The 288,358-nt window shown below is 38.3% G+C and overlaps 1 protein-coding gene, 1 long non-coding RNA gene and 2 pseudogenes across 3 annotated transcripts; all 4 read right to left on the bottom strand.

Annotated features, from left to right (window-relative positions):
- Positions 1-83,213: 83,213 nt before the first annotated feature.
- On the bottom strand, positions 83,214-232,830 carry LOC149261456 (uncharacterized). The gene is made up of 5 exons (XM_089422280.1): positions 232,470-232,830; positions 176,003-176,144; positions 84,368-84,594; positions 83,934-84,191; positions 83,214-83,848 (listed from the first exon to the last, which is right to left on the bottom strand). The coding sequence occupies exons 1-5, from the start codon at positions 232,653-232,655 to the stop codon at positions 83,534-83,536; spliced, it is 1,128 nt and encodes a 375-aa protein (XP_089278406.1). The 5' UTR covers positions 232,656-232,830; the 3' UTR covers positions 83,214-83,533.
- LOC149261457 (uncharacterized) lies at positions 164,416-167,948 on the bottom strand (annotated as a pseudogene).
- A 31,695-nt stretch (positions 232,831-264,525) lies between the features above and the next one.
- LOC149261455 (uncharacterized) lies at positions 264,526-265,453 on the bottom strand. The gene is made up of 4 exons (XR_016248458.1): positions 265,357-265,453; positions 265,222-265,252; positions 265,000-265,071; positions 264,526-264,880 (listed from the first exon to the last, which is right to left on the bottom strand). It is a non-coding gene; the product is annotated as an uncharacterized LOC149261455 (long non-coding RNA).
- Positions 265,454-267,135: 1,682 nt separating this feature from the next.
- LOC149261454 (homeobox-leucine zipper protein ANTHOCYANINLESS 2-like) lies at positions 267,136-269,154 on the bottom strand (annotated as a pseudogene). The gene is made up of 6 exons (XR_016248456.1): positions 268,999-269,154; positions 268,695-268,904; positions 268,409-268,586; positions 267,831-268,102; positions 267,623-267,718; positions 267,136-267,530 (listed from the first exon to the last, which is right to left on the bottom strand). The product of XR_016248456.1 is annotated as a homeobox-leucine zipper protein ANTHOCYANINLESS 2-like (transcript).
- Between the last annotated feature and the right edge of the window lie 19,204 nt (positions 269,155-288,358).

Raw genomic sequence — 288,358 nt, 5'->3', positions numbered from 1 at the left:
CGTGCTTTCCCATAGGCCAAGAATCAACCCTCACCCTGGGTGGGCTAGGCCGCGAGGTGGGTGCCGCCGCAGGAGTTCTCGGCCATGGGCGTGCCCCCTGGGGCACGACGACGTGCATCACGTCATCGTACCGCAGGCAGGCAAGCCCGGCCGTGGGCGTGGATGCCTTGGGCAAAACACAAAACGACCCCCTGGCCTACTAGGGGGATGATTCTCAGAATCCCCCCGACATGCCACGTGGGTGATTTTGAGAATGTTGGGGGTGATTCTGAGAATCGACCCCCTAACCCACCGGGGGCGATTCTAGGAATCAACCCCCCGGCAAGCCAGAGGGCCTTTTTGCCCTAGGTGGGCACGCCCACGGCCGGATGCGCCCGCCCACAAGCATAGGCACGACATGGCACTAAGGCACATCGGCCCCCTAGCAGGTAGGGAGCCGATCCTGAGAATTAAACCCTTGGCATGTAGGGGGTTGATTCTCAGAATCGGCCCCTGGCCTATCAAGGGATTGAGGACGAATGAAATATATATATATATATATATATATATATTCTCTAAGGAATAATTATTTTTTTGTTCCCTGTATGAACCTAACATCCAACTTGTCATGGGAGATGATGTGCATGTTTCTAGTCTTTTTTAGTTTTTATATTTTGCTTCATTTTGTTTGTTTACTTAAGCTATTGTTTTTTTTGTAATTTACTGATTTATATATATGTGTATATTTTTTTGCAGGAAAATGGCAGCAAGGAAGATTTATGTGAATCTTTCTGGACCAAAGACTGCTAAAACTAGAGGTGGATCCTAAAAAAATATTGTTTAATGAACCAAACCTGAGCTAATAACTGAAATCAATCAAGTGCCTCAAAGGATAAGAATTTTATTTCTTATTGGAAGAAATCACAAGAATTAAAGCATACAGAACATATATGGTTTGTGGAAGATAGAGAAGGTGAACAACATCCGTAGATATATCTATATGTTGATATCCCTAATGATAGTGGAAGTTATCAAGTGTTGGGAAAATTACTAGACATGTGTTCGATACCGGATACTGAAGTTGCTTATGTACTTACAAAACCGCCCAAGTCACATGACAAGATTAGATATCTATTTACATTGTCAATGTATGAAATGACAGATGAATCTACAAAGATGTGTAAACATTTCATAAATAAGATTGCACAAAATATCATAAGTATTGTTATTTATGTTTATGTGTTTTGCGTTATTGTAAGTGTATCATTATATCTTTTATAACTTAGTTTTTATTGACATATGATATTTTGTTTGATAAAATTTTATTGAAAATATTTCAATTATGTTGGAAGGCATTTAATTTATAGAGCAAGATATTATGAATGTTGTCAGCAGTTTCTACTCAGGGCCAGAAGAAGATATGGAAAACAAGAAAAAAAAAAGTAATTCATGATGCTATAAAACTACATCCAAGGGATCAACAAAGAATGCCTATAGTGGATAAATATAGAAAAGGTAGACATGTTACTTTTGAAGAGGAAAAAGTTGAAACTGAAGCTGAAGAATATGTTGTCATTACTGAGGATGAGATTAGAACTGATATTAGAAAGGAGAAGAGCCATAAAAGACCAAATGTAAAAATTCCCAACAATGTCTCTGTTCTATTTGATGATGAGGATGTTACTTATCTAGAAGAAAATAGGAGAAAGAAAAAAAAAGTTGATCATTCTCAAATAGTCAAGGCCAACAACAAAGATCCTAGTGAAAATTCAAAAGAAATCATGGAAATCATTATACCATGAACCTATTTATAAGATGGAATTATTAAAACAAAACAAAATGTCATTCGCATCACATGAAAAAGACAAACTTAATTGAGGGTGGTCATACATTTCATCTTAATGTTAGACAAATCTATAAGCCAAGTGAAGGACAATTTAAATATCAAATTAGGAAGCTACACCACCTGCATGTTCACAACTTGAAGACATTGATGAGGTACAATCCATATGCTCATGTGGTTGATTATGTGCTTCTTGTTGATCCAATTCAAGTTCCTAACAAAGAAGCATTTTATAAGTCAAAATGTTTTGAATATAATTATTATGTTCTTGGGGGGAACCATTTTGTAGAAGCTTAAAGGAAATTGATGGAGGAATATCTCAGTAACCCACATTTTGAAACAATGTAATGTATCATTTATGTTGGTTTATCAAATACAGAAGCAAAGTTATTGGCATGGGATCATAATACAAATAATGATTATAGGATGTTTATGACTTTCATCCAAAGGGTTAGATTTATTCTTAATGATTTTGAAGAAAAATGTGGTGGTGATAAGACAAAGGTTCGTCTAGAATTTCAGAAGGAATGTTGTATAGAAATAGGCTATCAAATTGAGGAAAAAATCAATTTAAAAGGTGGCAAAGTACATTCTGATATATTCAAAAGTATTTATAACATTTTCCAGTTTTCATTTAGAACTGAAGAGATATGGTAATTGATTAATGAGATTTTTAGCATATGGGAGAACATTGGCATTAAAAACCAGAAGGTCAAAATGTCTAAACCATTTATATGTAGCAGTAGTAAATTAGTTATTGAAATGAAGCGACTTCCAAAAGATATGGCTATGACACCTTGGAGAGAATTGCAAGGAGTGAAGGATGAAAAGCTTGTCAAAACAATATTATCTCGTGTGAAGTCAGGGGAATTATCATTGGACGAAATGTGTGGGGAATTTCAAAAGTAAATTTGTTGAATTACTTTACTTATTTCTAGATTATAATTTTCTTTTAAATATAACATATTGTTGTTGGTAGTATTTGTTATACATATCATTATATTAATTTTTTTTTACTTTATCTATTCTGTCACAAGGTTTACATGAAAATACAAGAAAACATGGTTAAGTGTTGAATGAATATAGTTGTGATGATGTTCTATGCAACTACCCAGATTCAAGTTCTACATCAACACTAAAAGATTTTTATCTTGCATTTAAAAAGGCATGTTGATTTATAAATTTTTATTCATTATATTATTTTTATTTTATAATTTATACATATGTTTATTTTATTAAAGATGAAGAAGGATGCAAATGGAGCACCAGATAGTTTCAGAAGCTTTATTGAAAAAATTAAGATCGAAAGATTGAAAAAGCAACGCCTTAGTAATGTTGAACTTGATCCAACTCTTACTCATTTCATTTGAAATGGGCTTGACACTATTCAATATCAAATAATACAAGGTGATTGTGAAGACATTGCTAAATTCATACCTAAAAGGGATTATTCCCTAGTTACTGCAGATATTCCCCATGGTTTCAATATCCCAAACCTTGACTATGATAGTGACTCTTATACTTATCATGCTCTTAGTAAAGTGGTTGTGGGATTTGTAGAAGTCACATCATCACTATTATGGAGATTTGTGAAATTTCATTCAGACACACAATTGGCAATGTTATTGACAAGCTTCAAGGAGAAATCAAACTCAAGGATGCAACTAACATGGTAAGACGTTGAAATTGTATGTTTGATTAATTTAAAAAAATTCATTTATGTACAAATTAATTGAACTTTTATTATTTCATGTTACAGGAAAAAGTCAAATCTTATTAACCGTGAAGATCAACCAATTATAAGTGATTGTGGGTTCATCCATTTTGAAAGTTGGACAAAAGATGATAGTTATAAATCTATGCTTCTTAATCGGGTAGATGGAAAGAGTCATAGCCAAGTACTTGTTTATGATGTTGTTGTAAAATTGAAGATAAAGAAGCAAAATGAGAAATAGTTAACATTTATCAAAAACCACAATCATTGATTAACTATCTTATAGACTTATGTTCAAATGAAGGAGATTGGGTTCTGGATTTATTCTTGGGCCCAAGTAAGCTTTATTATATAGAATTGAATTTCAATATCTTATTTTTTGATTTATATGTGATTATACTAATTTACTTCATTATTTATTTTTTGCTTGATAATTAGGTACAACAATAGCATGTTGTCTACAAAAAAAAAAAAAAAAAATTGCATTGCCATTGAAAAAGATCCAGTACAGTGCAAATTTATTCAGCAAAGAATTAATGCTCTTCAATTTCTTCTAGATGCAATGCAAGGAATCGAGTTGAGGAAAGGGTATTTTAATGAATCACGTGTGGAAAAAAAGGAAAAGGAACCTCAACCACCATTAGATGGAATGATTGGAAAGGCATACATTGAGAGATTCACAGAAATCAAAAATCCATCAAAAGAGGAAAATGAGCAAACTGAAGCAAAAAATATTGTAGAAGAAGACAATGATGAAACTCTAGAGGATGACGACTTTGGATTACGTGATATTATTGATTAAATTTAAGTTATGCGTGGAAATCAAGCTCATTTTTTGTAACTATTAATTAGTTATACTTGTAATGTTTTGACTTTGACATTTAATGAGAATAATAAGTATTCAGTTTTTTGTTAAATTTTTTCTACAAAAATTGTGATTTTCACATGTCATTTCTAGCAAAAAATAATCGAAATGTGTAATTGTTTTGTTATATTTATGTTCAAAATGTTTACTTTTATGTCAATTGTTAAAAATTATTGTTTTTTTAGAGACAATTATTTGATGCGCATTGAAAAATTAATTAACGATATATAGATATGCAGAATATCAAAACTTTAAAATATCGACCTTTTTCTTTAACTATGTAAAACAATAAAGACCTTAGTACAAAAAAATAAAAAGAAAAACAAGAAAATATGAAGAAGAAGACTACTTAAAAAATTGTTAAATTTAGTAAATAATTGTTCACATTTAATACATTAGAAAATTTAAAGTCAAAAAATAAGCATTTTAAAAAAAGGGCCTGATGCAAAATCAACACTTTTTAAAATCGGCCTGCAAATCACTAACATTCTAAAAAATAACGTACATAAAAAAATTTAGAGTGTCAAAAACTATGCTAAAAATAAATATGCATTCTACATCAACACTTTTCAAAATCGGTTGATTTTTTTACTACCTCAAAAAAACGGGTAATCGTATCAGTTCCTGTTTTAAAGTTTTCGTTGTTATTTGCATTTTAACATAAATCAGTGCTCAATTTGAATATGATTCATGTGTGATATTGGTATTGTTCTTGAAAACTCATGATGAATATTGAATGTCGATGATGTGCAAATTTTCGAAGGCATAATAAATATAAATTAGATTCTAATTTGTTTATTTGCATTCAACATAGAAATGGATACATACTCAAAGGATTTATATACTAATTCAATGGTTGCAATAGTTCTTCATGCTACTTTGCTTCTTGTGACATAGGGGAAAATAAAGTACATGAGCCTTGAACTTAAAATCAACCTCTGAAACAACATTTAGATTTAAGACAGAACTATAGAGTCATTTCATAACCACATATTCAAACGAAAAATATTAATATACGGTCTTATTTGCTACACTATTAGGTCATTTATATTTTCTTGTTGGAGTCTTAGTCCAAAATGAAGTAATTAGAACATTAAGCCTAGAAACCGCAGAAATACACTTAGCGATATTTGAAACAATGATAAGTATCTCTACATGCAAATTTAAAGAGAAAGTCATTAAAATAAAAACAAACTAAGACCACACTTAGATGTTCATAGGCTCGACACTACAACACAATGTAGTGTTACTCTAGGGCCCTAACATGTTCATTGGAGAAACCCTTTAATTCTCGTTGTCCCTTTGGCTTAACCATTGATATAAATACTGTCTACTTGTTCCATTTCTTCATCTATAGAATTATTAAATATGAACTAAAATTTTCATTCCTATGGTATTGATTGAGGCTCCAATGCCCCTAACATGCTATTTTGTAAATCCACAATAGTGTTATCTAAGCATATGGGCTTTAGCACCTATGTGTTTCACTTAGATGTAGATATCATATAATATATTATAACTTGTGATCATACATGGGATGATATGCATCATCATTCCTATATTTTACCTTGGGATGTGTTTACTCCAATGAATCCATCTACCTAGTATGCTATAAAAATGAATGACTCTCTCCTCTATAAAGGTTGATTGGTTCAATAATGAAATCCCTAACCTAACACATTTGAGGAAGGTGACATGACCAAAATTTTTTACACCATCAAGAGGTATATATCTATTATGCTTAGAGTCATAGAGAACATTATTCTTGGAGAAAACTATTCTCTTAAAAAGGTTTCTACCTATAAGGATCTTTTCCAAGAACTCCAACGATGCCTTTACTAGGTCTTGTTCAAATATGGCCAAACTTGTCCTTGCCATGGTTGAAGATCATATTCATATGTGGTTTTATGATGTCCCTATTTTGTAAGAACAACATACTATTCATCCTGCTAAGGCTCATACTATCAAAGAAATAATTTATTAGCTTATTAGAAAAAAAATCATCTATCTAATTGTATACACTTCATGGACCTTTAAGCTAGTCCCATCACTAAGAAATAAGCCATCATTAATCTATGTAATTATTTCCATGATATAAATCAAACTTTTCTTAGAGGCAAGTGCCTAACAAGATTTATTGACCAAATTATCAACACTTGTGTTGGACATGAAGTTGTTTCTTCATAGGCATGTTCTCATGCTATAATTAGGTTTAGATTCACTTATAGGACAAATACAAGACCACATTTACTACCCCTTAGGGAACTTTTGCATATAGTGTCATTCATTTTGGGTTAGAAAACATTAGAGCCACATTTTAGCACACCATGTCTGATTGCTTCCATAACTAGGTTCACATCATTTTAGCCTATCTCGATGACTCATTTATAATTCAAAGAAAATATGATAATATTTTGAATGCCTTCGTACTATCTTCCTTCGGTATAAAAAGTATAACATTCACTTAAACCCTATCAAGTGTGGCTTCTAAATGCTCTTTGGTCACTTATTCATATCAATAATTTCCAAATTAGGCATCACTATTGACCCTTTGAAAATTTATTCCATTGTTGAACTATGACCACCTTGTACCCTACACCAATTGCTAATCTTTCAAGGTAAATCTAACTTCTTGTATTGGCTTGTTAGTGATTACAACACTTATAATCATGGTTTTTTACCAATACGATGATATAACATACCCTTTGAATGGGATGACCAAGACCATTATCCCTTTGAAAGGTTGAATCTTTCCCTTATTTTAGCACCTTGGATTATCCCTCTTCACTTAGTTTGCATCCCTTGCATTCCTACTTCTTCCTTTTCTTCAAAATAAATATCATCATATCTTAATGCACAAGACAAATGTCATGATCAATTCTAACCCTATGTTATTCCTCTTGTGTTGGCGGGTTATCAATGGTAAATTTTCTTGTTGGATCACTATCCTTGACTTAGTATTCATTACACGCAAGAATAAGAAATCATTAGCCCTTATTGAATTCATTTCTAACCTCTCAAATAGTGTGGTAAATTGTCCCTTGGATGATAAATTTCCTAAAAAACATTTTTTCAACATCTCCAATGACAATACTTGGTATGGTGACATTCTAGTTTATTTGAAAACATGAAAGTTTAGTCCTCATATATCCTATTATGGTTCATCTCTCCAAAGTCTTATTACATTGGAATGCACCAACAAAGAGCATTCACTTCAAAAAAAAAAAAAATCATCCCTTATATTTCTACTTCTTCCTTTTCTATCGCTAAAGTCCTAGTTAAGGACAAGAAGGATGGATGTGAGCCCATCATATATTACATTACTAAACACTTGGTGAGACACTATTTTTGCTATAACTATGAAGAGAATTTACTCTTTGTAGTTATTATTTTTATTCAAAAGAATTATCATTATATCTTAATGTGCAAGACAAAGGTCACAATGAATTCTAATCCTATTTTATTCCTCTTGTGTTGGTGATTTGTAAATGGTAATTTTTCTTGTTGGATCGCTATCCTTTAAGAGATTGAATTAGTATTCATTACACACAAGAATAAGAAATCATTGGCCCTTATTGCCTTCATTTTTGACCTCCCAAGTATGGTAGACCATGACTTGAATGATGACCTTCCTAGAAAACATTTGTTCAACATGCCTATTGAAAATCCTTGGTATGGTGACATTACAGTTTATTTAGAAACATAGAAGTTTAGTCCTCATCTCTCCCATGATGGAACATAATGTATTTTTCATTAAGCTCCCTAGTATTTCCTCATAGGAGATATTTTTTTATCAATGGTGGTTGATACTTTACTATGAAATTTCCTAACTCATGATGAGATAAATAAGGTATTAAATGCATGCCACAGTCACATGTTTATGATTTCCACCTTTGACTACCACCCAAAAAATTATCCATGTTGGTTATTTTTTGCCTACCCTATTTATTGATACTATCAAGGTAATTAAGCATTGCATAAATTATTAGTTATTTCCCCTAGTGCATATGCTCCCTAGCTCCATTATGCCTTTGATCATCACTACGAGACCTTTTTTTCAAATGGACTAATAATTTTAGGGAATGTAACCTTCCTTTCTTCAGTGGCCATTAATACATTATTGGAATCACTAAATATTTCATGAAATGGTTTGAAGCAATGTTGATATTCAAAAATATCGTGACCACTACCACTTATTCATTTTAAACCATTTTATCACCAAGTTTGATGTCCTGAAAGAAATGGCATCATACTCTCTTCCCTACCTTATAAACCTATTGGACAACTATTTAAATTGATATATGAGTCACTCATTTTCATATTGTTCATGCACAAGAGGAAATTTTATCGATTGAGTGTCAAATCTAGTAATTGAACTCCTCCTTGATACTATCTTATTAGAACAAAGGTTTGTTACATTGGAATGCACCGACAAAGATCATTACATTACATTACAAACCATTGAAATGGAAAAAAAAAAATCTAAGGCTCAATATGACCATAAGGTTCGCCCTCATGTCTTCTATGAGGGGAATCCAATATTTGTGTATGATGAAGCTCATGACGTATTGGGGGTTGGAAAAGCAAGGTCCTTATATTGACAAACAATGTCTAGGAAAGGGGACATATTTACTTACAACATTATATGTATAACTTCTCCCTAACCCTTGTAACATGATCTATTTAAATCATTTTTACTCGTAATATGTCTTTGAGAGGAATCTGTTATCTTGTATATAGATATGCTCTTCACATCCCTTTCATTATATTTGCATTTCACAAGATGTCTTCTTTCGTCATTTAGATGGACCCCTTCTTTCATCATGTAGATGGACCCCTTGTCTTTTTTCTACATCAATTATGCAAATAGAGTGAGCTATTATATGTGGAATCTTTCCCTAATAGCATGGGTCAATTTTCCCCTTTGCATAATCTTTTAAACTAAAATGGTGTTTATATTGGATACACTATTTTAGGCCAAATATGAAGCTATGATTTGCTTGTTTTTTGGTGTCCTTAATCCTCATGTCAATAAACCCCATGCTTTTCTTAATTCCCAACTTCTTGTTATGCAATTGGACAATGTTTATCATGTGCATAACCCTTACCTTTCCTTTTAGAATGTAATTATCAGTTGAACTCTTAGAGCAATCATTTTAATATATTTCATTTTCTCATATCCCTAGAAGCTAGAATTACCAAGTAGGAATTCATCACTCTAGAACCGATGCATGCTTATCATACTCTAAGTACAAAATGGGGGCCATACTTCCAATCTATCTATAACCACTCATCTCCAGCATCATCCTTCAATGGTGGTCTCATTCTAGGGGCATGATCATCCTTCTAGCCAAGTCTCTCATACCCTAGGCATCCATAACTTCCCCCTCAAAATTGGGGGCCATTAGAATGTGGGTACATGTAGACATATCATGACCCTCAAGGTTCTAACATCCATGTTTTGATACTCCATGCAACAATTGATCTAGGTTATCTATAGTCGGCCTCACAAATAGTTGAACCTCTCAAGTTCAATTCTCTTAGTTTTTATATAAACAAAAACTTCCTAACTATCTTAACTCTTTGCTAATTTCTAGTGTTTCCTGCTTAGCATGCAAGGTAATCACTTTTCATAAAAATAAATAGATAATTACCTATGATTAGCATCCAATAAAAAATAATTAACTCTTGTATCTTCAAATTCTTTATTCCTCCATATCAATATGACTCCTACCATACATACAAAAAACCAAAGTTTTTAACCCGTTTTCCTCTTAACTACCTCTTCGCCAACCCTAATGTGGATATTGTTTTGTTTACTGTAGTCCCAACTTAGAAACAAGGCCAAATCTTGCTTTAGCCTATTGTAGATTTTCCCCTTATTTTTTTTATGTTGTGCCAATGCATCCTTTTGGGGGGCTTCTTATGCTCCCTAATACCTATGTTATCACCTAAGATATTGTTGAGGACTTTCGAGGAAAAACCATACCTAATTTAAAAAACTAATCCATTGAAATTCAAGAGGAGGATCAAATCATTAACTTAGAACTCAGAAAATCAAATTTCATTAATTAGTTTGTCGACGACAAGTTCAAAAAGATTTGCCCTTTCTTGTCATGTCTTGGTGTGAACCCCTTATTAATTATCTTATGCTTTATACCTTAAAATGGTTTTCAAAGATTTCCTCTTCCATTAATTCAAAAATACCCCCTATAAATATCATGAACCATATTTCTCATCAACAAAATTTCTTAAACTAAACATAAAGACTCCTCGATTTATTTGTTATTCATATACTTAAACCATAAAATCAATTTAATGAACCTCAAAAGTTGAATAAAATTACCCACACCACTAAATACATACTAAGAGTAAACTAAAAAGTAAAAATACCACACCACATTGACCCCAAAGTCATTATTTTTAACTATTTTCTAACCTCATCCAAAAATCAATATTTTTAAGTTTTTAACCTCATTAATACGTATTTGAAAGTTTGTGGTGGAGGAATACTTCTTTTTCGTGGAGGAATGCTTATTATTATCAACCATTGATTGGATCTCTTCTTTTGTTCATATAATATAAGTAGACCATAACCGTCTCTATAATCCCAGGTACATTAAAACTCGCCGCTTAACTACACAACACACTCCACGACTCTCCACGGCTTTAACCACAGGAGCGAAGGCATGTAAATATATTCACATCGAAATTTTTGTAATTAATTTGAGGTTGGTATTCTTTGTAGGAATTAGATTTCATGGTTTAACATTTTTCAGTTTCTACGGTAATATTTGTGGGCGAGCTGTGGTAACATTTTGCAACTAATTTCACGTTGATATCGCGTTAAATCTAGTCTATTCGTTAGGTTATTTTTTATTTTTATTTTTTAATATTTTTATTAATTTAAGAATAAAAAAACTTCAGTATAAGAGAATTTTTACCATGCGTTTCGAATCATCTAGTATGGTTTGTTAGGACAAGATGAATGACAAAATTTCTCCCATGTGATTTCTACCTAATTTTTTTTGTTTTTAAATCAATATGAATCACAAGCCTAAATTCAGGGAAATTTGTCAATAAAAGAAGTCAATTAGTAAATAAGGGTATTTAATAATGGAGAAGAATAGCAAGACACAATTTTTAGGTATGTTTGTCTCCTTCTATCATCACATTCTTAAAAAAAAGAGTTGTAAATATTTAATGTTAGTGTATTTGTGTGTGTATTATAATATATTATAGATAAAGATTATAATTTTTATTTTATTTTATTAATTTATTTTTTCTAATTAATTTAAAAAATAAAATTACCCACACCACTCAAATCACATGTTGTTATTGTCGCATTTGCTCTCAATCACATCATATGAGGAATTGTTAGTACCTTCCACGTTTTCACGCAGCGAGAGCGGCGCTAAGGCAAACCCACACTAGGAAGTCATGTCATGCCAATACTAAGATCTAGATATGGATACCACCCTAAGATGTCCCATCTCATGATGTCAACTAGGCATCATCATCTCATACTATGAGAAATGTCGCCACCCACAATATCTATTCGGTTAGTACTAGTCATGTGTGCAATATTTGCACTAGTACCTCTCATAGTGTCCATATATGTCATATGTTACAAACATTTTGGCAACTTAGGAATCAACGTCAACCTCCTATTGAGGAAGATACTTTTGCCCCTTGTACACCAAAAATACTGCAAGAACTTCCTCCCACGGATTATCAACCCACTATAACTGAAATTCTACCACCACCTAATTTTGATGACACACAACACCATATACAATTCATTTCCTCATCCATAGGAACGTTGATTCGTGTTCTCTGCTTATCATTTTTTTGTGTCGAGACTGAAAAACCCACCACACCAGTGGTAAAACTACCGACAGTACAAACCCATCCTATCTGCATGTTGTCAACCTCGATTAGTTCTACAACATTAACCAATGAATCATATTTTTGCTTGTCAACTAGCACAACTAGGTCTGAACCTCAAGCTCAAGGCCTGGCACAACCCCCAAGTCAACACTAGATAATATTTTTCACTCAGATGAATATATTATAGAATCCATGATGGAACCTGAATATCCATGGGATTCCATGCACCATCGTTCATTTTTTTTATCCGAAAAAGCGTTTGTACCTACTAGTGCACTTACCCACGATATTTGTGTCATATAGTCAAAAGCTTTCCTACCACCAGGAAAGGTTGATTGCTTCAAAAATCCCATCCCAACACCCATGAATTTGAGGAAGGGAACATGTCAAATATTTCACCTATCATCAAGGTGAATATTTCAAACAAACTTGGAAAAGTCAAAGAGATCTCCTTGGGGGTAGCATGCTCTCCTGAGGAAATAACTGCATACATATCATTTTTTCAAGAATTCAAGGATATTTTTGCATGGGATTACTCTGAGATTCTAGGCATTAGTCCCACCATTGTGGAACACCATATTAGCACGTGGCCTAATGCCCATCCAGTTAGACAGAAACAACGTTAGTTACATCCTTCTAAGGCAGAATCAATCAAACAGGAAATTGATAAACTCCACAAAGTTGGGTTCATGTATCCTATCGCTTGCACGTCTTGGGTTTATAACCTTGTACCTGTCATGAAAAAATAGGGCACCATCCACGTTTGTACTAATTTCCGAGATCTGAACAAAACCTGTCACAAAGACAATTACCTTACACCATTCATCGACCAAGTCATCGATGCTTGCGCCAATCACGAGGACCTATCCTTCATGGATGGGTTCTCTGGGTAAAACCAAATCCAGATTTGTCATACGGATCAGTACAAAACTGCATTCAAAAATCCTTAGGGTATATTTGCATACCAATTTATGCCTTTCAGTCTTAAAAACATTGGCACCACCTTCCAGCGGCCCATGAATTACATCTTCCATGATTTGGCTCATCTTATCCTTGCCTATTTGGACGACCTTACAGTACGATCCAATAAGCGTGCTAACCATTTGGAGGATCTCTATGTGGTATTTCAAAGATGTTGACAATATAACCTACGCTTTAACCCTCTCAAGTGTGTATTTTGTGGCAATGCCGGAAGACTACTAGGATTTATAGTTTCCCAATAAGCTATTAGAGTCGACTCTCTCAAAGTATAGGCCATTAAGGAAGTACCACCTCCAAGAACATTGAAACAGTTACAAAGCTTGCAAGGTAAGGCCAATTTCTTACGATGCTTTGTCCCTGATTACGTTGCTTGCGCTCAAGGCTTTTTGTGCATCCTTCGTCAAGATATTCCCTTCCACTAGGATGATCAAGCTCAAAAATAAATTTAAGCTTTAAATAATGCATTATATCAAACTCCTTTGATTATCCCACCTGACCACAATAAATACTATGCCCTATATCTATGAGCACCATATGTAGCTATCAATGGGGTATTAGTCCAGGACGGACCAGATAACAAGGATACGTAATTTATTATGTCATCAAGAACCTATCCAGGGCCACATTGAAGTATGAACCATAAGAAAAAAACTTCCTTAGCCCTAGTAGATTCAGCAGAAAATCTTCGGCATTATATCATCCTTCATACCATTACTGTAATAGCATCTATTAACCCCATGCGATATCTTCTCACTCGTCGTATGATGAACCAAAAATATGCTCGATGGATTTTTATATTGCAACAATTTGATTTACAGTTTAATTGTCCTAAAATAAAAAATATGCTCATCCTTGTTGAATTCATCATTGATCTCCCAACATAGATCCAAGGATCTCTCGTTCACGATGCTCTCCCCGCTTAACATATTTTTCTAGTATCAACAGATGACATCTTGTACAGTGATAACCTCCTCTTCTTTCAAACTCAAAATATCAAACCCCAACTTACCCACAACGATTGGAGGCACATACGCCCCAGGACCCACGTTACCTTATTCTGGGGCATGTCCTATATCGATGGGGCATCAACATTATCTTTCATAGGTGCCTCACTCACGAAAAATTCGAGCAAGCCTTAAATGATTTCCATAGTGGGGCTTGCAACGACCACCTCTCGGGGATGACCACCACTTAGAAATTCCTTCGTGTTTTTTATTTATGGCCCACCCTTTTCCATGATTGCATATAGCTAGTCAAAAAATGTGAGTAGTTCCAATGATATTCTCATAAGGCGTGAGCCCCACCTGCTCCCCTACATCCAGTCATCATTGTCGACCCCTTTTACAAATGGGGCATAGACTTCATGACTTGTAAACCCCCATCATTCGACAACCATAAGTACATTGTGGTTGTCATTGTCTATTTCACCAAATGGGCAGAAGAAATGCCCACATATAATAACGCCATGGAAACCACTTCACGATTTTTATTTAACCATGTCATAACACGGTTTGGTGTTCCCAAGGAGTTGGTTTTTGACAATGGTAAACATTTCGAGAATGAAATCTTTCAATATTTATCCCAACGCCTTGGTTTCTCTCACAAAATTGTTTCCCCATACTACCCTCAATCCAACGGTCAGGTAGAATTTGTCAACAAAGTTCTCAAAACAATGTTACAACATATGGTGAACAATCACAAAACCAATTGGAACCACATGGTTTTTTCAGCCCTATGGGCATACTGCACAACAGTCAAAGCATCCACAGTGTTCACACCCTTCCAACTAGTATATGGGGTTGAATTTGTACTCCCCATTGAGTGTGAGATCCCTACCTTGCACTCAACCATCGAACTTCTCGGTGACACCAAACCTTTGGAACAAAGGTTGGTACAACTAGAGCTTGTCGATGAAAGTTGATGAGAATCTCTTTAGAATAACGAAGCACAAAAAAAGAGGGTGAAAGCCTTATTTGATCACAATATCACCCCTGAGACATTTATCGAGGGAGAGTTAGTCCTTCGTTACAATGTTTCCCAAGAGGTGGTATGACCCGAGAATTTCGAGACATTATGGAAGGGCCCATACATTATCAAACATTGCCTCCTCAAGGGGGCATACATCTTATCAGAACCCGATGGGACTCGCCTAAAAATTCATGTCAATGGTTTATGCCTTAAAAACTTTCACCCATAAGAATGCTCGAGTAACCCTAGAATGTACATGTATGCACCATGACTTATTTTTTTATGATCACCTCATCGTGTACCCACTCTAAAATCACTCTTGCATCATGTGTCATAGATGGATCATCCACCATTCTATCATTTCAGATTTGTTGATGGTTCTTCTCGATGGTCGCAAAACCTGGTTGGGCAACCTAGGCCATAAAATCTCATGATCGGACACCTTGTCTCTTTAATGGACTTTGTATCAGGCCAGCCACCAAAAATAAAGTTGAATACGACACCATCATATTTCTCTTGGTCGATGCCTCCCATATAGGTATATGTCACATGCATGTATTCCTTGATTCCCAACTGGTTGTATCATAGTAGAACAAAACCTTTCAAGTTCCTGATCCACGCCTTTTTCGGAAGTATCTGCATGCATAAAGGTTAACTTGAAATTTTGATCATATCACATTTACACATATACCAAGGGATCAAAATCATACAACTAATCACATATATAATCAAGTCCTAGACTAGCATGCATCATATATATATATATATAACCATCAAGAGACATAAACCATAAGCATAATATCCATCTCAAAGAAAATGTAGAAATACATCAAATGTATAGAAGCATAAGACACATAATTAGAGCCATAAAAAAAACTCAACTCGTATATACATATCAAAAAATGTATGAGTACAAAAATAGTTGTACATCCATTGGCTCATGGTCGGATAAAATAAGTCCTAAAAAACAAGGGAGCATCCTCATAATATGTGCTTTCCTTGGTACATGCATTTGACAATATACATCTAGGGTCAGGGCCATCCCCCCCTCTCTTGAGGTCCAATCTCCACATCAGGTGCCAAAATCAGACCGGTTGTGTCCATCGTCATCGTGATGCATCGAAGAACTGGTCGTTGTGCCAAATCACGTGCCATCATCATCTAGACCACCACCTCCCCTAATCCTACCCAGCCATCCTCGAGCATCACCTTGGTCAAGGCCTCAACTTAGCCCCAGGCATCCTTATAGCCTTGGAGTTGCACTACCAAAGTTGTTGAATGAACCTTTGTTGCCTTGACATGATCTCATAGTCTCTTCGTCTCCCTGGCAGCATATGAGTTGGTCCCCTCCCAGAGGGACCACCAATCTCAAATCATCAGCACTGCACTGGCCTCTCAAGACCCTCCTCCTCTCAAACATCTCACCGTCGTTGAGGTATAGCAAGATCACCATCCATCCTCATCTGTCGTGGATCATTGCCTACCAAGTAAGAAAGTGGTCATCCATGCGGCCCCACATCTGCAAGAACAAAGACATGATATCAACATCATATAAAAAATGCATCATAAAGCATACATGTCAAAAAATTGAAAATCATAAATAAAACAAGTCACATACCTATTGGCCCCCAAGCGTCACCAGGGGGAGCCCCATATCTAAATCACCTGTAAAGTTCACTCCACGATACGGGAAATCAAGAATCATCTAAGGGTTTGACAAAAACCAACCCTCCACCTCGACGTTCCAATAATGCCCCATTGCACCTCCACTAGCCTGTGGCATCACGAGAACCCACCGTCTCATCCTAGGATCCCTAATAGGACCTGGGGGCACTACTATAAACAATCATAGCATCACAACCCTCTCATATAGGATGCTACACAATATGTTACCAAGAAAGAAGCTCTAAGTTGATTCCTATAGCACCTCTGTCCACTGGGAGACCACCCTCCTATACACAAATTCGCCCTAGCTGAAAAATTACCCCACCTATAGAATTTGCAGCACTATGACTGCGGGCCCCGATACCCAGTGTGGGGTCAACGAACATGAAAATCTAATGATCATTGATAGCGCTACTCACTCGGTGAGTTCCAAGATAGATGATTCCCTAATGCACCAATCCTCAATAGGGTTGGTCCTGCAATGGGCCTCTACCCATTTTGAATATCCACCTGCCCAAGCGGTAGGGGATGTGGTAAAACCTCTCATTCAAGTAGCAAACCTATCAAAAAGTATATATTGAATGTCTCACTGATTGGCATATCGGACCCTCTGAAGATGAAGATATGGCGATCTACATCCAAAAAATGAACCAAAAAATGCAAGAACTCATCATGCAATCTCAAGAGGGGGTTCTGAAGGAACTTCAGTAATCCCCATCTAGCTAATGTCCTGCTAGATACAGGATCCTCTGCAACTGATACCCATAAAGGTTTTCAATCCCACTCTTGCCAGAGAATGCCCATCCTTCCATCAAGGATATCAAATTTTAAACAACCAGCCTCCTAGGCTATAAAAAACCATTTTTTTAAGCATTGTGCATTTATGGACATCACATGCGCGCAGTACTCGCATCTATTTCTCAAACAGATGCATGGTGCACGTGTGTGCCTCACCATAATCGGGCCCGCGCATCTGCTCGCTGAGCAGACACGTCATCCACGTGTTTGTTATTGATATAGGCACGTGAGTTGTGCAGCCTAGGTTGGCCAAGCCGCGACGTCACCAAAACAATGACATCATGGCTTCGGGGCGATCACTCACACCGACTGTGCGGCTGTCAACCCCTTTCCCATGGAGTCTCCACATGATTCCCTAGGAAACACATGGATACAATGTGACTATCACTCATTCGCCTGCGCGGTCCAAGATTTTTTACCCTAAAAAGGTCGTATAGGACACCCATGTACAACCTAACTAGCCTAGTCTACAAAATTGACAAAGAAAGGGTTCAATGTTCTAACATGTCTATCCCTACGCAATACCTTGGTACATCGCTGACCGCAATGGAAAGAAACAACTCCTAGATCAGCTTTGGCCTCCCAAAATAGTAAGTGAAAATGAGGTGGCATTGGGCCCACTTTGCCCTATATATCACCCTTTTCAACATCTTCTTGAGCCTAGTACAGGAGCTCAGGATCTACGTTTTTAAAACCATCAGAGACATAAAGATCAGAATCACATCATCTTCACCATGGTACCCTTCATTCCATTTCAACCCAAAACTCATTTTTTGGACCCGCCACATGCTCAAAGTACCATTTCAAGTACATCAACAAACGTCCTACCATAGTCAACACCGTAGTGGCTAGTAACAGAGCATGTATCATTCATCACTCGTCCTGATAGGATTCCCACAAAGCTTTTCATATCTTGACATCATTTCTCTTAAATGCACCATAGGGTCCATCATCTCGACCACATTTACCATCACCTCGCCTTACATATGGTAAACATCCACACCAGTCGATAGAGCCTCCCCACTCATGGATCACCTCATGATATAGACCCCCACATACTATTGGGATCCATGACCATATACCCAGGCCCGAAAACCACTTCAGATTGCATGCCTTGAAGATCAGCCTCATTCTTCTTCACTCATTTCTTATCAACCCCATTCCTAGGCCATCGCTTAAATGTTGAGATGAATCAAAACGGATGCACCACCGTGTTTTACATTTTTCCTACCATTCACCCATATTACATTAGACCATCTGCTTCACTTCATCTGCCTCACCAACCCAACATGGAGACCAATGAATGATGCCCCCGCCCTCAACAAAAACAATATCTCCATACAGGTCACCAATGTTCATGGGGCACCCATCTCCGTGTCTGTACATCCAAACCACCTTCATATTCTTTTGGAAAGTGTACAAATATTTTTTAGGAAAAATCTTCCCACCCATATTTTCATGTTTTTTATCTGGCGACAGTTTCTAGTCACCCTTGGTCGAAGTTCGCACTTCATCCGCATTCATTTATTCTCTTTACACCAGTAAGAACATACTCACTATTATAGTCTTTTTTCACCTTATATTGATTCCTTGAATCATCATTTCAGGTGGTTGACGCTTATTTCCTGTCGACTTCAACACTTATATTCCAAGATTGAGGTAGTAGCTTGGATACTCCCCCCTTTAAGGGATATCCTTGGGTGGCACAATGGGAATCACTATTACCCACTGATGTCATTGGTCCCCCTCACATTCGACACCAATACAAGTTTTCATGTCAAGGTGGTATTGTACTTAATGATCGTTGTAGTTCTTTCATATAGTCAAAGGCCCACGTATCACTAAGAACCTCATTTAGCAATTCTTACATCATGATACAGGGGAGGTATCGAAATTGGAAGACCCATATATACCTCAACACCTCATTCAACAATGCTTCACCTTTCTTATGCATAGGGGAACCAGATTCAGTCTATTTGTCAAAGAAAATGCCCTTGAGGGTGTCAGAAGTTATCATCAACATGTCAACCACCACAATGTTGACTAGACAAAATCGTTTCCTGTCTGATTGTAATAATTCATCACTAGTCATCATAACGAGCATGGGACATGCCCGCCTCATATATACACTTTTTACTTTTTAGGTTTTCTTCAAAGCATGGTTATCCTTTATACTCAGTCAAGGGATCTCCCTACTCATCTTTGTAACAAGTTATCCTCTGTCTCAAGAATTTGATCAAATTCTCCATCAGAACATAAAAACATGATGTATTTTGGCTATACGTTTGCTCCTAACCTCATACATCAGGGGGCAACTATTAACACCAGAAAATTATAGACATCTTTGCACAATCCAAAAGATGCTTAAATTTGTCTAGCATAATGCACAAGTGAATATTTTCTAGCTGAAGACATTATGAAGTTAAAAAAAAAAAATCTACTAAGGTCCAAATTTTATGGAGTTTAAAAGTATGAGCAGTTGTTTCTTCGATAGTTGTGCACCGCATGGTATTTCCTTCAAAATCCGCATGGTCAAGAAAATGAACGAATCAACAATTTTGGGACCACTTCACACACTTTGAGGCAATTCCCTGATAGGATATTAGTCTAGGACAGACAAATTCGAGTCTCCCTAAAGATATGCAACCCTTAATGGAATCAGCTTTTCCCACTCATAAGTCATTATCATTCATGAATTAAGAGAGGGAAGATGGATTCAAAAATTCTATATAAGCAGGCCATGGGAGAACCAAAATATGAGACAATGTTATAATAGCGAAATGGCTATTAGAGCAATCCAACATTTCATTGTTGAAGCAAAGGAAGTAAGAGCACTAGCATGTTGGCTATATTTCTTCTAAGCAATCCATCATCTTAGTGAGAGGAGAAGATTCCACCATTGAGAGAGTCTTCATACTTCTTTGAGAGAGAGGATAAGCTTGCAAAGAGATTGAGGAAAGGAACCTCCTTACTGAGGATTTTTGCGCACCATAGCTCAAATAATTATCTTCAAGTGTTTAGTATTCATCTATTGTATTCAACTTCTACTACTAGTTTTCAATAAAGGGAGATTTTTCTATTATTTTTTTGACTTGTTTGCTCCATTGAGCATTATTTGTATATTTTTCTCTTTGTTTTAGTTCATGTTTTTATATGCATTGTTTTCACTATTTTCAATGATTTGTTTATCTAAGTTTGGTCACTAACACCACCAACTTTGTCTGAATTCCTTTGCAAGGAGCAATCAACTGCTAAGAAGGTGTCTTTAGGTACACCAATACTACAAAAGCACTACTACAATTAGAATGTGAAATCTATCCACATTTAAAGTTCTACATGTCATTCAAATTTCTACCATTGTACACATTTTTGTAGCGCTTTGTACACTTCAAGGATAAAATGTACACAAATTTTCCTTAGTGACAACCTGATATTAATCCTTTCCAAAGCCACCCATGCTTACCAAGAAGGGAGGAATATCATTTACTGTAACAAAAAAAAGAATTATTTATGAAAATTGCAACTTTTGAAAAACACTACGTATACACAAAATGAAGACAGACTTATAACTCCAAAAAGAATGATATGAATTAGATCATTATATTTTTTTTTCAACCATCTCGATTCTTTTAGAGTGGAAAAAGTGGAGGAATCATCTCAAAACCATTTTAACTATTGGGACCTAATTTGGCAAATTAGCGTATGAAACCTTTCAAGAGATGTTTGAGGAATTAAATGGAATTTTCTGGGGTAAAACCTTGCCTCTTTAGCATGCACTTTTTTTTTTCCTATTCTACACACAAATACCTTTCTAAAGGTATAAGAATCACCTCAATTGAAGTTCGTATGAAAAATTTATGCCACTCAGAAGTTGACCTTCCTATTTGACCACCATAATTCGATAGGATGCCACATCGGCCCCCATTACTCGCAGAAAAGGGGATAGCCACATTATTATAATGAAGAAGAATCTAGAAGAGTAAATTATAACTCTAGTTAAGAGTTGGAGGAGTCTAACCTAACCACTAGTAGGCTATCATGCATTGTTATAACTGGGCCACAAGGAGGAAAAGGGTTTCCATTATTTTTAGTGCATTTTGTTCCATAGATGAGAAAAATAGCTGATATGTATAGGGAGAGAGCACACAGAGATGATTTGTGCATTATAATAGCCCAAGAGACATAGGACTTCTTTGTACTTGCATCAATTTTCTATTTCGTGAAAGAAAGCAGAGAAACCTCACCTTTTAGTTTGGTTTTCTCTTGAAAGAGTTTCCAAAGATATATCTTGTGTCATTTTTGGTTTGTGATTCTTTGTTTCACTGTTCTCTATTTTTTGCATAATTATTTTTGGCATGCATATGCAATAAAAAGTGATTTAGATTTTGGGAAATTGAAAGAAAAATAAACCCTCATAGTATAGATTTAAGATTTTTAAGTATAATTTTATCAGCTATGTTGTGACAAACTATCTATTAGAATATCCACGAAAATTTACGTATCACATTGGTATCAAATCAAGTTTCTTTGTGTATATTTTTGGGAGTTGCAGGAAATCTGTGGACACTCAGACTCCCTAGTGCATCACAAATATCTTTGAAAACATTGAATACATTGTTGAGACCTAGATATGACTATGGAACTTTAACCAACTAGAAACTTGCTTGGACCTCTTCACTTCAACTTCAATTTTCCTCTTGATTCCGGTGGAATTCGAATGAATCCCATACATCATTGGAAAGATCTCAGAACAAGCTATTCAACCATATGAATTTCATTCTCATTTTGACTAGGGAGATAGAGAAGAAATGCCTTCAATGATGTGTTATCCAAATTGCATCCTTAACAACATGTTATGCACACTGACAATACACATTCAATAATATCCATGTTGTTGGACTTTGACATCAATAACATTGTAGTTGACATCATTGACAACATATTTACAACAATATCCCCCTTTTGCATTGATGGAAACACCACCAAAGATCTGCTAGTGATTGATGATCTTGGACTAGACTCCCCCTATTTTCTTATGTATGCTTATTCTCCCCCTTTAACATCAATGACAAAAGGCATATACTGCCCTTGTTCTAATGCATACACTTTCCTTGAACTCCCACTATCATTAACATGCTTCTTGGTTGAAATCAATGGATCACTCCCCCTTGTGAGGAAGAAATTATGCCCATTTTTTGTCTAATATATTCAAAACTTTCTCTAGGTAGAGTTTTGCTAAATACGTCATAAATTTGCTATTTTTTTTTAATATAATCTAGTCTAACAATTTGATCAGTAGATCATTCTTGAAGAAAATGGTATTTGATAGGAATGTTATTTGTTTTAGAATGCATAACAAGGCTTTTAGAGTTATTGATAGCATTGGGATTGTCACACATGATGGGCACAAGTTGATCACCATTTTCTTGAAGATCCTTGAGATTATGCTTCATCTAGGACTTGAGTGCAGCATGATGTTGGCGCAATATATTTTTCCTCAACTGTGGATAGAGAAATGGAGGTTCATTTCTTGTTGAGCCAGGTGACCATATAATTTCCTAAAAAGAAGCCCCCCCAATTGGTGTTCTTCTTATCATCAATGCTACTAGCCCAATCAACATCTCTATAAGCTCTGAGAGTAAGATTTCTACCACTTGGAGACCATAATCCATAATCATTGGTTCCATGTAGTTATCTAAATATCATTTTGCCTACATTCACATGAGTTTCTCTCACGATTGACTAAAATATGCCCACCAGACCCATTGATTGCTTGATATTCAGTCTTGAAGATATTAAGTAAAGAAGGCTTCCAATCATGGACATTTACATGGTCTAGTTTGCTTCTAGAGACTCATAATATTTATTGAGCTTGCATCTTGTTGTCATGGGAGTTTTCACGGGTGCACAACTTTCCATATAAAACTTCTTTAATATTTCTTTAAGGTACTTGGTCTGAGAGATAAAGAAGCATTTTTCCTCCTTATGCATGTTAGCTAGAAAACATTTTATCGTAGAGTAAGCCTCACTTCCAAAAATTATGCCATCCACATATATAGCAATGATTAGCAAGTTTCCATTTTCAATCTTGATGTAAAGATTAAAATCTATTTCCCCTCTATTTAAGCCTTGTTGCTAAAGATATTTATCAAAATCTAGTGTACCATGACCTAATATAATCCTTGTCTTTTGATAGTTGAAATCATTTTGGCTTCTCAATATATACTTCTTCTTGTAGTTATCCATTTAGAAATGTTGATTTTACATCCATCTGATAAAATTTATACCCCTTAAAACTCGTAAAAGACAAGAACATTCTTATTGCTTCAAGTCTAGATACTAGAGAAAATGTTTCTTCAAATTCCACACCTTCGACTTGTGCATATCCTTTGCATACAAGTCTTTCTTTATTCCTTACTACTTTTCCATCTTCGTTCAACTTATTTTTGTAAACCCAGTTGGTTCTAATCACATTTTTGTCTTTAAGTCTTGGAACATACTCCCATGTCTCATTCTTCTCAATCTGATATAGTTCTTCATTCATGGCCTTAACCCAATGTTCATCTTGACTACCTAGAGAAAAATTTTGAGGTTCCATAAGGGATAACAGACTTAAATTATCATGGCTTGTTTTTCTAACTGTAGAAATTCCTTGTAGATTCAAATTGCTTATGTAATTTTCTAAAACAAAAGACTTCAATCAACTCTACTCATCAGCGGAAACAATTAATCAATCGATAAATCACAAAGCATACAAGAGAAATAATTCAATCAACACATTACAAAATGATTTCCTGGGGAAAGCCATAGCTAAAAACCCCTGTTATTTGTATATTGCATTAGTCATAAAATATGAGAAGATTACAATCCCTTGCTCAAGCCCGAGCAACCTCTGCACTATCTCTATCTGTCTCTCAGCTTCCTAGATAATCCTAGGCCAATACTTAACCAATTTTATGCTTTCCCAAGTCCCTATTTCCTTTTGTTGTTTCCTTTGGAATTAGTCCATATTACTTAGGTAAATTCCTCAATTGGCACTATGAAATCCATCATAGGCCTTCCTCTAAATGCATGCACCACCTGTATAAATTGGATGATTATACAATTGATAGTACACTGCCCTTGAACTTCAATCACAACTAGGTAACTCTCATATGTGACATGCATGAGTTATATATGACTGAATTATCAGTTAACTGGTTAAACACATGAAGCAACGCCCCACTGTTAGACCTCCTACTAGTTCCTGCATCAGTTGGCACTAGTTTGACTAAATTTAACTCAGTTAAATTGAATTAATTGATTACAACTCAAAATAAACTTAAACAGGGCTCCTATAAAGTAGGAGACACTCTACATGACTCAAGTTAGACCCTTAACTCAAATTAACTGAACCAACTAAGTAAAATTAACTTAGTTAACTCGTACAAGTTGTCTTGTGATGTGGAATTATATTTTTTCTCCTAATTTAATTCAAAGGAAAATTAAATCATGATTTTTCTTGTTGATTTTCAACACTCCCTCTCAACAAGAAAGGGATTATCAGATACCCCAATCTTGCCTTTGTGGAACTCGAATTTTTCTCTTGAAAGTGCCTTAGTCAAGATGTCTTCATCTTGTTCCTTTGTAGGAATGCACTCCAACAACATGATTCTCCTATGCATACAATCTCTAAGATGGTGATACCGTATGTTGATATGTTTGGACTGATGATGAAATTTGGATTCTCAGAAAGGTTAATAAAACTTTGATTGTCACAGTAAATCATTGTAGGATCCATCTGCTGACCAGATAACCCAACAATGATCTTCCTCATCTGGATAGCCTCACAAGTTGCTTGACTAGCAGCCATGTACTCTACTTCAGCTGAACTAAGTGCAATTGATCTTTGCTTCTTATTGTACCAAGAAACTGTTGGTGACCCAATACTGAAGATTCCCCCTGATGTGCTCTTCATGTCCGACGGAGTCCCTTCCCAATCTACATCTATGAAGCATTTAATCTTCACTCCCATTGTACGTCTGTACCAAAGACCAAACTGAGTGGTGCCTCAGAGGTATCTCAACACATGTTTAGTTTCCTTGCAATGGAGTTTGGTTGGATTAACCATTGCTTGACTAAGTTGTTTAACTGCAAAACACATGTCTGGTCGTGTGTTCACCGAGTACATAAGTGAACCCACAAGTTGTCTGTAAATAGTAGCCTCTACCACTTCACCTGAAGTATCATCTTCCTTCCTTCAATTACCTTCTATAGGAGTCTCCATGGGTTTGTTGCTCTCCATGTGCAACTATTGGCATACTTTCCCTAAGAGACAAATAGTTCCTCATCTCCTTTCCATACTTCCATAACGAGGAAATAATGCATGAGCCTCAGGTCCTTCATCTGGAATTCTCTTGCAAGATCATCTTTGCAATATTTGACCAACTTCTCATCACCTGTTAGAATTAAATCATCAACATATAATACTATAATCAATAATTTACCTTCAACCATAATATGGTAAAGGTTTGCATCTGTTTCAGTTTTGGTGAAGCCCAACCTGGTGAAATAATTGTCGATCCTAGTGTACCAAGCACGTGCTGCTTGTTTCAATCCATACCACGCTCGCTTGAGTCTGCACACATACGACTCTCTGTCGAAGGTCTCAAAACCTTTTTCCTACTCTATGCACACCTCTTCCTCAATCACTCCGTTGAGGAAGGTTGTCTTCACATCCATTTGATGTATCTTCCATCTCATTTGCATTGAAAGTGCTAGAATAGATCTATTTGAAGAGTAACTTGCTAGTCGAGCAAAGGTCTCCTCGTAATAAATTCCCTCCACCTGAGAGAACCCCTTGGTACAACTTCTTTAATATTTATTTAAGGTGCTTGGTTTGAGGGATAAATAATCATTTTTCCAATTGATGAACCAGCAAACCAAGAAATAAAGGCAATTCCTCCAGCGTAGACATTTCAAACTCCTTCTGCATGTTCGCTACAAAACATTTTCTCATAGTTTTAGCGTCACTTCCAAAAATTATGCCATACACATAGATAACAATGATTAGCAGGTAAAGGTTACAATCTAATTCCCCTCTCTTTAATGTTGAAAATAGCAACAAGAAATGCTAAATATAGAAGTGCTAAAAATAGCATTGCCATAAATAGCATTTCAAGAACCTTCCTATTTTAGTTAGTCCCTGAACTAAAATAGAGAAGTAAAATTCGAATTTGATCTTCGTAGTTGTTTGTAAAATAATTAATTAATTCCTCTTGAGTTAATTAGTTGTAGAAAATCAAACATGAAGTCTATGTGAAGACATGCAATGGTTTCTCCTTTGATTGAGTAATTTATCCATCAGTTAAAGAGATAAGGATGAGTTGTAATTTGAGTTGTAATTAGTTAGCTCAATTAACCGAGTTAATTCCAGTTATATTAGTTCAAATAGTTTGTTGAACTCATTGTGAGTTCAGTTAGTTAATGCATGCATGCATGTAACTGCTACACTTCAGATAACTGAATATTCTCTCATAAATAACTCATGCATGTCAGTTCAAACAGAGACCCAATTGAGATCAGATGATGGGACATTGTACTATCAGTTGCAGGAATATTCCATGGAGGATATCTCTTGCATGTAGAAGCAATTCATTCCTTGGAGATTGCGCAGTTACTTTTGGTTTTAGTGAGTGTCTGATGAGTCCAATTCACATGGGTGGCAGCATCGGACCCCAAGGAAAATTGCGCAAGGAAATAGGAGGCTTGGAGGGTTGAGGGAAGGCATATCTTGTGTCTATTCAGTCTGTGAGCTGTATTGTTTGATTGCAAAGAGAGCAGGATAGCTTGAGAGTTGATTCTTTGTGTAATCTGAACAAATTTCCACTTGTATGATAATACAGAGATCAAGGATTTTATATGAGGCTTTCCCTAGAGTATTCTTCTGTGTTCATGTGTGATTGGTTTCTCATTCTCAGTTGTATGTGTTCTATTTGATCTTTCTCAATTCGATTAAGCTTCAGCAAAGTTTGTTGTAGAAGTAGATCTTGTATTTTTCTTTAGTATATTGGATAATCTATTGATCTAAAGTGGGAAATTCTACATTTAATCCTTGTTGCTGAAGATATTTATCCAATCTAGCGTACTAGGCGCTAAGTGCATGTTTTAGACCATACACGCATAATCCTTATCTTTTGATAGCCAAAAGGATTTTGGCTTCTAAATATAACATTCTTCTTGTAGTTCTCCATTTAGAAATGTTGACTTTGCATCCATCTGATAAACTTTATACCCCTTAAAACTTGTAAAATCCAAGAACATTCTTATTACTTCAAATCTAGCTAATGGAGAAAATGTTTCTTCAAGTTCCACACCTTAGACTTGTGCATAACCTTTGCATACAAGTATTTCTTTATTCCTTAATATTTTTCCATATTCGTTCAACTTATTTTTGTAGACCCACTTGGTTCCAATCACATTTTTGTCTTTAGGTCTTGGAACATACTCCCATGTCTCATTCTTCTCAATCTGATATAGTTCTTCATTCATGGCCTTAACCCAAACTTCATCTTGACTACCTAGAGAAAAGTTTTGATGTTCCATAGGGATAACAGAGTTAAATTATCATGGCTTGTTTTGCTAATTGTAAAAATTCCTTGTAGTTTCAAACTGCTTATGTAAGTTTCTAAAACAAAAGACTTGAATCTACTCTACTCATCAGGGGAGAAAATTAATCGATTGAGAAATCGTGAAGCATACAAGATAAATAATTCAATAAACACATTACATGATGATTTCCTGGGGAAATCCAAAACTAAAAACCCATGTTATATGTATATTGCATTAGTCAAAAAATATGAGAAGATTACAATGCTTTGCTCAAGATACAGAAACCTTTGCACTATCTCTATATGTCTCTCAACTTCCTTGAAAATCCTCGGCCAATACTTAACCAATTTTTTCTTGCCCAAGTCCCTATTTCCTTTTGTCTTTACCTTTGGAAATAGCCCCTATTAATTATAGAATTTCCTCAATTGTAATTTCACAATTCGTCATATGCCTTTTGACTGCATGCAACACCTGTACAATTTGGATGATTATACAACTGATAGTACACTTCCCTTGAACTCCAATCTCAACTAGGCAACTCTCATATCTGACATGCATGAGTTATTTATGATTGAATTATCATTTAACTAGTTGAACACATGAAGCAGCACCCCACTGTTAGACCTCCTACTATTTCCTCAATTAGTTGGCACTACTTTGACTGACTTTAACTCAATTAAGTTGAATTAATTGATTACAACTCAAAATAAACTCAACCAAGGCTCCTCTAAAGTAGGATACACTCTACATGACTCAAGTTAGACCCTTAACTCGAATTAACTGAACCAACTAAGTCAAATTAACTTATTTAACTCATACAAGTTGTCTCGTGATGTGGAATTACAATTTTTCTCCTAATTTAATTCAAGGGAAAATTAAATCAGGATTTTTCTTGTTGCATTTTCAATTGTCCCTCTCAACAAGAAAGGGATTATCAGATACCCCAATCCTACCTCTGTGGAACTCAAATTTTCCTCTTGACAATGCCTCAGTCAAGATGTTTGCATCTTGTTCCTCTATACAAATGTACACTAGCAACATGATTCTCCTCTGCATACAGTCTCTAAGATGGTGATACTGGATGTCGATATTCTTGGACTGATCATGAAAAACTGGATTATCATAGAGTTTGATACAACTATGGTTGTCACAGTAAATCATTGTAGGATCCATCTGCTAACCAGAAAACCCAACAAGGATCTTCCTCATCCAGATAGCCTCACAAGTTGCTTGAATAGTAGCCATGTACTATGCTTCTTTTGAACTAAGTACAATTGATCTCTGCTTCCTGTTGTACCAAGAAAATGTTGGTGAACCAATACTGAAGATTCCCCCTAACGTGCTCTTCATGTCTTATGGATTCCCTGCCCAATCTACATTTTTGAAGCCTTGAAGCTTCACTCCCTCTATCCGTCTGTACCAAAGACCAAACTGAGTGGTGCCTCTGAGATATCTCAACACATGTTTAGATGCCTTCCAATAGAGTTTGGTTGGCTTAACCATTTCTTGACTAAGATGGTTAACTACAAAACACATGTCTGATCATGTGTTCACCAAGTACATAAGTGAACACACAAGCTATCTATAAATAGTAGCCTTTACCACTTCACCTGAAGTAGCATATTCCTTCCTCTCATTTTCTACTAGAGGAGTCTCCATGGGTTTGTTTCTCTCCATGTGGAACTTCTTCAGTATCTCATTGGCATACTTTCCTTGAGAGACAAATAGTTCCTCATCTCCTTACCATACTTCCATACCAAGGAAATAATGCATGAGCCTCAGGTTCTTCCTATTGAATTCTCTTGCAAGATCCTCTTTGCAATATTTGACCAGTTTCTCATCACCTATTAGAATTAAATCATCAACATATAATACTGTAATAAATAATTTACCTTCAACCACAATATGGTAAAGGTTTGCATCTGCTTCACTTTTGGTGAAGCCGAACCTGGTGAAACAGTTGTCGACCCTGGTGCACCAAGCACGTGTTACTTGTTTCAATCCATATAGTGCTCGCTTGAGTCGCACACATGTGACTCTTTTTCTAAGGTCTCAAAACATTTCGGCTACTATATGTACACCTCTTCCTCAATCACTCTGTTGATGAAGGTTGTCTTCACATCCATTTGATGTATCTTCCATCCCATCTACGTTGAAAGTGCTAGAATAGATATGATTGAAGAGTAACATGCTACTAGAGCAAAGTTCTCCTCGTAATCAATTCCCTCCACCTAAGAGAACCCCTTGGCACAACTTCTTTAATATTTCTTTAAGGTACTTGGTATGAGAGATAAAGAATCCTTTTTCCAATTAATGAACCAACAAACCAAGAAAGAAAGGTAGTTCGTCCAACATAGACATTTCAAACTCTTTCTGCATGTTAGCTACAAAACATTTTCTCATAGAGTTAGTGTCACTTCCAAAAATTATGCCAACCACATAGATAAAAATGATTAGCAAATTGTCATTTTCAATCTTGATGTAAAGGTTACAATCTACTGCCCCTCTCTTTAATCCTTGCTGTTGAAGATATTTATCCAATCTAGCGTACTAGGTCCTAAGTGCATGTTTTAGACCATACACACATAATCCTTGTCTTTTGATAGTTAAAATCCTTTTGGCTTCTCAATAAATACTTCTTCTTGTAGTTCTCCATTTAGAAATATTGATTTTACATCCATCTGATAAACTGTATACCCCTTAAACTTGAAAAATCCAAGAACATTCTTATTGCTTCAAGTTTGGATATTGGAGCAAATGTTTCTTCAAAATCCACACCTTTGACTTGTGCATATCCTTTGCATATAAGTCTTCCTTTTTTCCTTACTACTTTTCCATCTTCATTCAACTTAATTTTGTAGACTCACTTGGTTCCAATCAAATTTTTGTCTTTAGATCTTGGAACATACTCCCATGCCTCATTCTTCTCAATCTAATATAGTTCTTCATTCATGGCCTTAACCCAATGTTCATCTTGACTACCTGGAGGAAATTTTTTAAGTTCCATTAGGTATAACAGAGTTAAATTATCATGGCATGTTTTCCTAACAAGCTTCCTTCTAGTTTAAATTCTCGATTCCTTATTTCCAATAATTTGGCTATTTGGATGATTCTTTTGGACATACCTGGATGGGGATTTTGGATGAAGTGGCTCACCTCCTTCTCCTTGTTCCTTATCATGCTCTTCATTCTAATTTTCTTCTTTTTGGTTGGTATTTGGTTGTTGTTGGGTTTAAGGCATTGCTTCATCTATTGTTACACCAATGCATTCAACAATTTTACATGTCCTTTGTTGTAACATCTATATCATTTTCTTCCATATGCATTGTTGGCATTATGACACAGGTTTGGCGCTATGGAACAGGTGTGGCACAGGTGTTGTCCTTGATGGCAACTCTCTCTAGTAACAGATCTCAGTTTAGGCTCTCAGAATGAAGGAAAAATATATATACACAGGTTCATCATGATCAAGCCGCGTATACACGCGAGTTAGATGTTCAAAAGTCGCGTATGCGTATACATGCACTTTCACGCAAGGAAAAGCACGTACATGTGGGAGAACTTATGTTTGGTCAGTGGTATTTATTCCTTGGTATTTGAACCTATGGTTTTGGACCATAGTATCTCGTCAGATGTGTTGATCCCAAGTATTGGGTCCATGGTATTGGTTTGTTATGGGTTTGGACCGTGGTATTGTGAAAGGTCTAAGACTATAAAAGAGGAAGGAGATCATTAGGCAAGGATCATCTGATGTATTGAATATCTGAATACATGCAAGAGATTTGTTTGTGGGGCTGATCTGAATCAAGGAGGAACCTGAGCATTACAAGATAGATAAGTTCTATTGATGGGTCGAGATCTCAAGGCTTGAATAGTAATATCTTTTGTGAATTGATCTGTTATAATCGGCGCATAATTAGATCTATAAATCTAATAATCTGAGTATAACTGAAGTCTGTTTAAGTGTAAGGGTGAATTATCTTTTATAGATCTACACACAGGTTCGGCTCTACAAAGGTGCATATACACGCAGGTTCAGCAAGAGAAGAAAGCGTATACGTTGGTTGACCTTGATTCAGCTGCGTATGTATGCAAGTTTATACACAATGAAGTAGCGTATGTCTCTTGAAATATATTTTAGTTGCTTCTGTGGATTACTACAGTGTTCTGGGTTTAGCATTGGTGTCTGGTTACTAGTATTGTTTTCTGATTACATCAGTCTGAGAAGTTATTGGTTGATTCAGTAGTTGTTTGTGGAAAGGAGATTGGTTGATGCACATATACTTGATGTTTGTTTGACATTCATGGATCCAGTCTGAAAATTGATGAAATGTGGTCCTTGGAAGAGAAGAGAAGGTTGTAGCCTTCTCTAGGTCAGCACCTACGTACTAGTATCTCAGCTAGTACAAGAGCTAAGGGGGTTGCAGCTCCCTTCCAGAAGAAGCTGGAAAACAAGAGAGGGTTGTAGCTCTCTCCAGGTTGCAGCCTGCGTACTAGTATAAGTCTGCACCAATACAGAATCATTGTAAAAAGAAGTTTCTAATTAAAAGAAGATAGAGACGAATTGCAGCAAGTGGTTTTCACCCACAATGGGTTTCCACCTTATATCTTTTGTTCTTGTGTGTGATTGTCTTCTACTCTATTTTTATTGTTCCTGGTTACTGTTTACATGACTCGAATGCACAGATTAATGATCAACATCTATAGAATACATTAAATTATAAGTCTGCATGGTATACGCTGGTTTCCTTATTTGAAGTTGCGTATATACGCGGTTTTCTCTAACTGAAGTAGCGTATATGATCTGGGCGTGAAATAAAAAAATATTTGACTTAATAATACTGATTCACCCCCCCCCTCTCAGTATTATTTCCAACATGCATATCCAAAGAAAATTCCTTCCTCAGTTCTTCATTTATCTTAATATAACATTTTCTTCCAAACATCTTGAAATGTGTGAAAATGGCTAGTCTACCTTTCCATAGTTCATAAGGTGTATAGTATCACTTACCCTTATTTGTGCTCCGCTCAAGATATAAATTGTTGTGTAAATTGCTTCTCCCCAAAATTTGTTTGGTAATTGAGCTTCATTGAGCATGGTTTTTTTCATTTTTTGCACTGCTCGAATTTTTATTTTAGCCACTCCATTATGTTATGGAGTTCCTTCATTTTACGGATTCACTATGTCACCTAGACACCTTTTTTCCCCTAAAGCATTAAGGCATGCACTTTATTTAATTTAAATTTATATGTAGTTTTTTTCGATTTCATAAGCACCTTTATTATTTTTAACTATTTTCTAACCTCATTTTGGCACCGATGTTGTTGCATCATCATTAGGATTGGGAGTGGATATAGTTTGCATTTTGGCACCCATGTTCTTACAACCTCCTTAGGATTGGCAGTCCATATAGTCTACATTCCATGGGTAAGCCCCATATATATTGCTTCGTCATGTTAACGACCTCACCCATAGAGTTCCCACATTATGGGTTGGTATAAACTCTAATGAGTTGTCACATATCATAAATCATCCTTTTCATCCATACTACGATCATTTTTCATTTTAATGTCTCCACGCATTCACCCTCAAGGAGATTACCACTTATGATCCTATCCTTAATTGCTTGTGTTATAAATTTTTCTGGTTTCTCATTGTGGCACTCATCTTTTCTCTCTCTCATTATTTACCCATTTGGTCTCCCACCTAAGATTCCTTTTGGATAGTGTGTTCAATAAACATATTGATTAGATTCTATGTTGGGATTTGTGTCCCCTCATAGTGATCTTTCAACCCCCATGGCACTTGTTTGAAAATACTAGGTGGGACATGTGCTTCCTTTGCATGTGTTATTTTGTTGGAAACATCCCTTTGTTTCCCTTGTTTAAAAAATCTACAATGAGTCCTAATTGTTTCCGTAGAGTTCGTGCAATTTCTCTTGTATATTGTTATAGTTCACCTCTGTGTTTATGAGTCTTTACCATATAAATTTGTCATGATTTAGTCTCCAATTGTCCCCTTTTCACTAATTGTCGAGAACAACCTCTTTCCTAGTGATTGACTATTCCCTGTGGAATAACTTTTGTTGCTACTAGGTCAATCTTATGTTTGTACTATGAATAAGAGAAGTTATGGGTCCCTCCTTCTTTTTCGCCCTTTCTTGTCATGTCTTGGTATGAGCCTTATTAGTTATCTTGTGCTTTGTACATCAAGTAAGATTTCAAAGATTCCATTTTCCATTAACTCAAAAATACCTTCCTCTATTAACTTTAACACATGTATCACTTAGAAAGTGATGTACTATATTAACTTTAACACATGTATCACTTAGAAAGTGATGTACTATAGGCCCATTTTTCTCATTAATAAGTTTCATAGGCTAAATAGAAAAAATCCTCCTTACTCTTAGATTTATTAGTTTTTCACATACACATACTTGAAAAATAAAACAACTAAACCAACCCTAAGGTTGGCTAAAATTACCCAAACACCATTAAATATATACTAAATGTAAACTTAAAAACAAAAATACCGGTCTACATTACCCAGAAGTCATTATTTTTAACTATTTTTCTAACCTCATTAATAGGTACTTGAAAGTTTATTTAGTTGAAATTTTGTAGTGGTGGAAGGTTTCTTTTAATTGTTCAGGCCATTGATGGACCACGTCATTTTCTTGGAAACCATCTCTTCTTTTGTTCAAATAATATAAGTAGAGCATAACCGTCTCTATAATCCTATGTACAATACAACTCTCCTCAACTAAACTACAGCCTCCGCAGCTTTAACTACAAGAGCAAGAGCAAAGGTATGTAAATATGGCTGGAGCTAACTAGTCATATATTGGGTATTTAATGTCCTCAGAGCAGCACGTAACTTAGCCTGATAACACGGGAGCGGGCAAATATTATTTAATGCCGAATTTGCCCGCTCCCGTGTTATCGCGTTAAGTCACGTGCTGCTCTGAGGGCATTAAATACTCAATATATGGCTGGTTAGCTCTTTCCTGTAAATATTCTCGACATCAAAATCTCTGCAATTAATTACACGTTGGAATTCTTTGTAGGAAGTAGATTTCATGGTTTAACATTTTTTTAAGTTTCTGCGGTAACATTTTTGTTGACTAGCTGCGGTAACATTTTGGAGGTTTTAAAAAAATGAATAATTTTTGTGGGATTTTTATTAGAAAAGAGAAAAGAGGAGGTTAAAGAAATGTATGACCAGTGTCTTAGTAAGATATTTGTAAGTTTAGAATACTTTGTTTTTTTGATAGTTAGATTTTTTAAATGTTTTTTTAATATTATATAATATTGTTTTAAAAACAAAATTTCATTTTGGTAAAATTTTTGTTTTTTTCCCATTTTGGTTGATTATATATTTTTGTAGAGAGTGTAAATAGAAGTCAATTTACTACAATTTTTAAATTTATTTTTATAAAATGTGTTTTTTAGTAATTTTTTATTAAAAAAATTGCAGGTTATTGTTGAAAAAGCAGGGAAAAGTGACATATTAGATATTGATAAGAAAAAGCAAGACTCTTTTCTCAAATAACTTATTAAACTAGCATATTGAGCTTTATTGTCATATTTAATTTTTTGACCACTTAAGATATATGCAACTTTAAAAAAATGAGATGACTATAAGTAGCATTGGTGTACTAAAAGAACTCTTGTTTTAGTAAGAAGAAAATTTGTTAACAACAACATAGTGCTAAGGGGCCTATATACTAGCATGCCTCCCCTCCCCTCCACATGTGGTCTAGGTACACATGTGAATAAAAACGATAATTGTTGATTGATAATGAGATCGATATGCATGCTTGCTTAGCCTTCTCATCCATTACCCTACATGTATGTGTCAACAAAAACATAATTATTGATTGGATCAATATGGATACTTACTTATCCTTCTCCTCCCTCTCTTGTGTGGCATATGTGGATGTGTGAATAGTATAACACACCTATTTATTAGCATTTTGGAATAATTATCTTACTATAAAATATATTCTTCTCTTCTCTCCTTGACCACTATTTAAAGAACCTTCAAAGAGCATGGAGTGTTTATGGGATTTTTTAGGTATTGAAAATAATGTATGAATATACAAATTTTAAAAAATCAAGTTTTTTAATTTAATATTAATTTCATTTTGGATTTTCAGATATTTGGTTCCCTCACATTTTACTGTGGGCCAATTTGTATATATGATCTGCAAGAGAATAAAACTCACTAAAGAGAAAACAATATTTATTTTTCTGAATAGTGTGCTTCCACCAACTTGTAAGTTCAATCGAATCAGTTTCATCTATTTAGAATTTTTCCACTATTATTCTATGTCATTACTTGGTTCCAAGTTAAACTTCATTGTGATCTTTATTTTTTCATATAGAAAAAACATTTTAAAACAATTGCAAATGGGCATTTTGTCATCTCATCGTTATCTTTGTCAGAGTTCCTCAATTTCTTATGGTGTGTTTATTCCTATGCAACTTCTCTATTGTGTATTGTGTATGAGGAGCACAAGGATGAAGATGGGTTTCTCTACTTTACATACATACAATGGTGAAAATACTTTTGGCCAAAATGTTGATGCTTATTTACAGCCTTGAGAAACCCTTATTTATCTCCATTTAAATATAATGTAAATGCAATTTAAAGGGAACTTTTATGTGTATATAGATACTAGAACTAAAATTCTAGTTATTATTTAATTTTTTAATTGGAACTATAAATTCGGAATATTGTTAACATTGTTATTTCTGATTTATATATTTATTTGTTCTAGGTTTTATAAATATGAATTTGTATACCTTTCATTTATTTCAATAATTGTGTTGTGTTCATTATAAAATGACAATGAGAGGAGGTAAAATATTTGCGATCCTCATTATGCTTTCATGTGTAAGGTTCATTCTAAAATGGTAATGAGAAGAAGCAACACACTTACAATGGTTATATATTATTGAGATTAAAATGGTTTGTCTAAACTTGACTTCACATGAGTTATAAGTTTAGGGTCATTCCTTGTGAGGATAAAGTCATCAACATAAATAACGAGAATTATGAAATGGATTCCTTCTTTCTTGTTGTAGACATTGGGGTTAGAATGACATCTAGAGAAGCGAACATCAATAAGAAAGTTGTTAATTTTCACATTTCAAGTTCAAGGAGCTTATTTAATGCCATAGGGAGATTTCTTAAGGTGGAAAATAAGGATGGAATCACTCTAACCATAGCCAAGAGGTTGTTCCATGTAGATTTATTCTTATATATCCCCATGTAGGAAGGTGGATTTTACATCCATCTAATGAACCTCCCATCCATGTGAGGCAGCAAGGCAAGGGATAGAACAAGGTGAATGGAATTCATTTTTGCAAGAGGGGCACATATGATCAAGACACACTTGTTATTCTCTTGGTTTGATCATATTTTCATCATTAATATGTCTTGAGGATGAACCACACTCGATGGTTCAAAAGTCGACAAAAAAATTACCAATGTAATGGATTTAAAAGAAGTTCGACACATTTCAAATCACATAAGCCTCAATTTTAAAGTTTAGTTTTATTGGATGTGGAGTTAATGATTTTGGATATCGCTTATGTTCACAAAATTATTAGGAGTAGAGATGTGGTAGTAAATTCTAACCCTTCTTCATTCTTCATAAATTGTTATATAAGACTTACATAATTGTTTGCACAATAATAGTTACCATATTAATTACAATAATCTAAGATATTTGAAATATCTTTCAAGTTCATGCATGTAAAATATAAAACTTAAAAATATTATGTTTTTCCTAGAATAACTACAAGAAAATATGTTGATGTTTAGGTATAGAAAATTATCTTTTTAAATTGCCTCCCTTGGAAATAGAACAGGTCTCTAAATTGTAGCTTAGCATCCTAGCTAGCAAAATAGGTGCCTCTACAAATCATCCCCAAAACTCCTCCAAAACCGCTTTTATTTTCATCTTGATCTTCTTCGAACCTCCTGGAAAAAACATTGATATTGTGGACATCAGCTTCACTGGTTTTCTATTTGCAACTTTCGCTGATAGGCTAATTGTCAACATTTTTGCTTTTGCCTGATTTCAAAATCAATGACAACCAGGAGGTCAACATTTCCACCAGTTTGAATATTGTTGACAATGAAGATGTCAACGCTCCTTGTTCACTCCAAAATTTTTGATAGGCAGACTGTCAGCATTTATCCTTGTATTGAAAAATTCCATCAACCGGCACATATAGTTTTCACCCCAAAATAGATGACAGTGGCTTTATCAACCTTATCAAAAATGCTGACAACAAGAATGTTAGCTCTCTCGACTTCACGCTGCACGCAAAAGCTATAAGGCCAAATGTCAGCAATAAAGTGAAAACTTTGTTTCATAAGATAGGTAGGCAAAAAATCTAAGTTTAATACCCAAACATCTTAGCTGAGGGTACTAGCAGCCTTGAGCAATACATCTACCTTCTCCAATCTCTACTTTTTACTCTTCCTTGTCTCCATGGGTCCCTTTTTCATAGTTTCTCTGCTTTGGCTCTTCTTAGAGCTTGTAGCCTTCTTCTTCCTGTTAATAATAAGGTCCTTTAGTGGCATGTTGTCAACGTTAATCACCTCCTTAGCCAACTCTAGGTTATTTCTGAGTTTGATCTTGTATCTTAACTGGTTAGTTGGCCTGGTATGTCTATTGCCACCCTTAGATACCTTAAGTAGTGGATCCTCATCTTTACTTTCCACCTCTGGTTATTTTCCCTTAGGGTCCTCTATTTTAGATGTGTCTACAGGGGAAGTTTCGGAGGGTGGAGTTGCAACATGGGAAGAGTCAACATCAACGGGTGGGTTCACATACACCAACATCAACATTAAAGGTTTAAACATACACCATGTACTCCAAATCTCATGAAGCACCCCCAAACATGGTGTAAACACTTTTGAATAACCAAAATGTCAACACATAAGCCACATGATATATTCTCTAAACATGAGAATAATATAATACTTGGGGATCGATACAGTAGCTCAAATTGTTGGAAGGTAGGTTTCACACTCTCCCCACCTAGGTTCAATTCCTGCATAATCCATTTGGCCCATTGTTATCGGACTAGAAGTAGGCATCCTCTAGATGTGGGACTCTCATAGGCATGTCTATGAATGTCTTAGCCCTTGCTAATTCATAATTTTTCGTTTTAGTGCTAGCTTACAAGTTGTTGGTGTTAGAAAGGGTTTATAGCGGGAATCGCTCCAATGACTACCATTATAAACCCTTTCTGACTTAAAAAGAAAAGATACTTGGTCTTTGACAACATCTTATCATAATAGATCTAAAAGATTATTTCAAATGTATTCTCCATTGAAATGTTTTCACATTTAAAAGAAACATTTAAGGCTTCAAACATCATATGTTTATTAAAACAAATGTTATTTTCATTAATATTTCATTTTATTATGTGAGTTCATTGAGAATGATTGCTTTTAGTTGAATGATGTATATGTTTTCATTTTTATTTTTTGTTATGCATTCATCTTCTTAGTAACACTTTAATTACATATTCATGATGATTAACTACCTTGTTGTAGTTATGTTTTTTTGTATGCAATTCAAACATCAACACAAAATAAATATTGGTATTGGGAGTAGAGAATTGTTGCTTGGAGTTCAAATATTTATCAAAAAAAGATCAGATTACAAACCACCTGATTTCATGTATGAATTTTATTGTTATTATGCATGGATGTTTTGTCTCACTATTATCATTGTTGCATGAGAGAAATTTGACATTGCTTTGTGCTTCATGTATTTAGATTGAATAGAAGTAAAATGTTTCATGTGTAAATTTGGTTGATTGAAGGATGAATAGTTAATTTTTAATTTGGGTCACTAGCAAAACACACAAACACACACACTTGGTACCATTCAGAAATTTATACATACATTTGTGAATACTACATATTTAAGACTTCGAACATCATATGTTTATTAAAACAGATTTTATTTTCATTAATTATTCATTTTTTTATGTGAATTCATTGAGAATGATATCTTTTAGTTGAATGATTTATATATGTTGTTACTTCATTTTTATTTTTTGTTATGTATTCATCGTCTCCCTAGCAACATTTTAATTACACATATTCATGATGAAAAATTACCTTGTCTTAGTTATGTATTTGTATGTAACTCAAACATCACCACAAAATAAATATTGGTATTTGGAGTAGAGGAATTATTGCTTGGAGTTCAAATATTTATCAAAAAAAAAAAAATCAGATTACAAACAATTTGATTTCATGTATGGTTTTTATTATTATTATGTATGGATGTTTTGTCTCAATGTTATCATTGTTGCATGAAAAAAATTTGGCATTATTGTGTTTCATATATTTAGATAGCATAGAATTAAAAAATGTTTCATGAGTAAATTTGATTGGTTGAAGGATGAATAGTTCATTTGTAATTTGGGTCACAAGTAAAAAAATGTATACACACTATATCATTCAGAAATGTATACATATACTGATGGAGTGCTACATATTTACAGGAGATTGATCATATATAAATGCCAAGGGAGGAGAATGGCTTGAAATTTCTTTCAAGACATTTGATGGTTCACATTAAAGAGATAAAAATACCAAAACGATTATGTGCTCATTCTTGAATATTTGGGGCATCGTCCAAACATGAGATAACAGTAAAAAACATTCATATATAGAAGGCAATAACAATGAGAAGTGCTTCAAAATGCCATCAAAAGAAAGAAATATAAAATAATTGTGTGCATTGTTAGCGCTTGAAATTTCACCTCAGGCTGAGAAAGGTAAACCTCAAGGCAACATCAAACCATTCAGCCCCGTAGCTAGCCCTACGGGGCAGGAGAAGGCTCTCTCCGGTCAATCTCGGTAGATCTTCAATGGGATGAGATGACCAACAAGGTAACACTGATATTAGGCTAGTAAACTGATTTAAAAGGTTGATTTGGGGTTTTTTGGGTTTTTGGTGGCAATTTGAGGAATTGCAATTTTGGGTGCGGGGATTTGACACAGTTTCTGCAGGGGGTTCCTTGGGGCGAGGTAGGAGACTGTATTGATGCCTTTGATTGAGATGGATGATCAGGAATGAAAGATGAGGAGCTAAAGAGAGCAAACAATGACTTTGAATTCCCTTTAGACAGTAGAAAACATTGAAATTAAACAAATTTAAAAGCAGAGCATGGCTAGCATGAATTCATACTTTAACACTTCATTTGTTTAATGTGCAGCAGTAAAGAAAGGAAATGAATCACATAACAAAGCTTACAAGAACATTGAGAAAACACACCATCAACACATGAGTCCACAAGAATCCCAAAGATGACTGCAAAACCCTGGTCTTCCTTAGCCAAAAATTGCAGAGATACAGTGAAAATATACAATGATAGCTTCTCCCTCAAGAGTCCAACCATGAAAATGAGCAAGAAAGTACATAATATAGATGATCTAACCTCTTTCCCTGCCTCCATGGGTCGAGCTCACTATCCTAGGAGCTGTTTCAACCACCTCTAAACTAAGCACTACAAAATAGGCAGTCAAAACAACTTGCCTCTATAAACTTGGAAACCAGTTCATACATTCAATTTTTACACTTTACATGAATAAATCTTCTAGAAGAGTTACAAAAGGGTAAAAGTGTCTAAAAAGTGTCACAATTACATCAAAGAGGACCATCATTAACCTAAAAAAGTCAAACCAAGTCAAACTGTGCTTTTCCGAGCTGTTACAGTGAAATCTGGCAAAGTTTGCCTGACGGGTCGCGCACACCTGCCTGACGGGTCGTGCACCTTTGGAGCTCTGTTTGAGGCACTTGCAGGTGTCAGAATTGGGTGCAGGATAGCTCGTTGGAAAGGTCTGTGAGTCTACTTTCCAACCCAATTGGAATTTTTGGATTTGGAGGTCGTTTTCCCTATCAAAACTTAATTCTCCCAAGACTGGTTTCTGCAACTCAAAAAAGGGGCAGAAAGTCAAATTTTGCATGTATTTTGACCTTTTGGAGGCACAAAACTCCATAAAAACTAAATTCCATCCATAGGCATATGTAAATTTGCATGAAAAATCTAGAAATGCTGAGTTTTTGCAAAAAGGAGCTGCCATGACAAAGGGTCTCACCGGGGGTGAGACCCGTTGAGGAGCCAAAACCTGTAAATTTCCAAAAATTGCCAAAATTACCCAAAACTTTCAGAATTTTTTGGGATTTGAGCTGTGGCTAGGCTAATGAGTGCCATGATCCTTGAGTGAAGCCTCAGCCAAGATACGGAGGGGATTTGGCTTCTTTCTCTGTTTTTGGGCCTCGGTCAACCTCCTTTGAAAAACTTTCATTTTGGCTTTGCATACATGCATCCTTGCCCAATAATGATTTTTCATATTCCTCAGCAGCTTTTTCTCTTGGTTGGCCTTAGCCAACAGCCTCTCTAAGTATGCATTCACTTGGATGAGCATTGACTCTCGGTCTGCAAGCAATGGATCACCAGGTCTTCTTCGGTTCAAGACTCGGTCACTACGAATCCTCCATAGCTCATCAAGTGCTTTCTCCTCCTCCAGTTGTTTGTTTCGCTACTCCAGGTAAGTGATAGTCCATTGGGCACCCTCAAGTCTCCTCTGCAAAGCATCATTTTCAGCTCTCAGATGTTGAATGATCTCCTTTGCCTCTCGGCTAGGAGAACTGGCCTCAAGATCAATGACCTCGGTGTCTGGGACTCCTGATGGACCCTCATGAATCATAGGTTGTTTGCCCCTCTGTGCTACCTGTGCTGATGACGAGAGCGAGGCCCCTTCCACCTGATGTGGAGATAACACTCGTTGAGCTGATGATGAAGGCGAGACCCCTTCCACCTGCTGTGGAGATAGTACTCGCCTGGCTGCTGCAAATAAGGCCCTTGGGCCTTTCTGATAGGTGACCAGAGGTGTGGAGCTGACATGTCAGGTGACCGGAATATCAGGCTGCTGAGATGGTCCTCCCTCCTCATGAATGACCTCATGATGTGGCTGGGGTGGCACTGTGAAAAACTCACGAGAGATAAACTCCTCCCATGAGATACCCTGCTGTGTCAACTAATGCAAGACTATGAGCTGAATCAAACCATAATGACATAAGCTCCTGTACTGCTGGGCCGGGGTCTTCCTCTGCAACATGGGCACCATCTTCTGAATGTTCTGAAAGAAGAAAACAGGGATGTTCATCATCCTTACTCGGGTGAAGTGCATCAAGAGGCGAATGTGATATGAGTACACCTGTGAAAATCTGCCTTCACAGGTAAAATAGTGCATAATAAGCCTCATGATGGGAGCATACTCGCTCCGGAGAAATCTGAATGGAAAAACACCCGCTAAATGTCTCAAGAATGGTGGACGGACATAAGGCTCAAAGTGAACAGTATCTAGCAACTTGCGCTTAGGCCACACCTCACCAACATTCGGTATCCCTGTAGCATGTGAGATCACCTCGGATGTCAATGTAAAATCTACCCCTGCTAGATTGACATGTCCATCATGCAAATGTAAAACAAAGAGGCGGGCCAACTCTCTGTGATGTTGAATCCGGGAGATCCTCTCACAAAACTGATAACAAGACATGTACTGAAAACAAGTGACTGCCATAGGACAAGCCTGTAATTCTTCCAAAGAGGTGGGCTCCTCTCGCTTATGATGTCCACCCTTACCACCCCTACGAGGCCTCCTCTATACCTCAACCTCTGTAGATGATGAATGGTCATCACTTTGCTCATAAGTTTCGGTTTCTGACATGGTTTAGGAGCAAAGTGGACAAACTGAACTGCTGTCTCTTCCTGCAAAAAGTGCTGAAATCTATGTTGTTTCAAGGGGAAAAAGACATGAGGGAAATGTTAGGGGAGGGATCTTTTAACAAGGAATGGGAATATATAAATATAACAGGGAATTTTTAAGGGAAATGTTGCAAATCATTATGCATATAGGAATACATATTTATAATTGGGAAATCATTTGCAAAGATCATTGCATATGGGAAAAAACATATATGAAAGTGAACATGGGAATATGCATACATGTATTAATAGGGGAAATAGGGAAACCATGCACAAAACATGCTGACATATTTACCAACATTTTTTGTTATTTACACATGCATATGGTGGAGGAGAACTAGGGTTTTGAATTTTGTTTTTTGATGCTTTGGGAGAGGGATAGGGTTTTCATTTTAGTGATTAGGGATGGGGAAATATTTGCATTTCATTTGTAAAATAATTTGGGAAAAGAGATGAACATATAAGTGTGAGTGAAAGGGAAAGGAGGGAAACAAACCAAAGGGAAAAATAGCTTGAAACAATACAAACCCTAGCACAGTTTGCTCATTAACATTGCAGCCATATAAAGGAGTTTAACTTGGAAAATTTTGATCATTTTAACATGTTCATGACATCCACCATTCATAACCTGCAACCATTCCATGTTTAGAGCACCTACCTCGAACAATTTGATAGCTTGGAGGGCGTTTGAGGGAATTTGTTTGGAGTTTGCAGCAAAATAGTCCAACGGGTCGCGCACCACGCCCAACGGGTCGCGCCCCTCTGACGGGTCGCGCCCGTTGCTTTTCTGAACTGTGGGAGACCCTCTGACGGGTCGCGCGCACCCAACAGGTCGCGCACCTGGCTCGACGGGTCGCGCCCCTCTCTGCTGCCCGAAATCGCTCTGTCTTTGCTCCTTTCTCTCAATCACTCTCTCAAACCTCTCTTGCAAGCGTTAGGATGCACAATGAGAGTGATAGGAGGGAATTTGGGCTTTTATAAGTTTCATTTAAAAAAAAATTCATTCATAAACCCACTTTCTAAAGTTTATCTTTGACACTTTTATAACACTGACTTTTGGTTTCCTTTATCCTGAATTTGACTCATTGAGTGCTTTGACTTGATTCTTTTTGCAGGTAGATCATCTGAGGGACCTTGGCAAGGGGACCAGGGTTGCACTTTGTCCGCTGAAGACTTTTGAAATTTCATCACTTATTTACAAAAACTCGGAAAATGACCTTGGCTTTAAAAACAGAGTTTTTAAATCCAAGGTGAAAATTCACTGTACAAGATAAAAATATCGAAGAAACACGTTTGAAAACCTCCCTCTGGCTTGCTGAGTACTCATGGATTTTCAAAGACATGACCTTGTGGAGATAAATGACCAAAACACTAGACCTAGGACTTTGACCTCAAAACAAAACAAGACAATCTTGAAAAAGCTTAATGACTAATATGACCTGATCCAGCAAAGCCAAGAGGGGTATAAATAGACCAGCTCCTCCATCAAGGTTATGGCATGCCTAACGGGATGCAAAATTTGACACTGATGAGACACCTACGAATGCAAATGCAAATAGCTTTGATCGCTGATGGAGGGCTTTCAAGACCGACACTAACATTGGCTCCAATGGGGATGGTAGCTCCTTGGAGGTACCAAGAACCTTAGACCTCTGGGAGAGCAGACCAGTGCTTTATTCATTGGGAAATGGAGTCAACTTATTAACATGTGACCAAATTTAAAACAACTTTATTTGACTTGGACAATTGACTGAAATTCTAGACTAACTTTGACACTAACTCACTTACTTTATGCAAAAAATGAACTGGCATGAAACAACTTGTAAAACTCACACCAACTAATCACCATTTTCAGAATTATAGCCTTCACCGCGGGCCCCAAACTGAAGATGAGAGATCAGTTTCACACTTGCTGCAGAATGAAAATAAAATGGTAATTACAATGAGAGTGATTAGAGCAGAAAATGCTCAAGCATGATACCTTTTGAGCAGTCGGCCATTCACCGACCCACCGAGACATTCATCACCGTTCATTTCTTTGAGAAGAAAAGCATTTGGACCACGGTATGCTGCAATTTTGTAAGGAACCTTCCATAAGTTGTCGAATTTTCCATGCTTCCCTTTATCTTCATTGCGGGCATCCCACCGCAACACAACATCATCAATCTGAAACTCATCTGCTTTGGCCTTTTTGTCATATATTTTCTTTATGCGCTCCTGCAACTTAAGGGAATTCTGATAAACCTCATCTCGTGTCTGCTGTAAATGAATCATTTGACTGATCCGCCGTTGCATAGGATCCTCCTCACCACTAGCTTCTTGAAACAACTTTGCTACTGGAACACTATGTGAAGTAGGAAACACTGCATCTACTCCATAAACAAGTTCAAAAGGTGACATACCAATTGACTTCTTTTGACTTACCCGATCAGCCCATAATGCATTTATTAACTTCTTGTGCCAGCTCTTCTTATTTATTTCCAGCAATTTCTTTATGATGTTCACTAGAGATTTGTTCGAAGATTTGGCCAGCCCATTACCTTGCGGATGATAGGCGGTTGAATGCCCCAAGCTGATGTTATATTTATAGCAAAAATCAACCAACTTCTTCGATTTGAATGATGCTGCGTTATCTGTAATTAACTTATGTGGACAGCCGAAACGTGACAAGATATTATTTTCAAGAAAGGAGATAATTATTGAATCTGTGGCTTGTCGGGTAGGAATGGCTTCTATCCACTTTGTGAAGTAATCTGTGGCGGTCAAGATCCATCGATGCTGCCCGGAAGATGTTGGGTGGATTTCACCAATGAAATCCAAGCCCCATTGCTTAAATGGTGCGCTGATTTCAACTGGCTTGAGAGGCAAAGGCTGTAATTTTTGTTTTCCTTGAAAAATTTGACATTCATGACAACTCTTTATCGCTTTATACACATCAGAAAATAAAGAAGGCCAATAGAAACCAACTCTCAAGATCTTATTAGCCGTGGTCTTCCAAAATAAGTGACCCCCACAGTCACCTTTATGGAAATCATCTACTGTTGTCTTAGCTTCCTCTTCGACCAAACAGTTCAGCAAGATGCCACCGGGATCTTTCCAATAAAGTGCAGATTTGATGATGCAAAATTTGGCAGCCTTTAGTTTCAATGTTCTAGCTTTGTTTCTAGGCATGCCAGGAGGTGAAGATAAATTTCGAAGCACATAAACTATATCAGCATACCAAGGAGAAGACACAAAGATATCGGACACCTGTAGAACTGAATTTTCTTCATCTTCATCGGACAAGGCAGCAATCAAATTGATATCAAGGACGTGAAGATTTGTTTCAGCCATCAACTTAGCTAGACCTTGACCTTTAATCAACTTGGTAGGCTTAATTTCTACATCATACTCTAAGAGTGCAGCGATCCACTTACCCCTTCTTCCTTCCGGTTCCGTTTGCACTAAAACATCCTTAACAGCTGCATTAGGAACATATGCTAAAATATGAGAATTCAATATGTAAACCCGGAAATCTTTCAAAGCTTTGATCAGCGCCAATGCTTGCTTCTCAATGATATTATAATTCAGTGCTCCGTCTCTTATGATGCGGCTGAAAAAAGCTATGGGCCTCTCAACTCCATCTCTCTTTTGCATTAACACGGCTGCCAATGTATGCTCAGAGGCAAATGAAAACAAAATGAAATCCTGTGTATAATCTGGGCTGATCAAAGTTGGGGCTGAAGATAAGATTACCTTTATCAAATTAAAAGATTTCACCGCCTCTTCGGTCCATTTGAGCTCGCTGTCCTTCTTGAGCATATTTGTTATCTCTCTAAGATGTTCAGCAAGATTGGGGATGAAACGACGCAGAAAATTCAATTTACCATTGAAGGACTGTATTTCTTTCTTGCTACGGGGTTGCTCCAATTGCTTAATTGCTTCCACTCGTGCAGGGTCTATACGAATGCCATCTTTAGAAATGATATGGCCCAGCAGCTTGCCTTCACTCATAGCGAAAAGACTCTTCTTTGGATTCAATGAGATGCCATATTTTCTGCACTTTTGAAACACCTTAGTCAAATGAAACTAATGTTCTTCATCTGATTTAGAAAACACGGTCAGATCATCAAGATAAACAAATAAAAAGACATCTTTCTCATTTGCAAAGGCCATGTCCATTGCCCGCTGAAATGTGGCACCCGCGTTCTTCAATCCAAATGGCATCTTGGCATAATGAAATGTACCCCATGGAGTAGTAAATGTTGTCTTGTCACGATCATCTTCGTGCACCAAAATCTGATTGTACCCGGAGTAACCATCAAGCAATGACATCCTAGATGCCCCCACTACCCGCTGCAATATGTGATCCATTTTGGGCAGCGGATAATTGTCCTTTAATGACACCTTGTTCAGATTTCTGAAGTCTATACACAAGCGAATCTCACCGGTTTTCTTTCGCACGGGCACCAAGTTGGAAATCCAATCAGAAAACCGGATTGGCACTATAATTCCAGACTTATACAACCTGTTGACTTCCTTCTCAATCAATGGCAGCAATTTAGGATTAATTCTTCTCAACTTTTGCCGGAAAGGCTTTTGATTTGGTTTTATAGGAATGGTATGTTGAATGATACTTGTGTCATAAGTTTTCAAATCTGAATAGTCCCATGCAAAAACATTAGAATACAAAGACAATAATCTGATATACTCTTGCTTTACCTTAGGCGGTAATGCTTTCGAAAGCTTCACCATCTTTGGATTTGCAGTTGTCCCAAGATTTACATCTTCAACTCCTTCGTCCGTTGGCCTCAAAGTTGGCTTGCGGGCCACATCATCTTGATCGAACAATTCTTCCAAAGGAATCAATCCTTTTGGAATGTAATTGTCCTTAAGCTGCAACACATCCATCTGATTTACTCCTTCAGCTTCCGTGTCTATTGAAATTTCTTCAAATTTACCCTCAACTTGCAGAAAATCTTTGATTTCTTCGTCATCTTGGAAAACTTGCCAACACCTTTGATTATCTGGAACTGTAGGACGATGCTTCACATATATTTCAAACTTATTGCTGGAATTCATGGGTATTTTCAGATTACTCGTTGCCTTAGCCAATGCATCCGCAACACCATTTTGAATCCGGGGCACACATGTCAAAGTATGTTCAGAAAATCTTTTTAAGATATCTAAAACAGCATTCCGATATGCTCTCATGCGAGGATGTTTGGCCTGAAATTCACCTTTCACTTGCTTGATAACTAACTCGGAGTCGCCATATACCGCTATCTTCTTTGCCTTCAACTTCCGAAGGATTTTCAGACCAGCAATTAGAGCTTCATATTCCGCCTCATTATTTGAACAATCAAATGCCAATTTATAAGAACATACCCGTACCTTGCTTGGAACTTGATTTTGGGCTGAGAATGGGCTTCGAATCCACACACCTATACCAGCACCATCACTGCCCACTGCACCGTCAAAATCCATGGTCCAAAGACCATCCTCGTCATCTTCTAAGTGCTGAAAATCTGATTTTAATTCATGTTCTGTTCGCTACCCTTTTATTTCAGCAAGTGGCCTCATGACAGCAGATCTTTCTTCACTTTCCTTTCTCAAAACTTCCCTGAAATTTTCTGAAATGTCTGGTATATCTTCTACTTGAACTAACTGACTATCTACCTCATTGAAATTTTCCGCAAACAAAACAAAAGATTCTAAATCTGTTTGTACATAATTTACGGGATGATTGACGGGCTTTTCCTTACTAGTGATCATGTATTTCATCTTTTGTTCCCGATATAACTTCCTCATTTGACCGAAAACTGGAATTGTATCATATGAGAAATCTAGCTGAAGTGTACCTTTGAGTTTGGCTCCCCATGATCTCGACAACAACATGCCAAACCGTGGAGGAATGTTCGCCACCACCACATCCATCAAAACATTCTTCGCTGGAATTTGATCTAGACTCACCACTAAGTCTTTGATCAAACCAATACATCTTACCCGGCTGGAATCAAACGAATACAAATCATGATACTTTCTTGTGATGTCAAGGCCCAGCTTCTCCATGATTGTTTTCGGCATCAAATTATGTGAAGCTCCCGAGTCAAACATGGCATTGTGCAACACAAACTCATGCAAACGCAAACTGATATAAAATGGAGGAACATCACTTTCGGGAGACTCACCATTTAAAGCTGGCCCAAAGATTAACTCCGGCTGATCATCTTGTACATTCACCATGTCTAGCATTGGATCAAAATTCAGCAACTTGGAAATTTGGCCTCGGTAAGTGTTGTTCTTCATGACCTCCGTCAAGGGAATAGATATTTTCAACTTTGCAATCTCATTCTCCAAACTGAAAACTGGAAGCTTCTCACCTTCTTTTACCGGATTATCTCTTTTTTCAGCTTTATCCTTCGGTGCATTTGATGGCTGATCTATCTTAGCTGCTGGTGATGATGGAGTTGTTGAAAGACCGACTATGTCTTTTCCTTTTGAGGAAACCGAGTCATTCTTTGCTGCAATGTCTTTCTTTTTCTGCACGGGATTTATGGGAATAGCTCGGTTTCTCAATTGCCTTTGTTGTCCTTGCTGAGCTGACAAAGCATTCAAGTACCCTCTTTGATATTCTTCGGATTCTTCTTCAAGTATTACATCGTTTGACAAAATATAATGCTCATCTTGGGGAAAGACGGAATTACTCACCAATTCATCTTCTTCCATAATATATGTGGGCATATCATCAGGAGTGAAGAAGTGATTTTCCTCTCCAACATTATCACCTTCATCTTCAGATTCTTGGCTAACAAAATTCTGCTGAAAGGGTGGTTTCATTTGCTGCTGAACTGTTGGCTCTTGTGCCTTTGTTTCTCGTTGCTTGATCCTATATTGTTGTTGCTGTTGACCTCTGAAATTAGGATTACGAATCTGAGGCTCCGGCTTGTCAATAGTAACCTTTTCAAATGTCCTTCTACGCTGCTCAAGTTCACGGAGAACAACCTGATTTGATGTGGATGCTTCCTCCTTGATTGTGACTCGCTTTTCTGCCTTCATCCTTGCTCTTTTATCATTCAAATTTGCCTCAACGCTGACAGCAATTTTCTGCATTTCCTCCAAGGTAGGTGGATCTCTGTCTCTCAATGAATAAGCCATCTCCGGATCAAAACCATCCGGGAACTTAAGAAGTGCTGACTTTCTAGATGGCCTCAAATCATCGGGAATAGCATTATAAACTGTATTGAACCTGATTATGTAATCTTGAACAGACTCACCCGGATTACGCTTGAGGTTGTTGTATTCGGCATTAATTTGAAGCGGATCCTTTCTGATTTCCCACCGATCTAAAAACTGATTCTGAAGTGCTTCCAAAGTAGTAATGATGTTGGTTGTCAACCCTCTGAACCATTTTCTAACTTCTCCTGCAAATGTTTGCATGAACAGCCGCATGGTAACATCTTCCTCATCTAACTCATATAGATCAAAGAATGTGGTCATCTTGTCGATATGCTGCTGAGCGGTAATACTTTGTGGAGTGCCATCAAACATGGGGATTTTACTTTGGTAATCAGCTGGCATATCATGAAGATTTGCAGGCAAAACCAGTGGGGCAAACCGGGCAGCCATTGCTCTCGGAGGGGGAGTAGGATGGGTATGAGGAGGAGGAGCTGTGATAGCGGGGATTATAACAAGAGGAGGTGTAGTTTGTGGAGTTGGGGGAGTCGGAGGTGTAGGAGAAGAAGGAGGAGAACCAACTTTTGATTCGGGATAGGTAATTATAGGTGAAACTGAAACATAAGGAGGGTAAGATTCTTCGTGAGCCGTGATAGTAGATCCAATGTGATCAGAGATACTCTCAACAAAATCAGCAAGGGTAGTAGCTTGAACACTTGACTGAAGATGTCTTAAGATGAAATTTTCAACCAATTTATTATGTCTTTCAAAATCAATAGCAACTGCAAAATCAGGGTCAAGAACTAGAGAATCGAGCGCACTTTCAGACTTAGCTTTAAACAGAGATAACTCAAAATTTTCGTCAAAATCTAAATCTTCGAGATAATCAAAGATAGATGGGCACGAATGAGATCTGAAAATGGGTTTAAGATCTGTAGCCAGCTTGTTTTCTCAAAATGACTAGGAAAGAAAAAGCATTCAGCCTTTGAAAACTCTCAACCTATCATCCACGGTTCAGAGTTAACAATTATACTGGGGTAAAGTGTCAATGAAGCGCTATGTTCACAAGCTCACGGAGATAGACTGAAGCAGCGTTTATCTACTTGCGCTGATGTAAAACAAGAGCGTTTTCGAAGGCTACCTGGCGTAACTTCAGGCTTCGTCTAAGACTTATGAAATAACACGACGATGAGCAAACGATTAATTTGTTCTCCCCAGTATGGTCGCCAGTATGTTAGCACTTGAAATTTCACCTCAGGCTGAGAAAGGTAAACCTCAAGGCAACATCAAACCATTCAGCCCCGTAGCTAGCCCTACGGGGCAGGAGAAGGCTCTCTCCGGTCAATCTCGTTAGATCTTCAATGGGATGAGATGACCAACATGGTAACACTGATATTAGGCTAGTAAACTGATTTAAAAGGTTGATTTGGGGTTTTTTGGGTTTTTGGTGGCAATTTGAGGAATTGCAATTTTGGGTGCGGGGATTTGACACAGTTTCTGCAGGGGGTTCCTTGGCGCAAGGTAGGAGACTGTATTGATGCCTTTGATTGAGATGGATGATCAGGAATGAAAGATGAGGAGCTAAAGAGAGCAAACAATTACTTTGAATTCCCTTTAGACAGTAGAAAACATTGAAATTAAACAAATTTAAAAGCAGAGCATGGCTAGCATGAATTCATACTTTAACACTTCATTTGTTTAATGTGCAACAGTAAAGAAAGGAAATGAATCACATAACAAAGCTTACAAGAACATTGAGAAAACACACCATCAACACATGAGTCCACAAGAATCCCAAAGATGACTGCAAAACCCTGGTCTTCCTTAGCCAAAAATTGCAGAGATACAGTGAAAATATACAATGATAGCTTCTCCCTCAAGAGTCCAACCATGAAAATGAGCAAGAAAGTACATAATATAGATGATCTAACCTCTTTCCCTGCCTCCATGGGTCGAGCTCACTATCCTAGGAGCTGTTTCAACCACCTCTAAACTAAGCACTACAAAATAGGCAGTCAAAACAACTTGCCTCTATAAACATGGAAACCAGTTCATACATTCAATTTTTACACTTTACATGAATAAATCTTCTAGAAGAGTTACAAAAGGGTAAAAGTGTCTAAAAAGTGTCACAATTACATCAAAGAGGACCATCATTAACCTCAAAAAGTCAAACCAAGTCAAACTGTGCTTTTCCGAGCTGTTACAGTGAAATCTGGCAAAGTTTGCCTGACGGGTCGCGCACACCTGCCTGACGGGTCGCGCACCTTTGGAGCTCTGTTTGAGGCACTTGTAGGTGTCAGAATTGGGCGCAGGATAGCTCGTTGGAAAGGTCTATGAGTCCACTTTCCAACCCAACTAGAATTTTTGGATTTGGAGGTCATTTGCCCTGTCAAAACGTAATTCTCCCAAGACTGGTTTCTCCAACTCAAAAAAGGGGCAGAAAGTCAAATTTTGCATGTATTTTGACCTTTTGGAGGCCCAAAACTCCATAAAAACTAAAGTCCATCCATAGGCATATGTAACTTTGCATGAAAAATCTAGAAATGCTGAGTTTTTGCAAAAAGGAGCTGCCATGACAAAGGGTCTCACCGGGGGTGAGACCCGTTGAGGAGCCAAAACCTGTAAATTTCCAAAAATTGCCAAAATTAACCAAAACTTTCAGAATTTTTTGGGATTTGAGTTGTGGCTAGGCTAATGAGTGCCATGATCCTTGAGTGAAGCCTCAGCCAAGATACGGAGGGGATTTGGCTTCTTTCTCTGTTTTTGGGCCTCGGTCAACCTCCTTTGAAAAACTTTCATTTTGGCTTTGCATACATGCATCCTTGCCCAATAATGATTTTTCATATTCCTCAGCAGCTTTTTTTCTTGGTTGGCCTTAGCCAACAGCCTCTCTAAGTATGCATTCACTTGGATGAGCATTGACTCTCGGTCTGCAAGCAATGGATCACCAGGTCTTCTTCGGTTCAAGACTCGGTCAATACGAATCCTCCATAGCTCATCAAGTGCTTTCTCCTCCTCCAGCTATTTGTTCCGCTGCTCCAAGTAAGTGATAGTCCATTGGGCACCCTCAAGTCTCCTCTACAAAGCATCATTTTCAGCTCTTAGATGCTGAATGATCTCCTTTGCCTCTCGGCTAGGAGAACTGGCCTCAAGATCAATGACCTCGGTGTCTGGAACTCCTGATGGACCGTCATGAATCATAGGTTGTTTGCCCCTCTGTGCTACCTATGCTGATGACGAGAGTGAGGCCCCTTCCACCTGATGTGGAGATAACACTCGCTGAGCTGATGATGAAGGCGAGACCCCTTCCACCTGCTGTGGAGATAGTACTCGCCTGGCTGCTGCAAATAAGGCCCTTGGGCCTTTCTGATATGTGACCAGAGGTGTGGAGCTGACATGTCGGGTGACCGGAATATCAGGCTGCTGAGATGGTCCTCCCTCCTCATGAATGACCTCATGATGTGGCTGGGGTGGCACTGTGAAAAACTCACGAGAGATAAACTCCTCCCATGAGATACCCTGCTGTGTCAACTGATGCAAGACTATGAGCTGAATCAAACCATAATGACATAAGCTCCTGTACTGCTGGGCCGGGGTCTTCCTCTGCAACATGGGCACCATCTTCTGAATGTTCTAAAAGAAGAAAACCGGGATGTTCATCATCCTTACTCGGGTGAAGTGCATCAAGAGGCGAATGTGATATGAGTACACCTGTGAAAATCTGCCTTCACAGGTAAAATAGTGCATAATAAGCCTCATGATGGGAGCATACTCGCTCCGGAGAAATCTGAATGGAAAAACACCCGCTAAATGTCTCAAGAATGGTGGCCGGACATAAGGCTCAAAGTGAACAGTATCTAGCAACTTGCGCTTAGGCCACACCTCACCAACATTCGGTATCCCTGTAGCATGTGAGATCACCTCGGGTGTCAATGTAAAATCTACCCCTGCTAGATTGACATGTCCATCATGCAAATGTAAAACAAAGAGGCGGGCCAACTCTCTAAGATGTTGAATCCGGGAGATCCTCTCACAAAACTGATAACAAGACATGTACTGAAAACAAGTGACTGCCATAGGACAAGCCTGTAATTCTGCCAAAGAGGTGGGCTCCTCTCACTGATGATGTCCACCCTTACCACCCCTACGAGGCCTCCTCTGTACCTCAACCTCTGTAGATGATGAATGGTCATCACTTTTCTCATAAGTTTTGGTTTCTGACATGGTTTAGGAGCAAAGTGGACAAACTGAACTGTTGTCTCTGCCTGCAAAAAGTGTTGAACTCTATGTTGTTTCAAGGGGAAAAAGACATGAGGGAAATGTTAGGGGAGGGATCTTTTAACAAGGAATGGGAATATATAAATATAACAGGGAATTTTTAAGGGAAATGTTGCAAATCATTATGCATATAGGAATACATATTTATAATTGGGAAATCAATTGCAAAGATCATTGCATATGGGAAAAAACATATATGAAAGTGAACATGGGAATATGCATACATGTATTAATAGAGGAAAAAGGGAAACCATGCACAAAACATGCTGACATATTTACCAACATTTTTTGTTATTTACACATGCATATGGTGGAGGAGAACTAGGGTTTTGAATTTTGTTTTTTGATGCTTTGGGAGAGGGATAGGGTTTTCATTTTAGTGATTAGGGATGGGGAAAGATTTTCATTTCATTTGTAAAATAATATGGGAAAAGAGATGAACATATAAGTGTGAGGGAAAGGGAAAGGAGGGAAACAAACCAAAGGGAAAAATAGCTTGAAACAACACAAACCCTAGCACAGTTTGCTCATTAACATTGCAGCCATATAAAGGAGTTTCACTTGCAAAATTTTGATCATTTTAACATGTTCATGACATCCACCATTCATAACCAGCAACCATTCCATGTTTAGAGCACCTACCTCGAACAATTTGATAGCTTGGAGGGCGTTTGAGGGAATTTGTTTGGAGTTTGCAGCAAAACAGTCCAACGGGTCGCACACCACGCCCAACGGGTCGCGCCCCTCTGACGGGTCACGCCCGTTGTTTTTCTGAACTGTGGGAGACCCTCTGACGGGTCGCGCGCACCCAACAGGTCGCGCACCTGGCTCGACGGGTCGCGCCCCTCTCTGTTGCCCGAAATCGCTCTGTCTTTGCTCCTTTCTCTCAATCACTCTCTCAAACCTCTCTTGCAAGCGTTAGGATGCACAATGAGAGTGAAAGGAGGGAATTTGGGCTTTTATAAGTTTCATTTAAAAAAAAATCATTCATAAACCCACTCTCTAAAGTTTATCTTTGACATTTTTATAACACTGACTTTTGGTTTCCTTTATCCTAAATTTGACTCATTGAGTGCTTTGACTTGATTCTTTTTGCAGGTAGATCATCCGAGGGACCTTGGCAAGGGGACCAGGGTTGCACTTTGTCCGCTGAAGACTTTTGAAATTTCATCACTTATTTACAAAAAATCGGAAAATGACCTTGGCTTTAAAAACATAGTTTTTAAATCCAAGGTGAAAATTCATTGTACAAGATAAAAATATTGAAGAAACACATTTGCAAACCTCCCTCTGGCTTGCTGAGTACTCATGGATTTTCAAAGACATGACCTTGCGGAGATAAATGACCAAAACCCTAGACCTAGGACTTTGACCTCAAAACAAAACAAGACAATCTTGAAAAAGCTTAATGACTGATATGGACTGATCCAGCAAAGCCAAGAGGGGTATAAATAGACCAGCTCCTCCATCAGGGTTATGGCATGCCTAACGGGATGCAAAATTTGACACTGATGAGACACTTACGAATGCAAATGCAAAGAGCTTTGATCGCTGATGGAGGGCTTTCAAGACCAACACTAACATGCATTTTGATAGTAACTGTATTTGTTTTACTAGTTGGTTACTTTAAAAACATTCATATATAGAAGACAATAACAATGAGAAGTGCTTCAAAATGTCATCAAAAGAAAGAAATATAAAATAATTGTGTGCATTTTGATAGTAACTGTATTTATTTTACTAGTTGATTACTTATAAATAGAGAGGAATGGTATGTAATTCATTAGGTTGTTTTTTAAAAAATTATAATATATTTGGTAGTAATTTTATTTAATAATTTAACAAAATATTTATAAATAAATATATTATTGATTATATTTAATAATTTTACAAAACATTTATTAAATATATTATTGATTATATTTGATAGGGATGGATTCTTCTGACATATAATTCACAAAATATCATTACAAAGCAAGACCTTGTCAAGAAATCCAAACATTTTTGTCAAGAAATCCATAAGAAAACAACTTTATATTCATGTTATAGAATTTACATATTGAAGTATGTTCAGACAAAAACTGAGAACATACTTTCCTTTTAGGACTGAGCATGTCGTATACATCGAGGAGGTTTCCAAATAGATTATAATGATTACATGTAGAAAAACAAAACAAACAAAATTTACATTTTGTCTGTCGCATCCTGTAGAATATGTATGACCAAAAACGTACAAAAAAATCACTTGTGGAATGGTGTAATCCTAGAGGCAAAAGTCCATATGGTATTTCTACTCTGCATCTATAGATTTTGAGACGTTCATAGACCCTGACAGCATTTCCAAAGCTTCCTTGGAGAGGGACTTAGCAAGAAGTTTAATTTTTTGAGAATATGCTGTAAATAAATGTTATCCACAGTGATCTTGTTTTTTGCCCAATCAATAATGAAGTTTCCGAACCATTTTTAAAGAGGCAACAAAGATGAGAGTCCTTAAGGCGATAAAATTGTACCAGATTGGTGTACAGAGGACATGGTGTGTATCTGACTTGTTGTACTATGAACGATTGAGATATCTGGGGGATGTCTTTGGGAGGCTCCATTGAAGAAACTAGTCCAGATGCAGCACAACAAGTGTTTAAGGATTTTGTGCTTTGGGATCTAACTTGAATTCCCTGCAGATTTTCGTGATCAACCACACTGTGATGACCCAGGGGATAGCAGTGGAGGAAAAAATAATATTGTTCTTAGACCACCAAATGGAGTTGATGTATATGCTTAGAGCACCAAAGGGAGTTGATGAGTATGTCAGAGAACACCTTGTAGATAGTGGCAGAGTTGGTTTCTAGCTAGCTTTGTAATATTGTTTTATATTTTCCTTTGACCGTGACAGATAATCCCAGCTTCGTTGAGATTTTAACTATTACCTACATTGTATAGGTGAAAAAAAAAGAGATATTGTCTCAACGTCAAATCTACAGGGGCATGTATGCTGGGACCGACCCAACCTCATTTTATGAGGTTGTCCCAAGTGAATAATTTGTTGTTTGAAGCAAACTAGAGGGTAATCCTTCATTTGAGAGTAGAAGAATATTTATAACAGAATCCCACCACCATGCTTTTTGACCTATAAACAGAGAATCCCTCTTGTTTTTTTGGGAATGAGAGCTAAGAAGCTGGAGTTGAAAGATCCTAAGACCTTTCTGATGCATTGTGACTCCAGGACAACAACCTTTAGTAGGTCACCTTTTATAAGGTCATAAAACTCTAAAGACTAGTTCATTTCTTTAGTGAAAACAGAAGGAAATTTTGAGACCACTAACAGAATGTCATGTATGGGGACGTCGGGGGATCACAAAAGAGATATTCTAAGTGATTCACACATTCCTAGGCAATGGCCTCAAAGAGATGAGCCCTCAATCCATCCGCCCTGAGGACCTCTCAAATAGTTTTTTTCTTCTAAAAGTGGCGAACAGATGGAAGAATTTTGTGTTGCAATCGCCCTCTTTTATCCAAATGGCCCTACTTTTTACACGCCATTCAGTCTCCTCTTTTTCCTTGACTGAATGTCACCTCTGTTCTAGGAAGTGTAACTACACAATGTCCTCCGTGGAGAAAATTCCACCAAGACTTGATTTTTTATTCAATCTCCTTGAGATGGGTCTATTGGGAAGATCTTAACTGCGGTGCCTAGGGTTTTGTGGCAGCCTTGAGATTTTATATGTTTTCTGTGAATTAACCCATTTAGAAGACACAAGATGAGTCATTAAGGTGAACCCAATTGTTGTGTACCAAAGTTTTGAAACCCTCTTCCATAAACCATGACCGATTATAGCGGAAAGGAACATGGGGTATATTGGAGTCCCAGGCAATCCTGGGACAATGGAAAGGTGATCAGAGAGAACTTCCGAAGAGACCTAGGAATGTAGAAGAATTTGTGGGGAAAGGAGGTCTTTGAAACCCAAAAAACTTGTCAGAGGCATTTTGAGATAGCATCTTCATCTGATCTATAATTCCGCCATGTAGGGGAAAGCTTCAACAAATGAGTTGATGATGCGTGAAAAGATAGAAAAAAAAAACTTTGGGGATCTGGTGTGCAATTGGTGCCCCCGACCTCCCTGGAGAAAATGATGAAGTTTAAATCACCTCTGAGGATCAAATTGTGGTACAGAGGAGCACCTAAAGAGACAAAAGCTTTCCAGTAGTGAATTTGATCTGAGTATGGGCCATATATGTTTAAGATATTTATCTGAGGGTTGAATTCAGGGATTGATAGCCGAATTGAGATGGTGGACTAATAGAAAAAGGAGTCCATGGTTCTGAACTCCAAGCACCATTCAGTAAGGATACCTTCAGAGAGTGTGTCAGTGTCTAATGTTACAAATGACTAGTCTTTTAGCCATGGCTCAAGAGCAGCACGAGCGCGAGAACCTTCGATCATGGTTTCCTGTATAACAATTATAGATGGTTTGTGAGACTAGATAAGACGATTGAGGGCAAGAATTATGTGGGCACCCCTAGCCTTATTAAAGGAGATAATAATCATGATTTGGGGGATGGGCGGTTGATCCTACTCTAAGGGCCCTCAAAAATTTATTCGGTTTGCATATACTAATATCGATGATAGCCTTTTGTTGCGGTGGGATTTACATCCGACAAGGTTTGATAGGATAGGGTATGGAGCTAAACCATCAAGAGAGGGGATGTCCTCTGGTCTTCTCCTAGGTTGCACATTGTAAGGTTTGCGCAACAATATGTCTGAAAGAATAGTGGAAAGGGGAGGGGACATCTTCCCTAGCCCAAATGATGGAGATAATGGAGGAGAGCCACAAGGATCAGGAGTGTAAGGCCCCCGAGCCATTGTGTGATGCACAGAGTCGGCGAGGACGCATGACGAGCGAGTGACGAGTTGAGCATTCAACCAGCGAGTCATGGGTGCACCCACATGGTGCGACGAGCTGGCCAAACGAAGGAAACAAGTGAAACGACCGCATGAAGGGTCATTGCGAAAATGGCTAAGTGTGGAAGTGGTGGCGAGTTTATATGGAGGGTGGTCCCATGTATGGGCGCCCACACCATGGGTCGACGTGAAGGAGGGGTGGTTCAACCAAATGGTGGGTCAGCTTGGTGAGTCGAAGCCCCAACTGAAAGGTTGAATGCCATATAAACCAAGTGGAGGAATGGTGGGAGAAATCATAAGGCATTCTTCCAAGTGTTTATGTGAGCTAGAGGTGCGAGCTAGTTTATAGAAGTCTGAAACACAGGACGAAGTGCAAGCAGAGTATAAGGGCCGAAGCATGGAGCCAACGTCAGGGTCGCATATCGAGTGAAGTCGCAGGTTGTTCGGGTGGCGGATGAGCTGACGGGTTAAGTCGCAGGTCGTTCGGGTGGCGGACGAGTTGGCGAGCTAAACCGCAGGTCGAGCGGCGGAGGCAACCGCAGGTCGGGCGGACTGAACGATGGGCGCTATCACGCCCCTACACCTGCGGTAGTCTTTCAACTGCTTATAGCGAGGTGCGGCACTACCAACCGTTTTCTTTTCACCAATACTTACGATTGTAGACTACGCCTAACATTCCATACTTAGTTTTATTTTTGTTACCAAGTATTATTTTTATCCTTTATACAAGTGAAAGCCCATAACATTCACATAAACAGCATTATACAATAGAAATGCACAACAGTATAAAGGGAGGGGCAACTCCCTGCAATATGAGTCTGCCCAAATCAATATATTATACAATCTTCAATGTTACAAAGCTTTACAAGTTAAATCTTGGGAAACCCCAAATTTACACTTAGCCAATTTTCAAACTTCGGCAAACTCGATTGCCCAGCTCGTCGGCGCCTCTGCACGGTCGCCGCACGACTCACCAACCCTTCGTTCACCTCGTTGCACGATCGTGTTGTTTGCCCAACTTGGGCGTGCCTCGTCGTAACCAAGTCGCCACACACAGGGGCCTCGGCACGAGTCACACCTCCCTTCACAATCTCAACACTTCACCGTTTCCACCGTACACAACTTCCGTGTTTGCCTCTACACAACGGGCGGGCGCTCACCCGCGCTGCCCAAGAACCTGTGCACAACCACCCAACCGCACAACTGCACACAACCGGGCGTTCACGCCTTCACCCATGCGCCTTCGCACAACCGGGCACCCTCGCCTTCATCCGTGCACACCTTGCACAACTGGGCGCCCACGCCTTACCCGTGCACGCCTTTTCTTAGACCGGCAGGCGACCTCTACCCGTGCCCTCACCCAAAACCAAGACAATGCATTCTTTTTCGTGCAGCCTCGCCCAAGGTTGGGCGCATCACTGTTCTGTGCCTTTCCTTTTATTGTTGCAGCTACCCATTTGTTCTACACACTTCTCCTTGTTGGATGAGCAAAGATGTGATTCCAAATGAGCTCCTCGCACCACTAACTTATACGAGCGATAGGGCGAGTTGGTCTACCCGGCCGACTCGTCCTCCACGCTATAACACACCCCTACTTCATCGCAAATACTTCGTCGGCTTTGCTTCCAAGTATGGGTCGGCCCGTGGGCAATCCTCCATGCTCCCACACTTATAAAAACACATCGCTCTCCTTCCTTCGTGAGTGTTTTTACTTGTCTCCACGCGCACATCAAGTCTGAGCTGTTCATTCAAGTCGCACTTCATCCGGCGAGCGTGCCAAGGACCGCATGTCCTTACAGGCGCACTCGGAGGTGCGACAAGCTGCCGCAGCGGGTGGACAGCTGAACGATGAACAGGCGACATGGTGACTCGGCGGTCGGGCAAGTTCGGGTGGAGAGCGCCCGAGCCGGTTGAACAGGAAGTTGGGTGGAGGGTGCCCGGGTTGGTTGAACGGGAGCACGACGAGTCGGGCAAACCGCGTTTGGGTGGTTAGTGCGGCGAGCTGAGGCGACCACGGAACGAAGGTTGGTGCGACGAGCTAGGTAGACCGCGAGCGATGGTTGGCACGGCAAGTCGGGCGACAGCACGTTGGAGAGTTGGGCGGTGTGAACGACGAGCGGTTGGGCACGCCCAAGGGCGAGTTAGGCGACCCGCGAGTCGGGTGACATGGGCACGATGAGCCGGTGAATGGTGGAGCGTCCGGTGCGATGGTGAACAATGTGACGAGTTGAACGGTTGAACGTGGAGTAGGGTGCAACGGTGTGGATGAGCTGCGAGTGTGCGCCGGGTGGGCAACACGACCGTGTAGTGCTACATGAAGGTTGCCGAACGACGGGCGTGGGCCGAACAACGAAGTAAACGGTGAAACGGTGGAGGTTGCCCGTGGGCACCTCTTCCCGATGAAAAGGCAAGGTTGCACGATCGTGCAGGCCGAAGTGTAAATCTGTAGATTTGAGAGTTGGAATCTGGGGGTTCCTCTCCATTGTAAGTTTATATGTAAAAACTGATATTATCATTATTATTCGGGCAGACTCATATTGCAGGGAGTTTCCCCTCCTGATTTATATTTGTTGTGCACTTATGTTGAAAATGATAATGATGATGATGATGAATGATGTATGAATGTTTCCGCTATGTTAACAAAAGATAACACTTAAAAAGTTGAAAAATAAACTAAGTATAGATAGTAGGCATAGTCCACACTTATGAGTATTATTAAAAAGAAAATGTGTGGTGGTGTCGCACCCCCCTTTGTGCGGCTAGAAGAGTACTGCCAGGGTAGGGGCATGACAGTTGGTATCAAAGGCCTGATTCAATGGAACCAGGTTTGCAGAAGAAGCTGATACAACTGCACTACGTGACAGTTGGTATCAGAGCCCACTGATACATGACGTAGAAGTCTGAATATTTGACATTCGTGACAAGTGATTCAGGTTTGCAGGTGTTATCGGTTTATGGTCTATACAAGATCGCAAAGAAGGCAGATGGCAAAGATGGCAAAGGAACCTCATGTTGTGACAGGTGAATCTAGCAAGGATGCAGGTGAATCTTTCTTTGACAAGGTATTGGATCGTATGGAGGAATTTGCTTCTGATATGGCTTCAATGAAGGCCAAGAACATACAAGTTCAGGAAGGCTATGTGAAGGTGAAAGGGGAGCTTGAGGACCTCAAGGTTAAATATGAGTATACTGAATGGCAGTGTGCACAAACAGAAGAAGAAGTCGAGAAGATTGGTGAAGCAAGAGATCAAGGTTTGGCAAAAATCTTGAAATTGCAGCAAACTCTTGATGATGCTCGGAATGAGATCGTAGTTTTGAAGAGGGTTGTTGGACACAACTGAGGTGGAGGGGTGGCTCATGTGAAAGTCAAAGAGTCGGATTCTTATGACAGGGCAAGGAGTGTGAAAACTCTTGGTAACTTTATATGGGATATGGAATAGTGCTTAGAGCATTTGGGGATGTCCGATGAGGAAACCAAAGTGAAGGTAGTTGCTTAATTCTTAACGAAAGATGCTAAGATGTGGTGGCGAAGAAGGATGTACCTGATTGCCAATGGCAATGCTGAAGACATTACTTCATGGGATGACATGAAGAAGTCTTTGCAAACTCATTTTAGTCCACAAGACGAAACATGGGATGCAAGGATGAAAATAAAATACATAAAGCAAAACGGGAGTCTACAAGCTTATCAGCGAGAGTTTTCAAGTGCAGTTTTGGAACTTCCATACATGGCGGAAAGGGACAAGGTGTTCAACTTTATCATAGGGCTCAAACCTTGGGCACAGAATGAAGTGAAGAGGCAAAAGATAAAGACACTTGAAGAAGCATTCGATGTTGTGGATCGCTTGGTAGAACACTATGATGAAGGTTCTAATGAGAATAAGAAAAGGAATGACAAATCGAAAGAAAATTCTACGAAAGAGGAGACTTCGAGATCGCATGATAAGGCGAAGACGAAGAAACCGTTGAAGTGTTGGATTTGTGAGGAACCACATATGGTGAAGAATTGTCCTTCAAGACCAAAAGTGGTTGCCTTGGCACAAGCCAATACGAAGAAGAAAGAAGAAACCTCTGTAGGAGTTATGCATATTTTAGAGCTGCAGTGGCTACGGAAGCAGTCTCACGAAGAGACCTGGAAAGAAACAAGTTGGAGTATGTCGAGATGAAAGTTGGGAGTGATGTTGTACTCACTATGGTGGATAGTGGGGCAACTCACAACTTTATGAGCGAGGATACTGCGAGAAGGATTGGACTGAAGTTTGTACCAGTGCAGGCACAAATGAAGGTAGTGAATTCTCCTCCGGATTCTGTGATCGATGTCACTGAGAAGGTGGATGTGACACTTGGTGAGTGGACCGAGAGAGTCGACTTCACTATAGTATGGATAGATGACAATGAGGTTGTATTAGGCATGGAGTTTATGAAGCAATTTGAAGCGATGGTTGTTCCCCATTTGAAGAAACTGTACATTTACGACGAACGAGAAGATGTACTTATCGGTGTTCCAACCGTAGGAGTAACTAAGCCCGAGTGTAAACTGACAGCGATGAATATGGAGAATGGGAAACGAGATGAAGAGGTCTATAAGTGATTGTCTATTGCAGAGGCAAATCTTATGGAGCAGTGACAGGTTATCAGGACATTATCGGATAGCATCTTGGATCTATCTAGGAGGCTGGAGGTAGTGAAGGATGATGATGACGATGAGTATGTGAGGCCGAATGTTCAGATAGAGGATCGGGAGGCATATTTGCAGAGATTAGAAGTGGAGGATCCAGATAGGTGGATTGATTTGATCAGTGAGGAAAAGCCTTCAAGTTCTTCTCCCTCCTCATCTTCTTAGACTATCATGGAGATGAGGCTCATTGTTAGCTGCTCATGGCAGTGAGTCTCCAACATTTTGAGTAGGCATCTAGGGGTAAGATGACACAGTTTGACAGGTAGCATGCAATGGACAGTCATGATGATGTAGGGGCATGAGTTCTTGTGGAGGTGATGCATGGTTGGATTAGCTACCCAACTAATCACCGACATGAGGGGTACCAGCACATGATTCCTTGCAGAGCAGTGGCATATCTATGGCATGAGGCAGGTCGAGAGGTGGACACATCTGGATTACCCATATACACAGTTTGTGTGGATTGATGGTCTTAGCGATAGATGGTTGCTAGGATGGAGAATTGTCGAGGATGACAATGACTTGAGGTGGGGGAGGATGTAAGGCCCCCAAGTCATTGTGCGATGCAGAGAGTCAGTGAGGGCACACAATGGGTGAGCGACGAGCTGGGCGGTTCAACCGGCGAGTCATAGGCGCGCCCGCACGGTGCGATGAGCTGGCCGAACAAAGGAAACGAGCGAAACGACCGCACGAAGAGTCATCGCAAAAATGGCTACGTGTGGAAGTGGTGGCGAGTTTATATGGAGGGTGGTCCCATGTATGGGCGCCCACACCATGGGCCGACGTGAAGAAGAGGCGGTTCAACCAAACAGTGGGTCGGCTTGGTGAGTTGAAGCCCCAACCAAAAGGTCGAACGCCATATAAACCAAGCGGAGGAATGGTGGGAGAAATCATCAAGCATTCTTCCAAGTGTTTATGTGAGCTAGTTTGGAGAAGTCTGAAACATAGGGCGAAGTGCAGGCAGAGTCTAAGGGCCGAAGCACTGAGCCAAGGTCAGGATCACATATCGGGTGAAGTCGCAGGTCGTTCGGGTGGCGGACGAGCTGACGGGTTAAGTTGTAGGTCATTCAGGTGGTGGACGAGATGGCAGGTTAAACTGCAAGTCGAGTAGCGGAGGCAACCGCAGGTCAGGCGCACTGAACGACAGGCGCACTCGAAGGTGCGACGAGCTGCCGCAGCGGGCAGACAACTACATGGTGAACGGGCGAGTTGGGTGGAGGGCGCCTAGGTTGGTTGAACGGGAGCACGACGAGTCGAGCAAACCGCGGTTGGGTGTTTGGCATGGCAAGTTGAGGCGACCGCAGAACGAAGGTTGGTGCAACGAGATGGGCAAACCGCAGGCGGTGGTTAGCATGACGAGTCAGGGCAACCGCACATTGGAGAGTTGGGCGGTGTGAACAACGAGTGGTTGAGCGCACCCAAGGACGAGTTGGTCGACCTGTGAGTCGGGTGACACGGACACGACGAGTCGGTGAACGGTGGAGCATCTAGTGCGACGAGTTGAACGGTTGAACATGGAGTTAGGTGTGACAGTGCGAACGAGCTCCGGGTGTGCGTCGGGTGGGCAACACGATCGGGCAGTGCTGCATGAAGGTTGTTGAACGACGGGCGCGGGCCGAACGACGAAGTAAACGGTGAAACGGTGGAGGTTACCCGTGAGCACCTCTGCTCGGTGAAAAGGCAAGGTTGCACGGTGGTGCAAGGCGAAGTGTAAATTTGCAGATTTGAAAGTTGGAATCTGGGGGTTCCTCTCCATTGTAAGTTTATATGTAAAAACTGATATTATCATTATTATTCGGGCAAACTCATATTGCAGGGAGTTGCCCCTCCTGATTTATATCCGCTGGGCACTTATGTTGAAAATGATAATGATGATGATGATGAATGATGTATGAATGTTTCCACTGTATTAACGAAAGATAATACTTAAAAAGTTGAGAAATAAATTAAGTATAAAAAGTAAGCGTAATCCACACTTGTGAGTTTTATTAAAAATAAAATGAGTGGCGGTGCCGCACCCCCCTTGTGCGGTTGAAAGAGTACCACCAGAGTAGGGACATGACAAAAAAGCTTTTGGAGGGGGGCACGACAAGTGGAAAAAGGAGAAAGGGGACAAGCATAGGGATGGGAAGGGGTAGGCGCGGAGAGGAGAGTGAGAGATACACCCACAGATGAATCATGAAAAAAGGGAGAAGAGCAGGGGGTTGACATATCTGACCGTGAAGGAATCGGAATCTTCTGCATTGGTGGCCCACTCGAGAGCACAATTGAAATGCTAGTGGAACCAATTGCAGGAGAGGAATCTGAACCTATCGAGCACTAAGGAGCAGAAAATTATTTTTTGTGCCATGATTTTTTGAGGCCAAAATTTTGGCACTGAGCCTATAAATCTTTGGTCACTTCGTAATAGTTACCACCAGTGATCAAATTCGAACACATCAGAGCCCTTCAAAGGGCCTCTGGCACGTCACAGAAGTAGGGAGAAAATTTTACTAGTCAAAAAAAAAATTAAAATTTGAATTTTGCCCTTTTAAAAGGAAATTGGAATAATATTATAAAATTTTTTAAGAAGGGCTGTTAAGTTGTCAACTCGTCTAATTTTTTTTTTAAATTTCATTTTTTCTGAAATCCAGACTTTGAGAATTTCAATTTCCAACTGTCAGTGCATTGTGCCTCTATCACAAATTACAATAGTTAAACTTGTAAATTTCCTTTCTCAACTTATGTTAAATCCCATGTCAGAAACAACAGTTTCCGAGTTGCTCCCATTTAAAAAACAACAGTTTCCTTTTGAATTGCATTTTCTAATTTGGGCCTAAAGCTTTCCATGCTAGCTTCAAATGAAATAAAGCTAGATTCAAATGGAATAAAGCTTTCCATGCTAGATTTTATAGAAAGTTTCCTTTTGAATTGCATTCTCTAATTTGGGCCTAAAGCTTTCCATGCTAGCTTCAAATGAAATAAAGCTAGATTCAAATGGAATAAAGCTTTCCATGCTAGATTTTACAGAAAGTCGGTGACGATCGAGATTAGGACCAACCAGTGCAGAACGAAGAGGAAAACATTTCGGAAACAAAATTATTTCAATGAAACACATTAGGTTGTTCCTATGTTGAATGGATGGATGAATTAGCTCATTTCTCTGTTGAATGGATGCATAAGGTACGAGAGATCTAAACTTTCTTCATATTAATATGAACAACAATTGGAATCTCTAATTTTTCTGGTTTCTGTTTCAGTAATTCATTTGTTATTTGTAGGTGTTTCTGGACTAACATTTCTTTGTCAATTTGTTTTTAATTTCTTTATTCCAGCTTCCAAGGTAGAGCATTGGGTGCAAAGCCCCTAGTGAATAGTAACAATACTACTGTAATTTATTGATTCCAGTGTCTAGGGCAGAGCATTGGGTGCAAAGCGCCTAGTGAGTAGTAAGAATACTACTACAGAGTCATACTTTTTTAAGGTATTGTATAGTGTGGTGTTTATCGATTTGATTTCTTTGTGAACAATAATTCATCTAATTATTTTCAAAATTGGTAAGGTGATTTGTTTGTTCATTCATTGTTTTCAACAACTTTGTTGAGTGTGTAGGGTGGAGAGTTTCCTGTACAAAGGTTCTGGTGAGCACTGTTTCTCTCAAGCAATATCGTTCTAAGGTACCTTCCCAACTTGTCTAGACTTTTCTCTAGACTTCTACTCCTATTCTTCATGATTCCGCTCGTGTTGGTGCAGTCTGTTCAATGAGCAATTATCTCACGAGAGAGCTGCATTTTTTTCAAATTCTGTCATTATTATTTTTATCTATTACTAATAAAAACCATTAAGGCTTTGATAGCTTTCGATTTGATAATGGTAAAAATCACCGCGGCTTAATAGCTTTTCATTTATAATTCTATGTGCTCAGCAATAGCAAGGTGTGGTTATACTATGTTTTAGAGTTTTTAATTGAGATTTGGTAAAACAATTTTTGTTGGATTATGTTATTTCAATGATCCATGTTGTTATATCATGTTTTGGAATTTTTACTTAGAATTTAGCAAAATCATTTTTATTAGATTATATCTTTTATTTATTAATATATAAATAAATTATATATATATATATATATATATATATATATATATATATATATATTCAATGAAAAATCAAACTATGATTCTAATAAATTTCTGCCAAACAATTTTGATGGAAAATATCATAAAAAACCTGACAACATAGAATAGTTACATCAGCGCTTCACAATCAATAGTTGTAAGTGCGAGATGTTACAACAGATTCGATTTTGACAATTTTACTTGTATGGAATTGGAAGAACTGAGGTATTGAATTAAGCATTGTACTAAATACTGATATAGTGAAGTTATAAAAGAAACTTTGGTATGCACAGGAGAAACAATCTATCATAAACATCTTACAAGCTAGAATGAAAGTTTTCCATACAACATTGCTGGAATTGGAGGTACTGTATTGAACAATGTACTACATACATACACACACAGATATATATATATATATATATATGTGTGTGTGTGTGTGTGTGTGTGTGTGTGTGTGTGTGGAGGTATTGAACAGTGTACCATATATATATATATATATATATATATATATATATATACACGATGTGCTCAGTGGAAAGATTCTATCATTAAGTAAAACTGTTAATCTCGCAAAGTCTCAAACAACAAATCCATAAACAATACACATTAACCTCACAAATTCTCAAACAACATATAAGAAACGACATGCTAAGCATTGGAGAATTATTACATTTGAACTTGGAACTGTTGTATAAAAGAAAAGTTCAATATATAAAAAAATGAAGCTTTTCAAATGCTGGCAATTGAAGATTTTTAGAAGATCAAAAATCATGCCTTGAGTTTAGATTAATTACCATATGCAACAATTATATATTCTATTGTAAATGCAGATTAGTAGGTCTTCAAGCTATTCTTGTTGGAAGGGAAGTCTAGTGAGAGGAAACACCAATTCCTACTCCAAATAGATTAGTACAAGTTCCTTCTCTAGGTGAATTAGTACAAAGACAAAGAAGTAATGATACAACAAGATAAATGTCAAACCACAAAATCAAAGGCAACAAGACATTACAAAATATGCATGATAGAAATTAGTTGTGGTAAGGGAATTCCTGGCCCCCAAGAGTGGAATTGTAAGTTGTTGAAATGAAACAGATAAAGAAGGGCAGAACTGCCATTTGCATGAAGTCCAAACAACAGAGAATGCAACAAACATGTTAGAAAGGGGCCATTCTTGATGTTGTAAGGCAAGGGAGAAGAGTTTCTTTTATCAAAGAAAAAAAAAATGCTCTAATTTGGTAAGCATGTTTTTCTTAACTTTGTGAGTATTATCATAAAGTTTAGTTTAGTTGGGTAAAATTTAAGGAATAACTCTTCAACTAAGGTGTTGAGTGTGGGTGAAGGTATTTATTGCACCAACGATACTCGGTGAATCCCAGAAACTATTGGAAACCTGTTTATATGAGCAAAATGGCCCAGTTACTCCCAGAAACTTGAAGAAATCTAGCTATCTAAGCAAAATGGCCCACATATGGCAAACATGTCCTATTGGGGAAGTTGAATTGATGTAAAATATAACCATTCCTTAGAGCAACAAGGAGTTCCATCTCCTTAGATACTTTATTCAAATGCCACATCTATTTTACTCATCATTCGAAAACTACCAAAAGCACTCTTTCAGTCCAATGTAGCATGTTTGTAATTACAAATCCCATTAACCATAGTTTGATCATGCATCGAAAGAATTTCCTTTTACTATTTGGATAACATTGTATTTCTTACACATATTTTCTTCAGTACTCGTATCAATTTAATATGGAAATTTCCCATACCACATCAAATGATTCTTGGCATAGTGGAATTTGTACTGTGAAATCATCTTATTGAGGCTCTTTTGCCCCATGTTTTCTTCAACTGCATGTTGAGATGTAAAGTTTTTATTTCATCTCAAACTAATTCTTTTTTGGATGTTCTTACACCAATCTCTGCGTAATATAATAGTAATTCAAAGACAGAAAACATAACATTTGGCGAACATAAATGTTATGAACACAGTTGCCCTATCACTTGTTAGTTACAATGCGTATGAAGTGTACGATGAATATTAGACTTGCAGATGTGTTGGAAGGGGTTATTGTTATTGATAAACTGAGGAATATCTTGTAGGTTGCAACATTGTAAAGGCATTGAAAACCAATAGTATGTTGTCTTTGAACTCAATATTAGTTCCAAACTATTACCGATTCACCATGTGTTAAAAAAAAAATTGAAGATAATTTATTGTTGTCAATTGAATTGCTTCTTTTTTTTATGCTTTTCATTATGGAAAGGTGACCTGAATTTGCACCCTTCTAAATAAAATTAAGACCTGAATTTGCACCCTTCTAAATAAAATTAAGACCTGCCCTTCAAATTTGATCACTTGTTACCACTGAATGGAATCCGCCAGTGATCGATTCATTTTTTCCCAAAGACAGAGCACGAGGTGAATCCCTAGCTCATCCAAAAGCACAACCCTAAAGTCGATTCCAACCTGTATCGAGAGGCAATGGCAGTCGCTTTTTTGGCGTCCAAGGTGGGCTCTAACCTGATAAATCTTCCAATTTCCCCCTAGTCGTACGAAGGATATCCTCAGACCGAAAAGAGAGGGAGAGCCCTCGTAAGATGGCCCAAACTCTATGAGAGGGAAAGGATTCGCGAGCTAGGTCGAAATATACAGCCCAGAGTTTAAGGGTTAGCTCGGAGGGCCCCCAATTCCATGAACCCTGCAGGCCTTTCCACTGAGCATCAACCCATGAAAGGTGGCTTTTCTCAGAACGATCCCTACCACCAAACTCACTGATACTGACCAGGGTTTTTCCTAGATAATTAGCAACAAATATCGGGCTTGCTATCGGGCCTTTAATGCACCCAACAGCGCCCATTCACCATACATAACCAAACCATGCTAGATGCTGCAAATGAGATGTCTGGGCGTGATGGCACCCGCCATCAATGCAATGAAACTCTTAGCATGTACTGTGTGGATTTGTTGCGGATTTAGCTATAGCATCGTTAGTCACCACATAATTATATTGTGCGTATTAATACTTCTCTTTCCAATTTTGAATTTTATAATTGTGCACAGGGTTCATAGAGAGCATTCAAATTGGAATTTTGAATTTTTGAACCCGCCCTGCCATATTTTGTTTTTGTTTTATTAGAAATTTGAAACAGAGAGTTGGACCAGGGCATAGTCGAGGTTCGACATCAATGGCGTCTCGTGCTCTGGCATCTACCCTGGTGTTGTCACCACTACTTGCGGCGTTTTCGATTCGGCTTCTCGACAATGGTTGCCCAAACTTGATATTCTTAACATCAGCAGCAGTTTCAGCGCAGGAAAGCTATTTGCAGAGGTCGCAGGTATTGTCTGATCGGCCTTGGAGGCATACTTCCCAGAAGAAACAACGATTTCCTTTATGGCTGAACCTGGTCGATATTAACGCAAGAAAAGTAAAAGTGAAATGATACATCCAAATTTAATAAAATGAGTAAAACAAGTTAAGATTAAAGTGTTTATATAAGTAAAACAGGTTAAAATTAAGGTGTTTCACAAAAGGATACTAAGAACTTTTATATATATATATATAAACTAGGTTAAGATTAAGATACAGATACTTGCACAAGCAAAAGTTAGGAACATTGTTTATATTGCTATTTCTATTAAATTAGTTTACATTTCCTAAATCTCTCATGAAATCATTTGTTATTATTTTGTTTTGACATTATATTTATCATTTATCATCTAATTATTTAGGTTAATATTTTCTTTCTTTTAAGATGAAAAAAATAAAAATATTTATTTTAAAGTTGGAATGATTAAATGCAAAAAATTTAAAATATATATATTTAACTTGAGGTTGGATTGGATTGTTAGATGCAGAAAATTTATATAAAAGTTTTCAAGGGAAAAATGGAATATTTATAAAACATTAAAAGAAAAGGTAGACTTTAAGGGAGGAGAGATATCTTTTTTATTGTAAAATATTAAACCTAATCGTTTATATCAGAAAATAAATAATTTTTATTGTTCTATTCTAGTCGTTGATGAGATGTCAATTATGGAAAAAAAAACCACATAAAATGATTTTTCACATAATATTACTTCTTAAAATCGCCATTTTAATTTTGTTTACGTTGCATCAAACACTCTCCAAAATTTCACTTACACTGGAATTTTGGAATCTACTGAGGATCTTATGATTTGTCGTTCCATGTGAATCATAGTCGTTTCATAGTGCTTAATGGTAGTAATTGCACAACTCTTAATGAGAGTCACTGTGCAGTTCATAGAGACTGTGTTTGCGCAACCCTTGCCATTTAAATCAGAGCTTATAAAAGGACAGAGAAAAAAACTAGTAAATCAATATTAAATTGTTTAAATTAAAATAAATATCATCTAATCATTTTATTATTATAATTAATTTTCAATTTTCAATTGGCTTTTAAATAATGTAATGAAAGTTGATTTTTCTTTCATATTAATTTAAATTCCTGAATAGAATGGTAAATAACCTTTCTGATCTCGCAAAGGAGAGCACAAGTTGCAGATATAAATTGTAATGTGAACCTCATTGTGGCCCTCACCAATAAGTTGGGGTTATTCAAAGAAGATGGGGGTTCTAAACAAAGGTCTGATCAGAGGGAAGATCGAGAGATCGGGGAAAAACAGAGGAGCCGACGAAAGAACCCAAAAAAGATCAACCCAATTCAAGTGCAAGAGATCGGGGAAAAACAGAGGAGCCGACAAAGGAACCCAAAAAAGATCAACCCAATTCAAGTGTCATGAACCATTCACAGTCCTTGTTCAAAATGTAAGTGAGTTGATATCAAGTCGTATCAAGGTGAGATTAATATTCTTAACCTAAATCATTGGTTGTAGCAATTAGAAGTTTATTTCAGTGTTCATCATATAGAGGAAGAATAGAAGATTTCATCTACGTAGTTGAAATTAGAGGGATACCCTGACTTGGTGGGAAAGTCATACAAAGACCTTGAGGCTGGAGGGAGATCCTCTAGTGACTAAGTGAGAGGATTTCAAAACCCTCATAATATCACAGTTTTACCTTATCGGTTATATAAAGAAGCAATGGGTTTGGTGGTGCTACTTTAGGAAGAAGCAAGGGTAGAGTGTACAAGATTACACCACAAAGTTCAAAAAGATGGCAATAATGTTGGGTGTTTTCCCAAATAACCCAGAGGTACTCAAACATCTGAGGGGTCTACACATCTATCTATGGAAGCAAGTGATGTTGTTCAAGCTCAAATTGGCAGACGAGGCTTGCATATAGGCAAAGTACCTAGAGAACATAAGCTAAAAGAAACGGAAATCAAGTGTATCAAAGCAAAAGGAGCACCAAGATGCTTCTAAGGAGGGGAAGAAGTGGAAAAGGGGAAAAGATAAAAATATGATAGCCACAACGCACCAATGCAAAGATCACAACAACCACTACAACTAGTGTAACATTGATGGTCATACAGAGAAGTGTTGGAAGTTGCATCTAAAACTTAACCCAAAGAACAAAAAGAAAGATACTAAGAAAAAAAATCATGGCCACTAATTCGAGTAACCGGGTTGAAAGCAATTCAGACATGGATGAAAAGATCATATGTACATCAGTGCAAAAGGAGGTGAACATTAGAGAAATTTTGAAGTCAAAAATGGACCTCAAAACATAAATGTACAACAAAAATCAACTTTATAAGAACCAATATAATTCAATATGATGATGTCAACCATGGAGGATGATTCACCATTTTCGAAGTAGAAAAGGTTAATAATAAAAATAAAATGAAAATGAAAAAACGCCTTTTTCAACTTATCTCCCTACAATTTTACTCAAATTTTGAGTGGGAGCACTTGTTAGATGCGGAATTTAATCACGTTTTTTCATGTATTTCGCAGTTTTCGTGTAGAATGGTTCATCGAAAGTGTGTAACACGAGTACTCCTTAAATGTGAAATTAAATTTTGCATCTAATTAGTGCTCCCACTCGAAATTTGAGTAAAATCGTAGGGAGATAAGTTAAAAATATGAGTTGAAAAATTAGTTTTCTTTTTTCCTCCAAAACTTGATGAGGTAATCTAAGCTTATTTTATTATTCCCACTGTTATTTTATAATATTCTTTAGAAGACCCATTTTAAACCTAAAAATTCTCTAATGTCTGAGTAGCCTTCAACAACAAGAAGAGAACAAAAAGACCAGACTCTTCCATATAAAGATATAGGTTAAAAAGACCAAGTTTGATGCTTTGTTCAACTCAGGATCACAAGCAAATCTCATTGTCACAGAGCTAGTCAACAAATCGAGATTGGAAGTTTGTGATCATCCAATCCCATATCCATTAGGATGGGCCAATAAAGATGAGGAAATAAAGATAACAGAATTGTGCAAAATCAAATTTTCTCTCAGTTCTTATTTTATTGATGAAGTAGAGTTACATGTAGTTCCCCTTGATGTATGTGGAGTGGTGTTTGAATTCCACTATATATATATATATATATATGCAAGATGCAATCTTCATGAAGAGAGCTATCCAGTACCGCCTCATAAAATATGGAACACCCTTTACCATCAATGTGCACAACGGCAGGTCCAAAATTTCACTGGTAAGTGCCAACCAAGCCAATAAATTGATCAGTTCAAGCAAGAAGTATGTTTCATTGTTTTTAAGACAAAATAGTTTGTAAAAGAGTCAATAAGAGCAAAGACATCCCTAGAGGGGAGTAATAAAAAACATACACAACAACTGGAAGAGTTTCTACAAGCATACAAGGACTTGTTCTAGAAACCTAAAGGACTACCACCCAAGAGGGAAGTGGAGTAGGAGATCTAGCTATTTTTGGACTCTACATTTCCAAACATTGGGCTATATAGGCAATCTGTTATAAAGGCAAGTGAGTTGATGAAACAATTGTAGCAGCGATTGGAACAGAGTGTCATTTGACCAAATGCATCACCATGTGGATCACCCATCATTATTGTGCCAAAGAAGGATGGAACTTCGTGAATGTATATAGATTACAGGGCATTGAACAAAATTACGCTCAAGAATAGGTACTCTTCCTAATAGAATAGATGATATGTTGGATCAATTGCAGAAAGTAAAATCCTTCACCAAGTTGGCTTCAAAGTCTGGATACCATCAGGTTCAAGTTAGAGAAGAAGATACCTCGAAGACTGCCTTCAAAACCAGGGAAGGTTTGTATTAGTGGTTAGTCATGTCATTGACCTATATAATCACCAATTATGTTTATGAGGCTAATGAAAGGGATATTGTTCCATTTTATAGATTCATTTGTTATTGTCTATTTGAATGATATATTGGTATACATTGTTACCTAGGAGGAGCACATCTCACATTTGACACAGGTGATGGAGACATTAAAGAAGCACCAGCTGCTAGCGAATCTCATGAAGTGTGAGTTTGCACAATAGTCTTTGATGTATCTGGGGTATGTGACAGGTGGAGGAGCACCGAAGATAGATCCTGCCAAGATCGAGGCCATCATGAAATGCCCTATGCCTACCAACATTTTTTAGGTCAGGAGTTTCGTTGGGGAAACACAATGCTTCAGAAAATTCATAGCTTCATTCTCAATAGTAGCAATGCCATTCCACACCATAACAACTAGTGGAAAGAGCTTCTAGTGGGGAAAGGCATAGCAGAGGGCCTATGAGGAGACAAAAAAGATCATTCAAACACTAGTTTTGGCATTACCGAATTCGCAACCCTTCGAGGTAGAGACAAATATGAGTGGATATGTTATGGGAGCGGTCTTGATGTAGAGAAGAAGGTTTGTATTCTACCATTCTGAAATATTTCATGGTGCATTTCTTAGCTACCCTACCTACAAAAAGAAACTTTATGCCCTGGTGCAAGCTGTGAAGAAGCGGAAACACTATCTGATGAGAAGAGATAACAATCCACACAAATCACCATCCACTATAATACTTGCATGCCCAGAGTAAGCTATAACAAACCAAGCATTACAAGTGGATAGAGTTTCTACAACGATTTTATTTAGTGATCAAATATAAGAATGGCAACAACACACACAAGTTGGTCGACATGCTTTCAAGGTTGCCCACATCAAAGATCATAGCTTTGACAACTATAATGCATATAGATCCATTCACCCATGATGCGTATAGACAAGCATATTCAAAGGATGAGGACATCAAGAAGGTGTTTCAACAATTGCACAGCCAAAGTCATGTGTATGATGGTGACAACATCATTAACTACCATTTCCGAGATAGGTTACTCTATATGCTAGATAAGTTATGTGTCCCTAAAGGTGAGAAATTGTAGCTAGAGAGGCTCATACCTCCAAGGTTGCAAGGCACTTCGATGTAGGGAAAACAGTAGCCAACGTCTAGAGATGTGTATTGACTCAAGATGCAAGAACAGATAACTAGGTTCAAAAGAGGATGCATGTTTTATCATACCAGCAAGACTAGTAATAGAAAACAGGGTCTATATCATCCCTCACCTATACCCACTTGTCCTTGGGAAAGAATTTCCATGGACTTTGTGGGAGGCTAACCAATAACCAGGAAGGGGAATGACTACATGTTTATGGTACTTGATCGGTTCAACAAGATGTGTGTTTCGATGCCTTGAAAAAATACTATCAGACGGCAAGAAGCAACAAACTTGTTTTTTAGATAGGTCGGGTGCGCTTTTGGATACTGAGGAGCATCATTACAAACGGGGACACAAGATTTCTCAGTGCATTTTGGACAACAGTGTGGGAGAAGATGAACACGAAATTAAAGAGGTCTACAACATTCCATCCTCAGACAGATGGGAAAACAAAAGTTGTAACAGGGCTTTGGGGCAACTTGTGAGGAGTTACAATCATAAACATCCGAAGACCTGAGATGAAAATTTGGTGTATATACAACACCCTTATAACATAATAGTCCACACTTCTACTAGTAAGTCTCCAATTGAAACTTGTTTTAGATATTTGCCACCTTCACTTTTGAATATTGCATATGGGAAGCAAGTAGGAGTGAGGGAGGATCATACAAGGGATGTCTTAAGGATAGAAAAATTTGACAAAAAGATTAGGTAAATCTATGTACAGTTACAAAAGACACTGCAAAATTCATAGGAAAAATATAAGGCTATGGATGGTCAACACAGTACAGAGAAATCATTCAAGGTGGGAGACAAAGTATTGTTACAGTTGAACAATGAGAGACTACAGGGTCCTTGTAAGAAAATCAAGGCTTTAGAATATGGTCCCTTTGAGATATTGGAAAAGGTGGCGGATAATGCCTATAGACTCGGCAACCCCCATGCACGTTCACTTGCTCAGTTGTTAATGCAGAAAATATGAATCTCTATAATTCTTCCATGCTAGATCAAGAAGAGGAATTGGTCCGACCTTCTATAGAGGATTTGACACCAGATACTCAAGCAGAGTTGACAGAGGATACAATTTGGCAAAAGAGGTCCAAAACTACATGATAGGGGCAGCATGACCTTTGGAAAATTGAGTTGAAATCACAGTTTACAACTTCCCAAGAGAAGGTGGAGGAAAAATTTACTCACCTCATTTTTGGGGACCAAAAGCCTCCCAAAATGGGGAGGTGCAATCCAAATTGGATCATTATATTGTCTATCATTAATTTCAATGCTTTTATAATGGAAAAAGTGAAGGAATCAGCTCACATGAGCATTTTGACCAACAAGACCCAATGTTGCAAATTGAGGTCTAAAACCTTTGAAGAGCAATTTGAGGTATTAAATGACATTTTTTTAGGATAAAACTTTGCCACTCTAGCGCGCACCATTTTTTCTATTCTACAAAAAAAGACCTTTCCAAGAACGCAAAAATTACCTCAATTGAAGTCTGTATGCAAAAGTTATGCCACTTAGAGATTGACCTTCCTATTTTGACTACCATAATTTGAAAAGATGCCACATCAACCCCCATTACTCATGGAAAAGGGGTTAGCCACGTGATCATGATGAAGAAGACTTTAAAAAAGTCAATACTATAACTCTAGTTAAGAATTGAAGGATTCAAACCTAACCATTAGTAGGCTATCGGGTTGTGTTATAGCTAGGCCACTAGGAGGAAAAGGGGTTTCATTCTTTTCAAGTTCATTTTGTTCCATAGATGAGTAGAATAATTTAGGGATTGGGAGGAGCACACAAAGAAAATGTATGCAATGTAGTAGCCCACAAACCACATGCCTTATTTTTTGTACTTGATGTCGTTTCGTATTCAAAGAAAGAGAGCAAAGCAACGTCACCTTCTAGTCAGGTGTTCTCCTAAAAGGGTTTCCCAGGATATATTTTGTATCAATTGTGGTTTATGAGTTTTTATTTCGTTGTTTTCTATTTTTCTACATCATTATAACTTGCATACATATGCAATAAACAATAATTTACAAATCCATAAATCTAAAAAGAAATAAGCCTTGATAGTGTAGATTTCAGATTTTTAAGTATAATTTTATCAAATATGTTGTGACGAACTGTCCAATGGAATATCCACGACAATTTACAAATCAAAAAAAGGAACAATTGAACACCTTATAGCTCCTATAAAGTAAAAGTTGGACATCATATATTGCATGGGAAAGAATAGTAGGGATAGGATAGATGATTTTATGGTAACAAAAATATTTCCAAGACAATTTGTGACATGTCCAACTTTATTGTTCACAAAGACATGCATCCAAGAGGAGATGGGTTGTACAAAAGATGGAAGGGAAATGTGGAGTAAGCAAGCATATATACCCTACAACCAATAAACCATTATGTTAGTAGGAGGACCATTAACAAAGTGAAACACCTTATTCCTCCTAACAAAGGAAGTGAAATTATAAAATCCCTCTTGGGTCAACAATACATTTTACTTTTCTTTAGTTTATTAGGTAGGATTAGACTCGAGTATTTTCCTATTGTTGTAATATGGATGTGCTAATAGGCTTGAGGCCATGCAGTGACACTTGGTGTGGGCCTTGAAGAGGTGCACCCACGCCATTACTAAGAACTAGAAATGTGTGGATGACACTTGGTGTGGGCCTTGAAGTGGTGCACCCACGCCATTACTAAGAACTAGAACACTTGGTGTTGGCCTTGAAGAGGTGCACCCACGCCATTACTAAGAACTAGAAATGTGTGGATGACACTTGGTGTGGGCCTTGAAGAGGTGCACCCACGCCATTACTAAGAATTAGAAATGTGTGGATGACACTTGGTGTGGGCCTTGAAGAGGCGCACCCACACCATTACTAAGAACTAGAAACGTGTGGATGTATGCGCATGTTCTCTCTAGAGAAATAAGCATGTTGAACCATAACATTGTGTATCATATGCTTATAAAAGATGATGTTTTGTTTGGACATATATAGTCTTTATATGATTTTGGGATTGAATTATGAATTTTGCCTTGCGTGATTGTCTAGAGGATCACATATCCACTTGCGCTTACAAAAGATAAGAAAATGTTAGAATATAATTAGAAGAAGAACATCTACACATTACCTAAAGGAAAGATATATCATAATTCTTAAATAAAAAATGTTAGGAAGTGCAATGGATAAATTGAGAAAATGGGACATTTTAGAAACAAGGGTAGAGATTTGTGTTCTCACAGATTATAATTATGTTCAACCCCTATTGAGGACATGAGTAGTTAATCAAGATGAGAAAAGATGAGAAAATGTTGGGAACCTTAAAATAAGTGAAGGTAAAAGATGAATGTTAACCTAAATAAATAAGAAATAATTATGGGTTACAATAACGTGTGAGAAAATATAATAACAAATAAATTATTAGAAAGGGGTGACAAAGAATGAGGAAATAAAAAGTACGAATAAAAAAGAAAAATGCATAAAACAAAGTAAAAATGATAAGCTAAACATGTTGATTTTGTGAAGAAGGGCTTGCTCAGTTACTGAAAGTAGGGCACTCTTAATTTCCTCAACAAAGTTCAAGTCTCCTTGAGAATGTGTTGACCCCTCATGGGTCATTTGCAGGTGTTCTTGTAAATGGGGTTAGTGTCGATGAAAATCTTCGATGACTTTGACCCAAGGGATGCTTCCCCACATTCATGGATGGCATCTCTAGTAAACTTATTGGTATAGACTAGTGCACCTAACCCAAGGGAATTTTAAATCAGCAGGTTAGCATAGAAATAGAGAAATGTCTAGCATTATTAGCAACACCTTGTTGAGCTAGCCCCTTGAACTTTAATTGATTAGTGTCTTACGCTAAAGATGACAAGAGGGTAGGGTTTTATCCACTTATGTACACAAAATAGGTGCTCCAATGGGAACCTCAAGGACCAAAGATCATAATGAGAACTAGGCATTCCTATGAGAATTGAATATTTGTCACCAGTGGGAACTTGTCATTGCTCACTAGTAGATCCAACCCCTTCACAGAAATATAGTGAAGCTCCAGTGGTTAAATGTTGCAAGCTAAGTTTACTTCATTGAATATATCCTCATATTGGAAAGGTGCATGATTGTCACATTAAGACCTCTGCAAAAATATACACTTGATGACAACAACCCACCAAGAGTGTTACACAATAGGTAAAATCAACAAAAAAATAAAGAAAAAGAGGGTTAATTTCTCACATTCAAAGACAACTCAACAAAAGATAAAGAAAAAGAAGGTTAATTTCTCACATTCAAAGAAAACTCAATGCTTTGTTACTTGCATCACTTTTGGAGAGCATAATTTAAGCATTTTTCATTTCATCAAAGAGGGTTAATTTCTCACATTCAAAGAAAACTCAATGCTTTGTTACTTGCATCACTTTTGGAGAGCATACTTTAAGCATTTTTCATTTCACCAGAGACCACTTCATACATTTTTTTATTTTACTATCAAAGAGTAAAGGATGGGAAGCTCTAGGGCATGCAACAACAAGAATGAAACCATCGTATTGGATGAAACGAATGAGTTCTAGTGGGATTTAACTGCACCATTGGGTGAAAGGTCCCTTGATTTCATTATTATTGGTACTTAATGAATGTTGATGGGGATGGTCATATAAATCTGCATTGTTGATTTATACCCTAACCCTACCTTCGTTTGCCAATTCACAGATGTATGCATGTGAAGGGATTTGCAGTTTAATTGTTGATTTAATCCATTTCCTAGTTTTGTAATCGATGGTTATGCATGCATGTGAGAATATTTATGTTTTCACCGGGTATACATTACTGGTTCAATTCCTTTCATAGTTGTCAAGGGACTCCTGCAATTTTAGATCAACATACAGCTTTTGCAGCTTAATCTTTCGATTAAAGGGGCTCGTACATGTTCTGCAATATCACCAGTTAATACCCCCAGTATGAAAAGTCCTTAATGTTAGTTGAGGTCCTGGTCACTCTAAAACAATAGTTCTTAAGCATGAGTCACAACTAATCAACATTCATTGGACAAAGTTATTCAGTCAAGCATTGTCATTCATTTAGCCCTTTATTGAAGGGACTTCCTCACACACTTCATATTCTACTTCATGGTAATATTCGTTTCATGAGTTTAAATAGTAGATGTTTTCAGTACACCATTCTTCCAAGCAGCTATCAAATTTATTCAGGCAGTTGCACTTGTTTACATACACATGTATTTTTATAGAACCTATTGTAGTAGCTCAAACAAAGCAGTTGTTGGCCATTTTTCTATATAGAAAGAAAGACTTGTAGGTTGAATTTCAAATTTTGGCTCGACTCTTGTAAAATAAAAATAATTTGTTTAGAAGAATTGACAATCTTGTTATACATTATATAAGAGCGACAATGAGTTTCCAGAGACACTTGCCAAATATTCATAGAACATGTTTCTTGTCTTAAAGATTCAGCTGTGTTTCTAAATCAGGATTTGTTTCCCTAGAATTATCCTTCAGAAACAACGTTACTGCAGCATGTATGGAGATTTATAATATTTTATTAATCTATCAGAATGTCTCAGCCATCTCTGTTATAAGGTGACAAAATCCCAAAACATGCAAAAACACAATTTTTTCAAATTGGAATATGGTAAATAAGGCTTGTTACCTTGAAATCTCTTCATAAATAATTTCGTCACTTGCCTATAACTAATAAAATCCTCATAGGCAATTAGTTTTAGGATTTTATTCCAAATTGTCAACATGAAAATTACTCAATAATTACAGATATCATTAACAATATGACAAGATATGGAACCACTTAACTGTGTATTTAATATATACATAGTATTAAACTGATGTTCAAGCAATTTTAAGTAACTAGAATAGTATGGTGCCTCAACATGTTATGCAAGCAACTACATTCATTCATCGACCGATGGGCAGTTGTCCCTCATTTTCGTGCATCAACTATTGTCCGGGATTAAAACAATTGAACCTGTTGTCTTCCTAGCTTCCAGATCAGCATGAGCCTTTGCAGCTTCTGACAAAGGGTATGTCTTGGCAACACGAACTTTTAGGATACCATTTGCAACAGCAGAAAATACTTCCCCTGCACATCTCAATAGCTCATCTCGAGTTGCAGTGTAATGCATCATGGAAGGTCGGGTTAAAAATAACGACTTTGATGCAAGGACTGACATAGGAAAAGGATCTACCATGCCTGATGATTGGCCAAAACTCACCATATAACCTCTGGATGCCAAGCACTCCAAGGACCCCTGGTAATCCACATCTGCAATATTATAAAGCCTCACAAACAAACAAGCATGTTTCCATGAAAATTTAAATCTCGTATCTAACTACCTGGAATGTGTCCTTGCCCACAGAGTCATAGACAACATGCACTCCTTGTCCCTTCGTAATTTCTTTGACACGTTCTACAAAGTTTTCCTTGGTATAGATAATCGGATGATGGCATCCATCTTCAGCTGCTTGTGCTGCCTTCTCCTCATTAGATACGGTGCCAATGACAGTTGCACCAAGGGCTTTGCCCCATTGGCATAACAAAGATCCCACTCCCCCAGCTGCTGCATGTACAAGAATTGTATGTCCAGGCTCTACCTATATTTACCACAATTCAATTTTTTTTCTTTCTCCAAATTCAATCAATAAGCATTTGCACTGTAGAAAACAACACAATGCTCAAGTACAAAGGCAGTGGGATTTTTTTCGTTAATCTTTTATATGCTATGCAAGTGAATTGACAATATCAATGCACACGTGATTACAACGTATACCTTGAAGCAACTCCGAAGAAGAACCTGGACAGTCATACCCTTCAGCATCACTGCAGCACCCACAATAGGATCGATTGTAGATGGAAATGGCACAACCTGATTTGCAGGAAGAATTTGCTCTTCAGCATATGAACCCATAGACTTCCCCGCATAGGCAACTAAATCCCCCACATTTTTTCCTGTTAATCCTGGTCCTACTGCAGTTACCACTCCCACTGCTTCCATTCCTATGAAATCAAACAGCAGGTGTGGTGTTAAAAAAATTGCTGTGAATGAACTGTATGCTGAAATAGAAAATTAGTTGCATACAAGTAAAACATAAGAGGACTAATCATGGAAGCATAAGACAAGAAAAATGCTGGAACTGTAGAGATGAAACTCTTCATAGTGTTATTTATTTCTATATCCACAAACTTGGAGAATGATTAAGTTTGAAAAGGTCCTCAATGAGTTATGCAAAATGACATTTCAAAAAATTAATATGAAAAGTGTTATTTATGAAGGCTTTAACCCTGTACAGAAATTACCTGCAAGCAAATTCTTAAAAAACAGAACATATAAAATGGCGAGAACAGAAAATATACACAGATTTTTCTTCTGTAACCCAAAACAGGGAAAACCAGATTGATTTTTCATTATATTCCTTTCAATGTTGCAATACATTATACACATGCCGATGCATTTATGAACCCCCAATCCATTAACCCTGAATTCAAACATAACCATAATTCCCTTGACCAGATCTACAAAATGTCAAAATACCATGGCCAAAACCATCTTTCGTAAAACCATGAGCAAAACATGGGTGGGTCCGCCCACCATCCTTGGGTCCACCCAAAAAACAAAAAAACAGAGTGCTGCTGCCCCCACTGTGCAGAGCGCAACATAACAGCGTCGGCAGCTAGTCGTGCGAAGAATATAACACATACCCAACAATTTACAAATATTATACATGGTCTAAGACCACTAGAAACTTTTGAACCATGTCCTCTACCCCACTGAAACGAAACCATCCCCAAAATTGGCTGATGGTGTCCACAGTCCAGCAAAGGACAGCATAGATTCTAGGGCTCAATGGTTGGCTGGAACTTCTGAATGGAAAACTGGGAAGTGAACCTCCACTGAATATGACATGTTTGGCAAGAAGTAATGCCATCCCCATGAAGGGTCATGTTTACATATGCAGTTGAAGGGTAGGTGTGCAAAGATTATAATCTGTGGATCCATGTGGGGAGGGGAACCATGAAAAGGGGGTCCTGAGAAAGAGGCGCTGTCATCTATACTTCAGAGTTGCAGTGTTGGCAGTAGATATAGAAGTAGCGTGAGACATCACTTGTAGACATGATGCTTGGAGTGGCACCTCCCTGCTGAAGTCTGAAACTTGTGCGGAAGGTTGTAGCAGGATGGGAAGGAACGCACCAGTGCAGTACTTACAGTTCTGAATTTGATGAGATTGACTTCCTTAATAGCTTGCCACTCAGACTGAGGAGCAGCAGATGTGAACTGGTAGCCTTCACCATCATTATGAAGTCTATAGGTGTTGAACATCCCATCATACTGTGCACTCTTCTCAAACTGGTAGGGCTTGACAAGAAGTAGGTCACAACAATGCAATAGTGTAACATCACAGTCAACCATATCATTGAAAGGTCTAATGGAAAAAGTGACAAAACACCTAGATCTGATAAGTGATAGGTGTCAACAAACTTGCTCTCTGCCCATCCAAGAAGATATGGTTGTGGATGTCATGTGGTAGGTTGGAGTGAATCTGCCAATTTTCAAAAAACCCGATTATTTTCATGCCATTGTCCGTGATATTTGTCTGCAAGTTTTTGCCTCGTCTAGAAAGTGAGTGAAGAGATCTTCTTGCTCAAGATCAGAACACTACTGATCCAGGAGGGCCAACAAAGGGTTGAGAGAACTGTCATCATAGAAGATTCGACGAACTGTGATCATGGAGCTTAGATTCCTCTTTCTATTCATCAGAAACAAGTTCAATGATTACTGATAGTAATTCAGCAAGGAAGGCCTTGGCCTTCTTGTCCAACAAGACACAACATTCATCATCAAAATGACATTGCTGATGATAAAAACAATATTTGCACTTCCCTTGCAAAATGGAACTAGATGTCACTAGACCAAACCGAAGCAAAGCCCTTTGTGTGTAAGGGTTATGTCAGTGATTGGGCAGGTTGGGACCTGGGTAGCCTTAGCTTCAATTTTGAAAACTACTTGGAAGGCATTGATCCAATGAAGAGATTGAAAAGAGTTCTAGTTTTGTTACAATGTGAGGAAGAAAACTAGAAATGAACTTGGCATGGTGTTTGTAAAATCCCTTACCACAAGTTCAATGGAAAGTCTGTTGAGGTCCTCAATGAACTGTTGGACTAATTATCCAAAAGTACATTGGAAACGTAGTCATTATGCCAACATTGCATCCTCAAACCCTAATTGGTTGAACCCCTTAACAAATAACAACCAATGTCTTTAAATTCTTGTCAAATGTTGATCAAACGTTTAATTGTAGTTTGCAAGGTGTTGGTTCTCTGTCAACTAGAATGTGAGGGCTTCTTCTTCCATGTGGACCTCAGGTACAACAAATTTTTGAATGTTTGTCAGAGTAGGTTGAGTTTTGAAGTAAGCTTCCACACTACAAATCCAAGAGTTGAACCTCTCCCCATTTAGCTTTGTGTCACCACAAAACAATGTTGGGCAATGGAGAACACCTATGGAAAAATGGTTAGGGCTATGGCTAGTGTTTCAAGGTCTGTTGGAGGGCATGTTACTGATTGGTGATTAGTTGTTGGAACATACTAATCATATCTTGCATCTTTTTTCCTTAAAACAGCTTCATTGTTGGACTTTATGTTATTGCTGAGTAACAACGGTTTCCCGCAAGAGATGATCCTGCATTTGTTCAACCGAGTTTTGGGCAAAATTGGAGTCCTACAAGTCTTCAAAATAAATAGAGGTTTTATGGGGAGACAAGATATAGCACCGAGACCAGCTTTTTTGGGAACATGAGCAAAGCGAAAGAGGCAAGTCGGAGTGTGATGTGCCAATTTTCATAAACCCTAGAAGCATACCATCCCAAGGATGTTTTTTTATTTAATATATATTTTGATACATATATATATTAAAAAAAAATGTAAATGTCAAATTAGTTGCATAAAATATACTTCCGTTCTAATTGTTGACAAATACTACATTTTTAAGAAGAGGACATTGGAGTCTATAGTAGATTAATGATTATCATTACAGCATCAACCATTTAGTACGTAGATAACATCAACCATCTATTATTTATAACATTATCATCAAATAATCAAGTTCAAGTGTTCCAAATGTCACAAAAAAAGTGTCATTTTTTTAAAATATCACAGTATATTCCTAAAATATAGTGCCTCGAAGGAAGTTGTCCACAACTCAACATCACTTACCCTTTAAGATTTTTTTCTATTTTTTTCTACCTCAACTAGAAAAACAGAGGCGAGGTATTAAGAGCAGAAGAGTTTCTCACTCTCTTTCATCGAGCTGAAGAGGGGAAATAGAGTCTTTTCACTGCCATTAGCAGACAAGCTGTGGAGTAGGGATTGATTATGATTTACTATTGCAATGTCCATTAGATTTTCATTTTCTTGTCGACTTTTAATGGGAGACTTAATAGTTGGACCATGGGAAGGGCAAGATACTTTTCTTGTCAACTTTTAATGGGAGATTTAATGGTTCCAACTTCCAAGGGGCAATGGTTATGAAATATATCAATGTATCTACATATGAAAGGTGCACAATTATCGTGTGAGTTGTTGGATTGGCTCATCCAGGAGATAGGCCCACAACATCTTGTCCAAGTCATAACAAATAAAATTATTAATTATTTGCCTGCCTGCAAGTTGTTTATGCAGAGGTACCAGACCTTGTACTGGACTCCTTGTGTTGCCTATTGCATTGATTTGATTTTAGAGAACATGGGCAAAACTTCTTAGATCAAGCATATCATTGAATCAGCTAGGAGCATCATCAAATTTATATGTAATCATGCATATGTTCTTAGCCTCATGAAAACAATTGTTAATTTTCGTAGCATTGGATGTGTTCTAGCCACGAAATTTGGTGGAGAGACTAGAATACATGAGATTTCCAAGACCCGGAAATTATTTCTGGAAATTCCACCTAGAAGTGGCTTAATTAGATTATTTACCAGTTTTTAAATATTTCCTAAGTCTAAACTTAGGGAATATGTTTAATTAATCAGTATTAATTAAGTCAAGGTGAGAATCATCTAGAAACTCACACAGATCGATTCCAAGATGATCCTAGCCGTCGATAAAGTTTTAATCTTGGTCGTTGGTGCTCCAACAGTGGATTATCAGAAGAAGTCGCTGTGTTCATGGAGAACACTCTTGAGCAGTTCAATTTCCTTGGCAGATCAATTTCCTGACTAGCAGCAGTCAGTTGCCGGAGAGAGCAAAGATTGAAGCAGTGAGAGAGGGGTAGGAAAAGTGATCCAGAGGAAGTTTTTCCAGATCCGGAGAGGCAGCAGCAAGAGGGTCAAGTTTTTCCAATGAGGTAGCGCAGAGGACTGCGCAGTTGCTTTAGAGAGGGCAGTTCGATTTACTGAGGAGAAAAATCGTTCTTAGTGCCAGTGGCCAAGCAAAGGTTCCAGAGGGCTGAAGAGACGATTTCCTTAGCAGCAGAAGGCAGAACGACTTCATTAGAGACCAGTTAGAGGCTTGACGTCATAGAGACTACGCAGTGCAGCACAGAGGCTTTAGGAGGCCAAGGTCTTTGTAGGCAGGTTGTGTCGGGATTTCTTAGGGAGAAAGGGTAATTTCCCCTCAATAATTTTGCCCAGATTTTCTTGCTGTGGATTGCTAGTTTTAGGCATCCAAATTGTACTCATATTTTCACTGCTGCATAATAATAAAAACCATCACTGCTGCACCGATTTTTCCAAGTTGGGTTTTTCTGGGGACATTTGTCCAAAAATAATTCTCATATTTTATGTGTATGCTAGCATTTCTCAGTTTCCAGCGCATTATTTTTCCGCAGAATTTTATTTGTGAAGGTTGCAGTGTGTTTATTTTGATATTTGTCATAGCAGATAAATTGTTAAATTAATTAACAATTAGGAGAAATAATACCAGTTGCTGTAATAGGATTCCATATTGGAATTTTCACAACAATCATGGGGAAAAACAAGTTGGCTCATCCTGCAATCAAATGTTTCACCACTAGTTTTATTTCTCTATAGTCTCTCCTCACTTTTATGTTGAAGGTGAAGAGAATGTTTCTTTGAGATGAGTGGAATCCTAGTGCATACAATAAGGAACTCAATGGGCAAGCAAACCATTACTAGATTAGTGTGACCAAAGAGTTTTTGGACAAGAGTGCAAGAAGTGTGTACCATTAGCGAACCTTGGTAAAGGTTCTTCTCTTGGTTGATGGTGACAATCCTGTTAAATTTCTGAACCCAACACCTATCAATTTATTAACCTAGCAAACTATCTCAGATCTAATGAATAAAAGCACAATTGGATTTGCAACATAAACAAAAAATATTCAACAGAAGCACATTAAATCGACCAATCTCAAAAACATAAGCGCACACATTTTCTATTCAATCAAATTAGTTCTTCATTAATAATGATCAAAATCTACTTGGCCTCCCTTACTGGTAAAATGGCCCAAACCGAGGAAAATACATACAACAAATCTAGATTTTCTCCCGTTGATCAAGCACTAGTCTTAGTTGATATAGATCTTCATGTCGCACCCTATCAATTTCCTTGAAACCGACACACTTGAGTAGAAGTCCTTCTCCACCCACCATTGAGATGCCTCTCTCAATACCTTGCCTCTCTAAATGCCTTGTACCCCTCTTGTGCCCATGTGTGTTGTGTCTTCTCCCTTGGCCTAGCCTTTCTTTTATAATAAGCTTGAGTTATAACTGAATTCCCCACCCTAATCTCCAAAATGATTGACCGTTGAGATTAGATCTTGTTAGAAAATCAGAAAGGCGAAAATATTTTTTTATATAGATAATTACTTGTGATTATTTTATCTTTAAGTTTTTCTTTTATCTTTTAGTTCATCAAGCAATTACCAAAACAATAGCAAAAAGATTATAGACACCAGATATAGGCGAACAACCAGAGCAAAACTCCTATCTAGGGGAAAACCCAGTCAACAACTCTTCCTTAATTAATTCCTAAGATAATCCAAGACTCTTGACCTAGACACAGACTTCCTCCACACCAAGTCAACCCTTTCTTCCTTTTTTCAGATGATAACCCTTCAATAGCAACTTCGACCTAGCAACAACAGCTTTGACCTAGCAACAGTAGCTTCGACATGACAAGAGAGACTTCGATCTCCTAGAGGAATCCACACGAGAGAGAGATAGATAAGTCCAAAATTTCGATTTTCTCTTTTTCTTCCTCTTTCTCCAATTTTGTACTCTATTAGCCTTCCTTTCTTACTTTACACTTTTCCATCTCTTTCTTCTGGATATCGAACTTGTGTGAGAGAGAGAATGCTCCAAATGAATTCGAACTGCTTCAATATATAGGCTTCTGGTGAAGTCGAATTACCCAGTTTGAGGCCAACTTGATCTCCTTGAGGCTGACTTGGTGTGGAGGTGACAAATAGCTTATTTGACTCAATATTAATTATTTTTACATGATTCAAAAGCCCAAGAAGGGTCTCCTTAAATGGACAATGACTCTAATGATTCAGAATAGATCTTAGAAGTCCTCAATGGGGACTTTGACCTAAAACATGATGACCCAAGCATGAAACCCATGCTTTAATAAGTCATAATAATAATAATAATTATAAAATATCTTTTTCATTCTTTTGATAAATACATTTTATGAAGACTGAACCTAGTTACATTCTTCAACACTCCCTCTTAACTAGGGAGGTATTCATAATAATAAATACAAGGAAGATCTCAAAACATATGAACTATGAAGAGTTTAGGCACCGCAATGCCATGGACTAGATTCCTGACCAGGGCAATCTATCCAAGGTCCTCCAACAGTTTAGGCACTCACGGTGCCACAGACTAGATTCCTGACCAGGGAAATCTATCCAAGTGGGACTAAGATGGACTAAATCTTGCAGCCTCTCTAGATACCATCAAGCTTTACTTGCTAGCCATCAACCCAAGGATCCAAGTGCATATCTGAGGTCAGAGCTCTATGACCAATGCCACCCTCCCTACTTCAGGATCCAAACATCAACACATACTGTCGGCCGGATGTCCTCCCAGGCATTACACAATGCCTTAACACATCAAATCTCTCCCAATCAAACAGATCGATAACATCAAGCATGCTTCGAAAACTTCGAGAGATTTATCTGAATAATCACAACCTCAATTAGTAACAACCTTTCAAATATTCATGAGTAAACACAAACCTTTGGGGTCTTCCAACTTCTTGATGTTGCCACATAATTCATCACAGTAGGACTTCGAGGTTTCTCGAACAAAACTTGACAAAGTTTTTCTCAATCATTCAACTTCCTTTCCTACTTCACATGTAGCAACCAAAAACAACTTTCCTTCTTTCAGCAGCACCTTAATATGCATTCTCCAATTACTTAAAGGTATCCATCATGACCATAGTATGCCCTCCCTCTCAACTCGGGAGATATACTCCCTTCTTTATCCAGGCTCCCTCTTAACTTAGGGAGATCAACTTCTTTTCTACGACATCGGAGAATCTTTCATGGCTTCCATCCTTCTTATCAGAGTCATCATGACCATCATCATTCATATAACTTTCTTCATCATGCTTATCAAATCAACTTTACTTACGAACATCTTCATCATCTTGAAGATTATGTACCTGCACAACTTAGATAGCAAGTACAACCAAATACATATATATAGAAGCATAAAGTCACCTATATCAGAATCATATAATAAAGGAAGCATTAGACATTAGACATCAAATACCCAAACTTAGTTAGGTTCACAAACAAGAGACACATACTTTTATACTTCAACTTCTTGCTAGGGTTTTTGTCATAAACCCTAGACTTCATCATCAAGACTTTGAGCATCTCAATCAAGATAACAACCTTCATTATATCTAGGGCTTCAATATTTCTTCCAGAGATATGAAATACCCTACTACAATATATTGCAAACCCTAGAAGCAATTCAAAAGAATATAGTTCTTTAATGCATCCAACAATTTTGAATTCATATGTTAGACTTCTACTAGGATTTAGTGCAAGATCCTAGATTTCATACATGAGCCATTAAGCTTCAACAATCTAAACCAATCACAACTCAATTTCAAATTTCAACAATCTTTCATAAATCTCAGATTATCACACAATCATCATGAACTTCTACTAAGGTTTAGTTACAAAACCCTAGAACTATCATCTTAGAGTATCAAACTTCGTCTAGGGCTTAGTTCCAAACCCTAGAACTTGTGACCATCAACAATTAGGTGAACACACATCTCAAGGATTTCATCATCATGCACAAGCACAACATATGTTAGTCAAACCCAATGACACAAACATATTCAGACATCTAACATATTTGATTAGGTGGAAAAACATATACCTAAGGTTTCATTCCTAGGATATTATCTAAAATAAGGGTCTTTCTCATAAACCCTACCAAACCTTAAAGATCTATGGTTTCAACAACAAACCCTAATGTATCAATACTTCAAAGGTTAGGGATTTCAGACATCACCATTCAACCTTAACAAGTTATGATTTCTATAACCATACCAAAACCCCCAAACATGACATCATCAAAGCATCAAACATTTTCTTTAGACTTCATCAATGACCCTAAGTAGGCTAGGGTTTCATACATTATCATTGACATACCCTTAAGTTAGGGTTTTACAAAGAACCTTTTTAGGGTTCCACAAGAATAATCAAAGATATGAGGAGGGTAGATTTATCTAATGACAAATCACCTAATCAAGAATCTTTATGATTCAAGAGAGCTAGACAATAATGTTAGTAATGTAAAATAGTTTATCAAGAATGAGTATCATGAAGAAAGCAAAAACTTATAGTCTAAGGCATACCTTTTGTTTCTTAACAAACCTTGTAACTCCAATGCTTTGTCTTTGTGAGGCCTTCTTCCATAATCCTTGAGTATTTAGCAAGCTTTTCCTAAACAAGGAAAATATGAATAGAAATGTGATTAGTACTTAATGCAAACAAACTTAGATAAGTAAGGAAAACTAAGATACTTATCTTTGGAAGTTGGTGAGGGCTCCCTCCAAGCTTGAGGGATACCTATAACCTTATAAAAACAATTCAAAAATGTTTTTCCAAAATATGTTAAACCTACAAATACTAGAAATCAAAAATGAAATAACTAAAGCTTAGAGCAAAGGACTTAGTAGTGTAAGTCCCTTATATCTAGTTCTTCGGCTTTATTCTTCTTTGGAGATCCTTCTTCAGCAACATTAGCTTGGTCCCTGTTCCTTTTCTTATTCTTCGAATTGTCAAGACAATCACTTTTATAGTGAGTAGTGTAAGTGCCTTATATCGAGTTCTTCGGCTTTATTCTTCTTTGGAGATCCTTCTTCAGCAACATTAGCTTGGTCCCTGTTCCTTTTCTTATTCTTCGAATTGTCAAGACAATCACTTTTATAGTGACCCATTCTATGATATTGGTAGCATTCTATTTTGGACATGTCTACCTTCCTTCTTGGCCCTTTTGACTTCTTAAAGTTTCCTTTCTTGTGATAAGCGGAGTATGCATTTGAAACTTTCTCTTCTTCATTGTTGGTTACTAGAGAGATTCTCATCTCTTCTTGGCTACAAGAATTCCATAATTGTTCAAATGATGGAGTTTCTTTCCAAATGTTGAGTCCTGAAGCAAGAGCACTCCATGTAGGTGGAAATCCCAATAATGTAGTAATCACTAGCTCTTTTTTCAGTACAATCTCATCAATGGCTAGAAGGTCATCTCCAATTCTAGTTATCTTTACAAAGAAAGAAGCCACAGTGTCATCTTTTGTCATTTTTGTGGTCCTTAGTTCATTCTTAAGACTTGCTACTTGACCGATGTTCTTGATAGTGAACAATTTTGATAATGCTTCATACATATCTTGAGCATGGTCTATGCTGGAAATGTATGGAACAAGATTGTCCTTTATACTTTCTACCATTAGAGTCATAGCCAATATCTCTAACTCCCTAAACTTCACTTTATCTGCATCACTGGATCCTTTGGTAGGTTTCTTCACTTTTCCTTTGACCAAATCCAGGACTTTGTTCTTTTCAAGAATGAGATCAATTCTTTTCTTCCATGACCTGTAATTTGATGCTCCTTCTAGTTTGTTCTCTCCCTTTATTGTGTTAGACATTGTCCTTGAAGGTAGTGAACTTCTTTCCTTATAAGTTCTCCTTATATGATCCCTTGCTCAGTCCTTTTGTAGGCAAGTCGAAGTGTTGGAAAGTTGTTGGTCAAGTCGAAGTACTAGAAGGTTGTTGGGCAAGTCGAAGTGTTGAAAAGTTGTTGGGAAAATCAAAGTGCTGGAAAGTTGTTGGGCAAGTCGAAGTGGTAGAAAGTTGTTGGGCAAGTCTAAGTGTTGGAAAATTGCTAGGCAAGTCGAAGTTGCAGAAGGATTTGCTGGGAGGATCGAAGTTGCAGAAGGATTTGTTGGGTACGTCGAAGTTGCAGAAGAATTTGTTGGGATCGAAATTGTAGAAGTTGCTAGAAAGCAAGATAGATTTGACTTGGTCTTGGAGGGTCTTAGTCAAGGGTCATAGGTCTTGGAATTCATCAATTGAAGGTCTATAAGAAGAGAAGAATTCTTGTGGGTTTTGCTCTCAGTTGGAGAGGTTTTGGCCCTGATCGATCGCCTATATCTTGTGTCCTCTCGTTCCACTGTTGTTTATGGTTTGGTAGTTGTTTGATGGAAAGAACACTAAATATAATCAAGTAAAAGAAGAAGTTAATCAAGTTAAGTAGAAATATATCACAAGCAGTTATCAAGAACGAGAAATCACCTAATCTAGTTGCCTCTAGATTTCTCAACACCTATATCTGGTGTCCTTGATCTTCATGTTTTCATTTGATGATTGCTTGATGAAAAGAAGATAAAACAAGAACATGAAGAAAGTTTTAATAAGACTACAAGAATATCACAAGTAATTATCAACATAAGAGAATATTTCTGCCTTTCTGATTTTCTAACATTTATAATTAAAACAAACCCAGACACACTCCATCACTTTATTTCTTACAGTATCTTTTGTGTTTGATCATATTTTTATTGCCATTTCACTTTCAAGTCAATTGATTATTTGGGCATTTACATTTTAAGTTCAAGTACATTTCAAGGCACTTTTATTTCAAGTACTTTTACTTTCAGTGTTTACAACTTCAAGTACTTCAATTGAGCATCTATTGGGCACATTATTGGCACCGGTCTTTTATTTCATATCTTTACTTGCCAAGATTTTGCTTAACATCATGATATCTATGGCTTATGAATGGATGTGATGCTTATGGTTATAACTTACATGCCTTGAAGTATATGTTGTGACTTATCTTTGTTGATGGTGGTCATCTCTTGTAATTAACTCCTAGAATTTGCTTAATTTAGATTAAGCAAGCCTTAGTTTATTTTAATAGGGTCGACCCCCCTTGGATTTGGTAGGAGTTAGCCTAGACAGAGGAGTTGAGATTTGAGTGACAGTTGCTCAACTCGAAATTTGCCCCCAAGGGCACACCAACTAGAGTTAAATATTTTCTCCACAATATCCCAAGTGTGGATTTAGGAGGCAACAAGCCCCACCTGCTACTACTAGAGGAAGAGTGTTTACCTTTGCCCATAAAAGTGGTAAAGGGAATCACTGATTCTATATATTTATCATTGTAGAATCTAGATGAATTGCAATGATGAATCATCAAATATATTTATTATTCTTTTGATGTGATTTTGTATCAACATGTTAGAGCTCAAGACAACTATCAAGAATGAGTATGGATGTATGATGTATCACTTGAAAATATGAAATCATATACATCTTATATACCAATTTCAATTTCATGTTTACATGCCTAAGTGGTTCTTTCATGTTACTGTTGCTTTCGATGTTTAGAAAAAAAACAAGAATGAATTTTTTGTATTTTTTCAAGTTTCCTAATATTTTCCCCAATTTTGCCAATAGGTTTTATTTAGGGCCCGTAGAAAAATATTTGCCAAAACAATAATGCACCATTATGATCAAACCATAACATCAACCTTCAAGTTCCAAGTTTCAAAAGCTTATGTACATCATGAACCAACTATAAGATATGTAAAACCCCTAATCTGGACCCTGATTTGTAATGTACATGTACATGTAACGGTTAGGTTGGTGAGACAAAATTGTGTTGAGGCTTACATGCCTCTATATGTATAGAAATGTTAGGTTAGTGGGCCAAGGAACTGTATGTTTTAAGGTCGGTGTGGTTGTGTAATTGGGTTAGAGAACCCGTGTTTTTAGGCTGGAGGGCAGAATTCTATTAAGGCTTGTGTGCATAGATTTGTATGATGTATTAGGTCGACGGGCCAGCATACTTATGAATTTGAGGCCAAAGCGTCCAAGTAAAATTGGGCCAGTGAGCCTGGCTGACATGGCAATTTAGCTAATTTGTCATTATGTTGCAGACCGAGGAACAAAAGAGTCTAGGGGGCCTAGACTCCACAACAAAAGGCATCACGATATGAAAGTATATTATAATATTATAATACAGAGTAAAGGGGACACCAAGTCTATAAAAAGGTGTTTCCCTTATTTAGTTAGACAGTAGAAATAGAGGGATAGGAGTCCCTAAATGAGACCCTGGAAGGGTCTTGGAAGACCCATAAGGGCAACAGAATTCCTAGAGTCGCAGGACTCTGGTACATCCTTGGCCGATCGAGATAGGGGTTGATGGGGGATGTGAGATTGTTGGTTGGAGGCTATCGGGTTTGGTACCTTGGCTGTGTAAGGGCCTAGAAGGGTACCTGGAAAACCCATGAGGGAAGTGAACTTCCTGGAGCCGCAGGACTCTGAAACATCCCTAGATAGTCGAGATAAGGGTTGATGGGGGATGTGAGCCTGTTGGTTGGAGGTTGACGGGTTTGGTACCTTGGCCCTATTATGTTTGGTATGAGGCACATACTAACTCAAAAGTCGATGACAAGTGGACTTATGGCCCCAGCTTGAGGGTGACTGGTTGCTAAGAGAATTGGAGCAACACGGTCTACGGATGGGAGGAATGTTTAAGGTTCGCAGCGAGCTAGAAAATTTATCAGACAAGTGGAAAAAACATTCCATGTGTCTATTTCATGAATTTTTAGCATGTATTTCACCATGTTTTTTGTTTGGTTTTGGTTATTATGGTGTTTACTGTGTGCATGGTAAAATGTTATGGCTTAAATTATGCAATTGTTCAGTCATGCTAGTATATGTGTGAGTGGTGTCACCCAACAGGAGGGTTAGGAACGTTACAACATATAACATCAACCATGACATGAAACAGGGCATCATGAACAAAGAGTTCCAATCTACAATCAATTGACATGTTAATGTTTACAAAATAGGCCATCATAAAGACAAATAATTCTAGCTTTCACAATCTAAACTACAAAAGTTAAATGGTTTTTCCATCTAATTATACTTCATATTTCCATTAGCAACTTCTAATTTCTTTTCCCATGATCTAACAATGGGAGTATTGGGAAGTGGTCATGGAAAACTAGGATGAACAACACCATCAGCTACATGACACCCACACAATGGTTGAGGTTGTGAAGCTAAAACTACAAAATCCAAAATCCTTCTAGAGTTAGCAATGGATGAGAGTAGAATCACTATTGCATGATCAATGTCACAAGTCCCATCAACCAAAATTTCATCCTCCAAACACTCTTGTAGCTCCATCCTATCCTCCTCCTTTTGTTTGTTGTCCCAACCCTTACATCTTCAACTCTGGCCTCTAGAGTTTTGGTGTTTGGAATCGATTTGCAATAGTCCCACCCGTGTTCAAATCTCTAGAGGCGTCACCCATACGCTCGTAGTGTAGGAGGATACAAGCAATATGAAAGCAAGTCCCATCACCAACTCTGGCCTCTAGAGTTTTGGTGTTTGGAATCGATTTGCAGTAGTCCCACCCATGTTCAAATCTCTGGAGGCGTCACCCATACGCCCATAGTGTAGGAGGATACAAGCAATATGAAAGCAAGTCCCATCACCAACTCCGACCTCTGGAGTTTTGGTGTTTGGAATCGATTTGCAGTAGTCCCACCCGTGTTCAAATCTCTGGAGGCGTCACCCATACGCCCGTAGTGTAGGAGGATACAAGCAATATGAAAGCAAGTCCCATCACCAACTTCGGCCTTTGGAGTTTTGGTATTTGGAATCGATTTGCAGTAGTCCCACCCATGTTCAAATCTCTGGAGGCGTCACCCATACACCCGTAGTGTAGGAGGATACAAGCAATATGAAAGCAAGTCCCATCACCAACTCGACCTCTGGAGTTTTGGTGTTTGGAATCGATTTGCAATAGTCCCACCCATGTCACCTTGCAATAAACAGAAACAACGTCAAGTTGTAGTGCACATAAGCCAACCTTCCTACCCAATCTACATTCAAACTATTTCTACTCACACTATGGATGATGTTGTAAACACTTCAACACCTCTCTATAGAAGAAGTGTTCACAACCTATGAAATTGCCCTTACCACTAATTTATGCAAATGTGTTGTAGAACCTCCATACATGTTCCACCTGTATATAGGATTCATCCTATCTTGATCTTTCATCGCGTGAAGAGAACCAAGACTCGTTGGCCAGTAGTGTACAACCTCAATTCGCTTTATACTTCATGACTCAACCTCATCACAGGCTACTTTGTCTATTGTATCCATATATCTCTGATAAACCTTTGAAACCCTACATGGTCTTCTCTTAACCCCAAACTTGGGTGTTGGTTGGGCCAACTACGATGCAAAATAATATTTTGGTAAAAGGACATATGTTGTGGCACGGAATGGGACATTTAGGTTATCTTATAATTTGACCACCTCATTACAAATATGATTACGCACAATCTCACCTTTTGATTCAACAATATCCTTGATCTGTTTAGCATATTGTCCATTTGCTCATACACCTCCCCCATGATTCACTCATATTAATCTACAAACCACATCATATTATAGATGGCCTTAGAACACAGCTAACCTATTCCCAAATCGAGCCATCAAGAAAGGTTTCCTTCACCACCTAAAAATCCTCTATATAAGATGCAATTGCATACCCCAAAGTCAAACCCTACCCTGAATCACTCACTACCATAATATCCAAGGCCTCTCTTACCTTCAAAAGGTGCTTCAAGGTGAAGTAATTGCCAGTGAATATGATTTTCACAAGTAGCTCCAACTTGGAGTGATTACGAAAAATGAAATAGGTGACACTATGATTGTTAATCAATTTTACCATCGTCTTCCCTTTCTTGTATAGGGTACTAATTCATTTATAACCAGGATCCTTCAACTTAATAACATCACACATCAAGAACTTCATTGTGTGCACCAAACAACCAAATAAAATATGTTCAATATAAATCCTCAATAATGGCCCTTGTTACCTAAGAATAGTGCAATATCAATAATGACTTGAATGACATTGTACAACCCAATTTCTTGAATGTTTTCCAATAAGGGATTTGCATTATTAGCACCAACATTGTAATTCTTTGAGTAGTCATACACTGGAAGTAAGGCTACACCACTAGTCCACATACCAAGAACACTTATTAATGACCTCCCTTTAATATTTGTCCAGCCATTAGATATAATGGATACCCCATATATGGTCGAATCATTTGTAAATTGTCCCAAAATATTATGCAATTGGTTTTTTCCTTGTCCAAAGACTAGGCTTTGGTTTTGTAATACTCAGGATTCCTATATCCCTTAGTGGCATTGTCTATAGCAGTAATCATATCATGCCAATAAGGCGAGTGAGGAAGACTGAATGGTATGCCACATGCATAGAAAAACCTACACAGTTTTGTATCCACATCATCCCTACTATTTCGGTCAAGTAAATATGCTATTGTTCTACACAACATATGCATGGGTGTGGATCCACAAGCATGGGGGATTAAGATTGGTCAAACATTCTACATGGGGCGTCAGATTGAACCTTGGCTTTTCTACTTATTCATGCTTCCAACTCTTCCTTGTGTATTTTTTCGTCTTCATTTGCTACTCTAATGTAGGCTATGATTCCTATGCTCTTTGTTTCAACACCCAACAATAACCCACACTAATATTGCTAATTTGACACAAGTAAAAGGGCAATTTTGTTGAATTATTTTACATCAACATTGAAGAATTTAAGAGTTGTTAATGTGCTGTTATCCTGCAGTTATATCTGTTGTAAAAGAGAATTTTCAAATCCAGTTTATGCTTGGTAAGTTGCCCTTGAGGGCTGAAACTTATCTAGACAGTTTCACATCTTTTCTGCTTAGATTTCTAGAAGATTAGACTGTTAAGAAGTGAAATAATCTTATCTTTCCACTGCTGTTTTATACCTTATTTCATAACAGCCCTAAGGCTTAACTTCACAGGGTTACTATCCAGCAAATTTCTAGTCAAAAAGGTGAAACTTCTCAATTGCATTAATGCGTGAAATCCCAATAAATTTCAACTCTGTGATCCCTTTTCTTGAAGAGCAACCTATCTTGGTTGTTGACAACTGGCTTCTAGGTGTTATCTTCAAGATCCAAGAAACACCTTTCGAGGACTGCTCTCTGTGAAAATGGTTGCTTAGCACATAGCCTTTTAAAAAGATTAAAGTTTTATGAAATCTTCGATCTTGGTGGACAGGTTAAAAAGAACAAAAATTGAGAAGGCCCCAATGCCTTTGGAACATGTAAAAATATCTAACTTGTGATGGCCCTGATGCTTTTGGTGCATGTTAAAATGACTGAATTTTGTGAAGCCCAATTTATTTAAAACCTGTTTAAAAGATTGAATTTTGAGAAGGCCCCGATGCCTTTCATGCATCTTAAAGAGATCAAATTTTCCGAAGGCCCCGTTTCCTTTGAAGTTTATTAAAATCAGTAAAGAGTTTAACAACCTCAATGCCTTTCTGGAGTGTTAAAATAATTGCATTTCCTGAACAACCCTATGCCTTTCAAGGGTTTTAAAAAGTTCAAATTTGTGAAGGTCTTGGTGCATTACCTTCTAAGTCACCTGATACAAGTACACGGTACATGGAGAACACACAAAAATAGGACACAGGACATGGAAATATGACTGCAACACGACACAATGACCTCAAAAATAAGACACAAACATATGAATGTGCAACATGAGACATAACGACCTTAAAAATAGGACACGGAGGGCATATATATATATATAACAAATTGGTGAATTACACATACAAAAATGAAATATTGAATATGGACATAAAGATTCAATTTTTTTAAGAATTTAGAAACTAAAATAGTTACATCATGATAATACAAATTCAATCATACAGCTAGTACTACATCAATGATGATAAAATGACAAACACAAAAGAAATTAGAACCATAAACTGTAGTTTTCTCATCAAGTCATGAAAATCAAAATGTGTTACATAGATACTAAATCACTACTACTATAGGTGTGATTGCTAGTGACAAATACAAAATAGGGTGGATAATAAAATGTAGATGGAAGAATCTCATAGTTCATTACTACATGAGTCGTGACTATTGTGAAATTTTCTTTGAAATGCAGCAACTGGAATTATTTCTTCTAATTGAATAAATTATGCAGTTTATTTTGTTATGGCAAAATAATGAATTAATCACACTGCAATTTCTTCACAATAAAAATGTTGCGGAAAATAAAATGTTGGAAACTGAGAATAACAAAACGCACACAAAAATTTGACACGATGATTTTTGGACAAATGTCCCCGGAAAAACCCAATGTGACAAAACCAAAGCAGCAGATGAGAGTTTTATTATTATGCAGCAGTGAAAATCTGAGTACAATCTATGGATGCCCAGTTGGATATCCAATCAGCGAGTATCTAACAAAAATAATTAAAGAGAAAAATCCTCTCACTCCACAGGAAATCCCGGCCTCTGGCTCCCTCTCAAAATTGGTCGTCCAACCCTTGCATAAGCCCTTCTGCGCTGCCTCTGCACAGACCCTCACACGTGTGGCTCATATCAGCCACAGAGCAAGTTGTCCTGCATGTCTCTGTTGTTTGAAGTGACTCTCTGAACCTCTGAAAGACTTTCCTGGCCTCTGGCAGCTGAATCAACCTCCCTCTCAGCTAAATCGAACTACTCCATTGAAGCTATTGCACGGTCCCTGCGCAGCTTCACTGTGGAATACTTCTATCACTTGTTTTTGCCTCTCCAGAACTGGGAATATCCCTTCGAACTTACTATCTCTACCCCTCATTGTCTTTGTATCCCCTCTCTAGCTCGAATTCTTCTCTATTGAATCACTGCAACTGGGAAGCTCGATTTCTACCAAGGAATTCGACCTTTGGTGTATTTAGCTCCAACCCCATTGACCTCCTCTTATAATCTCTCGTTGGTGAACCAACGACCATGATTAAATCCTCATCAACGGCTAAGATCATTTCTGAGTTGATCCATGTGAGTTTCTAAAGAAATATCACCTTTCTCAATTAATTCCTATTAATTAATCATTTTTCCTCAGTTAAAAAAAAAATTATTTACTGAATAATTAACTTAATTGAGCCATCTCTAGGTGTTTTCTCCTGAAAATTTTTCTAGGTTCTGGAGTTTTTGTGTTTCTGAACCTCTCTAACCAAAGTCTAGACTAGAACACATGTTCGATGCTACCCAATCATCAAAAACTAACAACTATTATTAGTCCTCCTATATGTCATCATCATCAAATTCAACAACATTAGCATTGCTCTTGTTGAGAAATCAGTGCTAGTAGTATTAGGGTTTGATTTCTCTTTCTTGATAATTACTTGTGAATTATGTTGGCGTCTTTTAATTTATTATATTACCTTTCATCAAGCAATTACCAAATTATGTGTGTATGAAGATCACAAGAGCAAGAGACACAAGATGTAGGCACTCAGCCAGGGCAAACCCTTATCTAGAGGAAAACCCAGTCAAACTTCTTCCTTTAGTAGTTTTCTCAAGACAAGGCAAGATAATCCAAGACTCTTTGACCTAGACACATACTTCCTCCAATCACCAAGTCAGCCCTTCTTTCCAACAACTTCGATCTAGATATTCAACCCTGCAGTAGTAGAACTTCGACCTATCCAGCAACAAAACTTCGACCTATGCAGCAGTAGAACTTCGACCTATCCAGCGACAAAACTTCGACCTATGCAGCAACAAAACATCGACCCCAGCAACTCCAAAACTTCGACCTACCCAGCAGCAGATCTTCGACCCTAGCAACAGCCCAGTAACTTTGCATGAGAAAGAGAGAGAGATAGCCCACAACTTTGACTTGTTCTTCTTATGCAATTCTCCTACCTTTCTTTGAACTTCGCACTTTTCTGCACTTCCTTCTTGCGTATCGAACTTATTGATTTGATGAGCAAATGGATCGAACTGCACTTGTATATATAGACTCTTCTGTGGGTTGAATTGTCCTCACGTAGGCCGACTTCATCAGGCAAGGGCCGACTTGGTGTGGAGGTGACAAATTACATATTAGACTCAATAATAATTACTTTTACATGATTCAAAAGCCCAAGAAGGGTCTCATTAAATGGACAATGACTCTAATGACTCAATATAAAACCTAGAAGCCCTCAATGGGGACTTTGACCTCTAAAATGATGACCCAAGCATGAAACCCATGCTTTAATAAGTCATTGTAATAGAAATAAAATTTTCTTTTTCATTCTTTGATAAACACATTTCATAATGACTCAAATACAAATATGAAGATCAAACCTAGTTACATTCTTCAACACTCCCTCTTAACTAGGGAGGTATTCATAATTTACACATGTATATACAAGTACAAGGAAGATCTCAAAACACAAGAACTATGAAGAGTTTAGGCAAATACGGTGCCATAGACTAGATTCCTGACCAGGGCAATCTATCTGGGTGGGACTACGATGGACTCAAGCTTTCAACCTCTCTAGATACCATCAGCCTTACTTGCTAGCAATCAACCAAGGGAACTAGGTGCGTAATGCAAGGTCGGAGCTCTATGACCAACGCCACCCTCCCTACTTCGGGAACTAGACATCAACACATAGGCCAGCCAGATGTCCTCCCAGGCAATGTGTATTACACACAAAGCCTCAACACTCTTGATTATTCAAATCAGTAACAAATCTCTTCCAATCAAACAAATCGGTAACATCAAGCATGTAAAACATGCTTCCAAAACTCCAAGAGATTTACCTGTACAACCACAACCCCAATCAGTAAAAACCTTTCAAATACATAAGTAAACACAAACCTTCGAGGTCTTCAAACATTTTGATGCTGCTTCACAATTTATCACAGTAGGACTTAGAGGCTTCCCAAACAAATCTTGATAGAAGTTTCCTCAATCATACAGCTTCCTTTCCTACTTCACATGCAGCAACATATTCTACAACCGGATCCTGCTTTCCTTCTTTCAACAACACCTCAATATGCATTCTCCAATTTCTTCTTCAAGGTATCCATCATGACTATAATATGTCCTCCCTCTCAACTTGGGAGATATACCCTTTCTTTTATCCATGCTCCCTCTTAACTTAGGGAGATCAACTACTTTCTATGACATTGGAGAATCTTTTATGGCTTCCATCCTTCTTATCAGAGTCATCTTGATCATCATCATTCATATAACTTCCTTCATCATGCTTGCCAATCAAGTCAACTTTTCTTACAAATATCTTCAACATCTTGAAGATTATGTACCTTCACACCTTAGACAGCAAATACAACCAAATACATATATAGAAGCATGAAGTTAACCATATCAAAATCTTAGAATAATGGAAGCATTAGACTTTAGACATCAAATACCTAAACTTAAGTTCATAATCAGCAAGAGACATACTTTTATACTTCAACTTCTTGCTTGGGTTTTTGTTACAAACACTAGATCAATGTTGTGAAAATCGCGATAAAATCGCGAATTTATCATTTTATCGCTATTTTTTCGATAAAACGATTTTATCGCAATTTTTATACGAATTTATCGCGGGTAATTTTTTTTGCACGATTTTTCTGAAATTATCGCGACAATTTGAAATTATCGCGATAAATTCAAATTTATCGCGATAACAATCGAAATTATCGTGGGGGTCTCTGGTGGCGAGGTTTTATAATGTTTTTTTTGGTTTTTTAATGAAATCATTTGGACAGTCGGGGCAGCGAGGTTTTATAAGGGATGCTAAATGTTCGAAATGCAATTTTTTTTTTTAACAACAAATAAGTTTTGAGTGGGGCAGCTTAATGATCAAGTCTAGGCCTTAGTATTGATATGCTATTCATGGTAATGTTAAATTCTTAAAGTAAAAGTGACATTCTCCTTGATCTTCATTTTCATCATTTTACTTAAATTTTTAACATTACCATGAAATGACTCAGGATGTTTGAGAGTGGTTCTGGCCTCGTTGGATTTCATATGGAGAAAGTAGAATTTTAGATTTCATTCAAAATGTAGCAGACTTATCAGTTTTTCAGGATTTCAAGATTGGACACCCCCTGCCAAGGCTACCCCTGCCACCAATAGAGGATATGGTCTACCTCCTATAGCTCCTACTTCTAGTTCTTCAACTTCTAGAGCATAGCAGATTCCACTGCCAACTCCACCAGCATCTACATCTAGAGGGAAAGGGAAAGCTGTGGCATTTTCTCGCAAGAGGGGCAGAGGAAATCAATAGGATTAGACTTTAGTTATTTTCTTCATTTTATTGTATATGACATTATGACATGATGAGATACATTATTATATTTTTTGTTGATATTTTGAGGCTGAGTTGGGACTCAGGAGTCAGGACTTACTATTCAGGACATGATTCAATGTTATGTGTGATTTTAGCACTAGAAATGATATTAAACATCTTATATATTAGTTCTTTTATCATATTTATGTGTCAATGTATTTATTTTATGTTGTAGATGGTTTAGATATTAAAAAAATTGAAAAAAAATGAATATTTTTGTACCAAACGATTTTTTCCCGATTATTTCCCGATAATTACGATTTTTTCTGATTTTTTCCTCGCGCCGATATTATCCCGATAACGATTAATGCAACATTGCCCTAGATCACATTAATACCTTAATCAAGATATCAATCTCATTATATCTAGGGCCTCAATATTTCTTTTAGAGATATGACAGACTCTTCAATGATATATTGCAAACCCTAGAAGCAATTCAAACAAGTAATGCATCTAACAATTTTCAGAATTCATATGTTAGACTTCTACTAGGATTTAATGCAAACCCTAGATTCCACCTTTGAGACAATAAGCGCTAGATATCAATAGTCAAAACCAATTATAACATAATCTAAGGTTTCAACAATATGAACAACTTCTATTAGGGTTTGTTGTAAACCCTAGATTCATCATCAAGGCTAAACATCATATCCTAGAATATCACACTTCGACTAGGGCTTAGTTACAAACCCTAGAACTATGATCATCAATAATTAGGTTAGCACATATACATATCTAGGATTTCATAATCATGCACACATCATAGCAATGTTTATCAGACAAACCCATGACACAAATATCAAAACATTAAAGTTAGACATATAAAAATTTTGATCAGGCTAGGGTTTCGATCAGACGGACAAACATACACCTAGGGTTTCATTCCAAGCATCTTATTATAGATATCATAAGGGTTTTGCTCATAAACCCTAATTTACCAAAAACACAAAAGGTCTATGATTACCATCCAATCCTATAGGATAAGGGCGTCTATACCAAAACTCTAAACATGACATCATCAAAACCCCAAAAATCAAAAGAACAGTATTTCGTAGATTTCATCAATAACCCTAAGTAGGCTAGGGTTTTCACATTAGCATCGACATACCTGTAATGTCCCTTCTCAAACACATTAGTAACAAGGTGTTGCTACACAATTTTGCACATTTTTGACTAAGGAAGAGGGCCCCACACTTTCGACTTAGGGACTTGGGCCAAATCGACTTTATTTAGCTGCTAGTGGAATGTGGAGGCCACCCACATAGGAGTTAGAATTAGCCATTCTATATGCTTGGAGGGAAAATCGAATGGGTGGATAGAGGGGCCCACATGAGGCTAAGGGGGCCCAAGGAGTTATAAAGAGAGACTAGCTCTCATTTTGTTTTCATCTTCTACATTTGCAAACAAACACTCACTTGTACGCTTTGTTACTTAGCAAGTCTACTAGTTGTTTAGCCACGAATCTCTCACACGGGAGATTCAACCTCTACTTTGAGGGACCATCCGTGCCCGCCCTAGGGAGGCTGTTACACAGGAGTTTTCAAGGAGTCAGGGACAGCAACACACTTCAGCCATCAGCGCAGAGAGGGAACTGCGTATTCCTGGGCAGCCAGGAAACAAGCAGGAGGAGTTGGAAGCCAACAAGGGGATTCACTGCTTGCTGGGAGATCCGAGAACTGAGGAGGTAGCATAGTAAAGGCATTTTCACTGGAGTTTGTAGCCAGCTAGACCAGTGCATCAGTCAGTCGAATTTCTGGACAGGGGGACTGCGTAGAGGCCATCCAACAGCAATTCGTGGGGACTTGGGGAGCAGTTTATTTGGGCCAAGAGCCATCCAGGGTGCTTGGAGTTGGATAGCATAGGTAAAACCAGCATTTTGGAGGAGTTTGCAGTAGGATTTGCAGGTTGTTTCCTGCAAGTCGAAATTGGCAGTCGAAGCTGGGGAGAGGCTCCAAGAGGGCCGAAAATCCAAAGTCAAAACCAACTAAATTCCCTTTTGGGTTTTGTCCAAGGAGTCCGGGGTTAAAAGCGCACAATTTTCTAGGCAGTTTTTGAGCACCTTCCAGCTAGTCGAAGTTCAGTAGGGCAACAGTTTACTATAGCAGCGCAGTGCAGAGTGGTGCAACAGCTGGGCAGCCTTTAGCTCAGCTATTTTCCCACCTGGGGTTGGTCTTGCTTGTTCATTGGGACAAGCCCAGGTGCACCATTCCATTTCATATTGTATCTAGCCTGCAGATTTTTAATAATATGGCTCAGCAGTTCCTTATTGGCAGCGTTTTCATGGATGTTTGATGTGTGTTTAATTTTTATATGCTGCTGCACAATTTATTTGCTTAATATCACTTACATTCCTATTTAGGAACATTACAGTGGTATCAAAGCATGATCTTGGCCCAGCTGTGGATAACCAGTAAGATCATGGGAGATTTAGGCATGTATGCATAGTGACAAGTTACACCGTACACTACCCATGGCTCAAAGGAGATTCAGTATGCAGGAATTTTGGGGTGTGTTGTCGCGCGGATTGACATGACAACGCTCAGACCGGGGGCTGTCACTCTGATCCCCGATCCCTCCGTTTAAGCCTGTCTCCCGCGGCTAAGGGGGGTAGTCCCTGTGAGATGATGAGACCAACTGTCGACCAGTTGGTTGGGAGACACGAGACACGATTAAGATAAGCACTAGATGGATTTGCTTAATTGAGCAGACCAGTGCCTTAAAAGATTGTTATTTCAATGATTACTTGTTGAATGATATAGAAACATAAACCATGAACAACCATCATATGTCATCACAAGATATCAGCTCAATCACAATGCTCTTAGAATAACCAAAACGATATCCAGTAACTGAGAATTTTGAAAAGATGAATGCTTTAAGCCACCACGAACCATAAACCATTAACCAGATATCAACTTCGCATCTCGACTTGAAAATTCAGATCTCAACGTGAAAGATAATAATTCCCGAAAAATAACTGGATCTCACAAAATTTTATATTTTTTTTTGAAATTTTTTTTTTTTTTTAAATCTTTTTTCAATTTTTTATTTTTCAATATAAAAATGAAAATTTAAAATCTAAAAATTTAAAATTTAAAATCTAAACTAAAAACTATAAAAGTCTAAACTTAAATCTAAGAACTAATTAAAATCTACATAAAATAAATCCTAAACTAAACCAAAAAATAAATTAAAATCTAAGTAAAAAACTAAACTAAATTAAACAAGATTAAATTGTAAATAAAAAAAAAAGCCCCTTTTTTATTTTTTATTTTTTATAACCAAACTAAAACCAAAATTAAAAATCTAATTAAAAATCTAAAACATTAACTACACCAAAATATAAACCTAAGTCCTAAAAACTAATTAAAACATAAACATTTTTTGTTTTATTATTTTTTTTTCATGAATCTATATACTACGCTAACCCCTTTTCATACAATTAAACCAATCTAAAGGAAATAAAACGAAATTATAAACAAAACAAAAAAAAGCCCTAAATCTAAGACTACGTAACATACAGAAAATCGAATACGTATTATATGACCACGAAAGGTGTTTCGATTACCTTTTCCGTCTGCTTAAATGAGGAAAGCCTGACCGGTGAGGAAGATTGAGACGCAGGAAACCCGCATACGAATGGATTTTGAAGCAGCATGAATCGAAATGGTTGTTCGAACAGAGAACCGTGACCCAAACGAAAATCCCACTGCGCGTAGAACATAAACCCACGACCAGGACGGCGACAAAAAATTTGAAATCGATTACCTGGAAGACAGATACGCAGGCTCTTGAAGATATTACGTTGCTGGTTTGACGTGATGACCAGATCTGCAGGCCTTACTTAGGACGTGTATTTCAGCTGGAGCGGAATGGTTTCGACTGAGATCGGATCAGCTCAGGTGGCTATGAAAAATCGACAATGGATTTATGATGAAGACCTCAGATCAATGCCTGACTATGATGAACTGAGCCACGCAGATTAAAAAAATTTCGATTTGGCAACGGACAGAGATTTTGAAACCGGATTTGAAGACACCTGAGGAATTCGACTGAGATCGGTTCATGAATCGTTTGACCCTTACGCTCTCAGCACTCTATGAATTCGTTTGACTGCGTGATGGCCTGCAGGGTTTTGATTTTTGCTTGTTTGAGACGGCTTTGAATCGTTTTGTTGCATCAATATACAGATTTCTTTTCTACGCCAGAAGACTAGGAGCCAAGACACGAGAATAAAAGGGCGTTTCGATATCAATGTCTGTCAACGGCCCAAAAAAAATTTTGAAATCGATTTTAAAGAAATCAGCAGCAAGGGTTTTGCAAGAAGCCTGATTCCCTGAGCGCGGAAGGACTGCAGCTGCTAGCGAAATTGGATACGGACGAGGGTTTTTCGGAAAAACTTTAACAATCCTGCAACATGAGATAGACCTGATCATCCAAAAATAATATATACATAAAATCAAAACTGAAAACCCTAATGAAAACTGTATAAAGCAGAAATTTAAAACCCTAGATCAAAAAATTCTGAAACAACTGATTAATGTACAGATTTGGCCCCTTAACAGCCAGATCTGGCAATAAGCACGGAAAATATTTAAAGAACAGAAATTTCAGATTGTCACTGTGAAAAACTTCAGAAAATCTCTCATGCAGATCAGAAAAATAAAACTGAATGATAGACCCAGGATCAAATCCAACTGGGCTCAGCAAAAAATGCTTGCGGGAGTTGGCTGGTTCAGCCGAAAACTTCCCCGAACGCCCACAAAATTTCCTTCAATGATGTTTTCTACACAGCTCAAAACAACTGTCAATAAAGAGGGCAAAAATGCTGCTAGATCTCAGGAAGTAATGGAGATACCTGCCATTACTTCAGAAACCCTAACAGCACCCAAACCCCAGCAAGTGAACAAGATACCTGTGCTCACAATACTCTACAAAAAGCTATTATTAACGGCTGAAAATAACATATGCAGAAAATGAAACAATCTCACAGCATTTTAAGAGAGTAACACCAGCAAGATATGGACCCCAAAGTCTTCTTTTATTAACCAGAAAAAGATTTACAAGAGAGCTTCTTCAGTCTTAGACTCACAGATCCAATGAATCTGAAATGACCACCTAAGACTCTATATAAAGGAAATGATCCCAACGGCTAGTTCGAATGATCCATGTAGAAATGATCTCGACCGTTGATGAGGATCAAGACATCTCTTGATCTCATCCGTCGATTTATTCAATTAATTTTTTATTATTATTTTTTAAATTTTTTAAAAAAATTCTTTTTTAAAATTTTTTATTATCTATTATTATTTTTTAAATTTTTAAATTTTTTAAATTTTTTTATTATTTTTTATTTATTTCATTTTTTAAAATTTTTAAATTTCTTAGTTTTTATTTATTTTATTATTTTATTTCATTTTTTAAATGGATCATCGAACCAAAACCTTTGGAAACATCAGCTAGGACCTAAGACTTAGGACTCACGAGAGGATTTAAAACATTTTTCGACCCTCGAGACACATTACATCATGACTTTTACAACTTACATCTCAAGGGGACAAGCCCACTTAACACAGACCCTCATAAATCACCCAGTTCTGCGACACAACTATAATCTAGCAGATCAACACACTAGGATTCTCCTAAAGTTCTAATGACAAAATCCATCCCGGCTTTGGGGTCGGGTTTGAAGGAAAACTCTGCCGATCCATGGATCGGTGAGACAAAAAACCTTCCGGGACGTAGATTACCACTAGAAAGTTAGGTCCACCTAGGCAATACACATACACGACTCATGTCTGCTAAGATTATTTACAATTCATACATGCAGACTGGGTTTACAATCAAAATGATCAAGCTGCTGATGACTGCAGGATGGCACGGAAACGCTGATCAGGTGCTGCCCCTTTCTTTGCAAGAAAAGGGGGGTGTACTGCATGGGTAGTTGACCAGTAGTGGTCAACAGGGTGGAATCCACTGGAGCAATGAGAGGTTGGCTCAGTTGAGTAAGGTGTTAGACCAAATCCATCCTTGTCCTTACAACATAGACACTAGAGGTGCACAAGCTGTGGGAATCCAAACATCTACACTATGTGGGGAACGCCGACAGAATCAGGGCACCAGATCTCCTGAAAAGGAGCAGGCAGGCCAAAGAGAGTTAGAGGATGAGTTAAGGAGACGATTTTCCTAGTGGAGACCTAGTCTTAGACATCAGGGGCCTAAGGAGGAGATTGAACATGAGGCAGAGGACACGCGAGTGTGTGGGGATCACATTGGTATACCTAGTGTGGCACAAGAGTCACCATTGTTAGAGGCCTCTTTGATAGCACTAGTTGACACCTTGTGGGAGAAAGTAGAGCATACACCCATAGGACCATCCATTGATGAGGTGCCAGGAAACACAGACATGTCCACTGTTGAGAAGGTGACATCCGTTGTTGAGATATCTGGGGTCGTGACCGAGTTTTCAGGTGATAACTGTGCACGACAGGATGATGAGGTGCCGAGAGACATCACCACCCTTGATGAGGAGCTGATAGGTACAAAGGCACCCAGATCTACAATAGAGTTGCAGGATGACAACCACCTACAACAACATGGACAGCACATAAAGGGGCGTGAGCTAGTCATGGAGGCACAGTTCATGACTCATGTTAAGCCCATGGTGGAGGAGGACGAGCAATCTTCTTTGGGGCCCACCACTAACTTAGAGATGTTAGATGCACAAACCGTCAACAGAGTTGCAGTACTTCCAAATAATAACTCTCTCTGGGCTTATATAGATGGGGCTTGCAACATTGCTAGACTACCTTTGCACCACGGAGAGAGAGATGTAGAGACTCCCCGACAAATTTTATGTGTTGACCAGGATGGTGAGTTGAGGCGACATGAGTTGCGCAAGGTGCAACACTCGCAGGATGGAGGGCTTGTTCTATGTGCTAGAGTTTGTGCATTCGATCCCTCTCTTGGGGTTGGATGGCGAGAGATTCTGAGTTGGTACCCAGTGGAGTGGGCTAGACTCATGGAGATGGTTGTAGTTCGGAGTAAAGCTCAGTGGGAGCTCTCAGACATTGAGGGTGCTGGAGGCTCAGGTTGGCATTGGGATCCAGGTGAGGCTTCCTATCTGATATCAAACATGCGGGATGGCTATGGCATTGATGAGGTAGTCAACCCTGTGCCTGAGCGCATGCATTCCTTAGGGGAGTTCCAGTTGATGCTAGTGGCCAGGTGGTTTGTGAGCAGACTCCATTGGTTGTTTTGGCATGTTGGTTGCACATGGGGGCGCAAGATGATTAGCATTCTCTGGCAGGAGCTAGTTGGAGGAGGTGGCATGGGTATGCCACCAGACCGGATATTGTATGGAGATGATGTTCTCCCATTGAGGTTTAGGACTCAAGGGTCACAGAGGATCGGCACAGCAGAGATATCCCCCCTAGCAGGAGTGGAGTTAGGATGCTCAGGTCTACCAGGATGGACGAGGGGACATGACGCGTGTCATGGTGGGGTCACTATCAGAGTGGCAGACACTTTGGCACATGCGAGATACCATATGTTACAGGGTGGTATGATAGTAGGCAATGTTACACAAGACTGCACAGAGTCAAGTCGTAGCGTCCAGTTTTATATAGAGGGATGTGGCATGATGCATACAGACCTAATTCTAGGCCATAGCACCCAGTGGTGTGCAGGGTTATGCAGTGAGGAGCAGTGGCCTGCAGAGGAGCATGGAGATACATGGTGGTATACCACAGCATGCCAGTTGACACTGTGGGGTAGGAGGAGTGACTCGCATCGCATTGAGGACGTGCGGGGAGTGACAGGTGCAGTGACACAGGCAGGACACAGGACGATACAAGATGGTATGGTTGTAGCCAGGGGTATTCCATGGTGTACAAAGATAGGTTGCGATATACAGTGGCATGTCGATGAGTGCAGTAATACTGGGTGGTATGCAATGGCAGATGATGCAGTGCAATGGGCGCTAGGAGAATTACCTCCAAGGAGACTTATGGACAGGGGCAGTGGGTGTACCATTGGATTCATTTCACCTAGGATCGATGAGGACATGGTTGAGCATCTGGTGGCACCATGTTTAGCAGAGATAGGGCCTCGAGGGGGTTGTCAGCAAATCCAAGATATAGACAGGGACATCCGTAGGATTACTCTTGAGCATTCTAGCAGACTCTTGATCATACCCTTCGGGACATACCAACCCATCCTCCTCCAGTGTTGCTTACAGTCACATAGTGTTTGTTTGTTGCCCCTTGACACTCTCCATTCAGGCAGCAAGGCATGGGAGGCTCACCCTAGGCAGTTGGATGAGACACCGCGTGTCATGGGCTAGGAGGAGACTCTCCAATTGAGACACTTGGTAGGTGCACAACTTGACAGATACAGGCTTAGGGATAGCATGGTTGATTGTCGAGGTAGCATATGTTCCATCCCTAGGCTCACACTTGGGGAGGTGACCGAGAGGGAGTTGTATGGTGCTTTTCCAGCTCGACAACCTGAGACATTAGGTGAGCTTGAGGTGCGAGGGATGGTAGCCCTTGTTAGCAGGATGATGCCCAGGCTTCCAATAGGACCAGGTCACATCAACAGGAGTTGGGATAGTAGATCTTGTTGTGTGATTTGGTAGGCACAGGGCAGTTGGTTATTCGCAACACGGGTTCTTGATGCTCAGTGCCTACTTATTGGATACCTACAGGAGTCAAAGACAGGGCACGAAGGAGTCCCAACAGCTAGAAGCATATCACAGCGACAGGCAGAGAGGATTGGGGGTTGTGGACCTCTAGTATGGTTATGGGATCCAGGGATCCAGTGGATTGGTGGGATACTCCACTCCTCAGTGAGCGTGGGTAGGATAACATGCAAATTGATTCATTCACAGGCAGACACATGGGGAATCACCGAAGCCCTCACCATAGGGCGAGGTAGATTGTTGCTCAAGATTGGGGCCAGCCATGGAGGGATAGGCGCTGACACTATTGGGTCGCTTTGGCAGGTTGGGCCTAACCTCGATCATCACATAGATTGTGGCCGAGACCTATGCGAGAGGAGGCTCTGGTACGAGCATGTTAGACAGTTAGTGATGACCAGGGTGTTGCAGGGTCAGCAGGATAGTTTCTTGTTGCATTGGGCATGGGACCCTAGCGTCATAGTACTTAGCAGTTCAGATACCCATAGGGGTGAGCTAGTTTCTATAGGGGAGGGTCATCAAGATTCTCCATCGGGTTTCAGTGATTCGCTAAGGGCGTGGGAGACTTCATCAACATGGCAGGATGACCAACAAGAGGATTTCAGGAGGAGCTCATGTAGGAGAGGCTTCATTCGCATAGGGATTGAGTTGTATCTTCAAGGGCCCACAATCAGAGTGCATGGGGTGGACTATTCGGTAGAGCAACTTCATGAGGATTTGGGCAGAGTTTTACATCGTCAGGATGCTCTACTTATTGGTGATAGACACAAGGGTTCTAATGCCCATATCTAGCAAGATAGTGAGTGGAGCAAGGGGGCTTCACATTGGTTAGGTTGGCTTGGGATCTTGGTATCGAGGGACTCCTTCACTATAGGATAGTACAATGATCAGGGACGATCCAATGGCACATTTGGGACCCTGGTGAAGTTTGCAGTGATAGTGGGGGTCCACAGTCAGAGAGGGTGTTTGTTCAGGCATTGCCTAAGGACAAGCGATGTTTGGTGCATTGGAAGAACTTTCCAGATGAGGATTCCACCTGGGAGGGTGAGCATATTTTGGAGCACCCATCTTTGAGGTTACTTGAGGGCAAGCAACATTTGGGAAGGGAGGACTATCATTTCCCTTCTTACACACATTAGTAACAGGGTGCTGCTACACAACTTTGCACATTTTTTACTAAGGAAGAGGGCCCCACACTTTCGACTTAGGGACTTAGGGGCCAAATCGACTTTATTTAGCTGCTAGTGGAATGTGGGGGGCACCCACATAGGAGTTCGAATTAGCCATTTGATATGCTCGGAGGGAAAATCGAATGGGTGGATGGAGGGGCCCACATGAGGCTAAGGGGGCCCAAGGAGTTATAAAGAGAGATCAGCTCTCATTTTGTTTTCATCTTCTACATTTGCAAACAAACGCTCACTTGTACGCTTTGTTGTTTAGCAAGTCTACTAGTTGTTTAGCCACGAATCTCTCACGCAGGAGATTCAACCTCTACTTCGGGGGACCAATCGTACCCGCCCTAGGGAGATTGTTACGCAGGAGTTTTCAGGGAGTCAGGGACAACAACACACTTCAGCCATCGGCGCAGAGAGGGAATTGCATATTCCTCGGCAGCTAGGAAACACGTAGGAGGAGTTGGAAGCCAGCAAGGGGATTCATTGCTTGCTAGGGGATCCAAGAACTGAGGAGGCAGCATAGTAAAGGTATTTTCACTGGAGTTTGTAGCCAGCTAGACCAATGCATCAGACAGTCAAATTTCTGGACAAGGGGGACTGTGTAGAAGCCATCCAGCAGTAATTCATGGGGACTTGGGGAGCAGTTTATCTGGTCCAAGAGCCATTCGGGGTGCTTGGAGTTGGATAGCACAGGTAAAACCAGCATTTTGGAGGAGTTTGCAGTAGGATTTGCAGGTTGTTTCCTGCAAGTCGAAATTGGCAGTCGAAGTTGGGGAGAGGCTCCAAGAAGGCCAAAAATTCAAAGTCAAAACTAACTAAATTCCCTTCTGGGTTTTTTTGGGTTTTGTCCAAGGAGTCTAGGGTTAAAAGCGTAAAATTTTCTGGGCAGTTTTTGAGCACCTTCTAGCTAGTCGAAGTTCAACAAGGTAGTAGTTTACTGTAGCAGCACAGATCAGAGTGGTGTAGTTGCTGGGCAGCCTTCAGCTCAGTGATTTTCCCACCTTGGGTTGGTCTTGCTTGTTCATTGGGACAAGCCTAGGTGCACCATTCCATTTCATATCGTATCTAGCCTACAGACTTTTAATAATATGGCTCAGCAGTTCCTTATTGGCAGGTTTTCATGGATGTTTTATGTGTGTTTAATTTTTATATGTTGCTGCACAATTTATTTGCTTAATATCATTTACATTCCTATTTAGGAACATTAAAATACCTTTAGGTTAAGGTTTTACAAAGAACCTTTTTAGGGTTCCACAAAAAGATGAATGACTTTAATGGGGGTAGATTCAATCTAATGATTAAACACCCAAATAAGAATCTTTTAAGATTCAAAAGACCTTTGACATAACAATGTTAGTAATGTAATGCAAATTTCAAAAGATAATGAACGTACCTTTTATATTAAGAGAATAAAGTGTATAGTCTAAGACATACCTAGAGATGTTCCTTAACAAACCTTGTAGGGATTCCTTGAAGTGATTTCTTTGAATTCAGCCATGATCTTTTATAATTGTAACAAATACTTCCAAGCAAAATATGTGATACCAAGAACATGATGTTAATTTTCAATCTATATTTTCTATGCAACAATGGAGGATGGAATCCTAGGATAAACCCTATATATATCAAAAATCAAGTTATCTTTTCTTTCAATCAACACTAGGGTTTTACTTGACATCCTAGATTACCTACAAACCATAGAAGATAAGGATAAAGGTTCTTATAAGAGCTTTTCGTATGTCACTTAGGGATTACAGTGTTTACCCTAGACTAATTATAACAAGGAGTTTTAAATGGATCATCTAGGATTTTATAATATTAGATATATTGAAATCCTAGAAACTCATTTAAATAAAATAAATATACGTACCTCATGTTTACATACCTTTGATTTGATAGTCCATTAGACTTGTTGCATATGCATTTGTTAAGTAAGGAACAATGACAACACTTACTTGATTTCTTTGAGCTAGTTCGTTGAATGCCCTTCGTTTGAGGAGACTTCAAGATCGGATATTGTCCATATTTTGAATGTGCCTAGGATGACTGTCCTTTTTGGTTACCAGAATAAATTTCTTTCATTCGGATTTCTGCCTTTGAATATATATCTATATGGCAGTCTTTATAAGATATATACTCATCTTCCAAGGTCAGCTTTCTATATCATTGTCGAGGTTCATATTTTTTTTTAACAGAGGATCTTCTATCACCCAATATATTATTGTATAGCTTGCTTCTTTGATGATTGATGATGATATATTCACATGTTTTGTGGCACAGAAAATATGATGATTTCAGAGTATTTAAAGGAGCCTTACACCTTCGCTTTACTCTCTAGACAACTCGAATTTTCATGGGCTTCTTAATTAACCATTCGGTCCTTCAAACATAAGTTTTTTGTCTTCGCTCCTTTTTGTATAGATCAAGGAGTAACCTTTTTCTTCCAAGACTATTTTTCCTTTTTTTTTGCCAACAAGGTGATCTTCAACCTTCTTCCACCATAGCTTTGATACCATGTTGAGAAATCAATGCTAGTAGTTTTATGGTTTGATTTCTCTTTCTTGATAATTACTTGTGAATTGTGTTGGCTTCTTTTACTTCTTTATTATATTATCTTTCATCAAGTAATTACCAAATTATGTGTGTATGAAGATCACAAGAACAAGAGACACAAGATGTAGGCACTCAATCGAGGCAAAACCCCTATCTAAAGGAAAACCCAGTCAAACTTCTTCCTTCAACACTTTTCTCAAGACAAGACGAGATAATCCAAGACTTTTTGACCTAGACACAGACTTCCTCCAATCACCAAGCCAGCGCTTCCTTCCAGCAACTTCGATCTCGATCTTTGACCCTGCAACAATAGAACTTCGACCTATCGAGCAACTGAACTTCAAACTGTGCAGCGGCAGAATTTCGACCTATCCAGCAACAGAACTTTGACCTATGCAGCGGCAGAACTTCGACCTATCAAGCAACAGAACTTCGACCTACCCAGCAGTAGATCTTCGACCCCAACAACAGCCCAGTAACTTCGCATGAAAGACACAGAGAGAGAGATAGCCCAAAACTTCCACTTGTTCTTCTTTTGCAATTCTCCTACCTTTCTCTGAACTTCGCACTTTTTTGCACTTCCTTCTTGTGTATCGAACTTCATGAGTTGATGAGCAAAATGATCGAACTGCACTTGTATATATAGCCTCTTTTGTGGGTCTAATTGTCTTAATGTAGACCAACTTCATCAAGCAAGGGTCGACTTGGTGCGGAGGTGACATCTTACATATTTGACTCACTAATAATTCTTTTTACATGATTCAAAAGCCCAAGAAGGGTCTCATTAAATGGACAATGACTCTAATGACTCAATATAAAACCTGGAAGTCCTCAATGGGGACTTTGACCTATAAAATGATGACCCAAGCATGAAACCCATGCTTTAATAAGTCATTGTAATAATAATAAAAATTTATTTTTCATTCTTTGATAAATATATTTCATAATGATTCAAATACAAATATGAAGACTGAACCTAGTTACATTCTTCAACAACTCTCTCCTCCATCCTCCTCTATATACCATACTTTTAAAAACCAGAATCGAACATCAAACCGCCTATCTAACAATGATTCGAACCTGAATTGGATCAAACCGGATTCAATAAACTAGAATTGAAAAAAATACATAACATATTTAGTTTTTAATGAAAAAAACTTATTTTTAAGATTACAAACCATGATTCCAAACCATTAGAGACAAAATATGGAAATTATTCTCATCTATATACCATGTAAGGGTGCATATATCAAAATGGCACCAAGTGCAATACATATCAACTAAGTCACCGGATTCGTCCTAAACCCCCTGCGAATCCCGAATCCGGCGAATCCGACACGATTCGGTCCAGATTCGTGTTCAAATCACAGGACACGTCGTGTCCGAGGGCGTGTCGCGATTTTAGGACATGTGTCTGGTTTCCAGGACTCGCTAAGCTCAGCGCGGGAATGAAAAGGGCGTGTTTGCTCATTAAAATTGTCATTTGGCAAGTGATTTGTGCTGTTGGAGCAAGGAGTAAAGCATTTTGGCAGCTTCATGATCAAGTCTAGGCCCTAGTATTGATATGTTATTCATGGTAATGTTAAATTCTTAAAGTAAAAGTGACATTCTCTTTAATCTTCATTTTCATCCTTTTATTTAAATTTTCAACATTACCATGAAATGACTCAGGATGTTTGAGAGTGGTTCCAGCCTCATTGGATTTCATATGGAGAAAGTAGAATTTTAGATTTCATTCAAAATCCAGCAGACTTGTCAGTTTTTCAGGATTTTAGGATTGGGGGATTGCAATGTTTCCATTGAATTTTGTCATGTATTAGGGTATGGAACTCGTATTTAATCAAGAGCACCAAACCAAGAGCTTCTGAATATGTCGCTCCCGCTCCCCGCTTTCGATCCCGCTCCCAAGTAACACTGTTCCTGATGATATGGGTCTGGACACCACTGTTGAGTTGGCATTGGCCAACATGGATCTCAATGATCCAGTGCTAGAGCCTGTTAGATTTGATGACTTAGAGGGGTCAACCTCCATACCAACAGATGCAGAGGCGACTATGGATACAGTGGAGTAGGACGATGTAGAGGAGAGCAGTGGGGACCATGATGATGGGGACAGTGATGCTGATTCTGATGTTGATTGATGCCTTGAGGCTTGTATACCTGTAGTTGTTTTATATTCTCTATTTCTATTTGCCATTGGCATTGCACCAACACTACCTATGTAACACATTTTGATTTGATGACTTAATGAGAAAACTACAATTGTCAGTGTGTTTATCTTACTATCTTGTAGTTGTAAGTTGTCTTTCAGTTATGAATTATGAATCATGATTTAAATTTTTAATAGATTTATCATTTATGTGACCAGTACCACTGACATTTATTTGAATTTTGTATGTACTATGCATGCTAATAGCTATAGATGAAGATCTATGTTTGAAATCAATAAATTTGTATTATTAATTAAAATTTGTGTAAGAAATATGATAATATCTAATTTTTAATATATATGTATATTTTTTAAATATATATATATATATATATATATTTTTAATAAAATAATATATAACGTGTCCTGTTCCGGGGGGTCAGCGTGTCCGAATCCGACACCACGAATCTCGAATCCTACGTGTCCCGAATCCCCGTGTCAGGTGACTTAGCATATCAATGATATCATCAACAAAATATATAACCAATGAGGCTCTAAATGGCCTCTAGAGTCCAAAAACAATGTTAAAACTCAAGCTACTAGGCCACTAGCCTACTACAAATCATTGATCAACATGATCACTCATCAAACTCATCACCACTACTAGACATGGGATCATTGGCAGGAGCTACATAAACATCATTTGGCTCAGAGTCTGAGGACTCCTCACACTCCTCTCCAACCTCAATAGTAGTACTAGGCTTAACAAAACTAGAAGCACGAGTTGGCCAAGTTGCACAACTACTACTCCCTTCACCAATACCATGTGCCATGCTTGGTCTCGATGGTTTGCTTCCTCCAGCTACTGGTTCAACTACCAGATCTGCATTGGGATCAACATCCCCCAACTCCATGGCATCAATATCAAAATCAACATCAAACTCAATTGGATGAGTCTCCTCCACCCATTTTGAAGTTGGATCAATATCATCCAACACAATGGGATCTGTATCAGGTCTTTTGTTCAACAACTAGTTGCACCTTAGTCGAAGGTTGTACTGCACGAAGACAAGATCATTTAATCATTTTTGTTCCAAACGATTTCTCTTCTTCGTGTGAATCCGTTCAAAAACAGACCAATTGCGCTCACACCCAGAAGCACTACAAGTTTGGCTGAGAACTCTAACTGCAAACTTTTGCAGTTGAGGACATTGGCTTCCAAATGACTCCCACCAATGTGCTACAAAGACAAAGACTAGAGTTAGTTCATTATTCAACAATTTAGATGGTAAGTTTGAACAATTTACAAAATACAAATTACAGCTTCAATTTTAAACAATTGAACTTTAAAACAACAAAAAATCAAATAAATTGGAATTGCTTACCTGGTTGATCCACATCTCTTGCAATCTTTGCCAGATTTTTGCCAAATGTACCTATGGCCCTAGAGAAAGTGGTGAGTTGTTGATGTCTTTCCAATTGTTGTGGCTCATCAAGTACCATGCGATCCAAGCACTCGTACAACCCATCTCTGACCTCCCTAGTATAATCTTCACCTAGCATAGCTTTATAATGCTACTTTGTGTTCAGGAAATACCCAGTTGCATGTATAGGACGATGGAGTTGATTGTTCCATCTGTTATCAATGATCTCCCAAATAGGCCCATATTTACCTACTTTGTAAGTTTGTCCTAGTAGGTTGTTTGTATCTACTCCTTTGCCTTATCCATATCCTCATAGATGTAGCCCATGGCCAATTTTTCCCCATCCACTAATTGTAACACCTTAACAAGGGGCTCACCAATTTTCACAACTTCTACTACTTTTTTCCAAAAAGTGTTGTCAAAAACTTTCTTTTTGGTGTCTTTTCCATCTTCTCTATGAGCCCGCTGAGATGAATTCTAATCATCATTGGAAAACATTTTATGCAAGCTTTGTTGGGAAGTAAGAGAGTGCAATGTGAAGAAGTGAGTTGCAAATCTCGTGATGGCGGGCCTAACAAGCTCCTTGCCCCCAATGTTTTCCCTCTTTAGTCTCAATACCCATGAGTGGTTGTAGATGTGTTTTGTGATACTCTTGACATGCTTTAGAGTGTTTTTTACACACTCCACTTTCCTATGTCCTCAAGCATGAGGTCTATGCAATGTGCAGAGCATGGGGTCCAAAATATGGTCCTATATTTGGCCTCTAGCATCTTTCCAGCAAGAACATAGTTTGAGGCATTATCGGTGATGACCTTCACCACATTATGTTCCCATATTGTTGTAACAATCTCGTCCAAAAGCTCAAATAATAGGTTGGCACCTTTCACCCTATCAGATGCATCAACCAATCTCAAAAACATGGTTCCTTGAGGGCAAGAGACAAGGAAATTTATAATAGTGCGGTTTTTCCATTAGTCCATCCATATAGCATGATGGAGCACAACCAGTTTGGCCCATGACTCTTTAAATTCCTTCAAATATTCTCCAATGGATGCAACCTCTCTTTGCAAAAGAGTTCCCCTCAAGTCATGCATAGAAGGGCCTTTGATGTTTGAAGCCCTTTCTTGCAGCGATAACAGCATCCCACATAGCTTGGTAAGAAGGTGAGCGAGCAACATTAAAGGGGATATCTGCATCATACCAAGTTCCAACATCTAGCAATGTATTCAAAAGCAACATCTCTGCATTTCCTTTTCCAATGAGCATCCAAGGTGGGTTGACATAGGCTTGGTTGGGAGGCAGTGGCACTAGCAGTAGTAGAGGCAGAGGTGTAGGAAGGTGTGAAATAGCTCTTAATGCTCTTCCTTTTTTTTACCTTTGGCTTGGCCTTGAGGTTGAGAGTGAGACCCAAGGGGGAGGAACATAATGGAAGGGGTCATGGAGATTGGTGGAAGGGATAGAGGAGGAGTCTTCAAGGTCAAAATCATCATACCCACTTGCTTCTCTCCTAGCCATAGCTTCTGCAAGTTCCTTCTTCCTTGCAATTTCATCTCTAGCCTTGCCTTCTGATACTTCTCAAACTTTTCAAGATATTCTTTCCTAATAGGCCCTATCACCTTATCTGGTGCATCACAGGGGGTTACTTGGCCTCTTATACAAGCCAAGTGTTATTTCAACCTATAAATAACCCCTCCTCACAGTGGGTGCTTGCAATATTTGCACAACATTTTTCCATCAACAACATCACAGTGAACCCATGCAGCATCTTTGGATTTTGGAGCCATAATGGATGGTGAAATTTCAGATTTGGAAGGAAAGAGATCTGCAAATAAAATAGAAAAATGCAAAACCTATGATCAACTACTATCCTTCTTCCTTGATGTTTTTTAACTTGAAAGAGGGAAAAAATTAAAAACAGAGACAACAATGAAATCTAGAAATTTTTAAGGGAAAAACCATACCTAGAAGGTTGGAAATAAAAACTAGTTGATGAAGCCTCCTCTCAAAGATGCCAACTACACTAGAAAGCTCCTCCAAGATGACAAAGAACCTCCAAACTTCTTGTTGCTACTCCAAAACTCAAGGTTGTTGTAGCACTATCCAAGCTTTCAAACTCTCACAAACACCAGAAATCAAATGTGTGAGGTAAATGGGAGCTTGGACTTGCTTTTATAAGTTTAGGGGGGTAGATTTGGAGGGAAAGTTGCCCACGGTTTCCTCAAAACCACCCAAAAAAACCACCCATGGGCCCCATATATCTGTCCACCAGCGCACCAACCAAACCAGCGAGTTTGTGACAAAATCGGCCAGTCAAGACCGGTTAGGTGCCAAGCTGGACAATTTGGTAAAAAATTGGTCGATTTGGCACCTAACCGGTCCTCACTGGCATATGGATTTGATTTATTGGACCGGTTCGGTCCTAAGCTTAGCTAATCGACCGGTCCTCGCTGGCATATGGATTTGATTTATTGGACCGGTTCGGTCCTAAGCTTAGCTAATCGACCAATTTGGCCGATTTCCAGTTTGAACTGGCCGGTTTTTAAAACTATGCTATATACCAATCCAATATTTGCATATGTTGGTGTGGAGGATGACCACTCAAAAGGTTCATCATTATCAAAAGGGATCATCTCTAGAATTGGTTCATTAAGATCCAAGTTAGCCAATGCCAATTCAACATTACTATCCAAACCCATATCATTAAGAAACACATCCCACAACTTTATCTTTCCCTCCAACGACTCCTCCCTCTGGTTGTAACTAAGACAAAGGTTGGTGTGCACATCACCATTGTCTCTACCTTAGACTGCTCAAGCTTGCTCTTCTTCAAAACTATACAAATTCTAATATGTGCTCCAATTTTCTCTCTCAACAAGAGGATGAAGTAACTTGAGAGAGGAGCCTCATGGCTAATTGTGGTCGAAGAGGGCATGCTACCCCATGCGTTGTCCACCAAGCATCAGGCTTCTAAGTAACCCTGTCTCTAAGCACATCATAGCCTCCAAATCTCCCAATGCCAGTGGAAAACTCTACGAACCCTTCCACCTCATCTAGGGATGCTCTATCCTCATATATTCATCTAAATTCATCCTTCCTCCCCTGTGAATCTCACAATTCATGTGAAGAGGGAATTTGTGTTAAGGCCCATCATTGAGCCAATCATTGTTGTAGCATTTTGGATTCAAAAGTGATCCAAGAAATGCAAAGGCGTTCAATTCTTATCTCGCCTGTTGCCAAGAATATCATGTATGGTGGTGAAAAAGGTCATTAATGATGTCCCATATTTAGGGCACTCATTCTGTAAAATGATGGCCTTCACGGACTCAATCATGGAATCCCACCCCTCATAAACCTCTCCTAGGATGGGTTGGTCCATGTTTGCAAACCACTTCCAAGAGATGATAGAGTTCATGATCTTTGTGGTGAGATCTACCCTCTCCCACCAACCATCATCTAACATCCTTGACCCATTTTGAAGAAGCTTGATCTGTCTTTCTCCAAAAAAAACCAAAACTCTGAAATAAACATGGACCCAAGAGTAGTCTTGACCTCCCTTAACCTCTTAATCATGATGAGTGAGGAGGCAAACCATGTATCTGCAATCTTCAACAATGCTAGATGTGTGTACTCTTTATAGATTGCGAGGGCATTGGTATGGTTTGTACAAAATTGAAAATATGTTGTGCATCCTCAATTAGACTTCCAATCCACATCTGAAACAATATATTTAAGTGCTAAATTCAAAGAATGAACAATGCAAGGTGTCCAAAATATTTGAGGGTATTTAGCTTCCACAACCATGCTAGCAACCTTGAAAACAGGTGCATTATTTGTACTAGTTTGCACAAAAGAATCGACACCTACATCTCCAATAACTTTAATAAACAACTTGTTGGAAATTGTAACTAGGTTCGGTCTTCATAAATTTTTATTATACTTGTATCATTATGTATTTTATGTAAAAAGCAAAAAAGAAGAAAAAGAGAAAAAGAAATTATTAGTTAAGCATGTTTTTCATGCTTCTAGGATTTGTTGAGTCAAAGACTCAAAGTCCTATCTGGACCTATTGTGAAGAAAAAGGCAAAAGAATTTCTGAAAATGTAATTTGGGTAAAATCACTTCAAGAAGCCAAGTCGGCCTCCCTGGATGGCCAGGTGGCTCAATGAAAAGTTGTGTCTTTTCGCGTATGAGAACAACTATATATAGGCATGCATCCTCTTCCAATTGGGCAAGCAACTCGGACTATCTGTGACGTATTTTGAGGCAGAAATATGCAAAGTTCTGAAGTAAAGTGCGAGCTTCCTGGGCTACAAAAGATCTGAAAACATGTGAGCTTCCTGGGCTACAAAAGATGTGAAATAATGCAATTTTTCTGGGCTACAAAATGTCTGAAACAAGTGCTAATTTTCTGTGGATTTTGGATTTGTGTCTTGGATTTCTCATTTTGTTCTAATTCTTTAAGAAGAAGAGATTTTATGAGTTTTCGCCTTGGAGGGGTTTTTCCCTCGCTTGGAGCCTATATTTTGTGTTCATTGTCATTTTTTTTTGTGATCTTCATGTTTATGTTTTGGTAATTGTTTGAAGAAAATAACATATTAAAATAAAAAATAAGCCAAAAAATTCACAAATAATTACCATGCTAAGAGAAATCAACCCTAATACATAAACACATTGATTTCTTAACATGGTATCAGAGCTAAGGTTTGAAGAAGGAGACCTGAAGATCACATTTTGTTGGCATTCAAATCAAAAAGATTTGAAATTTGTTGCATCCTTGAAGGTCTTTGAATCTCTCTTTGTGGTTTTTGTTGGATTAAGTTGACAAATTGTTGTAGCTTTTGTCTCTATGTATTTAACAAGATTCTGAGCATATAAATACATTATCCTAACCTCTGTAACGTAAAGAAGAGCCTGATGTGAAGATTTGTTGTATATTTTTATGTGCCTCGCTTATTCTTCTTTGGTCTGCATTCTATACTTGGCTCACACTCTACAAAATGTTTAGTGGCTCGGATCTTCTTCTATACAGTGGATCACATTAAATATACCATGGTCTGGAGAGGCTCGTACTGCAGTAGCTTGGAGGATCAAATCTACTTCTTTGTGGTTCAATTACAGTAGCTCGTATGGCTAACTCTCCCTGTGGATCGATTGCAGTAGCTCGCATATATTGACTTCTCTGTGGAATCGCATCTGTAATCTCTGTGAGGACTCGAGTTTGTGGCTCGTTTAATCTTTTCAATAGCTTGCTACAAGGACTTCAGTGGATTTCAATGATATTCTATTATGTGGCTCGCATTCTTTAAACGCATACTACAGTGGCTTGTTCAGTGTATTAGCTCGATGATAAACTCTATGGCAATGGCTCGACAATAAACTTTGTGGCTCGTATTTGGTGACTCGCACACATTGATGTCTCTCTATGATTCTTTGGCTTGTAATGGCATCATCACTACAGTGAACATTATACTTTGCGGTGGCATTTCTCTCTACAATAGCATCACATTACTATACAGTGACTCTTACTCACAATAGTGATTCATTGATGGCCCTTTTACATACCTTTGTGGCTCGCTCTATGGCCAGTCCTGCAGCTCGCATAAAATCACTATGGTGTCACTTATACATTCTCTATGATAGCTCATATATATTTGATCTTTGGCAATGATACCTGTGATGTTAGTATGACAGTGACCTTGCTCTTATGATGATATGTGATGACAGTCACCTTGTTATCTTGATGACACAATATGGTAGTGATCTAGTATGTATAGTTGTGACCTGATATAGTCTTGATGACGATGACTATGCTCTTATAATGACAGTTATATATGAGATCCTTAATATGATAAAAACCTGTATATGGCAGTAACCTCAACTAGATGGAGAACAATGATCTACATGTATACAATGTCCTAGATGGATAACACAGTGATCTTCTCTATATGTGACATTGCTCTGAATATGTGACATCAGTGAACATGATGGTGACCTCAATGATGATAGTGATCTACTTGACCGTGAGAGTAACCTTGATGATGGCAGTGATCTACTTGGTAATAACAATGACCCTTTATATGGCAATGACACTCTGATGTATAGTTTGTCTTCATAACATTGACCTCAGTGACTTAGAGAAATGGCGTTTACAATGACCTGATGACTGTGACTTTGCTATATGATGACCTAAAGAGAATAATCTATATTACAGAAAGATCATAACCTACACAACAGACCTTTGATGACACCTTGATGCTTCACTTCTACCATAAAACCGATCCATTTGACGTTGAAGCTTAAAATGAATAACACCTCTGTGCTTGGAGGACAAAGATTTGAGTTCATTATTCAAAATTTTGAAAGACCATATGAGGATTGGAGTTAGAAAAGGCATGATCCCTTGAAGCAAAGGCAATGATGGAGATCAGCTAGGGTGATAAAGGTATGTACAATTCTTGTATGCATTTCATCTTAGTGATGGTCATGTGATATTCCCACTAAGCATTATTGCTAAGTGAAATATCAATTTTGGCCAATTTTGTCTTAATTCATGTTTGCACTTAGGAAATGTGGGTTTAGAGGCCCCACATTGATTTTTTATTAAAGCAAGCCCCAAACATTAGAGATGGAAGGGAAATATCGAGCCTCTAGTGGAGCGTGGGGGCCACCCATGGAGAATTGTGGCCCACATGAGAAGTATGCATGCATTGGAGGAAATTCGGTGGGAGGAAATCGAGTTGGGCCCACATGAGCACGTTGGAGGCACTTTGACAAAAAGGAAGGAAAGGCACTCATTTTGGCATTCATTCATCTTTGAGAAAAATTGTCTTTGACATAGCACGCTTGAGCTGAAGCCAAGTCTGCAAGTGTTGTTTAGCACACGAGTGTTTCCGAGCGGAAATCTCAACCCTTGCTTCGGTGGACTTCGAGTGCCAGCCCAAGGAGGGAGTTCCATCCATTTCAGTTTGTTCCAACAGTGGGAGTGCGAGTTTGTGGGGAGGATTCAGTAGCAGCAACGTAGGGACTACGCAGTGCTTGGAGGAGTTATGCTTGGAGGTTGAGGAGTCAAGGGAGTTTGGGCCTGAGATTTGAGGAGGAGCCCGAGAGAGTGTTTGCTTGGAGATTGCAGCTATTTTGAGGGCTTTTTGCAACAGAATTGACAGGTGGGTCGAATTACCCAACAGCAAAGCCATAGAGGGAAAAGAGGGCCGAAATTCCAAGGTCAACCATAAGCCAATTCCTTCGTGGGTTATTTTGGGTATTTGGTGGAGAGCTCGGGGTTAATTTCCCGAAATTTTCTAAGCACCGCAAGAGGCCCTAGCAGCAGTTCTTTACAGCTAGCAGCATATTTTCTGGGCAAATCAGCGCAGAGCCAGGAGAGAGCAGCAACAGATGTGAGAGGGACTTCTTATTATTCACTTGGGCTTAGCTAGCTTGCCTTGAGCAAGCCCAGGTGCACACTTTCCAACACCACATTGTACCCTCTTGATTTTATAATAAAATGGCTCAGCAACGCAATTTTTGGTGCAAACTCATGGACTGATTTGTGTTTGATTTTCGTGGTTTTTATGTCTATGTTTGCTTTGTTATTTACTACAAGAATTCCCTAGGAATATTACAGTGGTATCATAGTTCATAGACTTGGTCCATCCTGTGGGAGCAACGCAGCCTATGACACCAGAGGATAGGCAAAACGTGACTTACCGAAGACAGAGGTACAAGAGTAGAGAAACAGATTACTCCAGATCCCATGATAACTGAACTAGAGGTTGTGGAAACAAACATGGCAGAGAATGAGGGAGATAGAAGAAGTAAGGAGGAGGAGTTTTCTCATCATTTGCTGAAGGTAGTATAGGACCTGTGAGAATTTCTGAATCTACACATCATAAATCCTACTGCAATCACTAGTTTATTATCTCCTACTTGTTTTTACACTCAACAAATTATTTAATTATTTAAAAAATGATGAAAAACACTACTGCAAACTACACTAACATACAAATCATAAACTGAAATAGATATGAGACAAACACACAAGAGACACCGTTCTTTTTGGACAAACGTCCCCGGAAAAACCCAATGCGGGAAAACTGGTGTAGCAGCTCTGAGTGTTTTCTATTATTAAGCAGTAGTTCTGAATACAACTCTGGATGCCCTCTCGGCTATCCAGTTACAGAGATAAAATATACTGGCAGATACCTGAGTGAGATTACCTCACTTCACCCAGTAAAATCCCTCCGATACGGCAACTGGACTGACTATCCGATCTACAACTGCGTTGCCCCTTCACAGTAGCTCCGTGGGCTAGCGTGGGGCACTTTGAGACTCTGCATAAGCTTTGTGTTGCCTCCTATGCCTCCTGGAGCTCTGACGTCAGCGTTCTCGGTTGATCCTGCTGCTCCTCGACCGAATTCGGAGTTCTGTAGGAGGACAACTATCCCCCTACATTGGCACTGCGTCAAGCAATGTGTGGGCCCTCCTAGCCCAGCATCAGCCTCCCTAGTTGTGTTGCCTCCTCTGGCTTATCTCTGCCTCTCTCTGTTGTGTATTCGTGGTCCCGGAGAAGATCCTCCAACCCCAACTATCCCTGCCCCTCTGCTGCAACTCAAATCACCAGTTCGATATTCTCAGCAAACCACGCCCTAGAAAAATCAAATTGATTTGATCACTCAATGTATCTCCAACTGACCATCAAGCCTCCTCTTATACTTTTTCTGTTGATGAATCAACAACCGAGATTAAGTCTCTAATCAACGACTAAGATTAAATTAGACTTGATCATCGTCTCTTAGAAACTTCTCACCCACATTTTCATTAATACACATTAATATTTTTATTTTCCTAAGTTTAAACTTAGGAACCCCATTAAAAATATTAATTATTTTAATAAAATACAATCCGGGTGGAATTTCTCCAAACAATTTCAGGGTCTTGGAGATCTCATGTGTTCTAGCCCCTCCCAAAATTTTGGAGCTAGAGCACATCCGATCCTACCCAAAAATCAAAACTCCCTCTTAGCGAGGAATGTGCTCTAGCAATACTTCCCAGCAGAAGTATCACACTGATCCACGACATCGATTCTCTACGCTATTGATGCTCAACCTGCTGCCCTTCATCCACTGCGTTATTGCAATCTGTACTGCTGCCCATGACACTGTCACTGTCACTGTTGCATCTATACCGCAACTCCCTCTTAATATGTTGCATCATGTTGCCCATAGCACTGCCATTGCTAATTGTTGCACTGCAACTCAGTTGCTGAGAAGTAAGCAACTGAAAAGCCACCCAAAAGCTGACATGTTGGTCAGTCTAGATACCTCGTGATGCTGAAGCTACCTCTGCTGCTAATCTGTGTTGACCCTCTGATGCTATTGTGTTGTTGTTGTATCTGCTCTGTGCCTCCTGCACTGTTGCAACACTCTACTGCGTTGCTTCAGACTTTGGCACTCTAGCTCTGCCACTGTTGCTCCATCATCCCTCGCACCAACTGACTCTCGTCATTCTACTACTGTCATTAAGGGCTCCCATAGCCATATGTGATCCAAGAGTTTGGGCAACTCAAGGATCCTTCCCCTGTTTGGTCCTCCTGACTACAGCTCGATGTCGCCCCACCTCTTCTCCAGAGGTGCATGAGCACTCATGGCACAATCCTCGTCATCATCTTCCTTGTCGGCTTTCGCTAGAGCAGCCTTCGAGTCAAATTGTCCTAGTTCACCACACCTGAATCATCTGACCTTGGATATATCCTTTTTCTTCCTTTTTTACTGTCCATGCTATCCCGATGATGCAAGAATTGCATCCTCCTCCTCCTCCTTCTTGACCCAGGCTCCTTTGTCGCTACTTCTTGCCTTGGTCAGCCTCCTGATCTCTTCCTGTCGAAGAGTTGCCCACATTTCCTCCCAACTGGGGAGAGAAGCTCTGCCCAAGATACTTTGGACAAATGTCTCCCAGTCTTCGGTGACTGCATTCAAGGAAGTCCTAACCATGAACTCAAGATCTGGTGTAGACCCCACGGAAGTCAACTAGTCTCGAATCCCTTGCAACCTGAGAAGGAAGGGATCGATCTCTTCTCCCTTCTGCATCTAGTACTGTCTCAGTTGATTCTCCAATAGCATCTTCCGTTGAACAGAAGTCCCTTGGTACAAGGTGGTCAACGTCTCCCACATCTCCCTTGTTGTTTCCTTCTCAGCAATGTGTGGGACCACATGATCTTTGACCCCGTCTAGAATCATGCATTTAGCCTTCGCCTGGGCCTCCTTGTACTTTTGCAGCGGATCAACGTCGACCAGAACAACAACTACCTTCAAGGCATAGTCATTGATGTGATTCTTGTCTATGACTGCTAGGATCCTGGCCTTCCAAATGACAACATTGGATGCTCCATCCAATTTGTCTTGATCCCTTAATCCATTGACTGCCATCTCTGCTCAAATATAGAACTAGTTCTCTTCTCCCTCTCCTGATGTTAATCCAGCAAAACTTGGATCTAGATTTCTTCGGCGCTAGAAATCCTCTAAGGAACAAGCTCCTCTAGGCTCCCTTTGAGTCCTGATTTCCTTCACGGAAATCCTCCGACCAAATGTCAAATCACTCCTCTCCAATCCTCCTTTGTTGCTACAACCCGGATCTATATTTTTTTGGCTAGAAATATGTCAAAGTAGTGACTCTGTCTACCTCGGCATTGTCTCCACAGACACTGTTCTACGACAACAACAGCAGCGTCCCACCAACACCACAGATCGAATCTACACTGCTTCTACTGCCCCGGCAACTGAAGAATCTAAGCTCCTCCAGCTCTGCACAGTCACTCAGTGAGCTAAGATTAGCTCCTCCTGGCCATTGCATCACTCCTTCCTGGTCCATAAAGATGGCGTGGCTCTGCGTGAGCCTGATCTACCCCTCTCTGCTTCTGCGCTAGCCCAGAAGCTGACACAATCACTTCGTGGGCTCCTCCCAGCTACTACGTCACCCTCTCTTGGCTCAAAATGTTGACGCAGGCACCGTGTGAGCCTCTGCGTCACCTTTTCTGCACTGCGTCACCCTTCCTATGCATTCTCTGCCTCTGGAACAGCGTTGTCACTTGGGACAGCTGTCTCTCTGCAGCAGATTTGTTGGATCTCCCCGATGATGGCTTCAGTATCCTATGATCTGCAATGCTCTGATACCATGTGAAAAATTCTGAATCTACACATCATAAATCCTACTACAATCACTGGTTTATCATCTCCTACTTGTTTTTACATTCAACAAGATATTTAATTATTTAAACAATGATGAAAAACATTACTGCAGACTACACTGACATACAGATCATAAACCGAATAGATATGAGACAAACACACAAAGAACACCGTTATTTTTGGACAAACATCCCTGATAAAACCCAATGCAGGAAAATCAGTGCAGCAGCTCTAAGGGTTTTCTATTATTAAGCAGTAGTCTTGAATACAAGTCTGGATGCCCTCTCGGCTATCCAGTTACAGGGATAAAATATACTACCAAAAACCTGAGTGATATTACCTCACTTCACCCAGCAAAATCCTTCCAATCCGGCAACTGGACTGACTATCCGCAGCTACAACTGCGTTGCCCCTTCACAGTAGCTACGCGGCTAGCATGGACCACTCTGAGAGTCTACACCAACTCAAGAAGACTAGGAGCATTGAGGCCTACATTTCGGAGTTTCTGAGGCTGTCAATGATGGTGTCGGATCTATCGGAGTCCAGGAGGGTCTTCATGTTTATAGAGGGGCTAGCAGAGCCACTGAAGGGACTGGTGAAGTCCAACAGACCCACTACCTTGCAGGACGCAGTGGGGAGGGCCAGAGATTTGCAGGATGCCCTACCGAGGGTTAGAGCACCACTACCACCTAGACAGGGCTTCCAGCAGAGGGGAAGAGACACTAGAGCTCCACCACCGAGAGCCAACCAGGGGCGTGGACATTTGGATGAGAAGACCCGGAGAGACCTCCGAAGGAGGAAGTTGTGTTTTACCTGTCAGGAACCATGGGCTCCAGGCCATAGATGCACAGCAGGCAAGGCCCACTACATTGAGGTCTTCTCTGACAGTGATTTGGAGGATGATGTGGATTTGGAGGTGGGTGGAGATGACAGTGCAGTGCAGGCAGAGAGGGGGCCACCACCACCACCCCCACCAGGGGGAGCTCCTTTCACTCCATCAGGAGGGGTCCTTGCATCTCTACGTGGGGTACCCAAGTTTTTGACTTTGAGGATCAGGGGCACCGTGCAGGGGCAGCGTGTCTCGGTTTTAGTGGACAGTGGGGCTACCCACAATTTTATTGATGCACAAATGGTCCAGAGGAGGGGTATCACAACCAAGGAGTTTGAGGGTTTTTCGGTTCTGGTACCAGGGGATAGAACCATGTGCTATGTTCCAACTTTGATAGTGACCATGGGGAACTACTCAGTGACAGATCACTTCTTCGTGGTGGATGTGTCAGACACCAATGTGGTGATGGGTGTCCAATGGCTCTACTCACTTGGCACAGTCACTACTAATTTGGGGAAGATGGAGATAGAGCAGTGTTGCACGAAGCGCCCCCCCCCCCCCGGTTCCAAGCCCCGAAGCGCGTCCCGTACGGAAGCGCCTAGGAAGCTTGGTCGGAAGCGCGCTTCCGAAATTTTTAGACGCTTCCTGGAAATTTGGAAGCGCTGGCGCTTCCGAAGCGCCGAAGCGCGCTTCGTACGGCGCTTCCCAGACGCTTCCCAGGCGCTTCCCAGACGCTTCCCAGACGCTTCCGTACGCTTCCAGAAAAGCTTCCGGAAAAGCATTTAGAAAATCGTTTTTTTTTTTCAATTTTCTTTTAAATTTTAGGTGAGTTTGCTTGTTGGGGGTGGGTCCACCTTGGGTTAGGGTGACAAATGAAAGCAAAAAAAAATATAAATATAGCAGATGCTCCCTCATGGTAATGTTAAATTCTTAAAGTAAAAGTGACATTCTCCTTTATTTTTCATTTTCATCATTTTACTTAAATTTTTAACATTACCATGAAATGACTCAGAATGTTTGAGAGTGGTTCCAGCCTCATTGGACTTCATATGGAGAAAATAGAATTTCATATCCTATTCAAAATTCAGCAGACTTAACAGTTTTCAGGTATTCAGGATCAATGGGATTGTGGCATTTCATTAGATTATATCAAGTATGAAGGTATGCGATTAGCATTTAATCAAGAGCACCAAGCCCTATATGTACCCTGGTGTTGGTGGTGTTAATTGTTGAACTCCTTTGTCACGCGGCACGCCCTTAGCGAAAAATTACCTTTCAATCAAGTCAAAATCATCGATCAAACATGTTAAGCTTTTTCTACCATATTTTAAGTCTTGAATTAGGTAGTTTGATCAAAATTGGGCAATGTTGACTAATATCCCTAGACAATCGAGGTAGAGGCAAAGGCTAGACAAGAGGAGAAGAATCTAGATTCTAGATCATTAATGTACAATGGATGTTATATCTATCTTGATTTATGCAAAAATATGCATGTTTTCATGTCTTCTACAATTAATTTGGTATTTGGGATGTTTGTTTTGAGTATAAATGCAAAAAAATATAAAAAATATATATATATATATAGCAGACGCTTCCGCGGACGCTTCGCTTCCTAGATTTTTGGAAAATGACGCTTCGGCGTCCCCGCTTCCAAAAAACACTTCCGCTTCGCTCCCGCTTCGTGCAACATTGAGATAGAGTTCCTAAGGCCAAATGGCAAACCAGTTTTGCTACGGGGTATGCACTCTTACCCTCCACAGACTGTTTCAGCCCACAGGATGGAGGTTGATCTGAGACACGGGGACATTGAGTGGGTTGTGGAGTTGAGGATTTCAAAGGTTGGGGGTCAGCCCAAGCCACCGCGCACTCGAATATACAAGCCATTTTGGATAGGTACCCAATAGTGTTTGGAGACATACTGCCGGGTCAACCACCTGACCGGGGGTTTGAGCATACCATTGAGCTAGAGCCGGGGGTACAGGTTGTGATTACTACCCCTTACCGACATCCCAAGGCATACCGGGATTAGATAGAAAGAGCCAATTCATTTGTTGTTGGCACTCGGGCACATCAGGCCTAGCACCAGCCCTTTTGCTTCATCAATTGTTCTGGTGAAGAAGAAGGATGGGTCCCTACGCATGTGCATTGACTACAGGGCCCTTAACAAAAAGACCATGAAGAACTGTTACCCCATCCCACGCATAGATGAGTTGATGGATGAGCTGAGGGGGGCAAAGTTCTTCACCAAGATTGATTTACGTTCAGGGTACCACCAGATCAAGATGAGGGACAGGATGTCCCCAAGACCGCTTTCAGGTGCCACTATGGGCACTTCGAGTTCTTGGTTATGCCTTTTGGTCTAACCAACGCACCAGCCACTTTCCAATCCTGCATGAACCACGTGTTTCGTGGACAGTTGCGGAAGTTTGTGTTGGTGTTCTTTGATGATATCTTGATTTACAGCCAGACATGGGAGGAGCACTTGCAACACTTAGAGACAGTGTTGCGTATTTTGGAGGAGCAGTAGTTCTATGTGAAACTGTCTAAGTGCGAGTTCGGCTTGACAGAGATGCTCTACCTAGGGCACATCATTGGGGAGGACGGTGTGAGGGTCCATGAGGAGAAGATCAGGGCCATCCGGGATTGGCCAGAGCCCTGGAATGTGACATAGTTGAGGGGATTTGTGGGCATTTGCACTTACTACAAGAAGTTCATAAAGGGCTTCTCTCAATTCGAAGCTCCCCTCAGAGATTTGATGAAGAAGGGGCCTTTGAGTGGACAGCTACAGCGCAGGAGGCTTTTGAGTGCCTCAAACAGGTCATGAGCAGTTGTCTTGTATTAGCACTTCCAAATTTCACCCAGCCCTTTGTGTTGTAGTGTGATGCATCCAGAGAGGGTGTAGGCGCAGTTTTGATGCAGGGAGGGCACCCCATAGCCTTCGAGAGTCAAAAACTACTGCCCCACGAGAGGTTGTACTCCATCTATGACAAGGAGATGCTAGCCATCATGCATGCGCTAGCCAAGTTCAGACAATACTTGGTGGGGAACAGGTTCAGGGTCAAGACAGACCACAACAGCCTCAAATTTCTCTTGGAGCAGAAGCAGTTGCAGGAGAGGCAGCAGAAGTGGGTGAGAAAGCTCCAAGTGTACGACTTTGACATTGAGTATGTCAAAGGGAAGCACAACGTGGTGGCAAATGCATTGTCCAAGAGACCGACTACCCTTTCACTGATGAGCATTGCCCCGGATTGGAGGGCGCAATCACTGGTAGAGTACTTCAAGGACCAATTTGCATGTGAGGTCCTTGATGGGGCGGTGGTAGATGACCAGTACAGGGTGATGAACGAGGTGATTTACTTCAGAGACCGGATTTACTTGGTGCCCAACTCCCAATTGAGGGAGAAGATTTTACAGGTTGCCCATGACTCACCACTAGCAGGGCACCAGGGGTTCACAAAGACGTATAGGGCCATCAAAGAGCATTTTGCATGGAGGGGCCTTAAGGATGACATTCTAAGGCATGTCAGGGAGTGTGACACATGCCAGAGGAACAAGGGTGAGTAGTCACACCCTACAGGGTTGCTACAGCCTCTTCCTATCCCTGAGGGGAAATGGGAGAGTGTGTCGATGGACTTCATTACCGGGTTGCCCACAGTACAGGGCAAGGACTGCATTTACGTGGTGGTGGACCGGTTGACGAAGTTTGCACATTTCTTTGCCATCTCAGCCCAGTACTCAGCCTCACAGGTGGCCGAATTGTTTTTCAAGGAGGTGTTTCAGCTACATGGTCTTCTGAAGACCATTGTCAGTGATCGGGACAGCAGGTTCATGGGGGGATTTTGGCAGGAGTTATTCCAACTGGTGGGCATTGAGCTCACTCCGAGCACTAGTTATCACCCCCAGACAGACGGGCAGACGGAGATAGTTAACAAATGGCTGGAGGGTTACTTGCGTAACTATGTGATGGGCCATCAGCGAGCATGGATACGGTGGTTACACTTGGGCGAGTACTACTACGACACCACATGCCACATGCCCATAGGTATGTCTCCATTTCGAGCTCTATATGGTTATAATGCATTATCTTTTGCTAACGTGATGTTTGGAGATAGCAAGGCCAAAGATTGGCTACAGGAGAGCCAAGACATTTTGTGTGCTCTCAAAGACAATATGCAGACGGCACAAAACTAGCAGAAACTTTATGCAGACAGGGACCGAGTTGAGAGACAGTTTGAGGTAAGGGATTTGGTCTTCTTGAGGCTTCAGTCATACAAGCAGTCATCTCTCAAGCAGAAGGGGGCCGAGAAGCTCAAACCTCGCTTTGATGGGCTGTACCAAGTCACTCACAGAGTTGGGGAGGTAGCATATGAACTGGAGCTACCCCCTGGAAGTCGAGTGCACAACATTTTTCATGTGTCTTGCCTGAAAAAGGCACTGGGAAAGCAGGTGATAACAACTACAGAGCTACCCCCTATGGATGATGAGGGGCACTTAGTTCTAGAATCAAAGACTATTCTAGACACCCAGGAGAGGCATTTGAGGAACAGGGTCATCAAGGAGTTTTTGATCAGATGGAAGACAAGCAACGTTTTGGCGAGGAGGACTGTGATATTCCCACTTCGAATTATTGCTAAGTGAAATATCAATTTTGGCCCATTTTTGTCTTAATTCATGTTTGCACTTAGGAAATGTGGGTTTACAGGCCCCACATTGATTTTTTATTAAAGCAAGCCCCAAACATTAGAGATGGAAGGGAAATATCGAGCCTCTAGTGGAGCGTAGTGGCCACCCATGGAGAATTTCAGCACACCATGAGAAGTATGCATGCATTGGAGGAAATTCGGTGGGAGGAAATTGATCTGGGCCCACATGAGCACATTGGAGGAACTTTGACAAAAAGGAAGGAAAGGCACTCATTTTGGCATTCATTCATCTTTGAGAAAAATTGTCTTTGACATAGCACGCTTGAGATGAAGCCAAGTCTGCAAGTGTTGTTTAGCACATGAGTGTTTCCGAGCGGAAATCTCAACCCTTGCTTCAGTGGACTTCGAGTGCCAGCCCAAGGAGGGAGTTCCATCCATTTCAGTTCGTTCCAGTAGTGGGAGTGCGAGTTTGTGGGGAGGATTCAGCAACAACGGCGCAAGGACTACGCAGTGCTTGGAGGAGGTATGCTTGGAGGTTGAGGAGTCAAGGGAGTTTGGGCTTGAGATTTGAGGAGGAGACCAGGAGAGTGTTTGCTTGGAGATTGCGGCTATTTTGAGGGATTTTGGCAGCAGAATTGACAAGTGGGTCAAATCACCTAGTAGCAAAACCATAGAGGGAAAAGAGGGCCGAAATTCCAAGGTCAACCATAGGCCAATTCCTTCGTGGGTTATTCTAGGTATTTGGTGGAGAGCCCGGGGTTAATTTCCTGAAATTTTCTAAGCACCGCAGGAGGCCCTAGCAGCAGTTCTTCACAGCGAGCAGCGTATTTTCTGGGCAAATCAGCGCAGATCCAGGAGAGAGCAGCAGCAGATGTGAGAGGGACTTTTTATTATTCACTTGGGCTTAGCTAGCTTGCCTTGAGCAAGCCCAAGTGCACACTTTACAACACCACATTGTACCCTCTTGATTTTATAATAAAATGGCTCAGCGACGCAGTTTTGGTGCAAACTCATGGAGTGATTTGTGTTTGATTTTCGTGGTTTTTATGTCTATGTTTGCTTTGTTATTTACTATAAGAATTCTGTAGGAATATTAAAGCTCATTTGAAAAATAGTAAAAGGGTTTGCGTAGATATAAGTAAGAGAAAGTGACATATAATTGTTGATATGGTAGCACTCCAAGTATTCAGTTGAATGTGAAGATTAGATATTGAGATCAAGTAATGAAATGCATTAGGGTTTTGCAACGTACTTGTAGAAGCTTTGTAGGGTAGATCTTGATGATTGAAAAGAATCTAGGGTTTGTAGATCTTAAAATTTGTAACATCTTGAAGGTTTTTGGTATCTAAGGTTTGTAAACCCTGGATAAGACTTGGATTGGAAAAATATAGAAAAATATGCCCCAACTAATTGTTGAAAAATGTAACTAGGTTTGGTCTTCATAGTAACGTGTGTAATTGTGATTTTATTTAATTGATGTAAAGGAGAAATATAAAATTATTTTTGTAATATTTGTCTCATGGGTTTCATGAGCAAGGAATTTTATTTTTAGTATTGGCTCCCATTGTGAGCCTTTAGAATTTTTCATCAAATCATAAAGGTCTTTAGAGTCAATGTCAAAGATGTAAGACCCATGTCGGCATGGTACACATTATAAAAGGGAATTTATTCGTGTCATAAACCCTCCAAGACCTTGTCACAAAGTCACCTTGAAGTCGGCCCAAAGATGTTTCGAGAAAGGCATGTTGGCCTAGGCACATGATCAAGTCGGCTTATTTTGGATGCACTAACTACTATAAATAGGCAGCTCAGCCTTCATTTGGAGACACATTTTTCGGTCAATCTGAAGCAGCAAGAAGTGCGAGTAAGGTGAAGGGAGACAACCATATAACCAGCATTAAGAAGGAAGGAAGATCGAATCATTTCGCAATATTTTTGGGCTAGTAATGTCACACGTGTGGCTGAAAAGCTAGGGTTTCTACAGTGAGGTCATAACAGTCCAAGAGAAGGTTATCTAAAGGTCTCCAAATCAGTTCCATAGCTAGCTGAGTTCATCTAGAGAAGTCTCCAAATATAGTGAAGAAGGGAAACACCTCCAAACTTGTTCTTTCTCCTCACACGTGTGAAATCGCAGTAGTATGAACTGCAAATCTGTGGAAAGAGGCCAAAGTTTCAAGGTAGCGGAGAAGTGCAGTGAAGGAAGAAGTTTGACTTGCGTTGACTTATGCAAGAAGGAGAAGCAGCAAAAAAGGATTTTGTGACTTGGTCTTGGAGAGGTTATTTTGTCAACGGTCTAGGTCATGTTCTTGGTGTACATCAATTAAAGTTTCTATAAGAAGAATTCGTTTGGGTTTTCCTCTCAGGTGGGAGAGGTTTTGGCCCTGGTTGATAGCCTACATTGTGTGTTTCTTGTCTCTTTATTGTTCATGCTTTGGTAGTTGTTTGATGGAGAAGAACACTATAATAATTTAACTAAAAGAAGATCCTAATATATTGAAGTAAAAAGCACTCACAAGCAGTTATCATTAATAGAGAAATCACCTAATCTTGATGCCCTAGATTTCTCAACATGGTATCAGAGGTAAGGTGACAAAGTTGAGGAAGGGCATCTTATCAAGGGACACTCAAGTTTCAAATCTCAAGGAAGGCATTAAAGCAAAAATCATCTAGAAGTCAAGATCAACAAAGGAAGCATCATAACCCTAGATCAAAGAAAGTCTACACCTCAAGTCATCTCAAGAGACCTCAATGACCCTACATCTACTCAAGTTGAAAAGATCTAGGAATCAAGGTAACTTTAAATTTATTCATCCAAGAGAACCACTTCAAGACCAAGATCAAATAATCATCTTGAAGAAAGTAAAGCCCCTAGAAGCATTCCTGGGATCCGCTCTCAATCAGTTTGAAGTTGAAGTGTCTTCAAGACTATTCATCCTATTGACACCTAATCATCAGGATTGGGTGAATGTAATTAATGTAAATAAATAATAAAGAATATGAACAGTCATCGGGAGATGAAGTGAACAGTCTCTCCCTCATGTATATAATAAAGACCAACCTGAAGGAATAAAATGAATTGAATTTGTGGAGTTACTACCTAGCCTGACATGGTATCAGAGCCAGCTCCCAAAATTAAGTTTTGTGTAACTCCTTGTATCAGTTTTCTGCCATATTTTCTCTCTGGGCTCTCTGCCATAATAATTTTCTGCGCCCTCTTCTCTGACCGACCTTTTTTACGCTGCGCTGCTCTGCTATAATATCTTCCTTGCATAATACCTTCTGGACGTTGCCAGAGGCGTTGGAGGAATTGTCAGTCGTAATCGTTGGAGGCAAACAGAAGAATCCTAATCCCTGTTTTACTGCGAGTGTCAAAAAAAAAAACTCTGAAACCATCTTTGTATTGGAGCCCTTCTGCTCTTAAATAAACAAGATTTCTCTGGTTATTTTTTTGGCTTCCATTACTTTGCCTTCAGAGACCAATCGAAGTGTTTCCCATATCCCTCAAGAATGCGCGCCTGAGTGTGTTGTTGAGAGTGTCGTTGTTGAGTGTGTTGTTGTCTTGATAATCGTGCTTTACATGCAGCATCAGGATCAGCTAATTTTAGTGCCAAAATATGGGATGCGTTGACAGGAGATGAGTTGCACTGTTTTGTGCACAAGCACATTGTTCGAGCATGTGCTTTTTCTGAGAGCGCAAGCCTTTTACTCACTGGAGGACATGAGAAAATACTCCGTATTTTTTATTTGAACGGTAGCATGGCTTCACAGTGACCAGACTATATTGAGTTCTAATTCTGATGCCGGAAGTGAAAGGGAGTGTTGCGTGAAGGACCACTACACGCTCGGTATCGGAACGTTGTTGGTGTCAGAACGCTATATGGTATCATGCTGCTGATATATACCTTTGTTGTATAGTTTTGTGTCCAGCGCTGTACAGTTTTTTTTTGTGTCTGTTTATGGTGCATTCTCCCTACATATGTATACAATCATCACAATGTGGTTTCTTTTTAAAGACCATCGGTTGGTGTGGTTACCCGCGGTTTCCCAAATATGATATGAGATTGAAAATTTGCAAGACGAGGCCTCAAGGTTAATTTCTGTTGAACACAATAAAGCAAAGGGAGTGCTGCAAGAGTGGTATTACGTTGGTACACTTTTGATACACAGTTTTGTGTATTACCTTGTTACTCACCATATATTTACGCTGCCTGCCATATATATTCACCGTTACTCACCATATATTGAATGCGAATTGACATTTGAATTTGTTGTCCTATCATATCAGAATTATATTTTTCCCATTAGGAGTAAAATTTTGCAGCAGAAGTTTTTTTGTTACAGTATGCATTCAATCATATCCATTGTGGGAATAGTTCTCACTGGCAAGGAGAACTATCCTGAGTGGTCCCGGATGATAAAACACACCCTCATTTTCAATGAGTTGTGGAAAGGAGTGTGCATTGGAGACGAAGACAAAGAGCCAGAACAACCTACCTCAAACAAAGAGCTCACCATTTGGGAAAATAAGAACAGCAAAGCCTATGCATTAATTGCAGCATCTATAAGTGAAGAGGTGAGTCGCCATATTTCGTCATATTCCACTTCTTTCGAAGCCTTACAAAAGCTAAAAGAACTCTATGACTCACATTCTACACTTGAAGTTGTTTAACTCATGATTAAACTCTTCACTCTTGAATTGCAAAATAATGATCCTCTTGTTCTTGCATCTGAAGTAAAGTCTATAATGCATGATATCAAAACCACTAAGGTTGAATTGGATATTCCTCTTATCGCTTTTCTCAAGGCACTTTATCCTACTTACTCCAATTATCTTGAGTCATTGCAAGCAAATGGAAATCTTAAAGACATTACCTTTGACTCTCTTGTGAAAAATTTTGCTGAAAGAGAGAAAGCTTTTGGAAAGAAGACAACCCCTGAATCTTCTGAAGAGGCTATGTGCCTTGCTCATAAAGAAAAGCATCCTGCTCAAGATTCTTCAAGAGGAAGAGGTGGTCGAAGAAGAAGAGGAAGATATTTCAGAAACAGGGGGGGCAGACACTCTCAAGGAGAAAAGGCAGATTTGCACTGCATACGCTGCAAAAGAAATGGATCACATGATGCCTCTACATGCAAGTTACCTTGGGACAAAATTGAGCAGCAAAGAAACCAACAGAAAGGTAAAACTGATGATATAGACAAGGTAAAGCACCTGAATCTGCCTACTATGTTGTGGCACAATGTAATATTGGAGTAAATGAAGATTTATTTAATGCTTCACTTGCTTCGTGGAAAAATATTTGATTGCTTGATTCAGGAGCAACTTGCCACATGACTCATAGAAAGGATTTTTTTTGAAGAATTTACTGACAATGTTGATGGAGCAGTATACTTTGCAAACCAATCAAAAATCAAGCCATTAGGGCTTGGCACAATCGGGCTTAAATTGCCTGGTCTTCCAGACTTTCTTCTGCATCATGTTCTATATCTCCCACAGCTGAAGAGAAACTTGTTGTCCTTGGTTCACATCCGCCAGCAAGGTCACTCCATTCATATGTTTGATGGCAAGCTTGAGGTGAGAAAAGCATCTGATCACTCACTTGTCATGAGGGGAATAGAAGAAAGGCTTCTCAAGCTGCAAGGTACCTCTGCTCGTGCACAACATTTCTCATATAATTCTCATTATGAAAAAGGTACACTTCCATCAAGTTTATTATGGCATGCTAGATTTGGACATTTAAACTGTGACAACCTCTGCTTGTTGAAGAAAAATGGTGTTGCTTGTTTGCCTACAATTTCTAGGAAAATTAAGCAATGTGATACTTGCATTCTAGGAAAGCATAGCAAACAGTCTTTTCATGATTCACATTCAAGAGCACATAGAAAACTTGAATTCATTCATTCATATTTATGTGGTCCAATGCCTGTTTCTTCTGCAAATGGAAATAAATATATGATGACATTTATTGATGACTACACCAGAATGTGTTGGGTTGATTTATTGAAGAACAAATCTGATGCTTTTCAAGCATTCAAGAACTTTCATAAATGGATTGAAAATGATGCACAATGTCATATTGGGTCTATTCGCACTGATAATGGAAAAGAATACACATCAAATGAATTTGAAAACTATCTTCGCCAACATGGGATCAAACATCAAACAACTGTGCCTTATAATCCCCAACAAAATGGTGTAGCTGAAAGAATGAATAGGACAATCTTAAATATGGTATGCTCCATGCTCTTCTTCAAAAATATAAAGATAATGTTTTGGGTTGATGCTGTTCTATGTGCTGCATATATAAAGAATAGATGTTCATCTAATGCTATTAGAAACAAGACTCCATATGAAATGTGGTATGGGCATGTTCCTTTGGTAAAGTATCTCAGGGTCTTTGGTTCCACCTGTTATGCCTTGATACCAAAGGTACATAGAAACAAACTTGGTGCAAGAAGTCATGTGTATCTTCCTGGGGTATTCAAACACCTCCAAAGCATATCGTCTCTATGATGAAGTCAATAAAAAGTTTGTTGTATCTAGAGATGTAATTTTTCTTGAATCATCCAAAACTGACAATGTTGTTGAGCGGCAACTTGATCGCTTGGATAGATTCGCAAATGCAAAATCATTTCAAGAATTTGATAATCAGATTCCACATCTTGAAGGGGGGATTCCTATACTAGATCAACATGTGGAATCTTCTTCTGAAGAACACTCTCCCCCGCATGAAACTCCAACAATGGATGATGCTTTAAGTGATGTGATTGATAGAATTGGGAGACTCAATCTTGATTCAGTCCCAACTCAATCAACAGAGCAGCCTAGACCATCTGAGAAAGGTCCCCCAAAGTGGCTGACAAAGACACTTGAAAGTGTTCATCCTGATGAGGTTGGAAAGATAGGAACTAGAAATTCAAACCGGCAAAATGGAGGTGATGTAGATGACTCTAATTCACCTATTGATATGGATGTTTCTTATGATTGTGAATTGAACTTGTCTATAGATTTTGAACCAACTTCCTTCAAAGAAGTTGCTTCTCATGATGAATGGAAAGAAGCGATGCAAAAGGAGTATGATGCCCTCATAAAGAACGGCACTTGGAAGCTGGTTGATCCTCCATTAGGAACCAAACCAATTGGCTACAAGTGGGTCTACAAAAACAAGTATAAAGCTGATGGATCACTTGACAAGCACAAAGTCAGGCTTGTGGCAAAAGGTTTTGCACAGAAGGAAGGGGTCGATTATGAGGAGACTTTTGCCCCCACAGCAAAATGGGCTACCATCCGGACACTCTTTGCCCTAGCAGCCCAAAACAGTTGGAAAGTCCATCAAATGGATGTAAAAACTGCTTTCTTGAATGGAGATCTAAAAGAGAATGTTTTTATGTCCCAGCCTAAAGGATTTGCAATGAAAGGACATGAACATAAAGTATGCAAACTCGTGAAATCCTTATATGGCCTCAAACAAGCACCACGAGCCTGGTATGAAAAACTAACTGAGCATCTTCTGAAACTCAATTTCAAACATTATGATCTTGATGATGCAACTTTATTTGTCAAGAAAGTTGGCAAAACAGTTGTATATCTTGTGATATATGTAGATGATCTTTTGATGACAGGGAACAATGAAAGCTACATTGCATCCATAAAGAAGGAATTGGGGAAAAGTTTTGAAATGACTGATTTGGGCTATGTTCATTGCTATCTTGGTATTGAAGTATCTTAACATCCAAAGTCCATATTTCTTTCTCAAAAGAAGTACATTGGAGATCTGTTAAATAGGTTTGGCATGACAGAATGCAATCCTCTTACTACTCCAATGGAACAAAACTTAAAGCTCACATCTATTGAAGAAAAAGTATTTGAGGATGCAACAAAGTATAGACAGCTTGTAACAAGTCTCAACTACCTAACTACTACCAGACCAGACATTTCGTTTGTTGTTGGAATCCTCTCCATGTTTATGCAAAAGCCTTGTGAGGGACATTGGTCTGCTGCAAAAAGAGTTCTAAGGTACTTGAAGGGAACTCAAGACTTTGGAATCAAGTATACACGAGTAGACGACTTCAGCTTGATTGGATACTCTGATTCAGACTTCGATGGAGACAAAGAAACTGGGGTATCTACTTCAGGATATGCTATGAGTCTTGGATCAGGAGTTGTCTCCTGGAGATCACGCAAGCAATCAGTTCCAACAGATTCCACAACAGAAGCAGAATACGTGGCACCAACTGAGGCAACAAAAGAAATTGTGTGGCTCAGGAAAATTCTTGAAGATTTGCAGGTAAAACAAGTACAATCAACTCCACTCATGATTGACAATATCTCTGCAATAAAGTTGGCCAAGAACCTAAAGTTCCATGATCGAACGAAGCACATCAATACTAAATATCATCTAATTCAACATCATGTTGAGACCAAAACAATCCATCTCCGTCATTGTTCCACTAATGAGCAAATCGCAGACATCTTCACCAAAGCGCTTGGAAGAGAAAAGCTTGATGATTCAGAATGATGCTTGGACTCACCAACATCCCTTCATATTAAGGGGGGGAATGTTGACACCTAATCATCAGGATTGGGTGAATGTAATTAATGTAAATAAATAATAAAGAATATGAACAATCATTGGGAGATGAAGTGAACAGTCTCTCCCTCATGTATATAATAAAGACCAACCTGAAAGAATAAAATGAATTGAATTCGTGGAGTTACTACCTGGCCTGACACATCCAAGGGAAGCTAGATCAAAAGGCGTTGTCATCAAGATTCTAAGGTGATCTCTCTCTAGTTGAAGCAAGGTCCTTACCATTGAAGACATCACCAAGAAGTCATCATTGATCTTCATCAACAATAACATCACCATCAAAGGATCCAAAGAGATCTCACTCTTTGTGGAATCAAGGATCATTCTTGAAGAAAACTACCTTTATCAATGAGAAGTTTTATATCTTCCATATCGTCATCAACACCAAGGAAGCAGCAAGGAGCATCCTATCAAGTAAGTATATTTGTGTCCACATCTGAATCTGTCAAAATGTCTTTTTGCAAGGAAATCAACAAATACGTCGGGGCTTCCAACTATCTTGCATGGAAGAAAAGGACAGATCTGAATCTCATTGAAAATGAGGTTATGGAACATGTCAAAGGATCAATCACCAAACTAGCAAAGGAAGATGCTCAAGCACTTGCAAAGTATATGAAAGAGGATGTTAGGGCTCAAAGGATTCTCATAGAATCCATCAAGGATCCCCTCATCCCATGTGTATCAAAACTCGAAACTTCAAAAGAAATCTATGACAAAGTTGTATTTCGTAAGCATTGCTAGAGAAGTCATCTCATTAAGGCAAGAACTCTACAAGCTCAAGATGTCTAGGGAAGATGGAATAGCCTCATACTTTATGAGGATATCTGATATCAGGGATCAACTTCAAGATTTGGGAGAAGTCATGTTTGATAGAGAAATGACTACAATGTACTAAATGCACTACCGGAGGAGTGGGGTAACTTTACTTCAAGTATTTATGAGAAGAAAGAAGCTAGTCCATTCCAATATCTATGGTCATTGTGCAAGATTGAAGAATCTAGACTAAAGGTCAAATCTGATGTGAGAGCGAGCAAAATCAAGCTTATGCGACCATGACAAGAAGAAAGGGAAAATTTGGGAAGTCTGGTTCTCAGAAAAAAAAAAGGGGCATGGCTAAGATTCAATGCTATGGGTGTCCAGAATATGGGCACTACAAAAGAGATTGTCCTAAGATCAAGAAGGACAATAACAAAAGATGTAGAGAAGAAGACCATATCACCAAAGAAGTGGAGGAAGCTGAAAAGAAGAAGTCCAAGAATGAGGAAGTAAGAGATCTCTACTATGACTAAGATAGTTTTCCTCACCTAAGTTCTTTTCAAAGTTCCTAAGTCTTCTGTTGTAAGATATGGCTATCATGATTCACTAAGAAAAATGATGGGATGCATCATGGCATCATAGAAGCATTGAAAGCAAGAGCTTGTAACATCATCATAGAGAAGCATGAAAGATGGTTGAAATTGGAATCTATGACAGTCAACTATGGAAGGATATAGCTCTTGGGAACCTCATTGGAAACATAAGTGGCACTTATGGAAAGGAAAAAGGTCATCCAGGTCAAAGCTCATCATACATCAGTCAAAAGGAAACATCTGCTAGATGGGGATACTCTAGATCCTCAAGATTCTCTAATGGAATCTTCATCGAAAGGTTCACCGATCAAGAGGGGAAGCAAGTGTTTCATCAAAGAAATCCAACTTGGGGAATTCATGGGATGATGGTATGATGACATAAGAGATGAAGCAGATCAAGGGATTGAAGTTCTTTCAATCAAGGAAGTTGTTGAAGAAATTATGGATGACATAAAGAAAAATGAGGTAAGTATGCTTACATTCGATATTGGTTGCACGTAACATGGATCAATTCTCTATCTTGAGAGCATAATCAAAAGGAAGGACCTCCTCTTTCGAAGGGATGCAAGAATGCATGGGTCACACATTCACTAGATGAAATCAACATAATATGTCCTCATATGTAATATGAGGTAACTCTGATTGGAAGTTCCTAGGAATAAAATGTGTAAAAGAAAGGAAGGAAGAGATCATGTGATATGCAACCATGGAAAAAGGGCAATCAAAATCTGAGAAACCAAGAGATCTGACTAAGATATCTCCAAGAAATATATGTAGACTCTAATGAAGTCTAAAAAAGAAAGAGACCCTTAACAATATATATCTTCGGGAGATGTTTCGATATGTATGCAAGATGTTTATGCAAACTAGAAGATATCATGATGAAAGACCATCACAAAGGTAATTTTGATTTAAGTGTTCATTTATTATTTTTGAACAAATATCTGGATGGACTTATGTAGGGTCGTCGAGGGATGATCTTTGGATGTCTTCCACCACCAATGCCAGCGTAGTAGGATGAAATATCCTTAAACAAACATGGCATAAAAAAGGCAGCATGGCATGAAGGAAGGCTAGATATGGACTAATGGATCACTTTCCGATGATGACATGACTGACTCATGGATAAAAAAGATGGATGATCTGTGCTCTATGAAGAAGTCCTAAACATGAAGACTCTTAGATAATGAAAAGAATTTCATGACATCGTGAGAAGGAATTCTTCAAGCAGCTGGTTGTCCCATCATCTCTACTTGAGGAGATGTTGTAGATCCCTAATTAAGAGGGAGCTTGGAAACAAGTTTATTACTTGGAAGAAACTTGGAAGCAGAGTTCCTAAGCCAAGAGGGAGCTTAGGTACATTCCTTTGTTGGAATAGATATGTCCTCCCTAATTAAGAGGGAGAGATAGACACATCATTCTTGTCTTCACTTAAGAAGACGAAATGGAGGATGGGGTAAGCAGCTGGCATCTAATGCTTTTTGTGGATGAGTTAGGCCATCCAATATAAGAGTAGTTGTAGAGGACCGATATTCTTTGAGGACTGGGAATCCAAGATAAGAATAGTCCTGGTGGAGCACACCCTGAGAACCTGGGTGGGGTATGTTCCGAGAGAGACAATGATGAGGGTATCTATACATCATTGGTCTCGCCAGCATTGAGCTCAGATCTCATGGAGAGATAGAGTTGTTAGTCAAGGCCTTGCTATGTTAAAATGTCAGTTGATATGATGCTAAACAGATGGGTTACCAATCTGATTCTTCTTATGAGAATTCTTCAGATTGAGAATGACCAAGTACCATTATGAATACCTCCCTAGTTAAAAGGGAGTGTTGAAAAATGTAACTAAGTTCAGTCTTCATAATGACATGTAATTATGATTTTATGTAATTGATGTAAAGGAGAAAAATAAAATTATTATTGTAATACTTGTCTCATGGGTTTCATGAGCAAGGAATTTTATTTTTAGTAATGGCTCCCATTGTGAGCCTTTAGGATTTGTAATCAAGTCATAAAAGTCTATAGATACAATGTCAAAGATGTAAGACCCATGAGGGTATGTTACACATTGTAAAAGGGAATTATTCGTGTCATAAACCCTCCAAGACCTTGTCACAAAGTCACCTTGATGTCGGCCCAAAGATGTTTCCAAAATGGCATGTTGACCTAGGCACATGATCAAGTCGGCTTATTTTGGATACACTGACTACTATATATAGGCAGCTCGACCTTCATTTGGAGACACTTTTTTCGGCCAATCTGTGTTAAAGAATCTAAGGCATGCATAATTAGGTTGATTCTTTGTTACATGATAACAATTTGTGAAGTATTTAAACAATTTATCTTAGCTTGATATTTCATTCATTATTAGTGTATGTGTTTACTTCATCAAACTGCTACCAAAAGAACAAAAGAGACAAGAACACAAATGTTTGGCTTTCTGCCAGGGCCAAAACCTCTCCCACTTGGAGAGGAAAACCCATGCGTAAATTCTTCTTATAGAGATTCCATTGACGAATACCAAGACCATGACCCTTGACACACTCTGCCTCTCCAAGACCAAGATACCAGTCCTCCTTTTTGTCACTGCTGAGATCATCCTCATTGCTGCACCATTGAATGCCTTCATAACAGGATCACTGAAATCGTTTGCTAATGCATCTCTCACTATATTGATATCATTGTTGCACTTCGATATAATGAGATCATAAGATCATAGTCTATAGCTACTATGATTATGGTTATGCCAAGATTAGGTTACTGCTCCTAGTAGCATGTCAGCACTGCATCACACTGAATCCGAGAGCTTGTGGTAACCAATAAGACTGTGTGTCTCTTTTCATAGATATGTCAAGGATCTCTCCCATCATGTGAGCTTATTTTATGGTATTGCCGAGATAGTATAGGTCATCTTCATATAACCCTAACTACTGCAATACATTGTGTCAAGGCTGCTACAGGTATATCACAATATGTGAGAAGGTCGAGGGTATTCATAGTGACTGCGTCCTCATGCCGAGAATCATTACTTCACTTGAATGCCCAGATCACACGCTGCCTGATCTGCTCTTATCCATCCGAGGACATCACAAGTATGTCGAGAGCATTAGTTCTGTTGTTGAGATATATCTACACAGATTCGTATAAAGATGCTGAGGTTGTAATCACAAAAGTATATCTAGCCCAGATCTCATGATGGTGTTGTGTCCACAATCTTACACATCTGAGGGCTTCTCCTTCCAGTCACAGGTATGCCGAGAAGATATAGGACTAGGTTCTGCTGCTCCTTATACCCATCCGAGGAGGCAACTAAACCCTTAGACCTACCTTACCTTAATGCGGATCTTCTTCTCTGACTGCGACTTCTTTCTCCTTGATTGCGGCTCCTTTGAGCGAAATTTCAAAGGCATCCGAAATTTTTCTTGTCTCTTTTTCGCTAACCCTTCGTGGGTATTTATAGTAGTGAGCCACCTATATGAGCCGACGTATGTTTATGAACCGACATGTCTATTTTGCCAAGCCGACATGACTTATATTTATTTATTTGATTCATTTTGGAGCCGACATTATATTCCTTTGTTGTTTTGCTTGCAGATTTCAGTGAGCTTGCTCTTGGAGGATTCTTCTTGGTCTTGGAGGGCTAATTTGACACCAATACATTTTACATAGGCTCTTAAAGAGCTTCTCCATTCATGACATGACTCTTTGACATAACAATAAATCCTAAAGACATCGAGAAGAAGTCTTTCACCTAGTGACACTTCTTGCTCATGAAACCCATGTAGCAAGTTTACAAAAATATTTTTTTTCTTTTATTACATCAAATACAAAGATCATGTCATTATGAAGACCGAACCTAGTTACACTTTCTTCAACAATTTGAAGTAGCAAGAAGTGCGAGTAAGGTGAAGGAAGACAACCATATAACCAGCATTAAGAAGGAAGGAAAGATCGAATCATTTGGCACTATTTTTGGGCTAGTAACCTCACACGTGTGGCTGAAAAGCTAGGGTTTTTGCAGTGGTGTCATAACAGTCCAAGAGAAGGTTATCTAAAGGTCTCCAAATCAGTTCCATAGCTAGCCAAGTTCATCTAGAGAAGTCTCCAAATATAGCGAAGAAGGGAAACACCTCCAAACTTGTTCCTACTCCTCACACGTGTGAAATTGCAGTAGTACGAACTACAGATCTGTGGAAAAGAGGCCGAAGTTTCAGGGTAGCCGAGAAGTGCAATGAAGGAAGAAGTTTGACTTGTGCAAGAAGGAGAAGCAACAAAGAAGGATTTTGTGACTTGGTCTTGGAGAGGTTATTTTGTCAAGGGTCTAGTTCATGTTCTTGGTGTTCGTCAATTGAAGTTTCTATAAGAAGAAGAATTCGTTTGGGTTTTCCTCTCAAGTGGAAGAGGTTTTGGCCCTAGCTGATAACCTACATTGTGTGTCTCTTGTCTCTTTATTGTTCATGCTTTGGTAGTTGTTTGATGAAGAAGAACACTATAATAATTTAACTAAAAGAAGATTCTAATCTATTGAAATAAAAAGCACTCACAAGCAGTTATCATTAATAGAGAAATCACCTAATCTTGATGCCGTAGATTTCTCAACACTAATTGCTTTTGCTATAAAAAGAATCTAGCTTTTGAGTTTGACAGGTATGACATCGTGATGATATGGAGACAAGGGTGTTGAACAAGTCCAAGATTAAGAGGGAGCTAACACTCTTCAAAAGGATAAGTACTCTACATTTTGGTTATTACTATAGCTATTTCATCCTTGTACTTTGCCTTTTTGTTCTTTCATAAAGATTGTAGGTCAAACCTGACTAGCAAAAGGAATAAGTAAAAGAACATGGCAAAGCATGAAGATGAAGTAGAAGGGAACAGTTAGAAGTTTGCACCAAGAAAGTCGATTAAAGGACAATAAGTTCACTTACCTCAAATGGAAAAAGGGAGTTGTAAAGACACTCAAGAAGACGATATTGAAGCTTAGTGATTGATTTGCTCATGATTGATGATTGAAAGATGAAAGAGCATAAAGAAGAACTTTGTTGCAATATGAGATAAATCATGCAAAAGTATGTTCGGAAGCAAGTAGCAGAATTTGACATGAAGAATCCCACACCTTGACTTGAGGCCATTGTGACTTGTTGATGATTTGTTTGAGAGATGATTTGGCTCCCTAGAAAGACATATTGCAGAAGTATATGCAGAGGCTAGAAAGATAGCAGTTGAGATAATTTGTTGGATGATATTGATATACCTACAACTGCGTCGTTTGATCATGGAACACATGAGTCATGTGGATAACACTATTGATGGCTTGGAAGAGCACGAGGGCAAAATTGATATTTGGTAAGCTGATATGACTCGTTAAAAAATATGAGACAGAACTTTGTTATGAAAGCATGTGCTAGCAGGTGTGAGAAAGTTTGGCTCCTTGGCTCCTTAAAGATGACAGATAAACCGTTTGATGACAATGTTGTTTGATGATTGACAAGATCCGAGAAGCTTGAAGTTTGATATGATGTGATGTTGTTAGGAGCCGAGAAACCCTATCATGAAAACAGAGTGTCAAAGAATTTGGCTCCGTAAAATGTTTGACAACCTGAAAGGTCAAAGCACAGATATGATATAGTGTTAGAAAAGAGCCCTGCAACTACAACTATATCTCCATGGAAGAACAAGTAGTTGATGTATTGATGAAGTATGAGACCAGCTAAGGATTGTGATGATGTCTCCCTGGCTGAGAGGGAATCTCATCCTTGTTTGAGAGTGTAAGAAACTCCTCCCTTGTTGAGAGGGAGTGATGAAGGACTAATAGTCGTACGTCTAGTGAAGGCACTAGAAGGGAGAATGGAGGATTGGATAAGCATCTGGGACTAATACTTCTTGAGGATTGGGAATCCAAGATAGAAGTAGCCTCATGGACCGACACTCTTTGAGGTTTGGGAATCCAAGATAGAAGTAGCCTCGTGGACCGACACTCTTTGAGGATTGGACAGGGTATCCAAGATAAGAGTGGTCGAAGAGGACCGATATTCTTTGAGGATTGGGAATCCAAGATAAGAATAATCATGTAAGGAGATATCTGGTGAACCCCTGGATGGGGTATTTGCCATAAGAGGGCACATATTGCACTACCTCTACAAGGTACATACCCCATATGGATGGTCACAAGGTATGTCCTTTTAGGACTATTCTTATCTTGGATCTCCAATCCTAAGCCCTCAAATAATATCGGTCCTCCTCGACCACTCTTCTCTTGGATACCTGTCCTATCCTCAAAGTGTGTTAGTACCTTTCCTTTCTTGGATTCTATATCCTCAAGGAAACCACAGATGCTTATCCAATCCTTCACTATTCTCTTTTTCATCACCTAAAAAAGAGAATGCGCATGTGATGTCCAACATCACTCCCTCTCACCTAGAGAGGATATCCCTATTCCCTTTTTGTCTAGGGAATAGATCCTTGCTCCTAATTAAGGAGACTTCTTTGCTCCCTCTTAGATCTAGAGGAGATTCCAGACTTCCTTTCTATTTAGGAAGTCAACACCACAAGCCTTATAGCTTGTCTTCATAAGAGTATCAACTACTAGTTCTCCATAACTGCATGGCTCCCTCCTTTCTTGCTTACTTTCGAGGTATCATGGATCCATCCTAACTCTTCAATCTTGTGACAAGACCCAGGTCATTTTTCTCGCTTCATCACTTTCATCTTTGATATCATAGATGAAGGCATTGCATTGAGCCTTTCCAAACTTCAAGTTGATTATAGCTTCCTCATGAAAGTGATCTCCATTGACCTTCAGGTTATCTTTTCGCACTGCTACTTTTCAATCCCAAGATGGACACATCTTGACTTCACAGTTGTCGGGTACCAGATATTGAGCTTCCCTCAACATTCTTCATATATTTCCATTCATACAATCGAACTTTCCTCAATTGTTATTATGTATTCCTAGAACATTCTTCCAGGTAGAAAAATAATATGTTAACCAGATAACCAACAAAAATCAGATTAATCTCATCATGATGACCTTCTCTGTGAAGATTCCTAAATCTAACAATCTCTGGAATCCTACTGCATCCAGCTGAATCTACTTCACCTAGATAGTAAATTAAATTACAAACTTATTTCAGATTTCTTCTTGAAATATTGAAGTAAATAACTGAAGCAGCCTACACCAAATTAAATATGATTTTGAAATATGGAAACTGACCAAGGAAATGCAAACACATAGGACACCGTTATTTTTCGACAAATGTCCCCGGAAAATTCAAACGCAGGAAAACCGGTGTAGCAGCTCTGAGGGTTTATTATTATTAAGCAGTAGCAAATTTTGAATACATCTCTGAAAACCTCACAGGGTTATTTAGCTACAGAGAGAAATATTGGCATAAAGAACTGTGAGTTTAACTCACACTATCACTGGAAATCCTGATTAGTCCAACCCTAGACTGATTGCCCCCGGCTTTTATTGTTGCCTCTGCGTCAGCCCAGCGTCAAGCTCTCTAGGGACTGTGTCACTCCTCTAGCTGGTCGATTTTCTGCCCAAGAGATTCGATTTTTGCCTCCCAGTCTCACACCCCGGCTCCCGACTTCTGAAACTCGAATTCCCTCTGCAAATTTCGGACTCCTCACTGGCTTTTACACTGCCTCTGCGTGGCTCTGCGTCGGCCCCTCTGGCTCAGCGCTGCCACTGCTGGATTACTCTCTACCTCTCTCTGCTGATGATTCTCCAACTAAGAAAATCACTCTCTCTCCACAAGCTATCCCTGCCGCTCTACTGCAAGAAATCTCCTCAATCGAATTTTCCTCTTAAGAACTTCTCACTTCTGAAAATCATTTTCTTGATCTCTCTTGGTGTGTTTTCCAAATGACCCTCAAGCCCCTTCTTATATCTTCATGTTGGGCAACCAAGGGCCAAGATTAACTCCTAATCAAAGGCTCAGATCATTTTGACTTGATGATCTCTGTCCTTTTCTAGAAGTTTCACCCACAATTAGAATATACCCATTAATATTTTAATTTTCCTAAATTTAGACTTACGAACTCCACTAAAAATATTAATTATTTTAATATAATCGTCTCTGAGTGGAATTTCCCAAAATAGTTTATGGGTTCTTTGGAATGCATGTGCCCAAGCCTCCCTACAAAATTTGACGCCTAGAGCACATCCGATGCTACCCCAAATCAACATTCTCATTCCATCAACATCCTCATGGTCCATCTCCGTATGAATCTTCCTTCATGCAGCAGAGTGCCCAAGGATCGAACTTGATTACAAAGTTACAACCTTTTTCTTCTAAAGATTATACTGGATGTTAATCATTATTTTACATATTCTAGAGAAAATCTTAATCTTTCACACATCCTTAAGTAAGTCAAATCCTTTCTTTAAAACATCACATAGTCATACAAAGCATGTTATAAGATTTTTATACACATGAATCTTATCCAAGAGTCACTTCCAATGTGTATCCCTATGCCTCTTATTCCTCATCTCGCTACATCCCTCATAATGATTCTTGCATCCTTACCCATTGCATTCCTTCATCCCTTAACAGTATTGTTCCTAAATTACACGGAATGTATACTAACTTTGTCATAATGCTTCTCCTATGAACCTTCCAAAATGAAGGTCCTTCCAAGATCATGATGATCCATTTAAGCAAGATGACTACCTCTAACATAATGTTAGATAATGGTTGGATGAACAATATGCAAAAATGGTCTATCTATCTATTCTTAAAGACTAGATGATTTTTACAAAGCAACTTAACCAATTAGACTCTACATATGCTAATTCCACATGCTTCTTTGTATGATTTTATGCAAAATCAAGACTATTTTAAAGTAATCAACAATGCATCTTATCCTAAAGGAAAGACCAATTTTACCAAGACCCTGAGAGACAAGATGCCTTCTTTAGTAGTAGAGATCTTTCACTTCTTCTCAGGTTCTCCTACTTTCTCAACTATGTGAGCCTCGCTTCTTTCCCTTCTCTTGTTGTTTTGTTGGCTTGGACTGTCCCTTTTTATAGTGTCCATATTCATTGCACTTAAAGCATTGAACCTTGGACATATCTTTCTTCTTGGACTTCCCAAAATTTTCTTTCTTTAGCTTCTTTACTCGAGCTAGAAAGGCTTGAGACTGCTCATATGATCCAATGTCATCTTTTACCTTGATCCTGTTGAGAAATCTAGGGGCAGTGAGTACATGAGATTTCTCTTTAATTTGACAACTGCGTCTGATGTATTTTTAATTTTCTTGATTTACTTCTTCTTTCCTTTATTATAATTAGTGTTCTTTATCATCAAACAGCTACCAAAACATTAAGAACAATGAGACAATAGGACACAAGATGTAGGTGATTATCCAGGGCCAAAACCTCTCCAACTTGAGAGGAAAACCCACCAGAATTGCTTCTCTTCTTATAGACCTTCAACTGACATATTCTAAGACCTTTAACCGTTGACCAAGAACCTCCAAGACCAAGCCAAACCTTTCTTTTAGCAACTTTTGCAAACTCTGACTTCCAACAACTTCTTCTATAGCTTCGACCAGCCCAGCAACTTCTTTTGCAACTTCGACTTGCCCAGAACAAAACTTCTGCAACTTCGGCTTGCCCATAAACTTTTTCTACAACTTTGACCTGCCCAGAACAAAACTTCTGCAACTTCGACCTACCTAGAAAAATCTTTTGTAACATCAACTTGCCCAAAAAAATCTTTTGTAGAAACCCTAACCCTTGCAAGTGTGAGAAATGATGGTGTGATCTTGTTCCTTTCTCCTTCATTTCGGTAGATTCTCTCTCCTAGAGAATTTGGCTTCCAAAATAGCTCCTCTTGATGACCTCACTTCACTTCTGCAACTCAGCTTTTCAGCAGCAGCAAGAACCCTAATTCCTTCACATGTGTGGAGAGAACTAGCCCAAAAACAATTCCAAAAAAACTCGATTTTCTCTTCTTCGTTCTTCCTCTTCTTCTTCACACTCTTTTCCTTTCTTGTGATCGAACTTGTGTAAGTGAAGTGTGTCTTCCAAGTGAAGTCGATGTCTCCTTTATATAGGCATCTAATTGGGTTGAATTGCTCCTTTTAGGCCGACTTGTTCTTTAGTGTAGGCCAACTTGAATATTGCATCATGACTTGGTCTTGGAGGGTTCTTTGACTTGACTTTGACTCAAATAAATTCTTTTTACAATATGTAACATGCCCAAATGGGTCATTCATACATGACAATGACTCATAAACCCTAGAAGCTCTCAATGGGAGCTTGACCTATAAAATAAATTCTTCTTGAGCATGAAACCCATGCCTCAAGAAAACAATATCAAATTTATTTTTCTCATTACATAAAATCATGATTACATGTGTCATTATGAAGACCGAACCTAGTTACATATTTCAACAGATCCTTGATTCTTCCAAAATGCATTGAGCCCATAACTCATCAAAAGGAGTTGAATCGTTATTAGATTAGATGCTTGTTGCAAAGTTGCTCCATTCCAGTGGCAATGCATTTAGTACACAGATGGTCATTTCCAAATCAAAAATTCCCTCCAAGCCCTTGTAAGTGATCTCTTAACTGAGATATCTTCATTAGAAAGGATGCCATGTCCTCATCCTTTGATTTCTTCATCTCGTATAGTTAATTCTACAAAGACATCATTTGTCCCGATGTACTCACAGAGTACAAGTTCACTAGCTTGTCATATATAGCCTTGGAAGTTTTCAAATTTACAATAAATGGAACAAGAGGATCTTTGATGGATACAACTATGATCCTTTGAGCCCTTACTTTGCCTTTCTTGTATTTTGCTAGATCTTGAGTCTTGTCTTTGCTAGGTTCGGTGATTTCCCCAATTACATATTCCATTACCTCATGCTCTATCAGCGCTAGGTCAATCATTTTCTTCCATGCTAGGTAATTTGATGCTCCAACGAGCTTATTGCTTTCGTAGGAGAAAGAACCCATATGACCTGTAAATTCGGACAGAGAGAAATAATATGATACTTACTTGATAACCAAGATTCTCATCTTCTTTGATGATGTCTTCAACCTTTCTCGATGCCCCCAAGACCTTTGAAGAAACTTCAATAATGTCCTTGAAAGATGTTCCTTGGGATTCCTCCAACAACAACTTTCAAGAGTGATGAATGATACCAAGATCATTTTCATGCTTCCCTCACAAATACCTTTCAACAAGCCTTTAAGTAGATCTTCTCTCTCAAGTGACAACCCTTTCTTCTAGTCTTCCTCTCAATACTTCCTTGAGAGCTTGATGTAGTCTCGATCTTCTTCAATGTAGAAACCCTCCTTTCATATCAATAGGACTTCTACTTTCTTTCTTCCACAAATGATTCCCCTTGACAAGCAAACCCTTCCTTGTGTCCACAGGATGATCCTTCCAACTTCCCTCTTGTTCACCTTAGCTCTGATACCATGTTGGAAAATTCAAATTGGTAGCTATTAATTCCAATTTTCCTTAACCTTAATATTTGCTTGTGAACTTTATTATTCTTCTTGTGTTACTTTATTAGGTCTTCTTCATCAAACAAATATCAAGAACAGAAACAATAACAACACAGGACACAAAAATTAGGCTCTTAGCCAGGGCAAAACCCCTCCAAGGGGAAAACTCGAAAAACTCTTTTCTTCTTATAGAATCTTCTTCAAACGAGACACAAATACCCAAACCCTAGACCAAGTCCGCCTCCAAGTACCAAGTTATCCCTTCAACAAATCCTTTAATTCTGCACCAACTAGCTTCAACCTGCAATGTTGACCTGCCAGCTTCAAACACTGCAACTCGTCTTGCAACTTTGACCCTTCTTACTACTATAGAAGCCCTAGTTTAGCTTCCTCTTGAGACCTTCCTAGAGCAAGACAGCTCCTCCCAAGGTCAATGAGGTCAAGATAGAGTATTCTTCCTCCTAGCAACAACATACTGCACTTCATCTTACTACAACACAATGCTACAATTTCGGCCTTTCTTGGAAGTTGCAGAAACCCTAATCCTTTGCACTTGTGAGAGAGATTGAAACCCAGAAACAATATTTTTGTCCTTCCTTTCTTCTTCTAGATCTTCGCTCTCTTCTTCTACTTCCAACTACAAATTCTACTTCCTTCTTGAGATCAAACTTAAGAGTAAATAGATGCCAAATGAGATCGAACTGCTCCTTTATATAGCCTTTCCAAGGGGTCGAATTCCCTCCTTTAGGCTGACTTGAACTTTTGGAGTTTCCAGAACTTTCTCGACACAAAATAAATTCTTTTTCCATTCACACTTTGCCCGAAAGGGTTTTATAAACATGATGTTGACTCCTTTGACTCATGACAATAAATCCTAAGACCTAACAAATCCTAGAAGCATGAACAACATGCTTTTACCTAGAAGACCATCAATAATGAGCATGAAACCCATGCTTTTAAAATAATAACTTTTTATTTTCTTCTTTTGTTTGTTACATAGGATACATATTGAAATGAGTACAACAATTATGAAGACCGAAACTAGTTACATTTTCAATAGAAACCCCCCTTCAAAAGCCAAGGAAATTGTAAGTCATGCGTTAAAGGGAGGAAAAACTTTAGTGAAGTATGTTATCTTATGTTGGGGTATAGATTATATTGATGCTTGAGCTGCCTGTTGACATATCTCTATTTTCAAATCAATTGATGCTTGAGATGCCACATCAAATTTTGTTGACATATCTCTATTTTCAAATCAATTGATGCTTGAGCTGCCACATCAAATTATGTCGGTGTATCTCTATTGTCAAATATGTTCATGCATGTTTTAGTGGGTTCTTTTGATGTTAGAAAATGGAATTTTGGAGAGGCATTCATGCCCTTTGTGTTGATCTTTGGTACTTGCAGTCGGTATTCAAGTCGACCCATGAAAAGGAGGGAAATTAAATTTAAAATTTAAATTTAAATTGGTCAAGTCGGCTCCCAAGCATAGGTCGGCGCAACACAAAGAGATGTGCCCCTTGGGCACCTCATAACTATAAATACCAACTCGACCTCATCAGTTGGAGAACAATTCGAATCAATAGATCATTTATTCTTTTGTTCACACGTGCAAGTTAAGGAGAAGGATTTCTGAGGAAGACAAGTTTTTGAAACAGCCTGCATTGACCAACGTTCGCCTAAGTATTTCTAAGAAGAGTTGACCAAATTTATGGGCAAAGTTTGATAGAGATTTTGGGCAGTTTGTTTGAGTTTCTGGGCAGTTTCAAGAGGCCGAATTTTGGCCTATTCCTAGGCAGTTTGACTGCAGGTTGACCGAGATGTTTTTGGGCACTTTGGCCACAAGTTGACCAAGATTATAAGGCAGTTGCAGGAGGCCAAAATTCGGCCCTATTGACTAGGGTTGACCGAATTCTAGGCAGCAGTAGGAAGGCCAATTTTTTGGTCTAGTTGACCAAGTTGTTGGAAAGTCCAAAGAGTTGGCAGTTAAAACGATTTCCCTTATTATGACATTAACTTGTAATGTTTTCATTATTAGTATTAGATCTCTTAATTATCTTTTCTTATCATCAAGATTAATGCCAAGCAACAAAAGAAGAGAACACAAGATATGGCCACGCTACCAAGGCAAAACCCCCCTCGAGGGGAAAACCCAGTCACAAAATCTTCCTTCGATAGATTCAAGATGAGACGACCAAGACCCTTACAACTTAGACTAGAGACTACCTCCAGCAATTCATCCTCCTTTCACTGTGTTTGCATACCGAGGTTCATATCACTGTGTTAGCACTAAATACTTGCTACACCGAAATTTCATTACTGCAATACCACTGAGATCTTCTTATTGTGAAACTTTCTCATTGTGGTGTCAACGAAAACTTCATCACTGTAGTGGGACCGCACTGTAGTAGTACCCAAACAGTGGGACTGTGGAGACACCGAAATCATCAAAGGCCTTCCCTGTAATACCACAGAAACTTCATTTCTGAGATCACGCAATCTCCTTGTGAAATCTGAGCTTATGTTGCATCATCGAGAGTTTAGCCTATCACATACGAACTTCATTTTAGATGTATCCGAACTTGTCCTTCTGAGATTTATGTGAGCTACTGTACTTATGATTTTATGCAAAGTTTAGGCTTGTATATATAGCGGCTGCCCAATATAAATGAGTCGACATGAGTATATGAAGTGATGTGTCTTTATTTAGGCCGACTTAAGTTCATTTGACTATAATTCCTTTGAGGCTGAGTTAGAGACTTCGATGAGAAGGCTAAGTTGATGACTTGTTGAAGAGGATGACTTCATGGAGGAGTCAAACAATAAATGACTTGATAATAACCAAAAACCTACAATGGAGGCTTGACCTATAATTGGAAGTCAATTCAATTTAATAATAGAATTATTTTCACTTCTCTTTTGACAAATATATTACAAGATGACTCAAATACATTAAATGAAGGCCAAACCTAGTTACATTTCCCAACACTTCCTCTTAACTAGGGAGGTATTCATATTTACATATAATCAAAGAGGTACATGGAAGATCTCAAACCACATCATCTATGAAGAAGTTTAGGCACCGCAATGCCATGGACTAGATTCTTGACCAGGGCAATCTATCCATTGGTCTCTCAACAATTTAGGCATTGCAATGCCACGAACTAGATTCCTGACCAAGGCAATCTATCCGGGTGGGACTAAGATGGACTCAAGCTTTCAGCCTCTATAGGTACCATCAGGCTTACTTGCTAACCATCAACCCAAGAATCCAGGTGTGTATCAAAAACAGAGTTGTACAATCAACACCACCTTTCTAACTTCGAGACCTAGACATCAACACAAAGTGTCGACCAGATGTCCTCCCAGGCAATGCTTTACTCACAAAGCCTCACCACTCCTTGACCCAGCAGATCAAGGACAACAAATCTCTCCCAATCAAACTGATTGGTAACCACTATGCTATCAAAACCTTCGAGAGATTCACCCACACAACCCCAATCAAAAATATACTTTCACGTAATCATAAACACAAACCTTCGGGGTTTTCCTAATGTTGCTTCTCAACACAATAGGCCTATTAACTGAATCTTTTCTTTTAACCTTCACATACAGCAACATATCCTTCAAACTTCATTCTCCAATCAAAACCAATGTTATCGGAACCAAACCGGTCATTGAACCGGAAAACCTTGTGGACCGGGAACCGGACCAGAACCGGAAGAAAAAGAAACAAAAAAAACACACACACATAAAATATTCATATTTTAAAGAAAAAACAGATATATTCATGTGCATGCATATGAATCCAAACCATTTATACACAAATATGCAAAATTTCTCATTTACATAGCAGGTAATAGTGCATATAACCAAATAGCACTTAGTGCAAAACATCATTGAACCAAAAATGTTACAAACATCAAGAAATAGATTCTAAAAGGCCTTTACAGTCCAAAATAACAAGATAGATCATAGTATTATACTACAACCTACAATACTACAAGCTACAGCTACAACAAATCAATGATCAAATCATCAATCATCCTCTGATTCTTGATCATCGTCCTCATCCTCATTTGAAGAATGAGTAGCATCCAGGTCTGCAATGGGATTATGGCTTGATTCCCCTGGCCCTAAAACTGCTACTGGTGCTTCTGATATATCTGCCTCTGCATCCTGTGGAGGTGGGTCCAAGTCCAACCAAGAAAGGTCTTCATTGTCAAATGCTAGTGCTTGACTCTCCACAACCCATTCTGATGTTGGATCAAAGTCAGCCAAGACAATGTTGCTTGATTCAGGGATTTTATTCAGCGATTGGTTGTGCCTCAACCTAAGGTTGTACTGAACAAAAACCATGTCATTCAACCGCTTTTGCTCCAAACGGTTCCTCTTCTTAGTGTGTATACGCTCAAACACACTCCAATTCCACTCACACCCTGAAGCACTACATGTCTAGCTCAAAATTTGAATTGCAAATTTTTGCAATTGAGGGAATTCACTACCAAATTGTTGCCACCAATAGGTTGCAAAAAGGGTGGAAGGAAAAAAAATATTAGCAAATGAATTTGCAAATTTTGACAGTTCTTACGTGGGGGACTCTTTGTTCTATTTCTTATAGCCACAGAAATTCCAAAGGTACCAATACTCTCACTAAAATTCAAGAGCTTGTTAGGAATTTGATCTTAAGTCTTGGAATCTGGGACCACGCGCTCAATGCATTTATACAATCCCCCTAAAACCTCCCCATCAGCCTCAAAATTTGTAATGTAGTGGTACCTTCAAAATTCAAAAAGCAAAAACATATTCATCAAGTCAACAAAACTAAAAGTTATAAGTTAAAACTTATAACTTATAAGCAATGAGCATTGAAATCCAAAATTACATAACTTGGATTTAAGTAGTAGCCGGCTGCATGTGAAGGTCTATGGAGTTGTTTGTTCCATCTTTCATCAATGATTCTCCATAGAGGAATGTACTTTTGTCTTGTATCCCCATATGTTGCCTTTATTTGTTCCATGGCCTCATAAACAAACCCCATGGCAGGTTTATCACTATCCACCATCCGCAAAACTCTGACAAGAGGCTCACTAAATAGCACAATCTCCTTTGCCTTTGACCAAAATCTTTTGTCAAATACTTGGTCAACCATCTGTTTCCCTTCAGCCTTTTTGCTCCACTGAGATGAATTCCATTCATCACATGAAAACATCTTCCTCAAGTTCGATTTTTGTTGAACAAGGGATTGCAAAGAAAAGAAGTTGTTGCAAATCGTGTGATGGTTGATCGAACAAGCTCTTTACCCCCTATATGCTTTCTCATAAGGTTCAAAACCCATGAGTGGTTGTAGATGTACCTGGTTATGGATTTTGCATCTTCCACACACTTCTTCACCCACTCAATTTTGCCAATATCCTCAAGCATGAGGTCCAAACAATGGACTGCACATGGAGACCACCAAATGGTGGGGTGTTTTTCCTCCAACATTTTTCCCGCTGCAACATAGTTAGAGGCATTATCTGTGATAACTTGTACAACATTTTCAACCCCTACTTCCATAACTACTCCATCCAAAAAACGAAATAGCAATTGTGCATCCTTCACCTGATCAGATGCATCACTAGATTTGATAAACATAGTACCTTTTGGACAAGCAATTAAGAAATTTAGTATGGTGCAAATTCTAACATCAACCCATCCATCAGACATAATTGTGCATCATGTTTTGGTCCATGATTGCTTTAACTATGTAAGGTACTATTGTATTCTTTGGACCTCATTTTGTAAAAGCGGCCCCCTGATATCATGAAAGCTAGGGCCTTTGAAGCCTGCTCCACATGAACCTATAGCATCAATCATGGGTTGATAATATGCAGAATTAATCACATTAAAAGGTATGTTTGCATCATACCACCATCTAGCAATGCATTCATATGCAGCTTCCTTCTCTATCTTCTTCCATTTAGCATCAATGGTCAGTTGAGAACCAGGGGTGGTGTGGGGCACAAAGAATGAGTCAATCCCTCTACGGGCTACTGTCCTCTTCATGTTAAAAGTTAAAAGAACTTGAACTAGCCTCTCCAATACTAGCAGGGAAACTAGAGGAATCTTCAAAACTGGGCACATATTCTTCAAGGGTCACTAAGCATAACATCATCCTTTTGACTTTTGCCTATATCTTTTTTAATTCTTTTGTTTTTCCCCTTTTCTTCATTGTAGGCTTCAATTAAACTTTGCATCTCTGCTTTAAGATCATCATAAACATTTTCACAAGGTTTTACTTGCCCTCTCCAATGTGTTAAGTGTTCTTTAATTCTATAGATCCCCCCACCCTTAACTTTTTTCCCACAATAGTTGCAAACTTTTACCCCTTGTTCATTTAAATGGCAGTGAACCCAAACCAGATCATTCTTGTTTCTGGGGGCCATGGGGAAGAAATGAAAAATCTGCATAGAAAACCCTAGGGTTTTTAGAATTCTATGGCATTTTTTTTAGAGAAAAATAAAATAGGAGTAGAGGCAATGAAATATCTCGTGAAGATCTGTAAATTTTGAGAAGAGAAGAAGCTCCAACCAATCTGAAAATAAACTCTTCAATCAGCTCCAAAATCTTCCTCCCATGTTGGAAAATCCAAAGAGTTGGCAGTTAAAATGATTTCCCTTATTATGACATTAACTTGTGATGTTTTCATTATTAGTATTAGATCTCTTAATTATCTTTTCTTATCATCAAGATTAATGCCAAGCAAAAAAAGAAGAGAACACAAGATATAGGCACGTTGCTAGGGAAAAACCCCCCTCAAGGGGAAAACCTAGTCACAAAATCTTCCTTCAATAGATTCAAGATGAGACGACCAAGACCCTTACAACTTAGACTAGACACTACCTCCATCAAGTCATCCTCCTTTCACTGTGTTTGCATACCGAGGTTCATATCATTGTGTTAGCACTAAATACTTGCTACACCGAAACTTCATTATTGCAGTACCACTGAGATTTTCTTACTGTGAAACCTTCTCACTGTGGTGTCAACGAAAACTTCATCAATGTAGTGGGACCGCGTTGTAGTATTACCCAAACTATGGGACTGTGGAGACACCGAAATCATCAAAAGGTCTTCCTTGTAATACCACCGAAACTTCATTTCTAAGATCACCGCAATCTCCTTGTGAAATCTAAGTTTTTGTTGCATCACCGAGAGTGTTGGACACCTAATCCTAAAGGGTTAGTGTGGAATTCGAATGGACAAAAGCAGTCCAAGAGACCTTGGGATCTGAATCCCAAGAGTCACCTATTGTACTATAAATGTGTATCTTATGTTAATAAAAAAAATGAACTCACATGATTTATCTTTCACATTCTTTGCTGTCCATGTGTGTTTAACATGGTATCAGAGCCACTTGTTTTTCTGTGGCCTGTTATGTGCACGTCAGTCCTGCACCTCTGCTCATAATTCTGTGTCTGAGCTGCTCATACCTGAGCGCTGCCTCTGTCATGCGTTTCATTCTCTGCCCTGACACTGCGCCCTCTGCCCTGCTGAATGAGCGATTCCCTGAGCGATTCTCTGAGCATATAGCGCTGCCACTGCTGTAGTTTAGCGTTGCCACTGCTGTAGTTTATAGCCCTCTGTCCTGAGCGCCTCTGACATTATCTGCGCATCAGTTTTTCCTGAGCGTTCTCCTATTGTCCCTCTGAGCATGAATCTGAGAATTTTCGTTGGAAACGCTGCTTGAATAATAGTTTTCCCCATCCCACCTTCTTTCATTGTGGCCCAGCTGGAGAAGCCTGAAGCGTTGATGAATTCCTCTGAAGCCTGAAGCCTTAAAGTCTGGCACATTGGCGTTCCTGTGGTATACAGTGGTCAACATTGGCGTTATCCTCTAATCGCCAGATTTGCAAACGTCTCAAAGCTAGGTAACATAAGGCCGTGTCTTAAGGAAGCGAATCTTGCGGCAGAATTTTATTGGAAAGCTCCCGTCAATCTGTGCAGGGGAGGTCTCCAGTTCGAATCAATTCGGTAGTCGATCCACTTTCAACGGCCTATTTACAGTGTTGCTAAATTGATTTCACCGGTAAATTTCTTCCTTCAATTGTATTAATTTTCCTAGCCATTGAAAATCCGTTAGGTTTTGAGCTCCGCATCCTGTTTGCTCTGGAGAAACGGTTTTCTTTAATTTCTGGCATCCAAACGATGTCTGGAATTCTTTGGATTTGAGTTACCTGGCGGGGAATGAGAACTTTCAAGGTATTGGCGTATTAAAGATCTTAAATTTCGGTTTCTTTGAAGTTTCATAACGAATTTAGCGGCGAGAAAGCGTGTGCTCGTCAGAGGGTGGTCTTCGTATCTTTCGATAAGTAATTAAAGAATTATTGTTTCTATCACTTCGACATTGGAGTGATCCACGGTCAATCATTTAATTAAAGAATGAGCATTGTTTGCCATGGTCATCTGCGCATGTGGTGTATTTTATCGAGATATTCGCATCTTCTATATAAAATATAGATGCCGCTTCAAACTTCAAAGCGCTACTCAATTCTTTTACATTTGCCAAGCACTTGGCTCCCAGATATGGCCATTGATATACCTGTAATGTGAAGGGTTTTATTGACGGCCGAGTTCCTTTAAGTTGCCTTCTTTTTTGGATTGGTTTGGCTGGTGCACCTGGGATGCTTTTTACACTGATGTTACTGCTGAAGGCGTGGATGAAGGTTTGAAAAGCCTGTCAGAGGGTGATACGCCCCCACGTTTCGTGATCATTGATGATGGTTGGCAATACGAACTTCATTTCAGATGTATCCGAACTTGTCCTTCTGAGATTTATGCAAGTTGTTGTACTTATGATTTTATGCGAAGACTAGGCTTGTATATATAGTGGTTGCCCAATATAAATGAGCCGACATGAGTATATGAAGTGATGTGTATTTATTTAGGCCGACTTGAGTTCATTTAATTATAATTCCTTTGAGGCCAACTTGAAGACTTGGATGAGGAGGCTGAGTTGATGACCTGCTAAAGAGGATGACTTGATGGAGGAGTCAAACAATAAATGACTTGATAATAACCTAAAGCCTACAATGGAAGCTTAACCTATAATTGACCCAAGCATGAAACCCATGCTTTAATAAGTCAATTCAATTTAATAATAAAATTATTTTCACTTCTCTTTTGACAAATAGATTACAAGATACTCAAATACATTAAATGAAGACCGAACCTAGTTACATTTTCCAACACAAGTTTGACATGTATGATTTATGATTTTTAACCAATTTTGATTGGAAAGATCAAATTGTACCTTTGTTGGGTTTTTCCCGAGTTTGGCTTTTACCAAGGTAAATTTGTGTCTCGTTTGTGCTTGGCTATCTCTTTATGATCCTGCTGTCATTATTGCATTATTGCATTATTGTTCCTAGTTACATTTTCCAACACAAGTTTGACATGTATGATTTATGATTTTTAACCAATTTTGATTGGAAAGATCAAGATGTACCTTTGTTGGGTTTTTCCCGAGTTTGGCTTTTACCAGGGTAAATTTGTGTCTCGTTTGTGCTTGGCTATCTCTTTATGATCCTACTGTCATTATTGCATTATTGCATTATTGTTGAGATTTTCTATATATAATTGCTTAATGATGTATGTGACATAAGTTAAGAAATCATTGGAAAGTAATTATCAGATTAGAAGATCACATTCTCTTATGAAAAATCAACATGGTATCAAAGACTAGTTGAAAGAGCATCCATTAAAGAGACTTGAAGAAGCCAACTTGTTAAAGAGCAGCCCTAAGACAAGAGATAAGCTAAGAATGCCCTAGAAGGAGAACTAAATTTGGACTGTGGAAGAGTAAATGGCCTAGCTACACAAGTCTAACTAATTAAGCCACAAGGGAGAGGTTGTCGAGTTTGTATCTCTGTCTGCCAAGTATTTATGTCCTATTCAATAAGGGTCGAACTTTGTTTGTGTCTCGACCAGGTTTGGAAGAGCGTTGAAGCCCTAGATAAGGGTCAAAAGGCCTCAGGTCAGAGAAGAAAAGAGGATCGAAAAATACCTATGATGTGGACAGAGAATTGTGAAGAGGGTCGCAGCCTACCTAGGGCTAGGCCGCAGGCCTAGAAGAGGCCAAAAGGCCTCAGACCCTAGAGAACACAAGTCTGAAGTGCCTTGAGATGCTAGTGAAGACATTGTCAAAGATGTGGACAACACAAATTTCAGTTTTTTTTCTTTTTTTTCAGACCAGGTTCCTTATACAACTGAAGCAAAGGCTTGTGCATTTGTTTCAAACTGAGAAAATCCATGATTGAAATTTGAAAGTGATACCAGATGAAATTTATTTGCTTGAAGTTTTTAGAAACAATGGTATTGAAACCATGGTAAATTTGAAGTCCCTGACAAATGATTTTGACAATTGTGAAGTTCATTAAATAATCTGAGTTGGTTAAGGACCCTAAAGACTCTTGTTTTAGAAAGGGTTTTATTGTATCAATGTCCTTGAAGATAAATCTATATTGGGGGAACTGGGAGGTCAATGCAGGTCAAAGTTAAGGAACATCTAAGGAAGTTGTTCTGTTGTAAGAGTGTGTATTTGTGGAGTATAAATATGAGCTGAACTCAAAAAAGTCTGACCAAGACCTAGACTTGGAAGGTTGGTAGAGTTGGAACAAGGAAGACTAGCAATCTATTGATTAACGTTGATCAAAAGGATGAAGTCCATATGTGATCATTTGGGTAGAAGGACAACCTACGTAGTTAAGACTTATATCCACAATGTATTCATAATGCTCAATGGTCAATCATTTGAAGTCGTTGAGGAAGTTACTTTAAAGCCAGAGGGAGCTGAGGAGAAAGGTTTCTTCACCTATAAGCAATAAATTCCAGTGATGTGATTCACATGATAATGTACAAGGTTTTTGGACTTGCAAATGTGTCAATGAAATTTGAAAGTCTTCGGGTTTGTAAACCCTAGAAAATACTTAAAGGATATGATTTTTGATAGTCCTAGGGTTTGTGGATAAAACCGTAGAGTTAGGCCTAAAGTGTTGAAAATTGATGAATTTGTTGAATGAAGAAACCCTATGAAAGAAAGGAAGGTAACATGCAGTTGATGATGAGGACGAAGATGAGAATTGCAGATGGATTCCAATGATTTCTACAAGAAGGAAAGGATTAAGAGGGAGTTGACAATTCCCTACAATTCTCAAATCAAAAGATAAGTACTCCATATCTTTTTATTAATTATTATTGCTTCATTTTTGGTCAACTTCTTATCTTTGTGTCTTTTGCTTGGTTATAATCATTTTTCCATGGCCTCCTAATGAGGTTTGCAAGTACATCGTAAAGGCTTCCAAGTCTCTGGCAACAGATGGAAGAATCGAGAAGAACGAAGCAAAGTTTGTGACAAGAGGATTCTCCAAGAATTGAGCATAAATTCAGTGAGAGTGATTTATGTTCAAGTGGGAGAAATTGTATTGGTATCTAGAACCATGTTAGATGACTAGTAGAGCTCGTAGTTTAGAGGGGGCAAGCAGGGTAGCAAGTTTGAAGGATGTCATGATGGAGGAAATTGTGTCGAGACTTGGAGGGAAGTCAGTGGTGACTTCCAAGTGGATTTACAAAATCAAGCATGCAACATAAATAAGTACAAAGCAAGATTCGTTATGGTTCTCCCAAAAAGAGGGAGAGGACTAAGAGAAGACATTTACTCCAATTTCCAAGTACACTTCTATTAAAACTATTATTTCCATTGCTTCTGTTATGGATTGGAGGTTACATCAGATACATGTAAAGACCACTTTCCTAAATGGAGTAATTGAGGAAGTGTATATAGAACAACCTCAGAGCTTTGAGGTACATGAGAAGGAGTCTTATGTCTGCAGTCTAAAGAAAGCTTAGTACGGACCTAGAGCATGGTATTCTTGGATTGATGGATATTTGTTGAGTCTTGGTTGATCTTGTTATTATATGACTTGTTTCTGACAGAAGAAAAAGGAAGCAATAGTGGTAGGAGGATTTACTTCCGTGATAGAGGGAGCAATCAAGCCTTGCTTCAATGTAAGAGGGAGTTGACCTCTGAGTTCGAGATGAAGAATCTAGACTTGATGCATTACATCCTTGGTCAAGGAAAGTATACTATTGAGATCCTTCAGATGATGGATTGCAAGATTGTTAGATTAAATGCTCAGAGATGGGAAGGTCTCTAAGAGAAGTATGCCTTCTATGAATCGACCATACCAGACAGCAGATATGCTTTAGAGACTAAGAAACAGCAGTGGAAGAGGGAGCACCTAGGATGATCTGTTTTAGATGGAGCACCCAATCAGGGCAATCGAAAAGCAGTTGTGGTAATGGAATCATGGATCCAGTGAAAGAATTCAATCATTTTATGGTTGAGCCGAGGCATGCGGTGCAACATGTGTTTTGGTACCGACATGGTATAGTTGGATATGGATTGAAATATATCTCAAATGTTGAAGTACAGCTACAGGGATATACAAATTCAAATTAGGCAAGGAGTGTTGAAGACAGAAAGAGCACAGTGGCACTCAATGCTACAGAGGCTAAGTATATTGCATCTAGTTTGGCAAGTTGTGAAGCAGTGTTGCCTCAGAAGCTACTCGCAAGATTGTTGGATCAGGTGTTGGAGATGACCCTAATGATAGGTTGAAGCACATTCAGATCAAGTACCGAGACATGGTACAAAAGGGAGCAGTATGGCTCCAATACATTTCTAAAAACGAGCAAGTTGTTGACATTCTCACAAAGCCTTTGTCCCGAGATGAAGTTTGTTTACTTGAAGGACAAGCTTGGAGTGGTTGAGAATGCTTCCCTCAGTTTAGTTAGAGGGAGTGTCGATGTTGTAGCATCAAGGACATTGCAGGTCAGGATATTGACAGGTCAAGGGTATTGACCAAGAGCCATGTAATGTGGCTAGGGAGAATGGCCCTGGGAGCATCAAGGCCTGAAGGGCTCCCCCGATTAGAAGGTTCAAGGCCTGAAGGGCTCCCCCGATTAGAAGGTTCAAGGCCTGAAGGGCTCCCCTAATCAGAAGGTTCTGACCATATTGCCAAGAGGTATTTGGCTAGTGGGTAGAGTGAGTGCCTTTAGCATCGAGCAAGTGTTTTACCATTCAATTGGCATGCAGGAATGGTAATTGGCCCAGGGTTTCACCATTTTTTTGGGTCAAAGGTATTGACTTTGCTCCAAGTGATGACATGTTGAGCTAGTGACCCAGGACTAGTCTTGTTGACCCCAATCAGAAGGTTTTGTCCATATCACCAAAGGGTTTTCGCTAGTGGGTAACTAAATCCATTTGCAAAGGAGATTTGACTAGTAGATAACTAGTTCCTTTGCATGATGTTGATGCAGAATGCTTTCCACATGGTTCTAGGATAGAACATGAAGTGGATGGATACATTAACATAGCAAGCTCATTCAATCTTTTCTTAGGATGGAGAAATTGTTCAGCAAAGAGGACATTTGAGGAAGTCAAAGTGAATACCACCCTAGCTCAGAGGGAGTGTTGACTTTTGGCCGTTGTAGTTGGTATTCAAGTCAGTCCATGAAAAGGAGGGAAATTAAATTTAAATTGGTCAAGTCAGCTCCCAAGTATAGGTCAGCTCAGCACAAAGAGACATGTCCCTTGGGCACCTCATAAACACTATAAATACCAACTCGACCTCATCACTTGGAGCACAATTCGGATCAACAGATCATCTATTCTTAGGTTCACACGTGCGAGTTAAGGAGAAGGATTTCTGAGGAATACGAGTTTCTGAAACAGCCTAGTTTGACCAGCGTTGACAGTGTTGACCTATGTATTCCTAGGCAGAGTTGACCGACTTTCTAGGCAGAGTTTGACTGAGATTCTGAGCAGTTTGACCGAGTTTCTGGGTAGCTTCATGAGGCCAAATTTCAGCCTGTTCCTGGGCAATTTGACCACAGGTTGACCGAGATTCTGAGGCAGCTGCAGGAGGCCGAATTTCGGCCCTGTTGACTAGTGTTAACCAAATTCTGGGCAGCATCAGGAAGGCCGAAATTTTTATCTGTTTGACCAGGTTTGACCTGTATGATTTCTGTGGTCTGTTTGACTAATTTCGACCAGAAAGATCAAATTGTACCTTTGCTGAATTGAACAATTTCTCCTAAAAAAAGATTGCTGGGTTTTTCCCGAGTTTGGGTTTTCCTAGGGTAAACTTGTGTATCTTTTGTGCTTGGCTGTCTCTTTATGATCCTACTGTCATTATTGCATTATTGTTGAAATTTTCTATGTATAATTGCTTAATGATGTATGTGACTTAAGTCAAGAAATCATTGGAAAGTAATTATCAGATTAGAAGATCACATTCTCTTATGAAAAATCAAAACTTTTATCCCTTGATGTAATCAAGATTGTTAACTAAGATTAAGGCTGCTGTTCATTCTTATTTGATGACTGTTTTTGTTGCCTCTGCTTTATTTGTTGCACCATATGCTGCTTGGTTCTGAATTTGTTATGGAAGGCATCTTAACGAGCTTATAATACAACTCCTTGTATCGACATGGTTGATTTAAATGGTAATGTTCAAGTATAACGTAGCTTACTGATTTCTCATTTGCATTGTGAGCTTCTTCATCAAGTAATGCTTTGACTCCATTTTGCCCAAAGGACAAGGCACTCAATCTTACTTGTCTTTTCATCTCTTATTCTAAAGAAAATCAATAAACCCTTGGATTGCTACACCTAATGTTGGGTAATAAGAATTGATTTAGCAATCTCTTCTAGAGAAACCTCCCAAAGGCACTATTGAGAAAAGAAGGTAAAGATCCTCCCTATGTTGTGTCAGGCAGTGGAGGAGAATGACATCACTATTTAACTGTTTGATGAGTCACCTAGAGTGCTCATAAGAGAGCAGATTGTTTGAGCCTGAAAGCATTAGAGTAACATGACACAACCACTCCTATTATTTTATCATTTGTTTGACTTATAGAGTTGGTTATGTGAGAGAATTATTCTATTGTTTTCCTTGGAGAAATTAGTGGATCTAGGAAAATAAATCATATTTTATTGTAAGAGGAGATGAAGCGACTAGCCTATAAAATGTATAGCTCTCTCCATTAGTAGTGATGGTTGGATTTGTGAGGAGTCTCTTTTCTTGGAGCCTCCTTGTATATCTCTTTTGGAAGATATAATAGAAAGTTCAAGGGTTCTCTCTGTTCATATGTGAAGCTTGTTATCATTTCTAATTGTTGTTGTTGAGGTTAGAAGTTACTTGCTAAGAACATGCTTGAGACGCCAAAGGCAGATGGGTATAGTCACAACTTCGGATGCCTTAGCAATCCTACTAACGGATACCCCCCTTGTTTTGGAGAAGAGCCAACCTAAAGTGAAAGGAGTTACCAAAGTGACAGTGGGTATCCCCTGTAAGTTTCCCTTAGGTTTTCATTTTGTGCTTGAGAATTTGACACATATAAGTGAGAGTTCGGGAGGTGATAGAGCTCATTGCACAAGGCTTATATATATCTAAGCCCATATGTGTGTACACGAAGGCAAAATTTCAATAAACATATATGATTTGATCTAAAAATTATTGAAATGACTTGCTGAAGGAATAACATGTTTTGCTTGCAAGCAGAAATTTAAAATGCATACCAGGAATGAAAGGTAGCTTTTCAGTTTTGTAAACCCCCTTGCGGTAATATATATCAATAAAATTTACGCCAATAGCTTTATGTTTAACAAGTATTTCCCCCGCTCCAGGCTCTGGCACCTCCACATCCTCCCACTTTAATACCTGTAAAATCAAGGTTCGAAATTGCTAAGCATTTTGTATAATTGTGCATGTAGTAATGGAATCACAGCTTTTAGGCAGACACAACATTCCAACAAAAATACAAGCATGCACTATCTATTATCTATCGTGTCTTAAATATAAAACCAGTTAAGATAAATTGTTTTAGCATTGTTATGGACATGGTGAATCATGATATGTAAGTTGTGCTTGACATATTTTCTGGTGTATACTTTCCAGCTTCTTTCTAAATCTAAATACAGCGAAAAAATACCATTGGAACCTTGGTTGAAAAGATCAAGTCAACAACAAAATGGTTATTTTTCTTCCTAATGGACCACACAAGAGAATGACAAATAGAAAACCTTGATCAGTTATTAATGAGAATACACTGACCGAAGTAAACTTATGGTAGTTGATTCTATGGATTAAAGCTAGAAATTGACAATTAATATCTGTTGAGAAATCTAGGGTAGCTAGATTAGGTGATTTCTCTTACTTTGATCACTGCTTGTGATGTATTTTTACTTAACTCGATTAGCTTCTTCTTACACTTGATTATTATTAGTGTTCTTTATCATCAAACAGCTACCAAACAATAACATCAAAGAGACAATGGTACACAAGATGTAGGCAATCAGCCAGGGCCAAAACCTCTCCAATTGAGAGGAAAATCCAAAAGAATTATTCTCTTCTTATAGAACTTCAATTGATGAATTCCAAGACCTATGACCCTTGACCAAGACCCTCCAAGACCAAGTCAAACCTTGATTCCAACAACTTTTGCAATTTCGACTTGTCCAACAGATTCTTCTGAAAATTCGACCTGCCCAACACATTCTTTTGCAACTTCGATATGCCCAGCAAACTCTTCTGCAACTTCAACCTGCCCAGCAAATTCTTCTGCCCATCAAATGTAGAAACCCTAACACGAGAGCGAGAGAGAAAGAGGCCCAAAAACATAGATCTAGTTCTTCTCCTTCTTTTTTGTCCTTTTTCCAACTTCTATCTTGAGAAGATCAAACTTGCTTGAGTGAGTCACAATGAGGTCAAGTTCCTTTTTGTTTATAGGCTTGTGAGGGGTACGAATTGATCTCTTTAGGCCAACTTGTCCCTTCATGTAGGCCGGCTTGATCTTTGTGTCATGATGAGGGGTCTTGGAGGGTCTTTTGATTCTATTTTGACTCAAATAGATTTTCTTTACAATATGTAACATGCCCAAAAGGGTCTTCAATACATGACAATGACTCAATTGACTTTATGACAAACCTAGAAGCACTTAATGGGTGCTTGACCTAAAAATAAATTTCCCTTGAGCACGAAACGCATGCCTCAAGAATAATAATAAATTCATTCTCTTTTCATTAAATACATAAAATCACGATTACATATGCCATTATGAAGATTGAACCGAGTTACATATTTCAACAATATCAAGGTAGGTTTATGGAATAAATTAGTTCCTACAGAACATAATCATCCAAAGGAATGATCCAAAGAGTAAGCTTATGGCAGTTGATATAATAATGCATTAAAGCTTGAAGTTTAACCATTAATATCAAAATTTCGGACCTCACAGGGCTCCAAAAGAATATCACCATCAAAGCAAATGAATCCAATGACGCTTTCCAAACCTTGACTTTTACATTAATGTTCAATTTCTAACTTTAGAGCATTGTTGTAAAAGGGCTTGGTGTGAAGTATTCTCTAGTACAAACCTAGTAAAAACACATCTAAGACTGCATCAAGCTATAAGAAAGATCATCATCTAAAGAATCAACGCTATTAAATAGACTCGTCCTTAAATGTTAAATTTGCACGGTTCAACCATGGCAAACACACACACGTCTCAACTCTCAAGTATTCTTGCTTGTAGAATTCGAGAGGTCATCTTAGTGGAATGGTATTTGGTAGGGAAACAATAGAGAGAATAGGCTTGTTTTCCCAGCATCCCCCTTGAGTTGATATTGTAAGTTTAGTCACGCAAAGACCATGGTATAATTGGATACAAAGCTACTAGCAAAACAAAGGACCACTTGCTACAAAGGAAATGAGATGTGACTACTCATGGTAGTCTGTATTTACTTAGCTAGTTAATTCCACAATAAATCCAATTATAATCATCAAAACCAGATCCCATTGGCAGAAAACAAACCCTCACAAAAGGCCTTCCTCTTGTTACATTGATAGGCATGCCTATTTTGGAATAGGGCTTCCAAAATTTTAATTAAGTCTCAATAATTATTAGGCGGATGGTAGGGATATAACCTCCACAAAATATTCTAGAATATTTTAATTTCTAGAATATAGTCAAAGATCAAAGGTTGAGACTTATCTCAAAAGTAGTTATACTTGTTTTGCTCTTTTAATTAAATTGATTAATTAAAAAAATGTCACATGAACATGTGTCATATGAACATAAATTATGGTTTTTTGGGCATGTGGTATTAATAAGCCATGGTATTGTAACAAAGCCTATTTACAAATTAAAAAATCTCTATGGTAAAGTGGGGGTGAATCTCCATGGTTAAGAATCTTGTTGCATGTTTTTTAATATATGTTTAACTCATACATTAATTCTTTTTATAATTAACAATAATAATAATAATAATTTAAAATTCCCTAATGGGGGTGTCAACTCCTCAGGAAACGGCGCATAATGGGGTGGTACGCCGCCATCCAAGCCCCACAGTTGATTTTCAGACTTGATGGCATGGAAAGGCTCGCTCATGCAGGAGCTTATGAGCAGCGTGGGCAGCACTGGGTGGCATTTACTGCACCTTAGGTGACCCGCTTAAATGGTTATTGCCATGGAGGAAAGCGGTGCTAAGTTTCTCTATTCCTAGGTTTGGTATCTCAAGCTTTGCGTAGAAAGCATTGGAGGACTTCTGTGTCACGCAAGATGTGGCTCTCGACAATGGGGAGGCATTGAATTTTTATTAACAGTTTCAGACGGGCTAGGTAGACGTCCACTCATCCTTTCTGGAGATGGTTATCAGAGGGTCTTCGTGTGTTGGGCGCTAGTGGATACTCTTTTGCTCTAGTTAGCCAGCTCGAGTCTTCCCAGAGCATGCAGGATGGTACCCCTTTTATCCTAATGCCTCTAAGTGTATGCGTGTTCTTTTGTGGGTTGTTCATGTCAAATTCAAGTTCATCTTGTTCTTGAGTTACTTCATGGTCTTTCCAATTCGTTTCAATTTGATCTTGTGGAGAATTAGTGTGGGGTTGGGTCTTTGTTCGCAATTGCCATCATTTCTCTCCTTTTGTGGTTTATTTGGGGTGTGGGAGAATCTAGTTTGGGTGTGCACTCGCTCTAACGCTTAGTGGACAATGGCTCAAGATACTCTTGTTTGGGATTTTGACGAGTCTTCTTGCCATAGTCGTCAAGTAACTTGGTGGTCTGTTTTCTTTGCTCGCTACCTTGCCATCTCCTCTGGTGGTTTCTTGTACCTTGATTGTAGTGGGTGGGCTATTTTATGAGGTCATTGATTAGTGGCTCAGCATGGAAGGATTCACCTATTTCTCTTGGTTGGTCTCTGGGTGGTTCGATGGCTCTTTCTGCAGTCTCTGGTGGAGTCGGGGTGATATATTTTTTTGGTGTTGTCTTCTGTTAGTATGCCCCTTCTTTGGAGCGATCGTCGACGTAATTCAGGAGGGCAAGGGTCCACATCTCGACAAGGTTCCAGAGGGCGAAGGGGACCTTCAAACCCCTCCTCAACAAAGCCAACATCTAATGTACCAATTGAACCCAACACTCGAATCGTTTGGTTCAGACTCTGCTTTCAAAATTGGAACAGCTTAATCAAATTCACTAGGAGGATCAAACAAAAATTATGAATGTCCTTAGCCATATTCAGCATAAGCAATGGAAGTTGCATGATAGAATGGTGAGTTTGTGGCATGGGCAGCGTCACACTCATGAGAAATTAGAAAGACTGGAAGCAAGGTTGGCTCACATGGAGGGCCACGTTCACTATGATTTCAATTCACTGTGATTTCAAACCACCCCCATCTCCAGGGTCAAGTCTGATCATCTTGCTCAAGTCAACTCAGCTGATTAGTGATTTTTGTGGGTATTTTTCTTGTCATGTATGTATTTTGGCACCTCTAGCCAGCAAATCTATGTTTGTCTTATGCTTTTTGTATGTTGTCTAAATATATGGGTCTTTATCTGTTGGCCAATAAATCGGGTAGGGGTAAGGCCAGCAGAATTTTGAGAATGCACATTGCAAAATTTAACTTTTTGAGTTAATAGAAGACCTCGATTTACAAAAAATAATAATAATAATTTAAAATAAAGTTATGATTTAGTTCATTTTTATGATTTTTTTTAATCTTAGCAATGTGAGATGAATCATGAGATAAGTATTTTGATGCTTATCGGTGTTTACCAGCCATTTAATTTATATGGCTGCACTAGTTTTATAGGAGACTTGCACACTGCTGACAATTGATGCTCCCTATAGCCAATATCTTTGCCCAAATTTAAATTGTGGAGGGGCTGTTGGGAGTAACCCAAGTTCCACATCTCTACAATAAGTTCAATTATAAGTCAATAATCAGATTCTAACAAAATTTATTTGCATAAAATAGGTTGAAATCAATACTTTCCTCTTATTTTATGGTAGGTTGATTTAGGACTGAGAAGGTGGGAGGAGTTGGTTTGATGTGTTACATGCCTAAACTTTGTCACATAAAAGGTCAGCGATCATGAAATAAGAATGTGTAACAAATAAGAGCCAAGCATATGTTAGAATATATGATTATTAATTAAATGTTTTATGAGAATGACATAGAACATAATTAGACATCTAATCTATAAACTATTCAAACCTAATTAGTCACGAGTTATAACACATTTTGAATAACTCTATATAATCCAATGTTTTACAACCCCTAGTCCGAACATGAACCAGTGAAACCAGCCAATTGGGCAGGGTAAGGTAACAAACTAGCTAGGAACCCAAAGCGGTGGGCTAGTCTATACTAGTTTGGTACCAAACCAGTCCAAACCGGTTGGTCCCAATTTGAACTAGTCACATAGGACAAGTCGCCATGGACCCCACACGTGCGGACTTTACAAGGGTTTATAAGTTTCTTTTGATTAAAAATGGGTAAATTTCCTCCCTAAACCTCATGCTTTGCTATAAAGAGACCCCTCCCCTTCCTATTTGCCTCACATCTCTCTGTTAGTTTTTGTAGCATCAGACAGACGTTCTAGTCTCCATTTGTGTCTAAGAGACTAAGGAACATGAGATCAACAAAACCCAAAAAGGTTTAGAGAGAAAACACCCAGAGACCACTCAATTAAATTAATTAATCGATAATAAAAAAATGTCTAAGTCTAACCTAGGGACATCGATTAATTTAAAGGAATTAATTGAGGATGATCGAGAATGCTCTAGAGACTCACATGGATCGAGTCTAAGATGATCTTAGCTATTGATGAGGATTTAATCATGGCCATTCAAGCTCCAACGAGAGATTATAAGAGCATATCGATGGGATAAGGAGAAACACACAAGTGAGGGAGCAAGCATTCATGCAGTGTGAATTTCCCAGTGCACAGTGATTCAGTGAGGGAAGAATTCGAGCCAATCGAGGAGCATCAGTAATCGAGGGAGCAGCAGAGAGAATCTTCGAAAGAATTCTAAAGTGGGTTTCCAATTTCCAGCAACAGGGATGGAAGGTTGAATTTCCCAGCAGAGAGGTTGAGATTTGCAGTGCGAGTTGCCCAGTTCCCGAAGCAAATATGCCAAGTGCTGCGAGTTGCCTAGTGAAGGCCAAATTGAGTTGGGGTGAGGGAAAAATAATTGTCCCAGCTGACAATTTTTGGAGCTGAGCCCGAGAGCCTAGCAGTTGTAATTCTCAGATTTGCTGCATAATAATATAAACCCTCATCTATTGCATCGGTTTTCCCTTCGAAGTTTTTCAGGGGCATTAGTCCAAAATAACTATGTTAATTGTGTGCATATATTTTCTCAGTTCCAGATTTATTTCTGCAGCATGTTTAATTTTATTGTGAAGATTGCAGTAGTGAGTTGTTCATTATCCATTGTTAATTAATTAACTAAAGACAAATAAATTGCATCAATTAGAAGAATAGTTTCTAGTGATTGTAATCGTGGATTTTTCACATGGTATCAGAGCGTGTTTGATCAAATTTGAAGCTCATAAGTAGGAAGGAGTGAGATTGTGCAATTTCAGTGGCAGATCTGAAGCGCTTTCTCCATATCTATGCAGGCCAAGCCAAGGGTTCAATTTGCAGGGAGCAGAAAATCGATTTCCAAATCCAATTGGAGGAAAAGTTCAATTTTATTCCAAATCTATCGCGGGTAGTAGTATTACCGAGAAGTAATTCCGGTGAGCAGATCAACAATTTTGCAAAGCAGATTTATCACATCTAGGCACAGAGATTTGCAGCAGGTGCAAATTTGCACAAGGCAGCAAGAGAAAAGCACACAGAGAAGAAGAGGGTTTCCAGTTTTTAGGAGGAGATTTGTCATGTCCCCAATTTTATTCTTCTTCATAGTACACCCAGGGTGGATTTCTAGGGTAGGGGATGGCCAGGTCAGTGGAGCAGACTTATGTCATCAGGGTTCCCGATGGAGTTTTGAGGAGTTTTTATGGGATTTGATGGCATTCACTTGGCATATTCCATCATCCGCACAGTTTGCCTTTCGTTCCGTCTCATTCCGACAACTTTCAAAAATTAGCATTATTATGGAGCTCGACTTAATTAATCATGCTCGAGGTAGCGTTCCAAGGAAATTAATTGATGGAACACCTCATTATAATAGCTCATTCGAAGTTCGAACACAGAGAGAAGATCTACAGGGTGGGATGATGAGAAGAGACTTCCAGTGGCCAAAGAGAGTATGGTGGGCGATTTGCCAATTTCCTTAATTAATAATGACTTTAATTAGTCATTTAATTAAGAAAAAATAATTAATTGGGGAAAAAGAGGCCAAAAGTGACTTAAGTGAAATAAAATAAAATTGAAGGAACACTTGATAAAGTCAATGGAGGAGCTTCTAGAATAATAATAAAATAAGACGCTTCTAGAAGCTTGGAGATCTATCCATCAGATCTATAAAAAAGGAGGAGGACATTTGGAGACATCTTGGATTCGATATTGTTTCTTGTATGTGAGGTTGAGAACCCGTTTCTTTACTCCATTGGTAGCCCCAGGACGAAAACCCTCGAGTGACTTAGAGAGATTGGGTGAGCACCCATCTCCAATTGGTGGATTTATTTAGAATTCACAGGAGCTCTTATTGGTTGCAGTTTTATTTTGAGAGGCTATATCTAGTGCTATAGCAGACACATTTTGAGGCCGGATCTAGTTTGCAGTAGTTGTTTGAGTTTCTCAGCCATTTCCAGCTATTTCACATTGCTATGTACTCCTATTTCTTGTTAATATAATAAAGTTGAGATTTCCTTTTGCTCATCATCGTTATTTGCATGTTCTTTGTTGTTAAATTTTACATGGCAATCTTTTGTTTATGAGTAGAAATTTTATGTGAGGAGTTTGTTCCAAATTTTCTCCATTTGGGACATTACAGTGGTATCAGAGCCTTGGTCTTGGCTCAGCCTGAGGGTTTTATGCAGATCGAGTTATCTGGTTGGAGTCAAAATCTATGCTCAAAGGGCCAAAATATTGTTGTTGATCTCTTGATGCAGGTTGAATTTTAGAAGGTGGAAGGCCCATTATTAAATTGCAAGGCGGTGAATAAATCTTACCAAAATCAAAAGGGTGGCTTCGGATAGTCAAATATCTTCAAAATGGGTTGTCAATTATTATTGGCGACATAGAAAATTGATGTAAGCATAGGAGTTGAGCACCGAAACCAAGTTTGGTTTATTGTCGTGCCATGTTTCTCTCAATCCCAGGTTATACGAGAACACCTTCATAAGTTGCCCACGAGATCTAGTGATACTTATAGCTTTATGTTGCAAATCACCACCAAAATCCATGTACAAGGCATGACTAATTTATGCAGAGGGTCGATTGATTTCATGATCGCGTTGAAACAAACTGCCCATGTCTATAGCCGACTGCTTATTTGTAAAGGCAGAAAGCCAAAATCATATGCAGCCATGAAAATTTGTGAAACGCGGTGTTAAATTTTCCATTGCCAAATCGGGTCATTAACACAAAGGCAGAATTTCTATGGGATTGCCACAACAAGTCCGGCTATTCCTCGATTGAACGGAGGTTTATTTTGTGGGAGGGTCGCGTTCAGTCTGGTGCACGAAGGGAAATTCGATACTTACGTGATGTGCTACAGATTGCAAGTGCGACTGTGATGGTGAACACAGATTTCACATGACCTGCTGCAAATTGAGGGTGCGACTATGATAATGACTATAGTGGGACAAGGGAGAGACAAGGGAGGTGACGACAACAGATCGTGGGCCGAAAGGGAAGCCACGTCAACTGTTAAAAAGGGTCGAGTCATCAATGTATGATTTTCGAATCAACAACCATTTTTTCCAGACGTCGCAGTCATGATGAGCAACTAATTGAAGCACGAGGTTTCCAAAGGTCTTGGTCGAGTTTTAACCAAGGCAGCGAATCATGTGGTGTTTTGTGGTGCGAGCCACAAAGGGGGCAGTTATGTCGGCTAAGTAGAGCGGTTCATGACATCCATGCAACGTGATTTCCTTTTGATGGAGAATTGAATAAATCTGAAAGGGCGGATCCACCCGTGCATTAACCAAATATTTGTTTTCACAGACAAATTAATTTTGAGGAAAGAGGTTGAATTAGGAGACCGAGATCACGGATTTGGGATCAATTGCGACATGCGTTTCTCTTCCAAAAAGAAATCAAATCAAGTGCTAAAGAGTTCCAAATTTATTTTTATTTGGTCAATCGTTGTCGGCATAATAAAATTCAACAAATTGAAACTATGCATAGTTTCCGCCAGTCCAAGAAGGTCCATCCAATTAATTTATCTCCAGTCCGCGCAGCCGTCCATTCGTTGGTTTTATTGCAGAGGCCATATTACATTTTTATGGACCGGAACTTTCAAGGGAGCATTGACATCCATTATTGTTGAAAAGCCATTAAAATGTTTGGAAAGGGGACGAAAATCTCCAAGGACAGAGTTTTACAGGCCGAGACTATGAACCTAGGTGTCATCTAAACGGGATCAAGGCATATTACCTCAGAGAAGGAGCGTAAAAAGGTTGGACGATGTTGCATTTGTTGAAGCCGAGTTCTCTTTGCTAAAGACAGATCCTCTCATTATCCTCAAGTGCCACGTTCACGGCATTTACTGATGTGTTTATGGTTGAGCAAATGGTGCACAAGTTTCACTAATAAGAAGGGGAATTTCCAGGCAGGCCGAGCACATACAGGTGGCCGAATCTCTTCTTTAATACCCAATCCAACTTCCAAGTGGGTCTTTTCCAGAATTTGTCGAAGAGAAAGTTGATTTGGGCAGAGGCCAAGTTTGGGAAGCCATAATCACCTACAGGAGTTGCAGAACCTTCCCCTATGTTTTTGCTGATCAAATCACTTCACGAGGTCAGTGTGCTAATTGTGGTATATTATTGGTGGTTGGGCGTGATTTACCTCCACAGAAGTGCAACTTTCCTTGTTACCTGGGCAGCATATCTCACAACCAATTGTTGGAGTGTCACCTCTGGTGGACTAATATGTGCTTATTAATGTCGACTGTCAGGTTCTATCTTCCTCACTATATATAAATCTAAATGAGAAATATCCATTTTGTAGGTGTCATCGTTTTATTGAAACTCTGGTTGGTGTATATCAGTCATAACTCTAAACTATTGTAAGGTCAACTAGCCATATATCAACATTTACAGTTGTTAGTGGAGATAGTGGGTTGCAAGGGTTGTCATATTTGTATTATCCTAAGTCACCTGACACGGGGATTCGGGACACATAGGATTCGGGATTCGTGGTGTCGGATTCGGGACACGCTGACCCCCCGGAACAGGACACGTTAGGACACGTTATATATTATTTTATTAAAATATATATATATATATATAATATTTAAAAATATATATATATATATTAAAAATTAGATATTATCATATTTCTTACACAAATTTTAATTAATGATACAAATTTATTGATTTCAAACATAGATCTTCATCTATAGCTATTAGCATGCATAGTACATACAAAATTCAAATAAATGTCAGTGGTACTGGTCACATAAATGATAAATCTATTAAAAATTTAAATCATGATTCATAATTCATAACTGAAAGACAACTTACAACTACAAGATAGTAAGATAAACACACTGACAACTGTAGTTTTCTCATTAAGTCATCAAATCAAAATGTGTTACATAGGTAGTGTTGGTGCAATGCCAATGGCAAATAGAAATAGAAAATATAAAACAACTACAGGTATACAAGCCTCAAGGGATCAATCAGCATCAGAATCAGCATCACTGTCCCCATCATCATGGTCCCCACTGCTCTCCTCTACATCCTCCTCCTCCCCTGTATCCATAGTCGCCTTTGCATCTGCTGGTATGGAGGCTGACCCCTCTAAGTCATCAAATCTAACAGGCTCTAGCACTGGATCATTGAGATCCATGTTGGCCAATGCCAACTCAACAATGGTGTCCAGACCCATATCATCAGGAACAGTGTTACTTGGGAGCGGGAGCGAAAGCGGGGAGCGGGAGCGAAAACGGGAGCGGGAGCGACATATTCAGAAGCTCTTGGTTTGGTGCTCTTGATTAAATACGAGTTCCATATCCTAATACATGACAAAATTCAATGGAAACATTGCAATCCCCCAATCCTAAAATCCTGAAAAACTGATAAGTCTGCTGGATTTTGAATGAAATCTAAAATTCTACTTTCTCCATATGAAATCCAATGAGGCCGGAACCACTCTCAAACATCCTGAGTCATTTCATGGTAATGTTAAAAATTTAAGTAAAAGGATGAAAATGAAGATTAAGGAGAATGTCACTTTTACTTTAAGAATTTAACATTACCATGAATAGCATATCAATACTAGGGCCTAGACTTGATTATGAAGATGCCAAAATGCTCTACTCCTTGCTGCAACAACACAAATCACTTACCAAATGAAAATATTAATGAGAAAACATGCCCTTTTCATACCCACGCTGAGCTTAGCGAGTCCTGGAAACCGGACACGTGTCCTAAAATCGCGACACGCCCCTGAAAATCGCGACACGCCCTCGGACACGACGTGTCCTGTGATTTGGACACGAATCCGGACCGAATCGTGTCGGATTCGCCGGATTCGGGATTCGCAGGGGGTTTAGGACGAATCCGGTTTCCTACTATTATCGTGTTGTATTGAGTTTTGTGTCATACTACTAGCAGTATTTGTATAGCAGCATTGTAGTCAAAAGTAAGATTGCTAGTAGGATCTGATTCTAATAATGTTGTAATGGTCAATAAATGTCCTAAGTGGTGAGAAAAATCGACTACTAGAGTATATCAATGTGTGGTTTGCTACTGACTAATTGTAGCTGAACTACCATTACATCCATATATGTTGTTGAACTACCATTACTTCCATATATGTTGCTGAACAATGGATTTTCTAAGACACCTCATAAACTAACACAACAGCACAACCATTGATGCTTTAAATCACAATGGTTCTATGGACCAAAAACCCAAGCAGAACAACAGCCTTTTCTCTAGAGGGGTCTATGCCAATCTTCAAAAAGGACAACCAAGAGGTGTGCAGGAGGGGCAAGAAACAGGACACAAGATTTTTGTTATTGGGACAGATTTGAAGCACATAAGAGTCACATGGAAAGTCCTCTTCAAACTTGATGAACTAGATGCCCTCCTTTCCAAAGTGAGCCAGTTAGAAGGGAAAAAACTAATTTGGGCTCTAAAACCAGCTATGTTTGCTCTCATACAACACAAGTTCTTGGAGGAACCTTGTGAAGGGGTTAGACTTCCAGTTGCATCTTGTCTCAGTAACATCATGAGACTGACCGCCCCCATAGCTCCTTACAATGATGATGTTATGAGGAGAGTTTTCAAACTGCTAATAGAAACTTTCCGAGACTTGGACAACAGTGCAAGCTCTACCTTTGGGAAGAAGCTTGAGATTTTAGGAGGCATGGCCATGACTAGGACTCATGAGATCATGTTTGATCTGGAGTGTGACGGTTTGATCCTACAAATTTTCCAATGCTTCTTCAGCATCAAGAAACATTATTCTGACACAGTAGTAGCACAAATGCAATCCATCCTGTCATCATGTATGAGACACCATGATGCCATTTGTCGGGAGTTGCAGTCTCGATTGTTATCCGTTTGGAGGAGAGAACAGTTGGTCTCACCTGCTACTTATGAACTATCCGAGAGGTTGGTTGAGCATAACATTGGGTTGTTCAGGAGGCAGTTGACCAAGGAGGATAAACTCAGGATTGGGGGATAAGAATGAGATGAGGAGGAAAGGACTTTGCTTTATCTGTAAAGGACCCTGAGGGCCTAACCACTCATGCTTGAGTGATGCTGGGGAGATGACAGAGGTAGAGCAGGAGGAGATTCCTTCTAACTTTCAGGGTGAAGATTCTTCTTTGGACGAGTCCATGGGTTCATAAGATGATACCTCTAAGGAGCATGAGCAATCATTTGGAGTTGATGACAGTAGCCCAGATATGCACCCATGTGTGGTAGAGGAGTATGGCGAGCAGTTGATTGTTCCCATGAGGGAGGGATATCCGGGAGTAGATGAGCAACTGATGATTCAGCGTAGAGAGCACATAGAGGAGCATGAGACAGATGACACACATAGTGTGCGGGATGGGCCAGCGTTGGAGAGTCAGCTAGTGGCTCATGTTGAGCCCATGATGGAGGATGAGCAGACACCCTTGGAGCCAGCCATTGGAGTGGAGCAGACAGATGTGCAGGTAGCCTCTAGGGAGGCAGTATTTGCAGACACTTGTCCTCAGGAGATGTTGGAGATTGACAGGGTAGTCTTGCAAGAGGTTAGTAGACGGCAAGAGTTGTTGGAGATGGTGGTGCATCCATCTTTGGGCCGACCCACTAATGAGGTGCAAGTAGATGGACAGGCAGTTGGCAGAGCTGCGGAACTTTCGGGAAGTAGCCCTCTCCAGGAGTATATAAATAGTGCTTGCAGCACCGTTTGCCCCCTTTTTCCCCTTAGAGGGAGAGAGGCAGGATTTCTTGGACGTGTTTTGATTGTCCAGGAAGAGCATCAGGAGTTGAGCTGGACCAGTATCAGCATAACAAATGTATTCCTTGCACAGGAGTCCATGCATTGGATTAGAGAAAGGTGATGAGCTGGTACGCAGTTGGTGGGGCAACATTCATAGTCGGAGTTATAGCACAACAGGAGCCATGGAGCATTGATGCTCCTTCTTGGTGGCATTGGGATCCAGGTGGATCTACTAGTAGCAGATTGAGTCAAATATGGACATGGGATCCAGGTATTGGAGGATCCAATCATATTTCAATAGCTTGGAGGCATGACATGGACCAGTGGTTAATATGGGATCCATGCATTGGGTCTCAGTTGCGTTGGGCCACCAGATTGGTCCACAAATTTGGATTGCTTGAGGGCAAGCAATCTTGGGGCGGGAGGACTGTCATGTTCCCATTTTTATTCTTCTTCATAGTACAGCCAGGGTGGATTTCCAGGTCAGTGGAGCAGACTTATGTCATCAGGGGTCCTGATTCCTTCTCTTCTTCTTCTCTAAGAATTTCATCAAAACTTTTATCACTAAATTCATGAAGAGAACTTCGGGCTGGAGAAAAAGTATCCATAACCAATACTTTCTAACAACAGGAAGAAAGCGGAAATACTTTCAACCTGGCTCTGATACCAATTACAGAGCGCACAAAGAAAGCGAGAATGCAGAAATAAACAAAATCCGTGACTGATACTTTAATCATAGAGAGGGAAGAGACTCCTCTACTGTGCAATCTAGCATCACGAATCTGTTGTTGAATATATTTAAATACGAATGCCAACAAGAGTATTAGTTCATAATAAATACTAGGTCTGCTTAATCGCTCCAATATCTGACAATTCTTTTGAACAATATCCTCGTGCCGAAACACGAACTCTAGCCCAACAGTCTACTTCTGCGTCTTTGCAACTTCTTCAACCTTAACAAGGCTCATACAAGTTCAAGAATAGAATCCAAAACAATCTACAAAGGAGACATAGATTTACAGAAATTGAGGAATCTTTATTGATGAACTTCAAAACTCAAGTATTACAAAGTTGCTTCTCAAGCAAAAGGCTCTCTCCTTCTTTTCCTCTAAATCTCTCCAAAAACCCAAATGCCTCCCTTCCCTAGTCTTGATCTATTTATAGATCCTTCGAGTATTGGGTTAGGTGATACCTCCATATCGGATATGAGAGAATCTTACTTTACATCAAAATCAAATCCTTACATCAGATATGAGAGAATCCTGCTTTCGGGTAACCCGGAGGACATCCGCACAGTGATTCAATCATAAAATATTTTATATTTATCCTTATCCCTTTATTTAATTATATATGTGGGATTGATTACACTGTAAGAGATTCTTTTTCAGGGAACCTTACGAAAAACCTGTCTGCCACCAAAGTCGGACAGAAAGACATTAAAAAATGACAAAATGTTCTAGTTGTTCACGAGAATAATGATGTTCTCTTAAACCTAGTCAAGGAGTCATTATTAAAACACTGTGAGTAAATTTCTTCCTCACATTCCCAAATTGGTATTTCAGCATATTCTGGTACTTCGTCTTGAAAAAGTAGAGGACCAAAAGGATTTAAATCTGGATCTGTGATGGCATGAAATGACTCATAGTCATGAGAAGAGCCACTCATATTTCCCCCGAATCTTCTGAAGAAAAGATTTCGTGTAATAAACCAATGAAAAGATCCATTGGCACAGAGTGTTGCAAGCATGTGATAATTGGTGATATTGCTGATATCCAAAATCCTTTTGTATAAAATTCCTAACTGATGTGCCTGTGGTTCTGTAAATCCAGGAAGTTGTAATAACCAGAGAGAGAATGGGTAAAAACATAAAGGGTTGATACCATAAATGTTCCACCATTCTTTAAACAATTCAGGTGTGGGGTCTTGTTCTTCAATTTGTGTAGCTTGCATTCCATGGTATCTAAAAGAAAACTGCACATTATAGAAAAACGAGTTAGTTTTATTTTCAAAACACATACCTGTATACCAGGCTTTCTCTTGGCGTTCATGATCTTCAGAGTTTTGAAGGTTGGGTGGCAATAGGAGGCGATCAATGTAGATTTCACAGTAGATTAGATTTTCATCTGTATCTTTGTGTAATGTGAAATCAAGATTTCTCAAATCTTGAAGAAAACTTAAAGCTTCAAAACCTTCATCATTTCTTTGCATTTGATCATCCCATGAGAAATAATGTTGTCCAGTTCCATGCCAATATTTGATTTCTTTCGTTGGAAACCAATCTGTTTGATAATCCAGTAGAGGTTTATGCAGATTCAAAGTGTGAGAACCATCGGCACATTCAATGTGAATGTCATTTTCTAATCTTCTTATGACGTTACATCTGAGATTATTTACAACATTTCTCTGTAAAAATTCCCGACTGAGAAGATCTGCAAAGGAATTTTTAACTCCAGAAATGAACTCTACATCAAAATGATACTGGGCCAATGTCATGATCCATCTAACCATTGCTGCATCTTCAAAGTCACATTTATGGATAGCAAACTTAAGGGCTTGGCAATCTGTTTTGACTGTAAAATGTTTATAGATCACAAAATCTTTGAATTTGGCAATGCCAAGGCAAACAGCTCTAAGTTCTTTCTTTAGGCTGGACCAATTTTTTTGTGTAGTTGACCAAATTCCAGAGGCATAATAGCAAATTTCATATTCTATTTTCTTTTTGTTAGGATCATGTTGGCAGAAGATTGCACCACATCCGATATCACTGGCATTTGTAATGATGGTTTTAGGCCATTCTTCATTGATTGTGATTAAAGGAGAAATATTCCTAATTTTTCCTTTAATTCTTCTGACTGCCTCTATTAAATCCTCTGTCCAAGGAATTGGATCTTTTTGCAATCTTTTCTTCAATAAGACTCTGTCTTGGGCACAATGTCTGACAAATTTGGAGATGTAATTCAAAGTTCAAACTACCCAAGAATCTTTGTAGTTGAGTTTTATCAATGATTATGTTTGGAAATTTATCTATGAAATCAAGACTATGTTGCATAATGTAATATGATCCATATTGAATCACATATCCCAAGAAATCTATCATAGTCTGAAATAACTTCATCTTTGAATCTGATAAAACTATAACATTTTCTTTGACTCTCTTGTAGAATATTTTGAGATGCTTTATATGAGGGGGAATATCTGCGGAATGAATTAGAACATCATCAATATATTTCTTCAAGAAATCATCCATACCTTCAAAAGTTTCATCCATAATCCTCTGGAAGGCAAATGGAGCATTTACTAGTCCAAAGGGCATAATATTCCATTCAAAATGTCCTTCTGGTACTGAAAAAAGTTGTTTTCCACTTATCTTCTTCTTTTATCCCTACTTGTCAGAAACCAGACTTTAAATCAAACTTGGAAAAGATTTTTGACTGCGATATCTGAGACAAAAGCACTGAGGGCTTTGGCAAGGGATAAGCATCATAATCAAGAATATTATTCAGAGGCTTGTAGTTTACTACCAATCTTGGTTTTCCTCTGATAATCTCTGAGTGTTTGTTGACATAAAATCCAAAACAAGCAATAAGGCTATGAGATTTTATGATCAAACCTTTTTGCAGCAAGGATTTTATTTCTTCTTTACAATATCTGAGTTGTTCAGAATTCATCGGTATTGCTTTTGATCTTCCGAGTTTTCCATGAAATTCCTTTTTCAAAGGCAATTCTACTTCATGTTTATGAATATGCCAAAAGGCATTTGGATCTTCAGAACAACAAGATTTTAGTTTCTGAGAGATCTCACTTATTTCTTTTTCAAATTTGCCTTTCAGAAGGTCTTCATCAATCTTGAGCATTTCTTTCTTCTTCTCCATTTTTGCCAAGGTATTTTGTAACCTGTCAATTCTGCTCAATCTATTAGGAGAATTGGAATGAATAAAATGATAGAAATAATCTATACCTTTGAAGAGAAGAAAATATCCCCATTTCTGTGATTTTTCATCATAAGTGCTTCCATGTCTTCTGAAATTGCTCAGGAAAGGAGTTCCTAAGTACATAGCACAATCAAGCCCTATGACTAATGGAGCATGAACTTGAATTCCTTCAGATTGAGAAACGAAGACATCTATTATAGCTTCTTCTGTTGTCTTGATTTCTCCACTTGCAGTAACAACTGTTGGACACTTTGTCTTTTGTCTTTGAGGATAAGGAATTACAATGTTGCTTACTATGTTCAATCTTGAACCTGTATCAATTAGAACCTTCCACCATTCTATGGAAGAACCAATTCTGATTTTCATTTTTACACAGTACATTACATCTGCGTTCATTGCATTCATTCCTAATCCAGATCTAGGATCTTCAAATTCTTCATCTGGAATTTCAAAGTCTTCAGATTTGAAAATCCCTTTCATTGGATCATGATATGGATCAGGCTGACTTTCTGGTTCTTTCTGTTCTGTCTGTGAAGATTCTCCTTTTGTGGGTTGTGCATGTAAAGAATGTATATTGTGCCCCTGATGTGCTTCAATACATAGCCTTCTATTCTCTCTGACTTCTTTTCTGAGATCTTTGATAGCTTGACTAATTGCAGGAAGTGTTTGAGGAAGATCATCTTCAATTGTTTGTTGTCTGAATTGTCTTGTTAGACCATCAACTGAAAATAAGGTTGCAGAAGGAATATAGCTATGTTGATGATTTATCTGTGTCCTTTGTTGTTCTTGATATTGTTGTGACTTGGACTGTTGAAGATGGGTCATCAACAATCCTTTATACATTTCTTTGAGTTTTGGATCAGCAGCATTAACCATTTGTGTAAAATAATTTCTAGAAAGCTCATCATGATCTAAGCTTTCATTTGATAGTGGTTTGAACATTCTGACTGCATTACATTTGCAAATGTCAAGATCACTGCATTCACAGAGTTCTTGAAAACATTCATTACAGTGTGGATCTTTGCAATATTCAACTTTAGAATCTTCTTCTTCATAAACAGCATGTATCTGGTCATTTAGATCATAATAATTTTTTGAATCTGTTAATTCTTCACAGCTAGAAGGGAGATCAATAATATTTACCTTGCCAGATTTATTCTTATAGCTAAATTGTTTCTTCTTACCAGATTGTTGTTTGTCTTTTTTCAATTTTGGACAATTTGGAGCAATATGTCCTTTTTCATTGCAATGGAAGCAAAATATTTGCTTCTGTTTTGGCCTTTGATGAAACTGGTGTGTTTTTTTGTATTCTCTGGGAGGCCTTCTATGAATGACTTTTTTGTTTTCTGGGGATCTAAGAGTTTGCTTAGAGTAAGCTTTCTTTTTAGAGCGACGACGATCATATCCCCCTAAACTTTTAGAGCCATGTAAATGCCATTGTTTACATAGTTGTTGATAGCCATGTGGTTTAGTGGAGCTGGTGGCAGCTCGAGCAACTTTCATCTGAGAGCAGAGTTCAACAATGACAGCTTTAATAGCTTGTCTTATAACACCAAACTTATAGGCACCAATCTTTCCAGGAAGCTTATTCAAAATGGCAGTAGTTACCCAATTTGGTAAGGAAGCAATGAATATTTCTTTCCATTTGGGATCTAGAATCATGTCAGCAGAAAGAGTATGCAGACGATGGAGATATTCCATAAAATATTCATCAAAATGCTGCATATTAGTAAGCTTCATGGATGTAAGTGTGACTACAGCAAGTTCATTATTGATCTAAGGATAACCACAAAAATTGACAAGAATGCCATGCATTAGGCAACCAATCATGTTATTCACAGGTAATGAAGTCTGTGGATCCATATATGTAGTATTATCTAGGTTCATTACCACAGATGTTTCCCAAGAAGGAATGAGGACAGGATCATAATGAATTTTTGCTTTAAGCCAAGAATCAAGGAGTCCTTCGAATCCACTGATGATTTTCCTGGTTGCATTTATTGGAGAAATGTCATCTGCTAAATATGTGCGGTAGCAGACCAACATGGAACTCAATGTAGACAGTATTTCTGCTTCAGAACAATTGTCAATATTCCATGAATATGTGGAAGAAGCAGACCAATCTTTATGATATTCTGATTTCATGACATCCCTTTTATCAGGAGCAGGTGACCAAGAAGAATTCCAAGAACTTCTATCAGTAACTTTATGTACAGTTGTATCTTTGGGTTCTTCTGGATCAGAAAATGAAATCAGATCAGGAATGTCTTTTGCTATATAAAAACTTGCTCTATCAGGAGGAGAAAAATTATTCACGATAAACTCTAAATCTTCTAGAGTAGGAGCAGCAGAGGGAGCTGCTTCAAATTTGTTGAGCACTGTATCTAAACTGGAAGGCTTATCAGGATCATCTCCTGATTTCAACCACTCAGACACTGCCATTTTATGTCCAGGGCTTGAAGAGTTTAGACTGGAAAACATGCGAGGATTAGCCATAGGAGCATAAACAAAGGTAGTTTCTGGTTTAGGAAAAATGATATCACCAGGATTCTTCATTTTTTATTGAAGAGTAGTAGGAACAACATGGAAAGGCAATTTATCTTGAGGATATGAGAAATAAGTAGTAGCTTTAAAAGTAGGATTAGGAGTGTTTTTCTTTTTCAGACTTTCAACAGAAGTAGAGACAACCCAAACTTGTTTCTTTACTACTTCAAGTGACGTTTTTAAGCTTGTCATCATATCCTGAGTCTTATCTACTACTGAATGTACTTTTCCAATCCATTTGGAATTATCGTTAATCCCTTTTTCTAAAACATCAATAGTTTTAGCAATATGCAAATCATTTGATCCAAGAGTTTTTATTCCATCTAATAATTGATCTCTGGTAAAATCTACCTTTTGAAGAATTTTATCAATTATTTCTTGGAGCATTTTATTTTCTCTGGCTGCATATTGATGATTTCTTTCTAGATGTTTAATCAAACTATCTAGAGCAAGATTTGTCCAGTTTGTTGCTGCAACAAATTCCCTGTCTGAAAGATGAGACTGGTCAGACTGAAGTGGAAGTAACTTAAAAATCTTATCATCTTGTCTGATAACAAGATTTTTCCAAGGAGGAATTGCTGACTCAGTGCTAAGAATAGTGCCATCTATTAATTCCCATTTGTGTTGTGGCACTTCTGTCTATAAGGTTGACCCTTGCATCATATTCACTCTAAGGGTTTGACAGATGTGTTCTAACAAAAGCTGCCCTTTCATCTTGACAGACTGTAAATGTTTCGAAACATTTGGTTTTTGCAACATATTTTTATATTTATCATCTATGTGAGGGATGATAAGAGGTCCAGGAATTTCAACTGGATTTTCCTTAATCTTTGTTTTTATATCCTCACAAGATAGATTCTTGAACTTTTTAACCAATTTCTACTTCATTTGTACTTGGATAATAAAATTCATAAAAAGAAATCCACTGCTTATTTTGTTCCATCCAAGTTTTCCAATTTTCATTATTGACTTTGTTAATTATTGACCTATCTTTCTTTGAATAGGTTTTCATTTCTTCACAGTATTTATACACTTTCTCATGAGTATACAGATCCCAGTTAAACATTTTCTTATACCATTCATTTGAGGGATCATAAGGACTTATTCCTTTGTATATCTTAAGAAATTGAATGATTTCTTCATCAGAAGGAAGTTGTATTTTACTAGGAATCTTATTCCTAGGATCCAATCTGTAGCTGGGGATTTCTTCTAGATATCCTAAGCCTTTTGTAGCATATTTTCCTACTGATTGAAGCAAAATTTCTTCATGAGCTGAAAAATGAGTACACTTTGTATATTCCTGTGTTTGATTTCCAGAACTTGGAACAAAACAAATCATGTTTATTCTTCTTTTGTCTTTATCTTGTTCTTCTTTTTCATGGGGTTTTGGAAGACTAGGAGTTTGCTGACAAAAGTTAGGAGAACAATGAGGATGACTACATACAGATGGTTGTGGAAACTGTGGAATTTGGAATGCTGATTGCATATTGATTGTTCTAGGAGGAACAATATTTGAATGTTGAGACTGAAGAGTTTGTGCAATCATATTTGATAACATATGCATGAAGTTTGGATCAGAAGTAAGATCATATGAAGGACTTGGTGATCCTTCAGGACTAGATGCAATAGAGGACATTTGTGGTCTTACTAAGATTTCAGATTTTACAGGGTTTTGTATAACAGGAGGAGGAGGAGGTCCACCATGCTCAGACTGTGCACACTCTGATTGGGGAAAGAAACGAGTTCGAACAAGGCCATAATCTTCTCGAATAGAAGTTTGAGCAGTGATAGGCTGTGGACAGGGAGAAGTACGAATAGAAGCCCAATTTGTGACCCATTCTGTTGGCAGTTTAAGATCTCGACGAGATATCATTTGAGGAGCAACAAGATTTAAGCCATAGTCATGAGTGATTAGAGTAGTGAACTCAAAGGTTTCAGAAACTTGTTGGACAACAGGAGTGGTCTTCTTATAAAATTTGACGACACATCGCCAATGAATAGCAACATTATTGCTATTATCTTCAAAATCATCATATCCATGTGTTTGGATGCCAAGAATTAGAGCATTGATTGCATTAGGATCATCTAAGGAAATAGAAAAATCAGGAACACAAGACCAAGAAATTGGACCGTAGGCTAATGTTCCTTAACATCCTCCAATTAAAGCTTTATGAAAAGTTTTCCATCGACGATCAAAAACACAAGAGAAGACAGCAACGTCTTGACCTTTTCTATGTAGTGGCTGAATTCCAATTTGGACATGACCAAAATGAGCAAAATTGAGACCAGCTTTTAGTGCAGCTGTAAACTCAGATTGCTTCAAGATATTCATTGTTTGAAGCAGACGATTATTACTGGAGGTTTGTAGAATTTCTTCTTTAACCTTATATCTCCAGTATTGTATAGTGTCTAATAATCCCAGATTTGTATAGACATCTTTGGGGTCTATTTTTGGTAAAGACCAAGAACCAGACTTACTTTGTTCATTTAATAATGTAATAGCTTTATCATGGACGACAATGTGAAAACCAGATTGTATTCTTTCATTACATTCCTTCTCTTCTTCTTCTCTAAGAATTTCATCAAAACTTTTATCACTAAATTCATGAAGAGAACTTCGGGCTGGAGAAAAAGTATCAGTCACAGATTTTGTTTATTTCCGCATTTTCGCTTTCTTTGTGTGCTCTGTAATTGGTATCGGAGGAGGTTGAAAGTATTTCCGCTTTCTTCCTGTTGTTAGAAAGTATTGGATTTGATGGCATTCGCTTGGCATATTCCATCATCCGCACAGTTTTCCTTTCGTTCCGTCACATTCCAACAACTTCCAAAAATTAGCTTTATTATGGAGCTTGACTTAATTAATTATGCTCGAGGTGGCATTCTGGGGAAATTAATTGATGGAACACCTCAATATAATAGCTTGTTGGAACCGCATCAAGAAGATCTACAGGGTGGGATGATGAGAAGAGACTTCCAGTGGCCGAAGAGAGTTTGGTGGGCGATTTTCCATTTTCCTTAATTAAAAATGACTTTAATTAGTCATTTAATTAAAGGAAAAATAATTAATTGGGGAAAAAGGGGCCAAAAGTGACTAAGTGAAATAAAATAAAATTAAAGGGTCACTTGATAAAGTCAATGGCGGAGCTTCTACAATAATAATAAAATAATAAAATAAGATGCTTCTAGAAGCTTGGAGATCTATCCATCAGATCTATAAAAAAGGAGGACGACGTTTGGAGACATCTTGGATTGGATATTGTTTCTTGTATGTGAGGTTGAGAACCTGATTCTCTACTCCATTGGTAGCCCCAGGACAAAAACCATCGGATGATTTAGAGAGATTAGGTGAGCACCCATCTCCCCATGGTGGATTCATTCAGAATTCATAGGAGCTCTTATTGGTTGCAGTTTTATTTTGAGAGGCCAAATCCAGTGCTATAGCGAACACATTTGGAGGTCGGATCTAGTTTGCAGTAATTGTTTGAGTTTCTCAACCATTTCCAGCTATTTCACATTGTTATGTACTCCTATTTCTGGTTAATATAATAACGTTGAGATTTCCTTCTGCTCATCGTCATTATTTGCATGTTCTTTGCTATTAAATTTTACATGGCGATCTTATGTTTATGAGTAGAAATTTTATGTGAGAATTTTGTTCCAAATTTTCTCCATTTGGGACATTACAAGATCTATGATTTCTAGTTGCAAAAGGTCATAGCAAACTTGTCAGTCCAGCTAGTGCGAGTTTTCCAATAAAGCACCAAGCAATGCGAGTGCCAGAGAAGGAATTTCAGAGGCAAGTGAAGCAGATTTGAGCATTGTAGAAAGGGGTGCGAGTAGGAAGGTCGAGCAAGAAGGAGAAAGTTTAGTCTCTAGATTACTTGAGTTTCATAGAGATGGCCACATCAGGCCTCAAGGATCAAGATAGGCTTGACGAAGAGTCTAACTTTGGCGTATGGAAGGCTAGAATGTTGTTCCTGTTAGATGAGTATGGTCTGAAGGAGTAAGTCGAGAATGTTGTTGCCATACCTACAGATGCTCAACAACAAGCAACGTACAAGAAAGAAATGGCCAAGGCTATGAGGATGATCCTAGACGGGGTTCTGGATCATATCGTTTTGCATGTTGCTACATTAAACACAGCAAAGGAAGTGTGGGATGTCGTAGTCAAACTGTATGAGAATCCATCAGAGAATCAAACAATGATTCTCAAGTAGAAGTTGAGGACCATAAGGATGCAGAAGGGAGAAGGCATTACACCCTACCTCTCCAAGATTCAGAATGTGACAGATGAGCTTGCGGCAGTTGGGGAAAAACCATCAGATAGTTAGCTAGTTAGGACAACTCCCAACTGTTTCACCAAGGAGTGGAATATTTTCATCCAAGTTATTTTTGGGCGAGATAATGCTGCCTAGATGGGATCGTTTGCGGAGGGATTTCACTCAGGAAGAGAAGAGACCAGCCTTGCAAATGGTACTACCAAAAGTAGCAACAAGGGACAAAAGCAGGAGGAGGGGGATGAGGAGAATGTAACCCTTGCAACCAAGGGAAAGGTGAAGAAGGGTCCCAGTCCGAGACAAGGCTCAGGAGGAGACGAGAGAAAGAAGAAAGATATGTCGAAGATCAAGGAGGAAGGACAAGAAGGGGAAGCAGGAGCAGACAATAGCTTCGACAGAGATTGATGAACTAACCACCAGATTAGAGGAGTTTGCATTGATAGCAACAATACCTCCAAGTGGAGGAGAAGCTTGATACCTATGCATATCAAGTTGGGCAGGGCCCAACATAGTTGCAGCAAGGAGCTCAGTTAGATCAATTCCAGTTGTTGCAGTAGAACCATCACCCTTGCTATAGGGGCTCACAGTTTCACAATAGCAAGATTCAATGTTAGCAGAGCTAGTTGCAGTCTGATGCTTGATAGACAGTTGCAGAGCTAGTTCCAATAACACATTGTCAACAGGATGCTGTCAGATAGACAGTAGCAGAGCTAGTTGCAATCAGATGATCGAGAGATAGTTGCAGTGACAGAAGCAGTGCAAATTGCAAATGCAATTCCAGCCAGCAGATTCCCAGTGCAGAAGGACAGTGCGAGTTGCCAAGAGGGAGTAGAGAGATTTCTGTCGAGACTCACGGGGAGTCTAGTTTCAAAGGGAAGCAGCCCTATGGAAGCTAGCACTTCAGGATCTGAGGAGATCAGTCTCATTATTGCAGTAGTTGCAGCAGCAATGCAAAGGTCGCAGCAGAGAAGTAGCAACAGCAGTGTGAGTACATCAGAGTTAGTGCAATAGCGTGATAGGCAGCATTCTCTTCATAGTGATTTCCAGTGACAAGGTTGGTCGACTTGGAGAAGTGGAGGAAGTCAGTCAAGCATCAGCAGCGCAGGATTGTCCAAATGCATATGATATTGGAGAAAGAGAGAACACCTTCCTCGCTAAGAGTGTTAGTTTTCGTAGCATCGGACAGGTGTTCTAGTTTCGACTTGTGTCTAAGAGACTAAGGAACATGAAATCTCCAAAACCCAAAAAAGGTTTCGAGAGAAAACACCTAGAGACCACTCAATTAATTTAATTGTTCGATAATTAAAAAATGCCTAGGTCTAACTTAGGAAAATCTACTAATTAAAAGAAATTAATTATGATCGAGAATGCTCTAGAGACTCACATGGATCGAGTCAAAGATGATCTTAGTCGTTGATGAGGATTTAATCATGGTCATTGAAGCTCCAGCGAGAGATTATAAGAGCATATCAATGGGATGAGGAGAGACACACAAGTGAGCGAGCACGCATCCAAGAAGTGTGAATTTCCCAATGCACGGTGATTCAATGAGGGTAGAACCTATGGAAGTAAAGGTATTAAAACAACATGATACTGTTGTTAAAGATCAACTCAGGGAAGTCGACTTGAAATTCTTCAATCAAATGAATAAAATTTATAATCTTTATCATGATTTGATATCCTTTACAGATCAGGTTGATGTTCGGATGCAAGATGATAATGTGATATTAAATCAATTTGACAAAATTGTCATGTGGGAAAACAAAAAGAATTCCAAAGTTTTTGGAAAACTCTCCAATGAAGAAAAAAGAATGATGCAAATATCATTGGATCAAAAGAAATCTAACTTCATCACTAAAGAATGGATCAAAGAATCCTATGACCGGTGTGATTCAATTTAGGATAGTGCGTTAAACATTATTGAAGAATTCAATATGCCCTATCCTGGAGGAATCAAAAAGTATTACCTTTTACTATTTGCACTCAGGGGGTTAATGATAATAGAGAAGCTAGCAATAGTGAAATTCATCAAATCATTGAATGGATTAGAAAAGAGATCCAGAAATTATTCCAGTTACCACACAAGTGTATGAAGTTAATTCCTAAATTTTATTCTAAGTACAGAAGGAAAAAGAGATATATCTTGAAGCAAGGGTCAGTGCTCGATTGGTCTAAAAAATAGCATTCTTATCTATTTACCTCATATAACTAACAAATACAATCAGTGATCCAAATCCATTAAGGAGAGAGAAAGCGAAGCAAGTCCCTTACAACCAGCAGAAGAGACCGGGCAATTAGCACAGAAAATGGAGGATGATTAGCAACAGTGAAAGTGAAGATCATCTATGTCCAAAAACAGCAAGATAATCGTTTGCTTTAAATCTACAAGAAAATCCTCTTTTATGAGAATTAAGGGATTTTTTTGTTTTTTTGTTTTTATTTTATTTTGTTATTTATACAACCCTCTTTGTGGGAGAGGGGGTCGAGAATTATTCTACTGCAACATAAATTGGTATTCGTAATCAGAGATTGTGGTTTAATTTTTTTAAAGACCTGGAAATCAATTTGGTGAATTACTCTGCGTATGGAAGTATCGTATCTTGAATAACCTTTTTAATTTGCATCTCATAATTACATTTCTACAGAATTTTATTCATTGAATTGCTTCCTCATTCTGAATATTAAAATGTGTTTTTTTGTTCTTCTAAAACGAAATACAGAAATGCTTTATTGAGTTATTCGAACTATTTGAAATTATTTTTAAGTCTTTGAATTTATCAATTTGCATTATCTGATATTCACCTATTAGTCTTGAAATTCGCTCTCACTCTTGAGATAGTTTTATTTTTCTGCAAAATAGATTAGACATTGCATGCAAATAAACCTTTTAAAAACACAAAAAATATATATTTTGTTAAAATCTCTCTCATCAAGGGCAAACATTTCTTAGGTGGCTGATTGAGCCCACATATCAGTCTGAAAGGTTACTACCACAAACAATTGCAAAACTCTTTAAGAACTACATTTGGGTAATCCTTCCCTTTCCCCTGCTAATTGAACAACACAAGCCCATCCAAAACACCAACAGTTTGCATAGATTAGGTAATATTTACTTGTAATAATTTTATGTCATATATTTTCCCTAGTTTAAATTAGATTTTCATTGTTTCAGATCAAATTAGTACAAGGAATTGTCCCACATTCCAGTGAGTGTAGCCACACCAAACTAATCAGGATCTAATTGGAGCCCTAATCAAGTGATATCTCCCCTATTGCGGGTGGAATTTTCCTACCTGTCAACAATTTGGCGCTAGAAGCAGGGCATATTATGTATGGCTGATAAATCTTCCAAGATCAATATCCCTCATATATCAACCTATTCCAGTACACCTCCTACATTTTTTCACCAAGGTGAACCACAAACATCATATTCCACCATAACACATGTTTTCGAGTCATCTTCTCCGTTAGAATATCCAATTACATTAGAAACAATCACTTTAGAGTCTGTAGATATACCAATTCACCCATTGTTACAACTTTCTAAAGCTTTTGCACGCTCTCAAGGTAAACGTTTGGACTTGTCTCCAATTCATTTGACTATTTCTAAGAAAAGAAAGCCAAAATGGGAAGCACAAACTCAAGTTGGATCTTCCTCTCGAACAAATCCACAACACCAACCTGAATTTTCATCAACTCTAAATCCCATTTTTCCTTTTGAAGAGGTTGACTGAGATTCAAAACTAACTTCTAGACAAGTTATATCAGCAAGTGGTGGTTCTGGCAATTTACCTCCACCTCCCTCTACTCATACTAGTAGTCCATCGGGTTCATCATCACCTTCTTCACCAAAAACTCCTAACAACATAGTTGGGCAACCATGGTTGTCTTTAGGTGTTGTCGATGTTCCAGGACTGTAGCATGACTTACCAAAGCATCCTAAAAAGTGTTTTCCCAGGTTCAATCCTCAAAACAAAGTAACCCCTGAGGATCATATAAAACAATTTAAGCTCTTTGTAAATGTCATGGGAGTTCAAAATGAAGACATAGTTTGTGATATTTTCCCTTATACTTCTGAGGCAAAAGCCTCAACTTGGTACTTTACTTTACCTGATCAATGCATTACCAAATGGGATAGTTTTCAAACAAAATTTCTTTAAAAATTCAATGAAGACAAATCCGTAGTATCACTAGTGATTCAAATTTCACAAATTAAAATGAATCCTAATGACAATTAAAGATTTCAATCAATGATTCTCATCTCTCTTGAATAAGATTCTAGCTAATTATAAATTTGTTGATAATGTGTTGATTGAAATTTACACTACAACTTTACCTCCATCAATCGCTATTTTCATTATAAGGGCAAATAAACTCACTTTAACAAAAAAAATTGATGAAACTTTGAAAATACAAAAACAACTAATGAGCATAGCTGCTAAATCAACAGTTCAGGAGAAAAAGCTTGTAATTCTACCAAAAGAAATGAAAAACCACCAAGATTGTAGATGAAAAGAAAGAAAAATAGGCTGTTGATATAGATAATCTTCGAAGGATAATCAAAATTTTGTCAAACAAAATTATTGATCTTAAGTACATTTCAGTAGAAGGCCCATCTAATAGGAGACTTTGGAGACCTTTTAGAAGAAACCCTACACCTCAAAATCAAAATTCCACTGAAGAAATCAATATCAAAGATTATGCCCAAGATGATTTTTGTAAAGCACACAATGCAAACCACTCATAAAAGACTTGTTTTGGTTATTATAGTTTGATGGTTCAAAATCAATTGGAGGCACTGGTGTGGGATGAATTTTACAGGACATTCAAGGCAACAAGTTTGTTTTATCATGCAGACTTGACTTTCAATGTACAAATAATGTAGCTATGTATGAAGCTTAGTTACAAGGTTTTAGGAAAGCTATAGATTTGAAAGTCAACAAATTGAAAACAACAGGTGATTCTAAAATTATAGTTGTTGAAGAATGTAACTAGTGTCGGTCTTCATAATTGTATTTGAGTCATTATATTTATCAAAAGAAAGAAAAAGAAATTTTATTATTAAATAAATTGACTTATTAAAGCATGGGTTTCATGCTGGGGTCAATTGTTTTTTAGGTCAGAGTCTCCATTGAAGACTTCTAGGGTTTATGTCAAGTGTCTCTGTCCATGTCACATTGTAAAAGACCCTTCTTGGGATTTATTTGTCAAAGAAAAAAATTACTTTATTATAAAATAAGTCAATTAGGCCTTCTCCACAAAGTCGGCCTCAAATTGCACAAGTTGGCCTAAACTAGGGGGCAGAATCACTATATAAAGGTAGCAACTTGACCTCATTTGTCACTCACACACAACAAGTTCGATCTGCAATTTCTAGGGCCAGAAAAAAGTGTGAATTCCAAGGAAGAATAAGGAAAAGGATAACGAAGGAGAAGGTCTCTCACAAGCATAAGAAGTTGAAAATTCTCTCTCTTTTCCCACACGTGTGAAGCTGTGAAACTATTGAAGGGGCCGAAATTATGCAATTGCTGGGAGGTCGAAATTCTGAAGTTGTTGGTGAAGTTGGGGGCCGAAATTTCTAGGTTGATGCTGGGTTGAAGTTGTTGGACAAGAAGAGACTACTGAAGTGTGCTAAAACATATTGGAAAGTTGACTTGGTGGAGGAGGAAGGTTTGTTGGTCTAGGGTCTTGGTCTATCTCATTTGAATTACTGAAGGAAGAGTTCTTGACTGGGTTTTCCCCTATATAAGGGTTTTGCCCTAGCTGTGCGCCTACATCTGGTGTCCTTGATCTTCGTGTTTTGGTTTTGGTAATTGCTTGATGAACTAAGATAAAAGAAGAACATAAGAAAGATAATAATAATTCAAAGAAATCACAAGTAATTATCAACAAGAGAAAATCTTTCTACCTTTCCAATTTTCTAACATGGTTTCAGAGCTAAGGTGAAGAAGAAGGAAAAAGGTAGCCTGAAGATCTATTGAAGAAAAGGAGATTGAAAGAAGGTCATTAAGGAAAAGGATTATATAAAAGGAGAAGTCTACTATCTACAAGAACTATGTCAAACTCAATGAAGGGAGAAAACAAATTAGAAGGAGCCTCCAACTACAGAGCCTGGAAAAAGAGGATAGATCTCATCCTCGAGAAGAACAAAGTTTTGGATCTAGTTCTAGGAAAAGTCAAGAAGCCTACAGATGAAGCAGAGAAAGCAAAGTTCAGAGAAACTGAAATCTTGGCCATGAACTTAACAGTGGATGGAGTAAAGGACAACCTCATTCCATATATATCAAACATAGATTCCGCTCGAGAAATGTATGATGCTCTATTCAAATTATTCACAAACAAGAACATTGGTCAAATTGCAAGCCTTAAGAATGAATTAAGAACTACTAAGATGACAAAGGAAGATATTGTAGCATCCTTCTTTATAAGGATATCTAGAATCATAGATGAACTCCAAGCAATAGATGAAATTGTTCCAGAAAAGGAGCTCGTAATCACTGCTCTTCTAGGTCTACCGAAATCTTGGAGTGCTTTTGCATCAAGAATCAACAGTTGGAAGGATACTCCAACATTTGAACAAATGTGGAATGCATGCAGTTAAGAAGAAGCCAGATAATCGTTAGTAAGCAATAAGAAGGAGGATGAAGAAGAGAACATCTCAAATGCCTATTCTGCACATCACATATAGAAGGGAACATTCAAGAAGTATAAGGGACTAAAGAAGAAAGTAGACCTATCAGAGATTGAATGCTACAATTGTCATAAGATGGGTCATTATAAAAATCAATGTCCACAGAATCCAAGGAAAGGGAAGAGAGAAAGAGAATATCCGAATATTGCTGATGAAGCTCCACCTAAGAAGAGCAAGACTCAAGAATCAGAAGTCAAGGACTTATACTACTAAATCCCTTCTCTCTTATCCTTCTTAGTCTTTTGTTTTTAAAGTTCTGAATTATTCTCAGTTATGTTTTGATTTCTAGAGTTTATAGGTCTAACATGTCTCATTAGAACATTTTTTAATTATTTTGATAAGTTGTAGGTTTCCCTCAAGATTGGACTAAAAAGGAGCCTCCACCATTTTTCCCAAAGATGAGTATTATGTTCTTTGTTTCATCTTTTCATGTTTGGTTTCCTTCTCACATCAAAATTTTGTTTTTATTATGTGCTAATAACCTTTGTATTTCCCTTGGTTAGGAAAGCATGCTAAATACTCTAAGGTTATGAAGGAGACTTTAAAGGATAGACTTTCAGTTGCAAAGGAAGCCCTTCAAGAATTGATGTCCTATAAGGTTTGTAAGGAACAACTCAAGGTATGCCTTAAACATTGTTATAAAGTTCTCTTCATGTAAAAGGTATGATCATTCTTCTTTTAAAATTTGTTCTACATTACTGACATCGTCATGTCTAGGGTTTTGAATCACAAAGATTCTTGTTAGGGTGATTAATCATTGATTGAATCTACCCACATTATATTATCATTCTTGTGGAACCCTAAAAAGGTTCATTGTAAAACCCTAACCTAAGGGTGTGTCAATATTGATTATGAAACCCTAGTCTATCTAGGGTTGCTGAAAAAATATAGAAAACCTATTCATTTCATGTTTAGAGTTTTGGTATTGTTATGACAGAAACCCTAGTCCTTTAGGGTTTTCTATTAATATCTAAGTTATATATTGAAACCCTGGATCTTTAGGGTTTGGTGAATTAAGGTTTGTAAACAAAATCCTTGAAAGTAAGATTCTAGGAATGAAGCCTTAGGTATATGTTCGTATGTTTGATCGAAACCCTAGCCCTGTGAAAATCATTGTGTATCTAACTTTGATGTATTAATTTATGTATCTTGGGTTTACCTAGTAGATAATATCATGAAATGCAAAGGCATGATTATGAAATCCTAGATATGTATATACGAGTATGCTAACCTAATTGTTGTTGCTCATGTTTTACTCGTAAATTCTAGGGTTTGTAACAAGCCCTAGTAGAGATTGATATTCTAGGATATGATGATATTGTTTTCGATATGATTTAGTTTTATGATAAAATCTAGGGTTTGCAACAAACCATAGTAGAATTTAACATTGTTGAAACCTTAGATACTTGGTAGGATTGTTGTTAACTATTGATATCTAAGGCTTTGTGTCTCAAAGATGGAATCTAGGGTTTGCATTAAATCATGGTAGAGTCTAACATGTAAAATCTGAAAATTAATGAAACCCTAGTGCTATGATTAACTTTAAGTCGTGATGATGGAATCTAGGTGATTATGAACCTAATTAGGTTTAGGTGTTTATCTAAAGTCTAAATGCTTCCATTATAGTAACATGATTCTGGTATAGTTACTCTCATGCTTTTGTATGTTTGTATTTGGTTGTACTTCCCATTTAAGTTTTGTAGGTACATAATCTTCAAGATGATGAAGATGTTCGTATAAGCATGACGATGATGATCAAGATGACCTTGATGAAGCCATAAAAGATTCTCCAATGTTATAAAAGAAAAAAGTGGTTGATCTCCCAGTTGAGAGGGAGGGCATATTATGACAATCATAATAAATACCTTGAAGAATAAATAACAACAAATAAATGTTCATGTTTCATGAAGGTGCAAAAACACTCGAGAAGATATAAAGATACATTTGGTGTTGTTGAAGAAATGAAAGAAGAAGAAAGCTTCTGACAAATTGTGTAGTAGCAAAATGAATGAGGACCCCAAAGGTTTGTGTTTATTTATGTGTATGCTTGAAAGTTTGCTATTGATTGGGGTTTGTGTTTGTACAGAAAACATATCTCCATAAGAAGGTTGAACACTCTGGAAGCATGCTTGGACAAATGAATATATCTAGTTTATTAGGGAGAGATGAAGCATCTAATGGCCGATGCTTGGGAGGACATCTGGTCGGCTTATGTGTTGATATCAAGATCCTGAAGGAGGGTGGCGTTGGTCTTGGAGCTCTGAACTTGGATGTGCACCTAGATCCCCTGGGTTGATGGTTAGTGAGTAAGCCTGATGGTACCTAGACTAGCTAAAATCTTGAGTCCATCTTAGTCCCACCCGAATAGATTACCCTGGTCAGGTATCTAGTACGCAGCATTGAATGTGCTAAAACTCTTCATAGTTCATTTTGGATGTAACAGCCCTAGTGAAAAGTTCATGTAATAAAAGTTAATAAAGGCAAAATAAGACCACGGGTAAGGGACACGTATTCCAAGCTGAATGTTGGGCAAAGATATCCTAGTGGTCATCACTGGATGTGTTTTTGGCTAAGGAAAATGGGCAAAGGCATTAAAAAGCAAAAAAGCATTTTTGGCACATTTATTTATGAAAATAAAGGAAAATAGGAAAAAAGGGAGGTAAAACGTCACAGGTTTCATGTAAGGAGGAAATGAAGGAAAACAATGGAAAATGAAGAAAATAGAGGCCTCATTCATAAAAATGTTTTTGAATAACACTTGGCGGGCTTCTTTCAGTGTTAAACTCTTGATCAGTTCAAGTTTGGAGCTCTCTCATTATTCTCTCTCTCCCTCTTGGTCACTTAAAGTTTTCTTGGAGCACTCTAGCTTTGGAGCAAGGAAGGAAAAGCGAGCAAAGGGAAAGGAAGGAAAGCGGGATCAAGTAGCTTCAGCAGGAATACTTGCAGGTAACCTTTTGCATGTGTGATTTCCTAGCTGGTTTGGACATGCATGGCTTTGAATGTTGGTGTATGGTTGTCTTGCTCTCGGTGGCATGGTTTTGTCGGATTATGACAGTGGATTTCAGCCTAGCCTTGCCTTTTTCCAGATGTCATGGTGTTGGGATGTTTATTTCGGTTTTTGAGCTTTGGTTTGTCGAATGTATTTCGGAATCTAAGGCGAAGGTGGACTCAAGTTCCATTCCCAAAGGCCTAGGAATCCCTTGACCGGTTTTGGCGGGATACACGGTAAAGCCTGAGGGAGAAGTCTCGGTTTAGGGCCTAGTGATCCGGGTTTGGATTACGGTAAAGCCTGAGAGACTAGTCTCAGTTTAGGGCCTAGTGATCCGGTTTGGATTGCAGTAAAGCCTGAGAGACAAGGAGACAGAAAATTCCTCAAGGATAGTGATGGATTTCAGATGGCATTCCAAGTTCAGTTCGATTGTGATTGGAGCACCAGTTTTGGTGTGATCACGAGTTGATGAGGGTGGAGGTGGTTTAACCTCTGAATTCCCTTGGTTGTTCTATGAGATCCCACATTCATGCTTGGAATATGGCACAGGGTAACTAGCTGAAAGAGAGATTTGGTTCAGCCATGTCTATGGTCAGGTGGTATGTGGAAGTCTCGAACTTGGTCGGAGTTGCCTATGATTAATAAAAGCTAAGTTCTCTTACTTTTGCACTGATTTATATGTGGATTTAATGGCTGTCATATCTCTGATATTTATATGGTTTTATGTTGGTTATAAGCATGGTTAAATGACTGGTTCATGTCATGGTTATTTATTTATTTACTTGTAACTGTTAAATGAATGGATGCAAGACCTCATTGATGATATAATAGTTCATTGGAGAAGGAGGTGATCCTTCTAGTTATGTTTCATAAGTTATTTCAGTCATTTAAGCTTTGTCTTGTATCCTAAACCTATAGGTTGTACTGATGTCAAGTGTTTGACAAAATGTTAGTCCTGGTTGGGGATGCTTAGGCCTAATCCTCAGGTTGGGTTTGATTCATTAGCACTATTATCATATATTTAATGATCCCTGAAGGGTCCAACAAGTTCTGGGCAGAGGCCGGGAGGTCTGGGCTAGAAAAATGGCTCATTTTTTGGGATTGTTGGCCCACAGAGCGTTAGCCTAGAGACTAACTCGCTTGGGCAGTGTCCAAGGAGCATTATAACTTGCTTGGGCAGTGTCCGAGGGAGCGTTATAACTTGCATTGGCAATGTCTAAGGAGCGTTACTCTGGCCTAAGTTGGTTGAAACAGCAGTAGGACCCAGGTACAAGTTGTCTGAGTGGCTCACTTGTCTCCTGAAGGTTTTGTGGATGATGTTGGATCACTGTGTGATGTTCTGTTGATTCCACTTCCTTAAGGTCACCTAGGAGGTTGAATCTAATCATAGTAACCTCTCGTCACATGTTTACCCCGATTGGCTAGTTACTCGGGTAGATGTGGGAGGAGGGTGTTACAGAGTGGTATCAAAGCGTGGTTGCGCTCTCTTTGAGCTGTGTGTTGGTCATGCATTCATGTCGGTTGCATGTGTGTATCTTGTGTTGTAGTCCATGTGCTTGTTGCCCTTGCATGGTGTTGATCATGGTTGTAGTGATGTAGCCATGTAAAAGTTGAAAGTGTTGTCGTGGAGTATGTTTTCATGTGTGTATGGTTAATTATGCAGTATTAGGCACGTCAGTGCTCACATGTTATTAAGTGCACGTGATGTGGTTGTTGTTGTCATGCATGAAGTCATGATTTGTGTAGTTGATATGGTCATGCATTGATTATTGGCTTCTAACTAGAATGATGAGTATATGGTTTCGTACTCATGTGTTATATGTCTATATGCAGTTGCATGTATGGTCTTGGTTATAGCTATGCATGAATAGTAGGTCAAACATGCCTTGTGATGTCATGGTATGCAATTTAGATCATCATGGTGCTATTGGTTGTTATGATGCTAATGTGTTGGTTGAGATTAGGAGATGCAGATCATTAAAGTGAAGTTGCAGCATTGGACCTCGAGGCAAGAGCAGATCGTCATACAGGTATTGTATGTTCGGCATGCAGGTATGTAAGTTAAGGATTGTCATATGCATTAGGTTTATATACGTTAGGTTTAGGTACATGTTTTTGATGTTATGGTTACATACATGATAGATGATAGTTGATTAGTATAGTCACATGCACATGTGTCATGAATGATAGTAACCTGTGGTTGTATGCCTTGCTACTTTTGTTTTATGTTAGATAACTTGATGATTAAGTTATATGTTGTTAATGAGCATGATATATAGCTTATTGTTGTTATATGCTAGTAACTTGATGATTAGGGTTATTTCATTAAGATCATGGTGTCATATGTATCATGCTAAATTGGATTGGCTTATGCAGATAGTTAGGGTTACGACATTCAGGTATGAATTGACTTAATGTGTTGCATTGTGTGTTACTAATCTAGACCAATCGTACATATGTGATTATTATGCATGAACGACAGATGCTTATAAGCTTATAATGTGAACATGTTAGTTAGTTACTATTATGGATATCATGATTTATGTTAATATGTTGTGAAGTTGTATCATGCTAACCTAGATTGATTGTGCAGACAAGATCACCTCCCCTGAGATGCATTAAGGTATGAGCTTGCTTATGTCATCTACCTGGTGCTTGATTGTTTGATTATGACATCTATTTGGTGTTTGAGTGTTTGGTGTCTAGCTAATTTATTTAACATGGTATGTTGCAAGTTGGTTGAATGTTTGATGAATTGCATAATATGATTATGTGTTCAAATGACCTTGTTTTAAGATGATGGTACTAATACATATGTGTTAAAACAATTGATAGGAACTTGAGTGTAGTAGGTGATAGTTTTAGTATTATGCCTAATGACTATGAGTTGACTATGGATTATGACATGATGGTTAGTCTTGGTAAAGGTTGATTTCAAATTGATAGATATGATTGTCTTGATATTTGGAACATGTGGTTGACATGGGTGAAGGGTAACATGTTTGGCATTAGTATGACAAGGTAATAATTGATGTGTTTGCATAACTAACAATTGGGTGATGTGACAGTGCATAGCAACACTCAATTGCAATAGGGAAAAGGTCAAAGAAAGGAATTGGGAAAGAATTCCTTTGGCTATGTTTGGAACCCTAATTCCAAACAAATGAGTGCTTTGCCTACAGGAAGTCTTCTTAACCTTCATCTTCTCTGACATTATGTGGATACATGCTATATTCATTAACATGTACTTGACAGCTATATTAGCTAGTCTTTAGTGATAGGTGGATTTACCAAAGCATTGGAGTCCCTTGAGAAATGGCGTGGATGTGTTCAGTTGCAAGCAACGTGCTTGGCACAACAAGATGAGATAACGGGTGTATTGTTATGTTTATTTATGCACTAACAGTTGTGTGTTAATGGCAGCATGATGCAAGGAGTTGCATGGCAAGAGAGATTGCCACAAGATCTTGAACAAGGCTCGAGTTGACCTTTCCTTGGGAACCATGGGGATTGAGTCATGGTGTTTGTTGCTAGTCTTGTGCTTTTTGGTCTTTTGGTGCCTTGTTGTGCTTGATTGTGGTTTTGTTTGCATCTTGTGCATGGCCATGCCACTTGGGTTGTGGTGTTGTTATTGGTTTCATGGTTTCCTTCTTGGACATTTCTTGTCTTGCCTTTTATGTTTTGAGAGTCTTCATAATTGGTTGGAAAAGAGGAAAGTTAATGGAGCTCGGGGAGAGTTGTGTGGTACCCAACAAGTAATGTAAAACACGAATGAAGCTCAGTGCATGAGTAAGCGCAATAGAAGGTAATACTAGGACAGTCGGTTGGACTGGTTGGGTCCTTTATGGTAAATGGACGATGACAAGACAGTCATGTGAAAGGTAACTAGAAAAGGTAAAGTAAATGGATCTGAAGCATTAGATGCCTTGGCTATGTTGGGTTGCGCATGTGTTGCATGAATAGGGAAGTTCTCTTAACCCTTGACCTTGATATATGATAATTATGTTATGATCGTGATTACGTTGATGTTATATATGTATACATGTGTATGTATGCCATGTTTGACAAGGTCGTTAACGCTAACATTTATGTGTATATTTATGTATGTATGCATATCGTTGTCTGACCAGATCATGATTGGTTATGCTAATGTTTACGTGTATGTATTTATGTCACTGTCCGACAGATCGTCAAGAATCGTTCTTGTGGCGGAATGATTGCTTATGCAGGCGAATGGCATGAAGAAGTTCCTAGTTATGAGGAATCAAGTGGGAAGAGTAGTCATGACAAATATATGAGGTCAGTATCATGTGAATATGAATTTATATTGTATGTTTGTATTATGCCTATGTTTATGTTATGACAGGTAACGTTGAAGGATACATTAGCGGAATGAAATCCATGTGGTCCGTGGCATGCTAGGGTAAGCATGGATGGCGGAAAGGCACTAGAAGCAAGGTTACCTGGTAGAGACAGTGTGGTTTGGATGTGTGGTACCAGTGTTGCGGGGGAGCACCCCCCCCCCCTCGCTCCCGCTCCCGATCCGCGCTCCGGGCGGGAGCGACTCGGGAGCGGGTCGGGAGCGCGCTCCCGAAATCGCTCCCGAAAAGGGAGCGATTTTGGGAGCGCGCTCCCTAAAAAAAAATTCGCTCCCTGCCTTTTCGGGAGCGTTTTCGGGAGCGTTTTGCCTTTTTTGCATTTTTTTTTTTGTAGTAATGTTCGAAATGCAATTTTTTTTGAAAGAAACAAATAGTTTTTGAGTGGGGAAACTTAATGATCAAGTCTAGGCCCTAGTATTGATATGCTATTCATGGTAATGTTAAATTCTTAAAGTAAAAGTGACATTTTCTTTAATTTTCATTTTCATCCTTTTACTTAAATTTTTAACATTACCATGAAATGACTCAGGATGTTTGAGAGTGGTTTCGTCCTCATTGGATTTCATATGGAGAAAGTAAAATTTTAGATTTCATTCAAAATCCAGCAGACTTATCAGTTTTTCAGGATTTCAGGATTGGGGGATTGCAATGTTTCCATTGAATTTTGTCATGTATTAGGGTATGGAACTCATATTTAATCAAGAGTACCAATCCCTCTATGTACCTTGATGTTAGTGACATTGGTTGTCGAACTCCTCTATCATGACCCTTCTAAAAATGTACGCATCACTCAAACAAAATCTTGACTTGACATGCTATGCTTTTTCTATCTTATGTTAATGCTTAGAGGGTGATATTAATGACAAAGATCCCTATACAGATACAAAGGTAATGACAAAGATACCTCTGGATATTAATGCTTGGAGGGTGATATTAATGACAAAGATCCTGATTTTGCAACAAGACTAAAAAATTAGACATTTCTCGTGGTGGCAAGAGGCCCAAGCATAAGAAATAGATAATAGATTTACTTCTCTTTTCTAGTTTCTAGTAGCTTTTATAACTATTGACTCTTTCATATTTATTATGATATTTTTTTAAACAATATATGACAATTTAAGTTTGAAGTTGGCAATTATAACTCATTAGTAATGAATTATGAATATGATGCTTCATGAAAGTTGAAAGTTGTTTCATTTCATTTCATTTTATAACATTTCATTTCATGTTAGATATTATTTGTTGTAATGGTTACACTTAGCTTGCAAGTACAACTTTGGTGATCAATGATGATAAATGTTATATATTGAATTTTGAAAGCTTGAAACTTTAAGATTGATGAATCATGAGACTCAATATGTTGTATGTTACTAACTTGCGAACGTGGTTGATGAAGATTATAACTTCTAGATGATTGTTGTTATATGGCTCAATCTATGCTTTTTTATGTTTTTTATATCTAATTCATCATTCTACATGTTTTTGTTGACATATATGTATCAAAAATTAAAAAATATAAAAAATATATATATTTTTAAAAAATCGCTCCGGGATTCGCTCCCAAACCGGGAGCTTCTGAAAATGGTCGCTCCCGCTCCCGCTTCCGCTCCCGCTCCCAAGTAACATTGTGTGGTACTATTGTTGTGCATATGTTGTACATCTTGCATTTGTGATGTTGTGAGCATGCAATGTTGTGTATATATAGTGTGTGTACATGTTGTGTATATGTACAAGGTGGTACAGATAGTGTTGTGAATGTTGCATATGGAGTGTTGGGTATAGACGGTGCTATGTACATGATGGATATGCAGTGTTGTGTGCATATGGTGTTGTGCGCATGTTGGATATGTAGTGTTGTGTATAGTGCTATGTACACGTTGTATATGCAGTGCTGTGTACATATGGCATTGTGTGCATGTTGTACATATGGTGCTATATGTATATATGGTGTTGTGTGCATGTTGTACAAGTGGTGTTGTGAGCATGTGGTGTCGTGTATATGTGGTACAAGTGGCGTTGTATGTAGGTGGTGTTGTGTACATGTCATGCATGTGGCGCTGTGTACATGTGGTGTCGTGTACCTGTCGTGCATGTGGTACTGTGTACATGTGGTATTGTGTATCTGTTGTACAGGTGGTACAATATACATGTGGCGTTGTGTACACATTGTGCCAATGGTGTCGCATAGATGTGATGCTGAACACACGTTGACCAGGTGGCGCTTTGTACAAGTGGCACTGTATACGTGTTGTACATATGGTATTGATGTACATGTCGTATTGTGTGTGTGTCGTACATGTTGTGTTGTGTACATGCGGTACTATGTATGTGTATTTTGTAGTTGTGGTATTGTGACATGCGTACTCATTGTATTGTACTCTGTGTAGTACATGTATTTCGTTGTGTTGTACGCCAAGTGTAGGTACATGTATTGTGTGGCGTTGTACATTGGGTATAAATGTATGAGTTGTGTTGTATATCAGCTGTATGTGTTTGCATTTGTGGTGTCGCACATTGTGTGCGGATGCATGTCTTGTGATGTACATTGTGTACATATTCGTGTTGTGTTGTGTTGTACACCGAATGTAGGCGTATGTATTGTGTTGTGTTGTACACAGGGTGTAGGTGTATGTGTTGCATGTCAGGTGTAGATGCATGTATTGCATGGAGTTGTATGTTGTGTGTGGTGGCATGTGTGGGATGTACACTATGTACATGTGTACCTAGCTGAGGAGAAGGCATTGGGTGTTTGTCAGGTATGGCAACCGACCTGGTGTGTGTACAAAAAGAACAAAGGCAGAAGTAAGGATCGATTAAAGGATAAGTATTGGTATATTATTTCAATTTTATTATGCATGTGATTTATGATTCTGATATATGATGATTATATATGATCTATGACTCTGGTTTATGATGGTTACATGTGATTTATGATGTTAATCTATGATGATTATGTTTTGAGCTAACCAGATGTGATATGTTTATACATGATGTTTTGATCAAACAGTTAGTTTGACTTGTTGTGACAGGAAGTGAATAGAATTGCAAGTGTACCTTATTGACGAACTACCAATGAGGTATGATTTGAGGTTATTTCAATTTATTTGAATCTAATGGAAATTATGTGCTTGGAACAAGAATGCATGAACATGCCCGGTTGGGTGGTTGAAATCGACTGCAAGAATTGGTAGCAGCAGCAAAAGAAATTGGAACATGCAGCAGTATGCTGGTAGAGTACTTCAAGAGCAGGGTCATTATGAGACACTAGTACCCAATAGTGTTCATTGATTGCCATGAGCATGCTATGACCGGTATGATGGTTTTGAGGTAGGTATATGCCTTGGTTTTGTATCTTCCGATGCGAGGAAGCCTTGCCAAGGGATGGATCACCCGAGATAGGGGATGTCGAGGAACTTGGAAGGTGAGTGACTGCACGGAAGGGGGTGACTGGATTTCCCGAGGGACTGTGTAGTAGAGAAGGGAAGGTTGTGGATATGTTTGTTTTGGTCATTTGCATTAACAGATGGAATCAAATGCACATTGGGAGCACGCCCTAGAACAATGAGTCGGTAACTGTTCACTAAGAGGACAAGTGGCACAAGATTATAGCGTTGGACACTAGATGCATATTTGACTTTGCAGTGGATTCTGGACTTCCTGGGAAGGAGGTGAATCCTGGTACTACTTTGAGAGTGGAAATGCAATCCTCTGGATTCCTTTTTTGATTGATATGGGTATCGTATCCTTTTATTTGCTAGTTTAGCAAATGTGCATATGTGTATATGTGGTTATTGTAAATACTGTAATGAGTTGTATTATAAAGCTCCAGTATGCAGTATGATGTCATGTTGTCATGATGTTTTGCTTTTGAGGAAGTCTTTCATTGTAAATAATGCAACGAACTAAGTTATAAAGCTCCATGGCCAATATATTTGCTTTTCAGCGGTTTTGTTGAGGTCTTGGTGTGGTTTAACACCAATAGTGTTCCCCAAGGGGGAGGGTTCTGTAATAGCCTAGTGAAAAGTTGATGCAGTAAAACTTAATAAAGGCAAAATAAGACCATGGGTAAGGGACATGTATTCCACGCTGAATGTTAGGCAAAGATATCCTAGTGGGCATCACTAAATGTGTTTTTGGCTATGGAAAATTGGCAAAGGCATTAAAAGGCAAAAAGGCATTTTTGGCACATTTATTTATGAAAACAAAGGAAAATAGGAGAAAAGGAAGGTAAAAAGTCACAGGTTGCATGTGAGGAGAAAATGAAGGAAAACAATGGAAAATGAAGAAAATAGAGGCCTCATTTCATAAAAAGGCTTATGAGGATTAGTTGGTAGGCTTCTTTCAGTGTTAAGCTCTTGGTCGGTTCAAGTTTGGAGCTATCTCATTATTCTTTCTTTCTCACTCTTGGTCACTTAGAGTTTTCTTAAAGCACTCTAACTTTGGAGCAAGGAAGGAAAAGCAAGCAAAGGGAAAGGAAGGAAAGCAAGATCAAGCAGTTTCAACAGGAATACTGGCAAGTAACCTTTTGCATGTGTGATTTCCTAGCTGGTTTGGACATGCATGGCTTTGCATGTTGGTGTATGGTTGTCTTGCTCTCGGTGGCATGGTTTTGTCGGTTTATGACAGTGGATTTCAGCCTAGCCTTGCCTTTTTCCGGATTCCATGGTGTTGGGATGTTTATTTTGGTTTTTGAGCTTTGGTTTGCTGGATGGATTTCGGAATCCAGGGCAGAGGTGGTCTCAAGTTGCATTCCCAAAGGCTTAGGAATCCCTTAACCAGTTTTGGTGGGATACACGGTAAAGCCTAAGGGAGAAGTCTCGATTTAGAGCCTAGTGATCCAGGTTTGGGTTGCGGTAAAGCTTGAGAGACTGGTCTCGGTTTAGGGTCTAGTGATTTGGTTTGGATTGCGGTAAAGCCTGAGAGAAAAGGAGACGGAAAATTCCCCAAGGATAGTGATGGATTTTGTATGGCATTCCAAGTTCGATTAGATTGTGATCAGAGCACCGTTTTTGGTGTGATTACGATTTGATGACGGTGGAGGTGATTTAACCTTTGGATTCCCTTCGTTGTTCTTGTATTGTTTGTTCTATGACATCCCACATTCATGCTTGGAATATGGCACGGGGGTGACTAGCTGAAAGAGAGATTTGGTTCAGCCATGTCTATGGTCGGGTGGTACGTGGAAGTCCCGAACCTAGTCGAATTTGCCTATAATTAATAAAAGCTAAGTTCTCTTAATTTTGCACTGATTTATATGTGGATTTAATGGTTGTCATATCTCTGATATTTATATGGTTTTATGCTAATTATAAGCACGGTTAAATGATTGGTTCATGTCATGTTTATTTATGTATTTATTTGTAACTGTTAAATGAATGGATGCAAGACCTCATTAATGATATAATAGTTCATTGGAGAAGGAGATGATCCTTCTGCTTATGTTTCATAAGTTATTTCAGTCATTTATGCTATGTCTTGTATCCAAGACCTGTAGGTTGTATTGATGCCACGTGTTTGACAGAATGTCAGTCCCAGTTGGAGATGCTCATGCCTAATCCTAAGGTTGGGTTTGATTCATTAGCATTGTTATCATGTATTTAATGATTCCTGAAGGTTCCAACAAGTTCTAGGCAAAGGCCAGGAGGTCTGGGGTAGAAAAATGGCTCAATTTTCAGGATTGTTGGCCCACAAAGCAATACCCTAGAGACTAACTTGCCTAGGCAGTGTCTGGGGAGTGTTATAACTCGTCTTGGCAGTCTCTGGGAAGTGTTACTATGGCCTAAGTTGGTTAAAACAGCAATAGGACCTAGGGACAGGTTGTCTAAGTGGTTGACTTGTCTTCTGAAGGTTTTGTGGATGATGTTGGATGATGTTGGATGACTGTGTGTGATGTTCCATCGATTCCACTTCCTTAAGGTCACCTAGGAGGTCGAATCTGATCCTAGTAGCCTCTCGTCGCATGTTTACCCCAGTTGGCTAGTTACTCTAGTAGATGTGGGAGGAGGGTGTTACATTGGAGATCTTCCATGTACCTCTATAAATATAGTTAATTATGAATAATGAATACCTCCCTAGTTAAGAGGGAGTGTTGAAGATGTAACTAGTGTCAGTCTTCATAATTGTATTTGAGTCATTATATTTATCAAAAGAAAGAAAAATAAAATTATTATTAAATAAATTGACTTATTAAAGCATGTGTTTCATGCTTGGGTCAATTTTTTTTAGGTCAAAGTCTCCATTGAAGACTTCTAGGGTTTATGTCAAGTGTCCTTGTCCATGTCACATTGTAAAAGACCCTTCTCGGGATTTCTTTGTCAAAGAAAAAAAATATTTTATTATAAAATAAGTCAATTACGCCTCCTCCACGAAGTCAGCCTCAAACTGGACAAGTCGGCCTGAACTGGGGGACAAAATCACTATATAAAGGCAGCAACTAGACCTCATTCGTCACTCATACACAACAAGTTCGATCTGCAACTTCTAGGGCTATAAAAGAGTGTGAATTCCAAGGAAGAAGAAGGAAAAGGATAGCGAAAGAGAAGGTCTCTCACAAGCATAGGAAGTTGAAAATTCTCTCTCTTTTTCCCACACGTGTGAAGCTGTGAAATTGCTGGAGGGGCCGAAATTCTGCAGTTGCTAGGAGTCCAAAATTCTGACGCTGCTGGTGAAGCTGGGGGCCGAAATTTTTGGGTTGATACTGGGTTGAAGTTGTTGGACAAGAAGGGACTATTGAAATGTGCTAAAACATATTGGAAAGTTGACTTGGTGGAGGAGGATGGTTGTTGGTCTAAGGTCTTGGTCTATCTCATTTGAATTACTAAAGGAAGAGTTATTCACTGGGTTTTCCCCTATATGGAGGTTTTTCCCTGGCTGTGCACCCACATTTGTTGTCCTTGATCTTCGTGTTTTGGTTTTTGCAATTGCTTGATGAACTAAGATAAAAGAAGAACATAATAAAGATAATAATAATTCAAAGAAATCACAAGTAATTATCAACAAGAGAAAATCTTACTGCCTTTCTGATTTTCTAACAACAATAAGACAAGCAAAAAAGACCATTAATTGAATTTCAAATCACTTAAAGAATTACTGACAGGAGGTGTGGAATTTAATTCAAACTGTCAGTTTTGAATTAAATTCCATTCCTCAATCACAAAATTTAGATGTCGATTTACTAGCAAATGTAGTCTCAAAACTACTTGTGGAAAATTTCTCTCAAGAAAGATTTTCTATAGAGATCCTTTTTTGCAATCAATCCCAGACAACATCTCCAATTGAACAATGTTTGATGATGATGACCAAATTATTAAAAAAAAAGATTCACTTTGGAAGACACTTTCAAAGACTCAATAATTGATGAAGATCAGCGTGATTCACAAATTAACCAAAATTCTCTAAACTCCTAAACTAAACCAAAAAACCCCATACCAAAATCAATAGTTCGTCTAGAGAATCACTTTGATGGTCAACAAAGGTTCAAAGGAAGCACAAATTGTAAAACAAATAGTTACTTTATCCAATATGAGGTGATTAATTTAGGAACTGATCAATATCCCCAAAATATCAATTTAGGAGTCAATGGCACTTCCTTTGAATGTTCAACATTTATTAAACTTGTCAAAGAATACAAGGGCATTTTCGCTTGGACTTATGATGATTTGAAGGTTTATAATACAAATATAATTCAACCCATTAGTCCAGTTAAAGAAGATGTCAAACATGTACAACAAAAGTTGAGAAAAATACATCCAAAGCTTGAAATTCAAATAAAAGATGAATTAAACAAACTATTGAAAGCTAGGATTATTTTTCCAGTTGGACATTCCCAATGGGTATCAAACTTAGAACCAGTTAGGAAGAAGAATAAGGATATCAGGATTTGTATAGATTTCCAAAAGTGAAACAACACCTTTGAGAAAGATAACTACTTTGTTCCTCCTATGGGGCAAATCTGACAATATGTTGCTAGTTCAGAAATGTTTTCATTGTTAAATGGTTTCTCTGGTTATAGTCAAGTTTTGGTTTCACCAATAGACTAGATGAAAACTATATTTAAACAAAATGGCGAACATTCGCTTATCAGAATATGCCTTTTGGTTTGATAAATGCAAGGGCAACTTTTCAACCAACAATGGACATTGCTTTTAAAGGTCTGATAAATAATTCATGGTTGTATGTCTTGATGATATCACAATATATTCGAAAAAGAGAGAAGATCATGTTGAACACTTATAAAGATTTTTGATAGATGCAGAAAATACAACATATCCCTAAATCCTAAGAAAACATTTTTTGCTGTAATATTAGGAAAACTCCTAGGATTTGTAGTATCAAAAGCCGATATAGTAATTGATCTGGACAAAATTAAATCTATTTTACAAATACCTCTTCCTCACAATAAGAAATCAATGAAATCATTCTTGGGAAAACTTAATTTTGTAAGAAGATTTTGACTAGGCTTTGCTGAGATTGTGAGACCAATGCATGATATGATCAGAGAAGATCATATATTTAAATGGGGCAATGAAGAAAAAGAATCTTTCAAAACGATAAAGGAAGTAATTGTTAATGCTCCTTCTTTAAATAGTCCAAGTTTTGAAAGAGAAAATATATTATATACATTTTCCTTTGACTTGTCTTATGCAATTGTTCTGACTCGGAAAATCTAGGAGATATAGAAACACTAATATCTTTCATGAGTTCTAGATTCTAAGTAAGATTCTAAGTAACAGAGCTAAATTATCCTAACATTGATAAGCAAACATTTATGGTCTTTAAAGCTATCAAACACTTTCATCCTTTTCTTATAAAATCTCATACCAAAATAATTGTTCCTCATCTCGTTGTTTGTAATCTTCTTGTGCAGAAAGATTTAGGAGAAAAGCAAGCCAATTGGATGACTACACTCCAAGAATATGATCTTAAAATCAAGCCATCAAAAATCATTAGAATACAAAGTCTATGCAAACTATCAACAGAAAGAGGCAAGTTGGGAAGAAATTATTTACACTCCTGTAGCAACTAATACATGGTACTGCAAAATTAAATACTTTCTACTAAATGGTATTGAGCCTCAATAATTAGCACCTAAACAAAGAAGAGCTCTTAGATTAAATGTGCTAAATATAAATTAATTGGAGTGCTGTTTAGAAGAAATTATGACAATGTTTTACTAAGATGTCTTGAGAAATCTAATGCAGAAAAGGTCTTAACTCAACTACATGATGGCCCAGTTGGATGACATTTTGGTGGAGAAACCACTACACAATATTACTATTAGCCTACTTTGTTTAAAGATTCTTACTTTTACGCAAGAAAATGTAAATTTTGTCAAATAGCTTTAGGAAAAGAGATAAAATACCTACTCTGCCTTTACAACCTATAGAAGTAGAAAGCCCTTTTGAGTAATGGGGTTTGGATGTAATTGGTGAAATCAATCCTAATTCCTCACAGCTTCATAAATATATTCTAATTGTTACATATTATTTTACAAGATGGACAGAAGCTATTCCACTCGAGAAAATCAATGATGATCAAGTGATCTCTTTCTTTGAACTGAATATAATTTCTAGGTTTGGTGTTCCTTAATCTTTCGTTTTTGACAATGCATCTTATTTTTCATCTTTGAAATTAACTAAATATTGTATCCATAAGAGTATCATTATTCTACTAATTACTATCCTCGAGGAAATGGATTAGCTGAGTCAACCAATAAAAACCTTATCCAGATTTTTAAGAAAATTGTGCAACACCACCAAAGAAATTGGCACAAGCAACTCCCTAATACATTATGGGCATTACAAAATTACACCTTAAAAGAATTACAAAATTCACCATACTTTCTTGTCTATGACAAGGAGGCTATTCTTACCAGAAATATTTTCTCCCTTCCATGCAATTAGCTCAAGTTGTTAATAAAAATTCAATCAAAGACATGGAAGTTAGAATTTACACTTTATTAAAATTGGAGGAAGAAAGACAGAAAACCAAAGCTAAATGTCATGAAAATCAACAAAATAATGAAGCGCTACTTAACAAACATTTAGTTACTAACAAAGATTTTGCCATTGGAAATTGGGTTTTGAAATGGGATAAAAGCCACGAGGAGAAAGGAAGACATTCCAAATTCCAAGACCTCTAGCTAGGAAGTTTTCCAGATTTATGCAAAACTTGGCCCTTCAACTTATATTCTTCAATCTTTAGAGGGGGAGATTGAAAACCTCCCCATGAATGGCCAGATTTTGAAAAAAATATTTTTCTTAAAATTTCTTGAAACCACTTGTAAATATTTTCACCATTTACTAAAGGAAGTTGGTTTCTTTAATTTGTATTTTTCTTTTGTAAATATTTATCTTTTTATGTATACTTTCATTTTTTGTTGTATATATATATATATATATATTTTATTACTTGGTTGTAGAATTTCAACTGTGATTACACTTTTAGAGAAATGTGTCTTTATCGTAAATCTATTCGATTTAAATAAATCCTATCATTATAAAAAGAATAATTCTTAGTTATATGACACCTTCTCTACTTGATATATATATATATATATATTTTATTACTTGGTTGTAGAATTTCAACTGTGATTACACTTTTAGAGAAATGTGTCTTTATCGTAAATCTATTCGATTTAAATAAATCCTATCATTATAAAAAGAATAATTCTTAGTTATATGACACCTTCTCTACTTGATATTACCAATTCTTTTAGTAGTTTTCATTAGTCTTGGAAAATACCTATCCTTTATTTTTATAAGAGCTCCATCCATTTCACTAAAAAAAAGAGAAAAGACCTTGGTCATCATTGGTGAAGAATAATAAAACCAATAGGTTAAAGTCATTAACGCACCAAAACATTTGCTCATCAAAATAACTCTGGTATCACTCTGCTTTTTAATATCCAAAAATTGCAAACGCAATACAAACACACAAATCCAAAGGATATCAAATAAATGAGAAGTTGAAAGCATTTCTTAAATAAATAAATAAATGTGGGAAATATAACAAAACCCATCGAGGTTATGGATGTTCGCTGGAAACAGGTCAATTCTTATATCATACTAAGGCACCTTCATCAGGGCTATCGACGCTCATGGGCAACGAAGCAATATTGAGAGATGAGGAAAACATGTATGCAATTTGTTTTAGTAGTATTAAGATTTGGTCATACTGATAAAAAGCTCAGAACTAATTGAGCCAATTATCTTGAACTATCATTTTGCTCTTTGAAAAATATTGGATAAGGTTATCAATACTTCTAGTGATTACTTGTTTTTATTTTCTAAATATCAAGTATGCTAAGGTTGGTTATGATTATTTATGAAATTTTAACTTTCGATTTATTTGAATTCTAAATCTTTATTGACAAAGATAATTGTTTCCCCCATTATGTCGCCATTTGTTGTGAGCTCTACAACAATACCCAATTTTATTGAAAATAAAATAGGGACCCTTTTTAAATTTTTAATCTTGAGTGAATTTTTCGATTATGTAAATAATCCTTAAGACTTTTTTTTAATCTCAAAATTTTAAGTTTTTTTTATAGTTTTTATGAGAAATCCAAATCCGAAACTATTTTAAGTTACTTTTAACATAAGATCCAAGATTCCTGAAACTCCTAGATATCCTTTAGTCTTTATCTAGGTATTTGCCTTGTTCGCAATGTTACTCTCTTTCAAAATACCCAAATATCTGAATTCCCAAATATCTATTCATTTAGTTATTCGCTTTCGAAAATAAATTATTTTTTTTCAAAAAAAATTGATTTCAACTCATACTCGAAATCCAAGCGAAATCAAATGCTCTTCATTGCCCCCACCTTGGATTCCCAAATACCTGGATGATCCAAATTGCATAAAATTTTATTTTCCTTATTTGTGTTTTTCTGCTTTATTTGTTTTAATTGAAATTTTCAATTTTAAATAGAACTATTCAATATCCAAGCCTATGCAATATGTTCATATTCCTTACATATCTTGATAGCCAAATTTTTTGTATTTCCGGATTTTCCAAGCAAAAATAATTTTTTACAATTTTTTTTTCATTTTTTTCTTTCTAAATAACATATCCAATATCTAGCCCAAATTAAAACATGACAAATACTTAACATTTCACACTCCTGAATGCCCGACTTCCTGGATTTGCATCCTGAAAATACAATTTAGTGAGTAATAAATTCAAGCATTAATGATTCTTTAGGTGCCAAAGATTTGTGTACTTAGCCAATAAAGTTTGTTGCTTAATGAAATTGCTACATTGTTTGTCTACGTCTGAAAATAGTCAGAATTTTCAATGGAACTCTATTTATTGAAGGCTTATCAACATTTTGGTAAGTAATTTGGAGTTGAATTATCTCTCATTTCTGAAATAAATGAATTCGTCTGCTCAAATTCTTTATTGTTCTTTGCACAGGTACAATGTGTCGAAAAGGAAAAACAAAAGCAACTAACCCTGCTATCCACAATGTCAACACCAAGCTTAAAGTGACAAAACCAAAAGCTAAGCCTTCTGAAGAAAAGAACCCTAATTTAGCTTTCGTCTCAGATACCACATACAAGACCCAATCCGTGAGAACTATGTTGCGGGAGGAAATGTAAGAATTTTTCAAAAATGATAGATGGAGAAAGCCAAAATGAAGTGGCTCAAAAGAAGGCTCCAACTATAACTCTGATAATTTTGGATATATCAAGAAAACAGAGTTGCATAAGGTTGCAACCAAACCAACAATGCTTCCCTATTATGATATGGTAAGTTGGATCCTATCTCATGCCCATGTTAAAACATTTTCAACAGTAAATAGCTCCAACAAAGTTATAACTTCATGGAGGCCTGACGTTTTACAGTGAATATACAAATTGAGTCCTCCAAAAATTTATCTTGATAAGGACTACATGATTAACTTTGAACAAAAAGTATTAAAAGAATAGAAGAATGATATAGTCGAATGCATAAAGGAATGGATAGACGATTATGTGACCTTTAAGACCAAATAAAATAAACTCTATCCAATTGGGCAATTTATGAACCCTCACACATTTGTAGTTAAAATGCTAGCTAGACTTTATGGAGAATCCGATCCAGAACATTTTAAGCTAGAATGGGTTCCCTGGTCTATGGAATCATAAATCAATCTAAGAGATTCAATTAGGCAAATATATTGTCAAAAAACCTATTAGATGCCATTAAGTTATCATAGTCATCCCCACCAAGATTTGGTCCAAGTTTTTATATGTCAACTTATTTAATGGATATTGTAGTTTGGTCTAAGTTTTTATATGTCAACTTATTTAACGGATATTGTAGTAGCCTTTGTTCCTTTTTCCATGGATAAATTGGAACATGTCTTTCAATAATCAACCCATCCATCAGTTTAGTTCTATGCTCTGGGAAAGCCAATATAAGAATCATTTTTATCATATTCGTGACAATATCATGCCATATTTCCATCAAATATTTTTGGGAAGTCCCCTCCTAGAATTAGCAAAAAAGTACAATTAGGACTGCAAGGTAATGGAGACTAGTTTGTGGAAGAGATTTTTTCTTATTTCAAAATTTATGGATGTGAGGTTGGTCCTCATGTGCTACCTAAATTTATTCCTTATAGGCTTGCAGTAAGAGAAATAGCTTATCAAACAACACACAATAGTATCACAAACTTATTGCACAAAAATTCCAAGAAACTGTGGCCAAATTTTCCCATTAAAATTGGCCATCTAACTCAAGACAGAGGTCATGCAGTAGTCGAAGCAAATGAACTTCAAGAAGTTTGTTACATTCACTTCCTTTTTACAGATATGATCCATGTGATATCATTAATGTGCATCTAAAATCAGTAATGTATTCAAAAAATTATATTCATCAAGATCCATAGTATGATTTTGTTTTTAGAAAGGTTGATTCTTTTGATCAAGTTCTTTTCGGAGTCTTGTTAGATAAATCGGAGGAAGGACAAAATCTACAAGTTTTCAAAAAGAACACATACTTGTTTTACCTAGAGAAAAGGAGTAAGTTCTCTAATATTCCTATTAGATGTGTTACAAATAAAAGAAGGCATCAATATTTCTTTTACAAACAACAATAATGAACATAAACGGATTAAGAAATTTCAAGCTCAACAATCAAGCTAGGGAATGGACATTCAACAACTTGGTCAAACAAAATCCATTCAACAAGAACCGGTTTCAGTACAGCGTCAAGAGAGGGAACGGGAAGCTAAAGAGCAAAAAGAACAATCAGAGAAACAGGTTGAAACTTCATTTGAAGATAAAGAACAAGAAAAACAAAGCACCTTTCAAGGCGAGAAAATAGTAGAAGGAATTAAAAATCAATTAGTCAAAACCTTACTGATAAAACAAAGCAAGTTCAGGTCCGCATGGGGTAGCTCAAGTGGCAATGGCCGTGGAAATGAAGTCTCACCGAACCGGAGATCTTGGGTTCGATTCTTGTGCTACCCTCCCTGGAAATGGGGTGAATAATGGACATGTAAAAACTCGAAAATGAGAAGGTCCCACCTAAGCTTACAAAAAAAAAAACAAAGCAAGTTCAGGAAATCTCTCAAAGCCCAATTCCTTCTACATGAATGATAGAGGTAATATCTCCAAGAATTATTATGACTTCTTTGGCAACTAATACTACAAATTTGTCTTCTCTTTTCATGAATATTGATGACGTAGAACTAGTGAAAGAGACAGTAGTGGTTCTTGGAGATTACTTTTTCAATCCCTAGTCAAAGCGATTGTTAAAAGATCAAGGAAAATAAAATTAGATCATTCCACAACAAAAACATCATCAACAATGGTTTGGCAAGCAACAGGTGGTCCTAAAGATAGAGCCATGGAAACAACTTTAGCTAATCAATGGCCAATTCAGGAATTATCTAAAGCATAAGATAAGCACCGGAATAAAATCAACGAATTAGAAACAGAATTGGCAAACAACAAGATTACTCAGGAGAAGGAATGGCAATCCCATTCCACTATGTACGAGAAGGTTTGGCCATAACTATGCCAGAGATTGAAGAAAAGCACCAAAGTGAAAAAAATTCAAGTAGAAGACAACCCTTCTTTTTTAGTCACATCATTAGGTGCAAATGCATTGTCCCCCGCCTATTGTTCAATGTTATGAATAAAAATATATATAAATATTAGAAATAATGTAAAACAATAATAATAATAAATAATGATTAACCCCGGATGCGGGTGCTAACTGAGATGGGACAGGCGTGGGTGGATGGCCACATGCCGGCCAATGGCCATCATGTGGCAGTCGTAGACAATGCAGCTATCGGACACAGCTGGTATAAGGTGAAGCGGCAAGGGTTAGTTAATGCTCAGCGAGGTAATTCGGCTCAGGCGACGGCAGCAGTTATGGCGGGTGAGCTCCAACGCAGGGAAGGTGAAGTCATAAGGGATATCACAGTATATGATCAGAGAATGTTGGGGGCAATGCAGTTGCCTGGCCTCTCCGTCTCTGTCGGGATATCTTCTCCGTCTGTCTGGCTCATCCCTCAGTCGGCTCTGGTTGCAGGGGGTCTGGATTATCCCGTGGTCTGTTGGAATTTCTTTCCCTTGCCTCCTGTGAGAATGGTGAGACCTCGACAGCGTCTGCTTAGCCGCCGAGGCTCTTCCAGAGGGGGAATCTCTCGCAGTCATGAAGCGGACAATGTTGTCCATTGCTGCCACTGCAACATTGCTCGCTCCACTGGAGCTAATCCCCTCCATTCCAGTCAATTCATGGATGCAGGGGCTTCGAGCTCGAATGCCCTGCCTGCCTTTGGCTCTGTTATCTTCAATTTTAGCAGTGCCATGAACAATCCGAGGATTAGTGCGCATGTCTCAGTCTTGTTCATCGAAAATGCCCGGGAAGATGAGGATTCCCTGGAGGAACATGGGCAGAGGACGACTGATAATCAGACGCATGAAGCACAGGTTCCTGAAGCTAATAAGGAGCAGGAGGTTAAAGGTCCGGCCTCAGACCCGGAAAACGCAAAGCAAAGCAAGCACGATCAGAGGAAGGGAACCGGCGAGGAGGAAGACACCTTTCCCACCGCTGCTGAAAGAGAAGCCTATGGTTGGTGCCGGGTAGAGGAAGTGCAAATGGACGATTGATGACGCCCGAGCACAAGGTTCCTATGGCTTTTTGTTTGGTCTTCTGGTCTCTTTTGCTGTTTGTTTTGACTCAGTTATAGCATCAATGCTTCTGGTCTCTTTCGTTTTCTGGTTTGTTGTCTCTGTTTCTGAAATTTTGTCAATGATATGGGTAAGGTCAGTCTCCCCTGCGTGGGATGAAATGGTTGGTGCCCCTGCGTGGGCGTGCTCTTATGGAAACTCTCGCTCTTGTGTCTGGCGCCCCTGCATGGGCTAGTTTTCTGGCTGTCTCAACTGCTCTCGGGTGACATACCCAGAGCCTGATTCTCTCTTGTTACACCATGATGTATTTTTTTGACTCTTGTACATAATATAATAGTTTAGTTTTTTACCGAGAAAAAAAAATAATGATTAATTAATAACTAGTTAATGAAAAGGTACGTCCCTAAGGACATAACCATTGGTGAAGAGGTACCTGCCTAGGGTATATGAGCAAGCCCTCACCCTCATTTACACATCATCACATCAATTATTTTATAATATTCAATATACAATTATTTGTCCTACGATGGATGTCTTTGTCTTCGAAGTATTCTAAAGATTATTGCAAGTATACGAACTTTGTTTGCTACAGTGGTATCAGAGCATTCCTCTAAGTATACAAACTTTGTTCGTTAAATTGGTATCAGAGCATTCCTCTGAGTATATGAACTTTGTTCGTTACATTGGTATCACAGCATTCCTCTAAATATACGAACTTTGTTCGTTACATTGAAACACAGTTTCAACCCCATTGCTTTCACCTTGATGTCGTCTTTCGTTCATTATCCTTCATACAGAGAGTCCAATTTTTCAAGGACATTGCTTCCTATAGAGATGCATCCCTACCTAGCACTTTGTTCTTTGTAGGCCATTGCCTCTACCTACACATCTACTCATGCTCATGGTTGGTGTACAAAGGCATCTTGACTTCTTTGGTCAATTGTCATCTCTCCAAACCATCTATCCCTTTCGAGGTACTCTTTCGATGCATCAAACCACCACTGCCCTCTACGCAAGACCTGGATGAGGCCATTCATGAGGACATCTATAGATTATACATCTAGGCCACTTAGATTGCACCATTAGAGCCCCTAGCCCTAAAGATGGCTTTGTACTTGGAGCATTTCAAAGAGTTGTGGGATGGCCTCATTGTTTACCTCTTATACCCAGCGAAACATCATATGCATGTCCTAAAGGTCCCCCTAGTGTAGTTTCAAGTGGGATACCATAGACTAAATTGAGATAGATCACCACATAGCATGGCCGGACAAAGACCTGCCTGCTTTGTCACCTACAGGACAGGAGATAAAGATGCATATCATTTTCAAATGCCCTTTCCACTATGAGATTCATGGCAGTTACCAATACCTTTATTGACACTTGGGAGGTCCCCTCTTGAATTTTTTTCCGATACCCCAAATAGAAATGCTTTGCTCTCTTCATGAGTGAAGTGCCGAGATTCAGATCTCAATCTTTATCAGCCCCACCCAACCCTGAGGCTTCCTGATTTTTTACTTTCTAGGTTACCCATTTTGACCAAGGCAATAAATGACAGGCAGAGACACTGGACATTTCAGACCCTAGAGCGATGAGGCGCGGAGTCTCCTCTCAGGTTACTCCAAGCCCTCCCCCTCTGGGTCTTTGACCTACATCTTCAAGGCTTATAACGAGTTACCATTCCAGATCACAAATCACACATTATCGAACCAACAGACAAACGGACAAAGATCTAGACGGACTTAGAACAGGTGCAGCCTCGACCATCGAACTACCCCCTAGATTCAACGCGGCAGCTAGGCCACTATCAAGGGTTCCTCTCCTTCGATCTTGGATGATAGGAGAGGGTAACACTGTTCAGTCAGCCCCCCGATCGTACAACCGGACCCGATAGCTCCAGTCACTTCCCAAGGGAGATCATCCACTAAAGCATCTTTCCCTTCGCAGTGAACAACGAACCCATGTCCAGGTCCCCACTCAACGATGTCACAGCTTTAATATCACGCCCAAAACCCTAAAAACCCCATATAAATTGAATTGAAAACTTATAAACTCTCACTAAATTTTCTTTCATGGACCCAAAACAGAAATTCCTCAAACAATCAGCAAATAACTCCACAGACCATTTACAGAAGATCTTTGAAGTGCATCTCCGTGCACAATTTCGGGGTACAATGCCATTCATGACCGAATAACTTGTAAAGCTTACCTCTGCACCTCCGAGCTCGTGTACTCTGATAGCCTTCACCATGCTTGCGAATGCTTTAAAAGATCTAATAGGTTTCGACTGGGGATGAAAATTCGTTGAAAGTGATCTCGAAGCAACTGAAAGAACAGTCAGTTGATCTGATTCTCTCCAAGCGCACGGTGTGGTGAAACGAGGCTTCAACAGCATTATTTGAGATCAACCGTTGTGGAACTCGCTGGACGCTCATGGGTTGCTTTCACTGGAGACATGCGCGCTTAATCATAATTCAAGCACCGAGCTCGGCATTTCATAAGCAAGCGGCCCCTCGTGGTGATTTCGATGATCAGCTCTCAAAATCTCACGTATAATGAACGTTGGGAAAACACCCAACAAGAAAATGATGTACGGGAAATTTTGAAAAATTTAGTCATTTCTCTCTCAAAGTGTCGTATTCACATAGTGATTACTGGTCATAAGGTTTAGATTGTTGTGATTGTACTTTTTGGGTTGAGTGATTAGGATATGTTTTTTTTAAGGTGATGATTGTTGCGGTGGTGTGTCATGTTTGTGTGAACATTTTAAATAATGAAAAATTTATTCATTTCTCTGTCAAAGTGTCGTATGTAATGAAAAATTTATTCATTTCTCTGTCAAAGTGTCGTATTCACATAGTGATTACAGGTCATAAGGTTTAGAGTGTTGTGGTTGTATTTTTTTGGGTTGAGTGATTAGGATAAGTTTTTTTTAAGGTTTTACATTTTAAGAGTGATAAATTTATTTTTTCAAAGTGTTTTAATTATGTAGTGATTACTGAGGTCATAATGTGAGATGATCGTTGTGGTGGTGTGTTATGTTTTTTTAACATTTTAAATTTTAACAAGGTTGTATGGTTAGTATTCATTGTCACTTAGTTTAATAAATATTTTAATGTCATGATGTGTTGTATGTACTCCAAACAATAATAAAATTGTAAAATAAGTTATATAAATATTTGTTTAATATTTTTTAATTAATTTTTTTAATATAATTAAACATTTCTTTGGTAGATAAAGATTATATATATATAATTGACATTGAAGAGAATGAGAACAAATTAATAATTATTTATTTAATATTGAATGATGACATTTTTTTTATATAATGCTCATATTATAGTACACATGTCATGTCATTAGAGTATAAATTGATATAATGAGAATTGTACAAATTATACACATGTTATTTTTACATATTTTTTTCCAATTTATATTTAAAAAATAAAAAATAAAATAAAAAACCATAAAATTGTTTATTCAATACTTTACACCAATGAGAAAATGGAATTTTTGAATTTAATTACAAATCATTTGTCTTTATTGTACAAGTAATTAATATATAATGTTATTTTTTAAACTTATTTATATTTAGTGTACATAGTAATTAATAGTAGAGTACACAAAAGTCAATTATTATCATCATTACACAATAAGAGGGGAAACGTTTCAACCAATCATATTTGAGATAAATAGAAATAAATTTTATTTAAAAAAATAATAATAATAATAATAATTTCATAATGTTAAACTTCGGACACATTTTAAATAACTTTGATAGATTTTAAATTTTTTAGTCAAAGAAAAATTAATAGCAAGTCAATAAAAAATTGAATACGTTATATCCTAGTATAATAATGATGTATCGTTTTTAAGTTTAAATTTCACTAATGATGGTGGTATGTTATTAGATTTAAATTTTAATAATGATGAAAATTTATTTATATATATTTTAAAGTGGTAAAATTTAGTTAGTTGATATTGAGGATAATTATTATTGATGTGGATTAATTCATTATTGTTATAGAAGGAAATTATGATATTTAAATTATTTGATATCTTTATAGTATTCCAAAATATCTAATATCTTATGTTTTTATCATTATTAGTTCTAAATAGAAATTGCCTAGTCTAACGAGGCAGAGGAGTTGCCCAGAAAGTTATGGAAATTTTAGTCATATTTAGAGAAAATCCGGCAAGGATTTTTGTAAATCCAAGTTATAGTTGTTAAACTTCAAAATTTTAGGTGTCCTAGACATTTTTGATGGTGTTGAATCCATTTCCACCATCAAAAACACGATTCAAACACTGCCTCTAAAAGAATTTTTTTTTATTTTTTGTCCTGATTCCGACCACTTTTGGTCGTCCGGCCAATTCCTCCGCCTCGTTAGATGACTCTGAAATCATGCAGTATCATTTATCCACCTACCCCACACAGGCTAGAATATATACTTTTTTGTCATTATACCAAGAGACGATCTACAACCCAATATGGGGTACATGTGTAGGCATTAAATGTTAGAGGTAAATATTTTTTAAATTCATTTTTTTATCGTAATTTTATTTTTATTAATAAAATTATGAATAATTTTGTAGATAAAAGAAAATCATATATATATATATATATTAACATCATTTTTACCATATAAATTAAAATAATGATTTCGCAAATATATTTAAATTTAATTAATAAGCACATAAACATCTAATATTTACAATACAACAAGATTCTTAACTATGAATATTCACCACCATTTTACCGTACTAACTTTTAAGTAGGCTTTCTTACAATGTCATGGCTTATCAATACCACATACCCAAAAACCATAACTCATATATATATATATATATATATATATATATATATAATTTTAATTTTTAGCATTTTTTAAATTAAAATTTAATACTTATAATAAACATACAATATAACAAGATTCTTAATCTGGATTCTTAATTTACATCGATATTATTAAGTTGTAAATAGTTTTTGTTACAATACCATGGTTTATCATTACCACTTCCCAAAAAACCACAACTTATTTCAAAATGAAAATATTTTATAAATATTTATTTTACAACATTTTTAAACTTAAATCTAAAAGAAAAAACTAAGGGGAGATGTTGTAGTAGTGTAAATGTTTGTAAATATTTACATGTGGGCTCAATTAAAAATTAAAAGTTAAAATGGTTAAAGGTAAGTGCCTAGAGAGGCACTCTCTAGCCCTATGAAGAGAAGTTGTAATGTCCTGTAAATTTTTGGACTTAGTTAAAGTAAAATTAAATTTAAAATTAAAATGATAATTATAAATAAAACATTTTGACTTAGTCAAATTACATAGGTTTGACTCTAAAAGAGATTTGCATATCAAGAGATTTGATCCTTCCTGGTGTGTAGATCTGGAGTTAAGATGGATCTAATCTGGTTTTACCTCTTGTCAAAGAGGCTAACTTTCCTGTTAGACAGACTAATCCCTCTTGTGGACAAGATGGATCTCAAACAAAATCTAGTAACAAACAAGAAAAGAATTGTTACCCTTCCTTAGCTTACAATTGATTAAAACAAGAAATATGTGAGGGACCATTTACGGTTTAACGAAATGTCTATTGAAGTCCTTTTAATGCCTTCGACAGTTAGCTTCGCCTTGATGCTTTAGAGATTGTTCTAGTGCTTTCCACAACTTCTCCATGATGTTTCGAAGGAGATCTACATAGATAGAAACACACAGAGGTTCAAATGATCTAATGTATAGAATGAAAGATAAATGAAATACTTAACTCAGCATATGTCATAAATTGAATCAATAACCAATTATAAGCTATGTGAGTGATCAAGGAATCTCACAAATGATACGATAATAGACATTATTAGGAAGGAACAATTGCTTTTTATTAAATAAAAGGGAGAACAAACTTACAACTTCAAAGCCTTGATGTTATAAGCCTCTTCCCACAATCTCCAACCTTCTCCTAGGGTGAAAAGCCTTTTAGCCTTATTCTGCAGCATAAGCCTACCTTCAATAGTCCTCCCTAATCCTTTGGCCAGTGTTTGATTTATAGGCCAAGAGGAGGAGGTTTGGAATCCTCTTTCTAAGGGATGAGATCCGCAAATGGTGGGATAGGGGATCCAAAAAGAGAGGGAAGTAGCTCCATGATGGGAGGGATCAGGCTTGAGTATGCATCCATTCGAACTTGTTAGTTGGGAAAGATTCGACTAACAAAGCTTCTAGACTTTACTTTTAATTTTGTACTTGCGTTGAGTCATATGTGCATGCCATAGTGTAAGATAGAGCGCACTTTTGCATTGACTCTAATGGTATCTTTTGTGTATGAGCGAAAATTGACTAGGGAACTGCGCATGAAGTCAAAAATAGGTATTTAGGCCTTGAGATCCAAGAATTTCATTCTCTTTGGGATTGGGTTCTAGCCTTGCAAGACGACGCTTGGAAGACTTTGATGGATAGCGAAAGATCTAGATTGATGGTCAATTTCCTAATGCGACAAAATAACGTGTAACACTCCATATATATGTGCATGAGAGAGAGAAATAGTATTTTGTCTTCTTAAAAATAGGGTTTTTAGATTTTTAAAAAAATTATATGTTTTTTAAAAGTCAAATTAGTTTAGGAGAATTTTAATAGGAAATTTATCTTTTGACATAGGAATTACTATGTGATAAAATGATTTTATAATTGTTAAATTTGATCATGTTATTTTTGTACAAAAATAATAATGGGACAGAAAATTTTGTCTCTATTTGTTAAAAAGTAAAAAACAACTAAAAAAACAAAAAGAGCTAGAGAGTTGAGAAGTTGTTACTCATTAGTGGTCCTAAAAAATAATATCGCAACTCATTCATTCTTTGTGTGTATGGAAGTCCAAGGGATTAGCTCAAGTGGTGATCATCAATGTTATTGGACATTTTTCTAGTTTTATGCTCGTAAGTGTCCACTTCAAATCCCATAAATTAGAAGCATTAGTTTACATTGATGAATTTATTAGGAATACCATGCATAATGTGAGGAAGCATCTTTTGAGTTTCCTTATAAAAAATTCCTAGAAAAATAAAAGTATAATGTAATCGATGAGTTTTGTCCAAGATCTAGCCAATAATTGTTGGAATGACATGTTAGAGTTGCTAAAAGTTTTTTTCCTTTCCCATGTATATTTTCCAATGAGTTTTGTCCATGATCCTATCAAAAATTGTTGAATGACATATTTGAATTGTTAAATATGTATATATTGAGCGTCCCAATGGATTTTCAAAGCCATGAATCCATTTATGCATTCAAAAATACATTTCAATCAACTAAAATAGTGATTTCACCCAGAATTGCATCACTCAAATTTCAACATAAAAGACAAAAGCATAAAACAATTAAATAATTATACACATAGATACTTCAACATAAATACATTGAATATTTAAAAACCTCAAAAATGCATCAACCATTGTTGCCTTCATTGAAAAGGAGAAAAAATTCCCATCATTCATTAAGTCTTTCAAGAAGCCCTAGCATTAGTTTTAAAGGCTTGATCTCTATAATAGAATTATAAATTATATTATTAACATAAACATGTTGAGATTCTAAATTGATAGGAGATACCTATATAATTGTGAGCTATCACCTTGCCAAATGGTCATTAATGTTATTCCTGCAATATCCATAACAATGGCCTCATCACTAAAGTTGGAGACTTGATAATTGTCAGCTCTAAAAACAAGGTTGTCATTAATCGTGTAGGAAGCGAAATCATCGTTGAATATTTCCTATAATATTCTTGAATGACTATTTGCTTCATTACATCAATAGATGTCGCTCCATTCAAAGGTGGTAGAATAATATCTTATTTAAACATAAATCTCAATGTTATTGTTAGGAATCAAAGATGTTGACATATTCTCGTTGTCTCTTCTACATCAATGGATGGAAATTTTAACGTTAACTTCTTTGCATCTCTAAATTCACCTATTTATCTTTGTTAAACCTATTTACCTTTCTCGCATTTACCTAATATGATTATAAAATTACTATGCCAGTTTTCAAATAACAAATGGCATGTATCATGGGTGGATGGCGAGTTCAATCCAATTATTGTCAGTTCTCTCATTATCAAATGGCATGGATCATGGGTGCATGGAGAGGTCAATCTAGTTCATGTGATGTGATGATGGGTGCTCAATCTAGTTCATGTGTTCTGATCATGGGTGTTATCATTGATTGTTTATCGATATCCACCAACCGCTTAATTTGTGGTTGTGCTAGTTAATAATATTATATATGTCCATTGTAGTTATAAATCTAGTAAATAAACAATTAAATCTCCTATTTTTGGCTTTCACTGTTCGAAATTTCCACGAGTATGAAATATCAAATGAGTCCATGCAGTGTGAAAAGAAACTTACGTTTACAATGGCCAAAATGTAATGATGAATTCTTTTTCTTCTTCTTTTTTGCAAGTTACATGTTTGTGAAAACTCTCACATACTTCCCTTCATATCAAGGATCGTGACCGAAATAAAATTTAGAATTTTCAAAGCACAAGGCCAGTCAATAACAGAGCTTGAAATTGTAGGTTTTAACCCTGTACAGAAATTACCTGCATACGAATTCTAAAAACAAAAAATAAACAATGGCGAGAGCATAAAACATAAAACAGATATACAAAGATATTTTCCCCTGGATCCCAAAATCGGGACTACCAGATTGATTTTTCATTATATTATTTTCAATGTTACGATATATATATATATATATATATATATAACCCCAATCCATTAACCTTGGATTAGAACATAATCGTAGTTCCTTTGACCGGATCTACAAGATACCACGGGCAGAAAACCATCATGCCCAAAACCATGTGTAAAACCCATGCACAAAACCATAGGTAGGGTTGCCCACTTAATATACGGTCCAAAAGAAAAAAACTCAAGTCGTTGCCCCGAACCCTGTAGAGGGGTCTACCACCCCCCTCAAACCCCTCAACAGGAGGAGCTGCCGCCCCCCTGTGACCCTCCTGCTATGCCTGACACAACGAAGGTGGGGTTGGCCACCCCCCCTCTAACCCCCTTGACTTCACGCGTGGGGCTAGTCATGGAAAGAATGTAACACACCCAACAGAAATACTAACAACGATATCGTCACTAAGAATTAAACATATCATTTATAGGAATTGAATTTGGATAGGGAGGACAACAATTCCTCCCAAACCACATGAGCTAAACCCAATTACTATCTAATGTCAAACTTTACATTATTATTACATATTTATATGGAGTATTTAAGCTCATTTATATTTTATAGCATGTTTATTATCTAAATTATTATAAGAAACAAGTTATATTACACGTTATAGTTTAAACTTTATATTTAGTTTAAATGCTTTTATCTATTCTAAATATTTGTTAATGTGTCATTGTAGAGAAAAAATTGTCAATGTTAATATGGAGTAAGGTTATCAACTAATAAAGGTTAGGAAACCATCTCACCAATATGCGTTGTAAATTAACTCTTATATAAAAAGAAAGAAATATCTAGATAGATACATAGGTACTAGTTGTAACAACCCCCTGGTCGATTTTTGATTTGGATTTAAACAGAAACGCAATAAAATACAGAGATAACCATAAAGACAAATATGCAGCGGAAATAATACTTCATTTCATTACTGTAAAATATTGAAATATGCTTACAAATAGAAATGGAAATAACCCAACTAGGGCGATGGTAGCTTATCTCTGAGAAGAGATGTGTCGGCTACATGCCTCTGAACTGTTCTCCAAAAACTATGTTACAATGAGGCTCGAGGGCCTATTTATTGTTGAGAAACAATGGAAAACCCTTCACATTCCAAAACCTAACCCTAGAAGATGAAACGCCAAATTGTGGGCGTCGTTTTTGGGTAAGTTGGTACATCAACTTCCCGGGGTCGCGAATTGGTCGTACTATCTCCGTTTGACGCGCATGATAGCCCGTTGGAAAGATCTCTCCGAGGACTACGACGGAAAAGATGATTTTTAAACAAAAAAATTGCTGGTGGTGGATTTCCCAAAAAATGTCGTTTAGGGCCTCAAAACGGCTCCGGAAGTTTAGGACCCGAAAAACTGCTAAAAATAGTAAATTGTGCTATAATTAAGGAAACAGAAAAATTGAAAGAGACAGTTGTGAGGGTCCAAATGGGATAGGTGGGTGGCCACCAACATCCACCTGGATCAATTTTCCATGTAAATAAAATAAGAACAAGTTCATGGGACGCATATTCCAAGTTGAATGGTGGGTAAAACAATATAGTGGGCATCACTTGTGGATTAATTAATGGCTATGGAAATTTGCAAAGGAAAAGAGGCAATAATTAGCATTTAATTATGAAAATAAAGGAAAATAGGAGAAAAGGAAAGTGAAGAGACACAAATTTGCATGCAAGGGAAATTAGAGGAAAAATGAAGGAAAATGAAGAAAAAGGGAGATCAATAATAAAAAAGCATCAGAGAATTAGTTCACATCTTTTGGCTCAACTTTTGTCTCAGCTTTTATCAGTTTAGTTTTGGCTCCCTCCTTTCATTTCTCTCTCTCATACACTCTTGTACACTTTGAGTAATCTTGTAGCACTCTGTCATTCACTTGGTTTGGAGAAAGCAAGCAAGGAAGTGTAAGGAGACAGTTGGATCAGCAACTACAACAGACTTACTTTGCAGGTAACAAGTTGCATGTGTGATCTCCTTGCTTATTTTTGGATGCATGGTATATGCATGTGATTCCTTGGTTATGTGTTATCACTGGCATGAAGATTTGCATGGATTGATAGTGGTTTCAGCCTTGCCTTGCAATTTCTTGGATATCCATGGTGTAGTGGGTTCCCCATTTGGTTTTCTGATTGGTTCTTTGGTTTCATATGTTTGTGGGTTAGAACAAACGCTCTAGAGCCCTAAAACAACTTGGGTTCCCTGAAGGTTGTGGGTTGAGTAACTGGTCCCTGGAGCATGCGAGTTAGGACAAATGCTCTCGAGCCATGAAGCAACTTGGGTTCCTTGGAGGTTGTGAGTTGAGTTACTAGTTCCTAGAGCCTTGGACAACTTGGATAGAGACCAATCTGGTTGATATTAGTGATTTCTGGACTGTATAGGTGAGATCACTATGCTTGAGGGTTGAGGTGAATCTTGCATTAGTTGGGGAAAAAAAGGATGGTAGCCATATGTTGCATTATTTATCAATCCAATTTACGTGTTGAAAGATGAAAGGAATCCAAAAAGTTGGACAATGGTAGTGGCAGTAGGGCATTAGGACTGCGAAGTGCGCTAGCAAGCACTATTCACCATTGTAAACCTTGGTATTATGTTATACTAACAATATGGAAGAACATCACTTCTTTGAACACCATGGGATGACATAACAACATGCTTTGACTTTCAAACTGTGACAGGTGCCTCTCTCAGTGTTGTTAGTGAGCTATTTCTTGGCAAAAGTTTGCTTTCCTCTTTGGTAAGTAAGGCGCAAGATGTGCTCGTCAAACTAATTTAGAGGAAGGAAGCATTCTTTGTACTCATCATCATGATCATTCATGCATGTGTGCTTATTTATGTTCACACTTGTGGTACACATGTGAGGATAGTAATGCTAGTTTTTCTCTCTTTCTAGTGTAAAGTAAGGTCTTCTCTTGTCATTGGGAATAACAAGAATTAAGTAAGGAGAGCAATAAATAACCTAATATCATAAGCACATCACCATTTCAACCCGAGATCCGTCAGACACCTAGAGACAAAAAGGCCCCTACAAAGTTGTCGACATAGAGATTAGAGCAGCTTACTTCTTCAGGCTGGTGAGTCTAATATGATCCAATGGTAGACTAATATGGAAAAAGAAGATTTGCTTGAAAACCAATTGCAGTTAAACTAATTAATGGTTGTAACTCCATCTGTTCCTCTCTAATGAATATATATATATATATAATCCCGAGATACAACTAAACTGGTTGATGTTTGTAAAACCATCATGCTACTAATCGAAGCTCGTAAAACCAAAAATTATGCTCGTAAAATAACATACTGGACCAAGCTTATGATAATAAAGAATTTGCATGCATAATATCGATGACTGAAAGAATGGAGATATAGCCTAATGTGAACCTAGTTCATTCATTGATGTTATCACCTTCAGATTCGTCATGTTCTCACATGCGGATTAATAGAGAGCAAAGATTAGTAATTCGCCTTTTTTTTCGAAAACTATACAATTTTAGGGAATAAAGAGGCATTGTAGACTGCGTAATTTGCATAGTCCATCCATTAAAACTCAAATAATCTACCCTAATGTGATTCAAAGATAACGCACATATCAAGCAATTCATATATGATGCACATATCATCATCCCACATAAAGCACGGGAACTAAAGAATTTCCAGGTGCTCCATGCAAAGATTTTACGTGTCCAAAGCCACTTTCCACATGTCCCATATTTAACAATTATACATTGTTTCACATGCAAGCATTTAAAAGTAAGGTGTCAATGCCAGATCTCCACATCCATTTTGGCGATTTCAGGCATTTTTTCACGAAGTTTGCTTATGAGAATATACAGAAGTGGCCAAGGCAACATCAGAAATGGTTGTTGATAATGGATGCAAGATCATATTATTGGAGTTAAATAGCAAGAGAACCTATCGTTATATAACATTCAAGATTGATGAGAAGCTTCAACAGATTACCACTCTTGGGCAAACTTATGACGATTTCAATTCTTCTCTTCGTGAGAAGGAGTGCAAATATGTTGTCTATGAATTTGACTTTGTGACTAAAGAAAATTGTCAAAAGAGAAAAACATTTTTCATTACATGGTCTCCTGACACTTCCAAGGTATGAAACAATATATTGTATGCAAGCTCCAAGGAATGGAATATGGTAAGCATCTGGAGGGATGGACTATGATGCACGATGGTTCAATGTTCCATTACTCGTTTGGAATGCATGTAATGATGCTCGCATTAGGGATTTGTGAGAAGGTAAGTATCTTTTGCTTCGATAAATCTCCTTAGGCTAAGCACCATTACAATACAAATCAGAAAGTCAAACTAGCGCTTCATAATTATGAGATTGAGTATCAATTTTATAAAGATTTGGCTAATGGGTCGTAGTGTATACCTTTCTTAAACGAGGTCAACATCGATCTTCCTTTGGTGCATATCTATTAATGAGGTTCCTTCTCTCTATCTTTTCTTTTTGTCATTTTCTATGGCTTTACGATTCTTGCATTCTTTTAAAGTGTGCACTATGCATTGCGTTTTTTTCTCTTATTGTAAACTTGATACCAGAAAAAGTGATGATCATTCGTAAGAAACATGTTAATGTACAAAAATTGTTTTCCACATCTTTTGTTTACTCTGGAGATTTTGAATGCACGGATGTATAATTTTGCAATGATGCATTTCTTGTCAAGTAGAACGAGTATACCAAACCCCTTTTGCACATGTAAAAAATTGAAGGGTTGCATCTTCAATATGTGGGCCATTGGTATCTTGGCGAAGTCAATTCTGCTCACTTGGTTTTGATCTCGCAAAGCCTAGGACTCAAACCTAACTCTTTCCATATAAGGAACTTATGCTTTCTCCATGGCTTGGAAATTCCACAACAACTTATTATGAATTTCCAATGACCACAACATATCCATGGATATCTTCACTCTTATCTTGGTTACCTGGACACTCCCCAACTCACTCCTAGTTGTAATTGTAACCTGGGCATTTTCCAAATCGCCGCATCCAAAAGGATCAAACAAATTTAGTTAAGAAGGTGGGTTTGGAGGTGGTGAACAGGGTAAGTCTGATAGCCACCTCTCTACACCTTGAAGAGATGGTAAACCTAATGAAGAGAGTTTTGTGACAAGGTGTTCCAATTATTGTCATTGGAAAGGCCTAAGCGTGTAAAGTTTAAGCTTTAAAGTAGGTTTGGGGGATTGATAAAGGGTAAAAACCCATCAACCTGCCTCAAGCTCTGAAGAGAGGGCAGGAAAAAAGAGTTGTGGCAAGGTGTTTTAATTGTTGGCATAATTTAAGCATGTAAATGACGAGTTGTAAGATGATATCACTAATCCAGTGTTGTTAATTATTTTCTCTAATATATTCTCTCACTAATGGGCCAATGCTTTTGTTGTTATGCACTGATTATTTGCTTCTGTTACGATCTTTGAAATGCCCTTATTGTAGTTGCTACAATGTCATCTTTGTAGTCTAAATTCACATATTAGCTTTCTACATGCACGATTTATTCATGTTTAGGCTTTTGAATACTCAGAAATTCCAAGTGCATCAATGTCTACAAGAGGCAAGCTACTTTGTAAAATAACGAAACACTCCATTTTCAATAATGAATAAGCTACTTTGTAAAATAACGGAACATTCCATTTTCAATAATGAACAGGCAGAAAAGCACTACAGAGTATTCCAATAAATTATATGAACACCTTTGATACAAATTTGAATTTCTTTGAAACCTGTTAAAACTTCAATAATTCACATGGTTACGAAGTTTGCAGGAAAGCTTTTATAAAGAAGAATACCATTGAAGCATATTGAGCATCTTATTTGCAATAACTACATGTCTGCTTTGAGGCATTATATATTACGGAAGGTTTCAAGCATTATAGATTACAGAAGGTTTCAAAACCTCACATGACTGTGTGGATATTATCTACAAATTTGAAAGTTGAACTTGTTTATTTATCTCGCCTCTACAAATTTGAAAGTTTTCCTTTTGTATGCATCCCAACTGTAGAACTAAGATTTATTTGTAAAGGTGTGTATTCCATTTGTTGTAGATTTCATTATTTGTTAGTCAGTTCCTTTTTTGCATCTTTGTATTATGTACCTTGATAATAAAATAAAGGACATGAAAAATTTCAAAAGTAAAAGGCACGAAAAAAAAAATCCACCTGTAAGCATCCGGAAGATTTTGTATGCAAGTTGTCTGATTTTACCTTTTTCTGGTTGCTTTTATGTTGAATACTTGCTTCGATTTATGTGGTTGGTTTACGGAACACTTGGTAGTAAAGGACAAAGAAGATTTTTTGAAAGCAGAATCCTCCATTTCCCTAAGTATTAATACTGTGGCTGATCTTATCATGTAGAGATTCACGCGCAAAGGCTCACTAGAATGGCTCCTACGTCGCATAACAAAAACTAACTATCGGGATTGTGTTGGATTGTCGGGAAAAATGGCTCATACAAAATCTGTGCAAAATGCTTTTCACATGTTAGATTTTCACTGGATGGAGGAGGATGAAAATGGGGCTCGGATTGGTTGGGATGAATAGTGTTTGCACAACCAACTCTATAAAGAGAACACCTTTAGTGTAATTAAGTGCATGGTGTTTTTTTCTCATAACTTTATATATATATATATATATATATATATATATGTATATATATATATATATATATGTATATATATATATATATATATATGTATATATATATATATATATATATGTATATATATATTGCGTTGAAAGGTGCATTTTACAAGCTCGTATTATGGAAATGTGTAATTTTTTTCATGCTCAAACTAGAGTTGTAAGGTGTCTCTTTTAAAATAAAGTAAACTAGCAATTGCACCAGATGTTGCAAAGGAAACGCCGTAAGGCCATAAATTCGAAAGAATAGTGACATATAGAAGATCATTGAATATAAAAATTAGTAAACAAAATGCCATTCAAAGCTAGAAAATAAAAATAAATCACTTACATTATACAAAATTTATATCAATTATATGAAAATCCAAACCAATATATATATATGTATATATATATATATATATATATATATATATATATATATATATGATTATTACAAAATTATTACAAAAACAATTGCAGAGAAAGAAAATTCCATGGTTAGTTTTCTTAATCAAATTCCCCTGAAATAATGACTTACCAAGATATCCATTTCTGCTCATCAATGGTTTCAGACTCAACAAACTTTACATCTACCACCCTATATATCCCTCTATGAGTGTTCTAGTTTTATCTATCACCTTAATCCTCCTGAGGGCTTCCAGATACCTGAGCTTTGATGAGGAGGCATGTTTTAGCAGCATGGGCTAATCCACAAGCTGTGGCCACTGGAGTTGTGATAACCAATACACATGTGGAAGCAGTCACCAGAACAACTAAGACTTTGTAAACCCATTTGCAAAATCCAAGCGAGCGGTCAATCAAAGGTTTGCGAAATCCAAGCGAGTGGTCAATCAAAGGTGCCAATGTCATCGCTATATCTGTACAAGCATTCCAATACAACAAAGCGCCATTCCCTCCTTCCAGCAAAATAAAAGCCCCATTCACTCCTTCCAGCAAGGCACCAAAAAATGAAATGGCCTAAGTCGATGCAATACAATTTTCTCTCCAACGGGTAGGTAAGAAGTAGTATTTGTTGTTCCTCTGCCAATCTTGTCACCTACTACCAGTATTAAGGGGGGAATAGTAGGTGAAACAACGTCCAATTGTTACTCCTAGCAACCACAAATGTACTAACCCAAAAGTTTTCAAGCAACCACAAATGTACTAACCCGAAAGTTTTCAAGCAACCACAGAGGTACAAACCTTAAAGTTTTCAGGCTAAAGCCACCAATTGGGTAGAAAATGAGAAAATTCGAGCTGTAACAGAAGTGCATAAGTGCATCTTGCTGGGACATCAATGGAACGGAGCTATGGACACAATGGACGAGTGACCATGGAAGCTTTGGCACATATCTATAAAAAAATTACAAGAAAATTGTTAGGGTTTATATGTTCCTTTCACGAACTTTGCTTTGATGATCGAACGAAAATTTTTAGGGTTTAATTTTTCTTTCCAACAAACTTTGCTATGATGATCCAACGATTGGACATTCTCTAACACATGATCCAATGATCAAGATTAATGACAAGTAGGTGAGAGGGAATTAATTTTCTTTCCAACAAACTTTGCTATGATGATCGAACGATTCGAAATTCTCCAATCCTCTAACACATGATCCAATGATCCATAGTAATGACAAGTAGGTGAGAGGGAAGTTCTTTCGAGAGGGAAACACCTTATGACGTTCACATGGACAAAAAAAAAATCATCATTTCATATGGCACTTGTCCATATGACTTTTTTTTAATAATCAATTTAATGCAATTGATAAAAAGATGGTAACTTACTTTGGGAATAAATGTCAACCTTTCATTTGTAAATATTATTGAGAATATTCTAAAATATTCAATGAGATTAATTCCCTACCATCCACCATTCAAAATTATGGAAGGCATATTCCAAAATAGACACACCCATGGCTTAATTATAAGTTTATTTTATATAATTATAATTATTATTAAAAAATTAATTGTGTCTATTTTGTGATGGTGCTTCTTTATCTCCAAAGTAGTTATGTCATTGTCTCCCTTTTAGTTAAGTTGATTAATATAAAAGATATGTCCCACGAACAAGTGTCATATGAAGTTATGATTTCTTGGGCATGCAATATTGATAAATTTTGATATTGGCCTATGGTATTGTAACAAAGTCTATTTATAAATGAAGAATGCCCATGGTAAATTGGGGATTTGTCTTAATGGTTAAGAATCTTGTTATATGTATATATGGTTAAATTTTTTTTTATTTTTTATTATTATTATTTTTTTATTTTTATTTTTTTTTAATTTTTATTTTATTTTTTATTTTTTTTTCCGGAGAAAAAAGCGAACTTTTTATATAAAATAGATAAAAAGTTACAAGCAGATGCATAGCATTCAGTTTCTGTGAGGTCTTTCTCCTCAACAGACGCAGAGAAAGGATAAGCTTCTCTGAAACCTTTTCCATATACATCCATACAGATCTGTTCCCCTGTTTCTGAGACAGGTTTATCCCTATACGGCCCATACAGTGGCCTCAAACTTCTGTGTGCGTTCAAAAACTTTGAACAGCAAAAAGAAAAACTAAATCCGTGGGCCTCCTTGAAAGGAAAACGACCCACCCACAAAAACATACTCCCGCATATCTTGGGCTGACCGCTCATATGGCCCACGGAATAAACAGACCATTACAAAAAAAACCAGAGAAAGAGATACAAGCGGGAATAAACAAAAACAAAAAAATTTGCATCAGCAGAGAACAGAAAGATCTTTAAGCATAAGGAGGAAGATCCGACTCATGGATCTGTTCATGAATTTTTTCAGTTACTTTCCAGATGCCCACAGCTTGCTGCAAACCATCCTTTGAGAGTTTATCCGCGGCTTCATTTCGGACCCTGTAGATATGATCAATTGAAAATACATTAAAGGATTGTTTTAAAGTCATGATCTCTTCTAGCAGCGGCCTCAACATATAACTAAGACATCTACTTTTACCATTTACCCACTTCACCACATTCAGAGAGTCCCCAAAGATCTGAATTGCAAAGATATGCCTGTGAAGAAGCCAACAAAGGAGAAGTTTCAGGGCTGTTAGCTCAGCAAAGTTATTTGTTCCAGAACCGATGCCCACTGAGGCCAGTAAAGAGTGTGATTCATTTAAGTGAATGATTATCCCTGCCCCAGCTGCGTTATTCTGTGAGGCACCATCAAAGTAAGCCCACGGGATACCTGTTTTTATTTGTTCCTCCCTATTCTGAGAATTTTTTCTTGACTCCTCTGGATCAGGAATACTGGATAGGATAGCTGAGCTTTGAATGGCAATAGATTCTGCTGGGAGAGTCCTGTCATTAAAGATGCTTCTGTTTCTTGCTATCCAAACTCCCCAGCAAATGAGGGGAGGGAGATTCCTCATTTTCCCATCTGAACAATTGTTCCACCACTGCTCCCAAGCACCCGTTAAGTTTTCCCCTTCCCATCTTAGCTGTTTTTTTAACAATTTTTGAACCTCCTCCCACACCTTTCTGGTGAAAGGGCATCCCAAGAACAGATGGGAGATGGTCTCCGAGTCGTCTTTACATAGTGGGCATCTTCCAGGGCCTTGTTTATATCTTACTTGAAGGACATCCCAGGTTGGAATCTTCTTTTTCAGTACACACCAGAAAAACAGCCTGGCTTTTTTAGGACATTTTAATTTCCACAGAGACTTCGCCCACCATCCTGGATCTTCCCATCCTTTTTTCGCCATTAAGAAACAGTAACCTGCTTTTGGGGAATAGGATCCTGAATCAGCATGGGCCCAGACCAACTGATCAGGCCTATCTCTTAGTCTTACGTTAGATCTTGATAGCTCCTGAATGAAAGTCTGCCACTCGTTCCACCATAGAGGTCTAATCTCAAGATCTTCTCCTGATTTCCACGCTTGCCCCCATATGGAAGACTGTCCTATTTTTTCAATCTGATGTAAATGAACAATGCCTTTGGATTCCAGGTGTCTGATGAGACCTGGAGACAAGGCAAAGAGTTCATTGCATCCCACCCAGGGATCCCTGCCTATCCTCACATTTTCTCCATTCCCTACCTGCCATGCCAGGCCTTGCTCGATGATTTTAAATGCCTCGGTGGTAGCCTTCCATATCACTGAAACATTTCTACCTTTCTTATTGGGGGTACGGATCCATTCTTCCAAAGGAACTGGATCTATATACTTTCGCTTCACTACTCTTGTCCACAAGTTATCAGCGTTGATGAGTCTCCATCCGGATTTTGCTGCCAGTGAAATACTGAAATCGTAAAGATTCTTTATACCCCAGCCACCCCATTCTTTTGGTCTAGCTATCTTATCCCAGGCTACCCAAGGTAGAACCGATTCCTCCTTTGACCCAGACCACAAAAACCTACTGCAGATCTTTTTTATCTTATGGAGGATCCCTTTTGGAATCCATGTCAATGCTGCCCAAAACACTGGCATGGCTTGCAACACTGAATTTACCAAGGTCAGCCTGCCTGCTCTAGATAACCACTTGAAACTCCAGTGAGAAATTTTTGCTTCAATTTTGACCACCAGCCAGTTCCAGTCTTGCTTTTTGTAAGAATTTGGCTTTAGCCAGAAACCCAGGTACTTGAACGAAGTCTCCATATTGAAGACCTCAAAAGGCAGAATAGCAGTGATCTGGGAATATTCGTTTCTGCTGAAACCTTCCATTATTAACTGAGATTTCCTGAAATTTATTTGCATTCCTGTGGCTTTCATAAACAGATCAAGGATATTTTTTAGTTCTTTCAATTCATTCAGACACCCATTTGTGAATAATAATATATCGTCAACAAAAAGGAGATGGGTAATGAAAAGGTTTACAGCTACTTCCAAACCTTTTATCAAACCTGTTCTTCTTGCTTCCAAGATCAACCTGCTAAGACCCTCTGCCACTAGGAGGAAAAGAAGTGGTGATAGGGGGCATCCTTGCCTCAGACCCCTATGTCCCTTGAAGAATTGGGACGATGCCCCATTTATTAAAACAGCGAAACTTACGCTGGTTACACATCCCATTACCCAATTTATGAATTCCATCTTAAAACCCAGGTGGGTCAGCAACATCCTGAGGTAGGTCCAACTGATCCTGTCATATGCTTTCGACAAATCTATTTTAACCACCGCCCCTTTCTTGTTAGTCTGTCTTATGCTGTGGATTGTCTCCTGAGCAACCCCTATGGCTTCATGTATTTGTCGGCCATCCAGAAAACCAAATTGCTCACTTGAAATACTTCTTGAAAGGACTGGTTTCAGGCGCACCGCAATAAGTTTAGCTATAATTTTGTAAACACAATTGCAAAGGGATATAGGTCTGAAATCTTCAAAAGAGTCCGGGTCCTCCTTTTTTGGAATGAGAGCTATAAAGGTAGCATTGAACGGGGGATATATCTCACCCTTTTTTCTTGATTCCTCCACAACCTCAGTAAGTTCTTCTCCAATCGTATCAAAGAAATGGCTGAAGAGTTCAATAGTCCAACCGTCCGGACCTGGGCTTTTGTCTTTTGCCATTGATTTTACAATATTTTCTACTTCCTCCTTTGTCACATTTCCAACTAAATCTTCTGCTTCTTCCTCTTCAACAAAGCGTGGGAAACATTGGGCTGTTCTGATTACCTCTGCTAAAGTGATCCCTTCTTGTTCTGTAAACAGATTCTGGAAGTGATTCGTTCCCATTCTTGAGAGGTCCTCGAAGGAGGAAGCTTCTCTTCCATCCTGGTCCTTTAGCTTCCAAATGGTGTTTGCATTTTTCCTGCCTTTAGCATAGTTATGAAAAAAATTTGTGTTCTCATCGCCAGCTTTCAGCCATATCGCCCTGCTCTTTAGTCTCCACTCTTCTTCTCTGTCTAATAAGATCTTGCTTCTCTGTTTTTCAAGCATCAGGATCTTATCTTTTGACTCCTGATTTTCATACCCTTCTGCCTCAGGATCCTCCATAGCTCGAATATCAGCATCGATTTTGGCAAGCTCCTCATTCTGAGAGCTCTTCCTAGCCTTTGCCCATTCTATGGTCGCTTTTTTAAGTCTCTTTAAATTTTCCATAAACAGGACCCCTTTGTTCTCCGACGAAGAGCTGCCCGGATGTCTCCAAGTATTCCTGAAAAGGATATTGTAAGAATCCTCCTGTAACCAGGAGGCATTAAATTTGAAAGGAGCAGCTGGTTTAGGGGGCGGTTTTTTAAACTCCAAAAGGATGGGAAAATGGTCAGAATTCCCCCCTTCGCCAACCCATTGTCTGAACATAGGGATGCTGACTGTCAAATCTTCACTTATGAGAAAACGGTCCAACCGCTTTGCCACTCTTTCCTCCCCTACTCTTCTGTTCCTCCAGGTAGGTTTTTCTTTGATTAGATTAACGTCTATCAAATTATGAGAGAGAAGAGCGTTTGCAAAGAAATCTGAAAGCGGGTCTTCCCTGGCTGAGGGGCCCCAGGCTTCCGCATTACCAATTGAGAAGTTAAGGTCTCCTCCTAAAATCAAACTTCTGTTCCTCAAAAGAGATTTGGAAAGAAAGTTGTTCCAGAAATATTCTCTCCCCTGACAAGGCCCATAGATATTTAGAATCAGCAAAGGAAATCCAATCTCCGGCGAAAAAACCTCCATACCAAGGACATGAGCCATTCCCCAGAGACTAATGATCTGCATCCTACCTTCTCGACAACCAATAGCCAAACCCCCCGAATGCCCCTCAGCATCTATAGCATGAAAAACCCAACCTGGAAAAGAGATCCTAAGAGCAGATTCCACCTCGGAACTCCTGCCAAGGGTCTCCTGGAGAAATAAGATATCCGGATTATAACGAGAAACTAACTCTTTTAAGGCCAGTTTTTTGGGTTTACTGGCCAACCCCCTACAGTTCCAGGATAAAAGAATCATTTTACAACCTGATCAGGGGGGAAAGCTGCTCTAAGCGCCCCAGGGATGGACATTTGTTTTCCATCAGCAACGTCAAACTTTGCTTTGACCTGTGCTTTTGACAGGCTTGATTTCCTTCCCCTAGCCTTCCTCTTGGAAGCCTGCGATGAGGACGGGCCTAACCCACCAATCGGGTCAGGGGGAACTAACAATTTGCCCTGTCTTTTATCCATAGATCTCAAGTTGTAATGGCATGTCGGAGTGGACAGGGCAGAAGATAGGCTATTTAGAGGGTCATCTTCGCAATTCAACTCAATGGAGGGAATAACATCAATAATATTTTCTATAGATAACTGCTCATCAGTGCTACAATTTTTAACGCGGATTCCATCTTTTGAAAGATCATCATTAGGATCAGAGGAAGGAAAAGAATTGCAATAGTCTCTGTGCATGCCATTTTGATCTTCCATCTCGATATCAGCTCCTTCTACTGTAGTCTCTTTGGCTTTCGTCTCCAGTGGACTTTGGGTCTCGACGACTACGGGATCAGGTATCTTGGCCTGACTGTCCACATTTTCCTTTTCGATCTGGATCTCTTCCATAGCGGAATCCTTAAGAGGTTCCTCAGTCACGAACTCCTTCTCCTTCCTCGAATTCTTCTCCTTCTGCTCACCCATTTTCTGCGATCTCCTTCTGCGGTTCCCAAGAGGGCAATCCCTTGCCAAGTGCCCATATACATGGCACCTGTGGCACCTAAAAGGAAGGTGCTCATAATCCAAAGGCTGTTCAAACACATACTCTCTATACTGAAGATTGATGGATTCTGCTAATCCCTCCTTCGGTTTTAAAAGAACAAGAATTCTGGCCATAGCTCTCTCGTGGGTGTGTAGGAACGACATGTCAGCTTCGAGATATGTACCCAATAAATTCCCTATGGATTTGAACACAGATTCCACCCACAGAAAGGGAGGAAGACCAGGAGCTCTGACCCAAACCGGAAACTCATCAACCTTTTCCCTCTTGGCATCAAATAATGGCGACCACCTCTTAAAGAAAACCGGGCGATTCCCAAAAGCCCAGTTTCTCCCTGCAACCCATTCGGCATCCTCCTTCTTATCAAATCTGGCCATGAACCAGCCCTTCACGAGAACTGCAACTCTGAACGAATTGGCTAGAGTTTCTTTCCATTGGATCCCCGCCCACTGGTTCAGTGCTTTACCAGATATAGCCTTCCCTCTGACTCTGCCCACTAAAGTGCATTCCGCCACAACCAGTGCATCCTCGACCTGGACGTCCATGCCGAGAACCAGATTGCCTTCAAACCTCTTCTTCTTCAAGGGATTTTCCTTCTTTCGTTTACCCCCCGCCTTAACCTGACCGGGATCTTCCTCCCCTTCTAAAGGAGATGTAGCCGCATTGTCCTGAGACTCCTGATGTCCACGCTGCTTTTCTGCAAGGGATTGAACGGCTATATCGGCACGAGCACCCTGGATCCCGTCTTCCAAAAACTCCTTACCAGATGTGCCAATCCCCAAAACCCCTGCTCCCCTTCCGTCGCTTAGGATTTCCCTTCCCTTCCCAGCAAGTAAAGCCTCACCTGACCCAGTGATAAACCTTCCTACATTCAGACTGGTATTGGTAATCTCTTTTATTGGGGAGCGCCTAATAACGGTAGGCTGAACTCTCCCTTCCGATACAACCCTTCCAGCCTTTAATTCCCCTCCAACCGATCTCCAAACTCCCTGATTTGATTGAAGATTTATAATATCCTCTAGCCCCCCTGACAGTCGATTTGCACCTGAGAGAGGTCTATTTTTGCTGCCGAGAGAGCCGACAGGACCCTGAAGAGGTTCTTTCTCTGGGAAAACAGATGCGAGGAACTCCTTCCTTCCCTTGAAGGGCAAATCCAGCTCTTCCCCTAACAGAAATTTTTTCTCGTTTGAGCTCCACGGGCCCTCCCCGGGCAGATCAACGGATGCATGGGTACCATATGTCCCGAAAAATTTGACTAAGTTCTGGACAGTTACCTCTTTTCCCCAGACCGACAGTAAGTCCTCAGGAGCTGGGTCTAGGTCAACAGATTCATTCGGATTCACCATGGTTAAAAATAAACAGTAAAAACCAGTACCTGACACCGCTAACGTTCCGTTACTGCTGCTGTCGAGACTGCTTAGGAACGACGGTCGCCGGCTCACCAGAACAGAAAACAAAACGTGAGCAAGTAAAACAACTCTGGTTTGTTTAAGGGTTTTATCCTTCCGACGATAACCCTGCATTACAACCTTGAAACGCCCTTCATAAAATAAAAAAACTCTGTTAAAGCCTGACCTAAACCTCGGGGAAAAACCACCAACTGGCTCTACCCGAACCGTCACAGATACTGCCAAAAACCCTACCGAAAGCCTGAACTGTAGCAGTCTAGGCCATCGGCCTAGATGCCTCGGGTCGAAACCTGCTTCCTTCGTTAAACCTCATCCTCCCGCCATCGCCTCCGTCGTCCAGCTTCGCCTCCTCCCTCATATATGGTTAAATTATATATTAATTCTTTTTACAATTAATAATAATAATAATTTAAAATAAAGCTATGATTTAGTTAGTTTTTATGATATTTTCAATTTTAACAACGTGACATGTATGATAAAATAATTAATTGTGTGGTTGAATTGAGGCTTCTGTGATCCATATCAAGTTTATGAGAAGAGTTTCCAGCGAAAATCACATCATAATTCATTTGTCGACGCGTTTCGAACCAACGAGTGTGGTTCATCGTCACAACGAGTTGAAGAACTAGATCATGGATGCATGTTAAATAGATAGAGCAGGTCCTCAAACAGTTATATTTGACTGGGAAATAGCTAAATTTGACAGGACAACTAGGTTGGACCAACGACTACTAAGCAACAACTAAGTTTGACTGGGCACCGAGACCATGGAATAGGGAGAGGAAAAAATAATTATTTGATTAATTTTTAAGTTTGTTTAGTTATATTTATTACCATATGTTAGAGTATTAATAATCTATTACTAGGCCTTTTTATTAAAATTAAATAGATAAATAGTTAGTTAGTTAACTTAAGGGATAACATGTTATATTTAATTTAATTCCAAGATCCATAACCTAATAACTCATAAAACATGTTAATTTATGAAATAATAAGAAATTTCTTTAAATATATAACATTTTAAATTAGTTAAATAATGACCCCATACTAATTAAAGGGAATCCAACAATATTTCGACAATTATCAAGCCAAGACATTATGTGTGACGTGGAGTTTGGGATTAGGAGCTTGCCCGATAATATTAAGGACATGATTAGGCAAGATTGCGTTGTTGTCCTTAGGAAGGCAAAGCCCCCTAGGAGCAATATTAGCAAGGCTGAGTTTAAGGCCCTCAAATCCCTGAACCATAACAAGGACATTGTGGTTCTCAAAGCCGATAAAGGAGGGGTTGTTGTCATCCTTAATAAGGATGATTACCGACAGAAGATGTTGGACCATCTTTGTAACAGTGGCAACAACTATAAAAAGCTTAACAAAAATCCCCTAAAGAAGGTCTCGAGAACTGTTTCTCTAGCTATTAAATCTAGCAACACTGTGGGTTCCTTTTGCCATAAGCTTATTGAGAGTAGCCCCATCACTCCTCAGATCTATGGTCTTCCAAATATTCAAAAAGAGGGGGCACCCCTAAGGCCGATTTTCAATACCATATGTGGTCCAACCTACCTCCTTGCTAAATTCCTAGCCTTGAAGCTTAGACCCCTTGTTGGCCTCACAGAGTCATTTGTTAAAGACTTTTCATCCTTTGTCAATGAGCTTAAAGTCATCAAATTCAACCCTAAGGACATTCTTGTGAGTTTCGATGTGGTTTCCCTTTAAACTTGCATTCCTACAAGGGAGGCCATTAAGGTCATCAACCACCTTACTGATCCTGACATTGCTCATTTAGTTGCAATTTGTCTCACATCCACTTTTTTGCATGGGCTCCCCCTTGTCCCCGGTTGTTGCTAATCTCTTTATGGAATACTTTGAGTCCAAAGCTTTTTCCTCAACTCGTCACTTGCCCAAGCTCTGGAATAGATTTGTTGACGACACTGATGTCATTTTGTCTCATGGCCAGGAAGAATTGGAACTATTTTTCCAACATATCAACAATCAATCCTCATCCATAAAGTTCACTATGGAGCAAGAAGTTGATGGGTGTTTACCTTTCCTAGATGTTCTCATCTCTGAGAATGATGACAGTTCTTTCTCCCACCAAGTGTTTAAGAAGAAAACTCATACTGAGCAGTATCTTCATGCCAGCTCCCATCATTTCCCTGCTCAGAAGTTGGGTGTCCTCAACACGCTTGCGATTCGAGCGTTGAGAATCTCTGATGAAAAGAACCTCGATAGAGAGAAATCCCATCTCCTTAACGTGTTTGTTAATAATGGTTATAGTAGGCACCAGGGTTTAAAAACTTTCCTTAAATACAACAAAGGTCCAAGGTTAAGGGAGACCCTAAGGATCAAGTCTGAGGGGTTCATCTCCCTTTCATCCAAGGGACCACCGATAACATTACAAGGATCCTTAGAAAGCATAATGTTCCCTCTACTTTTAGACCCCTTAACACCATACGTAGGTCCCTTAGATCTGTAAAAGACCCTATTGACCCCAAGGACATGAAAGGTGTCTATGTTATTCCTTGCTCTTGTGGGACCCCCTATGTTTGTGAGACGGGGCGTTCTATTAATCAAAGGATTCACGAACATTCAATTGACATTAAGCATGGGAGGACCCGGTCTTCCACCTTGGCAGAGAACGCGAAAAAAAAGCATCACATATGCATTGAGGAGGCCCAGGTCATTGCCAAGATTGCTCCCTTTCATCATCGGAAATTTAGGAGGCCATCGAAATTGAAAAAAGGTCGAGGAATCAAACTCTTTTTCCAGCATCTCAACAATCAATCCTCATCCATAAAGTTCACTATGGAGCGAGAAGTTGATGGGTGTTTACCTTTCCTGGATGTTCTCATCTCTAAGAATGATGATAGTTCTTTCTCCCACCAAGTGTTTAGGAAGAAAACTCATACTGAGCAGTATCTTCATGCCAGCTCCCATCATTTCCCTGCTCAGAATTTGGGTGTCCTCAACACGCTTACAACTCAAGAATATCCGATGAAAGAAACCTCGATAGAGAGAAAGCCTATCTCCTTAACGTGTTTGTTAATAATGGTTATAGTAGGCACCAGGGTTTGAAAGCTTTCCTTAAAACCAGCAAAGGTCCCAAGGTAAAGGGAGACCCTAAGGATCATATCTTGGGGGTTCATCTCCCTTTCATCCAAGGGACCATGGATAAGATTGCAAGGATCCTTAGAAAGCATAATGTTCCCTCTACCTTTAGACTTCTTAACACCATCCGTAGGTCCCTTAGATCTGTAAAAGACCTTATTAACCCCAAAGACATGAAAGGTGTCTATATTATTCCTTTCTCATGTGGGACCCCCAATCTTAGTGATACGGGGCATTCTATCAATCAATGGATTCACGAACACTTAGCTGACATTAAGCATGGGAGGACCCAGTCTGCCACCTTGGCAGATAATGTGGAAAAAACAAAGCATCACATATGCATTGAGGAGGCCGAGGCCATTGCCAAGATTTCTCCCTTTCATCACCAGAAATTTAGGGAGGCCATCAAAATTGAAAAAAGGCCGAGGAATCTCAATAGGGATGATGGCTAGAAAATTAGCAGTTGTCCCTTTCTTCCTAGTTGCCCCCTTCCCCTTCCCGCCCCTTGGGTTGTTCTTTTATATGGTCTAGGTAATGAAATCCTTTTAATTGACTTAGTAAACAACTGAAACAAGTATTGTCCATACCTACACATTGATGAAAGAATTCCAAAAGTATGATTTTTCTTTCCATCCCTTGGATATAATTAAATGAAATTAATATTGAATTAACTAACCTATTGGAAACACTATATTCTTTCTAATTTAATTACCATTTTAATTAGGGTAAAATCAATTAAAATGAAATTATGTTGGATTCCTTATAGTTAGTATGAGGTCATTATCTAACTATTTTAATAGGTTATCTATTTTTTCTTATTCCTACACATTGATGAAAGAATTCCAAAAGTATGATTTTTCTTTCCATCCCTTTAGATATAATTAAATAAAATTAATATTGAATTAACTAACCTATTGGAAACACTATATTCTTTCTAATTTAATTACCATGTTAATTAGGGTAAAATCAATTAAAATGAAATTATGTTGGATTCATTATAGTTAGTATGAGGTCATTATCTAACTATTTTAATAGGTTATCTATTTTTTCTTATTTCATATAAATTTAATGTTTTATCCATTTAGATAGTTTTAATAATATTAAATGGATCTAGGAATAAGTGATAAATTCAAACTTCTACTTTTAGGGTAATAAATAAATTTAATTAACTAATTATTTGCCTTCCTAGTTTTGACAAAAAGGCCTATTAATAGATTATTGCTCAACCTAAGGGTAATAATTATAACAAACTCACTTACAATTTTAATTATTTTGTGAGTAATCTTAACCTTATTACTTATTGGACTTATATATATATAGGTGGTTAAGAATTGATAATTGTCCAAATATTGTTGGATTCCCTTTAATTAGTATGGGGTCATTATTTAGGTAATTTAAAATGTTTTCTATTTAAAAAAAATTCTTATTATTTCATAAATTAACATGTTTAGTGAATTATTAGGTTATGGTTCTTGGAATTAAATTAAATATAACATACTATCCGTTAAGTTAACTAACTACCTATTTATCTATTTAATTTTAATGAAAAGGCTTAGTAATAGATTATTAATACTCTAGCATATGGTAATAAATATAACTAAACAAACTTAGAAAGTCATCAAATAATTAATTTCTCCTCTCCCTATTCCTTGGTCTTGGTGCCCAATCAAAGCCTAGTTGTCCTATATATTCTTTCTAATTTAATTACCATGTTAATTAGGGTAAAATTGATTAAAATCAAATTATGTTGGATTCCTTATAGTTAGTATGAGGTCATTATCTAACTATTTTAATAGATTATCTATTTTTTCTTATTTCATATAAATTTAATGTTTTATCCATTTAGATAGTTTTAATAATATTAAATGGATCTAGGAATAATTTATGTTTCTTGTTAGTTAAATTCAAACTTTTATCTTTTAGGGTAATAAATATAACATACTAACCCCCAAAATTTAATGAACTAACTATTTGCCTTCCTAGTTTTGGGCATGTGGTATATATGATTTATGGTATCAAGCCAGGGTACCACGGTAAAGCAAGCTCAGTAAATCTTGTTACATTTTCTTGTAAATACACATATGTTTAGCTCATATATTAATTCTTTTTATAATTACTATAAACCCATCCTCTAAATATACTATTTATAAATATTAACCATCATTTTAATCTATATAATCAAGTTACAATTTATACAATGTATTATAAAACACATCTTTTGATACCTACATAAATTGCTATTAATATTTATGAGCAATTTAATTTATATAAATATGCTATTTATAATTTCACTCTACCATTAAAATATAATTGTAAAAAATTATAAAAATAAATAAAAATAACGTGTCCATAATTGTTTTTATATAAATGATAAAAATAGGCACTAAAAATAGTGTCCACATTGTTTTTATATAAATGATAGAAATAAGCACTAAAAAGAAACTGTTTACCCAAAATGAAGACTATGGCTAGATTTGTTTTTTGCTAGAAACTAGTTGCCTAGAACGTGGGTGGGGAAGGGAGTGTAAATTCGGGGTTGTAATTCTTCTTTCAAATGTTATGGTGAGACTTGTAAATTGGGATCCGTATGTGTCCGAAAAAAATATATATCTTTAGGAAAATATTATATGCATATATATGCATGTATATATTAAAATATGAAATAATGAAGCAACGTGTTTTGCATTATGTTGGTTTTGCATTATGTTGGTTTGTTACGTATTTACTTTTTTATTTCGTATCAAAATGAGCGTACTGTGGGAAGATGTAAGATTTTAAGTATTTACTTTTTCTTTTTCTTTTTTTTTTATTTCGTATCAAAACGAGCCTACTGTGTTAAAGCTACTCGGAAGATGTAAGATGAGAATGAGAATCTAATAGCGAGCGGTTAGTAATCCAATATAGGGCCGATTCAATAGATAGATAGATAGATAGATTGGGCTGTCAATATTGTTTTCAATAGGCCGGGTAGAGTAGTTGAGATAGCTTAGAGGTTTCCCGGAAGATGTAAGATGAGAAGAGTACACATCAGTTACCCGAAGCGATAGAGCTAATGGTTATTATGAGGTAAGTGAGTGATTTATATGTATATTCATATTCATGGGCTGGAATTGAAGCAAAAAAGACGTAAATGATTTTTGCATCAAGGTTGAAGATACACTAAAAAATGACTAAAATAGTAGCATTTTGGTGTAGATCTGGGTGCCTCAGCAACCTTGGAGACAGGGATGGTGAAGGCAGCAACCATTCTTAACCGAGAAGCAAAATGGATTCCTCTTTGTATAAGAATTTCTAATGGGACCTCTTCTATAGAGGTGTTAGCACAAATTACAATGTATAAAATTCAAGACCAACATTACTGCAATTTTCTGTAAACTCTAAGTTGTTGAAAGAGTATTAATAACCAATTCTCTTGCAGAAACCAAGATTCAGGAAAAGCATTTTTCTATACAATTTCTTTTAGCTGAGTGCAAAATTTAACTAAATTGAAAAAGTGCAGATCTGTTAAAAAAAATGTACAAATTAATGGTTAAGATTATTCAATTCGAATACAAAGAAAATTATAAATCCCAATCATTAAAATTTTTACATTATTAATGAAAAAACAAGAAGTTCACGGTTGTGAAGCTTCTTTTTCCTTACTATTTTTGCAGATAATAACTTATTGTACTTTGCTTTTTACAGATAAAGCTCTGCCTCCGCTGAAAAATACATCCTCCCTAATGGATGGAACACGGTTCAAGATCAATATTGTTGACCTAATCCACCTTAAAATTATTTTGAACAGACAATACACAATACTCTGATTTACAAACATGAATAAGAGTATCGAGACAGATGAAAAGAATGAAAACATTGTGATGTTCAACAGGATAGCAAGATATCTGGTGAGTGAACCATCTCATCACTTTAAGAGGAAGCTTTAACAAACCAACTGCCATGTTTACTAGCCCTAAAATGCATATACAACAATATGGGCATAGGCAAGTCAATATCGAAATATTCAAAACTGATACAAGATATGGCAACAAAAACTCATATTCCAGAAATTTATAATCAACTGGCCATACAATCTAAATGTTAAGAACCCAGAAATCTGAAAAAGTGGATAAGTTGAGAGATTTGCAAAAGGAACCTTACCCCAAGATCCAGATGATTGCACCCAAAAATGCAAAGATGAGGGACAATAATGCAAAGGGAAGACCCAATGAAAACCTCTGCAATCGCCCATTTCTCTGGGTACCTGAATCTCAGAAATTTTACTGCATGATGTTATTGACCGAGATCTCTGTGTATGAACTGACACTGCAAATGTAGTAATTCTCCAATGCAAATATAACTCGGATCAATGGAGAGTTATTTTATACATAATTTACATTATCAAATGATGTTTCTCAACCAGGTCAGCTTCATTTCAAGTTCCTTCCATCCTAGAAGATTGTAAGCTCCTTCCATCCTAGAAGAACCTATCTCTGATGTGGACCTGGTCTTGTTAATACCTAGTGTTCCAAGGTTCACTTACTTGACTTTCATTTTGGAAGCAGCAACATACTTCACAAATTGAAATACACAAATGAAAAAAATTCTCATGCTTGCCTTCTCACCTTTCTCATGCTTTCCTTCTCATGCTTGCCTTCTCGCCTTTTTACTGTCTTAGGATATAGAGTGGTATGAGTTGTTCTTCAACTAACTTCCATTGTATAATGATCCTAGTCACTTTGAGCGTAGTTGTTATTTAACTAATTTCCAAGTGTATAATTAGCAATTGTCCCAAAAGGTACAAAGATAGGCCTATAGGATTATTAAATTGGAATTGTTGAATTTTTCTAGAAGAGATGTTGGTTCAAACCTAAAGGATGACCAATTTGGGATGGCTAAAGGCTTTCTAATTGTTTTTTATTATAGTAAAATTTGATAATTCATTGGTTTTACTTTCAAAAGCTTGAAGGAATTTGAAGAGCATATATAGAATTGTTTTGTGGAATTTGATCCCAAAATCATTGATTTGTATATACATACTAAATGAAATATTAATTGGTTGAAACCCTACACAAATGTTTGATATAAGCAAATAAGTTGGAAATTTCCTTTATTCAGAAAAAATTGTAGTACCCTAAAAAAACCAGACCCTTCAAATTTAGCATTAAAAATGCTATTGCGTTAAAACCTTCAAACTTTGTGGTAACCTTCAAATTTGGGTAGAACACTGAGAACAAGTATTTCTTCAAATTATGGGTAGAACACTGAGAACAAGTATTTCTTCAAATTTGGGTAGAACACTGAGAACGAGTCTTTCTATCTTTTACATGAGAACAATTTTATTTGAGAACGAGTGTTTCATTCTTTTATTTAAAGAGTAATTTGGTTGGAAAACTGAGAAAAATGATTCTTGAAAACTGGGAATGAGGGTTTCATGAAAAATCAGAATAGAGTGTTAAGCAGTTAACCGTGAAACTCTTCAACCAACATGTGTTGTAAACTGACATGGTGGCCGAGATGCACTAAATTGACAATGATTTGGCCACATGGGAAGAAGACATAAAAATTCACAGTTAACCATGAAACTCTTCAACCAACATGTGTTGTAAACTGACACGGTGGCCAAGATGCATTAAATTGATAATGATTTGGCCACATGGGAAGAAGACATAAAAATTCACACTGGATAATGAAACATGACACTTGAAGATTTTCTTCAAGTCATCATTAAATTGACAAAGTGGTTGAGATGCACTAAATTGACAATAATGAGTTAGCCACATTGTGGCTCGCCGAGTGTGGCCACGACGAGACTGCAACAACAAACTGACAATGAATTGGCCATATGGAAAGAATGAATAAAATTTAACAAACTGACAATGAATGGGCCATATGGAAAGAATGAATAAAATTTCACAAGGAATACAAATAAATACTAGCTAAAACTGCACCATCACAAAAACAATGGAAAAACAATTTTCCAAAAGAAACTTCCCACCTAAGCATTGCAACAACTTGCACTTTGCAAACTAATCTCTTCCCAAGTATTCAAAAACAAAATTTTCCAAACAAATTGATACAACCACTAAACATTCCATAATCACTCACTTCAGTCCGACAGATAAACAGTCAGGCAGATAAAATCCATGCAAATATTCAAGAACATATTTTTGCTAACACATCGCAAGACTATTGTGCATTACAAAATGGTAGATTTAGCCTTGCTGATAAAATCCATCCAAATATTTAATAACATAATTATAAATACTCATTGCTCACAACCGTAGTGGATTTGTAGAATAATCGCTTCAGCCTAGCAAATAAAATCCATCCAACTATTTGTAAACTTCAAAGTCAATTATTAAAAAACATATAAACAAGTTCCACTCTGAAGAATTTTGGCAAATGTACAGCCCTCTCTTGCAGACAAGATAAATTATTGTTCAACAACCAGTTTTATACATGAAGACACATATAGCACTTAAACATTGATAAACAATAACTATATTGTATAATAATGAAGAGCTTAACAAGCATCAACATGCAGTATGGGTTCCAAAACATTGATAAACAATAATTATACCATATAATAATGAAGAGCTTAACAAGCATCAACATGCAGTATGGGTTCAAAAAACATGGCTTCGAATGGCAAAAAGTTCCATATTAATAAGCAGCTACAATTAGCTCGAGTCGACCCATTCAATTAGAAGTCATAAATCCACAAAATCCACTGTAGTCAATGTAAACTTCAATTATACGAGATTACATTAGAAGTCATAAATCCACAAAATCCACTGTAGTCAATGTAAACTTCAATTATACGACATTACAGAATCCTGCAATCTACAATGCATTTCTACAAAAAGCTTCCTTCATCAAATATATGTACATGCTACAGAATTCTCCCCCAGAAAAATCTGACCTTTACAAATCATCACCGTGAAAACAGGCCTAGGCCCTTTCCCCACGGATACGCCTTGCAAGTTGAATGTCTTTCAGCACGATGGTCACCCTCTTCGCATGTATGGCGCAGAGGTTAGTATCTTCAAACAGACTGACAAGATAGGCCTCTGCAGCCTCCTGAAGTGCCAAGACAGCATGACTCTGGAATCGCAGATCCGTCTGAACACAATAAAACAAAATAATTAGACAAGTACCACCGCCAGAACAGAGTACCAAGCAATTCATTTAAATGGGTCGCCAATTAAGCTAACATTTTAACGAGAAAGGTGACAAGTTACCTTGAAGTCCTAGGCAATTTCCCTCACAAGCCTTTGAAATGGCAGCTTCCAAATTAGCAACTCCATGCTCTTCTGATACTCGATTAAACAATTTGCAATAAGATACATATACTATAAAGAAAACATTGTAAACATATCGATAGAATCCGAAGCAAATTTAAACTGCGTGTACATAACGAAGAGCAACTGTTCTGGGATGATATCTATGAGGCTTCTTCACACCTCCGGTCGTGGGAGCAGATTTACGAGCAACCTAATTTAAAAAAGGAGCTTCAGAATAAAATGCCACAATAAAAACAACACGCCTCAATTAACTCCACCAAAGATGCAACGGAAGAAATATAGGAAAGTCGTTACCTTTGTTGCGAGCTGCTTCCTTGGAGTCTTTCGTCCAGTAGATTTCTGTGCTGTCTGCTTCGTACGAGCCATGATTCAAGGAAAAGAGCGATCTACAGCACAGAGAGCAAGAACGAAAGCATAAGACCAAAGCCCAAACATCAAAATAGAAAATCCAAAACCACAACAAAAAATTACTATCAATCTCTTTCAAAAAAACCACTTTTAGGCAATGCAATCACGATCACACCGCCTTAAATAAAATGGAGATTTTCCCGTACTAAACCCTCGAAAACAAATTTGAAGAACAAGGAAAATAGGAAATCAAAGCAGACATATACTCTGAGACAAACTAAAATGGAAATAAAACATGGATCCTAACCCAAGAACAACCACAAACCCTAGGAAACCAAGAGAATTCACTAATTCAAGAACAATCTGACATAGACTTATGAAGTTGGAATTGTTGAATTTTTATAAAATTCCGGGCCACCTTCTGGGTGGCTATTTATTTCAAAGCAAACCAATCAACATGGTGCTACCAATTTATCGAAAAATGTTGATGAACTACATTAGATAGTAAATGAAGTTGGAATTGTTGAATTTTTATAAAAGGTCGGGCCACCTTCTGGGTGGCTATTTATTTCAAAGCAAACCAATCAACATGGTGCTACCAATCAGCATGGTGCTTATCGAAAAATGTTGATGAACTACATTAGATAGTAACCAAATTACTGGAAGTCGGAAAAATGAAATGCTCGACACATTCAACAATAAGGCTCAATGCACTGTAGCAAAAGAAAGCAATCACGTTGTTATCTTACTCCAGATATGTTATATGAAAACATGAAAATATTCATTATCATTGTCAATGTTTTGTATTATATGATATAACATGCTTGACACATTCACTATTCTGCTTGAATTCAAATATGTAATTGACAGCACGCAGTTAAAAGGCTAAAATGTCCATACCAACTTTCTGTATTGCAGTGAAAAAAAGGGCTTTCAAAACAAAACCTGCTTGATTTTTATGTAGGAAACCAAAAAAACTTGACTAACACTGTCAATTCTTGCAGGCATTAACCTTTGCTACACCACATTAATGCACAGACTTATGCACAAAGGAAATGAATTATAAACAGAATTTAAACAAGCAAAAGACACAACATACCTACCCTGATAAGTGAACAAAAATGCAAAAGCCTATCATCCAAAACCTGCAATTAAGCTAAATAATATCAATGTCGTCATGTCATATCATGTACATGAATGGATGATTGAGTTTAACTGAAAGATGAGAGTAGTAAACGATTAAGATTTTGCGGGGAGTCAATACCCCAACCAGTACCCTTGCATGGTGGTAAAGCTTGTGCAAACATCATGTTTGTTTGATAATTGCATTGCCAAGGAAAGAAGCTTTGTCTGGCTGGTTTCAGTTTTGTTTACCACTTGGCAAGGATATATGTGGTGCGTTCTTGACTCCACTACGCATCCTTCATGAATTTTTTTCAGTTACATATATCATGTGATCTCAGTAATCCCATTGCTGTCCATCCCAGGACAAAGGTGAAAGCAGGCAGGAGGAGGTGGCTGTGGTTGTTACTGTGAGGGAAAAATCAACACCCAGCTCAATACGAGCAGATTGTTGTTGAGATCCCCTCATAACTGCCCAGTATCAATGCCAACTCCCCTTACCTTGCACGTTAAACATTGATTGGCATGGACCAAACAAAAACAAAAAAGCTTATGGGGACACAAAAAAACTAGACAGTGAGGATTAAGAGGGAGATATTTATGTCAAGCATCTTCATAGTGCAGAGCTACCTTGATTTTCTACACGATACAGGATATGAGGTTGTTCACTGTCTCCACTGATTCTACTGTGAGTTTGGCTATTGGCAAGCTGTTGACTAATATCTGGAATGCAACTGTTAAAAGTGATCCTCCCACACGCGGGCTGTTGACTCCAACGCCCTTTCCAGTAGGGTTTAGTGCAAGGGGCCTGCATTCTGGTCCGTCTGGAAGAATGGCAAAGCCAGAGGGTAAGAGGGCAACATAAGATGGATCACCCCCACTCATAACCACATGCATGGCTGGGATATGCACTGGAGCATAACTACAAGAGACCTCGATGCATCTGTGCAAGTCTCTTGCAGGATCAACATGCTGCTGCTTTCGTTGGAATTCATGGCCTAAAATTGAAAACATTCACAGTTAAGGTTAGGGTTTCATGAGAGGAATTATTCTCCAAGAAGCATTTCGAAGAAAAAGAAAAGGAACATATGCTTTCTCTTAGAAGAGAAACACAGTTGCCAGGATCTTGTCCTTTCAGAATGTGAGCCATTTCTTGCATTGGACCTCCATTTGACAGTATATCCCACTGCTCCAGTTTTTTTTTTTATCAGTGGTCAGTAGAGAGTACCGGCTGTGGATGAAACGAAATAGAAAAAATAATGCCATGCTATGAATTATTGAGTCCAGTTATTCCTTACCTCGCTTCTGAGTCTCTCATCCCTCAAGAAATCAAATAATATTTGCAGAGAAACAGGAAGCCACACTGATGTGGCCGCGCTCAGCACGACACCAGGTGGCTCTCCAAGGTCATCAATGCTCTTTCTTGTCATAACACGAACATCGTCATCAATGTTACCAGAGAGCTTATTCCAGGTGTGTACAGTCGACGCACTCACTCCAGCACAGAAACTGTCCGTCATGCGTTGCGCAAGTCTCAACATGCTGCGACGCCCATTGGGAGTCGGTATGGCTATGCAGATGAATGCATTCCTCATAATTAGTGTCGTAAGATGAATTTTAGGAAAACAATTGTGTTTTCAAATTTAGTAAAAACTTAGATTGGCCAAAATTGCTAAGAAACACTTCACTTATCATAAAAAAACATAAAAGCTTACTCCACTCATAAAAGCTTACTCCAACCATCATCAAGAACCTAAATTTACCCATCATCAAGAACCTAAAAAAAATTTAGATAACCGCCCTGATATATTTTCTACATCTGGTTGTTCTCTGTGCGATAAAAAAGAAAAGAAAAGGGCATCACTGTGGCTCTCACCCGTGGGATCTCTTGCTGAAACGTTCGCTGTTGCTATGAGAATAGCAAGGCACTCACACTGATGTTTTAAAGTTGCCAGCCAGCGATGTGCTCCAAAAGCCATCCCAGAATTTAACAGAGAACGGTAAAGCCTGTGCACTCCACGATCATCATACTCTGCATGCTCTACCCATGTCACCTGATATTTCATCAAACACATATACATTACATCTGAGATTAATTGGTTACTGTACCCGCCTGATAATTCATATTCCCCATTATCAGCGATATAGGATTCGGGCACAACCTTGGAATACCCGTTGGGCATGTCCTGAATCAAACAACCAGAAGGCAACCTCCTGCATTTCATAAATCCCGCAGGCGAATTATCTCGAAGGCCATCAACAGATACATCCACCACTGCCCATACGCCCTCAGCGTGCTGTTTGCAGAATCGAAGAAAGTAAACCTCTCGAGCAGGAACCAACGGTGAAAGCACTTGCAATTCTGCATACATCTGCAAGTCACAGAAAACTGCATCTTAGTAATCAGAACGTAAAACAAAATGGTAATTGAAAAAAAAAATCCCCACAATAATCCTAGAAGCTTACCAGTTGCAGTGCACCGTTCCTTGTCCCGCCCATTCCGCTCGATATTACATTGACTGTGGCTGCCCTGGATATCATGCAGGGTAACATTTCCTTATACCTATTCGCCATTAGAAACATGGGAATACAGGTAACCTGATGAGTGCATGCTTGCCAGATGTGATGCGCTGCGAGGATAATGAATCAGTAACATTACATAGTGGCATATAAGGATAACTAACTTCCAGCATATAATGATCCAACTTACAATGCGCAATCGCCTATAATGATCCGACAGAAGAGATTTTTTAAATCGTCTAACACAATGGATCAACGGCTCAAGGCATTACACAGTGGCATACAGGGAAGTTAATCTCAAAAGGAAACGCCTTACGGCGTAAGTATTCACTAAATAAAAAAACAACGTTAGCGACAATCAAAAGCAAAAAAAACATATAAATATTTGGTTAATTAAAAGCACGATAAAAACATCAATATTTTGACTCTCAATTTTATCTCGATTCTTTGCGCTGGCTAGGTTTGGTTACCTTGATTCTTTGCATTGGTTAGGTTTGGTTGGCTTGATGGGTTTACAATTAGTCTCAATCAACTATTCCATTAGTACTTTATTATTTTTGTGTATTACATTATTGATAAAATGTAAAGAATAGAAAATTTTGAAAAGAATAAAGTGGAAGAATGTAAAAAATGGAATATGAATTTAAGTAAATAAGAATTAAATAGAATAAAAAAACAATAATAATGATAATGTAAAATAATAGCTTGGTTAAAAGCTCGTCTTCCTCGAACGTAAAGAAACAGGTTAACAACCCAAAACCTAGAGGCATCTCGCAAGAGTGAAAGCCTTCCCCCTTATGGACCACGAGAGGGTCATTCCAAGTGATGTGCTTTTCTTAATGGTAAGCCTACAGTCGTGGATAAGAGCGAGAGATGGTGATCATCGCTGATTTGATATAATAAGTTTTCCCACTGTAGAGAAAAAAACCTAAAGTAATAGTGTTTAGAGTAATAAAAGATGAGAATATAAAAAAAGAATTGGTAAATATAGATTTTAGTATAAAAATGTAAACTTAAAACACAAGAAGTTGAAACTATAAAGAAAAACCAAAAAAAAAGAAATTATATGAAAAAAAAAAACAGAGCTTACAAGTTATTATTGAATATGGAATATTGGAGTATATTGACCTAAATAAGAATAATTAGGTTAAATATAAAAATTAGGATAAGCTAATTTCATCGTAACTCTATTATTTCTTAGTACATTACAATATTCTGCCTAATAGATAAAATGGTTTTAAAGTTACCAATCTTTAATAATACCAAGATAATATTAAAGTTACATGTTTTTTATCATTGTAATAAGGTAAATTTACTTGTTTTATGAATATAAATTATGAATGGTTGAAAATAATTATTTATGTATTTGTGTACATTTCTAAAAGAGTAGCATGTTCCTTTGCTTAAAAGTATATAAACAACTATAGAATTAAAAGTAGCGTTAGCAAAACAAAAAAATAAGTGTTCATAATAGAATTGAAAGATTGAAAAAAGCAATTCAATAACAATAAATGAAAAAAAGATAGACATAGAAGTTATAAAAAATAATTATGCTGATAGACATGTGTATATTTTGGAATAGAACTTCCAAAATTTCAATTTAATTATCAATAATTATTAGTTGGATGGGAGGGATTTAACTTCTATGGAATATTTTAGAATATTCTTAGTAATTACACAAATTTAAGGTTGAGATTTATCTCCAAAGTAGTCAAACCCTTTTTTCTCTTTTAATTAAATTGTTTAACTAAAAAATATGTCATATGAACAAGTGTGACATGAAATGAATTATGGTTTTTCGGGTACATGGTATTGTAACAAAGATTAATTAAGAATATACATGGTAAAGTGAAAGTAAATCTCCATGAATATTAATCTTATTCCATATTTTTTCAAATGTATATGTGCTTGACTTCTATATTAATTATTTTTATAATTTAAAATATTAATAATAATTTAAAATAAAGTTATAATTTAGTTGTCCCAGGGGGTAGCTCAATTGGTGATTGAATTAATGTGAAATCTGTAAAATATGAGAGATCCAAGGTTCAAATCCCCCAATTGTGACCCCATTTAAGGAGAGGAGGACAAACCTTAGACCCCTAATTACGAGGTTTACTAAAGGCAACTACTTGGGTCAAAGGATCTTAGATAAGGAAACTACTTGGGTCAAAGGATCTTAGCTAGAGTGGCCTTGTGAACAATTTGTTGGCAAGTTGTTTAATTTGTAGAAGGATCTTAGCTAAGGCAACTACTTGGGTCAAAGGATCTTAGCTAGAGTGGCTTGGTGAACAATTTGTTGGCAAGTTGTTTAATTTGTAGAATTCCAGTGCCCTAGAGGTTTACTAGTAATTATGAGGTTGCCCCAGAGGTTTACTAGTAATTACAAGGTTGCCCTAGATGTTTACTAGTAATTAAGAGGTTGCCCCATAGGTTTACTAGTAATTAGGAGGTTGTTGGCAAGTTGCCCTGGAGGTTTACTAGTAATTAAGAGGTTGTTGGCAAGTTGTTTAATTTGTAGACCCTAGTTACGAGAGGTTTACTAGTAATTACGAGGTTGCCCAGAGGTTTACTAGTAATTACGAGGTTTCCCCAGAGGTTTACTAGCAATTACAAGGTTGCCTAGAGGTTTACTAGTAATTAAGATGCTGCCCCAGAGGTTTACTAGTAATTAAGATGCTGCCCCAGAGGTTTACTAGTAATTAGGAGGTTGTTGGCAAGTTGTTTAATTTGTAGAATTCCAGTTACGAGAAGTTTACTAGTATTACGAGGTTGCCCCAGAGGTTTACTAGTAATTACGAGGTTTCCCTAGAGGTTTACTAGTAATTACAAGGTTTCTCCAGAGGTTTACTAGTAATTACGAGGTTACCCCCGAGGTTTACTAGTAATTACCAGGTTGCCCCGTAGGTTTACTAGTAATTACGAGGTTGCCCTAGAGGTTTACTAGTAATTAAGAGGTTTACTAGTAATTACGAGGTTGCCCAGAGGTTTACTAGTAATTAAGAGGTTGCCCCAGAGGTTTACTAGTAATTACGAGGTTGCCCCAAAGGTTTACTAGTAATTACAAGGTTTCCTTAGAGGTTTACTAGTAATTACGGGGTTGCCCCATAGGTTTACTAGTAATTACGAGGTTGCCCTAGAGGTTTATTAGTAATTAAGAGGTTGCCCCATAGGTTTACTAGTAATTATGAGGTTGCTAGAAAGTTCTTTAATTTGTAGAGTTCTAGTTACGAGAAGTTTACTAGTAATTACAAGGTTGCCCTAGAGGTTTACTAGTAATTGAGAGGTTTACTAGTAATTACGAGGTTGCCCTGAAGGTTTACTAGTAATTATGAGGCTTCTCCAGAGGTTTACTAGTAATTACGAGGTTGCCCTAGAGGTTTACTAGTAATTAAGAGGTTTACTAGTAATTTTGAGGTTGTGCAGAGGTTTACTAGTAATTACGGTTGGCAAGTTATTTAATTTGTAGAATTCCAATGCCCTAGAGGTTTACTAGTAATTACGACGTTGCCTAAGAGGTTTACTAGTAATTAAGAGGTTTCCCAGAGGTTTAGTAGTAATTACGAGGTTGTTGGCAAGTTGTTTAATTTGTAGAATTCCAATGCCCTAGAGGTTTACTAGTAATTACAAGGTTTCCCCAGAGGTTTACTAGTAATTAAGAGGTTGCCCCAAAGGTTTACTAGTAATTACGAGGTTGTTGGCAAGTTGTTTAATTTGTATAATTCCAATTACAAGAGGTTTACTAGTAATTACGAGGTTGTCCGAGAGGTTTACTAGTAATTATGAGGTTGCCCTAGAGGTTTACTAGTAATTACGAGGTTGCCCTAGAGGTTTACTAGTAATTACAAGGTTGTTGGCAAGTTGTTTAATTTGTAGAATTCCAGTGCCCCAGAGGTTTACTAGTAATTATGAGAGGTTTACTAATAATTACGAGGTAATTATGAGGTTGTCCCAGAGGTTTACTAGTAAGTAGGAGGTTTCCCCAAAGGTTTACTAGTAATTACGAGGTTGTTGGCAAGTTGTTTAATTTGTACAATTCCAGTTACGAGGTTGCCCAGAAGGTTTGCTAGTAATTACGAGGTTGTTCGCAAGTTGTTTAATTTGTAGAATTCTAGTGCCTAGAGGTTTACTAGTAATTACGAGGTTGCCTCAGAGGTTTACTAGTAATTATGAGGTTTACTGAAGGCAACCAATTACCAGGTTTACTAAAGTCAACTACTTGGGTCAAAGTATCTTAGCTAGAGTGGTTTGATGAACAATTTGTTGGCAAGTTGTTTAATTTGTAGAATCCGGGTGCCCCAAGGTTTTTTAGAGGGTTGAATATATTTATGTAAGTTGGACTAAGTGATAATAAGAAATGGAATAATAAATGATATAAGGATGAAAGTAAAAATAATAAATGAGTGAAAAGTTTAAAAAATCGCTGAGGGAAGGGGCTAGAAGAATATGAAAATATATAAAAAATAAAGTGGAAGAATGTAATGGGTGGAATATAAAATTATGTAAGTAAGAATAAAAGTTTATATTTAAAAAAAGAAAAAAGAAAAAAAAAGACAATGAAATGAAAGTGTGAAGGTAGAAAAATAGTTTTATGGCAATAAAATATAAGAATATAAAAAAGAGGTATAGTAAAACTAGATTTTAATATAAATATGTGAGTTTAAAAAATAAGAAAGGATGATAGGCATGATGGAAAAAACGTCATGACATGTCCCTGAAAACGACTAAGGTTTGTATGCAGACCTCTATAGCACCCTCCCTCGCGATTTAGCTTAGCAACGTCATCCCTCTGATGTCGTACCTCTCGAAACGTCATTTCTGAGCTTCTCCCATTTCCCATTTGCAGCCTCGAGCATATTCCTTCCGTGACCACGTCGTGCCCTCACTGTCTTCCCCTTTCTGCAGTTGGTCTCTCCTATAGCAACGATTTTTACACTTACGGCGGCAGCTGGCACGTAACACCCAGAACAATTATGGACTTGGATATAGTTGATTATTTTGAAGACCCTCTCGAGGATGTCTCCATCTGGACAACCCCACACTCAAGCATGGATGGTTTTCTCCCCTTCAACAGAGAATTGATGGAGTTTATTGCTCCCTTACCCTCAATCTCGGGGCCCTCCTGTTCTATTGCCACCCTACCCGCGACTTCCTCCTCCTCGCTGCCTTTCGCTACACCTCCTCTGTCGTTGTCCTCCCTTCAATTTGTGGCCCGCTGCATAGGCCCAGACCTCGTCGCTTGCTCCTCGAGATGTCCACCCTTACCGTCATCCACCAGATCCCATTTCGCCTCATCTTCTTCGCTCAACAAGCCCCCACTTACCGCCCAAGGTCTCCCTCATGTGGCCCCAATATCGTTCCCCCTCTCCTACAGTTTTACAAATATTCCTCCTCTTTCGAATGCCTTCCCCTCTGGGCCTAGTCTGAACCCCCCAATCCCTACAAACCCTCTTCGCAGCGGACCACGGGAGTACTCCACTAACACGGGCCATAGGCCGGGAAAAAGGCTGAAGTGTGTCAAATCCAGGGCACAAGACATTATCATCAGTTTGGGAGAAGACATACGGTGGGGTGAAACCATGGACACTGCTGAACGATTTTTGGTTGGAAGGGTTCGAGGCAAGAAATACACGGCGGCACGGTTAAAACAATGGACTGCAGAAGTGCAGGGACGACACCTGGTCGAGCTACCTTTCATCCAAAATTTTGTCTGCGTTTGGTTTGCGCTGCGTTTCGCTTGGTCTAAGCATACAAATTGGGTATTATCATCCTTCTGGCATATTGAACAGGCCCTTGTGCTTCTGAGGAGATGGAACCTCCTCTTCGACCTAGAGAGGGAGTAATTAGGTGTTGGGCCACTATGGGTTCGCCTTCCCGGCTTGCCGCTACAATTCTGGTCTGAGGACATCTTCAGACGCATCGGGAACTCTCTAGGAACCTATCTGGAGTATGACAAATCATACCTTTCCACTGGAATCATGGCATATGCGAGGATTTTAGTCCACATGGACATCAGAGAGGGGTTACAGGAAAAAACCACTCTGCGTTGGAGGAACTTCTCGTGAACGCAGATCCTTGATTATGAGGGGGTTCCATTTAGGTGCAGGCGTTGCCATAAGGTTGGTCACCTCTTCAGGGATCGCCCCCTGATCGGTAAAGCGAGAAATGCGGATAAGGGAAGCATAGTACCTACGAAGGAGCCTCAGGCACCAGCAAGACATGCCTATATGGATGCAGCAATGGAACACCCTACCCCTAAAGCAACAGTGGATACCCCATCCATGTAGACTCTGAAGACGCACGACAAAGCACCATATCAGCCATCCTCTCCTCCTCTGACTAGGGCAAGGGCGGCTGCGGAGGCCGCGCTATCTTTGGGTATGTCCTCCTCTGACCCCTGGTCTGTTCAATACACTTTTTCATCTGAATGCATAGATGTTTCATTGGGGTTTCATCAAGTCTCTACTTTCATGCCACCGTTGCCCATTGCTTTGGCTTGCTCTCTGCATCCCCCTCCCCCCATTTACTCCTGTACCCCCCCAACTTTCCCGGAGGCAAACCCATCTGCATCCTCTGACTCTGATTAGGGGTCCCTTTCCCACAGATATCCGCTCTGATCCCTATCCTGATCACAGGCTTGTGACACCATTAGTATCAGTTTCGTATCTCCTCCCATCCCCCCGAAGCCCCCTAGAGGCCGACCATCCTCCCTATCCAAAGCCAAGATGCAGGCAGGGGAGGAGATTGCCTCGAGGCGACAACTTGTAATAGACCAGGTTCTTAGAGCACATGACACCCTGGGCTCGTGTCCCCCATGAAGCTGCTATCGTTCAACTACCAAGCGCTAGCTAGCCCTGAGAAAAAACTAGCTCTGCGAAGACTACTTAGGACCGACGAGATAGGTGTTGTATTTTTACAAGAAACCCTGGGCCTTGTTGAAGCTATTTCTCACCTCCTTGAATCCATGCTCCCCGGTTGGTCCTTTCAAGCCCTTGATGTAAATGGTCATTCGGGTGGCATAGCCTTGGGTTTCAACTCCCGCACTATCAGTCTGTGTAACATTTGGGAAGGCATTAGACACATAAGGGAAGACATTTTCTCATCTGAATAGGGCACAAATATTAGACTTGTTAATGTGTATGGGCCATGTCAACACCGTGAAGAATTCTGGGGACAATTATTGACCTCTAATCTCTTGCAATCAGACAACATCATCCTGGGAGGGGACCTTAATTTCTCTATGGGGTTCTCGGAATCTTGGGGACATCATGCCCAGGTTGATCTCCTATCTTCATTCTTTGAGAATATCTTGGAGACCCACAGTCTTATTGGTATCCCCTCTGCAAAAATCCTACTTACATGGAGGAACAGAAAGATTGGAGAGGACAACCTCGCTAGGAGGCTTGATCAATTTCTCATCAAGGAACGATTACTGGGTTTGGGCTATATCTACAAACAATGGGTTGGGTCAAGCGGTAAATCTGACCATTCACCGATATTCCTTGACATAAGGGGAGGAATCAAAAAACCAAAAGCCCCTTTCAAATTCAATTCCACTTGGTTGAAGGATGTCGCCTATGCTCGGTTGGTAACTATTTTCTAGAAGACCCACCCCCTGCTACTGGTGGGAATATAGCGAAAGGCTTTGTCAACAAATTAAAAGATCTGAAGAGGATATCTAAAATTTGGGCACATAATAAGAGAGAATAGGAAGAACAAACCCTAAGGGAAATTGAATCAGAGATTGTTGCTTTGGAAGATGAGCAAGGAGGGGTTTTCACCTCAAATGAACAAAAGGATGAGCTCGCTGCATTAATATCTAAGAGAGGCAAAATTCTAAAATATTGGAAGAAACCTGGAGGTTGAGAAGTAGAGCAATATGATTGATGGAGGGAGATGATAATACAAAATCTTTCCATAACTTTTCAAATGGTCGAAAAGAAATCAATTCAATATGGAAATTGACAAACGAGTAGGGGAATATTGTGAATACGTTCCAACGACTAGCTTCCCTGGCCACAACCCACTTCAAGCAGATCTACCAGGCACCTCCCAATGCCACTCTTGCTGAAGTCATCAGAGTAGCACAACTCTTTCCTTAGTTTGTGGATCAGGAAACTGCTGTGGAGCTGAACAGGGAGGTCTCTATGGGGGAACTGGAGGCTACCTTGAAATGGTTTAAGAGCGACAAGAGTCCTAACCAGATGGAGTTCTATACAGCTTTTTTCGACATCCTTGGAGGTGATCTACTTAAGGTCATTAAAGATTGTTGGACCACTGGTCGAATGTATGGGGCCATCAATTCCACTTTCATCGCCCTCATCCCCAAATCAGATAACCCGACCTCCTTTGATGACTTCCGCCCCATCTCCCTCTCTAATTGCATTTACAAAATCATTGCTAAAATCACTGCAAATCGCCTTCAACCCATTCTTTCCACCCACATATCCTCTGAACAATTTTCCTTTCTCCAGGATCGACAGATTCATGAAGCGGTTGGTACTACACAAGAAGTGATGCACTCCATTTAGATGAAGAAGATTAAAGGTATGATCCTAAAGGTAGACCTCTCAAAGGCCTTTGATCGGGTAAGTTGGTTATACCTCCGAATGCTCCTAACTCATTTAGGGTTCCCATATGAGTTTATAAAATGGATCATGTGCTGCATTACAAACATATCTTTTAGTGTCTTGGTCAATGGAGCGGCATCACCTTTCTTCCACTCTAAAAGAGGCCTCAGGCAAGGATGCCCCCTATCCCCCTTACTATTTTTGCTGGTCATGGAGGGGCTCAGTAGACTTATAAAAGAAGTGCATAGCAGGGGAAGACTCAAGGGAATCATGATCACTAACAGATGCATAATAACTCATTTACTTTTCGTTGATGATGTGTTGATCTTCCTCAATGGTGGAATCAGGGACTTGACTACCTTACAGAACACCATCACCCTTTTTCAAACTGCTACATGCATGGTCATCAATAATTCTAAATCCACCATTACTGCTACAGGTTGCACCCCTCATTAAATATAGTTTGCTCTCCACCAGTTCCCCTTCACCCTCCTACATTTGGAGGATGGACTTAGATATCTGGGTTACAGGCTAAAGCCCCATGGCTACAAAATAGCAGACTAGACATGGTTAATCTCAAAATTGGAAAGAATACTCAATATCTGGTACCATAAGTACCTCTCCAGGACTGGAAGACTAGTACTCATCAAAGTTGTCCTTGAAGCCATCTCAGTGTATTAGATGTCCCTGGCATGAATACCTAGAGGAATCCTTACTAGAATTCAAAATCTCTGTTGTAGGTTCCTTTGGAAAGGAAAACAAATAGGGAGGATATTTGCATGGGAAAAATGGGAGTTGCTTACCCTCCCAAAGAAATGGGGAGGGTGGGGTATAAAAAAGCTAGAAGATTTCTCCTCCGCATTGGCGGCCAAGTTAGGATGGCAATTGATCACATCAAACAACCTTTGGACTATGGTGGCTTCCTCTAAATACATAGCTCCCCTAAATCTGATGGATTGGCTCAGATAGACAAGCTGGAATAAAACAGGGATCTCGGTCATCTGGAAAGCGGTGCTTAACTCTATGCCACTCATCCGAGAATAACTCACCTAGAGAATACAAGTAGGCACATATGTACACATCAGGCTAGACCCATTGATTGGGTGTGGTAATGCCCACAAGCTGCCTAAAGAGCTCAAGCTCCTCCTTGCCAATTCAAGCATCACTCATATCAGCCACATTGCAGATATGGAACGCTCCACCATTTTTCACCAGGCCTGGAAATCCGCCCGCAGTCTGTACATCTGTCAACTGTGGCATCAATATTGGGCGGACTACATAAATGCATTAACTAAATCACACATCAAAATTGTAGAAGGGGAGGACGAGATTATTTGGGCGCTTGCAAAAAACGGGCGTTACTCCCCCAAAGAGGGATATCTCTGTTTAGCAAGCGACCATAGACCACAGTCTATAGAACAATGGTGGAAAAGTATGTGGAAACTTAAAGCACCCCCAGAACTAGATTACTCATGTGGTCAATTCTGAAAAACAAGGCTCCCACAGGTGATAATCTTATCAAGAGAGGCAAACATGGACCTTTTTGGTGCAGTTTATGTAAAGGTAGCTACGAATATTCAGGCCACCTCTTTCTCACCTGCCCTATAACTATAGACCTCTGGAATTCTGTCCTCTCGATCATCCCCTCCAAGTGCACATGGCGGGGTCTGTCAGTGGTTGTGGCTATGTGTAGGTGTTGATATTGAGTGCACATGAAGTAGATCGCTTGAGTTGAGCGCGAGAATTCTGCTACAAAATCAAAACCCTTCACCGACTTGCAAGGAGGCCAAGTGCACATGCTTTCCTTTATAGCATATAGAATCGTTTGACTGTTGCATGTTTGGGCATTGGGTTGGGATTTGATTGTTTATCCATTGTCTATTTTTAATAACTCCTTGCATACAAATTTCATCGCAACAGAAGTGGTGCTTTCAATGAGAGTTGAACTCATGACCTCTCGCTTACCAAAGGGGTGCACTAATCAATTGAGCTATGAAAGCCATCACTCTAAAACTCTATCTCTCTCTAGAAATATGATGTTAATACTCAAGATCAATCACTGGAACTGTAGCTAGCCTGACCCTCTCAGATGGTCCAGTATAAATAGGGTGAATTAAGCTCCTAGCAAGATGAAGGTAGACACTTAAGACAACGAGAAGTTATGGAAGCTTCTCAATGATAAGTCCTAGCCAACTCAAATTGGTGATGAGTTGAAATTATCTCCTAGTAACCACAAAACTCTAGAAAGATTCCCTAGTCACAGGCATAAAATTAGGCAAACTCGGTTGTAGTTACTCGCATAAGGCATGCTGCGAGTGACTAGAAGGTTCCAGTCGCATGGATAAGCCATCATCCAAGCGATCAGGTGTCCTGACTGGAAAAATAAGGTATGAGGCCCAAAACAAAGGTTAACCAACATAGTGTCTCAGAGATACTAATCCTAGGGATAAAAATAGGTTGATAAGAACGTGTATGACAATGCCTCCATGCGGTGATAGCCCCTAACCACATGTACAAACCTGCCTGGGTGCAGTTGTGACCCAAATTGTCTAGTTCAGAGGGTGCAATCCAAAGATCTGAGCCTAGATTCCAGGACAACCTCCAGACCACTGCCCAGTACTTCCTAAAACTTCCCAGAATAATTAATGACATGAAAACAATGCTAAACATACAAAATTGAAGGGAGAACTTAACCTAGATTGCTAGAACATAATAGACATTTCACCAAACACATGGAAAACATGTAAGCTACAAGTCATGAATGCATATCTGATCATAAAGGTTTGATATTCATCATAGAATCATTGAGAAGACCCTATGGCCTATCCCAATAGCTTCAACAACACTTATTATTCCATACATTCATCGACCGATCAATAGCTAAACCATTCATGACATGATCCATATAAGATAAACATCATATGAACAACATATAACCAGAAAATAACCAACATATAAATTGTGACAACTCAGAATGCCAACCAAGTCAGGGAATTCCATGTACCACCTGACCATAGATTGGGTTGAACCAAATCTTGCTTTCATTCAATCACTGTCATGCGATGTTCCAAGCATGAATGTGGGATCACATGGAATAAACCACAAAACCAAACCAAGGCTTCGAGAAGCCGAACTACCTCAAACCTCAACCAATGATTCCACCTCACAGTCAGACATCACTAACACCAACCAAATCTACCCAGTATGTCTAGGGCTCCAAGAACTAGTAACTCTACCCAGGATGTCTAGGGCTTCAAGAACTAGTAACTCTACCCACAACCTTCCAGGGCTCTAGAGCATTTATCCAACCCAACTCTAGGACTAGTAACTCAACCCACCAAGGGCTCCAGAGCGTTTGTCCAACCTAGGCTCCAGGACTAGTAACTCAAACCAAATTGTTCCAGGGATTCTAAAGCATTTGTTCCAACCCACAACCATAAGGAATTATGAGCACCAACAAAACAAAATCAAGTGGAAAAACCCACAACACCATGGTTATCCAGGAAATAGAAAGGCAAGGCTAAAACAATTATCAACCCAGACAATCCTCGATGCCAACGACAAAACATAACCAAATAATCACATGCATATACCATGCATCCATAAATCAACAAGGAGATCATACATGCAACCTGTTACTTGCAAAGCACTCTGACTCTAGCTGCCGATCTTGTTGTCCCCTTGAGATTTCCTGCCTTCCTTTGCCTTCTTTCTCCAATTCAAGTGAAACTATAGTGCTCCAAGCATGCTCCAAGAATGTTCCAAGATTTATCTAAGTGTGCAAGAGTGTGAGAGAATAAAAGAGAGCTCCAAGCTAAAACTGACAAAAGCTAAACCAACAAAACCTCAACTGACAAAAGACGTGAAATGATCCTCATAAGCCTTTTTATCATCAAGGCCTATATTTTTTTCATTTTCCTTCATTTTTCCTTTAATTTTATCCTCATGCAAATTTGTGACCTTTCATCTCCCTTTTCTCCTATTTTCCTTTATTTCAAAAATAAATGCCAATTAATGCCACTTTGCCTTTCTCAATCTCCATAACCATTAATTAATCACCATTGATATCCATCACTATGTTTTTCCCAACATTCATCTTGGAATACATGTCCCATGACCTTTGTTATTATTTTGTTTACATAGGAAATCAACGAGGGGTTGTTACACAACCGTCACCCTGAACGTGAATAATATGGCAACTTTGTTGAAATAAAAGGGCCCTTTTTTTAGTAGACCCACTCACCAACCTATCGATAACCCGATAGAGATGTGTAGTTTTTTGCAACGACGGCCTTTGGTTTGGTGTTGCTAAACTGACGTAATGATTGTGGAATTTATGATAGCTATGGGGAGGGATTTCGACAAATAAATCTAGCTTCAATGAACAAGGTTCCGACGATAGATTGCATCAGAGAGTCTGAAGAAAACTTGGGATGTATGAATTCCGATCATACAACATGCAAAGTTTAATGGACTTTAGATTTGTCGTGAGAGCAAAAATAGGGGGTCTAAAGAATGACCGAAGGCCATCTAAAATTGAGTGAATTTGTATTAGTGTGAGATCAAAATGATTATATTTATATAATGGCTTCAAGCCCTAAAGAATACAAGGTTTACCTTGGGTGGCATTCTCAAAATGAGGGGAAGTAATTAAGGGTTTTCCCACAACACATTCTTCTCCTTGAAAGGTAATGTGGCCTAGTTGAAAATTGTGGAGAAGTGTTAAACCCTGTTTATTGGGTATAAGTTTTGTAGCTTAAGTCATTATTGTAGTTGTAGGCCTCTTGCGATTTAGCATTTTAGGGATATTTTGGCTTATACTTTGGGACTTAGCCAAATTTGAGGTCTTGAAGACTTGGAAATTCCTTTATATTGTTGAAGATGTATATTTTTTTCCTGCAAATATGACATGCATTGTTGACGATAATTTTTTGTGCTAATGAATGGTATCATGAAGATAAATTTTCCTTGCACTATGGCATGTGTTATCACCTGGATTGAACCTCAGGTTGAAGGAAGGTAATGACAGGGTAACCACAAACCACGCTTAGCCAAGTAGCTAGCCCTACTAGGCCGGTAGAGGGCTCTCTTCGTAAGGATCTCAGCCAAGATGACTGGATTAGGTAAAGGATATTAGGCTAGGTATAATAGCATGAAGTTTTGTTTGGATTTTGTAGGGGTTTTTCCGGATCAGGAGGAGCTAGACAGTTTAGGTCTAGGAAACTAGGTCAGAATTGCAGGGTGTTCAATGGGGCAAGGTAGGCATAGGCTTTAGCACTCAAGAGCTTCATGGGGTGAGATGTTTTAGACTGGTGAGAAGCTAAGAAGGGCATGTGAAAACCATGAATCCTTCCTAGACTGCACAAAACATGAAATGGTGAATGGTTTCCCAAGACAAAGCACTGATGCAATGAATTCCACCTATCAACTTGAAAACATTCCACTATAAGCAATGAAATGATTAAAGAAGAATACAAAACACATTAACATATGATTACAGAAGAATAAATTGTACTAAAACTCATACCACATGGATCCCATAAAAATAGCTACAATTCTTATTAATCTCCTGCCAAATTGCTTACAAAAGGTGTACACTCAAGGTCTGAGCATCGAGCTGAGTCCAACCCTTTATAATGAGAAACAAGAAGAAGATATAGACATGAATTCAACCTCCTCACATCCTCAGGGGTCGAATCCCTAAGATGAGGAGCTAATCTAACTAATACTGAACAAGAAACAGGAATATAGGCATCATCAACAACTTGCCTCTAAAAGTGAAAAACTGATTCATTTGAGCTCAAACTGACTTCTAAAGCAATGAATATACCCTCTATTACTATTTATCTATCATAATTACATGCCAAGTCATCATTTACAATGGTGAATCATCATCCATGAGAGAGAATCCATGATCATGGTCAAAAACTGGAAAAATGACCATCTTGAGCAAAATTTGCCCTACACGCAGCGCCACTTTCAGGTCCCTTTTGGAGGCCTTCCCGGCATCCAAATTGAGCCCATGATAGCTCATTAGAAATTTCTTCAAGTCTAATTTCCAAAACACCTATAATTTCTGAATTTAAAGCTCATTTGACCCCTTAAAAATTGATTCTCCCAAGACTGCTTCTGTGTATCAAAAAAGTGGTAGAAAGGTCATTTTTAGGGTGTTTTTTTACCTTTTGGTGGGCCAGTTCTGCCCCAAAACTTTGAAAATTGTTAGGGTGCATGTCCTCATCGCTCTGAATCCAAAAATGCAAACCATTTCTTCATTGGGTACCCCTAGAAAAAGGCAGTTTTCCTATGTGTAGAATTTCAAAAATTGGCAAATGAGAAAAACTCCTTTGAATTTGCCCAAAATTTGTGAGAAGCACACTCATCAAGTGTCCTGATGAACCAAGGAAGCTTTAGCAAGCATCCTAAACCTATCCTCCTCCTTTTTTCCTTTCAAGGCCAACCTTGGCCTAGCTTTCATCTTCTTGACCCTCATATTGCAAATCTTGTTTATGGTCCTGTAATGATAGGCCATGTGTCTGATCATCTGATTGTCTCTATTGGCCTTCTGTAGTAGCTTCTCAAGGTGAAAGTTGACTCTCTCAAGCCAAGTTTCTCTATCCTCTTCAATCTCCTTCTCAATAGGAGTCAAAGTGACAGGTGCCTCTTTGCCACTTTGTCGTTTCATTTTGAGCATTTCTAGCTCCATGAGGACTTGTTTGTCACTCAATTGCTTGTTTTCTTGCTCCAAATATGTGATGACATATTTGGCCCTCTCTAAATTGTCTGCCAAAGCTTGTACTTGAGCTTACCTTTCTTGTCTGATGATTTCTTTGATGGTTTCTTCATCTTAAGCCTCTGAGTCAATGATTTCCACTCCACGATGAGTATAATGTTGCTCCGGCTCATCATGCTCAGTCAAGTCAAAGTCCATTTCCTCCTCATCCTCAATACTCTACTCTGGCATCTTTTCCTTCCCTTTTTGTAGCTACTGCACCTGTACCCGCTGTGTCGATGAAGAAGGCAAAGCCCCTTCCACATCCTATGGAGCTAGCATTTGCCTATGAGCTGATGAAGAAGGCAAGGTCCCTTCCACATCCCATGGAGAAAACACTTGCCTATTTGCTGCAAATAATCTCCTTGTGCCCCTTTGATATGTCATGTAAACGGGCACCTCAGCAATTCTAGTCTCCTTGGCTTCCTCATTCACCTGAACACTACTAGAAGGTCCTCCTGTTTCTTGAGACACTGGTGGAGGAATTTGAGGACCCCTAAAGATATCATGAGAAATAAAGGTCTCCCAAGAGATGTTGAGGAGACTGAGATGATGAATCACAATGATCTTGATCGGGGAGTAGTGATAGAGATTGCTCATATGCTGAGGGTATGGCTTCTTCTGGACAAAATGAGCCATATTCTCAATATTCCCGAACAAGAAGTAAGGGAGGTTTAACATCCTCACCCTGGAAAAATGCATGAGGAGCCTGATGTGATAGGTGTATAGACTGGAGAATCTGCCCTCACAAGTGAAATAATTCATGATGATTTTCATAATGGGGACATACTTGTCTTCGAGAAATCTGAAAGGAAAAAGTCTCTTCACATCATTTCTATATTGGGTTTTGATATAAGGCTCATAGTAGTGTTCATCTAGGTCCTGGGCCTTGTACCACTTCTCCCCTACATTTGGAATCCTGGTGGCATCTGAAATGATGGATGGTGAAACTGTGAAGGTTACCCCAGCAAGAGTTACCTTGTTGTCCCAAAGATGAGCCACAAAAATTCTAGTGAGCTCCAGGTGGTATTGAACTCTCTCCACCTGCTCACAGAACTCATAGCAGCCAAGATATCTAAAACATGTAACAACCAACTGAGAGGCCTGCAATTCCCTAAGGTTTGATGGCTCTTCTCTGATAATCCTGCCTCCCTTGTGTGGTTTTCTCTCTTGCCTAGCTTTGTTTGCTGAGGTGTCACTGCCTGTGTTTGCCTCCTCCTCATAGTCTCAGTCCTCTTGGTCCATGTTTGCAAAGTTTAGGTTGTATGAAGGGAATGAGTGAAAGTGTCTTTAGGGATGAGGGGATGGGAGATGAGCTTGTGGCTAGGAAATAATGAAGGAGTATGAAATGAGAGGGAGGGATTGTTTTGAGAAATTTCCCTTGGGGAAGAGGGATAAAAGGGATGGGGAAATATGGAATAGGGATAAAGGGACAAAGGGATAAGGGATAGGGAAATATGGATAGGGTTTAGAGCTGTAGTAAGTGATAGGAGGAATAATGATAGTTTAGGGTTTTAGGCGTCACTAGGGAAATTTAGGGTTTCATATTTAACATGGAAAATGATGCTTATGATGTTAAATTGCAAACCAATCAATGTAGTATGGAGGACCACTTACTTGTATGCAGGTGAGAGAGGGTAAATTTGGAGTTTGTATGAAGATTTGAGGCTTTTCTAGCCTCCCTGCTCAACGCAGTGCCAGTGTAAAATAACACTGGGGAAATTTTCTAGATGCGTAGCACCGGCCTCAACGCGTAGCGCCAGTGTAAAATAAGACTGGGGAAATTTTCGAGACGCGTAGCACCGACCTCAACATGCAGCGCCAACTTGTCTGCCTCAAAAGCGCAGCGTCGCTTTGCCAACGCGCATCGCCATTGCTCCACTTCTCCAGAAGCATAGCGCCACCCTCCAAAAGTGCAACGCCAACTTTCCTTCGCCCAAAACTCGCTCAAGCTTGCCTCTTCTTCTAAGTTTTTTTTTATTCCTTGCTTGCCAATGGGAATAATGAACTTGGAAATGAAATGTGGGAGCTTAAATAGGAGTAGATTTTGATTTTTCATTTGAAAACCCCACTTTCTAATGTTTCTTGTCGTTCTTCAAAACTCTGTTTTAATGCCTTTTTCTTCTTTGTGTCTTTGCAGGTGGATAATGCTCAACTTGAACTGTTTTTTGTTGTATTTTTTTGTCTTGTAGCAAGGAGAGATGCTCTGGTGCAGTTGGGATCAGTTATTACATATAGTGACTTAAAATTACATATGAAATACAAATAAACTCAAAATACTCTGTTTTCACTAAATTAGGTTAAAAGATAATTATTCAGCGGCTATGACCTACAAGCCATCATGCTTGACTTATTCATCATCCTCATATCCTTGCTGACCTTTATTTACATGTTAAAATCAGGCTCTTGACCTTGGAAATGAAACCCTAAGACCTAATGAAAACATGCCCTATGACCTAATGAAAGCATGATTGCAAATTGACCATGAAACCATAACTGAAGACAACCTGAAGAAGGGTCAGCAAGTATACTCTATGAGGGAGAAATTGGACTTTTTGAAGAGAAGACAACCATCAGTGGATCAGTTTGACATGACCTAATGGAATGATGTAAAATTTTCAGTATGGGACCCCTAAAATGACAATGCAAAGAGAAAATTTTGATCCCTGATGGAAGTATGCAGATACTGACACTAACAACATGTTTGGGGAAAATTTTAGGGGCTCAATTTTACAAATGGGATAATTTTCCACGATTAAAAAAATGATTCACTAATGTCCATTTTTCTAAAAATGTTTCACCCAAATTTTATAGGATAAAATTATTTTACCTTTAAAATCACCAAAATTTTATAGATGCTATAAAATCATAAGAAACTTGATTTTGTTACTAAAATATCATCAGAGATTTTATACTTTGCATTTAGGGACTAGTAAGATTCACCCATGTTTATACACTTTTATATAAATTCCATCCTTCAAATTTTCCATGGGAACATTTTGTTGAAGATGTAAGGACCCATCTTAGTGTCCCGAGACCATAAATAAAATTCCCACATAATTTCACAACAAAGAAATAACATATTTACAACACAATATTTTTTTTGACAATAACATGTAAAAAATGTGACATAAATGATTTATAACAATTTACATAATTTAAACAACAACAAGTAGAATAATTGGTAAGGTGGCTCGATTGTGGTGCTCTCGTTGGGGCTACCCAATTGAATATGCCACCATGCCAACCATGTAGTCCATCCGACTTCCTAGCCTCGGGAACCTCTACAGGTTCCCTAACCCTCTTAGACCAAATCCAAATACTATCATAGTGTGCCCAAAATTGACCCCCCCACTCTTTATCCCACTCCAAATCCCTTTCTCCAAGTCCTCCATCCATACCACTCATAAGAATTTCCCCAAATATTTATCCTCCTTCCACTAAGTTCCGTTGTGAAACAAAAATGACTTCCCTCTTCCAAACTGCTCCTGCACTTATGTCTGCCCCCAAGTAAATGCTACCCCTCGAAATAAATGCCCCCCACTCAAATTAATTGCCACCCACTTCATTTATGTCATCAACACCCCCCCGCCGGCTCTCCTCAAGCCCCTCCCACTTTTCTCTCATCCTCAAATTAATTCGAGGGAACCACCATGTTAGGGCCTTGAAGAGATAAATAATAAAATAACAATAACAATAAAATATTAATATTTAATCATGTTAGTCAACCTTATTGATTCACAAAAAGCCTATCAATTAAATATTGATTCACAAAAAGCCTACCAATTAAATATTAAATAGTAATGTTAAAATGTAATTTGTATAAGTTAAGCTTAAGGGTTAAGCAAGCACTAATCAAACTTAACTATTACGAAAACTTAAGGATAACCACGAAATTTATCATTAATAAAGCTTAATTTTAATCATATCCTATTCAGTAATCAAGCTTAATCGTTAATTACTCACC

Source organism: Pinus tabuliformis, chromosome 6 (genome assembly GCF_031772625.1).
Source record: "Pinus tabuliformis cultivar Carrire ecotype Pingquan chromosome 6, CPIR1, whole genome shotgun sequence".
Lineage (NCBI taxonomy): Eukaryota > Viridiplantae > Streptophyta > Pinopsida > Pinales > Pinaceae > Pinus > Pinus tabuliformis.
Note: the sequence above shows the minus strand (reverse complement) of the source record. Positions and strands in the feature narration are given on the sequence as shown.

Bases quoted from the DNA above. Each gene is read 5' to 3' on its own strand.
- LOC149261456 (XM_089422280.1), bottom strand. From the start codon at position 232,655: ATGCTGTTGAAGCCTCGTTTCACCACACCGTGCGCTTGGAGAGAATCA. The intron at 176,145-232,469 runs GTAAGCTTTACA...TTGATTTTACAG, and splicing joins ACGAGCTCGGAGGTGCAGAG to GTATTAAAGTGGGAGGATGT. The intron at 84,595-176,002 runs GTATGCATTTTA...TTGATTTCATAG, and splicing joins AAAGCTACCTTTCATTCCTG to GAATGGAAGCAGTGGGAGTG.